This window comes from Emys orbicularis, chromosome 4, assembly GCF_028017835.1.
Source record: "Emys orbicularis isolate rEmyOrb1 chromosome 4, rEmyOrb1.hap1, whole genome shotgun sequence".
Taxonomy (NCBI): domain Eukaryota; kingdom Metazoa; phylum Chordata; order Testudines; family Emydidae; genus Emys; species Emys orbicularis.
The window spans coordinates 108445886-108734243 of record NC_088686.1 but is presented as its reverse complement, the minus strand read 5'-3'; the positions used below and the strand labels follow the sequence as shown (position 1 = coordinate 108734243).

General features: G+C 47.5%; 4 protein-coding genes across 7 annotated transcripts; 1 reads left to right on the top strand and 3 right to left on the bottom strand.

Annotated features, from left to right (window-relative positions):
* Positions 1-20751: 20751 nt before the first annotated feature.
* Positions 20752-41641, bottom strand: LOC135878743 (ras-related and estrogen-regulated growth inhibitor-like). Its single transcript, XM_065404479.1, has 4 exons — positions 41545-41641; positions 26577-26633; positions 23043-23116; positions 20752-21237 (listed from the first exon to the last, which is right to left on the bottom strand). The coding sequence occupies exons 1-4, from the start codon at positions 41639-41641 to the stop codon at positions 20752-20754; spliced, it is 714 nt and encodes a 237-aa protein (XP_065260551.1).
* Positions 41642-63601: 21960 nt separating this feature from the next.
* On the bottom strand, positions 63602-94168 carry MRPL21 (mitochondrial ribosomal protein L21). Of its 2 annotated transcripts, XM_065403999.1 has the most exons (6): positions 94135-94168; positions 88209-88269; positions 78411-78496; positions 74642-74805; positions 72355-72407; positions 65010-65133 (listed from the first exon to the last, which is right to left on the bottom strand). In XM_065403999.1, exons 4-6 carry the CDS (start codon positions 74780-74782, stop codon positions 65010-65012), a joined length of 318 nt encoding a protein of 105 aa, XP_065260071.1. In that variant the 5' UTR covers positions 74783-74805; positions 78411-78496; positions 88209-88269; positions 94135-94168. The 2 variants fall into 2 exon arrangements, with proteins under 2 accessions (XP_065260070.1, XP_065260071.1); XM_065403998.1 differs by lacking the exons at positions 88209-88269; positions 94135-94168 and adding an exon at positions 63602-63737 and having other exon boundaries at positions 65030-65133; positions 78411-78486.
* A 178-nt stretch (positions 94169-94346) lies between these two features.
* Positions 94347-189409, top strand: IGHMBP2 (immunoglobulin mu DNA binding protein 2). The gene is made up of 15 exons (XM_065403919.1): positions 94347-94423; positions 104349-104518; positions 109443-109635; positions 110578-110675; positions 124703-124866; positions 126540-126740; positions 133734-133881; positions 140221-140395; positions 160352-160534; positions 171398-171516; positions 177332-177426; positions 177943-178066; positions 181072-181911; positions 183184-183368; positions 188900-189409. Exons 1-15 carry the CDS (start codon positions 94347-94349, stop codon positions 189095-189097), a joined length of 2970 nt encoding a protein of 989 aa, XP_065259991.1. The 3' UTR covers positions 189098-189409.
* A 39010-nt stretch (positions 189410-228419) lies between these two features.
* Positions 228420-270363, bottom strand: SYT12 (synaptotagmin 12). Of its 3 annotated transcripts, XM_065404182.1 has the most exons (8): positions 270330-270363; positions 269269-269307; positions 267936-268129; positions 264502-264894; positions 235782-235997; positions 234138-234258; positions 232253-232386; positions 228420-228593 (listed from the first exon to the last, which is right to left on the bottom strand). In XM_065404182.1, exons 1-8 carry the CDS (start codon positions 270361-270363, stop codon positions 228420-228422), a joined length of 1305 nt encoding a protein of 434 aa, XP_065260254.1. The 3 variants fall into 3 exon arrangements, with proteins under 3 accessions (XP_065260254.1, XP_065260257.1, XP_065260255.1); XM_065404185.1 differs by lacking the exon at positions 269269-269307; XM_065404183.1 differs by lacking the exons at positions 269269-269307; positions 270330-270363 and adding an exon at positions 269426-269480.
* Between the last annotated feature and the right edge of the window lie 17995 nt (positions 270364-288358).

The window sequence follows — 288358 nt, the reverse complement described above, 5'->3', positions numbered from 1 at the left end:
CAGCTGTTTATAGGAGCTGCTCTATGGGATCAGCTTCAGGGGCAGCAGTACTATGGATCCAGGGCTCTGAATTGTAACTTTCATCTTCTGAAAGTTCCTGGGTCCCTCAGAGGGGAGATTGCATCCCATGCAAGAGATGGATGAATCGGATGGTCCATCAGAGAAGCTAGTGTTGGAACAGATCTTATTTCTCCTGAAAGGGAGCAGGCATCTTGGTTATGTTCCAGGGTGGTGACATACACTAGCTATACATGTAGCACCAGGAATGGATCCCACAGCTTTGGCTGGCAGGGTAGGACGGTAGCATGTTAGATGTGTTAATAGAAAAGTGATTGAACAAGGCTGATCTGAGTTCCATCCCATAGAGGGCAGTGGTGCATGCACAGACCCCACACATCATTCTGGTGCATCACATTCGGAAGTTATTCATGCAGCTCATAGCAAAACGTGCTTCTCAATTACCCCTCATTACAAGGTACATCACTCAGAGTTACCTGCCTCCCACAACGCCACACTATCCATAATTCATTACTGGCAAACGCTAACTTCCCAAAACTGAGGCCTACCGATTGGAGCTCATGAAGGAATTAGCTCCTTCCTCAGCTTTATGGTATTGTGCCTGTCACTGGGAGGGCGTCAGGGTCAGGGTTGCACACTGAGGCGGGGTGGGTTGAGGGGGGGTGCATCATCACCAGGACGATCCAATCAGCACCCGGCCACATTAGTCACCTTACTGTCATTTAGCCTAATTAGCTCTTCTGCTGCCATTTCAGTCCTGCTGATACTAGTGGGGATTTATAGCTATCCAGATGAACCAGATACTTTGGACAACTTGCACTGGGTGATTGGCTTTCAGTGGGCCACAGTCACTGCTAGCATAAATGGGCAAAACTCCACGGGGGCAATAGAGCTGCACCCCTTTATACCAGCAGTGAATCTGAGCCAGTGACTGTGATTCTGAAGCCTGGCCAGAGGTGGAATGAAAAGCAGCACAATCCCTACAGGTCTTCTTCAATGGGGCTGCAAAGGCACCTGCAGCTAGGCAAAGGAATCTGCAGTTAGAGTGAAGCATGAGCACCAAGGGGTAATCCATCAGACGATACTCAGTGACTGATTGACATGATGCTGACATTTGTTTCCACCAACTTTGTCCATATATTTTGGACACTCTGCAGGATTCACAAGGTTGGAACATGCCAGGAGATGCAAATATTCTTCACACTTTACAGACTACAGATCGTCCCGTATCACTCAGCATTCTGTAGCCACTTTGCACAAGGAAAATAAAGCCCCCACTGGACTGCAGGGCACAGCAAGTAAGTTGCTTGTGGCCAACAGCCTTAATAACATGGTGAAAAAGCATCCAGGGCTGACTTTAAAATGAGGGTTAATTTGACAAATGCTTTGCAAAAGCAAGACGAATGGGAAGTGGTGCCAGACTAGAATTTTCAATGCCCTGTATTATCAAGCAATAACAACAACACAGGCAGACTGTACCATTAGACCTTGTACGGTAACATCATAAACATACACTATTCCTTCTATTTATGGATGCTTCACTGGTGCAACTAAATGACAGCTTTGGAACATTCAGTAAAATTACCCCATTTTCATTGCTTTTTCTTTCCACGGGTGTTTCAGCAAATATATTTACAGTGAACCCTCAGTTAGGGATTACCTGCCATATTCACTTGCTGATAAACCTCGGGGTGAAATCCTGGTGCCACAGACTTCAGTAAGGGCAGGATTTCACCCCAGGTCTCTATTAAGTACTAAGCAACGGGGGAAATGGCAGTGAAAGGAAGTCACACCCAATGCCATTATCAAAACTCTGGCTCCATGTGGCCTGGTATTTTTTTACATTAAAATCTGTATATTGATAGGGGAGTTTGTCACTTCGCCTGTGACTGCTGCCATTGGGGAACAGTCTTATCCCACTCTTTCCTACCCCACCAAAAATGTATCAACGCATGCCCATGACAAATGACCATTTGAGTGGACTGACTCCTATGATTTTCACTGGGAGTTGCCCCTAGACGCTAATAAACTGGTAGAAAATACAACTGAGCACATGGCAAAAAGTCCCTGGATGATTGCTTGTTTAAAGCATCATGCACTTCATTGTCTTTCTTAAAGATCCAGCTAGTTTGCACAGCACTCAGTTGCATCCTATTTGTTTCCCCCATTGGAAAATCCTTGATCCACTGCTGGAGAACCTCGCTGGGGTTTTCATCTCCTCTTCCCAGAACAAGGGAAGTAAGCAACCAAAGGTTTCCACTTTCTTATCTTCCTGCGCCTTCTGCACATTTATTCTCCGGTAGCAGACAGGAAAGGCTGTGAGGCTACAATAAAGGTCATAACCTTGTTAACACTTACCTTCTTTTGTAAACGTGCTTTGAGGTCTCCAGATGGAAAGTGCTGGAGAAGTGCTAAGTATTGTTAGCATTACTCCTTCCCACTTTTTTTAGTGATAAGGCAAGTTCCTATCATAAGACCCCACAGTAACCCTCGCCTTGTGCAGGTAGCAGACTAATGCAGGAATCAGAGAAGCAGGAAATTAATAGGGGAGGGAGAATGAGATGCTACTTTGAAAGGACTCGATCAGCTCTCACTTTTATATCTATTTGTATGCAGCAGCTCCCCTCCCAGGCAGAAAAGCTGGAGGTTATTTGCAATGCAAGGCTGTGCCAGAATCTGCCTGTATCCTAACCTCCTGGGTTAACACCACCACCTACTGGATCACAGTAGTTAGACATTTCTCCAAGCTCTTTTCTAAATGAGACTTCCCATGAGGATTATAATCACATAGACACAGTTGCTGGACAGGGATACCTCTTCGCCCCTCCCCATCATTGGAACAACATAACCTGATCTTGTAGATTTGTTTTTTTATAAAGGGTTTAACAAACTAAAAGGAGCTTTTCAATTTGAAACTCACAGACATTTTGTAAAGTTTTAACGCCTTGGATCATGGCTTATCGCACCATTTTTGCCTGATGCCCAATTCTGAGGATCTCTGTAAGACACCTTCTATCTTCCACTCTGCCAGCCAAGTTCATTGCTGGCATCGCTTCAAGGAAGTGAATGGAGTGTGACTATTAGATTTCTCTCTCACTCCACTGGTGATGGGTACACACCATAGCAGTCAGTGGATCACAGGTATAACATTTTGAACCCCCCACCAGTGCACGGGAGGTACTCTTTGCTTTTCTTTTGACCATTTCTGGAGTACCTCTTTGGAGGCCTGCTAGCCTGCTTCCCCAGCCCAGGAAGGCCTAACGCTGCCCCCAATTCTCTTTCAGGCCCTTCCCTCAGGCAACAATATATTAACTCAGAACTCAAATGCAAAACAAAGCTATTCCCCTGACCACCACAGGCTACAGCTGCCCTTTGCTCTGCACAGCTCTCACTCCCAGAGCTCCTTTCCAGCTGTAGTTTTGCACATCTTTACAGGCATCAGTGACCTGACCCATCCCAGCTGGGTCTGGTAATGCATTGGGGCTGGCAGGCTCCAGCCTCCTACCCCGCCTTTCCTCTCCTCCCTTAAAGGGGTAGACCATCCTGTTAGACTATGGTTAGAAATGAGTACCTGCTGAGCCCTGAGCAATGGTGGATTGACCCTTTCTGTAACCTTGGCCTGCTTTAGGGCAAGTAGGAAAAAATATGCTTTCCCCACCTCACCCTTTTGTAGGCTGCATAAGGTTCTGATGCTGAATTTGTCAACGGGCAAAACTCCTAGCATACACAAGGCCTGTGCTGAGTTGTCAAGTGATCAGAGAACATTCAGCAATCCACAGCAAAGCATGGGATCAAGTCAAAAGACAAAGCAAGTGGCCCCTTGTTTAGTGCGGCCCCACAATTTATGGAATGGGGTGGTCTGTGCCTTTTCCAAAGCCACATTCTGATTGGCTGGTTGGGCCTTTCATGATGCAGCTATGTGGTAGCTCCCACTGATTCTGAGAAATGGTAAAGGGTGCAAAAGATGGCAATGTGATGAATAACTGGATGGACGTGACAGGTGTCACAATGTAACTTGACAGTAAGATTATTCTCCACTTATTTCATAAAGGTGTTTTCTTCCCACTCTTAAATGTTAAGTTCCCTGTTACTGCCTCTCTCCATTCAGCGTAACAGGTGTAGGGATTTTCTGTGAGTTTCCACTGATGAGCAGGGCCGCCAAGAGCGGGTTCAGGCCCATGTGAAAAAATTTTTTCGGGCCCCCCAGCAAGGGCGGACTGGCTAAACAGGGCCGACAAGGGGGGGGGGGAGCCGGGCCCCAGGCCCCCTTCCGGACCACCGGGCCCCGGTAATTTGTACCGGCTTTCCACCCCTCCCCCTCTCGTCGGCCCTGCTGATGAGATACCAAATTCAGGCAGCTGGGAGTTAGTGCATAGCTGCATCATCAAAGACCCAATCAGCCAGTCAGTATGTAGTAGGGTGACCAGACAGCAAATGTGAAAAATCAGGACGGGGGTGGGGGGTAATAGGAGCCTTTATAAGAAAAAGACCCAAACATCGGGACTGTGCCTATAAAATCGGGACATCTGGTCACCCTAGTATGTGGCCCTGGAGAATCAGTGTCCCCAGCCCGACTTTAATAATGCACAATATTTAACATTTTCGAGTGTGTGTGTGTATGTGCTCAGCTGCCCCCTATTGGCTGGAATATGTCAGACAAATTATCCAGCAATTATCTGGCACTGGCTACAGGATCTAAGCCCTAGCACCTTATGGAAATGTTGTTTAGCTCAAGTTATGCAGGTGTGCGCTTGTGCAGCAGGGAGTCCTATGTCCTGCTTTAGCCAATGGCCATTGGGTTTGCCTAGATATGGGCCTGTTTCGCTCATTCCTTGCACGCTATTTTCACTTGCATATGACTCCCTGCTGCCTCTGGATCCCTTCTCCCTGCCCCTGCATAATGAGTCCTCTCTTGGTCTTGTTTAAAGCAAGGACATTTTGATTGTGTCTCTACAGCTAATCCAGCACTGCAGGAGTAAGCATTTAGCATGAAGAACAGAGAGTGCCAGGTTATGTGGCTGTGTGTAACCCTTGGAGGTTAGGGTCTTTCATCTCCACAGAGAACAAAAGAGTACAGTCTCCTTATTGGAAAACTTCTGCCTTCATCACACAGCAAGGGGGAGATTGTGCCGTATGCCACATGCTGCCAGATGAAAGATATTAAAGAAAAAACGAATGTGCAAAATATCACTAAGTCTCAGTGGGATAAAAGAATAAAAAGAGAAAACAAGATTTTTAACATCCTGCTTTTGATCCTCAGCTACATACAGGCCACCTGTCAGTGTGCATGCGTATGCAGTTATTTCTGTGAACAGGGATCCACAATAAGACTGTATTTTCCAGATTTGGGTTCCAGCCCCTAAAGTTAGTTTAAACCAGTTCTGTGAGCTTAAGCCAAACTGCTTTGAACATTTAAGCAGAAGAGCCAGTACCATTAAGGCTCAGAATGCTAATAATGGAAGAGATTCTGCCAAGTCTCACTCATTAGGGATTAATTGGAAGGCAGCTTAAAAAGCCTCTGGCTCTTTTGATTAAGGGGTTTGCAAAGTGTTTCAATGAGACATTTAAAATTACAGGCCTAATTTTTTCATACCTCGCTTGTTTTCATTGGTGTGGCTTTGGAAGAGCCCGAAAGCAACCTTTAAATCCTTTTGGCGGGTGGGTGTATCTCAGGGACCATGGCTGTGCTGTGGGACTGTAAGTGGGGGTGGGTGTATCTCAGGGACCATGGCTGTGCTGTGGGACTGTAAGTGGGGGTGGGTGTATCTCAGGGACCATGGCTGTGCTGTGTGACTGTAAGTGGGGGTGGGTGTATCTCAGGGACCATGGCTGTGCTGAGGGAATGTAAAAAGCTGTATATGCACCTGCATTTGTGAGTGCCTGAATCGAGGGCTGGCCTTTGAAATTTGGGGTGGGACTCTGTAATATTTTTAATCACCCAGTTCTCACTAGGGTGACCATATGTCCCATTTTGGCCAGGACAGTCCCTTTTTTATCCCCTGTCCCAGCAGCGGGGGGGGGGGAGAGGCAGGGCTTGGGCGAGCAGCTCAGGCCAGCCCTGAGGGGGAGATGCTGCTTGGACCAGCCCCGCACTGTGTTCCATTTTTCCCTTTGGGAAATATGGTCACCCTACTTCTTACCTCAATTCTAACCAAATTCCTGTCCACCATTATCAAATCATGATGCACTGGGTGGGGGGCAGAGAAGGTTAACAATACACCCCTTACACGTAACTGACTCGCTTTACAGGAGTGGGTCAGAGATCATCAGCACCCCACCATGCTGTTGCTGCAGAATTGAAGCCCACTTGCATGGCACTTTCCACCTTAGAGGCTGGTTTGCAACTCTGACGTTTTAAGACTCTTTACATGGAAAAGTGCTAGGAATTTACTCCTTTAAAAAAAAAAAAGAAGAAAGTGGAGAGGTTCCTCCTCACCCTTCTAGTTCCCCCTGTAAATAAGGAGGATGGGGGCCTTGGGCCGTCATGGACTTTAAGGCCAGTATGATCACCTAGTCTGACCTTCTGTCTAACACAAGCTATAGAATCTCACCCCATTACCCCTGAATTGAGCCCAATCATGTATTTCACTAAAGCAGAGAGACAAGATGGGTGAGGTAGTATCTTTTATTGGAACATGGTAAAAGAGAAACTTTCAAGCTACTTCAGGTCTGGGAAAGGTACTCAAACCTAAATGCAAGGAAGAACAAATTGTTTAGCATAAGTAGTTAACACAAGTTGGTCCAATAAAGATATTACTTCACCCACCTTGTCCCTCTAATGTCCTGGGACTGACATGGCTACAACTACACTGCATACCATTAGCACTCCTGAAGTCATAGGACAAAAAAGAGACATTAGTGGGTTACAGATTGTTGTAATAAGCCATACATCCAGAATCTTTATTACAAAGACTATGATTTTTAGTGTCTAGCAAAGTTATGAATTTAAGCTCATGAGCTTGTATTTTGAAAGTGTTGTTCAGATTTACTTTGAGGATGAGAACTGATAGGTCAGACCGAGAGTGATGAAAAAAGAAAAAGAAAAAGAAAAGAAAACTTGCCCAACACTTTCAAAAGACGAGCCTGGGAGCTTAAATTCATAACTGTGCTAAACACTAAAAATCATGGACTGAATAGAGACACTGGATTTATGGCCTATTACAACAATCTATAACCCACAAAGAAGCCTCCCTCCCCCCAGCTGATTTCCCCCACTCCCCCTTCTTTTCCTCTCTATGACTGAAGGGGTGTTAATGGGCCACTTCACCGTAGTGTTAAATTACTTACACTAAACAATCTGTTCCACCATGTATTTAGCTGTGACACTGAGTACCTTTCTGAGACCTGAAGAGCTCTGTGTAAACTCAAAAGCTTGTCTCTCTCACCCACCTTGTCTCAGCTAAATAGATGACAGTCAAATGGACAAGAACAACCTACGAATGCTCAAGTGCTCCATCACACCACAACTCAGTTGCCTGACCATGCTCTTTAGTACAGGAGACTCAAAGGAGCCATTTGAATGAAGGGGAGCTTTTATTTTAATTGGCTGCTATTTTTTTATCTCTAAAATCTTGATGAATAATCTCCAGAGCAGACATTACCATAATTGTCAGTTAGCCTTTGAGCTACAGAAAGGTTTAATTATAAACACTGTGACAAGCAAACCTAAATGAATTCCCCTCCTGCAAAGCCCCTCCCTGAGCCAGATTTGGCTCTCATTGAACCATTCTGCTTCTACATCATGGTAGGTTTTCTTCTGTTATTTTGTTTGTAGGACCATTTGTCTCTTAGCAGCCCCCAGCTCTTGCTGACTCTTCCCAGCTGCAGGCAGATTCAGCCACTTCTGCACCTCTCCTATTTGCAGGCTGCCTGCCTGGGAACTTCCTTGCCCTCAGTGTGAATTACAGCGGAGGGCTGCCCTTCATTATTTTCTGACAGCAATACCTTCTTATGAGCCACCCTCCATCCTTCCCTCTTCTGACATGTCCCATACCAGGGGCAAAGAGTAGGCAGGTCTATGTACCCCCATTGGGGCAACTCCACACCAGCCACAGAACCCCCTATCCTGGAGTTATTCCCCGGGGCTATTTCTGCCTGGTTTATGGCAGAGCAGCATAAGCAACAGGCAGGACAACCCAAAACTAGGCCCAACAGGAGCTGGAGGTGTTCGGCACAGTGAGTCTCTAGGCCATTGTTCTGCTCTGACCTTACAGTCATCCCCTAACAGCCTGCTGCAACATCAAGGAGCTTGTAATGCTACATGGGGATGGTGCAGCTGTAGCAGAGGGACCCTGAAGGAACGCAGATGTCAGTCTCATGGAGACATCCCCAGCACTAAGAACAGGGAGCTGGAACTCGGAATATGCTATGCATAGACAAAGGTGTCTCCAAAGAAAATATATTGCAAAGATTTCCAGCTGGCACTTTGGCCCTCGTCCCTGGACAGGAAGGGGACTTTGAACCCGCGACCCAAATTATTAAACTATAGTTTTGGATTGAGGGTTGTTCGAATTTTTTTTTTGTTAATATCTGACATTCCGAAGCAGTATGAAGAAAAAGTATTTACTCATCCATCAGCAATCTGCATGCAATTACCTTCAGCCAGCAACATCAACCGCAAAGCCGCAGCTGGGTGCCAGGGATTTGCCCGCTGTAGAGTTATCAGTACCTGCAGCATCCTGGGGTTTTACTTTCAAAAACATGCCAAGCCGTGCAGGCTTTCTAACAAGTATTGGCATGTTCCTGCAAGGGAGAGACGGCGTTTGCTGACAGGATGATCTGGCTACTCAGCAGGTTACTTTGGAAGGAACACAGAGTTCTCTTGGCTCAAATGAACTTTGCATAAAACTAAGAAGCCCTTGTCCCCAGGAGTCCTGTGTTTCCAAGCAAGCAGCAGAAGAGATTCTGAGCTATTTCTAGATGTCAAGCTGCAGCTGATCTACCACACCTGGAGGTAAAAACCCCCAAACAACCTCATTATAAAGGAATGCTCACTGGGCTCCATCAGCTTTTGTGGAATGAACAGTCGGCTGGCTGATGTGACATGCAGAATGAGACTAATGGTGACTTATCTTTAGACAGCACCTTTCTTTCAGGAGGATCTTGGCTGGCTTGCACACTGTGCATCCTAATTGACAAACTTTATAGGGATCCCTTCCCTCACTAATGGGGAAATGCAGCCACCTCTGGGGTGACAGGAGGCAAATAGTGAACAGTACACAACAGAACAACATAATAGTTTAGGGCAGGAGTGGACAAATGCCCACATTTTACAGACTCAGCATGACCACTCTGCAAAGCAGTGGAGGGAGAGGGGGGTGGGAGAGCCGGAAATGAGCAATGTTATGCAAGTTCTTCTGCACGATGTGGTGTCTGTGGGGATTGGAATAGCAGGGGAACCACAGGTAAGGATTAAGGTATACAGGCAGAGCTGGAGAACGGGGTGCAGCACTACAATGGCAGGGGTGCTGCAGGTCAGGAGTGAAGTGCCCTGGCAGGGCTGTGGAAGAAGCGTACGTGTATCTCCTGCCTGCAGGATGCCTGCCTTAAGCCATTGGTACTGGCCATGTTGTTTGGCCTTTCATGAGCACTTAGGGCATGATCCACTGGCATCATTAGAAAGACACCCATTGACTTCAGTGGGCTTTGGCTCAGCCACTGTGTGTGCTCTCCTATTTTAAACACCAAACCAGCGTGGGCTGATTATTTAATTTCGCCCACGTACAGACCCTTGCACACGACTGCATAGAGACAGCACAAAGCAGATGGAAGCCGGGAGTTTGTGACCAAAGAGCGCGATCCCCTCTGCTTGTGGGTTAGAACTCTGCGTTGTAGCAGATGCTGGGCCTAATATGTTTTAAAACAGGGGTGGGCAAACTTTTTGGCCCGAGGGCCACATCTGGATATAGACATTGTATGGTGGGCTATGAATGCTCACAAAATTGGGGGTTAGGATGTGGGGGGGGGGGGCTCCGGCACTGGGTGCAGGCTCTAGGGTGGGGCCAGAAATGAGTAGTTCAGGGTGCGGGAGGGGGCTCCAGGCTGGGGCAGGGGTGGGGGGGGTGAGGGCTCTGGCTGGGAGTGCGGGCTCTGGGGTGCAGGAGGGTGGGACCAAGGGGTTCGGAGGGCGGGAGAGAGATCAGGGCTGGGACAAGGGGTTGGGGCGTTGGAGGGGGTCAGGGGTGTAGGCTCCAGGTGGTGCTTACCTCAAGCAGCTCCCAGAAGCAGCGGCATGTCCCTTCTCCGTCTCCTACACACTGCCCCATCTGCAGGCACCGCCCCTGCAGCTCCCATTGGCCGTGGTTCCCGGCCAATGGGAGATGCGGGGGTGGTGCTTGCGGAGGGGGCAGAGTGCAGAGCACAGCCCCCTGGCTGCCCCCACGCGTAGGAGCCGAAGGGGGGTCCATGCCACTGCTTCTAGGAGCCACGCAGAGCAAGCCCCCGCTCCCTGGTAGGAGCTCAAGGGCCGGATTAAAACGTCCAAAGGGCCGGATGTGGCCCCCGAGCTGTAGTTTGCCCACCCCTGTTTTAAAATGTCAAAGAGAAACTCGGGACACGCCATTAATGAAAATATCAGCTGTAAGGATCCAGATCATTGCAGTCACATCACTGTAAAATGCAGGGCTGGGGACCATTACTGCAGACCACTTGGCTTTTTTTTTTTTTAAGGGATGCTAAACAGGACACTCAGCCCCACCCCAAGCTTTCGGTCAAGCCCCTGCAGCCTAGCTGTTAGCAGGCCAAATGAACCCCCACTAGCAAACTCTGCAATCATTTGAGTTTGACAGAAATACAGTTTCTTTCTAATTATAGCACAGGAGCAAGACAAACAGCCCGCCGACCTTTGGGAAGTGGCTAGAGATTTAAATAAGGGCAGCGGATACGCTAGGCTTCTGGCTAAAAACCATTTCTGAATTCCTTGCGAGATAAAAAAAATGCCGGGGTCAGTTCAGGACAATCCAGGACTGAGGGCTGTTTTCTGCCCGGCGGCAAAGAAGGATTGAGAACCTTTGCACTTGTTGCCTCAGGAGCCTGTCCTCTGCCTAGCTCTCTGCTTCCAGACTGACCACCTCTTGGTCATTAGTTTTATTCATTCATCATAGTGTGGCAACTGGGGCTCCAGGCTCAGCTAGGACCTCCGTTGTGCTAGGTGCTGTACATACACAGAGTGAGAGACAGTCCTTCCCTGAAAGAGCTCAGAGTCTAAATCAGAGGGCAAACTATGGCCCGCAGGCCACATCCGGCCTGCAGGACCCTCCTGCCCAGCCCCTGAGCTCCTGCCCCGGGAGACTAGTCCCCGGCTCCTCCCCTGCTGTTCCCCCTCCCCCGCAGCCTCAGCTCACTGCGCCGCCGGCGCAATGCTCTGGGCAGCGGGCTGTGAGCTCCTGGGGCAGTGCAGCTGCAGAGCCCGGCCTGACCCAGTGCTCTGTGCTGTGCGGTGGCGTGGCTGGCTCCAGCTGGGCGGCACGGTTGCCTGTCCTGGTGCTGTGGGCAGCGCAGCTGTAGCGTCGCCAGCCACCGGTGCTCCAGGCAGCACGGTAAGGGGGCAGGGAGCAGGGGGGGTTGGATAGAGGGCAGGGGAGTTCGGGGTGGTGGTCAGGGGGCGAGGGTGTGGATAGGGGTCAGGGCAGTTAGAGGGTGGGGAACATGGGGGCAGGAGTCCTGGGGGGGTAGTCAAGAAGGAGAGGGGGGGTTGGATGGGGCGGCGGGGGGCAGTCAGGGGCAGGGGTTCTGGGGGCGGTCAGGGAGAAGGGGTGGTTGGATGAGGCATAGGACAGGGAGCGGAGGTGTGTGTGGATGGGGCAAGAGTCCCGGAGGGACCGTCAGGGGACAGGGAGGGTTGGATGGGGCAGGAGTCCCGGGGGTGCTATCAGGAGGCAAGAAGCGGGGGTGGGTCAGATAGGGGGCGTTGGCCGGGCCACGCCTGGCTGTTTGGGGAGGCACAGCCTCCCCTTACCGGCCCTCCATACAATTTTGGAAACCCGATGTGACCCTCAGGCCAAAAAGTTTGCCCTCCTCTGGTCTAAATAGACCAAAGGACATATTATCTCCATTTGACAGACAGTGAGCCGTGGCACAGATATTAAGTGACTTGCCAAAGGTCACACCGGCAGTGCTGGGAATTGCACCCAGATCTTGAGTACCAAGCTAGCAGCCTCACCACAAAACTGTCCTTTTCCACCTTTAAAGCCTCATGTTATAGCTACTGACCTTTCGGGTGAATGAGACCGGGCAGGGCTATCTTCAAAGCAGTTAAAACTTGCGGCTTGAATAGGCCACAAGGAGCCACCGCTGCACAATGTGAGGTGCTTCCCAGCTTTCGGAGCTAGGCAAGCTACCTCATTTGGATCCCCCCAGCTCTTCTCAGGCCTACAGTGAGAGAGAGCACAGGCCAGGAATGGAACCATCACCCCTCCCTGGTCGTGCTGGGCACTATAGGGTGACCAGATGTCCCGATTTTATAGGGACAGTCCCGATTTTGGGGTCTTTTTCTTATATAGGATCCTATTACCCCCCACCCCGTCCCAATTTTTCACACTTGCTGTCTAGTCACCCTAGGGCACTAACTCCTTGCTGCCATGGTGAACGCTGTCAAGGGAGGTGTGTTTGGGGGGTGGGGGGGCTGGCGTTGCTTTGAAGGACTCACCTCAGTGCTGAAGTGCAGTAGAAGTTCAGCAGCAGCACCTACATCCTCCTTTTTCCCACCATGTTCCCGCTCCTGTAAAGAAGGAAGCGTAAGAGACATGCTGAACTCTCCTTTGGTCGTGCCCCAACATCCTGGCTCAATGCAGGGAAATCATCTTGTGCGTCAGACCACAAGGCCGAGGCCTCCATTTCCTCCAGTGCCTAAATACCACATTGTTATTTTAAACTGGGCAGAGTGGCGTGAAATGTTTGAATGACATTAGCCGGGAAGTGCTTGCCAAAGTTTTCTGGGAGTATGGAACGCTGGGGCAGCCAGGGGGGCGGCGAGTGGGGAAATTACCACCCAGCAGGACTGGCGGGTGTGGGGAGAAAGTAGGTCTAACGGGTGTGGGGAGGGGAGGAGAGGAAGCTAGGAGAGTCTGGACTGTGGTCAATCCCATTTAGATGATGATGATTCTCATTACAGCAGAAAGCCACAAAAGCACTCAGAGTAGGGGAATGGAATGCCCGGGGCTCTTGAACTTTTGTTCCTGTCCCTGGAGTTTTTTGATCTGGCCAATGTATCTTTTTAATGGGGCTTTCGATACAGAACAAAGCTGCTTAATGATTGGCTTTTGTTGTCCCGTTGCTACGTGTGTTAGCTGCATGTCTCTCTTCTGGCAGCTTGTACACAGGGCTTTGAGGATGCTCCCGTCCCTTAGCACAGACTGAAGGCCAGTTTGCACCAGCCTGACGGGGACACCCGTGCGAGAAGGGGACAGAAGCCATGACAATGAAGTGATCAGTATGGCAACGTCAGAGTGATAAGTGGCTATTTTCCAGGCAGCCTGCAAGACGCAGGAGCCCTACACAATAGGGCAATAATCATCTGGTTTGGCTGCCAGGCCACAAAACGCAGCGCCCGTCTCACAGAGTTCAAACCATTAGGAGTGGTACAAAATACTCACTTTCCCTGGGCTGAGGAGAGGCTGGGCTTTGCACTTGTCAAACTCCGTGCAAAGCCACCTCCGCCCATCCTCTCCCATTTATAATCTGGGGTTGAGTCTACACAGTAAGGTCATTGAGCGCAGCTAAGCCATCACACCCACTCTTCTCCCTCGTGGCTGGGTTCCTTGACAGGCCCAGCTGTGAAGCCAGGACAGCAGCTGCTGCTCCTCTTCCAGGGGTTTGCATTTTCCTTGGCTTTACAAGGTTTCTGGGGGATTGAGTGCTGGGGAGAGGGGCCAGATTAACAGACCTGCTGGAGACTCACATCTGTTTGCTCACCAAATAGGTACAGCAAGGGCAGCACCAGTATAAGCTTCCCCCATGCTGCCCTGTTATGAGCCTCAACCTTGAGCTGGATGGCTCATCGCTAGGGCTGAAATCCATGGCCAGGCTCTTCTAGTTCTTGGCTTCTTTGTTACCCAGATGGGGGAGGGGTGGTGGCTGGGGGGGGGGGGTGGAATGGTCCGTTTTAACCCCTTTTCTGCCAGCCAGGGGGCAGCCTCTTTATACACAGTGAATTTCCAAAGGGGCATGATGTCTAGAGCAGCCGTTTAATCCCCTTCACTCAATGGACGCTGCTTGACAGGGTGCAGCAGCAGTAAAACCAAGGCCTAACGTGGAGACCATTCAGTAGCACCCAGGGCATCAACTGGAAGAAAACTGGGGAAGGGGGCCACATCCTCTCCTCTGGTGGGGGACCCTCTGGTGGGCTAGGAAAGAAGATGCAACAAGCACAGCTGGGGGAGGGAGGAGGGGTGCTGACTCAGCACACTGCAGATGCAACCTCAAGCTGCCCCATCCCGCTGGAAGCCCAGAGAGGTGGGCAGTGCAAACTGGAATCCCCTTAAGGTGCTGCTGCCCCATGTGATGCAGGGGTGAGCTAAGCTCAGAATCTCTCTCTCTGGGTTCCCATGGCCAGTGCTCTGACGGGTAGAGTGCCAGTGGGCTGTTCCTAGATCCAGGGGGAGCTGGGTCCCAGAAGGTGCCCAGGGGGCGGCTAAGTTTGCAAGAGGCCCTTTCACAAGGCGAGGGAAGGGGCTAGAGGGACATTAACATTCCCAGCAGCATGTTTCTGTCCCTGAGAGGCAGGAAAAGCAGGGTAATTGTTTCTGGAGCAGCCTGTCCATAAAACCCCACCCCAAGCTGCTGCAGAGAGGGGAAGGGGGGGAGAGTGATGGAAAATCTCAGCGCCATCCAACTCAGCCCTGAAGGTGACTTCTGAAAGATTAACTGCTGAAAGACTAATGAGAGCTGCTGTGAGGCTGGCCTAGCAAGGGGTTGTTCCCAGGAGCAGCCTCACTGCAGCGGGAGGTGAGGCAGCAGCCAGATCTACTGACACAACCCGAGACTGAGGCTTGTCATCAAACATCAACTAAACCTCTCTCCCCTCCACGCTGCCGGGATCGTCTCACACAGGAACAAGCAGAACAAAGTGGCTGGTCCCCAGGGGACTGGACAGGGCGAGATGACCAGGCCCTGGGGGTGGAGGTAGGCAGTCTGTGTCGCCAGCACCTTCCTGGAATGATGCTCTTGTGCGGCTTTAGGAAAAGTTGACTTTTGCCCAGCTTCTGTCCTGGATTCCCCCTCCCTCCTCATTGATGCACTTTAAAGCACTGAGCAGCTTTTCAGCTGTCAGCTGAGAATTGGCTGGTTTCCAGGGCTTGAGGCTGACCGGCAGTGCCTGGGAAGATTTCTGCCTGCTGGGAGGTGGAGCCCAGAGAAGGCTCTTTCGGGGGAAGAATCCCAGAATCCACCCCCCTCCCCCCACCCACCCACCCACGGTCTCTGTTAGCCCAAACCCACAACATGACTCATCTTCACCAGCTACCACTTCCCTGCAGGGAGGAGATGGGTCACATTAAGAGGGCATATATAGGGGGTATATATAAGCATCTGCACCTGTCAGGAGGTAGGACTACTGGGCGCGAGCAGCAGGTAGGAGGCCTGAGGCTTGGGTGACAGGTGGAGGGACATCTTCAGGCGCTTTGTGGGTGGGGGTTGTTTTGTTATGGGAGATGGTTTTTGTGGCAGGAGAGAGAGAAGTGGAGGAGCCCGGCCGTTCAGGGCTCAGAGTTCTGGAGCTCTGCTTCAGTGCGCTAAGGATCAACGTTGCCAAGCTAGCGTCTCTCACATGCTGACTGCTTGGCGTGGTGGAAGGCACAGCTCCCTGAGAGGGGGATGGTGAAAGGTGAGATGAGCATGTCCTTTGCCTGCATTACTGTGCACTGATTTAACAGTGGGGGTGTCCCAGGAATGTCATACGGTCTCTTCACTGTGTGTTTAACTAGAGGCTTGTTCCTTTGCAAGGTGCAGGCAGGAATGACTCTCTCATGTCTGTCCTCTCAGGATCTCTCACCTCCTGATGGAGCTTCAGGAAGGGCCTTCTAATCCAAAGCCCTAGAGCCCTAACAGCAGTGAAAATGAATGGAGAGAGGTTTTCCCACTTCAAATGTACACACATCAAGAATGACTCTGTGAATCCTTTCACACCCTGACTGTGTTCAAATGTAATACAAGTTGCCCAAAATCTCACTGTATACCTATTTGCCTTGCAATAATTGCAGTTAGAAGTGTGGGGGAATCGCTGTAGCTCCCCCTGTCAGATGGAACCGAGAATTTGCTGTACTATATCAGGTTCTTAATCTAACTTGGTATCGCCCTTGGATTAGGTAGTCAAATGGTCTGATCTAGGACAGATGTGTCTAATTCTGCAGGCTGCTGCGTCTAGGCGAATGTACGCAGCAAGAATTGCAAACATATCATGAGAGAAGAACAGAGCCCTGTGTGAATGACCAAACTGGGTCATCTGGTCTGCTGAAAACCCTATACAAGTAAAAGCAGCAGAAATTAAGGCTTATTTTGTCTGCACTGCCGAATGGTCCACTCCAGGGACGCTGGGGCAATTTTCACCTTCTGCTGAAGAACTGAAACAGGATCACACATTAAAACCAGTAGACATTATCCCAAAAGAATTGATTTCTTGGGTGTGGGGTTGGCACTGGTGAATTTCACACCTGCCCATTTCTGGGTTAGAGGAGCGAGAACAAAGAGACATCTGCTCCGGCTCTATAATAAACGAGCTGTGTGTGATATTACAACATACATTTAGAGAGCAACCACCACCATGCTATCCCTGGATAGAGACAGCAAAGAACATTGTCTCAGCAGCAGGCATGCAAAGTAAAGCCCGTCCCTTAGAAAGACTAGAACCCAGGCTGTCAAAGGCCAAAGCTTTACCCAGCAAACCAGACACAGTTGTTCAAGTTGAGTTTTATTATAACGGAATGCAGCTAGTGTACAGTTCAACAGTCGACTAGGGTTATTTCTTTGAGAGAAACGCAAGTCATGTTATTTACATCACAGATCTTTAGCAAATCCATCACACGTAGCAAAGCTATATTCTGGAAGGAACAGTCCTATACTCGCAGGGGGGGATAGGACAGAAGGGGACTCAAATCTCTAATTTCTATGATTTAGAAAGCCAGGAATATGTTTTGAAAGCCCTCATGTGTGAAGACACTGGAAGAGATATTGCTAGCTGGAAGCCGAGCACGTGTCTATGGCTGTCTGCTCCCTAATGAGGCATTTGTTCATGAAGACAACAGTTTTGTCAGTAGGATACAAAAATTCTGTACGTCACAGCAGGGACCATAGAGATCTCTCCACCCAGCCCGCAACAGCAGATTTTGCTCCCTGATGAGCATGTCTGAACTGGTACCTTTTACAAAGATGGGACAATTAATAACTAGACAAAGAATCAGTTCTTCTGTGCATCAGCAGATTCCTCTCTCTGCTCCATTTAATCCACATTTAGAATTACCAGCCCAGATGTTTGGTCTTCCTCATATACACTGAAACCTCTTCCACTGGATGTCTAGTGTTCTGTTCACTGTTCAACCACGCTATAAAGCAATGCCATTAAGATGGAGTAATCCCCACAGAGATTAATATTTCACTGGCTCCTAGGATCGATGAGTGTGGTTACCAGGTGATTGTTAGCACAGATTTCAGTAGGGGTCTCACTGGAAATGCCGTCTCCTTGATTTGCGATGTGCAGTAACTCAAATGCATTCTACAGAGACTGGCAGTAGAGGAGAGTACACACATACTGGCTTCTAAGAAAATTCAGCAGGGAACAGATGGTGCTTAAAATGAAAAATCCTCTTGGATTGACAGAGTCCCTTAACAGGCCTAGGTCTGGAGACATTAGCTGCAGATCCTGTACAAATATTCTGTTCATCAGAAGTGATATGGAAATTTAAATCAAATGCTAGATTCATTAGGAATGTGCAAGAAGCCTGTATGCCCCTCCCCTAGGAGATGGAGGACCCAAAGTGAGACAAAGAACACAAGATGCAGAGATTCAGCAAAGAGTGCAGCAACCAACACAAGCCACCCGACCCACATTAAAATGTGCCTGGTTCTTTTAGGCTGAAGTGGGACAGCAAAATCTGAAAGCTTTGCCTTTCCTGACCTAAGATGTTATTTACTGTGCTATTTAAAGGACACTCTCTCAAGTAGCTTAAACCAAAAATGGTTTCACAAAACCTGGGATTAATAGGCATATTTTTAATACAATGCCACTGTAAGTGGTTTTCTCTTTTACATTTAAACATTTCTCTGTGGTACAAGCTGCACGGTCAGTGCCTGACAGACAGGAAGGGAGACAGCTATAGTTTAAATGCAGAAAAATAAAGCAGAGGGAACATTCACTTTCTATAGTCGAGGTGTCACTAGTAATTAGTCGGTAACGTTGGGATTGTAACAGCTCAAACAGGCCACTGAACAGCCAGCAAATCTATTTTATGTATCAAATCTATCTACTTATATGGCCCCCATTACTGGGGCATAGGAGCATCTCACCATCTTTAACATCCTCACATCACCCCTGCGAGGTAGGGAAGTGCTATTATTCCCATTTCACAGGTGGGACACTGAGGCACAGAGAGATTAAGCTTTTTGCTTAAAGTCACACAGTCTGTAGCAGAGCAGAGCATTGAACCTAGGTCTCCTAGGCAAGCACCCCAACCACTAGACCATCCTTCCTCTCATAATCACACACACCTTACTATCAGAATGCCTTGCCCCCAGCCCTGTGGAGAGCGACGGCTGGATTCCCATCATGCAACTCTCACAGGGATATTGCCAACTTGAAAATCCCATTTCTGTCTCAAAGTTGTCCCTTATTATTGTTACAAGTGACACCTAAGAACACTCCATGTGAAAGAGATTCCAGGAAAGTGTTGGTCTTCTCAGGTTATTTCACTTTGTGCATAGTCTGTTTCACTGATTTCCTGTATAGCTGCTAGTCAGTTTCCCCGGTTTCTGTGAATCTTTCAGACAGCCATGAGAAAGACAAAAATTGTAAACACTACCATAGAAATAGGATGGAAAAAACCACACAGATTGGCAGGGAGAGCTCCGGGTAGGCAGGGGTAGGGCACCAAACTGCTTTTAACTCCTATTTTGAAATCAACCCAATTTTAAACTGATGGCACCCCTTTAAATTTTGAATCCATTTGGGGGCTGGCACTTTTCACACAGACTTTGTTCTTCTTTTCTCACTTGATTTATTTTCCTCAGAGTAAAAAAAAAAATGAATAAAAAAGTCTAGAGAGCTGTAAGAGGGAAAACAAGGTCCTTTGATAGTTTCTCCATCATCCGAGCTAGAGACATACATCTAAGACAGGGGTAGGCAACCTATGGCACGTGTGCCAAAGGCGGCACGCGAGCTGATTTTCAGTGGCACTCACACTGCCCGGGTCCTGGCCATCGGTCCAGGGGGCTCTGCATTTTAATTTAATTTTAAATTTTAAGCTTCTTAAACATTTTAAAAACCTTGTTTACTTTACGTACAACAATAGTTTAGTTATATATTAAAGACTTATAGAAAGAGACCTTCTAAAAACGTTAAAATGTATTACTGGCACGCGAAACCTTAAATTAGAGTGAATAAATGAAGACTCGGCACACCACTTCTGAAAGGTTGCCGACCCCTGATCTAAGACATTTATGACAGTCAGAAATAAGGCTCTTTCCTCTATACGGCCACATGATCTCTGTGTCAGTAGGCTCCCCATGCCCACCAAAGTAGTCACTCAGAGGATCTGTGTGGCACGCTGAAGGGAGCAGGCTGCAGGTGGAGTGAAACATTCAGTGCTGAGTGTTTGCGTGCAAGTCTTTGAGAGTCAAACTGAGCTGGTGGGGTCACAATGGTGTGATCTCCTAGGCACTAAGGGCTTCATTCTGCACCACTGCAGTCAATGAGAACTTTGCCATTGATTTTGATGGGTGCAGAATTAGGTCCTAAGTGAGTGTGGGAAATGGGGTGGGGGCAGGGAATGCTGGAAACAATTTGAAGAAGTTTGCCGAAGTGGGATCTGGCTACTTTCCTGGCTAGTGGCATCCATACACCAACAGCTGTACATAACCACAGCATCCAGTGTTGGCCATCGGTAGAGACAGCAGACACGGCTGGCCGGACCCTTGGTCTGACCTGCTTTGACAAATCCAACGTACGCTATTTGGCCTAAATTATGGATGTTGTGTTCATGGAACAGAGAGATCAATAGCCAGGCAGAATGACAGCATGTGCTGTGCAAGCTTCCTGCCAATTCTACCAATGCATCTCGATTTTGCCCTATAGCAGACCCTGGTAACCATGGTCTGGGCGCCCACACAAGTCTGCACCTCAGTCCTAGCCTGCAGTGCCCCCAAACCTCTCCTGAGCAGAGCCTGCCAATTGTGTTAAATTCAGTGGCAGTTTGTGATGTGCACAGAATGGGGATGGGGAGGAAGAGGGAGACCCTCCCAAATGAGTTTTCACTGCTGAATCTAAGCAAGGAAGTAAACCCCTGGGCTTTACAGGTGAATGGCTGATGCACCAACCCCACTGAGCCACACACCTCTTGCTAATTCCCTGTAGGAAGCCAGCACAGATCTGCACTGTGACCTTCCTGGAATACAGATGCCTGAAAGGACCCACCCTTGCAACATACAGCGCTCTCTAGACTGGGAAGGTGAGCTGCCTGCAGCCTGTCCATTGCCAATCCGGGCTGCTCCGGGGCACTGTTCTCTCCCACACCCTGCCCACGTGGGGGCTCACTCCGGTATGTAGTCCCTGAAGGAGTTGAAGCTGAGGCTCCGGCCACCAGAGTTCAGGGTGGAGTTGGCATGCATCTTTGGAATCTTTTCCATCAGCTTAGACACGGCCCTCCTCTTGAAGGAGCCCGGGGAGAAGTGCCCCTGTCTCATCAGCTCATTATACAGGGTGTTGAACACCACCACGGTCTCGTCGTAGCTGTCCCTGGTGGAGATCTCGTAGAAAGGATGCTTCAGGGCTTTGGAGAGGTTCTCGCCATCCTCACAAGACACCATCCGGTCAAACTGCAGGTCCTTCTTGTTGCCAACAATCACCACGGGCGGCTGGTCACTCCCACTGCTCCGCTTGGGGCTCGAGTGGATGTGGTTGATGAGGAAGCACAGCCTCATGACCTCGTCGAAGCTGCACCGGTCGGTCACAGAGTACACCACGGCAAAGCCGTCGCCCCACTTGATCTTCTCCTCGATCTGCAAGGAGTCTTCCTCCTAGGGAGGGGAGAACAGAAATCACAGCATCACCACCCGAGGCAGCTTTTTAATGCAATGAGCTCAAAATGTTTTACCAGCATTGGACCACCTCCTGCTTTCGCTCCCACTGGGGTCAATGGTAAAACTCAACAGTGCACAGTGCCCTGTAATACCATTCTGGGGTATCAGTGCTGATTCGAGGCCGAGGGGCCACCAACATCACCTCTTGCAGAGTGGTCATTGGAGGCTGATCATCTAAGCACTGACCCAGTGTGACCCAGCTTAGCTTGTGACATCAGATTGGCAGCAGGCCACTGTGCAGTAATAATTAATTTACAGGCAGCCACGCCAGAAAGCCGCTGGGCATCTTAACAGGAAATAACTAAACATGATCACGATGCAACATGCCTCTCGCAAACAACCCTCCACAGCCGTTAGCAAATCAAAGAGTCTGTGTGTGTTCTCGGTGCCTGCGTTTACTCTAGCTCCGTAGCCACATGGTCCCTCAAGCTCTATGTGTGGCTTGTGTTTTCATCCTCCCTAGTCTAGCCACAATACTGCTGCTATAGGGCTTGAGCCAAGCCCACTGACGTCACTGGAAAGACGCCCTTTCATGTCTGGGGACTTTGGGTCAGGCCCCAAGCCACCTTCCTCACCCACTGCTCTGACCACGTCGCCTTCCTCCTCCCCAGCCCCTGCACTGGCTTCCTGCCTTTTACCACATCGAGTTCAAGGTCCTTGTCCTCCCCTTCAAGGCCCTGCATAATCTCACTCCCGCCCACAACTCCACTGCTATTTCCTCTTCCTCTCTGCACTCCTCAAAAATCACTTAGTGTTGCTGCCTCCTTGGTCTCCTTTGCCCACCCTCTGGCCCCCCCCCCCCTTCCTTTGCTCTGTATTCAGAGCAGCCTTCCACCACTGGCCAGCCATAGGGCCCCCTCTCTGCCCTTTCAACTTCACCTCTGCTGCTGCTGAGCTGTTGCCTGGCAGGGACGGGGGCTTCTCGTATGTCCTGTAAAGTGCAATGTACATTTACAGCATGCTGTTAAAAACAGCAGCAATGCCCAATGGGGTCAGGAGGTTGGGTTAAAGTGGTAAGTATATCTGGGTAAATGTAGACAGGCTGGTCTTAGGTAGCCTGCCTCTGGCTACCCAAAGTGGGGTTATGTGTCCCTCAGCACAGGGGATCACTCTTCTCTTCATCTGTGGGTATTGGATATTCCCAAACACTGCAGATAAAATGGGGCTGTGTTGTACGCAGCAAAAGAAAAGAGAGAAAGAGAGAATCAATGGGCAACTACGAATTATGTGGCTGAAATCCCATCAAGGGGTTCTGGTGAGGTCAGAAAGCACAAAAGCAAAGCTGGAGTCCCCCAGTGCATCCCTCCCCCGTGCCCCAAGATGGAGTCACAGCCTCACCATTCAATATTTCACACATGGGAGAGAGTCCTGGATCTCTGTCTGGCATAAGTGCTGCTTTCAAATCTCTTCTTCCACTGGTGCTGGCTTCCTACGCTGTTCCAGTCAGTGCCCCTCCCTGCCACCCTGGTCTGCTGCTGTCAGATGGCCTTTGCTGGGACTGTTCAAGTGACCGTCCAGCAAGTGCCAACACTAACTGGTTAAGCCTCGTAACACAGAGATGTGCACCGACTACCTCTCAGGGCAGCTGCAGCACATTCCCAGCTGCGATCCATCTGTCCTAACGCACGCATGGGGCCAACACCACCACCACAGACTGAAAAGACAATGCTCCACCCTTGGGACCATTTCTGGTTAGTATTTTCTGACATCGATTGCCCATTAAGCGGTGACCGTGACCGTACCTGTCCTGCTGTGTCGAGAATCTCAAAGTGCACCATCTCCCCGTCGATGGCAGCCGTGTGTCTATAAATCATTTCTGTAGGAAATAAAGATGCATGAGAACTCCCTGATCCCTGCACAGAGCATGGGTGGATTCCACTCCGCACAGTCAGGTGAAGAGCTAAATGAGAAGGCACAGATGACACAAAAGGGGGACTCAGAAATTCTCTGCTCACTGAAAAGAGTTATCAGCCTGCCCATGACACAGTAACTGCTTGATGCACCAAACTGAACAGGCAGACTCTGAGCCCACTCTTGGTGCCCCCAAAGCTAATGGGGACTTTGCCAGTGACTTCAAAAGGGAACAGGGTCAGGACCTCTCCTAAAGGAAACACTGTCAGAGCGCAGCCTTCTCAGTAAAGAAAACATGACACACAGAAGTGAACAGTGCAAAAAGCTGCCATTTTTCCTTCCACACATGGTTCTCATATCAAACACCCAAACCTCCCCTGAGTTTAGCATAAGCAGGTTCTGACAAGTCTTATTAGTTCATCTTCACCCAAGGGCATCCCTCTGTTGTCTGAGATCTAGAAGGTGATAACAGAGCGTGCTGGGTCAGAGGAAGGGACTTGCATATCCTGTACAATCTTTTTATACATAAATCTGTTTGTGTGGCATGTGTTTTGGCAATACTTTCCTAGCTCCTTTTCCTATTTGTCAAAGAAATCTGTGTTTTAAAGACTGTTTTCTCTCTTGCAACGCACCTTTGCCCCCAACCCTTTGCCCCGTCCTGCGGGGAAGTCAAAAGGCTAGATTTCTGTTGTCACAGCTAATTCCGTGACAACCAACTGTAATGCCACAAAAACAGGACAGTGATGCCACTACAGGATCAAGCAGCCCTGGCACTTAAGGGAGAAAAGCTCTTATTTCAACAAACACAGGTATCTTCAGTAACAGCCATGGGAGCACAGAAGCATCTCATTCAAATCTCATTCCTTTATGCCCACCTGTCAATGCCCTCGCCCCCAAAAGCCCTGACTACATTAGAGAGTAATATCAATGTGTGTCTATAATCCAATTGATCTAACTCCTATTGCGTTTGTCTACACTAGGGTGACCAGATGTCCCGATTTTATAGGGACAGTCCTGATTTTTTGGGGCTTTGTCTTATCTAGGCGCCTATTACCTCCCACCCCCGTCCTGATTTTTCACACTTGCTGTCTGGTCACCCTAGTCTACACTGTAAGTGCAGCACTGTTGGAAGGTTTTGCCTTACATCCAGAGTAGCACTGTTTTGTATTGGTTGTGATATGCCACCTTCTGGGTATGGGTCCCGGAATTCCCGGCACTCCTCCCTGGTGTGCTGCATTCTGGGTAATTTTTCTGCAAGGACTGGTGCAGCTTGGGATCGCAGTGGGAGAGCTATCTGCACTGATTGTTTTTTCCATTTTCAGCAAATGGAAAGTTGAACCATCCATGTGAGATTCCTGTGGTGCTTCTTCTTCTGGAGATGGATCCCATCTGCCCCAAACTAGCCCCACACGTGGCCCTGGCCTCATATGCAAGGCCATTGAGCCAGGGACACAGACAAGGAAGTAAAGAAAAAAAATCCAAGCCACATCAGCAGACTTTGTGCCATTGGCAATGCAAGGGTGGGAGAGACAGCAGTGATCAGTGGTTACAGACTGCTAGGAACAAAAGGGATAGGAAGAGAATGAGGGCGATTTCATTGCCAACAAAGAGGGACTTAAAAGCTATAAGAGTCCTTTCAAGCTATTTTTAAAAATAATTTATTTTAATACTGCTGTTCAGCCCCACTGGCGCTGCTAATCCACACCCTCTAGCTTGCCTACATTCCGGCTCATATTACACACAAATAGGATAGGAGGAGATCTTGCTTTTCTAAACAAGAGATAAAAGTTGCACTGATGCTTGTATCTGCACTGGTTTTTCGACATAAAATATGGAGTGAAATGCTTAAAGCCTCACTAATATCTCCAGGAAATAAATCCCACAACATCTTGCTTAGCAACAACTCGGGGGGGGGGGGGGGGGGGGGGGGGGGGGAGGAAAGGAAGAGAGAGAGAGAGCTATCTCCAGGATTTCTCTTCCCCATTCTTTATTAATAGAAATATGTGTATGAAAACAGGATATTTGCCCCTCCAGAGTCTATATCTTCTTGCTTCTGATTCCAAGAGACAGCATGGTCCAGTGGATGGATCACAGGGTGGACTTAGGAACACAAGTGTCATGGGAGCTGCTGGATACTTGGGACTTTTAAAAATCAGGCTCTTACTTGGGAGACTACAGATTTAGGGGTCTACCTTTAGGTGCCAAGGTTTGAAAATCTTGGCTTTGAATGCTATTCCTGCTTCTGCCATTGATCATTGGGATAATACTTGCCTACGTACCTTGTGACAGGGTGTTGTGGATGTTAATTAATGTCTGTCAAGTGCTATCAAGGCTGAGCATTATTTCCCATTTGTTGGTGTCATTTTCTGGTTTGTGACATCGCAGCTGTTGAGTCTTTGACCCTGCCCCAGTGACTGTAACCTTTTCCTCTGGCTGCCCAAGTCTGTTCACACAGCTGCTAAAGCCATCTTCCCTCCCAGCCCACCTGCTCCTGTCCCTGAATCCCTCCATTGGTTCTGCACAAAACTCCACTTCATCCTCACCTTTAAGCTTTGTTAAATCTCACCCCCACTTACACCTCTGCTCCCAATCCCCCTAGGTTCCGGTGTTCTTCCCAGTCCTCCTCATTTCCCTTTCTCCCCTATTCCTTTCTCTAAGTCTCAGACTTTCAGGCACACTGACCCCCTTCTGCCCCGTTTCTCCTGTCTTATTTGGATTGTAAGCTCTTTGGGGCAGGGAACCAGCCACATTTTCCGCAGCACCAGGTATATTTACAGCACTGTTTAAATATTTGGTAACGTTACAGAGAGCAACTCCAAGCAAGGGAATAAGCAGCAGGCAGAGGGGAACTCCCAAAGGAAAACAAATTTACTTTTGTACTAAACATCTCTAGTCTTAACAAACGTGGGAAGCAAACTCAAGAAAGTACAGGACGGACAGGGAATTAGCAAGGTTGTTTGATCTGAGTTTTCCACTAGGGATCAGCCATTTCTTCAATGAAATGCAGCAAGGCAGAGAAATTTCCAGGACACCCCCCACCCACCAAAAAACCCCCACACTTGCACATGAAAACACTGTCCAGTGAATAACATGGACTCAACAGAATGACCTACATTTACAGTGACTAGTGGTTTTTGGGTGCCCAACCTGACACACCATTCAGTGGGCCTGATTTTCAGAAGGAGGGTGCTCAGATTGGACACACCCAAATATGAGGGCATTGGAAATCACTCGGCCCTTTTGGCTCTGTGCGCCGAAAGCCTCTCTCCCCAAAAAACAACCCCGAGGCCAAACTGCTTCCGGATTACTAAGCTTATATTTAATAGAGCAGTTACTATTCTTTGTACAGCATCTAGCGCGATGGAGTCCCTCAGCCCCACCGTAACACAAATAAATAATAATAATATTATTAAATACTTGCTTACCTAGAGTAGGGTCATAATCCCCAATGAATCTCTTGGTGATGAATCTCACAGTTAGAGCTGCATTGGAGAAAAACAAAACAGCCCCCCCCCCCCCCCCCCCAAAGTCAGTTGTGATCAACAAAGCAAACTCAGTAAAACACTGATTAACTGAGACAGGAGGGCTCTGATGAGTTTGCTCCTCTCTGGAGTGAGGACACCCTCCAATCCGGAGCACAGGCTGATGGCGGCATGCCCTGCTGGGCACTGCACAGGCAGTGGGAGGAGGTTTTTGATCCCAACCAGGTATACTAGTACCTAGGTTGTGAGCCAGTCAGGATCTCTGAAGAAGCTACTCCAAAGCGTAACCATGAGCCTCAATAAACATTGTGTAACAAACAAATAGAAAACAAAGTCTCTCTCCCGCACCTGACAACGCTGCCACCTGAAAAGCTATGGGGCAGGGGAGAGCATATTAAAATGGCAGATTGGCCAAGACCTACTTCCAGTATGCTGGGAGTTTGAAGGCTGAAAACTGCAAGACTTACAGTAGACAGACTGGAAAGGATCTGAGGGTAACTTTACATTGACCAGCAAGCAGTTCTCTGCCCAAATCCAAAGTCGGGACTTGCCAGTGTGTGAACAGAAGAGCAGAGACAGCCTGACTGGGCCTCTCTGCACCCTGATTACCAGAGGAACTAACTAGAACTAAGGGTACGTCTTCACTTACATCCGGGTCCGGATGTAAGCAATCGGTTTTCTGAGTTCGATTTATCGCGTCTGGTTAAGACGCGATAAATCGATCCCGGATCGATCCCGGAAGTGCCCCGGATCGATCCCGGAAGTGCTCGCCTTCGACGCTGGTACTCCAGCTCGGCGAGCGGAGTACGCAGCATCGACGGGGGAGCCTTCCTGCCGCGTCTGGACCGCGGTAACTTCAGACTAAGGTACTTCGAATTCAGCTACGTTAATAACGTAGCTGAATTTGCGTACCTTAGTCCGAAGTGGGGGGGTTAGTGTAGACCTGGCCTAAGAGGTAGCCTAGCTGCTTCCAACAGAGAAGTTCACAATATAGCCAACAGTCTGTTCTCCTGAGTGGTGGATGAGAACTGAGTCGGCATTGCCCAAAGTTGTTTTTATACAGGAGCCGCTTTACAAACACAGATCCCCAGAGCAGAGGTCAGATGTCTCTCTAAAGGATATGCTCTAGTTCAATCGCAGATTGCTGGGCTGAATGCAGGAGTCCCTGGGTATAATTCCATAGCTCGTGCAATTCAGAAAGTCAGATTGGATGATCATAACGGTCTTTTCTGGCCTTAAAATCTATTGAAAGTATCTAACCACACAACAACACAGATGGACTAAATTCTGGCCTAACTTACACCCTGGGCAATCCTATTGATTTCAGTCAGAAATGTATTTATGGGGTGCTTCATAGTGCTTCTCTTAACCCTTGCATTTGTGCACAAATATTTCCCTCACACCCAGATGCAATATCAACAGAAAATGAACCTGAGTCAATATACAGCAGTACAGTGGCATTTGACAAGTTCCCTAAGAGCAGAGAGATCACAGAGACCCAGAGCTTTTGCTTGTCAGCAATTTCACATGCTTGCTATTTCAACACCCGGTCCAATAGTGCATGTCACATTTTAAAATAACATTTCACAGCTAACCCTGAGGAGTCACATTGATTTCAATGGAGAGAGGTTTTCACCCACAGATTTTTAAGACCAGAACAGACCATTACGAGCAATCTAGTTGACCTCTTGCATAACACAGAATTTCACACAAAAACTCCTGCCCTGAATCTTATACTTTGCGACTGAACAAGAGCATATAATGTAGAAGCAGTCAGAGACTATTCTGGTGAGCACTCTAAAATACAGGTCATCGTAATCCAATATGCTTTTCTGTATGTGTGATACTTGCAAACAGTGCTTTGTGGCCCCGATCCTGCATGTGCTTAACTTTATGCACAGTGAGTAGCCCAAGTGACTTCAGTAGGGCTATTTATTGCGCATGAAGTTCAGCATGTGCTTACGCTTTGGCAGGACAGAGGGATCTTGATGTATCACATCAGCCTAGATGACATAACTGTGCAGATATCCCGCCCTTCCTGGAGCAATCTGATGAATTTCCAATACTGTTTATTGCACGTTTTAGTCTCAAGTTAAATATATCAAACGCAAATTGTATCATCTTGTATATTCACATTCAATAGGTCAAAGGCTCAGCACCACAATAGTTGTAAAATAAGACGGCACCACCACATTTGTGTTTTATTTAGGAAATTAGAGGAGCTTGGCAAACAAAGGGGGGGAAGATAGTTCAAAGCTAGGTTCTACCTATACTCAGCAGTATCCTTTTAAAATGAGACGTACAACAAAACGACTATTAAAGAATATTTACGTTTGAGAACGTAGTGGAGGGTGGGGAAGAGCAAGACAGAAGGGCCAATACAAGGAACAGCTTGAAATGTAGCCCAGACCCTTTCTCCTCACTCTCGTTTGCTGTCACTTACCCCTCACATGCCACACATATGCTGCATTTATGCCTGGGAATGTCTATCCCCGGCATAGGGCAGGGATGTTGCTTTAGCACGACCCTTCCCTACCTAGGCTTCAGAGGCCAAGCTCCAGCGCGAGCTGCACCTTCAAAGCACTATCTGCACAGCTTTCTTTAGAGCATCAACCCCAACCCCGCTAGCCCGAGCCTGTGGACCCAGGCTGGGAGGCTTGCTCCTGCTCACCCCAAAATGCTACGTAGGCCCCCAGGGGGAGTTTGCTTTAGCCCTTCACAAATAACTGGATGGTGGCTGTGAAAATGTCTTTTTTCCCTTTTGTATTTCCCAATCAGGCAGGCCCGGAAGCAGTAACAGAGATCAAATCGTTCAGTCAAGGGCGTTGGGTGGGAACAGCCACAGAAGAGGAATGTACACAATTAAACCATTCTATCCAAGCATCCAATCTCCCTGCACCACGGGGGCAGGAGGCCCAAATCCTTTGTGTCCAATTTAATGCTCAATTGAACCAGGACAAAGCCTAATGCTAGAGTGCTGGGCCAGTAGTTCCATCCCAACACTGCATCTGCCTAGTGCTTAAATTTGTAATGAAAGAGGTGCCAGGGCTCAAGCAATTTTTTTATATTCATAACTGACGCAGCAAGCCCGGAGGTGCCTGGCTATGAACTGCCAAGCCCAGAGGTGCCTGGCTATGAACTGCCAAGCCCAGAGGTGCCAGGGCTCAGCCCTGACAAACCCTGGCACAAATTAAGCATTGCATATGCCCCTTTCTCCCTTCCTCTGCCATGGAAAAGTACTGGCTTGTGTCGTATCTTCCACATTTGCTCTGAGCAAGCCAGACTAACCCCAAAGCAGCCTCGAGAAAGGAATAATCCTCGAGGGAGGCCACCCAAGTGAAATGACAGGCTTGTAAAGGTGAAGTACAGCGGGCTGGGAACTAAATAAATGCCTCTTCAGAGTTGGCTGCAATGGGTTACTAGGTAACAAGGCTAGTCTCCGGGTGAGGCAGATGTCCTCTGGAGATTCCTAGAGAAATGCCCTCTCCAGCGGTGGGGAGAACCAGACCCTTGCTCACCTGCTTACACGGATCGAGGAGGCTCAGTTGGCTACAGTCCAGGAGCATTTGGGAAGGAGGAAAGGCTCTTTGTAAAAAGTGAGCAATTGCAGTGCTGAAGAGTCAAACTCTGCCTTTCGCCATAGCACAGGGGCAGGGGCAGCAGCTGAGCAAGCTTTTCCACCCCACCCTACCAATGTTCCTCTTCCCTGACCTGGAAGGATAAGCTGTGAGAGCGCAGTTTACTATAGAGTCCAAAGGTTGACTGGACATGGACACTCAAGAGATGTCTATCATCTCAGTGTTTCTACTGCAATGTTGATTCCTGTCTACTAGGAACTTGACTGAGTGCATCAAACAGCCAGCAGATGGCAATCACTCTTCCATGTGATGGGAAGGCAAACATCTATGCCAGGGATAGGCAACCTTTCAGAAGTGGTGTGCCGAGTCTTCATTTATTCTCTTTAATTTAAGGTTTTGCGTGCCGGTAATACATGTTAACGTTTTTTAGAAGGTCTCTCTCTCTAAGTCTATATTATATAACTAAACTATTGTTGTATGTAAAGTAAACAAGGTTTTCAAAATGTTTAAGAAGCTTCCTTTAAAATTAAATTAAAATGCTGATCTTACGCCGCCAGCCTGCTCAGCCCACTGCCAGCCTGGGGTTCTGTTCACCTAGGCTTGCAGTGGGCTGAGCAGGGCGACTTGAGGTCAGGGCAGAGGGCTGGGGTGTGTGTGGAGGTGCAGGGCAGAAGGCTGGGTGTTGGGGGGCAACTCAAGGTCAGGGCAGAGGGCTGGGGGTGTGTGGCAGTGCAGGGCAGAAGGCTGGGTGTTGGGGGGCAACTCAAGGTCAGGGCAGAGGGCTGGGGGTGTGTGGCGGTGCAGGGCAGAAGGCTGGGTGTGGGGGGGCTCAGGGCAGAGGGCTGGGGGGGGTGGCGATGCAGGGCAGAAGGCTGGTTGTGGGGGGGCTCAGGGCAGAGGGCTGGCGGTGGGTGGAGGTTCAGGGCAAAAGGCTGGGTGTGGGGGGGGTTCAGGGCAGAAGGCTGGGTGTGGGGGGGCTCAGGGCAGAGGGCTGGCGGTGGGTGGAGGTTCAGGGCAAAAGGCTGGGTGTGGGGGGGGTTCAGGGCAGAAGGCTGGGTGTGGGGGGGACTCGAGGTCAGGGCAGAGGGCTGGGGGGGATGTGGAGGTGCAGGGCAGAAGGCTGGGGGTATGGGGGTGCAGGGCAGAAGGCTGGGTGTTGGGGGCGACTCGAGGTCAGGGCAGAGGGCTGGGGAGTGTGGGGGGTGCAGGGTAGAAGGCTGGGGGTATGGGGGTGCAGGGCAGAGGGCTGGGGTGCTCGGCTCGTGGGGGTGCTCCCAGCCCCCTGCCCTGAGCGGCTCATGGCAGGGGGCCGGGAGGGATATGCCCTGTTCCACCCCCTTCCCCCGGGCCCATCCCTACCTCTCTCTGCCTCCTCTACGGAGCTGTGTGCAGCCTGCAGCTCGGCTCTGCTCCACTCCCCCTCCCCCTCGCAAGGGCCATCCCGGCAGGGAGAGGGAGGAGGAGGGGCAGAGGGGCCGGAATGCACCAAGCTGTGGGAAAACGCGGGAGAGGAGGGAAACTTGGCTGCCGCAGGACCAAGCTTCTGCCTCCTGCCCCCGCAGGGAAGAGCGGTGGGCGGGGGGGCTGAGTGGGGCGGGGGGCCGGGACCCCCCCCCCCCCACCGCTCTCCCCTGCCGGGGCAGGAGGCAGGAGCTTGGTCCTGCCGCAGCCAAGCTTCCCTCCTCCCCTGCTTCTTCCCCCAGCGTGGCGCTTTCCAGCCCCTCCGCCCCTCCTCCTCTCACCGGCAGGCAGCGTGCCATTCAGAATCGGCTCGTACGCCGTGTTTGGCACGTGTGCTGTAGGTTGCCGACCCCTGATCTATGCCTAGAGTACAAAAGGGGGGTACAGTGGGCAGCTAGACTAGGGGTCATTAAGGGTACAGTAGAAAAAAATGCCCATTTAGGGTGGGATTTTCAGAAGCACTCAGCATTGGCCTAGCATTGCTCCCAGTGACTCCAAGGGAGATCTAGCTAGACAGCTTTTACACTGAATCTCTATTTTACTAGTTCCAGGGTGCCTGATAAATGCAGTGACGAGTAAACAGCTCCCCAGAAATCTCAGAGAACAGGAGAGGAGGTTCTTAGGGATTGGTTTGCAGATGGGAGGGAAGGGGTGTGTTGTCATGAATTCAAATGCAAGAGTTTTCCAGGTGCAGGACATCACATCACCGGGAGGGAAGCTCTGATGAGGGAAGACAAGGTGTGAGCTAATCACAGATTATAGTCAAACTAATGGCTGTGTGACAGGTTACTAGAAACATTAAAAGTTAATACATCAAGACTGAGTATCAAGGTAAAGAACTAGCAGTTTACTGAACATCTCCAGCTTGGCTGAAGGTCTACACAAAAGCATCAAAGTCCCATATGGCCCTGTCCTAGCATGCACTGTGGCTGGACTCTGGGCTGGCTCTATTTCAGCTGCTCTGGAGTCCTGTTCTGGAATACAGAGGAGATCCTGCTTTGACAGCTTATCCATGGTAATGGAGAGGTTGAGGACAAGTTCAAAGTGCTGGGAAGGAGGTATTTCAGAGACACAGCCAGTTGGTAATTAGTGGAGTCCCAGAAATGCCTTACTAAGGATGCAACAAGATGAGGTCAGGGTTCACGCTGATAGGGGAAAGCTGCTGGTGGTGGGTAAGGTTAAAGAAATCAGTTGAATACTCCACAGGGGAGGCCAAGAACAGAAAGGTGAGGTTCACTGGTTCATTGTTTAGCAGGGAACAGAAGAGCAGATAGAATAGAAACCTGAACATCAGGGTGGAGAGACAATATGATGCAGGGTGGAGGGCTTCCCTTCTGCCAGGAGCTGGAAACCACTGAGAGGGCAGGGGAGGAGGAATCTACATGCCACGTTACACACAAGAACTAGGCAAAGCACATGCCCATGTGGAAGAAATGATCGTGATTGTGTGCTTTATGGGTAATGAGGGAGGACGCACAAAGTGGAGGTTCAAGAAGTATTGACTTGCTACTAGCTGTACAAATACAGAGAGTTCAGCACAGAAACACAGACAGCCAGAGGCAGAAGGTATAGAAAGTTAAGTGGGACACTAGAGACTCGCTCCATCTGGGAAACGATAATTACCAGGGCACTAAGGTCAAGAATGTAGGTGGTGTAGTGGACACAGGCAGCCATGCAGAGGAGGTGGGTGGGGTCTTGTTGGTGAAAGAAGGCGGTGGTTAAAGCACGGATGGAGCAGAAACTGTGTGCTCCAGCCATTAGGGAATACAGTTAGACAGATTTCCCACGGTGAAAGAGCCACATGAATCAGGAATTATGGGTCACTGAACCAGAAAGAACAATGCAGCTGGGAAGTGACTGAGCAAACACAAAAAGGATTTTTAAATGGCCCTGATTCTACCTTGTCTGGACTCAGAGAGAAATAAGGGTCTGCTCCTGCTCCCATACTATTCAATGGCAACACTCCCATTGGTTTCAATGGAACAGGAGCGTGCCCTAAAAGTTGGGCACACATCATACCGCGCTCAGAACACCAACAACATTCCAGCTGATAAGGAAGGAGCCATGCTGGAGCTCTTGGGAGGGAAAAGGGTTTCACTTTATCCAGGGATGAGAAATGGACTCCTGCTTTGAAACAATAAAGTGCACTAGAGCAGTGGTTCGCAACCTTTTCTGAGACCACTGCACTAGGGAACTTTTAGTGTGTAGCAGCAGGGTCCACATGGACACAGTGCGCAGCCGGTTAGTGCAACATAGATTTGCACCCCAGGTTGCCATGAATTGAGCGTTCGTTTAGACAAGCCCTTATTCTATCAGTCCATTTTACTTTGAATACTCTATGCAGACACCTGCATTAAAAATTGTTCAGTTTGCATTGGATGGACCTATTATTTTTCCAGGACTCTAGTCCATATATCAGGACACTTAGGAAGTTGCTTCTAAAGATCTTAGTTAAGTATTTTTGCAAATCACACTGGACTTCCATACTATAGGGCAGTGTTTCCCAAACTTGGGATGCTGCTTGTGTAGGGAAAGCCCCTGGCGGGCCGGGCCGGTTTGTTTACCTGCCGCGTCCGCAGGTCCGGCCGATCACGGCTCCCACTGGCCGCGGTTCGCTGCTCCAGGCCAATGGGAGCTGCTGGAAGCGGCACGGGCCGAGGGACGTGCTGGCCGCCGCTTCCAGCAGCTCCCATTGGCCTGGAGCAGCAAACCGCGGCCACTGGGAGCCGCGATCGGCCGAACCTGCGGACGGGGCAGGTAAACAAACCGGCCCGGCCCGCCAGGGGCTTTCCCTACACAAGCGGCATCCCAAGTTTGGGAAACACTGCTATAGGGAATTTTTGAAATAAAGTACTTGCTTTACCTGTTCTGGACTTTACATCAAACACAATCACCAGTATTGTGTATGAGGCTACCCAGATAAGTAAATTTCTTAACAGTTTTCCAAGCAGATAAAATAATTGGTAGGTAAATTAATTTTCATAATTTGGGTCTTCGATTTATTGATAAGACGCATTTTCTTGGCACAATTTGCAAGATCATTTCTCTTTTGCTACTAGGGTTTCCACCTTCCACAAAAAAGCGGGACAACCAAACCATTTCATCCAGGACAGTTACCTCAAATGAGGGACAATCCTGGAAAAACTGGGACAGGTGACAACACAACTTATAGATTTCCCAGGAAAACTACCTCAAAAGAGGGACGATTCTGGGAAAGCCTGGACAGGTGGCAATCCTATTTGCTGCATATCTTCAATTATTTTATTTATAAGACAGATACAATCTGCCAAGTCTACAACTCAAATCTCACCACCTATCCATGCAATGCCTGTTTCCATACTGAGAGTATCACATCACAAAATCAATAGTGACTCCAAACCAGATGGCGGATAAGATGCAATGTCGCCTTACACCAGCGTGAACTGTAAACCAGCCTGTTAGTCCCTGGTATATCTTTACTACGCAGTAAGTGTTCTGATACACATTTTTAATAATTTTAATAACACAAGTTTATGGAATCCCCAGAAAAGTTATCTGCCACAATGACTCTCTCATTTATTAAATAATAAGGGGAAAAATCCAAGGAGTCTTACAGGTCTCTAGTTTCATTTTCCCTGCGTTGTAATTATTGACGAGAGACACAATACGCAGAAATACACTGTAGCTTAATAAAACTGCCCAACAGGGCTCGCTAAGAGCTGGATCCTGCAGCAGGTATTTATTTTCATCTTTAAGGACATTATTGATTTGTCAGAGAAAGGGTAAGACAGCGGAACAAATCAAACCTGATTCCTAGGAAGCACCTGATACTGTAGCACGCTCTAGGCAGTCTCCCAAAGCTGCAACACACGGTACTTTATTAAGACGGAGAACCAATTAAATTGATTAAAAATTGGCTTGGGTACAAGAGCACAACAGACGTTGCCAATACAAGGAAGTGGATGAGGGCAGAGAGGCGTGACAACATTAAGACCTTTTTTGTTCATCTTGTACATAAGTGACCTTTCAGAGAGGGGGGTTTAAAAAGTGGGCAAGGTCACACTTTATATTAAGGTTCCATTTATAAATGGTTAATAAATTATTCACAGATGTTTTAATAAATTGTTAACTGATTGCTATAGAAACCAATAGGTTGCTTGTAATGACACTTTACAACCACCTATAATGCCACCTACCAATGTGCATATAGCTCTCTATATCACGTTACTCAAGTCTGCTGCAACATGCTTCTGACATCTCTTAATCACTTATGAATCCTTTATAAACAGAACCTTCATGTGAAATATGATGTGATTACACTGGCTAGTGTCAAAATTAGACAGCAGAAGATACGCGGCAGGGGGCGAGGGGGAAGCAAACACTCATTAAAGGATTTGGATATTCTGGATTTATAAGCTTTTACAGGTGACTTATGTCGTTCAATATCCAAACCTCTAAACTACAGATAAGCCTGAACCAAAGCTGCTCAACTTTGATGCTATTCGGATCCAGATACAGCTGGTCCCTGCCACCCTTCCTGCAATGGCTTTGAACATGGTTTTGTCCTGGTCACAGTGTTTTGCTGCTAGCACTGACACCTGTTGAGGATTTCCAGTCAACCACATCAAAGGATTGGCAGTTAAATTATTTTCAAGGAGTGGGTTACTTTCCTTCTGCAAACGTACCCTTCGCCATCTCTCAAGATTTTAATTGCTACTGCATGTGGAAGGGATTCACAGAGAGTGTCCCTGATAGCTCTCTAAACCTGACCTCTAATTTAACTGTCTGATTCCAAAAGGATCATTAACAGGACAATGCTGTCAAGTTACAAATCAGACTGCGGGAGAGGAGACGTGGAGCAGAGCTGATCGTAGCAGCACTTCAGATGATTGAAACCAAGGGGATTAAAAAAAAAAAAAGAATCGAATTCATTTTTCATTTGCAGCGTTGTAGCCATGTTGATCCCAGGATATGAGAGACAAGGTGGGTGAGGTAATATCTTTTATTGGACCAGTTTCTATTGGCGAACGAGACAAGCTTTTGAGCTATATAGGGCCGATGAAGAGCTCTGTGCAGCTTGAAAAGTCATCTCGTTCACCAACAGAAGCTGGTGCAATAAAAGATATTGCTTCACCCACCTTGTCTCTGGAATTCATTTTTCCTCATTTGTGGTGCCTGTTTAGCTTTTACATCTTTTTCAGTTTGGATAATGAAAACTACTCACTCTGGTTTTCATGCACTAACACAATGAGCCAATGTGCGAGTTAAAAACAATCCAGGGGAACGTTTAAATCAAAACAAGAGAGGAAAGCATGGGACTCAGAGCCCTGGCTTCAAATCCCAGCACTGCTTTATTTCCTCTATGACCTAGGGCAAGTCACTGAGTCTGTGCCTCAGTTCCTTATCTGCAAAATGGGGATAATATTTCTTTTGTGAGTCTTGCCCATTTTTAGATTATAAAATATTCAGGGCACGGACGGTCTCTCAGTACAGCGCCTAGTACAATGAGGCCTAGATCTCAGCTGGGCCCTCAAAATGCTTCTGCAATACAAAAGTAAATAAATAATAATAATACATAGTCTACCTGAGCTGTCATCAAACATTTCTATGTTTTAACCCTCAAACACAGGGCAGTAGGTGATCTTACTGGTCGGTGAACACTGGGATATAAATATAACTGTGGAGCTCTGCTAATATACTAGAACTGTGAAAGCTGAGAGTTGAACAACGGCATAGTCCAAAGTATGAATCAAGCACCAGAATTCACCTTCCAATAAGTATGAAATTCCGTCAGACTTCTAAGATTTGGCTTTGTCCAAGCAATGTTTCAAAATAACTATTCAAAGGCAAGCAATGGGAGACACTTCTCCCCTCACCCCCATGCCTACGCTCTTTAGGGATACTACCCAGCTAATTATTCACTCTTGTGACCTGTATTTTAAAGCTAAAAAGTAATCCAGATGTTAGTGTCATTGTGGAGACTGACTTATTTTAACATGCTATGGCAATAGCACAGTGTACAGACAAAAGCATCAGGAGTGAAGTCTAGACTTCACAGGGGATTTCACCCACTGGTGTAGCTGAACTGACACAGAGCCATAATGTAAACATGCAAAGCCACTAGAAGCCATAATTTGCACCAATACAGTTCACTCCCTACTTGAAACTGAGCTAAGCTACATCACTGCAAATCGTGGTTTATAGGCGCAGCACTGGAAAGGTATGTCTACACTGCCGCTGTGAGCAAGTCTCCTAGCCTGGGCAGACAGGCTTGTGTTAGTGAGCCTCGCGCAATCATGCTAGGAAAAGCAGTGTGGACGCTGCAGCACCAGCAGAGGCCTGCACTAGTCACCGGGGCTTGGCCCCAGCGGCAGGGTGGGTCCAAGCTCGGATAGTTAGTCCAAGCCTCCGCCAATGCCACAACCTCCACGCAGCTATTTTTACCATGTTTGTGCAAGCCTCAAGCCTGTGTTCTCAGGCTGAGAGGTTCACTCCCAGCTGCAGTGTAGACATAATCTTGGTTTGCACTGCTGCTGCTAGGCAGGTGGCTGGCCAGTGATGGCTGCAATCAGGGCAAATCCTCAGTGCAGACAAGGCCAAAAGCCATTAACCTTTCAAGTGCATTAGTCCACTTTGAGCTTTTAAAATAAACAAAAAAAATAAAACTCCACGGTCATTTTATAGATGGAAATAATTCTTTCTAGGATCAATTAAAATGGAAAACAGGAACCACCACCTTAATTATAACAAGGGGTGGCCTGAAATTCCCTGGCATCTGGTTAATCAAAACGTGTTCTCTCTGCAATGCTTTTCTGATATGTTATGGCTGATGAGTTATTAAAATGCATGAGAGAACCATATATGTTCAGCTTCGAGGTTATGATATTGACTAGCTGTTGGTTTGCGGGGTTTTCATACCAGCATTCTTCTGCATGAAACAGTTCATGTGACTGTATCATTTACTGTTCCATCTGCTCTTCCCACTTCCAATTACTCAATCCTGGCCAGGATACCACACGTAGGTCCTGATTCTACAAGCAGCTGGGCGCAGGAGGATCCCTGCACCTACGCGGAGTCCCAGCAGGCTCTGCCCACATGAAACTTGTGAGTTCAGGGCTTTTGACACTTAACACACCCATGTCAGAGCCATATTCAGGTGCTGTCTTTGTTGCAACTGTACCCCATACTAGGAGCTGCTGGCAGGATGTTTTCCTATGAGGGGTTCCCTCCAATTTGGTATTCATTCCTTTTCCTGGCTAAAATAGCCTATGGTGTTGACTTTTGAAACCTGCTGCAAAATCTGTCTATCTAGGAAGGTGTATGGGTGTATTTATTTGGTGGGAGAGGTTAAGATTTTACAGGAGCTGAAATGGAGGTGTTGTGATTTGCCTTCTTTTCTCTGTGGAAAAAGGCTGTTGCTTTGCAACTGCTGTTGGGTTTTTGTTTCTTGCCTTAGTTGGATTGCATTTTTAATTCTCTTTCCATAGCCCCTAGAGCCTGGGCTTGGTGATCTTTTCATGTTTATATGCCAAATTAAAAAAAAAAATCATAAACCTAAGTTAAAATGTTAACTTCAAGAGTTAATTTCACTTCCTTTTAAACAACGAAAAAAATGTGATTTTTCATTGACATGAAAGGAAGGAATTCACCAGTTTACAAAGAAATACATTCAGTGGAAATGCACAACTAACAGAGCATCTGCAGCCAGTCTGTGTTGTGAACCAGACAGGGATACCATATGTGTAGATAGGTTTCAGAGTGGTAACCGTGTTAGTCTGTATCAGCAAAAAGAACGAGGAGTCCTTGTGGGACCTTAGAGACTAACAAATTTATTTGAGCATAAGCTTTCGTGGGCTACAGCCCACTTCATCGGATGCATGAGTATTTCTGGAGTGGGCAAATAAATGGTGGGGAAGTGTTCTTTAAAACTTGCCATCTCTCTCCCCCACCCCCAAATGACCACAATACTTTCCTGGAGTTTACTGTGGAAATTTGCATTTCAACCACCAACACCACTGCCCCCTATTAACAGAGATAAAGTATGACTGTAACAGAGTAAACTTGTATCTCCCATTATTAGTAGTATTACAGAAGCCCCTACAGCAGGGGTGGGCAAACTATGGCCTGCGGGCCAGATTAAGCCGGCCCACAAGCCGCACCATGCAGCTCTGCCCCGCTCCAGCCGGGGCGCAGGGTCAAGGGCTGCACCACACCACTCCTGAAAGCCGCGGCGTGGCCCCGCTCCAGCTCCTATGCGCTCCAATGGCCCCCTCCGGTGCTCCAATGGGAGCTGCAGGGGCAGTCCCTGTGGACAAGGCAGCGTGCAGAGCTGCCTGGCTGTACCTCCGTGTAGGAGGCAGAGAGGGGACATGCCGCTGCTTCCGGGAGCTGCTTGAGGTAAGTGCCACTCAGAGCCTGCACCCCTGTGCCTCTCCCCACGCCCCAACACCCTGCCCAAGCCCTGATTCCCCTCCTTCTCTCCAAACCCCTCAATCGCAGCCCAGAGCACCCTCCTGCACCCCAAATCTCTCATCCACAGCCCCACCCCAGAGCCCGCACCCAACCCCAATTTTGTGAACGTTCATGGCCCGCCATACAATTTCTATTCCCCAATGTGGCCCTTGGGCCAAAAAGTTTGCCCACCCCTGCTCTACAGGATCTCAGCCTATTGTGCTAGGTGCTGTACAAACACATAGTAGAAGATGGTCTTTGCCGCCCCCCCCCCCCACTGCCCCAAAATAGTTTACAATCTAAACAGACAAGACGGACAGATGCGAGTGGAGGAAAGCGAGTGACTTGTTTAAAGTCACAGCAGTTCAGCGATAGAACAAGGATTAGAAGAACCCAGGTCCCTGACTCCCAGACCAGTGCTCTATCTACTAGACCACACTGCCTTTCAGTTCCCAAACCTACCCAAACTTCAGCTTTTAAAAAGTCACTTAAAAGTGCAGTGTAAGTCATTCAACTTTTACTCCCCCCCCCCCCAAACTTCTAAAGGATGTTAATAGCTTGCTTGCTTTAATTTACAAAATACAGGCAGGAAATTCAGAGTAACTGATGGAGTTTAAACCTGGCATTTACATTGTTTTCCCCAAAAGTGGCTTTCATATGGCTAGAAGATATAGGACACTGACTGAAAAGTCTAAGCCCAGCTGATCTACAGGGAGCATTTCTGCAGGCGGGTGGTGACATGAGCCAAAAATCCTTTGGGTACGATTCCCAGAAGCACTGAGCCCCCAGCAACTCCAATTGGAGTCAGTGGAAGCTCAGCACCTCCACCTATGAGAACTCTTGTGTTTATTGCCTCCAGTCCAGCAATCTCCAGTCCACTGTCCTTTGCAAAGGCCGATTTTAGAAGCCAGGACTACCTGCCTACCCCCTTACAGAGGCCGTTTCTTTTCCTGTTTCGGACGGCAATGGGAAGCATCTGATCGGCAACATTTCAGGCGTGGGGGAAGTGATCTATTCACGCCCGCAGCGCACGTGTCTGCAGGGGAAGCCCATAACACACCTGCTGGGTTGGGCTGGGGCTTTGGCGGGAAGGTGTTGTGTAAAACATGAAGGGTGGGGTTACAAAGTGCACCCACTTGGCAAACCTGACAGCACCAGGGATGGGGAAATCCCTGCTGGGGCGCCAGGGGGAGCCTGACTGCCCAGGGCCCCCGGGGGCGCTGATCTAAAGCCCGTGTCCGGCATCTCGGTCCATGCAGCCTCGCAGGCAGGGCGCTCGCGGCTGGACACAGGCAGCCTGAGCCGTTCCCCCGCCTGCTTCTCGCTTCCGCCGTCCGGCAAAGCCGGGAGGAAGCGGGGAAGTTGCCTGGCGAGGCGGCTGGGGCTGCCCTGCAGGGCGGAGGGTCAGAGGCCCCCGGGCGCGCGACGGGCAGGGTCCCTACCTGTTTTGCCCACGGCGCCCTGTCCCAGCACCACCAGCCGCAGGGTCCGGGCTTGGCTCAGGCTCACGGAGCGCCGCAGGGGCCGCGAGAAGCTCATGCTGCCGCCTGCCGCCGGGGAAGGGACTCAGGGCGCTGCCCGCTCCATGCTCCGCGGCCGCCGCGCTCCGGCTCCGGCTTGCTCCAATCTGGTTCCCGGGCGCCCACAGTCTGCAGCAGGGGAGAAGAGAGCTCCGCCCAGGAGGGACGGACCGGCCGCCAGCGCCCCCGACTCCTCCCGGGATCCCAGCCTGTCAGCGCCAGAGCAGAGCTAGTGCCGCTCCCCAATCCCCAGGGGCCGGGATCTCCCCAGCTGCTCCCCAATTCCCAGGGGGTGGGATCTCCCCTCTCCCCAGCCACTCCCCAATCCCCGGGGGCTGGGATCTCCCCTCTCCCCAGGGGGTCGGGATCTCCACTCTCCCCAGCCACTCCCCAATCCCCAGGGGGCCGTGATCGCCCCTTGTGACAGGTTTGGGTCACAGACACCCCCTTGGGACTGCCACCTGATGTGCTGAGACTACCTCTGAGCCCGTTTTCCCTGGCAGCTTGGGACTTCAGAACCCTGCCTTGTTGAACCAGACATGCCAGTCTGCTCCAACACAGATCCAGGATCTGACCCACCTGCCCCAAAGCTGCAGAATTAACTGAAAACAGTTTAAGAAGTGCTCCTGTCTCTAGCATCCAGACACCCAGTTCCCAATGGGATCCAAACCCCAAATAAATCCATACCCTGTATAAAGCTTATACAGGGTAAACGCATAAATTGTTCGCTCTCTATAACACTGATAGAGAGATGTGCACAGCTGTTTGCTCCCCCAGGTATTAAATACTTGCTCTGGGTTAATTAATAAGCAAAAAGTGATTTTATTAAGTATAAAAAGTAGGATTTAAGTGTTTCCAAGTAGTAACAGACAGAACAAAGTAAGTTACCAAGCAAAATAAAACAAAAACACACAAGTCTAAGCCTAATACAGTAAGAAACTGATTACAGATGAAACCTCATGCTCAGAGATGGTCTAATAAGCTTCTTTCACAGACTAGACTCCTTTCTAGTCTGGGCCCAATCCTTTCCCTTGGTACAGTCCTTGTTAGTCCCAGCTCAGGTGGTAGCCAAGGGATTTCTCATGACTGCAGCCGCCTTTGTTCTGTTTCACCCCCTTATATGGCTTTGGCACAAGGCAGGAAGCTTTTGTATCTCAGAGTCCCCACCCCTCTTTCTAAATGGAAAAGCACCAGGTTAAAGATGGTTTCCAGTACCAGGTGACATGGTCACATGTCCTGTGAGACCCCAAGCCTTCTTTCTTCCTGGCCTGACTCACAGGAAGGCTTGCAAGTAAAACAGAGCCATCTACAGTCAATTATCCTTGTTGATGGGAGCCATCAAGATTCTAAACCACCATTAATGGCCCACAATTTGCATAACTACAATAGGACCTCAGAGTTATATTCCTAGTTTCAGATACAAGAATGATACATTCATACAAATAGGATGAACACACTCAGTAGATTATAAGCTTTGTAATGATACCTTACAAGAGACCTTTTGCATGAAGCATATTCCAGTTACATTATATTCACACTCATTCGCATATTTTCATAACATCATATGGAGTGCAACGTCACACCCCTCTCCTCAGCTGCTCCCCAATCCCCAGGGGGTGGGATCTCCCCTGTTCCCAGCCTCTCCCCAATCCCCAGGGGTCAGGATCTCCCCTCTCCCCAGCCGCTCCCCAATCCCCAGGGGGCCGGGATCTCCCTAGCTCCCCAGCCTCTCCCCAATCCCCAAAGGGGCCGGGATCTCCCTAGCTCCCCAGCCTCTCCCCAATCCCCAAGGGGGCTGGGATCTCCCCTCTCCCCAGCTGCTCCCCAATCCCCAAGGGGGCCGGGAACTCCCCTCTCCCCAGCCACTCCCCAATCCTCAGGGGGCAGGATCTCCCCTCTCCCCAATTCCCAGGGGTCTGGGATCTCCCCTTTCCTCATTGCAGGCTCGCTGCCTTTTCCTTGTCTCTGGGGTAGTTGCCTGTCTCCCTCCCCCATTCCCACAAAGGACACAGGGGCTGATGAGACACCCCTCCTAGCCTGGGACACACTCAAGCCTCATGCATCAGGACAAAGCTGGTTATCAAATGGGGTCAGGAAAAAAAAAAAAGACTCCATTGCACAATGAAGTACATCATCTTTTTATATTTTATATATATTTTATATCCGACGAAGTGGGCATTCACCCACGAAAGCTTATGCTCCAATACATCTGCTAGTCTTAAAGGTGCCACAGGACTCTGTTGCTTTTTATATTTTGAATTCTTGCTCTGCAGCATATAGCATTTGTTGCTATCAGAAAGGATACTGGGCTAACGGGACCTATGGCAGTAATTTCCACATTCCCAACATCAACAGAACATGGGTGTTGGAACTAGCAATAAGCCTGCATTCAGGTTTGCACCAGGAGGCCTGTTAGCTTACACGACCTCAGTCGGGTGGGTGAGCGTGCATATTCTGACTTGTACTGCTGGAACCTTGGTTTGAATCCAGCTTGGAGTTCTGGGTCACTAACCTCAGCTGTTTCTGTTAGGCAATACTCTGCTTCACATAATGAGGCACCATTTGTTGCAAATGCCCATCACTGCTCAAAGGAGGACCCACAATTTAGGAAGTATGAACATGGAGATGTCACTTGTGTCCCCTACACCAAATAACACAATCCAGTATAAGACTGAGCTCATTAAGGTGATACCGTACAGAACATTTGTTTATTCAACTGTCTCAATCAGTTGTATCACAGTAGTGCCTAGATGCTCCAGCCAAGATCAAGGGTCACATGGGTACAAACACAGAGAGAGAGACAGTCCCTGCTCCCAAGAGCTTATAGTCTAAATAGTCAAGACAGAGGGTGGGAGGCAAAGTGACTTGCCCAAGCACACACAGGAGCTCAGTGGCAAAGCTAGGACTAGATGCCAGGTCTTCTGAACCACACAGTCTAGTTCCTTACCTACTAGACAAAACCACCTCTCCTCTTGCCTACTCTCATTACAAATGCAGATCTTCAATTTCCAGCTCGCCTTCTATAGGCACCATGATCACAGCTCTTCACAAGGTGAATTTTTCACAGTGAGAGTACTCATCAAAGGAGGGTGCAGCCCAAGAGGGAAATGGATCGGGTGAGGCAGTGTGTGCCTCCTGTGGTACTGTAAAATGACACAATAGATCGAGATTTATGAGGAGGTTAGCCTAGAACCCCTTTTTGTTTGATGCTGGAAGTTGGGCCAGCCAATCCAAAAGATCCCTTCTAGCCCCCAATATCTGTAAATCTACTGACCCTTCAGAAGCAAGTGGATGGCTGTATCTCTGTGTACAGGAAGACTGATCTGAGAAGAATGGCATTATGGTTAAGGCACTGGGTTGAGAGACAGGCAATCTGTATTCTGTTCCTGGCTGTGCCACAGAATTCTTTTGTGACTTTGGGCAAGTCACTTAATCTCTCTCAGCTTCAGTTTTCCATCTGTAAAACTGAGATAATTCTACTTCCTTTGTCTCATCTATTTAGACCGTAAGATCTTCAAGGCAGGGCCTGTCTCTCACTTCATGTGTGTACCATGCCTAGCACAATATGACCCTGATCTCAGCTGGGACATCTAGGAGCAACTCCAATACAAATAATAATGTTGTCATAACTATAAAGGGAAGGGTAACAGCTCTCCTGTGTACAGTACTATAAAATCCCTCCTGGCCAGAGACTCCAAAATCCTTTTACCTGTAAAGGGTTAAGAAGCTCGGGTAACCTGGCTGACACCTGACCCAAAGGACCAATAAGGGGACAAGATACTTTCAAAGCTTGGGGGGGGAAAGGCTTTTGTTTGTGCTCTTTGTTTAAGGGGTTGTTTGCTCTTGGGACTGAGAGGGACCAGACATCAATCCAGGTTCTCCCCATCTTTCCAAACAAGTCTCTCCTATTTCAAACTTGTAAGTAAAAAGCCAGGCAAGGCATCTTAGTTTTACTTTGTTTTCTCAACTTGTAAATGTACCTTTTACTAGAGTGTTTATCTTTGTTTGCTGTACTTTGAACCTGGGCTAGAGGGGGGTCCTCTGAGCTCTTTAAGTTTGATTACCCTGTAAAGTTATTTTCCATACTGATTTTACAGAGATGATTTTTACCTTTTTCTTTAATTAAAAGCCTTCTTTTTAAGAACCTGATTGATTTTTCCTTGTTTTTAGATCCAAGGGAGTTGGATCTGTATTCAACAGGAGTTGGTGAAAGGAAGGAGGGGGGAAGGGTCAATTTCTCCTTGTTTTAAGATCCAAGGGATCTGGATCTGTATTCACCAGGGAATTGGTGAAAGGTTTCTCAAAGCTTCCCAGGGAAGGGAATGGTGGCAGCGGACCAGAACTAAGCTGGTAGTTAAGCTTAGAAGTCCTCATGCAGGCCCCCACACTTGTACCCTAAAGTTCAAAGTGGGGATACAGCCTTGACATGGTGGCAGAGAGGTGGAGATCGTTTTAAACCCAAAAGCCAGTAAGATTTTTTTTTCCTTCTAGCTGCTTGGAAAGCAGAGCTGAAGGTAGATGCATATCTTATCTCTCCTTGCCTGAAGGCAGAGGTGTTAAGTTTTTTTAACAAGGGCCTTTGTTAAGAGAAGGGTTCAATCATTGAGCAAACTTTGACTGGCAAAAGGAATTTACAAGCTGAATTGTTTTTTTTCTTTTTACATCCTCGGGAGTAGCTAGTTAGAAAGTCTCTGTTAACTCAGCAGCAGCCTGAGCTAAGTGCATCCCAGTTTCAGTCAACTGCAGAGGGGTGTGACCCAGCACAAGAAAACAGGAAAATGACTACAAAAGAAGAAAAAGCCAAAGAGGAGGCCCACAAGAGAGCTATGGAGCTGAGAGAAAGAGAAGAGAAAGCCAAAGAGGAGGCCCACAAGAGAGAGATGGAGCTAAAAGAAAGAGAAGAGAAAGCCAAAGAGGAGGCCCACAAGAGAACTATGGAGCTGGAAAAAGCCAAAGAGGAGGCAAGAAAAAAAGAGATGGAGGAGAGAGAAAAAGAAAGGAAGCATGAACTGGAAGTAGCAAGGGCTAGGCAGGATGCACCAGCCCATCCTAGCAACTCCTCTCCAGGTACCACTTCCCATCCCAGAAAATTCCCCACCTACAAGGCAGGCGATGATACTGAGGCCTTCTTAGAAAATTTTGAAAGGGCCTGCCTTGGATACAGCATCACTCCAAACCAGTACATGGTAGAACTGAGGCCGCAGCTCAGTGGACCCTTAGCAGAGGTGGCGGCTGAAATGTCTAAGGAACACATGAACAGTTATGAACTTTTTAAAAACAAGGCCAGACTCAGAATGGGGCTAACACCCGAGCATGCCCGTCGACGGTTCAGAGCCCTAAGGTGGAAACCCGATGTGTCATTTACCCGACATGCCTACCACATTGGGAAAAATTGGGATGCCTGGATATCAGGAGCAAATGTTAAATCTACGGAAGAGTTGCCCTTCCTAATGCAAATGGAGCAGTTTTTAGAGGGTGTTCCTGAGAAAATAGAAAGGTACATCCTAGCTGGGAAGCCCAAAACTGTAACCGAGGTGGGGGAGATTGGAGCCAAATGGGTGGAGGTGACCGAAAAGAAAAAATTGGAGCGAATATCAGAAGGGGCAAGCCGAAACAAAACCTTATCACCGGGGACAACCCAAGGCCCCACCCACATCCCAAGGGAAACCCCAGACGCCTTCTCACCCCACCACACCAGTCTCCATCAACCAACATCGCCCCGGTGATACCTTAGCAGGGCGATGTTTTAAATGTAATGAACTGGGGCATATAAAGGCTCACTGCCCCAAGAACCCCAACCGATTACAGTTGATTACACCCCAATCACACCAAAGATCCCCAGACCCAGATGCCTCTCTCATACCCTTGGAGCGAAGGGAAACCTTGAGAGTGGGCGGAAAGAAGGTTATCGCTTGGAGGGACACTGGGGCACAAGTGTCAACTATCCACCAATCCCTAGTGGACCCCAAACTCATCAACCCGGAGGCTTCAGTGACCATTCAACCCTTCGTGTCACAGTCTGTAACCTTGCCTACAGCCAAGTTGCATGTCCAGTACAAGGGCTGGTCAGGAATGTGGACTTTTGCAGTCTATGACAATTATCCCATTCCCATGCTACTGGGGGAAGACTTGGCCAACCATGTGAAGCTAGCCAAGAGGGTGGGAATAGTCACCCGCAGCCAGGCTAAGCAAGCTTTCACCCCCATCCCTGTTCCTGAGCCGTCCACCAGGGCCCAGTCTGTGTTACCGGAGACCCAAACAAAGGTGGTGGAACCGGATCCCCTGCCAACGACTGCAACAGCCGTAGTGGATCCAATCCCAGAGACCCAGCCAAAGCCAGTCCCAGAACCGGAACTGGCAACGCAGCCAGCACCAGAACCATTGCCAGCACTGAGTCCAGCGCTTGCAAACCCGTCTACAACTCCAACGCCAGAGGGCACCAGCGAGCCTGAACTGGTGGAAGCAGCAGATAACCCTACCCAAGAGGCTCAGCCAGAGCCTGAAATACCACATAGTGCACCAGCGGACAGCGGTTCACAGTCAATGGAAACAGCCCCAGCACCTGCATCGCTTCCAGAGGGACCAAGCCCCAGTCCACAGTCCAAGGAGGAACTGATGTCTCCAGCATCAAGGGAACAGTTCCAGGCCGAGCAGGAAGCAGATGACAGCCTTCAGAAAGCTTGGGCGGCGGCACGGAGCACCCCACCGCCTCTCAGCACTTCTAACCGATCCCAGTTTGTTGTAGAACAAGGACTTTTATACAAGGAGACTCTTTCTGGTGGGCACCAGGAAGACTGGCATCCTCAAAGACAGTTGGTAGTCCCACTAGGTATCGGGTAAAGCTCTTGAGCTTAGCCCATGATCATCCCAGTGGCCATTCTGGGGTGAACAGAACCAAAGACGGGTTGGGGAAGTCCTTCCACTGGGAGGGAATGGGCAAGGACGTTGCTAATTATGTCCGGTCTTGTGAGGTGTGCCAACGAGTGGGAAAGCCCCAAGACCAGGTTAAAGCCCCTCTCCAGCCACTACCCATAATTGAGGTCCCATTTCAGCGAGAAGCTGTGGATATTCTGGGTCCTTTCCCAAAGAAGACACCCAGAGGAAAGCAGTACGTACTGACTTTCATGGATTTTGCTACCCGATGGCCGGAAGCTGTACCCTTAAGCAACACCAGGGCTAAAAGTGTGTGCCAGGCATTAGCAGACATTTTTGCCAGGGTAGGGTGGCCCTCCGACATCCTTACAGATTCGGGAACTAATTTCCTGGCAGGGACCATGAAAAACCTGTGGGAAGCTCATGGGGTGAATCACTTGGTTGCCACCCCTCATCACCATCAAACCAATGGTCTGGTGGAGAGGTTTAATGGAACTTTGGGGGCCATGATACGTAAATTCGTAAATGAACACTCCAATGATTGGGACCTAGTGTTGCAGCAGTTGCTTTTTGCCTACAGGGCTGTACCACATCCCAGTTTAGGGTTTTCACCATTTGAACATGTGTATGGCCGCGAGGTTAAGGGGCCATTACAGTTGGTGAAGCAGCAATGGGAGGGGTTTACGCCTTCTCCAGGAACTAACATTCTAGACTTTGTAAGCAACCTACAAAGTACCCTCCGACACTCTTTAGCCCTTGCTAATGAAAACCTAAAGGATGCTCAGGAAGAGCAAAAGGCCTGGTATGACAAACATTCCAGAGAACGGTCCTTCAAAGTAGGAGACCAAGTCATGGTCTTAAAGGCGCTCCAGGCCCATAAAATGGAAGCGTCGTGGGAAGGACCATTCACGGTCCAGGAGCACCTAGGAGCTGTTAACTATCTCATAGCCTCCCCCACCTCCAATATAAAGCCTAAGGTGTACCATGTTAATTCTCTTAAGCCCTTTTATTCCAGAGAATTAAACGTTTGCCAGTTTACAGCCCAGGAAACAGATGACGCGGAGTGGCCTGAAGGTGTCTACTACGAAGGGAAAAAGGAGGGTGGCGTGGACGAGGTGAACCTCTCCACGACCCTTGGATGTCTGCAGCGACAGCAGATCAAGGAGCTGTGCACAAGCTTTGCACTCTCCCGGGAAAGTTTCCCAAAGTTAACTGGTTAACAATTGTTCTTGAAATGAAACATATTGTTAGTTTTTATATAATCAGTAGTATGTCTAAAGATACATGTGTCTTATTAACTCTGTTTTCTCCTAGAACTCCAGGAAGAAATCACAGCCAGTGTGGAACCGAATGTCCAACACTATCTGTGATTTGGGGGGCGTGTCATAACTATAAAGGGAAGGGTAACAGCTCTCCTGTGTACAGTACTATAAAATCCCTCCTGGCCAGAGACTCCAAAATCCTTTTACCTGTAAAGGGTTAAGAAGCTCGGGTAACCTGGCTGACACCTGACCCAAAGGACCAATAAGGGGACAAGATACTTTCAAAGCATGGGGGGGGGGGGAAAGGCTTTTGTTTGTGCTCTTTGTTTAAGGGGTTGTTCGCTCTTGGGACTGAGAGGGACCAGACATCAATCCAGGTTCTCCCCATCTTTCTAAAACAAGTCTCTCTTATTTCAAACTTGTAAGTAAAAAGCCAGGCAAGGCGTCTTAGTTTTACTTTGTTTTCTCAACTTGTAAATATACCTTTTACTAGAGTGTTTATCTTTGTTTGCTATACTTTGAACCTGGGCTAGAGGGGGGTCCTCTGAGCTCTTTAAGTTTGATTACCCTGTAAAGTTATTTTCCATACTGATTTTACAGAGATGATTTTTACCTTTTTCTTTAATTAAAAGCCTTCTTTTTAAGAACCTGATTGATTTTTCCTTGTTTTTAGATCCAAGGGAGTTGGATCTGTATTCACCAGGAGTTGGTGAAAGGAAGGAGGGGGGAAGGGTCAATTTCTCTTTGTTTTAAGATCCAAGGGATTTGGATCTGTATTCACCAGGGAATTGGTGAAAGGTTTCTCAAAGCTTCCCAGGGAAGGGAATGGTGGCAGCGGACCAGAACTAAGCTGGTAATTAAGCTTAGAAGTCCTCATGCAGGCCCTCACACTTATACCCTAAAGTTCAAAGTGGGGATACAGCCTTGACAAATGTAGACAGAGGAACAGGGAGAGAATGAGCATACCAGGCAGAGAGACCATGACAGCATGATGTTTACAAATGAAGCTAACAAGATTTCATAATTCTACACAATGACCTTTTTTTTAATATGATCTTTGTTTTGCCATGTAAGGTTATGAAGCACAGCTTCATGGATTATGTTTACAGAGGACAGGCTGCTTTATTTTTCCCTTATCAAACTTGGTACATTGACTATAATTCTCTCTCTCAATTCTGCCCTTTCTTCCTCCTTTGCAAATATGCCAGAAAGTATTTAATAACTGTACACATTTTGCTTATCCCTGCAGACCGGAGCGAGGAACAGAAAGCCAATGTTTAGTGAAATACATCTTCTACCCCGACATCAGGGAATGTGCTTTGCGCACACACATTGACAAAACAATGTTCAGTGCTGGATTAGCATTTGGAGAGATGTTTTCATTTGTGACATTAAAAGTCTGTATCATTTGTGAGAGGCAGTATGGCCTAGAGGTTAAAGTCGATGACTGGAAGTCAGAAGTCCTGAATTAATGTGACTTTGGGCAAGTCCCATAAACACTCTGGGCTTCAGTTTCCCCATCTGTTAAATGGCTTAATTAATAGTTCCATACCTTGCCAAGTTCCTTGGGTGGAAGGTGTTATATATGTGCTAAGAAGTCCCTTGTATTATGTCAGATGTGTGCATTTCTTCAGTGGATTAACAGTCTATCATTAGTCATGTTCTTAATAAACAACTGTGCCTTACATTGAAAGGTAGCAATTTGCATCCTAAAAGTGGTGCAACAAACTTTACAAATATTGAAATCAGTTTTCCCCACTGCTGAAAAACAACCACCTCTGGGGTAAGTCTTGGCAGCTGTTTGACAGTGCAAAGCCCACCTCTTCCCTTCTGTGCACTACTAGCTCACAGAAAGTCTGTCATAGAATCAGAGAATATTAGGGTTGGAAGAGACCTCAGGAGGTCATCTAGGCCAGTAACCTGCTCAAAGCAGGACCAACCCCAACTAAATCATCCCAGCCAGGGCTTTGTCATTTCATTAATAGACAATGATATGCACAAATCCTATTATCTCAAATGGAGGTTTGCAAACACATCAATCCAAACACACACAGATTTAGATAAAACAAGTTTGTTAACTACAGAAAGATAGATTTTAAGTGATTACAGTAATGAGGCATAAAAGTCAGGATTGGTTACAAAGAAATAAAAGGTAAAATGCAAACTAACACCTACCTTAACAAGCTAAGTGAACTTGAAGCAAAAAGGTTTTTCTCACCACGTGCTCACAGAAGTCTGGCTGGATTTTTAACACAAGACCACTCCCCCAGTTCAATGATGCTGCTTTTGTCTTTCAAATGTTGTTGATGCCGTGAACAGAGCTGAGGGGAGAGAGGTGATTAGGTGATTTGTGTCCTCTGGTCCTCATTTTTATATCTTTTCCTCCTCTTTGAGAATCATCTCCAGCTGGGGTTCAAGTGACAGCCGGTCTGTTTACATGGGAACCTCCAGCTAAAATGTAAATTTCTCGCTCACACCCTTCTTCCTGTCAAAGAATGACCACTTAACAAGGCCATGGTCCATCTGATTTTGTTGACACGTGGCTGAGGCATCAGTTTGCCTTTATCCCTGAGGAACTTGTTTGGGCTGCTTCCCCAGATTTGCAATATGTCTTAGTAACATCATGGAGTAGAATCCTATAACTTTACATGCAATGTTGCCACACATATTTTACCAGGACAGTAATGACCAGTGAATCATAAGTTTTCATATGATACCTCACAAGGCATACTTTGTACAAAATTTATCCTAGTTTTGTAAAAATGGTGAATGTAACGGTACAGTCTGTCACAGAGACCCTCCCCCACCCCCGAGGAAAATCTAATCAGCCCAGCCCTTCTTTGCCTAGGAGACGATAAGATCCTAGCTTGAGTAGTCATGGCTGCAGGCCACTTTATAACATGCCTGTTATCTAAAGAGGAGCTAATTTAAAAGTACTTAGTATGTTACTTTGGTTTGAGAGGGATGGAGGGGTTTTGAACCAACTTAACCTGTCCATATGCTACTGTGCCCCTTGCTTCTGCATGCCTTTTCCCCAGCTTTTCTTGTAGTGACTAGGGGCATGCTGGCTTCAGGCCTTCTGGGCATAGTCACAGTGTGGGAGGACAGAGCAGCTCCTTCCTCATTTCTCCATGGGGAGTCTGGCTTTGGCTGGGCAATGTGCTAGGGGAAGGAGAACATGAGCACATGACAGTAGGCTAGGGAAGGAGTTTTGCAAACATCAGGAAAATAAAGAGAGGTCCATTCTAGGTGCTCATCTGTTGGTCTTGTAGCCATCAGAGCAGCCTGCTGGGGTGACTGCAAATTTGCCAGTGAGGCCTCTATGTGGTGATGGGATTTAATGGAACTTTTCTCCCACAGATTTCATGTCACCTGTTCTATGGGCGAGGTGGCTGCTGCACAAGTCCAAGGTGCTCTTAAATCTCATAGGCTGAGGGCATAAATGGTGCATTGACCTTAAGCTGAAACTCAGAGGGACAGTACAAGAGGCTGTAGCAGAAAATGTATTATGTCCCCAGAGCTGCTAAGCATCCTCTCAGCAGCTCATCCACATATATTGTTCCCATTGCCATAAGGGGCTGGGGACAGGGTGGCCTTGCTTCTTTTTGATGTCCCAAGGTATTTGTGTGAAGAACTTGGGGGAGAAGGGGGGAAACAATGTTGGTGTGATGTAGGGACTTTTCTGCACCTCTGGCATTTATACATTGGCAGAATTTCATGAGACAATCAGTCTGTAGCCAATCAAGAGAGCCTGGTCAACCTGCCTCTCTCACTAAAATGCAGGTCAAGGATGTAGGAGAATGACTGCTAAGAACCTAAGGGCGGAACCTACGGGCGATGCACACGCAGTAGCTGTGCTGTCCATATCTAAGCCACCACTTTGTAAAGCTCTCAGAGCATAAAAAACAAATAGAAACCCCAATTCTCTTGCCCTTGCTCCAATTGAAAAAGTGAGAGGCAACCTTTCTGCTGGGAGGGAGAAGGAAGATCCTGTTGTACCGAATTTGTGTAATATACCTGCTGTGTAATAACAGTGTTACGTGGACGCACTCTAAGACTCCCATTGATTGCAGTGGGCTTTGGATCAGCCCCCAGAAGAACTAATTATGAGCGTTAATTGCTTTTCACTGCAAGGCACAGAACTGTAGTGCCTCTAACCCAGGTGTGGAGAATCAGCTTTGTCAGAAAGGAGGAGAGATGGGAAGCTGAGCTCCATGGTAGTTGCTGTCCCTCCTGCAGGCTCCCCCCTCCTCTGCCTTCACATTCCTGCCTTATTTCACCTACTTCAAATAAAAGCCTGGCTCAGACTTGTACACATTTGTTTTCTTCCTCCTTGAGGAAAGTCAATAGGCCTGGGAGAGCATTTTATCATGTTCTGTTATACTCATACTCAGCTTCAACCCAATTAAGTGCTGGCCCTGGGAGTCACGGGATTAATATTTGTCACTCCAGAGCCTTCTGCTCAGACATGGCCCAGAATGTGCCCAACAGGAGAAGGCTGCACTGTTCCATTTACACAGGAATTGCCAGTGCAGAGCAGAGCAGAGCACTGGGCACCCAGTCCAGTATCCTGTCTCCGAGGATGGCCAGCACTGCTGCTTCGGCGCAAGGTGCAAGAAACTCAGATGTGGCCAACTATGGAATAAGATGCACGTGGTCCTGGAAGAAGTTTCCTTCTGACCACGCACACCCCATGCAGAGGTTGGCGTATGGCCTGAAGTAGAAGGGTTTATATCCCTGACAACCCATTCAGAAATATCACTGACAAACCACCATACATGGCTCTCTTTTCTCAGCCGGGCTCCAGTCCACCTGCTGCACGTGATGCCTAGAGGTGGCTGTGTAAGGATAAGGCCTTTGTCTGCAGCCATGTTGTAAGGCCTAAAGCCTAAGGTCTTCGTCTGCAACCAGATTTAAAGAGCAGCCAAGCAGCAGCCATTAGCTGCGAAGCAGGAAGTTACAGCCTCACATTCCATCTACATTACATTAAAACAATGTAATATCAGGCTGTTAAGAAGGAGACCCCGTCCTAATGGCCCCCACTATTACCAGATAAAGAAACAGATCTTAAGATGGTTAAAGAAAACTTAGCTTGATAGCATTCTGTCTGTCAAGAAATCACTTATCAATAATTGTGGTTGAGAAATCCTCATTTATTTCATTATGGTCCCCACTTCCCTATTGTTTATCTATATGGTCTCTATCTGGTTCTTTAATTGTTTCTGTCTGCTGTATAATTAATTTTGCTAGGTGTAAGTTAATTAGGGTAGTGGGATATAATTGGTTAGAGAATTATGTTACACTATGTTAGGATTGGTTAGATAGATTTCAGTAAAATGATTGGTTAAGGTATAGCTAAGCAGGACTCACGTTTCCCTATATAAAGGAGAACAGCTGGGAAGAGAAGAATAAGAAGGAAAGACCTGGAAGAAGAAGAATTCATCCCCAAGACTCAGCCTAAGACCAGAGCTGTTAAGAATCCTCTGCACGACCGTGACGTGCAGCAACTAGGACCCAGACGAGACCAACCGTGCCTGGCCAACAGGGAAAGTCCGCCTGCGTGATCAGGATTGGTGAGCATGGCATTGTATGCTTAATGTGTATTTTGCTTGGTAATTGTTAATAAATAGAGGTTACGGATATTACTGCGTAAGGCTCTTTCACTGGTAAAAGTTCCTGCACACCTGCAGAAGTAGTATACACCCGGAGCCCTACGTATTGGGAAAGGGTGTGGGTACTTAAATTGACCAGGTTAGTTACACCCTGAGCCCTACGAATTGGGTACGGCTGGCCCTGAGCCCTACGAATTGGGTACGGCTGGCCCTGAGCTCTACGAATTGGGCAAGGGCAGATGCTTTTCGTCTGGAGCCCTACGGACTGGGAAAAGGGGGTGTCCTAATGTGTGCAGGTAACAGCTGCATATGCTATATCCAGAGGCAGCAAACCTGCTGCATGCTACATACCTACCTGCCTAGGTTGGCACCTGCTGTATATAACACAGAGTGTAAAGGGAGTAACAGAAGTGTTGTCAGTTAATACTAACTGAGGGTGAAATTCACTCTGGTGTAGAGGGCCCATACAAGGTTATAAAGACAACTAATGCCCTTAAAATAAGGCTTAACTGATGCACTTTGCACTGGGGTGAATTTCACCCTAAAGGCAATATGGGTTTGTGGAAAGAGCACTGGTCTCAGGAGACAGGGGTTTCGACTAGTCATGGTTCTGCCACTGACCTACTGTATGACCTTGGGCAAATCGCTTTCCCTTTCTATGCTCTTTCACCTCCTACCCTTTGTCTGTCTTGTGTATTTAGATTTTAAGCTCTTGTGATGCTGTATGATTGAGATATGATCATGTATATCATTAATATTGCCACTGTTGGACAACTGCAATAGAACTTGTACGAAGTATTTCATGTAAGGTGGCCGTGGAAAAGTTATGATTTGCTGAGTATGATTATCCTGTTTAGATGCATGTATCATTTTTGTATCTGAAGTTATGAACATTGACTATGTTCTTGCATCCTACATACATGCTGCATTCCTGAGCAACACCCCCCAGGTAAAATCTAGACTGAAACAAGACAGCTTTGTGTTGATGGCCCATCAAAGGCAATTAACTCTCACAATGGCCCATAGAAGAAATTCATCCGGCCCAGCAAGCCTTCCTGTGGACGCCCCAGCCAGAAAATGGGTAATGGCTGTGCTTGTGAGTCATCAAAGCATGAATGGGCATGTGACTTGTTCATGTGACCCTGGACTCCATCTTGTGCCTGTAATTTTCCACAAACAAAGACGGCGAGCTTTGTTTGGGACAGTAAAATTCCATCCACATGGAGAGGATATAAAAGACCCTGGCTGGAAAATCTCCATTTTGTCTTCATTTCCTCCTTTATTTCTCCGGACTGGATTTCTAACAAGGAAGCTCTAAACAAGGACTGATGACCCCAAAGCTGTTTGGGTAATTTCCAGAGACACTTTTTGCAAACTAGCAATTTATTCCATCACGGCTACAAACCTGATACAGTAACTTTGTAATGATTGTATATATCTGATTTCCTTAACCTTTTTAACTCTTTCCTCTCATAAATAAACATTTAGATAGTAGATACTAAAGGATTGGCAACAGCATGATTTTATTGGGTAAGATCCGGGTTATATATTGACCTGGGTACATGGCAGATCTTTTGAGATCAGAAGAACCCTTTGATTGATGAAACTGGTTTTCAATAACCTCTCATCATAAAGTCTAGTGTCTGGGTGGGGAAACCAGGGCTGGGATGCCTAAGGAGAGTGCATTTTGGACTTCTTGTTAACCAGTGTGGTGAGACAGAAGTTTACTTTTGTTTCTGGCTTGGTATAGCTAATAATGGAATAACCACCAGTTTGGGGTGAGTCTGCCCTATTTCTCAGCTTGCCCTGAATCTGGCATCCTCAGCTGTAACCCGTCGAGGCACAGTGGCAGCTCTTTAGGGCAGGGACTGTATCTTACTATACGTGGGCACCGTACATAGAACTATGGGGTCTCAATTTGGGTTGGGGCCTTTAGGCTCCATTGTACTATAGATAGGAAATTAGGCATAATGATTGGCAGTTATGTAAACCAGCATCCAGGTTAACCAGAGCACTAGCAATGTGCAGTGGAGCCAGTTGAAGGTCTGCATTTTGTGATATTGAAATATCTATGCTCAGGATATCCCATATTGTGCCTTGCTACCTTTGAAGCAGAGTGAAGATATATGCAGAGTTTGCATTTGGAAATAGGTCAGATTCAAAGTGAATTGCATCATTACAAATAAAATCCTCTCAGCAGGCAGATAAAAAGCAACAGTTGTCTTAAAGCAGATGAAGCAAGAAATCACCCCAGGCTACTGTCTTGGAGCACGGGATTCCCACCACATGATCCGAGCTATATCTTAGCATGGGTCACTGGCTATTTTGAGATCAAAATGGATTTGAACTTTGCTGGGACCGAGGAAAAAATAACTGGCTATTTATTTTATGAGTCAGGCCCTCCCCGGACAATTCAATGAACAGAAAGCGAGGGGATGAAATCAAAAATCTTGGGGGAAATTTTCTAAAGGGCCCAAGTGACTTTGGAGCATAAATCCCATTTTCAAAAGTGGTTTAGGGGCTTTGGAGCCTAAGTCTCATTGACTTTTAATGGAACTCAGGCTCCTAAGTGCTCAAGTCACTTTTAAAAATTGGACTTAGGAGCCTAACTCGGGTGCTTTTGAAAAATTTACCATCGCATTAGTGATCTTACAAATCCTATCATCCTATTGTGACACACTATGTCACAAACACTGCTATCACCATACATCTCTATAGTTAAGCTAGTAATACATTCAGAAAATTCACTCTGGGGGACTCAGTGCTCTTCCTGTAGAGAAAGCAATGTCACCTTGCCAATAAACACTTAGCATGGGGTTTTGTTTTTTATTTTGTTGCTGTAGAAATTAACAAGCTCTCCCATTAACTTCAGGGGGAACTGGACCTGCCATTTTTCTTAGCAGGTCTGTGGACCTGCTTCTGCTCCCACTGAAATTAACTTAAAATAAAACTTAATGAACTTAAAATTTGAGCAGTTGCTGGTAGGATAGGGACACAGGTCACAGTCACTGTTTTCCATATTCTATACATAGGAGATAACATATGTGAAAGATTACTAGCCTCAATGTCTGATCATGTCCTAGATTGCTCATTGCTGCAAGACTTCTGCAAAACAGTTATAACTGCATACACCTATTGCCAAAATATTATTCTCCCCCTCCCCCGTTTATTAAAAAGCGTATTTCCTTGGTCACAAAGAAAAGCTCCAATATACAGAGAAATCTAGCCAACACAATTCCCTGGTATGACAGTCTTCTTGGTTCTGAATTCTAACCACTACAACATATTTTGTATTTGCAGCCAGAATGTGTCTGTATCACGCTGAGAAAATAAATCTGGGTATAGAAAGAGTTCAAAGATGCCTTACAAAGCTGACAGAAGAAAGAAAGAGGGGAAAAAAAGCAAAGGGGAAGAACAATAGCATTTCCTTAGCACCCCTCCAGCCTCAAAGCTCTACAAACCTTTCAAACTGGATTTTCGTTTAGCTGGAAACATGCTGCAGTATGGGACGTGTCAGGGAGTTCAAGTATTAAGTAATTCCAATGATTGTAACTAGATGCTGCCCCTATCTGTTGCCAGTGGGTCTGAATAGATAGTTTCACACAACTTCGTTTCATACAATCCTACGACAGTCTCTATAAAATTGGGGCAGGATATGATAACACTTAGCAAGAATATAGTGCTTCATTACACTACACCACGCTAATGAATCCTCAACATGTAGGCTGAGCATCAAGAGAAATTTCTTAGCAGTAAGGCTTACTCTAGAGTGCGGATTAATTTGCCAAGGGAACAGATACAAATTTAACAGGACAGAGCACTGTAGATCATGCTGCAGGGAGCAATTCTGCACTGGGCACCTTGGGGACAAATTTGATGAGCCTTTTTCCATCCTTCATTTTGATGAATCTGTTGTTGTTTAGGGGACAAGCATCACCAAATGGCACACTTAACAGACAAGCAAACATGACCAGTGGGTGACATTTGGAGAATAAAGGGAACAATATTAGCCCTTCTACTTAATAAAACATTGTTCAAAATAAAAATCCCAAAAGCATTCGTATCTGGCTAAAAAACCCACACAAACAAATTAAAGTGCCATAGTTCATTGCTCTTGAGGGTGATTGACGAATTCATCATAACGCTGATGTTTAATCAGGCCAACAATTTATTGATCTCTTGCACAACAATGCAAGCTGCTCCCCAGGACAGCTAACACTTAATTACTGCCTGGTTAAGTGGTTTCCCTTTAGTTCTCCAGATTGGTGACTGAAAAGGTGGGGTGGGGGATTTGTTCAAGTCTTCAGTTTGAGTCAGGAAATGGTCTGCACAGCCATTAATCCAGCCCATTACATACAATCGCTAACAAATTCAGAGACAGCATGAGTCTCTCTAATTGTATTAGCAAAGACGGAGGAGGAGCATTTGTCTCCCTATACATTTAATAGACAAGCTTTTGGCAAACCACCTGCAGAATTGCCAACTTCAAGCATTCATAAATCATGAGTGAGCCTCGTCCCCTACTCCAAATCATAATATTGGTAGAGCCGGGTGGAGAATGGAAATCCCGTTTCGGGGAGGATTTTAAGATTTTTGAAACTTGTCTTTTGTTCCTATTTGACCCAAACCTGAAAATTTTGAAAGTTGCTGTAAAAGGAAATTCATTTTGGCTCAGTCTAAACATTTCGTTTTGACAAAAGCTAAATGTTTCATCTTGATTTTTTAAATCTTATAATACAAAATAAAAAAAAAATGAAATAAAACGTCATGTTGAAACAAAAAATCGAAAGGTTTCATTCTGAAAATGTCAAAGTGAGACATTTTGACATTGTTGGAACTTTTCCCCCCCTCTAAAATGAAATTTCGGAAAAATCGACAATTTTGCAAAGTGTTTTGCTTTTGACAGAAATGTGTTTTCTAATAGAAAACTTGTCCATGGGAAGTTTTCTGACCAGCTCTAGAGTGGCTTAAAAAGTATGAGGTTTTTTTTTTTAAATGATAAAAGGTGGGTTCTTTTTATTTGCCTTCTGGTTTCTCATCCTTTAGGTTGCACTCATGTCACATTATCAAGCTTTTTTCTACAACCAAGAGAGCAAGAAGTTTGGTTTTTAAAAAAATGAAAAGAGATTCTCATCCAGTCTCTTGGTTCCGGCAGCTGGGGCTTTAAGAAGGACACCAAAAATTGCTGGGACTGATGTAGCTATGCCAACCTAACCCGCACTGTAGATGCAGCTATGTCAATGGACATTGTTTAGGGAAGTGGTGTTCCTATACCACCAGAAAAACCCCTTCTGTTGGTGTTGCCTGCATCTACACAATGAGGCTATGCTGGCATAGCTACACTGGTACAGCCTTTGTAGTGTGGAGATACTCTGCACCACCTAGTGATCCTTTGGAGGCTCCTATTCAAGTACTCCCTTGACCCAACCCTGCTTAGCTCTCACAGGCTCACAGCACAAGTCCCCAAGCATATTTATAATGAATGTTATTATGGCACAGGGTGGTAGAGAACCAGATGGATTTGTAAATGAGATATTGGGCCCTCTTCAGCACCCTTTCTTTGGGCTTAGTCTCTGCCACTTTGAAAGGGTTATTACCCCCCACACACACAGGAGCGGCGCCGCCAGGGTTTTTGGCGCCCTAGGCAGGGGTCCTTCCGCGCTCCCGGTCATCGTCAGCAATTCTGCGGAGGGGGGGTCCTTCCGCGCTCCCGGTCTTCGGGGCACTTTGGCGGCAGGTCCCGGAGCGAGTGAAGGACCTGCCGCAGAATTGCCGCTGAAGACCCGGAGCGCAGAAGGACCCCCCGCCGCCGAATTGCCACCGAGGGTGGCAAAATGCCACCCCCCCAAATCCTGGTGTCCTAGGCAACCGTCTAGGTCGCCTAAATGGAAGCGCCGGCCCTGCCCCCCCAGGAAGTGCTGAGCAAGGGCCATTTTTTACTTTACGTAGTAGCTGCAGGGAATCTGACAGCTACTCTGACAATGTGCTGACAGATCTAAGAAAAGCAGTTCTCTCTCTCATCACCCTGAGTGCTGCTCCTTATGTCTGAGTGCCTTAGAAATGTTCAGGCAAACTGTTTGCAGCTGAGTTCCAATTGCTGGAGTGTGCATGTCTGATCAAGAGAGGAGTCCTACAACCAGCAGGAAAACGTGGCAAGAGGCTAAAAGGAAGTGCACAGACAGTGGGGACAGCCTGTGATTTCTAAGCAAGCTATTTCAGCTTGCAAGCATTTATGTAAATAACACAAGATCTGTGGATTTCCAGACAGTGAGGGGAACCAGGAGACCCACAAAGTGACATAAAAAAACCTGTTTACAATCCGAAAACATCTCAAATGAGGAGAGGTAAAAAAAAGTTCTATCCTGTTGTTTATATTCCAGAAAAGCCCAGAGATCTCAGCTGAGATTAGGTTCCACCTGTGCCAGGCACTGTACACACACAGTACAGTCAAAATCAGTCCCCGCCCCAAAGGTTTTACAATTACACAGACAACAGGTGGGGAAAAGGAAATATTATCCCCAGACACTAATGGGGACTGAGGCACAGAAAGATTAAACACCTTGCCCAATGTCAAACAGTAAGTCTGTGGCAGATTTGGGAATTGAATCCAGATCTCTGGAGTGCATTCAGTGACTTAGCCAAAAGGCCATCTGCCAACACTTCCTTACATTATTATTTGTACTGAAGTAGTGCCTAGGACTCCCAAATCATGAACCCAGGGATTGGGGCCCCACTGTATTGTACATATATAGAACAAAAGGAGAGGCCCTGTCCCAAAGAGCTTATAGGCCCCTCTTCTCTGCTTTAAATGTTGGTGCCACCAGCTGTTAAAGGACCCTGAACTCAGCCAAAAGAACATTTTCAAATACTGCAGAGATCTGTCATTTCTAAGGCTATTTACCGTATATACTTGTTCATTAGCTCGTTCGTTTATAAGCCGACCCCCCAAGATGGTTAGGTAAAAATAGCAAAAACTGTATGACCCTTTCATAAGCCAACCCTATATTTCAGGGGTTGGCAAACTTTGGCTCCTGGCCCGTTAGGGTAAGCTGCTAGCGGGCCTGGACGTTTTGTTTACCTGGAGCATTCACAGGCACAGAGCCCCTCAGCTCCCAGTGTCCACGGTTTGCCGTTCCCAGCCAATGGGAGCTGCGGAAGTGGCGCGCCAGAGGGAGCCGAGGGGTTCCATTGGCTGGGAACGGTGAACCGCGGCCACAGGGAGCTGAGGGGCTCCATGCTTGCAGACGCTCCAGGTAAACAAAATGACAATGTATTAGATATTCAATTCAATGATTCCATAGTTTAAAATCATCAAATTTTGGTGTAGACCCATTTATAAGCCGAACCCCGCTCTTTGATGCGTCACTTTTTTACCAAAAATATTCGGCTTATGAACGAGTATATACAGTATATGACTTCTGCTAATGGGCTGGAACTCTGAACAGCTTCTTAGAAATAATCAGGTTCACCTTTAAGAGGATTAACTCCCCAGCTGCATCCCCTCTTGCTAATCATTAACATGGAGTTGCACTGATTGGCCCCATTATGAAGCGCATTATAAGTCCTGCAGTCACCGGGTTCGTCTCTCCCGTCACCCCCACGTTTGATATGTACTACACCGTACCACATTATTCTCTGGAGCTGTAAAACTGCAGGGATCATATCATACTACTCTGGTTTTGAGCTCCCAAAGAATGGAACAGCAGCAATTTGTCATGAGGAGAGGGAGGAATCACATGCTACACACAATATCTATTGACCTGACTGTAGGGTTCATTTATGTTCATGCACTAGACCTCATCCAGAAAAGCACTGAAGCATGTGAATAACTATGCACAGGAGCAGTCCCATTGAAATTAATGGGGTTATTAACATGCTTAAATGCTTTGCTGGATCAGGGCATAAGCTGCAAGGCTGTGAAGTTACATGGCTTTTCTCTTTTACACCACTAGATCGCCGTCCATTTTAAAAGCTGAGCTGAGCACTTGCTTTCATTTTTTCCATGATGCCTGTCTTCTGCTTGTGAGAGTGCTGGAGCTCAGGCAAAGACAGACTGGAGTGGAATTAAACTTCTTGTCAATGATCCTTGGATCCTGAATTTCAGAAGGAATCGGTTACAAATAAACAACATTAAAGCTGAAATAGTATTTCAACAAAAAATGTTTCACTGTTAAAAAAGTAAAAATAGGTTTCCATTATAGACAATAATAAAAAGCCCAAGACTTTCCAATGACAAGAGTTCTTTATTTCCATACTTCCTAAAGAAGTAAAAATAAACCTAGCCCTACTAGACCACCAATTGATCATGACAAGCAGGGAGCAATTTCTATGGTGTTTATCCGGAGGACCGTCTGTGGCTGCACGATAACTGAAAAAGAATGAAAGAAGAAAAATAAGATCGTGCATTAAAGTCAATTAAAGTAACCACTAAGGCCCAGATTTGTAAAGGTATTTAGACACTGCTGTTCTCAGTGCTGCAATGCCTAACTGATTTATGAGCCTAAATATCATTTTCAAAAGAAATTTAGGCATTTAGATCTCTAAATCCCCTCAACAATCAAAAATGAGAATTAGGCACCTAAATCAGTTAGGCTTTGTGATGCTGAGCACAGCAATGCCTAAATACCTTTAAAAATCTGGACCTAAGGCCATGTCTACACTAGCAGGCTTTTGCTGACACAGTTATGTTGATGCGGGGTGGGATAAGGTGCGATCCATGACCCACACAGCGGTGCCGGCAAAAGTCCCACATGTAGACACAGTTATACCGAAACAACTGTGCTTTTATCAGCACAGCTTGTGTCACTTGAGAGAGCTGGAGTGGACTACACCAGCAAAAGTGCAGTTACACATAGGTATAACTATACTGGCAAAGCCTTCTCATGTAGACAGGGCCTGAGCAAAGGTACGAGCATGAATGGTGAGCTCCTGTGAGAGTGTGTCAGGTTTTACTTCTGCCCAATATTTCTACCTCACTGTTTTTTCCTGTTGATAATTCAGGAAGAAACTCTACAAGTGCCTCATTTACATGGTAATCAAGGCCTGGTTCAAGATGCTGTTTAGACTTGTTAATATCTGTGGATAAATATGCAAGATTAGAGGCTGTTGAACAAGAACAGCAACACTTCCTTGTGTTGAAAGCAGTATTTTAAACGGTCTTTTTGGCAAGGAGTGTCAGAAAGTGGAGGAAGGAAATAAGGTCACTTTGCTCAGAAGTCAGGACTTGTGTACCTTGCCCATGTTGCTGTGTTGTGAGCCATCAGGGCACTCCTCTGGGCACTGTGTCCCTGTGCTGTGAGACACGAGGGCATTGTGTATGGAGCCCATAGCCCTGTGCTGTGTGTCAGCCGAGCATTCCTGTGGGAATTGCGTACCATGCCTGTGTCCGTACTCTGAGCTCCAAGGACATTGTGTAGTGGGACCATGTCCTTGTGCACTGAGCCAGGAGAGCATTGGGTACTGAGCCCATATCCCTGTGCCATCAGGGCACTTCTGTGGGCATTGTATACCATGCCCTTGTCCGTACTCTGAGCTGCAAAGACATTGTGTGCTATGCCTATGTCACTGGGCTCTGAGCCGCCAGGGCATTCTGTACCAATCCTGTGGCCCTGGGCCATGAAGGCAGTGGGAAGTGACGGTGCTATATTCTTTTCATCTTACTTTTCTTCCTTTGATAATTGTGTCTTTTCCAAAATCTCATGTTAATTCTTGGCCAAGATTCTGTTTTTTCGATAACTGTGGCTTCCACACGGACAAGATCTTTCCTTCAAAATAATAAAAAAAAAGAAACAGAGCGTAACTAATGACGTTCTCCTCTAATCAATGGGCAGGCTCCCTGGAAGACTATCACAAAGTAATGCATCTTTCTGACAAAACCCTGTCCTGTGGGAACTGCGAGGTCCCCAGCTGCTGAGTGGGTAAATCCATCTCAGCAGTGCCCACTCGCAGGCTTTGCACTAAAGAAAAACACAGGATTGACTATGCAAGTCTTATCAGGTAAGTGCCACACTACTCTGTAGGGCAGTACTTCTCTGCCTCACTGGGAGGGAGTTAGAAATGTCTGATGCTGGTAGAGTAACAGTGGAAGTCTGCAACGACACTCAGAGCTGGCAAGCCCAAATTCCCAGTGCTGTGAATGCCTGTAATGAAGCCTGATGCACATGGCGCTTTAAAAAAAATCTTGTATTTCCCCCTTGCCTTAAAGTATAGTAAACCTTCAATACTGGGCTCAGACTAGTTGGCAACCCTTCTACAGAGCTCTTCCTTCATCATGACCAAAGCTGTTCCCCCTTCTACAAAGCAGCAGAGACAGCAATCACTGGCATATTGATTTTATAGACTGAAGGATAAATTATTCTAGCATGACTTACTGGAGTATTGAGTTGGTCCTGCTTTGAGCAGGAAGTTGGACTAGATGACCTCCTAAGGTCTCTTCCAACCCTAATCTTCTATGATTCTATTCCTAGAGAAGACAATGGACTGTTCACCTGATAAGAGGAGCAGGACTTGATCCTCTGTGTCCAATAATGCAGCTAATAGACCACCGCTCTCTGACTGGTTGTGTGAGCTTGCATGAGTCATTTCACCTCTCTTTCACCTCCCACCCTTTGTCTGCCTTGTCTATTTACTCCTGGGATTTCAATCTCATTTAGAGGAGAAGTCCAGATATAAATTCAGGACTTCATGCTCTCCTAGATCCAGAATGGATCTCTCACAGACACCTGTGGGAGGCTTGCCAAGAGATTATTAAGGGAAGAATATGGCCTTAAATGTCTTGATTCTGTAACCTATTGCCACAGTCAGCATCACTCAGTGATAAAATCTTTCCCATCCTCCCTTCTCTGTGACAGATATTCAGTGCAGCATGGTTTCAAAAGCTCCCATCTCACATGAGCTGGCATGCAAGGCATTCTCTCTCGAAATGGCAGTGAGTCAGCGAGCAAACACAAATGGAATTCGGCACTCAGCGACAGCTCACATACACATCCTTGGACTCTGGAAGCTACTGAGAGGAGAACTATTGATCAAGACCACTGAGGCATCCCCTTTTGGAAGACTGCCCTGGAATCTTTAACTGCCATCTAAGCGGACAGAAAGTATGGCGATTTAAGGTCCACACCGAAGAATGAGCTACCTGCCTGAGCAACTGTCCTCTCTTTCATAACAAATCAGCCTCATTTTAGGGCAGGAAACCCAGGCCAGTGCTTTGGGAAGTTCTGGTTGTAATGAATGGTAGTGGTGGAAGATGCACTTTTTCACAACGCTTTGCACCAAAACAGCATTAAAAGCTCATTATTGTGCTGCCTTCACCGCCGGAGGACACTTAAAGAACATTTCCCTGACAAATGATTCTGTCTGCACGTAAGGGAAAAAAACAACCCTCCAATAAGATAATGAAAGGGCCAAAGGCTTTGAAACATTTACCATCAGTATTAACATATACCCTTTGGGAATACAATATTTATAAGAGATTGAATTCTTAGAGGAACACACACACACACACACTATATCAGCCTATCTGCGTATTCAGCAGCCAGCCACAGGGAACAAATACAGTTTAATATACATGGCTACTGGCCACAGCTGAATGAGCTACAGAGCAGAGTGTGACCCGGCGAAAGGATGTACTCCACAGCTAGCAATCACAGTTAGGGTCTCTAGGTGCACGTAACAGCAAGGCTAGAAAAGAAACCAGCAAAGGCAAAGAAAAGCAGGGTACAGGGGTATTTTATGAAAATGTCTTCCTATTAGGGAGCTATTCTGCCTGACCCTGTGCCCATTGAAGACAACAGGAAAGCTAGACTCCCGCTTGCCTCACTACTGCAGGATTAGCAAGTCCGTGCATGTAAGCAAGTCCAGTCACTAACACTAACAGCTGTGCTGTGGAATCACATGGAAATAATCGACCCTCAGAAGGCAAGATCAGTGAGGACAGAGTGATTCAAACACTAAAATCTGTGGGCCGTTTTAAGCAAATAGTCGTCATGATTTTAAGTAGTGCAGTAATTGGCTACAAGCCACCAATAGAGTGGTGGTGGAGGGAAAGCTGGTCCAGAAATCAGCCTTTGGTTATTGCCGGGCCAGGTGTCCTACCGCTCATGGGCCTTACTTGTGTTCAGCCAGAGGTGTTACGCTAGGGAAATATCTATACAAACCTATGTAGAGAACTCCCTTCTCTAGGTGCTGGATACATACTGTCCTACAGGCATGTGTACTGAGCAACAGTCACACACATACAAGCAGACCTTCCAAAATGCTATTCTTGAGCACACCCAGGTGCCAAGAAGCAACTTCTGTCTGCAAGTCAAGTTTCAAAGCTATCTGACCCAAGCTGTGGGTCTAACTACAGTGTGAATTTTGCCCTGTGTTGAATCAGTCATTAGGGCTGAATGTCTGAGAGACTGAACTCTTCAGGGAAGGGACTCTCTCTCTCAATAGGCATCTGTATAGTGCAGAGCAAAATGAGGCCCAAATCTTGAATCAAGGCCTCTTGGCACTACAGCAATATAAATAATAAATAGTAATGGTTTATTAAACTTCTCAGCTGTTAGCATTATGCAATCACAGAGGTGAACTCCTGGTGCCCCTGAATTGAATGATAAACTCCCACTGACTTCAGTGGGGCCAGAATTTCCAGATTAGGTTTTTCTAATAAGGAAGAGGAATTCATACAATAACTTCCTATATCCAAGTTGGAGTGAAAGTGATTGTTACTAAATAATGAATATAATCCATGCAGGGGACGTCCCGTAAGTATCAAGATGCTTACTGATGACAATCTTTATATCATGCCCAGGAGTCTCTTTCCTGACAGGAGGCAGGTGAATGTCAACATGGCTTTTTTTGGGGAAAGAGGCAGTGTGGCATTGTGCCATCTGGCAATCAGGGGTCTGTAGCCTTGGCCAACCTGGGCAAGCAGACAAGAGGAATCCTTGTGTAAAAGAGCTGGCTACGTTACTGGAAAGAAATCTGATCAACAGCATCTAGGGTCAGAGTAAGATGAGCTCTTTGCCTAACACATGAACCACCAAGGACGCCATGTCCCCTTTACTTAGGGTTAAATTACCTTAGGGTGTTTTGCAATGGTTCGGAGCGTAAACACCTCACTGGACAATAGTGAAAATGCTGCTATGATTTCTGGGTCACAAGCATTTCCCGTTGCAGCTTTGGGGGTGTACAATACTGTACAAGTTATTAAGCTAAGGAAATGATAACTGCATACCACTTAATATTGCTTTTGCATAGAAATGCTGGACAATAAGTGGTTGCAAAGAACAAGGCAGACCACAGACTTGGCGCTTGGTATGGGCTACTGGGAGTGGGAGGAGAGAGACATTTTGTTTTGTTTGAAGATGTTAAAGGAGTGTGATGTTGGGAGGTATCTGATTTCTACAGAAAATTAAAACGACCATCTGTCTAAAAGAGAACAAGTTCCTACCCGCCTCCAAGTCTGATCAGGGAACGCAGCTGAAATGGACTGCACTACGCCGACACTGGCTCAGACATTCACTTATGTGTTGATTTTTAAGCCAATGGAAAACAAAAAGTCTTTGTATTAATCCAAGCTGTTATCTATCCTCCAAAACACTTGTGGCTTAGGGAGAGTAGGGAACTATGCACAAATATTACAGCCCACACCATCTCTAATAGGCAGTGCTCTGTTTTCCTTTGTCTCATATTATAGTGGTGGGCAGCTTGTACATATGTCAGAGTTTCCCCAGAGCCCTAAAAGAGAGGATGGGACACCACATCACACTTCTATTTCACACGCATTTACTCTCCTCCACTACCTTTAACGCAGTGTAACCTAACACTGAAATGAAACAGTTTGGGCTGCAGTCGGTTACACTGCCAAAGCCTCCCCACTTTTGAGGCACATATAGAGACCAAATGATGGCTCCTCCTCTTCCCTAAAATCTCCAGGGAAGCTCTGTATTTCAGTGTGTGCCCAAAGGCTAGTGCACAATTATAGCTTTGCCAGGGTACTGTCATGCTGGCAATTAATTAGCAGAGTTTAGGGCACTGCACAGAAAGATCTGCATTGCTAGAGGAACATTCCTTTAAGTCAGTGGTTCCCAAACTGGGGGTTCACGAAATGTTACAGGGGGTTCTCGGGAAAACATTCCCTAATGGCAGACAGAGCTGTCCCTAGGGACCCCGGACAGCACGGGGCCAGCAGCCTGGAGCCCCTGGACTTCCAAGAGCTAAGCAGATCAAAGCAAGCATATCTATCATACTGAGGAGATTTAAACTTCAAGATTCCTTATAAGAAATGGAAAGGGAGGTGGATATTTTTTGCTGTTTTTAAAATTAAATAGGCAGGTAGTATTGTTTTTAAAATTATTATGAAGAACAAGTTTAAGCTTTGTTGTAACGTGCGTTGTTTGCCTGGACTGCTCAAGACCTGAATGCATATGTAGGAGGAACTCTTTGAGTTGGCTTCTTAAATACCTTCATGCTGTTTCAAATCTGATACTCCTTGATGAAACATAGGAGCCTTGTCTTATAACAGGCTTATTCAAAGTGATACAAGCTATGGAAGTGAGATCTTGGAAGAGTGTTGCCGTTTTCATAATGTAATAAAAATAATGTAATTATAAATAATAATTAATAATAGTGTGTAATAAGCATGTCATAAAAACAAATTTTATATTTCCAAGATCACTGCTTTTATAATTTATACTCAGGTAAAGGAGAAAATCCCTGAAATATTCATTTTTAGGAGGGGGTTTGTGAGACTTGACATTTTAGTGAAAGGGGTTCACAGGTTGTTAAAGTTTGGGTACCACTGCTTTAAGTGGTGCCAAAAACATGGCCTGTTTGAGGTGACTCACAACTTACTCAGAGGGTACGTCTTCACTACCCGCCGTATTGGCGGGTAGCAATCGATTTATCCGGGATCGATATATCGCGTCTCGTTAAGACGCGATATATCGATCCCCGAACGCGCTCACCGTCAACTCCGGAATTCCACCAGAGCGAGCGGCGGTAACGCAGTCGACGGGGGAGCTGCGGCTGTCGATCCCGCGCCATGTGGACCCCAGGTAATTCGATCCAAGTTACTTCGACTTCAGCTACACTATTCGCGTAGCTGAAGTTGCATATCTTGGATCGATCCCCCCCCCCAGTGTAGACCAGCCCAGAGTCTGCAAAATCTGAGCTTTCTTTGCAAGATATTAAGTTTCTAGCCCTCCTGTTTTTTTGCAAAAAATTCCCCACAAATGTGAATGCTGGTTCAATTCCTCTGGTGGTAGCAGTGTCTGGAGGCCAGAGTACACAAGGCTCCTGTGGGCCCCAGTGTTTCAGGTCTAAAATGCTGGCAGCCACAGAAACCCTGTCTACTCTAGGGCTCCCAATGCTGCTAGCATTTCTGCAGCTGAACTGACGATAGTGACTGTGCAAATGTTTTACAAATACTCCCTTGGGTAGACGAGGATATGGTTGCAAAGAAAACTGTCCAGCCAAGAACAGAATGTGAATCAATGCAGCGTTGCCTTCCTGATTATGCATGAACACAGCCTGAAATAAAGGCTCTGAGAGGTGTGAGCTCCCTCTCCTCTCAGTTCATTTCACTGGGGTGTTAATGCTAAAGCCTAACATTGTCATGCAACACATCAACATTAACTATTTCGCTGCTGTTCACTGTAGCAGATGAGACGAGGAAGGGAGTGGGAACGAAGCTGATGGGGAGGCATGGAAACGGAGGGAAGCTGCAGGGAAGACGTAGACAGAGCAGAAAAGAGGAGACACTCAAAGGCCAGGTCTATGCTACACGCTTTTGCCAGCACAGTTGTGTTGGTCAGTGGTGTGATTTGCGACCCCACATAGCTGTGCCAGCAAAAGCCCCATGTATGGACACAGTTTATACTAGCAAAACCACGCTTTTGCCAGTATATTTTATTTCACCAGGGGGACTGGAATAAGCTATCCCAGTACAAGCGCAGTTTTGCTAGCATAAGCTGCATCCACACTAGGAATGCTTTGCTGGTATAATATGCCTGAAAAGCTATACCAGAAAATCACTCTCGCCTAGACCTCACCAAGGACAGGAGAGGAAGGAGGATGTGGAAGGAAGGAAGTTTAACTCTAAAGGGAAGTGTATTTACCCAATACGTGATGCTGAATATGACAATAAGGCACTTAAATAATAACAAGAAGTGCGGTTACTACATACAGCACCCAAACTTTCAACCCTTGATCTTTGTGCATATCAACCTGTGACATCAGGGAGAGGTCTGCTGTGGGCTGAGGAACATACATAGTCTGGGCCATAATTAAAAATGCGATTTGGCCCGGTCCACGGAATGAATTTGCCTCCCCTGCTTAACACATTCTGCTCTGAGAAGCCCCACAGGCATATTTTACATTAAAACATTTGAAATGAAAAAATATCGCTGTAATCATCAGTCTGTTTCCTACTTTTAGTACAATGAGTAACAATAATAATGCTTTACAGTTCTACCATCTGAAAATCTCAAAGCACATTGGAAACATTGATGAATTTCGTCTTGAGAAGTGGCCTGGGAGATAGACAGAGCCAGGAATAGGGGGTACTCGTCACAAGACCACCCTTCCTCTCTCTGAGAGAATTTTACAGCCTTTAAGTGCATTTAAGAGTAAGATGCCTCCACGCTGCCCCAATCAGCAGGCTCTGGACAGAGTGGGATTCACTTCCTCATCCCATTAATACGTTACAGCTTTGTTCCACCCTTAACTATTTTGCTCTATGTTACTAGAAGAGCAGATTTAGTTCTAGGATTAAATGAGAGTCACAGATTTAGGAGCCTAATCCCTTTGATGTGTGCACCTAACTCCCCGCAAATGCTAAGCGAGGTTACACATACACAACCCCCCCAGCACTGCTTGCAATACGCTGCGTAGACTTCTTGTATGCCCCCAGCCCTGGCAGGGCTGAATCTTGAAAACATTTCACTCGGCAGTCAGCTGATTTGGAGATAGGTTATTATAAAGTGTGTCTTTCTTACCCCAGAAGTGGCTTTCCAATAAGCGTGAAGTCATCGGCACCAACCAGCAAAACCTGGAGAGATTAAATTATGCACTTGGGTCACTTGTCAGTGGTTGCAATGTAATTAGAAACAGTATTATCGAAACTTTACAAGTATCCTAGAGGCTTGGGTGTTGGAAAATTTGCATTTTTATGAGCTTCAAGCCTCAATCTGCTGCTGAAAGAGAGCGACCCGCCAAGAAACAGACCCATTCAATAAACACTCTCCCAGGCAAGGGCTAGATTTATTCTACCAGAGCGTGTTTTACGAACATTCTACACACTAATCAGAGCCTCTAACCCCTTTGATTCCATCTGCATTTGTAAGACAATGGAAGAAAAAGGCAGAGAAAAAATAAAGACCATGAATTTCCAAGATCTTCATGCCAAGGCCTATGACCATAGCTGCTATGATCACTGGAGTTTTATAGCAGTTGATATGCATTCCTTAGGGAAATAGCAACATTTTCATTCTTCTTCTCTCTGCACATTCAGATGGGTAATAAACAAATAGATATCCAGGGTAGACTCATGCCATGTACTAGTCCTTTGGTTCAGGGGAATTTAAATTGCCTGCTTAAGTAAGAGAACAGGCAGCACCTGCAGTCAAGACTTGGACAGACTGGGAAGTATTTAAAACACATAGGGTTTTTACAGCCTATTTCTTTTCCCCACTAACTGTACTGCAGCAGTTAAAAGCGATGCACATATAGCTGGGGCTTTTGATTTTTGGTTCAGATAGACATTTGTTAGCAAAAACCTGACAGGATTATGGTCTGGATTTACTGGAAGATTAAACATAAATGCCTGACTTTCTTCACCCTGACCCAGATCTCTGCACTCTCAGCAGGCTGCTTCCTGCAATCGCCTATCTCACACAAGGAGTCAACAGGCAGCTGCCAGAAAAGGTGCCTAGATATTGGGCTTTAAAGCAACAAACTTGTAGAAAAGTGGTCTCTTCCATACCCTATTACACTGCAAATAAATGCTTGGCTATGATGAATAAAGATTAATCCAGTGTAGCCTCACTTCATGGTATTTCATCCAAGGTTTGGATTAATGAGTCTCTGTGGGGTCATTTAAATGTTAGAAGTGGATTATGTTGGAAATATCTAACCAGGAGCCCACAATTATCCCCTCCATGCCCTCCTCATCCACAGATACAATGAACATCATGGAAGCTTGGGAGAGGAATCAACTCTTATGTCACTTTCAGACGTACAGTCTCTTTTGGGCAGATTGCTGCATCAGCTGATTAGTGTTGTCAATCCCAAGACAACAAACTTTTCTTGGGCAGCATGTCTGGGAATGACAACATCCAACAGAGAGATATTTACGACTTTGGACAGAATGGGTAAAGCAAACTGCCTGTCTTCCCACACAGAGGGAAGGAGCCTGAAATCTGCAGAGCAATTCAGTCTCTCTCTCTTTGGTGTAAATCATGCTAACATTGTCAATATGAGGGTAATTAAAATCACAGCAACATGAAGGCCTTGCAAGTAGCTACAGTTAGAACTGAAGCTTCTGCAGATCGAAGGGGAATATTCAAGACTTCTCTGAAATTGATTTCTGAGTTCTCAGGGAACTTTTTCCCATTTATGATGCCACGTTGGGAAAGCTGGCCTCTATCCATGGCATTTCTGCTAATGAGCACAAAGAATAACAACACATCCTTGTGGTTAGCACAGAACTGGTGGGGCTGAGCAATATAAACATTTTCTATGGAAACACATCCATGATATTAAACCTTACAGAGGGCTACTGTGGCAGGGGAGAGCAAAGGGACACCAGTTTCCCATAATCTGTTGTTTGTTTATTTTTATAAACAGCCAGCTCCCTCTTCCAGCCCTCAGCGCAATCTTAAATACCACAACATTCACTAACCCCGCTGAGTGAGTCAGTTTTATTGCCTTCCATATGGGTGAATGGAGTTTTCTTGACTTGTTGGTCAGGAAGGGGGACCCCTAGGGTTTTATGAAACAGTGAAGCAGGCACAGTGAACAGTAAGTAGGTGGCTCAGATCATTTGGTCAGTGACCTCTTGTTTCAATAAATGAATAGAGGTCAACAGCTTTTCCCAAGGATGAAATAGATATACTTTCCCCCCAATTGCATTAGCTGAGGCAGCCCGGAGAAAGAACCAAAGCCACAGTGGGCTGCGTGGGTGGGGAATAAAGTTTCACGTCCGTCACAAACAATAGCTGACATAAGGCAGGCTGGGAGTTCTCGAGTTAATGTACATAATCCTGAACATCGGGAGGGTTTTACCTTCTCCAGTCGGATTCGGTCTCCACATTCAGCTGGCAGCACGTTTTCCATTAAAATCAAATCTTCGCTGGTTACCTTCCACTGCTTACTGGCAAAGTGAACCACAGCAAAGAGCCTTCCATACTGCCCAGTGGCAATCATCTCATTCACCTTTTGCACGACCTCTGTTAACAAATGGTGAGTTAATAAGTAAATCAGGGATAGGCCACAGTGAGAAAAACCAGCAGAAAAGGCCAGCTGTTCAACACCAACACATTTTGTCCCTGCCACCCTCCCACAGACGCCATTATCTCAGTAGTAGTCCTACTTAGGGTTGCAGAGATTGGCTGAACAGTGATGATGTTTCATAAGCATGCACAGTGTCTCCCTTCTCGAAAGACTGAAGTCTCGTCTACACTTGGATTTTAGCTGCTGGACTGGCTGAACCCATACAACCCCCTAATGTAGACCTGGTTTACACTGGTGCAGCTTATATCGGATTGCTGAAGTCTGAAACATTTGTTTAGACACCACTGGAATGCCCTATCCCGCAGATCCAAGGTGTTCCATAAGAGTGCCCCACTCTGCCTTCGGTGCATCCTGCAGTGTACAGGAGCCATCCCTTAAATCCTGAAAACCTTACAAAATTCACAGGGGCTGAAGGAGGGCTCCAGTGTACTTTGTAAGGTACACAGGGCTCTGCAAATTGTGCAGGAATTGGGGCTCCACTATACTTGCAAAGCCCAAGCTTGAGATCTTGTGTATTTCACAAAGCAAGCAGGGACCCTTCCTCAGCCCCTTACTGTATGCTTCCCAGAGAAGTTATCCATGTGCATTGCAGCCTTCCTTAGCTATGCAAAATGTTCCACACAAGCAAAGCACACCATTTTTTAAAGTCATAACTCAGTCAACTCAAATTCTGCCTTTATGGGAACACTCAAAGGCACTTCCTAATGAGGGTTATTTCCCTGTCAAATTTCAACTTTCTACCCTCAGGCCTTTCAGCTCTCAAGCTGTTCAGAAAATGAGTATATTTTATAATAAGGAAAAGTATATTCTCCCCCTCCTTGTGCTCAAAAATAACGGACACAATTTTACTCAGAATTTAAACAAAAATCCCATTTCAGAAAGAAATGAAGAATGGAATGTTTTACCCCAAAAGACACACACACACACATACACACACACAAAGTTATGAGCAACTGAAAACAGGGAGCTAGATGGAAACTATTATGCAACCTTAATCACAGAACTCAGTGCCATTCCCACTACAATTAAGCAAGGAGCTTATGTTATGGTCAGAACATATTGCACATAGGAACAAACCAACTGTCCATGTGGTCTAGTATCCTTTGATTCACAGTTATTAATACTGGATGCTTCAGAGATGGAAGTGTGATCCCCATCTCCTTTTCATTATGACCTCAACTGCACTTTGTGATATTGTTGGGGGGGAAAATTTCGTGCCTCAAGATCGTGAACAGCTTATTCTATTGTGGTCAAAATTTTCAAACCTATGTGCCTTAAGTTAGGCTCCTAAAACTCTACTTAGGCTCCTAAATAAAAGTAGGCTGATTTACAGTAATGCACCATGTGACACTACACCCCATATTCGTCATAGTAATATTATTATGATATGATTATGGCATAATTATGCTGCATTTTGAACAAGATGGGTCATGTAAGGTGTCATAGGAAAAGTTATGATTTGCCAAATATGATTATCCTATTTGTGTGCATGTATCATTTCTGTATCTGAAGTTATAAATATTGACTATGTATCTGTATTTCAAATTTGGTTACACCTGAGTGACACTCACTAGGCAAAATGCTTCCAGCCTAGATAGCTGGTTGTGAAGGGCTTATTCAGGGTAATGGGCCGTTAGGAAAAACAATAGGCCTTAGGAGAAGCTCATCCCCCACCCGGTGAGCTTTCCTGAGAACGCTCCAGATAGCCTGTAAGTAATGACTGCAAGGGCATGTGACTAGACCCCATGACTCTGGACTCCATTTTGGGTACCTGTATTTTTCCACAAACTGGTCTGGGAACCAAGTTTGAAACAATGGGTTCCTGCCATATGGAAGGCTATATAAGGCAGGAAGTGACATCATCTATTGTCACACAATAGATCCCCCACAACTCAACACCTGAGAGAAGCTCCGAAAGAAAAGGACTTGGAATGGCGGTGGGGTGCCCAAGCTACAAAGCAAGGGTAGCTTGTGCCTTGAGAAGCTGCAAGTCTGCTTGTATCATCAGTCAGGGTGAGAAATTGCTGATTCATATCCAATCTTTCTAGTATCTTAGGCTTGGTTTGCAGTTTTGTTTATTTACTAGGTAATCTGCTTTGATCTGTTTGCTATCACTTAAAATCTATCTTTTTGTAGTTAATAAACTTGTTCTATGTTTTAATCTAAACCAGTGTGCCTTTGACTGAAGTGTCTGGGGAAAATCCCAGCTTGGTTACCACAAGTGTGCATATTCCTCTCCACACTGAGGGAGAGGTGAACTGAGTAATAAGTTCATACTGGCCGGGGTTTTGACCAGGGCAGGACGGTACAGCTCTGGGGTCTTAGGCTGGGGAGGTGGGGGTTATTTTGGCTGCAGCCTCCCTATTGTTGGTTCATGCAGTGGCTGGCCAAAGCCATGCAACTGCAGCTGGGTGTGTCCCTGCCTGTGAGAATGCTGGTGGGAAAGTAGGACTCGTAGCTGTCTAAAGCTTGTCACAGCACCAAGGTGCGAGAGGGAGCCCAGGCTGGCGAGTCAGAGGGCTCAGTGATACCCCAGTTCCAGATGGTACCCTGTCACACACAGTACTAGCATCCCCCATTGAAGTCAGTGGGATTTGTACATGCTACTTATATTCAGAAGCCTAACTTCAGACCTTTATATTTGAAAATTTTGGACTATCATTTTATCTGAGCTGAAATGACTGCAGTTTCATGATTGGATCCTTAAAAAAGGAAATTCACATCAACCAATGCTGCCATTTTATCGTTAATAGTCATCTGCATTTTTGCAGTACAGGGAGTGATCTTACATAAAATATCTGACCATTTCCAGGCAGAACAGAGGGAAAGATTGGCAGGTAGAACTCAAATGCTCTTATGGATGTGAGTTGAAGTCAGAGCTGTAATATTCTGAGCTTGCTCTGGATGGGCAAGCCAGTTGCTTTGGAAAGAGGCCTCCTGGACACGTTGTATGGAATGACACAAAACCATGAATATCTATGAGGTGGTGAAGCCTGGAAATTACAATGGCTCAAAGGCAGAGCCCTGTGCAAATCAGACCCAACGGAAGATTTGATACATTTTACCAAACAGTTCAATACTTATTTCCCCCAGTGTTGATATTAAAAATTTATGATTCACTGTGTCAACAAACAGTACCTGCGGGACAAACACTTTTCTTCATTACATTAATTTATCACCTGAGCAATAGTGAGTGGTGCAGTGAGCAGAAAGAAAACAATCCAGAAAAGGAGGTCTGGAGCTGAAGGCTCTTTTTCAAGTTGCCGATTATCCATGCAGTTATTTATTGATATTTTATCCCTCCATTGCAGAGTGAACATACATTAAATGCAGCATCCCGTTAAGTTAACTGGCCCTAGTAGACAGCGCAACAGCTCCCTTCTCTAAAATATGCTGGGTGGAATGAGACAAAAACATGAAGAAGACTGAGAAGAACAAAAACCCACTCAAAAGCTCAAGGATGTGCTGCCTTACAATCTTTCAGACTGCCAATAATAGTATGGAAGTAGTGATGCCGGGCTCTGCAGCTGTAGACCTTTACCTGCATGGTACTTTGCCTCTTCTATTGGATCTGGCAGTTTGACTTCGGGCCACGGGGGAGAGGACAATGATGTTTTGGCAATAATTCTGTCAAAAATAAGGTGAGAATCAGCTATTACAAATATTTATTACCATGAGACCCAAAACATTAACAAAGATGAGAGTCAATAGCACATGCACATAAAATTCCTGCAGTGAAAAGCAGGGCTGCTCTGCCATCTGCGGAGTGGAGGCAAAACCTCAGGAGTTACGGTTCTCTTCCTGACACAGCTCACTCATCAGCACTCAGGGCCTGATCCCCACTGAAGTCAATCAGAAACTTGCCAGTCAATGGGCTTTGGATCAGCCCCTGAGCGAGTTAAAGAAGTTTTGGTTACTGATTCTCCTCACTCCAGTGTTATGTATGATGGTCAGGGGAAGTCTAACTAGATGAAGCAAGAAAAACAGCCTCTTCCCATAAGAGTCAGGATAAAGCTTGCTACAGTAAGAGGGCTTTTGATGGAGCAAAATTCCCATTCCTATCTCCCCATACTTTGTTCAACTCCCATCACAGCAACTGAGCAGCTGCCTCAAGAACGACCATATTAAAAGCAGGCCCAGTAATGAAATACATTGATGCATTCTGACGATTAGGGCACGAGTAGGCACTTCTCAAAGGTGTTGAAACTGCAGTCCGTTTGAAAAGGTTGTTTAACCACACGCTGAAAAAGCTTTGTCTTGCTTCAGAGCTAGTCTTGCAAATTAAGAAAAGGCACCGTACTCAAACAGAAACAGCTGCTACCCCCAATGCTCAATGCAACTCAGCTACACAACAAAGTTCAGAGGACCCCAGAGAGCTTTGCTAGAAAGAAGATGAATGGCTCATTTGTCGTCCCCCCCCCCCCCCCCGCACCCCCTGTATAAACAGTACAAGTTGAGGACAAGTTTTTTCTTCAATTTTATAATGCAACAAGCCAAAATATGCAAAAATGACCTTTAAGAATAAGCAGTTTGAAGTTGAGCTGGAGATTCGCGTAATAGCTTAAAATCTCCTTCGGCCTTTGCTACACCAGGCTTTAACTTAGCACTGTTGTTGACACCATTGCAGCTACAGCTGGGAATGCTGGTGCACATAAAGCGTCAGGGGCCACCAGTGGCTTTTACCACCATGTTGTGTAGATGACATGAGACATGATCCCGCCCCACTGCCATTGACTTCAGTGGGAGCAGGAGCAGGCCGAGACTGCTTAAAATGCTGGTGGCTGCCTGAAGCATTGTCTACTCTCCCCGTTGCTGCACTGGTGTTAACAATGGTGGGGAGTATATCAGAAAACAACCCAGCACAGACGCAGCCTTAGAGGGAAAAGAAGGTCTAAGATAATGTCCCCAAATCAGCCTCAGGGGACTGGAGATTAATCACTCAAGCACATTACTTGTCCCTCTCTAGGAGGACTATTTTTAAAAGCTCTTCTCTGCTAAATTGGTAATTTAGTGAGGGCCTTGAGAACCACAGCTGGGCTCTCTATACAAGATTATGGAAGTTGCTTTTTTTAAGCTTCCAGCTGCACATCTTGAATGAAGATACTGATAGCTGCTAACATCCCTCTTGGAAATTTCTGCTTTAATACAACATAGGGTATGAATAATGGTAAATTTTCAGAATGGAGAGGGGTAACTAGTGATGTTCCCCAAGGGTCAGTCCTAGGACCGATCCTATTCAACTTATTCATAAATGATCTGGAGAAAGGGGTAAAAAGTGAGGTGGCAAAGTTTGCAGATGATACCAAATTGCTCAAGATAGTTAAGACCAAAGCAGACTGTGAAGAACTTCAAAAAGATCTCACAAAACTAAGTGATTGGGCAACAAAATGGCAAATGAAATTTAATGTGGATAAATGTAAAGTAATGCACATTGGGAAAAATAACCCCAACTATACATACAACATGATGGGGGCTAATTTAGCTACAACTAATCAGGAAAAAGATCTTGGAGTCATCGTGGATAGTTCTCTGAAGACATCCACGCAGTGTGCAGCGGCAGTCAAAAAAAGCAAACAGGATGTTAGGAATCATTAAAAAGGGGATAGAGAATAAGACGGAGAATATCTTATTGCCCTTATATAAATCCATGGTACACTCACAGCTTGAATACTGCGTACAGATGTGGTCTCCTCATCTCAAAAAAGATATACTGGCATTAGAAAAGGTTCAGAGAAGGGCAACTAAAATGATTAGGGGTTTGGAACGGGTCCCATATGAGGAGAGATTAAAGAGGCTGGGACTTTTCAGCTTGGAAAAGAGGAGACTAAGGGGGGATATGATAGAGGTATATAAAATCGTGAGTGGTGTGGAGAAAGTGAATAAGGAAAAGTTATTTACTTGTTCCCATAATATAAGAACTAGGGGCCACCAAATGAAATTAATGGGCAGCAGGTTTAAAACAAATACAAGGAAGTTCTTCTTCACACAGCGCACAGTCAACTTGTGGAACTCCTTGCCTGAGGAGGTTGTGAAGGCTAGGACTATAACAGGGTTTAAAAGAGAATTGGATAAATTCATGGAGGTTAAGTCCATTAATGGCTACTAGCCAGGGTGGGTAAGGAATGGTGTCCCTAGCCTCTGTTTGTCAGAGGGTGGTGATGGACGGCAAGGGAGAGATCACTTGATCATTACCTGTTAGGTTCACTCCCTCTGGGGCACCTGGCATTGGCCACTGTCGGTAGACAGGATACTGGGCTGGATGGACCTTTGGTCTGACCCTGTACGGCCATTCTTACGTTCTTATGTTCTTAACGTTTGAGCTGAGAGACTTTATTTAATCCAAAAGCCCCTCTGTGAACATAAGAATAGCCTTACTGGGTCATAGCAATGGTCCATCTAGCCCGGTATTCTGTCTTCCGACAATGGCCAATGCCACATGTTCCAGAGAGAATGAACAGAGCGGGCAATCACTGAGTGATCCATCCTGTCGTCCATTCCCAACTTCTGGCAATCAGAATCTAGGGACACCCAGAGTATTGGGTTGCATCTCTGACCATCTTGGCTAATAGGATGGACCTATTCTCCATGAACTGATCTAATTCTTTTTTGAACCCTGTTACAGTTCTGGGCTTCACAACATCTCCTGACAACGAGTTCCACAGGCTGACTGTGCGTTGTGTGAAGAAATACTTCCTTTTGTTTGTTTTAAACCTGCTGCCTAATAATTACATTGTGTGACCCCTGGTTCTTGAGTTCTATGAAGGAGTAAATAACACTTCCTTATTTACTTTCTCCACACCATTCATGATTTTATAGACCCCTTGCATATCCAAGCTGAAAAGTCCTAGTCTTTTTAATCTCTCCTCATGTGGAAGCTGTTCCATATCCTTAATCATTTTTGTTGACTTTCTCTGTACCTTTACCAATTCTAATGTATCTTTTTTGATATAGGGTGACCAGAACTGCACACAGTATTCAAGGTGTGGGTGTACCATGGATTTATATAGTGGCATTATGATATTTTCTGCCTTATTATCTATCCCTTTCCTAATGGGTCCTAACGTTGTTAGCTTTTTTGATTGCTGCTGCACATTAAGTGGATGTTTTCAGAGAACTATTCACCATGACTCCAAGATCTTTCTTGAGCGTTAACAGCTAATTTATACCCCATCATTTTGTATGTATGTTTGGGATTATGTTTTCCAATGCGCATTACATTGCATTTATCAACATTGAATTTCATCTGCCATGTTGTTGCCCAGTCACCCAGTTTCTGCCGCATGCTGCCCTCGCCTCTGGGTACCACCCCCAAAGCTCCCATTGGCCGTGGTTCCTCATTCCCGGTCAATGGCAGCTGTGGGGGGCGGTGTCTGCAGGCGAGGGCAGCGCATGGATCCCTCTGCCGCCCCCCCCCCCCCAGGGGCCACAGGGACATGGTGCCGGCCACCTCTGGGAGCAACGCGGGGCCAGGGCAGGCAGGAAGCCTGCCTTAGTCCCATTGCGCCATGGGGCTGGTAATCCCGTCGGCTGGAATGAAAGCCCTGAGGGGCCAGATCCAGCCCACGGGCCGTAGTTTGCCCTCCCCTGTGCTAGACATTCTTTCCTGAGGAATCTCCTTGAGAATCCGGCTAACAGGAAGAACAGAGCATTATACTCGGATGACACTGGGTACCATTGATTGACTTTCCCTAAGGGCACTCAGCACTGACATCCACAATTCAAAGGAACTGTCATCAGAGCTCAAACTGCCCAAGCACTTGGCTGCCAATTTCTGTGCTGAATAGGCCTTCCCAGGAGGCTGATTTACTTTCTACTCTTAGGTGTTGCTACCTTACCTACTGGCAATGTCAAAATTGCTAACACAATGACAGCTCTAATTAAGTGAGTATCCTGGGGATGCAATGAGTGGCAGCAAACCCTCTGCTGCTGCCACAACACTGATGAATGGAAGCTAGCAGGGATATTTAAGCCAGCATCCATGAGTGTTTTCCTGTCAGCAATCTGAGTGGATTCTCTCTGCTTCACTCAAGACTGTCACTGTGGGGGATTCTTTGCCCCAACACTGAAAAGAATCCCTTGTTACCCGAAAAGCCCTGTTCAACTAATAGTATGTCAACTACATTGGCTGGTTTGCTTGGCCAAAGAAGGGATGACAGACAAGGAACTAGGACATCACTAGTGAAAATACTTATTTGCTATAAACTTCAGCGATGAGCAGCAATTAAAACTCTGCTCAAATATTTCAATGGTTTTAATTAGAAGATGAAACGGTACATAGAAAATGCCTATATGCAATAAAATGGAAGTCAGACTAAATGATCACAATGATCCTTTCTGGCTTTATAACACTGGTCTACAATTTTTGAGAAGTCGTCTGCTTCAGAGATAAAATGTGCTATTTATTATGTATTTTGATGTGCTGAATTCAAATATGACAATTAAAACAACTGATTGGCTACTGTTTCTAAGATATTGAAGTTTTTACATTTTATGTCTATGTATATTGTGTAGATAGTAGAGTTTTAATCATAAATTGTAAACCTAGGTCTTTTCATGTGTTTATGGTTGCTTTACATGATTATAGTTCACCCGTCCTGTTTATGTAACACTTTAAAAATCAGCAAAAGGGTTATATAAATAAAATTTATTATGAAACAAAAGGCAAAAAACTATTATGTACATAGTTTAGTCCTATTCAGTGTCTACTCGGCGCTTCTTGGCTTGTCTCTTGTATTCATTAAATGGAGCAGCTCTTGTCACTGTCCAGCAATAGTCTGCAAGCATTGATGGGCTCCATTTGCCCTGATAGCATTTCTCCATTGTTGCAATGTCCTGGTGAAATCGCTCGCCGTGCTCGTCGCTCACTGCTCCGCAGTTCGGTGGAAAAAAATCTAGATGAGAGTGCAAAAAATGTATCTTTAGTGACATGTTGCAACCAAGGCTTTTGTATGCCTTGAGGAGGTTTTCCACCAACAATCTGTAGTTGTCTGCTTTGTTGTTTCCGAGAAAATTTATTGCCACTAACTGGAAGGCTTTCCATGCCGTCTTTTCCTTGCCACGCAGTGCATGGTCAAATGCATCATCTCGAAGAAGTTCACGAATCTGAGGACTAACAAAGACACCTTCCTTTATCTTAGCTTCACTTAACCTTGGAAATTTTCCATGGAGGTACTTGAAAGCTGCTTGTGTTTTGTCAATGGCCTTGACAAAGTTCTTCATCAGACCCAGCTTGATGTGTAAGGGTGGTAACAAAATCTTCCTTGATTCAACAAGTGGTGGATGCTGAACACTTTTCCTCCCAGGCTCCAATGACTGTCGGAGTGGCCAATCTTTCTTGATGTAGTGGGAATCTCTTGCACGACTATCCCATTCGCAGAGAAAACAGCAGTACTTTGTGTATCCAGTCTGCAGACCAAGCAAGAGAGCAACAACCTTCAAATCACCACAAAGCTGCCACTGATGTTGGTCATAGTTTATGCACCTCAAAAGTTGTTTCATGTTGTCATAGGTTTCCTTCATATGGACTGCATGACCAACTGGAATTGATGGCAAAACATTGCCATTATGCAGTAAAACAGCGTGAAGACTCATCTTCGATGAATCAATGAACAGTCTCCACTCATCTGGATCATGAACGATATTGAGGGCTGCCATCACACCATCGATGTTGTTGCAGGCTACAAGATCACCTTCCATGAAGAAGAATGGGACAAGATCCTTTTGACGCTCACGGAACATGGAAACCCTAACATCACCTGCCAGGAGATTCCACTGCTGTAGTCTGGAGCCCAACAGCTCTGCCTTACTCTTGGGTAGTTCCACATCCCTGACAAGGTCATTCAGTTCACCTTGTGTTATGAGGTGTGGTTCAGAGGAGGAGGATGGGAGAAAATGTGGGTCCTGTGACATTGATGGTTCAGGACCAGAAGTTTCATCCTCTTCCTCTTCCTCGTCTGACTCAAGTGAGAATGATTCTGGTGCATCAGGAACCGGAAGTCCTTCTCCGTGGGGTACTGGGCGTATAGCTGATGGAATGTTTGGATAATGCACAGTCCACTTTTTCTTCTTTGACACACCTTTCCCAACTGGAGGCACCATGCAGAAGTAACAATTGCTGGTATGATCTGTTGGCTCTCTCCAAATCATTGGCACTGCAAAAGGCATAGATTTCCTTTTCCTGTTCAACCACTGGCGAAGATTTGTTGCACAAGTGTTGCAGCATATGTGTGGGGCCCACCTCTTGTCCTGATCTCCAATTTTGCAGCCAAAATAAAGGTGATAGGCTTTCTTAACCATAGTGGTTGTACTGCGCTTTTGTGATGCAAAAGTCACTTCACCACAAACATAGCAGAAGTTATCTGCACTGTTCACACAAGTACGAGGCATCTCTGCTCACTTTGGCTAAACAGAAATGTGTCCCTTTGCAAAATCAAACACTGACAAATAAGAGAGCACGACACTGTATGATTTCTAGAGCTGATATAGGGCAATTTGTTCAGCAGAGTGATGTAAGCTTCGTTATGATTGCATCATCCATGACTTCTAGGAATAACATGATGCAATTCATATCATGTATGACGCAATACCAGCTTCAGATTGCATCATTCAATGTTTTGCCTCAAAAGCAAGTACTGTCCAAACCCAGTCATAGATTTATTCATAGATCCAGTCAAAGACGTATTTTAGTCATTTCTGGTTTAAATTGAGATCCCTTCCCTTTATAACTCACTTATCCTCTGCCATTCCCAAGTCAAGGGTCGTATATACTGACCCAATAGCATATCTTGAAAACTAGAGCCAATCAACAATTTTAAGCATCATTTTCGTTCTCAGTGACCCAGAATTAGTAAAGTTTGACTACATTTACTTCAGAAGCATTTTGGCTGTAGAGCAGTGTAATCTAAGAAGTGTGATTTTAGGTGGAAAAATTATCTGAGTGACCTTTGCTGGAGTTAGGAACCTCTTATGATCTCTCATACAAGTTGTGACACATTGGAAGGTTTGTGGCAACAGCTAACACCTCTGCTTCATGACTTTCTATGAAAGCTTTTCATTTGTTCTATAGAACAATGGAGGGAAAAGCATGATTATTCAAAAGGGCAATACTTTGCTCACATACAATGCTTTTCACCCAGAGATCTCAAAGCACTTTACCAAAGAAGGTAAGCACTGATGTATACCTGCTTTGCTGAAGGGGAAACTGGTATAGAGAGATTATGTGAACTACACAAAATCATACTGAGTCAGTGGCAGTGGGAACAGAACCTAAGTCCCACTCCTCACAGCAGCTTTGTCTTTTGCTATGCAAGCCCCATCGTGGAGCAGAAAGCTTACCTTCTCCTGCAAATACTCTAACACTAAGTAATAGTTGACATCAAGAACGACTCTGCATATTCCAGTGTCTAAGGGTATCCTAACAGTTGCAGGATGCTTTAATTCAAAGAGACACACAGTTAAAATGCCCCTTACCTATTAAAATATTTATTCCTTATTAAGTAAGAACCAATGACACTGCAAAGACATTTGTGGAAAATAGTCTTTGATTCAGTATCATCTTCTCTTTTGAACAGTTAATGTGTCTCCGATGGGATGGCCAGAAAGGCATTGTATAACTACCATAAAATTGTCCCTGACATAAAAAGGGAGCAAAGAATTTCCTGAGAGCTCTGGTCAGTACTTCCCTGCAGTAGTTTCAATAGTTAGCAAGTGATGTGAAAATTACAACAAGCATTTTCAAATTCAAGGGCAATGCTAGACACTAGTAAATCAGGGTAAAATGAATAGTATGGGAGTTACGTTCAATCTACTTGGCAATGTCCATTAGTGCTCTTTAAAGTGCCTACATTTAACAGAAACACCAACCAAACGTTATCAAAAAATTCTCAAGAACCATGCCTTTTTGGGCTGGCTCCATGGCCTAATGGCAGTGCCATATTCTATGATGCAGGGACAGAGTAAAAACCCTCTCTCTCAAGCACTCAAGACAAAGGGAAGGGAGTGCCTCATCTTGCTCTTTAGAACTGCAGAAATCAGAGACAGAAAATAATTCCTAGGTCATATATTCCAGGACCCAGCACAGAGTAATGTTCTATTTCTTTAGTGACCCCTTCTGGCTAAAGCAAGGAGTAGCACTGACTGAAGCTGTACCCTGACTTGCTCAGACACTTACAGGTACAGTAACTCCTCGCTTAACGTTGTAGTTATGTTCCTGAAAAATGCTACTTTAAGTGAAACGATGTTAAGCGAATCCAATTTTCCCATAAGAATTAATGTAAATGGGGGGGTTAGATTCCAGGGAAATTTTTTTCGCCACACAAAAGACTATTTTTATTTATATATATATATATATATATATATATATATATACACACACACACACACACACACACACACAGTATAAGTTTTAAACAAACAATTTAATACTGTACACAGCAATGATATTTGTATAGTTTGGTTGAGGTGGTGAAGTCAGAGGGTGGGATATTTCCCAGGGAATGCCTTACTGCTAAATGATGAACTAGCACATGGCTGAGCCCTCAAGGGTTAACACATTGTTAATGTAGCCTCACACGCTACAAGGTAGCATGAATGGAGGGAGGGGAGACAGGATAGCAGAGAGAGACACACACACACACCCTGTGTGAGAGAGAGAGACGCGCATTGCCCCTTTAAGGAGGCTGACCCCACTCTAAGTACATTGCCTTTTTAAGTAGATTAGCAAGTTGAGACAGCAGCTGCTGCCAGCAAGCTCCCTCGGTCCTGAACCCTGTAGTGTCCCCGCCTGTGGAGATAAGGTACAGGAGATGGGGGTACAGGAACAGGGGGGCTGGAGGGGGACACCCCGACTTTAGCACTCCTTTTCCCCACTCCTGCACAGCAAGCAGGAGGCTCCCGGGAGCAGCTCCAAGGCAGAGGGCAGGAGCAGCACATGGCACTGTGGGAAGGGACAGCTGAACTGCCGGCAATTGGTAGCCTGCTGGGCGGCTGCTGCACAAGGAACTTAGGGGAGCGGGGAGCTGATAGGGAGGCTGCCAGTCCACCCTGGTTCCAAGCCCCCACAAGCTAGCTCCAACAGGCTGCTCTTTCTGCAAGCAGTGGACAAAGCAGGCGGCTGCCAAACAACGTTCTAAGGGAGCATTGCACAACTTTAAATGAGCATATTCCCTAATTGATGAGCAATGTAACAACGAAACAACATTAACCTGGAGGACTTCAAGTGAGGAGTTACTGTAGCTCTAGCTACACTGGGTCACTGAAAGGGAGGGGGAGACAATAATGGGGAGGAGGGGAAGGGAGGGTCAGTATTTCAGAGGGAAGCAGAGCAACACGTTGACATTACCCTTGCTGTAGTGAAGTGCTTTGAGATCTCTCGCTTCGAACTGTAGACCACAACAGAGATGCTAAGAAGAAGAGAGGAGAGAGAATTAAAAATAAGCAGTAACATTTATCAGTCCCTGGTAATTTAATGAGTAAGTATGAGCCATGTCAATTTCAGCACTGCTGGGAAAAGCACCACAATGCAGGAGACAGAAACAAGACACAGTACATCATAAATCAAGAACTCCTCCCTACTGCACAATATCCCAAGGGAGCAGAACAGAGACAGGATCACACTTAAACAGCATACACGGAATACGTACAGTAAGTGAGAGTGTCAGCTATAAGATTCCAAACGTGGATTGCAACAATTTAATATTGTTGTATTTGTGCATAACATCTGTTTTGTCACCAAGACGGGGAATGTTCCAGGGGTGTATACACAGTTGTGTTGCATCCTTCCAGTGCTGAACTATTACTTTAATGGATACGGTTAGGTGTATCCTTCCCTGCCTAGAAGACTCTCACCCTTCTAAGGCTGTGACAAGTTATATAATATTTGTAGGACAAAACAAGGTGGCTCTTTGCAGCTTTCATTAAGCCTCACCCAGCTTCCCCACACCTGCATTTCCATGCATGCAAAGGGGAAGAGAGAGAGAGAGAACTGCAGATAACTCCAGTAACTCCCTGGCTATTCATTCTCCAAGCAGTCACTTCAGTGCCAAGTGAAACATAGGGAACCAGTGTAAGTGTAGAGGGCTTAAAGAAACCTTTCTAGAGTGAAAACAATGAGGAGTCCTTGTGGCGCCTTAGAGACTAACAAATTTATTTGGGCATAAGCTTTCGTGGGCTATAACCCACTTCATCAGATGCATGGAGTGAAAATACAGTAGGGAGGTATAAATATACAGCACATGAAAAGATGGGACTTGCCTTACCAAGTTGGGGGTCAGTGCTAACGAGGCCAATTCAATCAAAGTGGATGTGGCCTATTCCCAACAGTTGACAAGAAGGGGTGAATATCTGATGAAGTGGGTTATAGCCCACGAAAGCTTATGCCCAAATAAATTCGTTAGTCTCTAAGATGCCACAAGGACTCCTCGTTGTTTTTGCTGATACAGACTAACACGGCTACCCCTCTGAAACCTTTCTAGAGTGGGGGACCTTGGTTTTTACATGCATACGCCTTGGCTTTCCCTGACTCCAAGTACCGTCTCTCTTCTCTCAGACAAGCGGGCTGTAGAACAGCATCAATTGAAGAGATTAAAAAACAGAAAATTTGAACACGAAGATTGTTTTAAATGGCTAAATCAGGGCTCTCTATTTACATCTAACTCTCTAGACAATGAGCAACTGAAATGGCAAAGGAAGAGTGGAATGGAGGATTATCATTAATGTGATCAAATATCCAGAGAGATTAATGAAAATCTCCTAACGGAAGGGTTGCTTTCTGATGGGCAATTATCATTTTAATTGCCTTTTTGCAGTCACAGAATTGGAGAGATTTTCTTTGGAAAGGAACTAGACCTGCACAATTACTAATTAACAGGGAGGGCCTAGCCCTGGAAAACTGGGCTAGCAAAGAAGAAAGACAGCAATTGAACTTTATTAGGAGAAAAAGAAGCTGTCTCTGAAATTGTTTGCTTAACTAAAAGAAAGTGTTTGCACAGCTGACCCTCCAGAGTGCAATAAATACAAATGTCTGGAAAGGGCCCTTTACAACCAAATAAACATAACGATTCTAGACTGAGCTCTGCTTTTGATTATTATTATTATAACCAACTGGTAGCACAAACCAAATGTAGGTCTGGATTTAAAGTTTGTGAGGCGGCCAGCTTATTCAGATAATCGCACTTAGCTCTTTATATAGTGTTTTTCATTAGTAGATCTCAAAGTGCTTTCACAAGCACCCTGGTACTGGCCACACCTACAAGTTCAGTCATTCACATTATGAATGCCCTGGTGTGTAGCTCAACCTCTCCCATTTGATGGGATTGCTACCAGACTGCTGTCCCTGAACTTTGCTTAAGGGCTCCATATTTTATGACAAACTCTAGCTAGTAGAAATAATGAGGAGTCCTTGTGGCACCTTAGAGACTAACAAACGTATTTGGGCATAAGCTTTCGTGGGCTAAAACCCACTTCATCAGATGCATGGAGTGAAAAATACACTCCATGCATCTGATGAAGTGGGGTTTAGCCCACGAAAGCTTATGCCCAAATACATTTGTTAGTCTCTAAGGTGCCACAAGGACTCCTCATTGTTTATGCTGATACAGACTAACATGGCTACCCCTCTGAAATCTAGCTAGTAGGTCTCTCAAAAATGTGAAGTGCCACCTCCTGTTGGCTGCTGTGAGGATGGTCACTGCTACTTTACTCCTTATCAGCCTCTCTTTATGTCTTGTTCCCCTACAAAAATCTCTGGTGCTTGCCTCTGCTGCACTTCATAGTTTTTCGGAGCAGCAGCAGCATGAAACTGACATAATTCTTGACAATTTCACTGAGGCCTACAAGGTTCTGAATAGCAAATAAAAAACCCAACCAGAATATTTGTTAATTTTACTCTGCTGCTGTTAGCCAAGGCTAAGAATCAAAGGGCACTCAAGCTGGCTGCCTGCAGACTCAGGAAGATAATGGCACTGGCCTATATTTGGAAGGTAATTAGGGCTGGACACTTTTTATTTTAGATGAAATCATAAGTTTTTTATAAATTGATGGTATAGATCTCCTCTTTCACCCACCCAAGGTTGCTCAAGCCGTGAGTACTAGAGTGATTCTGGCAGAGATGTTGTGCCTGTCATGCACATTTGCCTATGGCAGGACCCAACTGCTATGTGGTCCACCTACGAGTGACATGTACGGGCAATATGCGACTGCCTTAGGTAGCAGATTTAAGAATCAGGAAATGGTGCCGATATCTAGCTAGTCTGCAGATTTCACCAGGGTATGACAAATAATATATGCATCTGTTCAGCTCATTATCCATTGTGACCCTCAAGTGCTTTTCAGAGTCATGGCTTCCCAGGATAGAGTTCCCCATCATGTAAGTATGGCTTTCATTCTTTGTTCCTAGATGGATGACTTTACATATGGCTGTATTAAAATGCACATTGTTTGAGCCCAGTTTACCAAGTGAATCGGATTGCTCTGAATTAGTGACCCATATCTTCATTATTAACCTAGGGTTACCATATTTCAGCAAGCAAAAAAGAGAACGGGAGGAGCCCCGCCCTAGCCCCTCCCACTTCCCGCCCCCCTCAGAACCCCCAACCCTCCCCCCGTTCCTTGTCCCCTGACTGCCCCCTCCTGGGACCCCTGCCCCTAACTGCCCCCCAGGACTCCACCCCCTACCTAAGCCTCCCTGCCTCTTGTCCCCTGACTGCCCCCTCCTGAGACCCTCCCCCCATTCTAACTGGCCCCCTAGGACCCTACCCCCTACCTGTACCCTGATTGCCCCAACCCTTATCCACACCCCCACCCCCAGACAGACCCCTGGGACTCCCACGCCCCATCCAACCACTCCCCACCCCCTGACAGCCCCCCCCCAGAACTCCCGACCCATCTAAACCCCTCTGCTCCCTGTCCCCTGACTGCTCCGATCCCTCTCCCCACCCCTGCCACCTGACAGCACCCCCCAGAACTCCCAACCCCCCCCCCCCCGCTCCTTGTCCCCTGACTGCCCCCTCCTGGGACCCCTGCTCCTAACTGCCCTCCAGAACCCCACCCCCTACCTAAGCCTCCCTGTTCCTTGTCCCCTAACTGCCCCCTCCTAAGACCCTCCCCCACCCTAACTTCCCCCCAGGACCCTACCCCCTACCTGTACCCTGACTGCCCAAAACCTTCTCCACCCCCCCAAAAAGCCCCCCCCGAACTCCCGACCCCCCCCCCCCGTCTCTTGACTGCCTCCTCCAAAATCTCCCTGCCCCTTCTCCTGCCCCCTGGCCCCCTTACCCTGCCGCTCAGAACATGGTGTTGGGCTCTGTGCGGAGCCGGACACGTGGCTGCGCTCCCCAGCGCAACACACAACCCGGTCCCTGCCCCCGCACAGTGCTGCCGGAGCGAGGGAGCGGGGAGAAGGAGAAGTGGGGGGAGGAGGAGCTGCCGAGGCCCGATGCAAACGGCCCGGCAGGCCGGCAGGCTCAGAGTGCGGGGGAGGGGGGGGCGGGGAGAAGGAGCTCTACAGCTGCTCCGGAGTCCAGCCCGGCAAGCTGCGGGAGAAGGGCTCTGGCTGCCAGAGCCCCATGCGAGCGGCTGACTTTCCTGCAGCCCTCCCAGCCGCGCCTCGCTCTGCCTGGGGGGGAAATCCCGGACATTTTTAGTGATTTGCAAATTCCCCCCCGACGCTATTTTTAACACAAAAAGGAGGACATGTCCGGGTAAATCCGGACGAATGGTAACCCTAATTAACCACCTCCCCAATCTCTTGTGTCATCTGCAAATTTTATCAGTGATAATCTTATGGTGTTTTTTCCCCAGGTCACTGGTAAAAATGTTAAATAGTGTAGGGATAAGAACTCATCCCTCCAAGACCCCACAAGAAACACACCCACCTGATGATTTCCTGTTTACAATTACATGTAAATTAGCCAGTTTTTAATCCATTTAACATATACTATGTTGATTTTGTATCATTCTAGTTTCTTAATGTCATGTGGTACAAAGTCAAATACCTTATAGAAGTCTATTACATCAACATCATTTCCTTTATCAAACTGTATCTATCAAGTTTTTGTACTGGTGCAATTATTTCAGGTAGGGATTTTTTTAAAATTAAAGTCATACAAGTACACTCCCTAGTGTGGACACAATTAAACTAGCATAAAGGGATCTTACACTGATATAGCTTATTCCCCTTCCTGTATGGGAATAGCTATGCTGCTATAAAGCACCATTATAGGGATACAACTGCATTCACCCTAAGAGAGTTTTAACTATACTGGAATGGTTAACATCTTACAACTTTCCAACGTAGACAAGTCCTAACATGTTTGAAGCCCTGCCAGCTGTCATACAGTTAAAGGCCAGAAGGGACCACCAGACAGTTTGTACATCACAGGCCACCAACACCACCCAATACTCACACACCAAACCCAACTGATTAGACCAAAGTATTACAGCCCACAGGAGACTAAACTATTATGTGCCACAGGCAAAGAACAGGAGGACCGAGGTGCACCATTCCCTGAGGCCCCCGCAATGGCAGGGAAATGATTAAGTGAGATACACCCTGATAATCCTGGTAAGTTAACTGCACCCACACACTGCAAAGGAAGGCAAAAAAAACCCAACGGCAACGGTCACTGCCAATCTGACCCTTCACTGATGCCAAGGCCGGAAGGGACCATTGTGACCATCTAGTCTGATCTCTGTCCTGTGTGACACAGGCCCTAGAACTTCCCCAAAATAACTGGTGTCTGTGTGTGTTTTTCCACCCCAGCCCCACACAGGGCAATCCGCTGCCCCCTGAGCATTAGTGCCAGAGCCAGCCAGTGAGAGTGCCCGTCGCGACACGGCTAACCCGCGCACTCAGACTGCGAGTTCCTTGGGGCAGGGACTAGGGTGACCAGTCCCTGCCCCAAGGAGCAAGTGTGAAAAATCAGGACAGAGGTGGGGGGTAATAGGAGCATATATAACAAAAAGCCCCGAATATCGGGACTGTCCCTATAAAAACGGGACATCTGGTCACCCTGCCAGGGACGGACTTTTCCTCCTGGGTTTGCAGCGCGCCCAGCACCCTGGGGCCCTGGCCCAGCACCGGGGCTCCGGTGGCAGTAACATTCATACCGGGTTTGCCCATCAGGGCAGGGCCCTGGCGTACAGGGGGCCCGGCGCTGGGTGCAGCTGACCCCGTGTTGACCCCCCCGGAACCGCAGCGCGGGTGGGGAGCAAAACCCCAGAGCGCGGCCCCCTTCCAGCGACCGCAGGTCCCCTCCGTCGGGTCTCACCTGCCGCGAGGCCCGCCCGCTGCCGCCCCGGCCCCAGCCCCAGGAGCCGCCCGCAGGCCGCCGCCGCCGCCGCCGCCATCTTCCCGCCCGCCGGAGCCGGAAGCCCGGGGAGCCGGAGTGAGGACGCACCGGGCCGGCCGGGAACGCAGCCCCGGCCCAAGCAGCGACTGCAGGAGACCCTGGGCCGGCCCCGCGCCTGCCCCCCGGAGCCCATGGCGGTGCCGGACTTCGTGTCCCGGCAGCTGGAGCTGCTGCAGGAGGAGAGAGAGGCTGAGATCGAGGAGACCAGGTACCGGGGGTGGGGTCCCGCCCTGCCCCGGGAGACCCCGCCAGAGACACGGCGTCCCCCAGCCCCACGGGAACCCCCACCATCCTCTATGAGATCCAGGAACCCCACCGTCCCCTATAACGACCCCTGCGGGGATCTAGCAACCCTCACCATCTCCTATGAGATCCAGGACTCCCCACCCCACCCTCATGGAGACCCAGGAACCTCCGGTATCCCCTATTGTGACCCCCCACCCCAATGAAATCTAGGAGCCCCCACTATCCCCTATGGAGACCCCCCACCATCCTATATAAACATAAGAACATAAGAAAGGCCGTACTGGGTCAGACCAAAGGTCCATCTAGCCCAGTATCTGTCTACCGACAGTGGCCAATGCCAGGTGCCCCAGAGGGAGTGAACCTAACAGGCAATGATCAAGTGATCTCTCTCCTGCCATCCATCTCCATCCTCTGACGAACAGAGGCTAGGGACACCATTCTTACCCATCCTGGCTAATAGCCATTTATGGACTTAGCCACCATGAATTTATCCAGTCCCCTTTTAAACATTGTTATAGTCCTAGCCTTCACAACCTCCTCAGGTAAGGAGTTCCACAAGTTGACTGTGCGCTGCGTGAAGAAGAACTTCCTTTTATTTGTTTTAAACCTGCTGCCTATTAATTTCATTTGGTGACCCCTAGTTCTTGTATTATGGGAATAAGTAAATAACTTTTCCTTATCCACTTTCTCAACATCACTCATGATTTTATATACCTCTATCATGTCCCCCCTTAGTCTTCTCTTTTCCAAACTGAAGAGTCCTAGCCTCTTTAATCTTTCCTCATATGGGACCCTCTCTAAACCCTTAATCATTTTAGTTGCTCTTTTCTGAACCTTTTCTAGTGCTAGAATATCTTATTTGAGGTGAGGAGACCACATCTGTACACAGTATTCGAGATGTGGGCGTACCATGGATTTATATAAGGGCAATAATATATTCTCAGTCTTATTCTCTATCCCCTTTTTAATGATTCCTAACATCCTGTTTGCTTTTTTGACCGCCTCTGCACACTGCGTGGACATCTTTAGAGAACTATCCACGATGACTCCAAGATCTTTTTCCTGACTCGTTGTAGCTAAATTAGCCCCCATCATGTTGTATGTATAGTTGGGGTTATTTTTTCCAATGTGCATTACTTTACATTTATCCACATTAAATTTCATTTGCCATTTTGCTGCCCAATCACTTAGTTTTGTGAGATCTTTTTGAAGTTCTTCACAATCTGCTTTGGTCTTAACTATCTTGTTAAGTAGTTTAGTATCATCTGCAAACTTTGCCACCTCACTGTTTACCCCTTTCTCCAGATCATTTATGAATAAATTGAATAGGATGGGTCCTAGGACTGACCCTTGGGGAACACCACTAGTTACCCCTCTCCATTCTGAGAATTTACCATTAATTCCTACCCTTTGTTCCCTGTCCTTTAACCAGTTCTCAATCCATGAAAGGACCTTCCCTTTTATCCCATGACAGCTTAATTTACGTAAGAGCCTTTGGTGAGGGACCTTGTCAAAGGCTTTCTGGAAATCTAAGTACACTATGTCCACCGGATCCCCCTTGTCCACATGTTTGTTGACCCCTTCAAAGAACTAATAGATTAGTAAGACACGATTTCCCTTTACAGAAACCATGTTGACTATTGCTCAAGAGTTTATGTTTTTCTATGTGTCTGACAATTTTGTTCTTTACTATTGTTTCAACTAATTTGCCCGGTACCGACGTTAGACTTACCGGTCTGTAATTGCCGGGATCACCCCTAGAGCCCTTTTTAAATATTGGCGTTACATTAGCTAACTTCCAGTCATTGGGTACCGAAGCCGATTTAAAGGACAGGTTACAAACCTTAGTTAATAGTTCCGCAACTTCACATTTGAGTTCTTTCAGAACTCTTGGGTGAATGCCATCTGGTCCCGGTGACTTGTTAATGTTGAGTTTATCAATTAATTCCAAAACCTCCTCTAGTGATACTTCAATCTGTGACAGTTCCTCAGATTTGTCACCTACAAAAGCCAGCTCAGGTTTGGGAATCTCCCTAACATCCTCAGCCGTGAAGACTGAAGCAAAGAATCCATTTAGTTTCTCCGCAATGACTTTATCATCTTTAAGCGCTCCTTTTGTATTTTCATCGTCAAGGGGCCCCACTGGTTGTTTAGCAGGCTTCCTGCTTCTGATGTACTTAAAAAACGTTTTGTTATTACCTTTGGAGTTTTTGGCTAGCCGTTCTTCAAACTCCTCTTTGGCTTTTCTTATTACACTCTTGCACTTAAGTTGGCAGTGTTTGTGCTCCTTTCTATTTGCCTCACTAGGATTTGACTTCCACTTTTTAAAGGAAGTCTTTTTATCTCTCACTGCTTCTTTTACATGGTTGTTAAGCCACGGTGGCTCTTTTTTAGTTCTTTTACTGTTTTTCTTAATTTGGGGTATACATTGAAGTTGAGCCTCTATTATGGTGTCTTTAAAAAGGGCCCACGCAACTTGCAGGGATTTCACTTTAGTCACTGTACCTTTTAACTTTTGTCTAACTAACCCCCTCATTTTTGTATAGTTCCCCCTTTTAAAATTAAAGGCCACAGTGTTGGGCAGTTGAGGTGTTCTTCCCACCACAGGGATGTTGAATGCTATTGTATTATGGTCACTATTTCCAAGCGGTCCCGCTATAGTTACCTCTTGGACCAGCTCCTGCGCTCCACTCAGGATTAAATCTAGAGTCGCCTCTCCCCTTGTGGGTTCCCGTACCAGCTGCTCCATGAAGCAGTCATTTAAAGTATCGAGAAATTTTATCTCTGCATTTCATCCTGAAGTGAAATGTTCCCAGTCAATATGGGGATAATTGAAATCCCCCACTATTATTGGGTTCTTAATTTTGATAGCCTCTCTAATTTCCCTTAGCATTTCATCATCACTATTACTGTCCTGGTCAGGTGGTCGATAATAGATCCCTAATGTTATATTTTTACTAGAGCATGAAATTTCTATCCATAGAGACTCTATGGAACCTGTGGATTCGCTTAAGATTTTTACTTCATTTGAATCTACACTTTCTTTAACATATAGTGCCACTCCTCCCTCTGCACGGCCTGTTCTGTCCTTCCGATATATTTTGTACCCCGGAATGATTGTGTCCCATTGATTGCTCTCAGTCCACCAGGTTTCTGTGATGCCTATTATATCTATATCCTCCTTTATCACAAGGCACTCTAGTTCACCCATCTTATTATTTAGACTTCTGGCATTTGTGTACAAGCACTTTAAAAACTTGTTCCTGTTTATTAGCCTGCCTTTTTCTGATGTGCCAGATTCTTTTTTATGTGACTGTTTATCATCTGATCCGGCCCTTACATTATACTTTTCAGTCCTCTGCTCCTGACTATAACCTGGAGATTCTCTATCATCAGACTCTCCCCTAAGAGAAGTCTGTGTCTGATCCACACGCTCCTCTGCAGCAGTCGGCTTTCCCCCATCTCCTAGTTTAAAAACTGCTCTACAACCTTTTTAATGTTTAGTGCCAGCAGTCTGGTTCCACTTTGGTTTAGGTGGAGCCCATCTCTCCTGTATAGGCTCCTCCCATCCCAGAAGTTTCCCCAGTTCCTAATGAACGTGAACCCCTCCTCTCTACACCATCGTCTCATCCACGCATTGAGACTCTGAAGCTCTGCCTGCCTACCTGGCCCTGCGCGTGGAACTGGGAGCATTTCTGAAAATGCCACCATAGAGGTCCTGGATTTCAGTCTCTTCCCTAGCAGCCTAAATTTGGCTTCCAGGACATCTCTCCTACCCTTCCCTATGTCATTGGTACCTACATGTACCACGACCACCAGCTCCTCCCCAGCACTACACATAAGTCTATCTAGATGCCTCGAGAGATCCGCAACCTTCGCACCAGGCAGGCAAGTCACCATACGGTTCTCCCGGTCATCACAGACCCAGCTATCTACATTTCTAATAATCGAATCTCCCATTACTAACATCTGCCTTTTCCTAGAAACTGGAGTTCCCTCCCCCGGAGAGGCAACCTCAGTGCGAGAGGCAACCCCAGAACCATCTGGAAGGAGGGTCCCAACTACGGGAAAGTTTCCCTCTGCTCCCATTGACTGCTCTACTTCCCTGGGCCCTTCTTCCTCCTTAACAGCACAGGTGCTGTCTAAGCGGAGGTGGGACAATTCTACAGTGTCCCGGAAAGCCTCATCAACATACCTCTCTGCCTCTCTCAGCTCCTCCAGTTCCGCCACCCTGGCCTCCAAAGTCCGTACATGGTCTGTGAGGGCCAGGAGCTCCTTGCACCGACTGCACACATACGCCACCCGCCCACAGGGCAGGTAATCATACATGCAACAGTTGGTGCAATAAACTGGATAGCCCCCACTCTGCTGCTGGGCTTCTGCCTGCATTGTATCCGAGTTAGTGAAAGGGTGGTTTACAGAAGGGAGTTTTGGAATGTGGTTTGGTTTATAGGTTTTAGGGGGGGGCCACGGGGATGGGGTTACGGCTGGCGAGGGACTCCCACTCCCTTCCCACTCCCCTTCTAAACTCCCTTGCGAAACTCCCTGTTAGCAGCCCCTGGTCGCTTGTGCGCGGCTTTATAAAGCCCTGGCCTGAGTGAATGCCCCGCCCACTGATTAAGGCTCAGCCAATTTCCAGAGGCTTCGAGCTTTCAAACCTGCCTCCAACTGCCAGCCAGAGCACACGGTCCCTCAAACAACCAAACAAACAAACACAAGCTCAGCACACAGCAAGTAACCCCCAAACACAAACAAACACACACTACAGACAGTCACTTGCCCCACAGATGCCGTATTAGCTCCTCCTTCACCTGGAGAACTCCCTTGCGGAACTCCCTGTTAGCAGCCCCTGTTCGCAAAGCCCCTGTTCTTAAAGAACCCCACCTCATCCTTTTGGGGACCCCCATCCCTGTGATATCCAGGAAACTCCACCATCCTCTCTGGGGACCCCTTCCCCCGCTCTTATAACCTTATAGCCCCACAATCCGACATTACCCCCACCTTATTAGCTACTCATAGACTTTAAGGTCAGAAGGGACTACTATGATCATCTAGTCTGACCTCCCGCATGATGCAGGCCACAAAAGCTGACCCACCCACTCCTGGAATAATTCTCTCCCTTGACTCAGCTGTTGAAGTCCCCAAATCATGATTTAAAGACTTCAAGTCGCAGAGAATCCTCCAGCCAGCGACCCCTGCCCCATGCTGCGGAGGAAGGCGAAAAACCTCCAGGGCCTCTGCCAATCTATCCTGGAGGAAAATTCCTTCCCGACCCCAAATATGGCGATCAGCTGAACCCCGAGCATGCAGGCAAGATTCTCTAGCCAGACCCGCATTGACCATTGATACTAATCACCAGCGATGGCACGTTATTGACCTATTGACTAAAATCACGTTATCCCATCAAACCATCCCCTCCATAATCTTATCAAGCTTAATCTTAAAGCCAGAGAGGTCTTTCGCCCCCACTGTTTCCCTCGGAAGGCTGTTCCAGAACTTCACCCCTCTGACGGTTAGAAACCGTCGTCTAATTTCAAGCCTAAACTTCCCGACGGCCAGTTTATATCCATTTGTTCTCGTGTCCACATTAGTACTGAGCTGAAATAATTCCTCTCCCTCCCTGGTATTTATCCCTCTGATATATTTAAAGAGAGCCCCCCAACCCCCAGTCTCATAACCATCTGGTCCTGCAACTCCCCCTGCAGCGCCCACAGTCTCTTGTGGATCCCAGCACTGCCATATTATAATAGAATTCTGTGTTTGCCACTCAAAAGTGTGTAGACATGAGTGATGGCTGGTATCAACCCCTATAGTAAGGTTGCCCGACACTTTCCATTATAAAATATGATTTTATACTTTATAAGAAAAGAAAATTTAAAAAGTTATTTATGTTGTAAACTTTTGAATGCTCGACTTTGCAACTTAAATAGCTTTCTTTTAGCAGAGTTTTGTTTGCTTGTGGGTTGTTTGTATGTAATTATTTATATGTTAAATACTAGGGGCTTGTTGCTGTGTAGACATACAAATAAAGGTCTCCAAGGACAGCAATCTGGGGGCTTGTCTACATCTGGGAATTTAAGGAAACTTAGCCTGATGCTAATTTCTCCCTACATTTCTCTAATGTAGAAATTACTTCCCATGCAGTCAGAGAAAAAACAAAACCTGCTGAGAGACTCAGAGGAAGGAATGAACTTGTTTCTTTATTTTAGCAACATATTTTAATCGATTTCACAAAAAAAAAACAAATAATGCAATGAGCAAGACCTTTACATTACCATAAGAGTCATTATCACCTCAAAGATAAACTGCTTGCCTTAACTTACAAGGCCCTTCATGGTCAATCCCCACCCTGCTTATCATCTCTCCTTTGCTATTGCAGTGTCGACTTTCACCTCCAGTTGGCCCATGATGTCAGCCTCCTTTGCCCACTCTTAAATTTTCAAACCAGCACCTTCATGCTTTCTCCCATACTCAAAGCTACTTCACTATCCACCTTCAAATTCCTCCTCAGGACTGTCTTTTGCCCGGAGGTCTGCTAAAATCTTGACAATGGTTAGGCTGTTGGTCTGCAGAGGCCACTACCTATCATGGTGACCAGTGCTGTCACTGTTTCCTGTTACCCCCTCCCCCACCCCATCTGTGTCTGTCTGTTTGTATCCATCTTTTGTCTTATACTTATTGTTATTGCCTTGGGGCAGTCTTTTTGTTCTGTGTTTGTATAGAATTTAGCACAATGATGTCCTGGGCCATGCGGAAGGCTCCTAGGCACTATGGTAATACAAATAATAATCAGGACAAAAGGATGCAAATCTGCATATATACAAATTGCAAAATATACAAATTATTGTTTTAGGCCATGATCCTGTAAACATGTAGGGGTGTGAATCATCTAGTTGAAATCAATGTTTATACCTTACCTTTTGTTTTTAAAAACTTTTTACATGGAAAGGGCCAATGCATGCCCGCCCGCAGGACCTGTATGTGTGAGTTACAAATGTAACGTAGAAATTGTTGGTTTGGGCTATGATCCTGTGAATATCTAGCTGTGTGTGTCATCCCACTGAACTCAGTGCGACAACTCATGCATAAGCATTTGCAGGCACAGGCCTTAGCCGTGATTTGGCAGTAGTTATTACTATTTCTTTGTATTGTGGAACTGCCTAGGAGCCCCAGTCATGGACCCAGGCGCCATAGTGCTAGGTGCTGTATAAACACAGGACAAAAAGATAGTCCCCGCCCCAAGGGGATTAAAATCTAACTATAAGACAAGGGTACATAATAACTTGGTTCCTCTCCCCAAAGTGGAGTTGAGGATGTAAAGATATAGCTATTATTTAAGAGGGGGGGAAAAATCCAAAGAACTTTAATTGAACTTTAAAAAAAGCAAGCAAACATTAGAAAGGCTGGAACTGTGTGTCTCCTGGATTATGCCCCCAATTCTGCCAAAATTTATGCATGTACTCAAATTTACTACTTTCAGAGGGGTAGCCGTGTTAGTCTGTCTGTTGCGTCTGATGAAGTGGGTTTTAGCCCACGAAAGCTTATGCCCAAATAAATTTGTTAGTCTCTAAGGTGCCACAAGGACTCCTCGTTAAGTTTACTACTGTGAGTAGTCCCATTCATTTCAATATGGTTGCTCATGCAAGTAAAATTGAGGGTGCGTTTGCAGGATTGGGGCTGATATGTCCATGAACACCATCACAGTCTCAAAATAGTTTGGTAACATACCCTGTACTATAAAGGCTAACCTGATGTGTGCTTATATGGAGTTTAAGATGTCCACAACTATAAAACTAAGCTGCCCAAATACAACGAGATGATTTGAGTTGTACAAGTAACCAGTCAGGATGTGTTTTCCACCAAAAAAATAGCATCTGTTGTTTTTTAGCATATCTGGAAGCTCTCATTACATTAAGAACAGGCTGGTGGTATATGGGGGTGTACTTAAGGTGGTTTAGCATACTTAGCTTTGTATTTAAGTACTTTCCAATTACTTTTCCCTTTAATTTAAAATATCCAGGCTTCTTGTTTTTAAATAAAATGCTTTGAGGTTTTGTAATCGCTAAAGGGTAGGTTGTGACTTGGATGACAGGTTCACATAGGGAAGTAAGGAGGAGTAAAGAACCCCTCTTACATTTGTCTGTGGGCTACCAGATGTTGAGACCAGGTGTGAAGGAATAAATGGGTGCTGCACACCTGAGTTGGCACAGGGGGTATGATCATATGTTGTGAGTATAGGCAAGCAGTCTGGTGAAGACGAATAAAACCACCTCAGCGAATGGCAGAAGAGCTATGTCGGTGAGAGAAGCTCTCCCGCCGACATAGCGCTGTGCACACGAGCACTTATGTCGATGTAACTTATGTCACTCGGGAATGGTTTAGTCACATCCCTGAGCGATATAAGTTATGCTGACGTAGGCTGTAGTGTAGACATAGCCTTACGCCTGGTCTACACACTGTTTTTGTACCAGTTTAATTCTTTTGATTAGAAGTGTGGATTTTTTCCTCCTGAAATACATCTCTACCCCGATATAACGCGACCTGATATAACACAAATTCGGATATAACGCGGTAAAGCAGTGCTCCGGGGGGGGGGGGGGGGGGGCGGGGCTGCGCACTCCGGCGGATCAAAGCAAGTTCGATATAACGCGGTTTCACCTACAACACGGTAAGATTTTTTTGGTTCCCGAGGACAGCATTATATTGGGGTAGAGGTGTAGTTAAATCACAACAGTGATTATGGATGCAGTTAGATCAGTATAAAGGTGCTTATAGCAGTGTAGCTTATTCTCCTTCTCTTATGGGAATAAACTGTGCTGGTACAAGGCATCTTTATACTGCTCTAACCGTCTGGACTAGGAGAACTGTACCACTTTAACTATAGTGGTGTAGTTAAAGTGGTACAGTCTGTGTGTATATACAACCCATACTAACCCACTGCACTCCTCTCGCAGGACAGGAGGGGAATGTGCCTCTGAGGGTGACTGAGGCCTGTCTACAGTTTTGCTGGCATAACTATCTCTGGGGGGAGGGAGGGGAAATACCTCTTAACTGATATAGCTATGCTGGCAAAAGTCCTAGGGCTGGTCTACACTAGGTGTGAAAAATCCACAGCTGTGCCACTGTAGCATTGTAATGGGAGACATACCCTTAAGCCTGGTCTAAACTAGAAGATCAGGTAGGCTTAACTACGTCGCACAGGGGTGTGAGAAATCCAGCACTAAGTCGACGAAAAAATTCTGTTGGCCTAGCTATAGCCTCTAGGGGACGTGGATTTCCTATGCTAACAGGAGAACCCCTCTTGTCAGCATAGGGGGTGTCTACACTTAAGCCCTACAGTGGTGCAGATGCACTTCACATGTATAGCTATACCGGCAAATTCTTTCTAATGTAGACAAGGCCTGAGGCTCATTGCCTTCTAGGGTAACTCTTGAGGCAGTGCAGTTTATACAACACCCCCATGCTTAAAGACACAATTTAGCCTTTATTCTGTACAACCTTAACTTCCGTTTTGTGAATCTTCTAAAGCTTGCTTGCCAGTCTTCCCCCTCAATCCCCCACAGCTGATTCCAAAGGTTGGGCAACACGCAGGTTTCTGTACTGATTTGTACTGACATAGTCAAATTGTTGCAACCTCCTAGTGTCGAGGCTGTAATTCTGGTATAAAGGTGCATGTGCTGGCATAGCTTACTTCTGGAAATATGCCCATTAAACCAATAGTTAAATTGGTACAAAAACTATGTCTAGACTAGCACTTTTCTGTATTTTTTTTCTGAGGTCTCTTTCTCCGCCCGTCTCCCTCCTGATCTGCTCTTTTAGTACTTGAAAGTGTGAATTGGTACTATCTACTTGCAAAGCATTGCAGTGCCTGTGTGTGTGTTTTCCAGGGCATGGCGGGAAAGCATCTTCCTGAAAGAACTCCAGCGCAGAGGGGTCTGCTTGCTCAAACTGCAAGTAGCCAGTCAAAGAACTGGGCTGTATGGACGGCTACTTGTAACGTTTCAGCCTAGAAAATACGATCCAGAGGCAGAGCTGCCCTGTAACAGCTTTGGGCCAGGTATGCAACATTTCTATTGCTGATAAAGGATGTAAGGTGAAAGGTTAATAATGTATTTTTGTAATATCCTTTATATTATTAATATTTTTGAAAAGGCTGAACAATTGAGGCTAAAAGAGGAGAAACGCCTAATCATTATACACCTCTACCCCGATATAATGCGACCCAATATAACACGAATTCGGATATAACACGGTAAAGCAGTGTTCCGGGGGGGCGGGGCTGCGCACTCCGGCGGATCAAAGCAAGTTCGATATAACGCGGTTTTACCTATAACAGCGGTAAGATTTTTTGGCTCCCGAGGACAGCGTTATATCGGGGTAGAGGTGTATGTTGAATCTATAGAGAAAGGGCCTTGCTTCTTCCCAATCCATTATAGACTCCTAGACTCCAAGGCCAGAAGGAACCATCATGATCATCTAGGCTGACCTCTTGCACGTTGCGGGCCACACAGAACGTCTCCCACTCACTCCTGCAATATTCCCATAATCTTTGGCAGAGTTACTGAAGCCCTCAAATCTTGATTTAAAGATTTCAAGTTACAGAGACTCCACCATTTACTCTAGTTCAAACCAGCAAGTGACGTGGGAGACCAGAATTGCACACAGTATTCTAGATGAGGTCTCACCAGTGCCTTGTACAATGGTAATTACACTTCCCTATCTCTTGTGTCATTTTGCTGAATTGTTGACATAGAGTGTTTTCTGGTGCAAAGGTTCTGTCATGTCATGTCCCAAGATTATGACATCATCGCAGGATAAAGCAGCAGGAGAAACCACGTTTATAAAAACATACATCTTGTCCGTAAGAGCATAGGGAACATAGACAGTGCTGGGCTGGGCGATGCTCTCATTTTAAAATTTGTCCCATTGCAAAAATTCTCTTGAACTCATCCTCTTTGAGTCAAATTTGTAAAGGTATTTAGGCACCTAAAGATGCAGCTAGGTTCTCAGTGAGAAGTGCCTAAGTGAGTTAGACACCTAACTCATTTAGGCACTCGTGTAAAATCTCACTAAGAATCTATCTGTATCTTAAGTGCCTAAATGCCTTTGCAAATCTGTCCCTTTATGCCTAAGACGAGAAAGTCATATGGTCACTGGGAGATTTTAAGTGTCACTCATACAGGCAGTGCCATATGGATGGATATAATATTATGGGCCTCAGTTGTAATATGAAATTATTCTGTCTGTGAAAGGCCATCCTTGGTATGTAATCACCACCTGGTAGAGGTTTGCCTGTGCTGCATTACTCAATGGTGTAAAATAAATGCCCAGTGCTGTATGTAACTAGGGTTGGCAAGTTTGGTTGGGACATATTCCTGGAGGTTTCATCACATGACACAATCTTTAATTAAAGATTAATCTTTTAATTCCTCGAGACTCCAGGACAATCCGAGAGGATTGGCAACCCTATCTGTAACTCAGAGTTATGTCTCCAGTTACAAAAGGTGGATTTATTGTCCGAAAAGTGACAATCTGAATGACACTGGGGGTTCCACATTTATTCTCAGCCTGCAGCCATGCCACCTTCTGCTCATCATATCACTCATTCTAAGCAGGGTTGAGTCAGTTCTGTACTCGGATGGGAGACCTTCTAGGAACACTTAAGGTGCAGCAGGAAGTGGTGCTGGTGAATCAGAAGGAAGAGATCCATCTCCTAAATCAGTGCCCCCATATAGGGTTGGGAGGATTAGATAAAATATGAAAAAGAGGCCCTGATCTCTTTCATTAAAAAAATCTCACAGCTTCCTTCAAAAAAGCAGGGTTGCCACTGTTGTTCTGGCCAAACGCCCAGTTCAGGTAATTACCTTTTACTTACTAAAACTGTCCCTTAGTTCTAACTGGAACGTGGATTGCTCTCTTCTTGTCCTGAATTATTGTATAAGGTTGCTTCATTTTTTCCCCTGTGGAGGCTGCTTTTCAAAGGTGGGAGAAGTGTATCATTTATTGTTAATTTAAGTTTGTGGAACACTTTGATCTCCTTTGGAATAAAAGGTGTTTTAAAAATATGAAATCGTTAGCCCATTGTCTTCTAGATCAAACTTGCTCATCTTGCAATTCAAAAGATGAAATTGTTTACCCTCCCAGCTCAGCCTGGGATCAGCAAATCTGACTCTGTTCTTTCTTTCTATCCATCTCTCACTGTACATCACTTTCAGTACAAAAGAAGCTACAAGGGCAGTCAGATTGTAGCTTGTGATTTTGTTGATGCTGCATGAGGAAGGCTAGAATCCAGTTTGTTCTCCCATAATTGGCTTTGCGTGCTAACATCTGTAAAAACTGGGATTTGTTTGTGAAATAATTAGATGTGACTTGAACACCCAGATGGCTGGAAGTTGAAGGTAGACAAATTCAGACTAGGAATAAGGTGTAAATTTTTAACAGTGAGAGTTATAAACCATTGGAACAATTAACAAGGGTTGTGGTGGATTCTCTATCACTGGCAATTTTTAAATCAGGATTGGATGATTTTCTAAAAGAGATGTTCTAGGAATTATTTTGGGGAAATCCTATGGCTTGTGTTGTAAAAGAGGTCAGATTAGATGATCGCAGCTGTCCCTTCTGGCCTTGCAATCTATGAATCTGAATAACCAGATTGTGCCTGGGTGCCCCGTGTGCATCTGAGGAGGATGTAGCGCAAGGCACCTTCTCCCCTCCTCTTGCAGAATTGCTGTCCCTGAGCACAGGGACTGTTTCCTCCCTTCTCTGGGGGTGGAGAGACAGTGGGTCCTGACCTTTCACTTCCACTGTACTGACCCACAGTGCAGAACCAGCACGTGAGAGGAGCAGGCTGCACCCCATAAAGGGGTATTAAGTATAGTATAGTCTTTACCACATAAAGGTAGTATTAAGCATGCTCCTCCTGCATGCTGGAGAGTTCAGGGAGGTGTCCTCCCTGTGGTCCCCCTGGGAGGGTGTGACTGCACTGTCCTCATTGCAGGGCTGTACCTCCATGGCATGGTCTTCTCCAGAGGCAGCAGATCTATTGACCATGGGAGCACAGACCTTTTTCTGATTACAACCCTGCTTTTTTAGTATTATTTCAAAGACAGACTTTAGGGTTTAATTAATTTTTTTTCTCTTCAGCCTGACTCCAACCCACAGAGGAACCTTTGAAATTAAAACGACTCGGCATAAATCTATGTCTTGCCACGGGGGCAAAAAATGGCATATATCAATATTATTCAAAGAGGAATGACATTGTTGCAGTGGTAAATTAGAAGTATGGAATCATTTTAAAGTAAGATTTAATAGGTCTTATTAACTGGAACTTCGTGTAGCTCATGATTCAAAAATATAATTTTAGATGGACTCGATCTAGTGGTTGCAGCTAAGTTGCTTTCTTGGCAGACATCCATCTCGTTAAACCACCATTTCATAATTAAACCAAGTAGCTTAATCAGCAGAGGCCCATCTCTAAGCTAAAATGAACTGCGATTCCATCTGAATGTCAGGTCTCGCTCATTCGTTTCTTAGCCCTAACAGCTGACATACAGCAGAGCAGTAATTTGGAAGGAGCACAATGTCATGTCCTCTCAGTCATTGTAAAGAAAAAGGCTGTCTGCAATAAATTGTCTGAAGTTCAGAGAAACAAGAGCTTTCAGAAAAGCCCCCCCAGAGCCTTGTACATGCACATCATTTCCCTGAGTGCTGGCTCTGGAAGAGCACTTAGTTGCTGGTCCCTGACACAGAAGCCAGCATGAGATGAAGTCCAGCGCAGTTGGTTTGGGGATTACTAGTGTCTGAACACTTCTCATTGTGCAGCCCACAATGAATCAATATTTTAGGAGGGGGAATGAAAGAGGAGGCGAAAGGGAAGGGGTATGTGGCTGGGTTGTTGCTTTAGGGCAGGGATGGGTAAACTACGGCCCACGGGCCGCATCCAGCCCGTCAGGGCTTTCAATCTGGCCCGCGGGATTGCCGGCGCAGTGGGGCTAAGGCAGGCTCCCTGCCTGCCCTGGCCCCGCGCTGCTCCCGGAAGCGGCCGGCACCACATTCCTGTGGCACCTGAGGGAGGGGGGGAAAGAGGGCTCCATGCACTGCCCTCGCCTTCAGGCACCGCCCCTCGCAACTCCAATTGGCCGGGAACGGGGAACCGCGGCCAATGGGAGCTTTGGGGGTGGTACCCGCAGGCGAGGGCAGCCTGCGGCAGAGCCGCCTGCTCCCCCCCACCCCCAACTTCCAGGAGCCACTGCTGGACATGCTGTCCACTTCCAGGAGCGGCACGGGGACACGGCAGACAGGGAGCCTGCCTTAGCCCTCTGCGCGCCGCTGCCACCCCAGAGCCACTCGAGGTAAGTGGCGTCGGGCCGGAGCCTGGACCCCGCATCCCAACCCCCTGCCCTGAGACCCCTAACCCCCTGCCTTGAACCCCCTGCCGCAATCTCCTGCACCTCTACCCCCTGCCCTGAGCCCCCTCCCGCACTCCGCACCTCTACCCCCTGTCCTGAGCCCCCTCCTACACCCCTCCTGCACCCCAACCCCTTTCCCTGAGCCCCTTCCTGCAAACCGCACTCCCTCCCACACCCTGCACTCCCTCCCGCACCCCAACCCCCTGCCCCATCCCTACATTCATGGCCCTGCATACAATTTCACCACCCAGATGTGGCCCTCGGGTCAAAAAGTTTGCCCACCCCTGCTTTAAGGAGTGGCTCTCTGTCATCTAAGAGAAGGAGAAGTCCTTTCCTTAGGAGTTCGATACAAGCGTAAACCTGGGTGGTGAACAAAAGTGCAAGATCCTCGTGGGTGTACATTGGCAGGAGTCCACTGATTTCAATGTGCTGTTCTGATTTACAGCAGCTGGAGGACTGGCTCACTGTCTCCTCAGAGGGGCTCCTCTTGAGGCCTCATCTGAGTTGGCTAGCGAACAGCATTTGGCCTGTTGTGCACTGAGTTTTGTTCTCTGCTGTGACTTGTTTTTGCAGGTGACATTGTGGGTCTTTATGAATCTGCTGGTCAGGGTGATCCACTTTCCACAGGAATTGTGACCCGCATAACCCCCAAATCGGTTACCGTCGCCTTTGAGGAGTCTCGAGATGGCCTGTTGAGCTTGGGCCAAGAGAATTCCTACCGCCTGCTGAAGCTAGCCAATGATGTCACCTACAAGAGGCTGAAAAAGTAAGCTGCTGCCTGCCTTCCATATCACTCACACCCTCAGACAACTCCCCTGGCTCCTCATTCAGTTCAGGATCCAGTTCAGAACTGCTTTGCTTTTTTAGAAACCCCCCCAGGGACTTGCCTTAGTTTACCTCACTGATCTGATTCCTCTCTCTCCTCCCACTACCACATTCCCTCTCTGTCCTTCCGTACACTCTTGCCAATACTGATGAGAGAGCTTCTCTGCTGCAGCTTCTGCTGCCAGGAACTTCCCCCCTGCCTCCTTCCACCTCATTATCTCTCCATCTTGTTTTTAGATCTCCTCTGAAAACCTGTCCTTTCCTTCTCACTGTACCTTATAATTTTTCTCTGTCTGTCGTGTAACTCTGTGATTAGATTATTTATCTCTATAAAGCATTTTCGGATGCAGTTTCTGTGAGAGACACCTCGTGAGGTACTGCTTCAGCGAGTACCACTGTGAGAGACACCTCGTGAGGTGGTACTTCAGCGAGTACCACTGAGGTATTAGTTGCACAGTCCCTGTTCATGGGATGTGTACTACTCCAGCCACTGAAGCTGTACCCTGTTAATCTTAATACAGGCCTAGGTGCTCTGACACCTGTCTGCACTATAATCCATGACAGTTGCCCTTTTTAGAATGGGAAGTTTATTCACATGCCAGGTCTCTGTGTGCTAGGGGGAGGCGCAAAGGCCCAGGACAGCTTCTAGCTTGACAACCAAACCGAGGAACCAATTGCTAGTGGAGAGGGGCTCAGACTAAGCCCTCAGGCCCGAACACCCTTGGGAAAGTCCCACTTCAGATTTGAACTTTGTGGCTTGGATGGTTAGAGTCCCTTGTGAGGGAGGGAATGTTACTGTTGCTCACCAGGGTTTCTGGATGATCAGGAGCTTCTGAAGGAGTCCCCTTTAAATTTGCAACCTTTATATTCTCTTCTTTGGCAGAGCTTTAAACACACTAAATCAGTATCAGTCTGGTCCAGCATGCAATCTTATTGATGTCCTCTTCTTTTCCTCTGATCCAAGTGCTCCCGGCGAAACAAGTAAGAACTCTTATTTCTCTTTCTGAAAGTGGATGTAATGCTGGTGGAAGGTGTTGGGTTGATAGTTCTGGAGATTGAAGTCCTCTGCCCACAGATCACATTAAGGAACTTGTCCAAAGTCACATGGGAAGGCTGGGGCTGAGCCAGGGATAGAATCAATTTCTCCTTAGTCCCAGTCCAGGATCCTATTCACTAGCTCATCGTTCATGACCCATTATGCAGTGCCCAATCAATCCCTGCCCTAGCTGATTGATTGAGAATTATGCTATCCCTATTGCCCCTCCTTCTACACACTGGCGGAGGTCCTGTTTGTTGTCCTTCATGCCACAACTTCCTTGCGCTCTGTGCCTGCAGCTATGTTTTCTTTCATCTTGATTACTTAGCTTCTTTGTACATGAGCATCACGCATGAGCTCACATTACCCCTTTTCACACAGACTTTCATTCGTACTTTTTAACTATGCCTTGGAGTAGATTTTTGGTGTAATGTACTGAGAATGAAGAATAACATTAATGGGAGTCATGCATCTATATATTCTAAGCACTGTGCTTTAACTGAACCATCCCCCAGTCCCTTCCCCTCTTAGCCTTTTGGATATTCAGGGACTCTGATATATGTCAGATTTTTATATTAAATAAGTGCATTAATTTCATCCTTGTTTGGATGTGTCATTAATAGGGCCCTACTAAATTCACGGTCCATTTTGGTTAATATCATGGTAATAGGATTTTTAAAATAGTAAATTTTATGATTTTAGCTATTTAAATCTGAAATTTCACAGTGTTGTAATTGTAGGGGTCCTGACCCAAAAAAGGAGTTGTCGGTGTGTGTGTGTGTGTGTGTGTTTGTCTCAAAGTTATTGTAGGGGGAGTTACGGTACTGCTACCCTTACTTCTGCGCTGCTATTGGCAGTGGCGCTGCCTTCAGAGCTGGGCAGCTGGAGAGCGGCGGCTGCTGGCCGGGAGCCCCACTCTGAAGGCATGGTGTGGTATTGCCACCCTTACTTCTGCGCTGCTGCCTGCAGAGCTGGGCCCTCAGTCAGCAGCTGCCACTCTCCGGTCGCCCAGCTCTGAAGACAGCAGCGCAGAAGTAAGGGTGGCATGATACGGTATTGCCAAACTTACTTCTGCACTGCTGCTGGCGGGGCGCTGCCTTCAGAGCTGGGCACCCGGCCAACAGCCGCTGCTCTCTGGCTGCCCAGCTGTGAAGGCAGCGCAGAAGTTAGGGTGGCAATACCGTGACCCCCCTGCCCCCCAATAACCTTGCAACCCCCCCCTGCAACTCCCTTTTGGGTCAGGCCCCCCAATTTGAGAAACACTGGTCTTCCCCATGCAATCTGTATAGCATAGGGTAAAAACACACAAAAGACCAGATTTCACAGGGGGAGACCAGATTTCACGTGCTTTTCGTGGCCGTGAATTTGGTAGGGCCCTAGTCATTAACTTTGCATTTCCTGCATGTTGGCAGAACGACCTCATTTGAAAAAAAAAAAATAAAAAATTATCTATGAATTGCCCAGATGTGTAGAGACTGTGCAGATTTTTTTTTTACTCCCAGTCATTGAGTATATTGATTAATATGCAGATTTAGCTGCATTAATCAGCAGAATTGTAATATGACAGCTGTGGCATTTCACCCTAAAACACCAAACCACAGTCATGGGCAAAGCATGTCGTCCATTTACATCTCCAGTATACACACTTTCTGCTTAAAGAGGGAGATGCTGCACTGACCTGGCTTGGAATAATAATGACCGTACTTTATGGCGCTGTGCATCCTCTGCTCCCATTGACTCAAGGTGTTGAGGGTGCCCAGTACTTGGCTGGGTCAGTCCCATAATCATTAGGCCCTCTAGCACAGGGGAGGGCAAACTATGGTCCATGGGCCAGATCCAGCCCGTCAGGGCTTTCATTCTGGCCCGCGGGATTGCCAGCCCCGTGGTGCAGCGGGGCTAAGGCAGGCTCCCTGCCTGCCCTGGCCCTGCGCCACTCCTGGAATCATGTCCTTGTGGCCCCTGGCGGAGGGGGCTCAGAGGGCTCCATGTGCTGCACTTGCTTACAGGCACCGCCCCCTGCAACTCCCATTGGCCGGGAACAGGGAACCATGGCCAATGGGAGCTTCGGGGATGGTACCCGCAGGTTTGGGCAGCATGCAGTGGAGCCGCCTGCCCCACCCCACCCCCGGAGCCACTGCCAGACATGCTGGCTACTTCCAGGAGCAGTGCGGGGCCAGGGTAGGCAGGGAGCCTGCCTTAGCCCCACTGCACACCACTGCCACCCCAGAGCTGGTCGAGGTAAGTGGCGTTGGGCCGGAGCCTGCACCCCCTCAACCCCTCCTGCACCTCAACCCCCTGCCTTGAGCCCCCTCCTACACCCCAATCCCCTGCCCTGAGCCCCCTGCTGCACCCCACACCCCTCCTGCACTCCAACCCCCTGCCCTGAGCCCCCTGCCGCACCCCTCCTCCACTCCAACCCCCTGCCCTGAGCCCCCTGCCGCACCCCTCCTGCACCCCAACCCCTTGCCCTGATCCCCTTCCTGCACACCACACCGCACCCCCTTCCAGACCCAGCACTCCCTCTTGCACCCCAACCTCCTGCCCCAGCCCTACATTCATGGCCGTACATACAATTTCCCCGCCCAGATGTGGCCCTCCGGTCAAAAAGTTTGCCCACCCCTGCTCTAACATGACCTGAAAGAAGGGGACTTCAGCAGCCGTGTCTTCTAACACTGTTTTGATGCATTGGTTCAGGAGCAACTTGGTGAAGAGTGCCACCTACTGAATCCCGGATCTTACTTCCTTATATTGAGAGCCCGCAGCCTGTGCAGTGACTCCCTGTGGGGCTGCACAGTCACTGGCTTTATTTTGTGGGTTACCCTCACTGGCTAGATCTGTGGAGCTCTGCGATCCATGCCAAATATACATCTTAAAACATTTGTTTTGGCCTAAGCAGGAAAAACACAAATCTTTTCCAGTCTTGTTTGTCAGTATCTGTGGAAGGAGACTAGACATCATCTTTACAGAGGAGGAGGAGGAGCAGCGCAGAGCAAGGCTGATTATGCAAATGACACTCACAATTGAGGCTGAGCTTGATAACATGCCATCTAGACTTAAATCAGTGTGGAGGAGGAAATGAGCATGACAGGAGGCAGTGAGGCGGAAATGAACAAATAAGTGGTCTGATCCAAAGCTCGTTGCAATGACCAGAAAGACTCGCATCAATTTCAGTAGGCTTTGAATCAGGCCCAAAGAGAAAGTGAGGCTGGAAGGCAAAGTGCAGTATACAAGACTTGCTCCTATAGCCTTAGAATTCTCTCTCTTTTTCATGGGGAAAGAAGGTTCAGAACTTAAATATAAACACGGACCAAACTCCTGTCCTGTCTTCTATGATCACTAGATCATCAAGGCCCCATGCAGTTTCCAAGTGATGCTTTTTATCTTAGACGGGGATAAGATTCTACAAACAGCAAGGAAATGTATATTGAGAGAATTCTGTGTCTCACAATTGTGCTTTCTGACACATGACCAGGGCCGCCCAGAGGGGCGGGCAAGTGGGGCAATTTGCCCCGGGCCCCTCAGGGGCCCCCACGAGAATATAGTATTCTATAGTATTGCAACTTTTTTTATGGAAGGGGCCCCCGAAATTGCTTTGCCCCAGGCCCCCTGAATCCTCTGGGCGGCCCTGCAAATGACTGGAAAAATGTTAAATCATTTCGTGCCCCTTTTCTGACGTAGCACAGCATCTCCTTTAAGGACCAAGAGTACATCTTTTGTGAATCAGAAGATGCAATTATCTACAGGGATAGACGCATCAAAAATGCTTCATGTGCTAATGCTGAGGCTGAAAATTTGGTCTAACTCGGGAGTCGATGTCAAGTGCATGACCGAAGTGTGGGTGGAGCGTAGGGAGCAAGAGAGGTGTAGAAAAAATGTAGGCAGGGGAGAGTTCTGCAAATGGGAAGAATAACTTGTACTTAATATTGAGGACGAAGAATGGAATCCAAGGAAGGGATTCAAGAAGAGAGGAGATGTGGTCAGAATGGCAGGAGAGGAATATGATTTTTGACCACAGAACTTTGAATAGACAGAATGGGGAAGAATTGAGCTGCAAGGAGGTCAGAGAACAGGAGATCCTAAGGACCAAGATGATAAATAACAAACGCATGGAGCAGGGTTGCATTAGTGATAGAGCTGTAAGTGGGGGTGGGAGGTATAAAGCTTAAGCTATATAATATCCTAAAAATACACATGCTGCAGCAGCTCAGTGTGAATGTCAAATGATGTTCACTAGCAATATTAAGAGACAGAGTCCGATGCGGGGACAGTAATTTCTTGTTCCTGTAGGTATGTCAGCAGCTAGGCAGAGTCCTCAAGCTATTGTGTGCTTTCCTTGTCGATTTCTTTACTGGACTGACTCCTGGCATATAACCTCTTGGCCTGGAGAAGAAATCTCTTCCATTTTGCAAAAGATTAGTGAGGCTGGTTTTCTTTTGAAATTCTACCAGAGCACAAAGAAATAGAATTGTAATAGCTTGAAATACTCTTTTGTGCTACTCAAACTGGTCAATGGGTTTAAGTTATCTTCTAATGAAATGTATTGTGATTTACAATGTGGTCTTAATAGCTTTTGTTATTTTGAGAACCAATGTGTAAATTGCCAAATACTATGGCTTAAGGATCTATATAAGTGGCTGCTTATGTCACACACAAGCTAGGCCTGGTTAATCCATTTCCTAGCTGATTAGATGGACAGTGAATCCAACAAAGCGAATCGTAGCCTGGGCAATGTCCACACCTACAAACTTACAGTGGCACAACTGTACCGATACAGCTGGGCCATTGTAAGAGCACTCGTGTAGCCGTGTTATGCCGACGGGAGAGAGTTCTCCCGTTGACATAATAAAACCAGCTCAACAAGCGCCTCCCGCTGATGTAGCGCTGTGCACACAAGCACTTATACCAGCAAAACTTATGTCACTCGGGTGTGTGTTTTTCACACCCCTGAGTGACAAAAGTTTTGCTGATATAAGTGCTAGTAAAGACAGGTGTAATCTTGGAGGAGATATAGTTGTTGGCTGGAGTGTTGTGCCCTTTCTTTCCTCCTTTGTCGCGTCTCTGTCTCATGAGCACGTTTGTTCTCAAAGTGAGCTGTGGCTTGGTGTATGGTGTGGCGCCACTGTGTTCTGTTCTGTGCCAAGTCCTCCCAGTTTGTTGGGTTGATGCCTCCCTTTGTAAGATGTACTTTCAGTATGTTTTTGAAACGTTTCCGCTGCCCTCCGCGAGCCTTTGTTCCCTGACTTAACTGAGAGAAGGGTACTTGCTTCGGGAGGCGAGTGTCAGGCATACATACACAGTGGCCAGCCCAGCGGAGTTGGTATTTCATGACCTGCACTTCTATACTGCTGATGTTGGCTGCAGAGAGAACGCTGATGTTAGTGCGTTGGTCTTCCCAGCTGATCTGGAGAATCCTCTTGAGGCAGTGCTGCTGGAACCACTCCAGCCACTTGAGATGTTGTCTGTAGGTTACCCAGGTCTCACACCCATGGAGAAGGGTGGGGATTTCAACTGCCTTGTAAACCAAGATCTTGGTACCTGTTTGTAGATCCCTATCATTGAAGACTCGTTTGAGTAATCTTCCAAAAGATGTGCTGGCACAGCTGATCCCGTATTCAATTTCTGTGTCAATGTTGGCTGTTTGGGAGAGGTGGCTGCCGAGATACGGAAAATGGTCCACATTTTCCAGGGGTTCTCCGCTGATGGTGATTTGTGGAATACGAAGAGTAGTTTGTGCACGTGAGGGCTGGTAGAGTAACTTGGTTTTCCTGATGTTGAGAGAGAGAGAGACCCAGGCGTGATAGGCATCTGCAAAAAGATTTAGGGTGCTTTGCAGGTCAGCCTCTGTGTGTGCAAGAATGACATAGTCATCTGCATACACAGTGATGCCAATTCTCGTGATCTTAGATTTTGTTTGGAGACGTCGAAGATTGAGGAGTTGGCCATCCATATGATACTCAATCCCGATTCTGTCAGGAAGGCGGTCGCGAATGAGAATCAGAATCATGGCAAGTTAAATGGAGAAGAGTGTTGGAGCAATGACACATCCCTGCTTGACATCTGTGTGAATGGTGAATGGTTCGGTCTCTGAGCCGTTGCACAAAATGGTGGCAGTCATCCCATCATGACCATCATGGAGTAGTCTGATGATGGAAATGAATTTCTGTGGACAGCCAAACCTACACAGCACCTTCCATTGGGTATCACGATTGATAGAGTCAAAGGCCTTTGTTAGGTCGATGAATGCCATGAACAGTTCCTGGTTTTGCTCTCTGCACTTCTCCTGAATCTGTCCTGCCACAAAGATCATGTTGGTTGTGCCTCAGGATGGCCACACTGTGATTCGAGGAGAAGCTCCTTGGCAAGGGGGAGGAGGTGGTTTAGTAGGATCTGGGCAAGAATCTTCCCTGCGATGGAGAGGAGGGCAATACCTCTCTAGTTCCTGCACAACGATTTGTCCCCTTCTTGAATATTATACCTGTCACTTCTGTGGGAAAATCTGCATGGCAAGAATTGGGCTCCTCAGCCACTTAAAAACTCACCAATGAACCCCCTTGGCATACATTCTCCTTGTATCGAGGGATAGCCGAAGAAGAAGAAGCTAGTGTAGACATGGCCTTAAAGTAATTAACAACAGTCAGTTTGATGTTGCACTGCATAAAGAAACAATCACTCGGCACATAATGGTTATAATAATAGCAATTTAAAGCAATTCCACCAAGACTCATAGTGATTTACAGAGTTGTTGACAGTAGTCTGTGCGCTGCCCTTCTCTCAGTCCCAGTGTCGCTAGAAAATCCCAGCCACCAGTAGTGGAATGAACTCCAGTTCAGTAGCAACAAGACGCAGGGATGTCTCCCCCCAGAATTCCAGCTACTGAGGCCTAGTGCTAACTTCCTTTCATTTTTGAGTTTCTTTGGGCCTCTCCCTTGAACTTTGGACACACTAGGCTTGCATCAGCGGTCTTATAACTTGCATTTCTACCTCTGCTGTCTTACTGCTATTGCTGTTCGATGCTGGGCAGGCATTTCTACCACTTCTGGCTGTGATCTTTGTAGAGCTCGCAAGCTGAGCAGGGCCAGACCTGGTCAATATTGGGAGGGGAGAGCTCTGAGGAGCAATTCTGTGCTGAAAGAAGTGTTGTTGGTGATTCAGACGGTGCTTCTTTGCATGAACCAGCATGGTATTAAGGAACACTGGGCTAGAGGAGGTGCTGCCTCCCTCGTGAGATGGAAAAGCTGAAATTCTGACGATTTGAGGTTGTTTTAAGATCCCATGGCACTCTTCTGAAGCACAGGCATGATTAGGGCCTTAGCGAGGCAGAGCTAGGCCCCTCTTGCTTCTGCCCCTGCTTCCCTCACAAACCAGTCAGGGTCTGTCAGGTCAATGCAATCACCAGTGCACTTTATTTATAGCTCTTTCCCATCTCTCTCTCTCTCGGTTTGTTTCAGCCAGGCTTTACAAGCAGCAGACCAGAGCCACACACCCCACCCCCCTCTTCCCAGCCCTTTTATCGCCCTGGCTAATTAGGCTGGCAGCTGTTGTTAGTTGCCAGGCAGACACAGGCTTATTCAGCCAGCTTCAATCTACTCCCCTTAATTGGAGTGTGCGTGGCAGGGGGCTGATTAAACCCCAGCACCCTGTCACAGGGCCCTACCAAATTCATAGCCATGAAAAATGCATCACAGAGCATGAAATCTGGTCTCCCCCTCGTGAAATATGTGTTTTTGTGTGCTATACAGATTTCACGGGGGAGACTAGTGTTTCTCAAATTGGGGGGCCTGACACAACCTTGCGACTCCCCTGCAACTCCCTTTTATTTTACTTCAGAGCTGGGTGGCCAGATAATGGCGGCTGTTGGCCAGGCACCCAGCTCTGAAGGCAGCGCCCCGCCAGCAGCAGCACAGAAGTAAGGGTGGCAAGGCAATACCATACCATACCATGCCACCCTGACTTCTGCACTGCTGCTTGCAGCAGCTCTGCCTTCAGAGCTGGGCTCCCGGCCAGCAGCCACCGCTCTCCAGCTGCCCAGTTCTGAAAGCAGCGCCCCGCCAGCAGCAGCACAGAAGTAAGGATGGCATGGTATGGTATTGCCATCCTTACTTCTGCACTGCTGCCTTCAGATCTGGGCAGCCAGAGAGCAACGGCTGCTGACTGAGGGCCCAGCTCCCGGCCAGCTCTGCCTTCAGAGCTCAGCACCCGGCCAGCAGCCGCTGCTCTCTAGCTGCCTAGCTCTGAAGGCAGTGCCGCCGCCAGCAGCTGCACAGAAGTAAGGGTAGCAGTACTGTAATACCCCCCCCCCCCCAATAACCTTGTGACCCCCCTGCAACTTCTTTTTGTGTCAGGACCCCTACAATTACAACACCATGAAATTTCAGATTTAAATAGCTGAAATCATGAAATTTAAGATTTTTCAAATCCTATGACAGTTTATTAACCAAAATGAACTGTGAATTTAGTAGGGCCCTAGGCATGATAAACCCTAAGGGTACGTCTACACTACCCTCCGGATCGGCGGGTAGCGATCGATCTGTCGGGGATCGATTTATCGCGTGTAGTGTAGACGCGATAAATCGATCCCCGATCGCTCTCCCGTCGACTGCTGAACTCCAGCTCAGCGAGAGGCAGAAGCAAAGTCGACGGGGGAGCGGCGGCCGTCGATCCCGTGCTGCGAGGACGCGAAGTAAGTGATTCTAAGTCGATCTAAGATACGTCAACTTCAGCTACGCTATTCTCGTGGACTGGTTGGCTAAAGCAGATAGGTCCCTTTTCTCTCAGGTGTCAAAGCCTGGGTTCTCTGAAGACAATTAGTGCCTGCTCAATATGCTGCTCCCCCTTTCCCCCTTCCCTGGGTGCCATGCAAGTGACTTAACATTCTCAAGAGAACCCCATAGTAGGACGAGAGCTGGCTTCTTGGCCCCTGATAGATGTGTACTGTTGCCAAAAATCACCATTTCATAAGGATTCAGAACTAGAATGTTTTATAAAACTTATAGCAGTGTATATTTAGTGAGCAAATATGGAAAGCCACCCCCATTTCACACAGCCCACAAATGTGACATTTCACCAGCTGGAGGGGAAGGGTGGTCCTGTGGTTAGACACAGAACTGGGAATCAAAAGATGTGTGTGGGGGGGGTGAATTCCCACCTCTGCCACCGATTTCCTGTGTGACGTTGGGGAAGTCTCTTAATCTCGCTGTGCCTCACGTCTCCATGTGCAGAACAAGGAAAACAACACTACCCTACCTCACATGGGTGGGCGAGAATAAACCATTCATGTTTGTGGGGGAGTCATACCACGCTCCCGTGTAGACCAGGCCTATGTCTATGGCAAATCCCAGTGTGACTAATTACATTCATCTCTAAAACAAACTGCAGTTACAGCTGGATAGAGCAATATCCACTTCCCATCCTAAACTACAGTGTGTTATTTATTGATTTAATTTTTAGTTATTTACACTTCTAATAGTGCCTGTCCAAGCCTACAGCATTGTAAAATGATTGAAACTGCAACCAGGAATAAATATCTTTAACACAAACACAAGATCTTTCAGAGAAGCTACAAATATAATGGCTCATGCAGTAATCTAGGGTAATATAACAAGCAGCTTTTGGACATAATATGCCCAGATGAAATAAGTCTATTGCAAAGACTAACCCTTCCTCAGAACAGTTACAGGAAATCCCTAATTCTGCTGCTTCCAGGGAAGCCTGTGAGAATAGATATTCCTAATGGCAGGCTCTGAACTTTAAGAAGTCCTGGTCTTGTCAAACCAAATAGGCAGCGAGCTCAAGTCTCCTCATGGAGAATGCCCTGCCAGGATCTCTCTCCCTTTTAAAACAGCTTGATCCCTTGTGCAGCTGTGGCCCAAACCGTTTAGAGCTTTCTAAATAAACCCCACACTTAATTCCAGCTGTTAAACAGCTGCTCAATTACACCCTAGAGGTGACTGTGTTTCAGTATGGTTGGAGTGATTCCTGTGTGTATATGCTGAAACTAACAGGGTTTTGGAGTTCTTTAATGTGCAAGGCGATAAATTACACTATTATCCACCAGGGGTCAGCATTGTGCTATTAGCTGTATGCAGCTAGGGCAGTCACCTGGAATAGGGATTCACGTCCTTGGATCACTCAAACTTCTTTTGTGAAGAATTCCATGTTACAGGCCTAACTATGCAGTTGCACAGCAGAGGGTAGCAGAATCTGTTGCTTTTCCCTTGAGGCTGCCCAGGAGAAAGTGGGAAGAGTAGGTGAGTCACCCAGGATCCTGCTGCTGTCTTGATCAAAGGCGTGCCACAAAAGAATCTGTTTTGCTGACCTGGTCTGATTGTGAGCCAATGCTGAGGACAGGCTGGCTGCTGCATTTGGTTGTGTGGTTGTTTTGCTACCCACATTCAGCTCATTGCTTTGGGAAGAGCTTGTGGATATCTCAAGCAAGAAAAGGTGCTGCTGAAATCCCAGTTGAGTTTTATTGCTCGAAGAGTACATGGTTTAAAGAACTTATTTTAAAAGGCAGCGCTGATTAAGGGCAGAAGCTGAGCCATCAGCAGAAGTATGACAGAACCGCTGAAGATTTACTGCAGAACTTTTTCTAATGTTCTTGTGGGGTAATTCTCAATTTACACCAGACTGTTGTTGCACTCTTTCACTTGATGAACCCCAAATATACCATCTCTCTTTCTAGTGCACACTGGATTTACATAGTCATCGCACTGCTAATCTGTAGTATCTGTGAAGGAGTCAGGGAGGATTGCAAAGCACACTTTGGAGTAGGAAGCTGCTGCCCCATGCAAGAACCCCTCCCATCTTTGTATGTGTCCAGTTGTGACATGCCCCGTCTAAGCACTCATTAGGAACAGAGGAGAGCATCTTGTTCCAGGTTAAGCCCCCCATGAGCCCTTTTTTAAAGTCATTTAGGTGCTGTCAGGTTATAATGGAGAAGCTGAATGGGATCTGTTCTTCAACTAGTACATGTGTGTGAGTCTCTTTAATGTCACTACAGCTATGAGTATATGTCAATGAATCCCTCAGGTTTGAGAGGCCTCCGGACGTTGAAAATTGAATTCCTTACATTGGTGAGCAGGTACAGGAGTACTTCCACTGACTACAGTGGGATGACTTCATCACTGTCAGGGGTTTGCAACCTGGCCCTTAGCGTTCGAAGGGATCTGGGTAATCACATGCTAGAGGGATACCATCCCACTTGACAGGCTCCTTGTGTAACTCTTCCTACAAACTGCTTCCTCATTGTTCTGACCCTGAAAAGGGTTTTGGCTTGTCCCAAACCAGGGCTGCAACGGCGATAAGATTCCAGCTTCTCATCTGTGTGACTCACAGCCACCAAGCCCAGGGGTGCTGGGTGTGTGAACAGGCCCTTGCACACTCTGTCTATTTGTTAGGATTAAAATTTGCAAGCAGAGCACTGATTGGAAGAGAGGCCTGACATACATGTATTCATTTCCCCTATGTACATGAGGGCCTAAGTATGCTGCCAGGTCTGATTTCAGGCTATACCTGGAAATTCTTAATTAAAAAAATAATTCTGAGCAGCTCTTAAGAACAACAGTCTGCTCATAGATTGAAGCAGATCAGCTGAGCTCTGTGCATTTCAGATATTCTGAGCCTAAATGATGTATGGGGAAGAGAAATAAGACAAACAAAGAGGACATAGCAGCAGCCGGAAAGCAGCAACTTGGTCAGCACAGGCAAGTGTTGTGTCAGGAGAAGGCCAGCTGGCCATGGCAGGAACTAGAAAGGAAGCTCTTCCTTCCGAGTGGGGCTAGGGATGAAAAATTCTTTAATCAAACTAACAATCTGAACAATCAACAAAAAGTCCAGGCCTAAGCTGGGAATGAACTGGGGTCTGTTCTAGAGAGACAAAACCCACCACCCCCTCCATGCCATTTCCCAAACTGGTTAACCTCAGAGAGACCTGGAGAGGTTTCCAAACCTGACTCGCAGGGGACACCTGCTCCACAGGCCTCCTCCTTCCACTCGCCATATGGATGAGCAGTCTGTAGCCTGAACTCCCTGCCACTCAGGGTAGGTTCCTCCCCTCTGTCTTTTGGGCAGCCTGTAGTTTTCTGGCCTTTGGGAACAAGTTCCTTCTGGATCTACAAAAGGGCTCCTCCCTCTCCTCCCTCCGGTCTCTCTTCTTGGCCCTCCTGGATCTTCTGTCCAGCTGGAGAATGCTCCCCTCTAGGCTTGACACTTCTGGCAGGTGTTTTGGAGTGGCCCACACCTCAAGCCCTGTCTGCAGCCGAGACCATGGAACCCCTTTCTGTCCTGGCTTAATGTGCGGTTCCTCCACCCCATGCCAGTGACTGATGGCTGTTTGGTGGCCATAGTGAAATCAACTGGTGGTCTCAATGCACACAAAATATTCTCAACATTTACTCCTTTTTAGTGGTCGTAGAGTGAGGCTGAGGACTGAATGGGCTTGGGGACTGGACCACCTTGCCCTTGTGAGCGATGGCCCCTCTAAGTAAGCACACTGGCAGGGGGGAAGAAGCTGGCACTGTCTCTCCTCCTGATGTGCCTGCTCCATAGTGCATCTTTTGCCAGCATGCAATTGAAAACGCCTGTTCCTGTTTGCCAAACTAAAAAAAAAAGCAATGACTCCTACTTACCAACTGTTCCTCTTTGTGGGAAATGCCTCTCATTTGGGAGCTGATTTTTCCCTGTCCCACAGAGACCTGATGTTCTTCTGCTAGTTACTGTAACAGGCTCTACCCTCAAAAAAAGCAGAATAAGACCCATGGAAAATAAACCATTTTCTTCCCCTCCCCCTTGAAGCCTTTTGAGCCCCCTGTGTTATTAACCTGTGCTCAGGAGTTTTAAAGGTGGGCACCCTAGATGGGAACTGTGAGGTGACAAAGTGTGTACCAAAGGGAAGAACATCATTCAACCTGCCAATATGCCAGGGCCTGATCTAAAGTTCATTGAAGATGGAAAGTCACTTTCAATAGACAGTCTCCCACTGACTTCACTGGGCTTTGGATCAGGCCCTAAGTGAAATTAATGAATGACACCAGGCAAAAGATGGTGCCAGGAACCTACCTTATGTGGGTTTTCACCCATCATTTTTGTGTGTGTAAACTTCAGTCTCATGAGTTATCTTTTCTGTGGTAATTAATTTGCAGTAATAACAAGGGAGATTAGCAGCAGGATTATGTGGGATGAGAATAAATTTGGTTCCAACTCAGAGAAATCTGAGCGGTATAAAGAGAAATAAACTGCTTGTAGAAATAAGAGAAGAATCCCATATTTTGAAATTAAGAGCACAGTCAAGACGAAAGTCACATATTAGTTTTCCTTTTCCTGTGTTGCTAGTAACATCTTAGATAATTAGAACTGAAAGAGATTTGAAAATCTAATTTTCTTTTTCACCATTTATGCTGTTTGCTTAGGGTTGTGCAGTGAAACTAAGCTGGTCTGTTTTACTTTTGTTTACAGCCAGTGTAATTTTTCTGCTTCTCCTGGTTGCTAACACAATGCTCTTGTGTGTGGATTCAATAACCAGCAGAGGAATGATTAAATTAAAAACAAAATTGTGAATTTTCTCTCACTGAATTTTTAATATTATCAAAACATTTCTGGTCCCTTTAACAACAACAAAAACCCTTTGGTTTTCCCATAAGTAGACTGCTCCTTTAAATGCTATCCAGTGCAGCAGTGTTTTGATAACAAGCTATCTGGAAAAATAGTACCCATTCCCTCTGAAGCATGCCCAAGATAACAAAGCAAGGATGATCAGGAAAATGCATGTATCATTTTTGAAAGAAATCCAAGTTTCAAGTGTTAGTCCCCAGGGTGTTAAACAGCTTGCCTCGCTCGCTAGAAATGTTATTCTCATTGTCAGCCTGATTCACGCCAGCTACCAAGAACCTCTTTTATTTGTACTTGTGTATTCATTCTTTTGCAAATGCCCAAATGTGTAGCTGACATCTGAATGATTCTCTTGCTGTTTTCACAGAGCCTTTAAAATTCTATAATGAATCGCTGGATGTCTCCCAGAGGGAGGCTGTTTCCTTCTCGCTGGCACAGAAAGAACTTGCCATCATCCATGGACCACCCGGCACTGGCAAAACCACTACCGTGGTCGAGCTAATACTTCAAGCTGTGCAGCAAGGCCTGAAAGTGAGTGAGAGATGCCAGAGTCGCTAGGGATATGCTTATTTTGCTAACTAATCAGACACATTGAGCTGTGGAATTCTTTATTGCTGCCCATCCCTGCTGCATTCCACTGCAGCTTCCATGTTGACTCACATACCAGCGGCATTATTCGGGGGAGTTGATATTAAAAAGAAAAAAGTGTGTGTGTGTATGCGCCAGTGCAGGGGTGCTGGAACAATTTGTATAGTGAGGGTGCTGAGAGCCATTGAACCAAACTGCAAACCTGGTATATAATGGAAACCACTTCCAGCCAGGAGGTGCGGCAGCACTCCTAGTTCCAGCACCTATGCGCCAGTGGCTTTGAGTGACGTCTCTGATGCATTGGGCAGCACCTGACACGTTTTACCCCATGTACCAGGTCCACTTGGAAGCAGTGGCTTAAGTTGCTTGGACACTATGATGATGGGCACTCTAGCAATGCCTGGATTTGTATTCTTTATCTTACAGTCATACCCAGAGTTCCCAACTAAGACTGGGGCCCCATTGTGCTTGGTGCTGTATGTGCACGTAGTCTAAGAAAGTCTCTGCCCCAATGACTGCAGTCAGCGTGGTATGACTCCCCCACAAACATGAATGGTTTATTCTCGCCCACCCATGTGAGGTAGGGTAGTGTTGTTTTCCTTGTTCTGCACATGGAGACGTGAGGCACAGCGAGATTAAGAGACTTCCCCAACGTCACACAGGAAATCGGTGGCAGAGGTGGGAATTCACCCCCCCCACACACATCTTTTGATTCCCAGTTCTGTGTCTAACCACAGGACCACCCTTCCCCTCCAGCTGGTGAAATGTCACATTTGTGGGCTGTGTGAAATGGGGGTGGCTTTCCATATTTGCTCACTAAATATACACTGCTATAAGTTTTATAAAACATTCTAGTTCTGAATCCTTATGAAATGGTGATTTTTGGCAACAGTACACATCTATCAGGGGCCAAGAAGCCAGCTCTCGTCCTACTATGGGGTTCTCTTGAGAATGTTAAGTCACTTGCATGGCACCCAGGGAAGGGGGAAAGGGGGAGCAGCATATTGAGCAGGCACTAATTGTCTTCAGAGAACCCAGGCTTTGACACCTGAGAGAAAAGGGACCTATCTGCTTTAGCCAACCAGTCCATAATTCTAATGCTAGTGCTGTAGCTATAGTATGTGCATTTACATGTTGTCATTTGCATTGTTTGAGCATACAGGGTGTCTGTACTTTGGAATCAAGGGCCTTGTCGACACCAGAGATTTCCCCCAATTCTAGCCATTGGCTGAAACCAGGATAAGTTCTTCTGGTACAAGTAGCAGCTTCATCTGCCTGTACTGTTGGTTGCAAATATACAGCGATGTGGATGGCTGGAACTGGGGCAAATCCCAAGTGTACACGGGGCCTAAATGAAGTCTGAAGACATGGACTGTAGGTAATTGTTTAAAATCTTGCACTGTTTTGTGTTGTGTACATGCGTATTTCCAGCAGTAGTTTGAAGCTACAGAGATTTAAACTGTTGCCTTTCCTCTTAGCTGCATTCAGAAAATCACCTCTTCCCTCCTCTGTGCACTGGTGAGACTATCGTTACTTTAAATGCTCTTAATCAGAGGCTTTGCAATCCTCAGCAGTTCAGTGTTTGAAGTTAATTAGCACTTTGTTTTGTCTCCAAGGTCCTGTGTTGTGCTCCCTCAAACATTGCAGTGGATAATCTGGTGGAAAGACTGGCTGGCTACAAGGAGAAGATACTGCGTCTTGGTCACCCTGCTCGTCTGCTGGAGACCATCCAGCATCATTCCCTGGATGCAGTCTTGGCACGTGGCGATAATGCCCAGATAGTGGCAGATATCAGGAAGGATATTGACCAGGCATTCGTATGTGTCCCATTCCACTGTCAACAGATTTACTCTCTAGATCATATTTATATTGCAGACAATGTTCTGGGTTGATGTGAATATGCACCAAAATGTCACTCTTACAGGGCTGTTATGACTTCTTCCTACTTTCAATGCATTCACTACGGGAAGCTATAACCTATAATATAGCATCAGACCCCTCATTTTGTTGACATCAAAGGTAGGAAACAAATCCAAAATTTATTACAAATAAATTGTAGTGCAGGAATCTTAAAATGATACTTTGAATAATCATAGGACTGGAAGGGACCTCGAGAGTTCATCTAGTCCAGTCCCCTGCACTCCTGAAAGGACTAAGTATTATCTAGACCATCCCTGACAGGTGTTTGTCTAACCTGCTCTTAAAAATCTTCAAAGATGGAGATTCCACAGCCTCCCTAGGCAATTTATTCCAGTGTGTATCCACCCTGACAGGAAGATTTTCCTAATGTCCAACCTAAACTGCCCTTGCTGCAGTTTAAGCCCATTGCTTCTTGTGCTATCCTCAGATGTTAAGGAGAACATTTCCCCCCCCTCCCCCTTGTAACAACCTTTTATGTACTTGAAAATTGTTATCATGTCCCCTCTGTCTTCTCTTCTCCAGACTAAACAAACCCACTTTTTTCAATCTTCCCTCATAGGTCATGTTTTCTAGATCTTTAATCATTTTGTTGCTCTTCTCTGGACTTTCTCCAATTTGTCCACATCTTTCCTGAAATGTGGCACCCAGAACTGGACACAATACTCCAGTTGAGGTCTAATCAGCGCAGAGTATCGCGGAAGAATTACTTCTTGTGTCTTGCTTCCAACACTCCTGCTAATACATCCCAGAATGATGTTTCCTTTTTTTGCAACAGTGTTACTCTGTTGACTCATGTTTAGCTTGTGCTCAACTATGATTCTCAGATCCCTTTCTGTAGTACTCCTCTCTAGGCAGTCATTTCCCATTTTGTATGTGTGCAACTGATTGTTACTTCCGAAGTGGAGTACTTTGCATTTGTCCTTATTGAATTTCGTCCTCTGTACTTCAGACCATTTCTCCAGTTTGTCCAAATCATTGTGAATTTGAATCCTATCCTCCAAAGCACTTGCAACCCCTCCCAGATTGATATCGTCTACAAATTTGTAAGTGTAGTCTCTATGCCATTTTCTAAATCATCGATGAAGATATTGAAGAGAACTGGACCCAGAACTGACCGCATTTGTTATGCCCTTCCAGCTTGACTGTGAACCACTGATAACTACTCTCTGGGAACATTTTTCCAACCAGTTATGCACTCACTTTTTAGTAGTTCCGTCTAGATTGTATTTCCCTAGATTGTTTGAGAAGGTCATGTGAGACAGTATCAAAAACCTTATTAAAGTCAAGGTATACGACATCTACTGCTTCCCCCCATCCACAAGGCTTGTTACCCTGTCAAAGAAAGCTGTTAGGTTGTTTTGACATGATTTGTTCTTGACACGTCCATGCTGACTGTTACTTATCACCTTATTATCTTCTAGATGTTTGCAAATTGATTCCTTAATTATTTGCTCCATTATCTTTCCCAGTACTGAAATTAAGTTGACTGGTCTGTAATTCCCCGGGTTGTCCTTATTTCCCTTTTTATAGATGAGCACTATATTTGTCCTTTTCCAGTCCTCTGGAATCTCTCCTATCTTCCATGACTTTTCGAAGATAGTCACTAATGGCTCAGATATCTCCTCAGTCAGCTCCTTGAGTATTCTAGGATATATTTCATCAGGCCCTGGTGACCTGAAGACATCTAACTTGTCTAAGAAATTTTTAACTTGTTCTTTCTGTATTTTAGCCTCTGATCTTACCTCATTTTCACTGGCATTCACTATGTTTGATGTCCAATCGCTACTAACCTTTTTGGTGAAAACCGAACCAAAAAAAGTCATTTAACACTTCTGCCATTTCCACATTTTCTGTTATTGTTTCTCCCCCTCATTGAGTAACGGGCTCACCCTGTCCTTGGTTTTCCTCTTGCTTCTAATCCTGCATTTCAGCTGTAAGTATCCTACATCCATAAAAGTGAGACCTGGTGATGAATTTGGATCTATGCTGAGGGTCATTCAATTGGAGTGTATAGGATTCAGAGAGGCTGGAGGTTTCCCTTTGCTCAGCAGTTGCAGATCATTCCAAGGCAGTGAAGGGTTAAAAGTAATGCACTGTGGAAAACTCTCTGTGTAATCTGTTTACTACAGGTCTAAAAGAAAAAATCTTTAGCTGCCCTTTCCATAACGCTTATGACTGCTGTGCTTTGTATGCCAAAAGAACACTTAGTATTAATGAATCCATTTCCATCTTTCAAATGCTGAGACCCTGACACGAGCTGTTTTCACAGTGTTCCTTAGATTTCTCGTGCGAGAATATATTCATGATTAGAGCCTGATTTCTTCCCTCCTGTGGGAATAAGGAGACAGTGGGGTCCAGGGGACAGGGCAGTGGTCTGAGAGCCCTGGGTTCTATCCTCGCCTGTGCTGTGTGACATTGGGAATGTCATTTCCCCTCTCCTGAGTGTGTTTCCACGTTTGGAAAGTGGGGCTAATTCCTCATCCTGGGCAAAGAGGTGTGAGATCTAAGCTCTATAGAAGAGAGAAATATTCTTATTACTTTTTGGTGGGCAGGGGGCCTTTCAGGATTTCCCCACTTTTGCCCGATTCCCACTCAGTGGCACAATGTCCTTCTTCCTGGCCATGGAGGGCTGGTTGAGGCTCCAGTTATGGCTCATCGACACAAATCAGCATACTGACCACAGGGGACCTGTGCAGCATACTTCCCTAGTCTCAGCATGCCCCTGCTAAGCCCTGTGAGCCCAAGGAGTGAGTGAATGGGATTCTCATGTGGCAGCATGTTGTAATGGTATCCAATCATGGACCAAGCCCATGTGGGTATTGAGTGTCCTTGTGTTGATGAGATCTTTGTCCTGCTAACAAGTGAAACACATAAAAGCAAGCTCCTCATAAAATGGCTAGCAAACCCTCCCTTCTGCGAATTGTCAGTGATTGTGGTTGTCTCCTGGCACGTCACCACTGTGGTCTATTTAATTGCATGTTACGCACTTTTAAAAGCTACAGCCTGCTCTCAGAACTGAGTTATTCCATGCCATTTTATCATTTGGATACTTCCGAAAAGAGAGAAGACCTAATTAACAGTCTGAATAGTCCAGAGGGCTCGTAATGGGATATTTAGTTGTTCACATCTAGGTCGGCGGTTCAAATACAATCCAACACTAGAACTGATGGCCAATTGCTACCGTTCCGTTTATATTTGTGAAGTGCCAGCAGTGCGTTAAGTGCTGGTTAGTGTGTTCCCTGTGAAAGGGCTAGGTGGTCCACATCGGCACAGTCATCAACATTGTTGACAGACTCAGCAGAAAGGCCATGGATTGAGTGGTGGTGGAGAAGACTGAATACCTGCGTTAGAACCTGATTCAAAGTCAGTGGGAGCTGCTCCATTGACTGGAGTGGGCCTTTATGGCTAGAGCTGGTCCATCCGGGTGATGATTGAGACATCTTGGCAGGGCACGGCAGAGAAGAGTGTGCTGTATTGCCCGTGGTCTGTGGCTAGCCACTGCAGCCTCCCAAACAGTCGGTCTGGCACCTTTCTCCAGTACTACCTTTTACACTGAAAAGGCAGAGACACAGTCACATCATTAAATAACTTCAGAATGATAGTTCTGGTTGCCCTGATACATCCTCCCATTATGATTTTAATGTAATTATTTTTAACTTAATTTAGAATGCGGCACTTTTAATTGGGATAAAACATTTCAGTGCAGATTAATGTTTTCCCCCCAACGATGACATGGCATAGGATGGCTTTACAATCTCACTAACACGCTGTGCTGGAAGATATTCCCTTCTCTCACAGCGAAACACTTGAGGTATCCTCATATCCCAGCACAACATAAATCGTGTCATGTCTGCCTAGATCTGTTATCTAGTTCCCCCATGACTAATCAGTCCTTCCCTTCCTCTTTGTTCTCGGCATTCCCTAAACTCATGACTCCTTTTAACATCTCCAGTAGCAGCTAAAATCCAAAGCAGAAGACTCTTCAGACTTTCTGTGCAAGGCTGGAGACAAGGCAACGCATTTTTACTATATAGATAGTGCAGATTGACTGTGGCTACTGGATCCATAATCATTCATCTGCAGCCATCGCTACGGCAGCAGCTTACTTAAGTTTTTCAGTTGAGGCTATTCATCATCTTGCATTTCTGTTGCTGCCTTTGAACGTATTTGCCATAGAGGCAGGAACCTCACTAGATAGGCAGGTCTCCTGGTAGCTTTTTCTTTCAGGTTCCTGCAGGTTGACATTGGGGCAGGAAAGGACTTTGTTCCATGGATAGATGGATAAGTGTCCACAACCAGGGGTCTGTCCTGTAAAATGAATGGGTTTCCAGTAGCTACAGTGCTTCCCTTAGCATCTGCTTTAACACAGACTTAGGTTGTTTTCACATCTATAAGCTGTAGGTTTTCATTATGTTTTAAGTCATTTCACACCTTTCCAAATTGCAGGTAATTTTCCCCCTCAACTTTGTTTCCTTGGAGGTACGTTGAGGAAATGGGAAATTTTGACTGACAAGCCCCTTGACTCTCCTGATTCCCTACAGCAGAATGAAAACTAGGGGGAAATGGGTACTAGGGTTTCCCTTTCTGCTTCCTCTCCTGAGAATGGATGTGGCTGATGAACTGTGTTCCAAAATGGTTGCCAAAGGGAGGACTTTAAAGGGGTGTATGCAGGGCTTTATTTGTAATGAAAGAGGTTCCGGGGCTCAAGCAGTTTATTTACTTTCATAACTGATGTGGCAAGCCCAGAGTGCCGGGGCTACAAACTGCTAGAGGGGCCGGGGCTCAGCCCTGGCACAAATTAAGCACTGGGCGTCTGCTTAATCCTTGAAATGCAGAGTTAGCAAGAAGATTTTTTTAAGGCCTGCTGATTGGATCCCATGGCAATGAAACCATCCGTACTTTAATTTTCCCAGAGTTTCTCTCACTGAAGAACGATGCTCCAGATTTACGTTCTCCTTCCCCCAACCTCTCCGCCCCAGATTGAGTCATCGTGCCAAGAGCAGCATGATATTGGTCAGTGTTCAAATTGCTCTACTTTGGAGCTGACATGGAAGCTGAGGTAGATGCCTTGCCCCTCCCCAGGTGTCACAGCTGGCTAGTCTTGGCCTCTTGAGAGGAAATCTGAAGGGAAGATACTGAGAGTGGCCAAACAGGGATGTTTGTTGAAAATACAGGATACCATATTGAGGCTGCATTGGTGATATTCCAGATGCTTTCTTGCCTCTGCCTCCTCGTCCCCCCCCCAGTCTTTTCACCTCAGCCTCACTCCACCTGCCCTTCTTATCCTTTTACTTCCACCCCTAACTCTTCTCTCCCTTGTCTTGTCCCCTTCAACCTTTGTCTCTCCATTTAGCTAATCCCCTTTCAATAAAACCCCCATCCCTCCAAAAAAACTCATGGAATTAATATGCCGTTTGCAAATCATCACTCTGTTAGTATGTTCTGTCCCTTTGTCTGCCTTGTCTCTTTAGACTGCAAGCTCATCGGGATGGGGACTGTCTGTACCTCCGTTTGTACCATGCCTGGCACAATGGGGCCTTTATCTCTCGGCAATAAATAACTTTTTGATGGAGACACATAGCTGCACTGATTTTATGTGCAGGAGATGAAGACAAAGATAATAGCAAAGAGCAGCAAACAGAACTCTATTACCTTATGCCATGTACTCCAAAGGGTTCCTCGGGGCCCTTCTACCACACTTACTCCATTGCCTTGGCCCCGTCACACTGCAGCTGGCTCCCCTGACTGCTTTCCGTGCTCAGATCCAATCTGCTCTCCATGTCCTAATGGCAGCAGCAGATTTCAGGATACAGTTACTCCACTTATACCTTTTACTAACAGTTTTAGTCATACAGGATCCTTCTGCAGAGCAAACTGTAAACCTCGATCTACTGAGGCCATATATTTTCCCATTTCCCCTCTGCTTCCTGCTGTTTTGCAAGAGACATAATTGGTATCTGTCTGTCTTAGCCATCTATGGCACCAGTCAGCATAGTATCTATAGTCAAAGCCAAGTTTGCTTTTCACCACTCCCTTCCACAGCAAACAACTTACTGCAGCAGTTTGAGCGAGTGGAGTTTTTGTCACCTTTCCAGCTTTCTAATAAGTTTTGACCACCAGGGAGATAAAACCATTCCAAAGTTGTTTTCCATTTGGGAGCGCATCATTGCTTGGTGTCCTTCCAAGATGAATTGCAATGGCAGTGGCTTTGCCAATGCACCACAACCACCAAAGATCAGCCATGGATGTGATAGGCACCTCGGGTTTATTTTTTTAAATCGGTGCAACTAAAAAAACTCCCTCTCTGTTAAAAATATATATTCTAAATCATTTATAAAAGTGTAAAGGCAGTTGTTAAAAAGTGTAAAGCTGCTGCTTAGGCTAGACGAGTGCAAACAACTCATTTAGCCTTACTGTGTGAAGGATACAGTGGAACTTTCCAATCTGTCCTGAGTAAGGGGCAAACTCCTAGCTACAGCGTCCCGTGAGTAGAGCAGAGAACAGGGCGTTACTCTGATGGTCTCTCAGTTCCTCCCCTGCCGCCTCCTTGTGCTGGGAAAGGAGTAATGGTTGCAGAAATGAGTAACCGAGATTATTTAGGGCAGATCAAGATTAGGCTGTGGATCATGTTTTAAGGTTCTAGAGTCTATCCTGCAAACCGTAGTCACATGATAACCATGGGAATAAGGGTTTTAGGGTTGGAGTCATAAGCCTATAGAGCAATCTTTTATTTTTTTTTAATAAAGTGCTGTTGAATGAAATTCAGTAAATTGCGCTTATACCAGAGATTCTGCTGCTTTCATTGTTAAATGGGCTACTACAAATTTCCTCTGGTAGTCCATTGAACTATAGGCTGTCTTTTTCATCTGCTTTTGATTTCCATTGTGCAGTCAAAAACCAGAAAGACCCAGGACAAGGGGGAGAGAAGCCATTTCCGAAATGAGATTAAGGCACTGAGAAAGGAGCTGAAGGAGCGAGAAGAAACTGCTATGACTGAAATCCTTACCCGGGCTAATGTTGTTCTTGCAACAAATACAGGTTAGACGTACGGTTTCCTCTTTTGCCTTTAGAAATGTTAGGTCAAATTAGGTTGTTCAACACCGCTTCATAGCTTCATCAGAGGCTGCAAGTAGCTCAAAGTGATTCTTACAGATAGTCTGTAATAGTAAAAGCAATACACAAAATACTTCGGTCTGGTCACCTACTTTGCTGTTAGAATTCCCTAGGGTATATCTACACTGTAGCCCAAGGTGTGATTGTGTGTAGACATGCCCAAACTAGCTTTAATCCAACTGGTGCAAGTACCAATAGCAGTGAAGCCAGGCAGCGTGGGCTAGCCACCTGAGCCCCGTGTGGGCTTGTACAAGCCCATGCTGAAGCCCATGCCTCGCTGACTTCACTGCTATTGGTATTTGTACTAGCTAGAGCCGCGATACTCAGACTGAGGCTCCAGAAGCCACAAGTGGCTCTTTAATGTGTCTCCTGCAGCTCTTTGTAGCACCTGATATTAAAACACGGTGTGATTTAATTATTAACCAGTCAGGATGCTTTTACTATGTTATTTACCAATTGTAGAATATTTGGTTGTTTGTTGTGAAAATAATATATATATGTAAAAATAGTAAATGAAACAATGAATTCACACTACTCTGGCTCTTTTGGGTAATGTTGATTGCAGTGTTCCCTCTAATTTTTTACGTCCATGTGCAGAATGAATTTTCCTATGTGCACCAGTGTGGAGGTGATGCGTGGGCTTCAGATTGTGGGAGGGGGCTCAGGGCTGGGGCAGAGGGTTGAGGTGTGGGGGGGTGAGGGCTCCAGCTCAGGACGCGGGCTCTGGGGTGGGGCTGGTGATGAGGGGTGCGGGAGGGGGATCAGGGCTAGGGCAGAGGGTTTGGGTGCAGGGGATGAGGACTCCGGCTAGGGGTGAGGGCTCTGGGGTGGGGCCAGGGATGGGGGGTTTGGAGTGCAGGCTGCCCTGGGGCTGTAGCAGGGAGAGAGGACTCCCCCAGCCCTCTCTCGCCACAGCAGCTCGGGGCCAGGTGAGAGGTGCCTCACCGCGGCAGCTCCGGCTGGGCTAGGCCGGGGTGGGGGAGGGGCCCCTCTCCCTCCGTGACCCTTGATAGCCTGCTGCGTGGCCATGCAGCTTAGAGGGAACTTAAGTTGATTGCTAATTTGGCTCTGGAACCACTGAATTCTGAGTATTCCTGAGCTAGAGTAAAGCTTGCTTGTATCTCTACATGTAGTGCAACCATGCCTTTGATTGCAGAGTCAACATACACTTAGCTCAGGGGTGGGCAAACTACGGCCCTAAGCCAGCCCGCAAGCTCCCGCTGGGGAGTGGGGTCGGGGGCCACACCACGCGGTTCGGCCCCGCTCTGGTGCTTCGGCTAGGGCGCTGGGTCGGGGGCCGCACCACGCAGCTCCCGGAAGCCACGGCATGGCCCCGCTCCGGCTCCTACGCACTCCAATGGCCCCCTCTGGCGCTCCAATGGGAGCTGCAGGGCTGGTGCCTGCAGATGGGGCAACGTACAGAGCCGCCTGGCTGCGCCTCTGTGTAGGAGCTGGAGAAGGGACATTCTTCTGCTTCCGGGAGCCGCTTGAGGTAAGCGCTGCTCAGAGCCTGCACCCCTGAGCCTCTCCCCACGCCCCAACCCCTTGCCCCAGCCCTGATCCCTGTCCTGCTCTCCAACCCCCTCAATCCCAGCCCAGAGCACCCTCCTGCACCCCAAATCTCTCATCCCCAGCCCCACCCTAGAGCCGGCACCCCCAACCGTAGCACTCACCCCCTCCCGCACCCAATCCCAATTTCATGAGCATGCATGGCCTGCCATACAATTTCCATACCCAGATGTGGTCCTTGGGCCAAAAAGTTTGCCCACCCCTGATTTAGCCCAACTATATGTAATTTAATATCACTCAGTGTGGTGGGACTGTATGGTCTGTAATGCCCATGTGTACCTGGGATCGATAGGAGTCTTAGAACTCCTTTTCTCTGCCTTTTAAATTTTAATCTATTTTATTGGTTCTTAACCTTTTCCCCTATGGAGACCCTCCTCCCTTCTGTCCATTACCTGCTTACCACTGAGCAATATAACGACAGGGTGGTTGTGATTCCCTAACACCTCTTGGGGTTGTGACCCGGAGGTTGAGAATCCCGATCTAATTTCTTTGTATTATCTTCCTTTGTGTTCTATTTAATGTTGATAAAACAGACTAGTGCTGAACCTTCCTACACACACACTGCGACTATATTTATTATTTAGCATGTAAGCTCTTTGGGGCAAGGACTGTCCCTTACTACCTGTTTGTACAGGGCCTAGCACAATAGAGGCCTGATCTCATTTGGGGTCTCGGTGCTACAGCAATACATAGAATAAATAATAATGTTTACCCATTGTGATCACAGTTTTATGTAACAAAGCAGTTACCGCTCCCATGTAAAGGTAATAAAACGTTCTGTGAAAAGTAACATTTGCAGATGTTTCATGACCTGGTTGCAAACATGAATACCTCCATCATTTAAAAAAAAAAAAAAAGTTTATAAACCACAACAACAAAAACCCCGTGAAGTGTCCTAACTCATTTTACGGACCAACTGCTTGCAAAATGTATTGTTTATATAGTGTTGTAAGCGTACAGGGCACTTTACAGAGCTATAAAAGACGAAGGACCCTGCTCTGAGAGGCTTACCATGGACTGGAATGAGCTTGGTAACAGTGATAGGTCAGAGGCAGAAACAGAAAGAGACAGCATTGAAAGGGGAATCAGTATTGAAAGCAGAGTAGTGGTGCAGGGCTGGGAAGATTCACATATAATTATTTTGTTAAATCCAAAACTGTTTTGTGTTCACTTTCCACAAACATTCCAACTTCAATACTATGAATATACCAAAAGTGACTTTCAGACTGCTTTCGCTTGTAAAATTTGCACTTCACATGGTGGTTAAACAGCCAACGCAGTATGAACTATGAATTCTATTTTCAGTGAGTAACACTTATTGTTTGAAATTTTACACTGTCCTAGTCAGGTCCGTAGGTCACATGTTTCTGATTCCTGATGGGTTGTTTTAGGTAACTGACCAACACAGTGAGAAATTTGAATGGAATTGTTACTGGTTGGGTCACAGAAACCCCCTTGGGACTGCCACCCGATGTGCTGGGACTACCTTTGAGCCTGTTTTCCCCGGCAGCTTGGGACTTGAGTGCCCTGCCTGGTTGTGCCAGACATGCTAGCCTGCTACAAACACAGACCCACGTCTGAACCACATCCCCCAAAAGCTGCAGGCTTAACTAAAAACAGCTTAAGAAGTGCTCCTGTCTCCAACACCCAGATACTCAGTTTCCAATGGGATCCAAACCCCAAATAAATCCGTTTTACTCTGTATAAAGCTTATACAGAGTAAACTCATACATTGTTTGCCCTCTATAACACTGATAGAGAGATATGCACAGCTGTTTGCTCCCCCAGGAATTAATTGCTTGCTCTGGGTTAATTAATAAGTAAAAAGTGATTTTATTTAAATATAAAAAGTAGGATTTAAGTGGTTCCAAGTAATAACAGACAGAACAAAGTGAATTACCAAGCAAAATAAAATAAAACACACAAGTCTAAGCCTAATACAGTAAGAAACTAAATGCAGGTAAATCTCACCCTCAGAGGTGTTCCAATAAGTTTCTTTTACAGACTAGACTTCCTCCTAGTTTGGGTCCAGCAATCCCTCACACCCCTGTAGTTACTGTCCTTTGTTCCAGTTTCTTTCAGGCATCCTTTGGGGTGGAGAGGCTATCTCTTGAGTCAGCTGAAGACAAAATGGAGGGGTATCCAGGGGCTTATATAGTCTCTCTCTTGTGGGTGGAAACCCCTCTCTCCCCCATGTAGAATCACAGCTACAAGATGGAGTTTTGGAGTCACATGGGCAAGTCACATGTCCATGCATGACTCAGTTCTCTACAGGCCGACGCCATAGCCCACATGTTAGCCCGAACGTTCCCAGGAAAGCTCAGATGTGGATTGGCCTCTATCAAGGTCCATTGTTAGCTGAGTACTTCCATTTACTTGAATAACCTCTTCACACCATGTTGACCAAATCTGCCTTATGTGCTTCCTACAGCAAACACTTTAAATACAAGCATAGAGCCGACACTTATAACTTCAGATATAAAAATGATACATGCATACGAATAAGATGAATACATGCAGTAGAGCATAATCTTTGCAAAGATATGTTACATGGCATATCTAGCATAAAAGATATTTCAGTTATGTCATATTTACACTCATAAGCATATTTCTATAAAGCATTATGGGGTGCAACGTCACAGGAATATTCATTTGTACAGAATATATGCAGTGTTTGTTTAGTCACCCAATTAGGGAACAGAAACAATACCATATGACTTAAAGAAGTAACCTAGATACTGATCATGCCAACCACTTATGCATATGCTTATCTTTAAGCACATAAGCAGTTCCATTGACGTTAATGGGACTACTCCCATAAAAGTTAAGCACATACTCAAGTGCTTTGTTGGATCAGGGCCCAAGGCATCAAGAAATGCAACCTGCAATTATTTGATCAATAACTATTTGAAGAAAGGTGTGAATAATTTCAAATAACAAATATATTCAGGAGTCTCACAGGATGGCCATGGACAATTCACTAATAGGAAAACGCCCTATGAAATCCTTGAAATAATTTATTTGTAGGGAAGTAGTCCCTCAGTTCTAGTTGTAACGGTGTGAAAGAAGTGGGGCTTGACCTCTGTCTTTTAGTGATAGTGGTACTCTCACTCTGCCATCTCAGCTGGGGTTCTCCTTGCAAACTCATGCACCCCTGCTGGCTTGCTAGCTAGTTTTGAAGTCTAAATAACTTGGCTTTGTCAAAAGTCCTTTACAAATCAAATCAATAAATTACATATAAAAACCAACAACCCAATGCAGCCTTGATTTTACAAAGCTGGGATAGTCACAGCATTGGTAAAACTGGAGGTTCAGATAATTATGGCTTCCCCAGTTATAGAAAGCCTGCTGGCTTACTCAGAAGCATCCAGTTAGCAGGATTTATTCACACAAGCCAGACCTCTCTGCATCTCTCTGCTGCTAAGCTCAGTGGGAGGAGAGCTTAATTACTGCAACCCTAGGAGACATACGTGACCTTTAGTTAAGTGGAGATCAATAAATTAGAGTGATGCTATATGGCTAGAATGGTATGGCCCCTCTCTACCTGCACAATTGTAAAGTCTTTCATTACATATATCTTTTTTTGGAGGGGGCTTTGAGCTTGGCAATATATCATATGCCAGGTTCAAATTATACATCCTGTGTAACTATATTGGGTAAGTATATTCTGAAAAAGTTTTGCCTAATAAAAAGAAATCGCACTTAGGCTGACAAACTGTAGCTTGTGTCAGGTGCGTCCAATCTGATCCCAAACTGTACAGACTGTGGTTTATAAAAGAAGAACTAAATCATCCCTAACCCGAGCTGCATTCCTCAGCCCTAGAATAGTACAAGCTGTTTTAGAAACCAATCTTTCCCTTTATGACATTGCTCTGAATAATAAACATACAACAGGTTCCTACATTTTATCTCTCCTCCTCACCCCCTTTTCACCCACTTTCATGAATTATTTCACCAGTGTTTTCAGTGCCTCTCAAATCTAGAGCTCTGAGCAATAGACATGTCAATTTAATTTAATATTTTGATTGCAGTTTTATCTAGAGACCCTGATTTTAAGGGTTGGGGCCCCATTGTGCTAGTCACTTTACACACTTAATGAAAAGACAGCCCCTGCCTCAAATAATTTTATCTGCTCTGTTACACCACAAATGTTGTAAGGAGCGTTTGTGCAGCATTGTTGGTAGAATTGGTTTTCCTAACCATGCCATAATATATTCTTGAGATGACAGGTAGGTTAGACAAAGCCTGTTCAGTTTAAGGTCAGAAATTCTTTCCCATAGTACATCATTAAAGGCAAATCTCAAATCTATTTCCCTTCTAGCTTTGGTTGTTTGATGTAGAGGGCAGAAGGGAAGCGAGTGCTTTTGCTCTGCTTTAATGAGATAGTGGAGCATATCGTTCTGTGGTTTTAATTATCTGGTTTTATTTTTGTTTTTAAGATGCTCAAGAGGGCATGGGTATGAATGCCAAAGCAAAAACTGTAGCTGTAGTCAGATGCTGGCAAATAGCAAGTCCCTTTTTTCCCCCGCCTGGAGTGCAGATTTGAAATTGTGAATCTCTGCAGAGAACCAGCATCTTTGTTACCTGCCTTTAACAGCAATTCATTTGTAAGGGATTTTTTTAATAGGCTTGTTTGTGCTCTTATTCTCTCCTACCAAGATGTGTTAACTCTCTTTTGATTTCTCCTTTGATTAGGTGCTTCCTCTGATGGTCCACTGAAGTTACTTCCTGAAAATCACTTTGACCTGGTGGTGATAGATGAATGTGCTCAGGCCCTGGAAGCAAGCTGCTGGATCCCTCTGCTGAAGGCCAGAAAGTGTATCCTGGCTGGGGATCACAAACAGCTGCCTCCCACAATCATATCTGACAAGTAAGCAGCATTTCACAGCTTTAGAATCTCCTATTAATTATTCAGGCAGACGTTGATAAACGTCCCAAAGATTCCTGGTGGACAGCACTTCATTAGAACGAACTGTTTGGTGTGTATATTACACTGGCTGAATGTAATACACATTCATAGTTACATAACAGCAACTTTAACTATGGTCCCTTGTTAAAGATTAATGTGTATACATTGCAGCAGGGTCTTTCGTTACATGATGAGACAACACCACGTAATTTTACATGCTGGTGACCAAATAATGTAATACAAAGGCATTGCACCTTTTGTATTATCTTAGATGCACGTATATGGAGCATCTTGTGGTGATGTGTGAATACTGTAGAACCAAGTAATAAAGGACTTGTAAGATGGTGGCAAGACTGTGACCTTGCTTAGGAATGCAGTGGTCTTCTGTTGAATTAACCTCTTGGAAGGTGTTTGAACGGTGCATTAAGCTGCTGAGTAAATTCTGTTGATTCATTGTGGCAGTTTGCTAATTCCACCCAGATGTAGGCATGACTCTCTGGTCAGAACTAGGGGCAGTGACATGGAGATCCTGCAGGAAACTAGAAAGAGCCAGGCTTGTAAGGAAAAGTTTATGTGGGGATTATTGTTTGAGTTACCAGTAAATGCAAATCCCAGGAATCAGATAAATTTGACTTCATGTGGTATGTATAGACTTCATTTGGAGCTGGGTGGAACATATGCTCAGAGGACCCCATTTTAATGCATGTGGTCATGCAAAGGGGAAGAATTATGGTTGCTTTGGCAGCTTTAACTTTGAATTTCCAGACATTTATGTGATGATAATGTGTCCATTCATTGCACATACCTGGGGTTTAAGATAATACAAATACAGGCGTTTGAGATCTTGGAAGCAAAAGAAAGAATGAAGAGCAAATCAGTCTGATACAGGAACTAGAAAGAGACCACGGAAGGAAGAAGAGGATCTGTGTAGAGTGTCGTTACAAATTAGCTAACTGAAATGTGGAGCTGGCATAGCGAGCAATAGAGGAAGAACTGGTGGCCTTTTAGGGGAAAGAGAATCACCGACAGCAGCTAGATACATTTTAGTGGAAGGTGTGATTAGGAGAATGAAAGGAACAGAAGATGGATGTGGGTTTATAATGATGGCATGCCCCTGTATTCACGTGCATTAAGGCCCCAAGTAAGCAAAACACTCCTGCATAAAGTTATGCACCTGCTTAAGTCTGTGTCTATTCAGCAAAGCACTCAAGTACATGCCTCACTGTTAGCATATGAATAGTCCCATGATGCTTAAAATTAAGCATCTGCTTAAGTGATTTGAGGGAATGAGGCCTTAATCAGCAGTTGAATGGGATTGATCTAAAGCCGTATATAGTCAATTGGAGTCTTTCAGTTGACTTCCATGGGTTTGGAATTAGGGACAGGTAGTAATAAGAGAAATCATGGGAATACAATGTGAGATGAGTTGATGCTGTCCAGTCCCCCATCCTGCTCCATCAGAGGATCAAACTTTTCCTTTCCACTGTCTGTAATGGATACTTGCCTGCATCTTTCCATCAATCAAAGTTTAGGTTCCAAAGGATTTAATTTATTGCTTGGCTTTTTTCCTTGGGTTGAATATTTGTTATGAATTACTGCTGGTTTATTAAAAATTAGGTCTAATTTGTGGAGCTCTTCCCTGAGAGCCATAAATCACTAGCAGAAATTGGTTTTTTAATATCCTTTCCCAATATTGATTTCCTGCATATTGCTTCTTAGATTGTGTATTGTTATGTTTGCTGATCTTAACATGTGAATCTTAATTTGGTTTTATACAAGCGATAGCTATGGATCTTTTCACTATATATTGCCGGCTAGATGCATGAATGGCCTACCATATACAGAAACATGAGCAACAGAGCTAAGTTTATATCCAGAAATACTTACACTTTTAACGTTAATTATTTATATTAGAGTAGCACCTAGAGAACCCATCTAAAATCAGGGCACCGATACTAGGTTCTGTACATATACCTAGACAATAGACAATCTCTGACTCATCGAGCTTACACGCTAAAGCAGGGGTGGGCAAACTTTTTGGCCTGAGGGCCACATTGGGGTTCCAAAACTGTATGGAGGGCTGGGTAGGGAACGCTGTGCCTCCGCCCCCTCCCACTTCCCGCCCCCTGACTGCCCCCCTCAGAACCCCCGACCCATCCAACCCCCCCCCCCCGCTCCTTGTCCCCTGACCGCCCCCTCCCTGTCCCCTGACTGCCCCAACCCCTATCCACACCCCCGCCCCCTGACAGGCCCCCCGGCACTCCCATGCCTGTCCAACCGCCCCTTGCTTCCTGTTCCCTGACTGCCCCCCCCCGGGACCCCCTGCTCCTTATCCAACCCCCCACCCCGCTCCCCGCCCCCTTACCATGCTGCTCAGAGCACCAGGACTGGCAGCCGCGCCACCCAGACGGAGCCAGCCATGCCACCGTGCAGTCTAGAGCACCGGGGCAGGCCGACGGCTCTCTCAGCCGCGCCGCCCAGCAGGAGCTCACAGCCCCGCCGCCCAGAGCTCTGGTGGCATGGCGAGCTGAGGCTGCGGGATGGGGGGACAGCAGTGGAGGGGCCAGGGGTTAGCCTCCCTGGCCAGGAGCCCAAGGGCCGGGCAGGACGGTCCCGCAGGCCATAGTTTTCCCACCTCTGCTCTAAATAGACAAAAAAGACTAGAGGGTGGGAGAGAGAAATTATTACCCCTATTATACAGATGGGGAACTGAGAGATTAAGGACTAGATTTTTCAAAAGTATTTAGGCACTTAAGAATGGAGTCAGGTGCTTAGTGGGGTTTACAAAAGCACCAAAGCTGGTTAGGCGCCTAACCCCCTCAGCCATCAATTTATGCGATAGCAAATTTGTATTTCAATTGATAATGAATTAAATGATAAACAATGGTGCCACTGACTGGTAGGGTATGCTTGAATCTTACAAAACTACTGTAGGTTGAGAACAAAAGATTGAAAATGAAGACTTCCAGGGACTCATGCTTAAATTAAGTTAAACAGGTGCATAAATGTTTGCCTACCATTGTATTTTTATTAAAATCTTATTAGTGGCATAAATCTTTGTCACTTCAAAACAACAGTGTTAACAAAGCAAAGTTATTTAGACTTTTGATACATTTAAGAAAGATATTGTGAATGTCTTGATACAAACAGGCCAACGTTTTCAAAAATAGGAACCTAATGTTAGGTTTCTCAGTTCATATTTTGCCACCGAAGGTTGGATTTTTCAAAAGCAGCTAGGAGTACAAGTCCCATTGATTTCAAACCCCAAACCCTGAAGGAGGGGCATAGCTTGGCTGAAGCATTTCAGCTATTGTGACTTGTGGAACTTTTAGTGTATTGGAAAGAGGAGTTGGTTACAAATATAGTACAGGCTCTTTGCTTATCAATTTTGTGTTGTGGTATTCTCACAGTCAGGAGGTTAATGAGGACCTGGATTTGTCTAGTATAGATGAGCATTTTCAGTGTAAAACTTCTTAGCAGAAAAAAAAAATCCCTGTGTAAAATCTGAAATTCTGCTAACAGTTGGGAAACAAATTAAAGAAGCAAGTACAAAAAAACCCCCAAATACTTCAGAAATTTAAGACTATAAAACGGTATGAAAATAGAGAACTAACAACATATAAATAAAAAGTCTGATTTAAATGAAAAATTAATTTAATTTTTGAAAATAATCATAATGTAAATAAAAGATTTTTTTTTTTAAAATAAATCGTGATTTTTATTGACCCTGGCAAAGGGTTTGCTTGGCCTATCTCTCCATACTGCTGATTAGAGCATCTGGCTTTGTGTGATGGATTTAGACGCTCTCTTATTAGTTCATGCGTTCTTTTTCCTTATTAAATTCTGTCACTGTGGTTCCACGCTTATTTATTTAAAATATTAATGCAGTAGTAGGCCTACTAAGAGGAAGCAATGCTAGTTATCATGCACACAGCCACAATTATAAAATTACAATACATACAGCACATGCTTTAAGAACAGTTACATTGCAGGGGAGATCTGCAGCTGGTGTAAATTGCCATGGCTTCCAGCAAGTTATGACAGTTTACACCTGCTGAGGATCTATCCCTGTAATTTAAAAAAAGTGTCTTGAGTCACTGCACCTTTTTAAAAACATGAAAGGACTAGGCACTTGCTGCACCACAACCTGAGTAAGGGAGCTAATTCCATAACATGGCAGCCAAAAGAAGTAAAATACATATCTATAACCTGACTTAACTTTCAGAATAGCGAAAACCTCCTATTATATACGTCCAGAGGATAGAACAACTCAACGCAAGCTGCTAAGAGATCATTATAAATAAGGTTAAAGCAACACATCATCTTGGAGCAATAGGTTCTGATTTGAACATAAATCTTGAGAGGCTGTTATGCAGCACATCCAAATCTCAGACAAACTGGCAGATCTCCCAGCACTAGCCTGGTAATCAGCTATTGGCAAAAGGAGTTAGTGAGTAACTGGGAAGTCTGGCTGGAACCTCTGAATTCTAGTCTCAGCTTTTGCTGTTGTCTTGCTTTGTGAGCTTGTTGGCCAAGTCTTTTCGTGCCTCTGTGCCTCAGTTTCCCCATCTGTAAAATGAGTTTAAGGATGCATAAGTACATCAGAGGAGTCTTAGAAGGATTAATTATTTAGGGCCAGATAATGAGCTCCTCACTCCCAGCCCGAGCAGTTACATGACTGAGTAGTCCCACTGCCTTCGGTGGTACTGCTTGTGTGAGCAACTGCTTACCCGTGAGAACAAGGGGTTTGCAATCTGGGCCTTTCAGTTTTCTGTTAAATTTTGAAGTGCTGCCTAAGTGCTATGCATTAGTATTAAAACCTGCCTGAAAAAACGTCAATGCGTGTAAATATCTTGGTTTTAGTTGTATGAAGCACTTTTTATGGACATTAGAATTCAGATCAGACTATGAAGCATCCTGAATAGTGGAGGTTGTTTTACTGGACACAGCTGCACCATTAGGAAATTTTCAAACACCATCTGTACTTGTTTAAATAATTTGGGCCAAATTATCAGCATACAAAGAAGACATTACCAAGCACATTGTGCTCTGAATGAATGGGCCAGGTCCTCAGCTGGTGTATGTTGCCATAGCTTTATTTTTATTTTTATTTTTATTTATTTAGCTCCTTTGACTTCAGTGGAACTGTGCTGATTTACACCAGCTGAAAATCTTGAAAACTACTGACCTCTTTCAAGATGTGAAACAGTAACAAAGATACTCTAGCCGGTTTGGGGTGTTTACAGGTGCTTCGGCTTCACATTTCACCCTGCACCCATGGCATGCAGGTACCCTGCTAGATATAACTGCACCATTTCTCATGCACTGGTTTCAGTACCAACACAGCAGGCAGAACCAAGATTAGAACCCAAGTCTCCAGGTGTTCAGCCCAGTGCCCTAGCCACTCGGCAACACTGCCTCACTCAATGGATGAGTGATTCTCCAAAGTTTTCATATTGCAGATCACTGAAGGTGAGGATCCTCTCATAGATCAACCTCCTGCTTCCCCGTCTTGCACCTTCCCTGTGGCTGGGTTACATGAAAAAGTAATAAGGCTATTTGAAGGTGACAAGATAAAGCCAAACTGCCTTTCGTGTGATGGGTGCATATGTTTGGGCGTATTCCCCAAATTTTGTATCTGTACTGTTCACTTTGCTCCCACCTGTCCCTTGGACCTTGCATCTCTCAGCTGCCCTTCTCTGATCCCTGAGCTCCTGTAATACTGACTTCCTCTCTGTTCCCTTTACACGGTCTTATGACTGCCAGTGCCAAGAGCCTTCCCTAGCTCTGGTTATCTGACAGGAGACATCTTTCCACTTCATCAAGACTCCATCTATTTGCAAATGCTCTTGGAAACTTGTATTTGCTCCCTTGTCTGGATGTCTTAATGCGTCTCTCCCTCTGCTTTGAGTTTTTGTTTAACTTTGCAATGAATCCCTCACGATTTTCACCATTTCCCCCTTCCTGGCCCTATGTTTACATGTTATGATGTTTAATTTTTTCCCACTCCCTCAGTTGTGCTATTTTGCTAATTTGTTGTTGCGAAGTTTACAAGTGCCAAGCTGTTGACTTTTATTTTAAGGGAGTTTTGTAGCATCTTCATGCGTTTTTTTAAAGCTCTTACAGTACAAATAATTGGACTCTGTGAGAATAAGAAAGGGGAAGGGATGGGTGGAAGCCAAATATCTGGTTTTCAACCTTAATGGCATCCTTGTAAACAACTCTGCAGTAAAATCTGTTGTTATATCAGCTTCTTGTGGACCAATATCCAAGTCTTCTGAATTAGAAGCTTTAGCACTAGGATGCTGTGGTACCCAATGTCCCTCTTTAGATTTAATAGATTTGGAATAAAACAGAGCAGAGAGAATGTGTCTCTAAATCAATATTGTTAACAGATTTACATCTCTCAAGTTACCAGTAAATTGTGCTCCAAGGAGCTTTCTGTATTAAACAAAGCCATTGTTCAAGGCATCAGCAGTACTCTGTAGATCAGTACCCCCTAGCCTTTTAGACAGGATACAAACCGTGAGCTTGAGCCGGCACCCAGGAGTACCGTTACTGGTGCAAGGAGTCACATTGACTTCAGCCCACTTGGAGGATCAGATTTACAAAGGGAAAGAACTAATTATTTTTTCTAGTAGATTCTTTGAAAAATAAATCAGACGTTTTAAATAGCTTCCTTTCGTCAGGCTTCAAAATAATATAATTGTGCTCCAAATGTATTAGCTGTTGCATTTAACTAGGAGGGTTATCAATCCAATCTCTGTCAGCTAATCCAATATAGCTACTGGACTCTACTCACATCTTTATCCTTTACAAACAAATGCTGACAAAGGTTTTCTTTTTTAATCTGTAATGGTAGAACATTTTAAAAGATTTAGAAGGCATTTAAAAGAAATATTCAGCATTACACAATTATATCTCCAGTAAAAACAGACAGCACTAGTTTAGTATTTTTGTTAATACAAGATTCCTTGCATCACTTCTACATCTCATTTTATCAAATTGAAATGGCGTCTAGCAGCCTGTAGATTCAACTGCTTTGCAAACAATGCCAAGATTTGAGCGGAAACATTTGCTTTTCCATTGAGTGGAATGATGGACTTTGCCTTGACTGGAGTGGCCCATTAGTTCTAGCCACAGGAAGAACATTACAGCAGTACAGCACCTTGCACAGTGGGGTTACCAGTAGGATCAGATATATAAAGTATAGGTTTTAATTGTCATATGTGAGCGGAAATGTAGGCTTAATAAAATATGTAAGCATCATGACCCAGGATGTGCCTTGCGATACTGCCCCTTTTTGCAGTACAAATAAGCCTCAGTACTGGGAGTATTGATTGCATGGTTTTCACACCTAAGAGCTCCACAGTGCCTACGGAAGGACATCAGATATATAAAAGACTGTTGTCATGATGTATGGAATCAGCCCTACTTAAGCAGGAAGCCAGTACTCCTGTTCTTTTTATTAAATGAAACTCTCTAGAGCTGCAGACATGAGCAGACAGGCTTCCACACAGCTTGTGTTCCGGCTATGTCTCCATTGCTTATCAGGGACCATTTCCTCTCTGGAACACTATATAGCACACAGGGGCAATAGATGATATTGCAACTATTGTCATCTACGTCATCGCCCTGCCAGACCATACAGTACATATTCTAGTGCTTTCTCCAGTTGAAATTTAAGGGCTAGATTTTTGATTCTGGCTGCACAAAAGTGTGGGAGGTCAGACCCCTTTCTTATACCATGGCATGGGCTATCTGGACCTTGGCTCTGGGTGCAGAGGAGTAAGTGGGTGGGAAATGGGTAGAGTCTTTCCTCTACCCCCCACAACATGCCAGACAGTAGAGCTTAGTTGGCTTAGAGATAGGTAGTAATTTGCTGCAGGGATAGCCCAGCAAATTATTACCCTGGGGGAACATGGAGGGGGGAATATGACTCCCAGAGCCACTGTTCCCTCCCTATGCTGCTTCTGGGTTTACACAACAGTGCACTGTCCCTGAAGGGCTATGTCCTTGAGAAACTGTCTAGTCCCAAGCGTCTGAAACACTGCGATTCCTACAACTTCCTATGAGACTGTTTCCCAATTTAGGGCCCGCTCCAAAGCCCACTGAAATCAATGTAAAAAGAGTCCCATTGACTTCAGTGGACTTTGGATGCGTGCCATAATGCATCTCATTGTCAGGACGCTTCCTGATATTCATCCTAAACATTTGCTTTTTCGTTTCATACCAGTCCATTACTCCTCATTACGCTCTTCAAATATTTGCAGATAATTATCGTATCCCTTCCTCCTGGTGTTGCTCAGATAAACTTAGACATATTTAGCTCTTCTAATCATTTGTCATAAATCAATCTGCATCTTTCTGCCACTGAGCTGCCTTGAAATCATCATAGTGTTACAGCAGCAGTCTTCCTGCTCAGGTATATGATGTAGTTGCATGTGGCATCCAAACAAATTTACTTCCATTTAATCACCGAATACCAAATATTGGGCCTTAACTTTCTGTGGCTAGCCACTACAGATCTAAACAATAAGCTGCACCACACGTTTTATTGCAGTTGTATAGCTTATTCCTGCAGTGATTTAAAAGGAAAATGACTGTGGGGGAGGGAATCATTACAGTACATTAAATAGCATGCCTATTTTCATAGCAGTTTCAGAAATCTCTTCATGATACAGCATGATATAAGACAAAATGCCAAATGCATGAAACTGATGATCCCATGAAAGATCTAATCCTGTTGCATGGATATTGCTGTAGATGTGCAAAGTATGCCAAAGCATTTTACAGACATCAGTGAGTTAAGCCCTCTTTATGTATGCAAGTGCTGTTACAGATGGGGAAGCCAAGGCCCAGAGAGGTTAAGTGACAAGCTCAGGCTTGCAGAGTGAGAGTCAAGTTCTGAACCAGGAATCAAACCCAGATCTCTTGACTCCCTGTGCTGTGTCTTAGTGACAAGACCATCTTTACAAAAATAGCCAGAGAATGAAAACGTATTGGCTAAAAGCTTTTAATGGTACTTGGTTTTACAGATAATAGTACAAGATTGAAGAGAGGAAGCCATAGTTCCATCCTTTCATGAGACCCAAAGTAGTGTCGCTTTTTAAAATGTAAATTTAATTCAATAACCTTATTTAATCCTGGAAGTACTAATGATCCCTTTCGTGGCCAGCCCAGAATGTGGCTGGGCCCCCGGGGGTGGAGTCACACCTTTGGGTAGGCCAGGGCAGCTCTCTTTGGCTATGAAAGACACTAATAGTTCATTCAAAGAACTTCTTTCAAGTGCTGGCTGATGACAGCTTGCCTGCAAAAGAACAGCAGCAGGCAGCGGTGGCCTCTTTGGAGCTTCTGACATGGACTATTCTCATTGGTAGGGTTACCATACGTCCGGTTTTTCCCGGACATGTCCAGCTTTTCGGCAATCAAACCCCCGTCCGGGGGGAATTGCCAAAAAGCCGAACATGTCCGGGAAAATGCCGGCCGGGCACTTCCCCTCCCGCGGCTGCTCTGCTCCTCCCCTGACTCTTCGGCTCTGTTTAAGAGCCGAGCTGCCCGAGCGCTATGGGCTTCAGGCAGCCCCCTTGCCTCCGGACCCCAGCCGCCGGCCGGGCACTTCCCCTCCCGGGCTCTGGCGGCGCAGGGTCCGGAGGCACAGGGGCTGCCCGAAGCCGGTAGCGCTCGGGCAGCTCGGCTCTTAAACAGAGCTGAAGAGTCAGGGGAGGAGCAGAGCCTCCGGCCGCGGCGGCTCTGCTCCTCCCCTGACTCTTCGGCTCTGTTTAAGAGCCGAGCGCTACGGGCTTCGGGCAGCCCCCATGCCTCCGGACCCTGCGCCGCCGGAGCCCGGGAGGGGAAGTGCCCGGCTGGGGGCGCAGGGTCCGGAGGCAAGGGGGCTGCCCGAAGCCCGAGCGCTACCGGCTTCACGGTTTGCCGGGCAGCCTCCAGACCCTGCGCCCCCGGCTGGGCGCTTCCCCTCCCGGGCTCCAGCTGCGCTGGGGAAGCGCCGGTCGGGGGCGCAGGGTCTGGGGGCTGCCCGGCAAACCGTGAAGCCGGTAGCGCTCGGGCAGCCCTTTTCGCGTGGCTGGGAGTGGGAGGGAGGAGGGGGCGGAGTTAGGGTGGGGTTGGGGCGGGGAAGGGGCGGAGTTGGGGCAGGGCTGGGGGTGGGAAATGGGCGGGGCCAGGGCCCCGTGGAGGGTCCTCTTTTTTTATTTGTTAAATATGGTAACCCTACTCATTGGCCTCTACCATTCACAAAACGCCGTCATCCAGAAGAACAGGACACCTAAGGATTGTACAGGCTATATCCCATCACCCTCTTCTGGGATGGGATAGAGGGTACACATTGAGCAGTGCCGGAAAAATCACCTAGCAAGTCAGGTCAGGAAATGAAGGATAATTTAAACAACTGAACTGGCAGGGGACAATTGAATAGGGCCAGACTGTAAGCATCAGGGCTTCAGAACTGAAATTTGGCTCAGTAGCCTTCCTCCTCTAAATAGTATCGTTGGCTCTTCAGTTACAAGAATAGTATAAGCAGTTGGGGCCTTACTTCTGTGTCTTAACTTCATTATGGCATCTCCAACAGCTAAGGACTAGATCAGTAGAAGCTCCTTTCCCCCCTCATCAGTGTTTCTTGCAACGCAGCAATATCACCATTTCTCTCTGATCTTGCTAAAGTTATCCCTGCTTTTGTGCCCTCCCAATTCAATTGCTGTGATGTCCTCTCCATGGGGTACCTCAAAAGCTGCCCTGACAGTGCTTGCTTGAGTTAGTCATGTATGCTCCAAAGACTTCCCTGGCTCCTGATTGGCTTCCAAGTGCAATTCAAGGCATGGATAGTCTTAAAAATCAATTAAAAAATCAAGTGATGATTAAAAAGTGACATTTAATAGAACGAGGAAAATACAAGTAAATAAAAATGCCTCGGGGCAGGGTGGGGGGACGACAGTTTTTATGTATCTTTCAAAAACTGGAAATAACAGAGCATGTGCCTGTCATCCTCTAGGCCACTTGGCTTGCATGTTGTATCACTTTCCTCCCCAAATAACTTTCTAACAGCAGGATGACATTACTTTTCTAAACAATCTTCCAACCAATCTGTTATGGATGGTGACTGGATTACACTGCTCTACAGCCAAAATGCTTCTGAAATAAATGTAGTCAAACTTTACTAATTCTGGGTCACTGAGAACGAAAATGATGCTTAAAATTGTTGATTGGCTCTAGTTTTCAAGATATGCTATTGGGTCAGTATATACGACCCTTGACTTGGGAATGGCGGAGGATAAGTGAGTTATAAAGGGAAGGGATCTCAATTTAAACCAGAAATGACTAAAATACATCTTTGACTGGATCTATGAATAAATCTATGACTGGGTTTGGACAGTACTTGCTTTTGAGGCAAAACAATGAATGATGCAATCTGAAGCTGGTATTGCGTCATACATGATATGAATTGCATCATGTTATTCCTAGAAGTCATGGATGATGCAATCATAACGAAGCTTACATCACTCTGCTGAACAAATTGCCCTATATCAGCTCTAGAAATCATACAGTGTCGTGCTCTCTTATTTGTCAGTGTTTGATTTTGCAAAGGGACACATTTCTGTTTAGCCAAAGTGAGCAGAGATGCCTCGTACTTGTGTGAACAGTGCAGATAACTTCGGCTATGTTTGTGGTGAAGTGACTTTTGCATCACAAAAGCGCAGTATAACCACTATGGTTAAGAAAGCCTATCACCTTTATTTTGGCTGCAAAATTGGAGATCAGGACAAGAGGTGGGCCCCACACATATGCTGCAACACTTGTGCAACAAATCTTCGCCAGTGGTTGAACAGGAAAAGGAAATCTATGCCTTTTGCAGTGCCAATGATTTGGAGAGAGCCAACAGATCATACCAGCAATTGTTACTTCTGCATGGTGCCTCCAGTTGGGAAAGGTGTGTCAAAGAAGAAAAAGTGGACTGTGCATTATCCAAACATTCCATCAGCTATACGCCCAGTACCCCACGGAGAAGGACTGCCGGTTCCTGATGCACCAGAATCATTCTCACTTGAGTCAGACAAGGAAGAGGAAGAGGATGAAACTTCTGGTCCTGAACCATCAATGTCACAGGACCCACATTTTCTCCCATCCTCCTCCTCTGAACCACACCTCATAACACAAGGTGAACTGAATGACCTTGTCAGGGATTTGGAACTACCCAAGAGTAAGGCAGAGCTGTTGGGCTCCAGACTACAGCAGTGGAATCTCCTGGCAGGTGATGTTAGGGTTTCCATGTTCCGTGACCGTCAAAAGGATCTTGTCCCATTCTTCTTCATGGAAGGTGATCTTGTAGCCTGCAACAACATCGATGGTGTGATGGCAGCCCTCAACATCGTTCACGATCCAGATGAGTGGAGACTATTCATTGATTCATCGAAGACGAGTCTTCAAACTGTTTTACTGCATAATGGCAATGTTTTGCCATCAATTCCAGTTGGTCATGCAGTCCATATGAAGGAAACCTATGACAACATGAAACAACTTTTGAGGTGCATAAACTAATGACCAACATCAGTGGCAGCTTTGTGGCGATTTGAAGGTTGTTGCTCTCTTGCTTGGTCTGCAGACTGGATACACAAAGTACTGCTGTTTTCTCTGCGAATGGGATAGTCGTGCAAGAGATTCCCACTACATCAAGAAAGATTGGCCACTCCGACAGTCATTGGAGCCTGGGAGGAAAAGTGTTCAGCATCCACCACTTGTTGAATCAAGGAAGATTTTGTTACCACCCTTACACATCAAGCTGGGTCTGATGAAGAACTTTGTCAAGGCCATTGACAAAACACAAGCAGCTTTCAAGTACCTCCATGGAAAATTTCCAAGGTTAAGTGAAGCTAAGATAAAGGAAGGTGTCTTTGTTGGTCCTCAGATTCGTGAACTTCTTCGAGATGATGCATTTGACCATGCACTGCGTGGCAAGGAAAAGACAGCATGGAAAGACTTCCAGTTAGTGGCAATACATTTCCTCGGAAACAACAAGGCAGACAACTACAGGTTGTTGGTGGAAAACCTCCTCAAGGCATACAAAAGCCTTGGTTGCAACATGTCACTAAAGATACATTTTTTTGCACTCTCATCTAGATTTTTTTCCACCGAACTGCGGAGCAGTGAGCGACGAGCACGGCGAGCAATTTCACCAGGACATTGCAACAATGAAGAAACGCTATCAGGGCAAACGGAGCCCATCAATGTTTGCAGACTATTGCTGGACAGTGACAAGAGATGCTCCATTTAATGAATACAAGAGACAAGCCAAGAAGCGCTGAGTAGACACTGAATAGGACTAAACTATGTACATAATAGTTTTTTGCCTTTTGTTTCATAATAAATTTTATGTATATAACCCTTTTGCTGATTTTTAAAGTGTTACATAAACAGGACAGGTGAAATATTATCATGTACAGCAACCATAAACACATGAAAAGACCTAGGTTTACAATTTATGATTAAAACTCTATCTACACAATATACATAGACATAAAATGTAAAAACTTCAATATCTTAGAAACAGTAGCCAATCAGTTGTTTTAATTGTCATATTTGAATTCAGCACATCAAAATACATAATAAATAGCACATTTTATCTCTGAAGCAGACGACTTCTCAAAAATTGTAGACCAGTGTTATCTGTGTCGCTATCCAGACTGTAGCTTTGCTGTGTTTTACACCAGCTTTGCCGTGGGGAAACTGGGTTGGAGGAAGTGTCCTCACTCAGCGGCGCTGGAGACATGCTGGAACTCTGGAACTTTTTTTAGGAGTCAAACAGGTGCCTTGTGGTTCTTTAGGTACTTCCAGTGCTTGTGTTCTGGCACTTCTCAAGTGCTGCATTCACCTCCTGATCCTCAGCTGCGTGTGCTTTGAAAACTGCAGGCAGGGGAGCATATGGTTGCAAATCCCAGTCTTTTACCAAGGGACTGTTTTGTAGTAAGAAATCATTTCATCTTCAATCAAGAAGAGTGTCACTTTCTGGAAAGGCTCCAGTCTGTAGCCCTCTAAATCTAGTCCCAGCCATCCAGAGAAGGATCAATGACCAACTGAGCTGCAACAAATATCTTTTGAAAGGCATCAGAAGTAAGGCTCCCAGAAAAGTGCATTGAAGGCCCAACATAGTCTGCGTTAGCCTAATGCATCAATCTAAAACCCATCTCGTCTAAACATTTTGAACTGTCCCCTGTTGCTTGATTAAATCCCTTCACAGGGACATGATATGTGACTAACAGAAGGGTATTGATGAATTAGTGTGGATCTGATTCAAGATGCAATTTAAAATGAGATTGCTTTCAGTAAAGTGACTGTGTTATGGACAGTGTATGAAGCTATTCCTCATAGGACATCCATGTTCTCAGGGACTTCCACATTAAATATGATCCACTGAGAAGTCAGAAGACCGAGACCAAGATAATAAAGTGGTTTTGTGTCCCTCAATATTTTGAAGCTGAGCTTGAGACATCTTAATGGGGCCCAATTTTCATAGAACAGGTGCTCAGCACGTTTTAATCCCAACCTTGATTCGGCAGGGAAATTCTGCAAGTGGAATCTTAACGTCTTGCATCGTAATGTCTCTCTTTATATGCAAGGCATGATGAGTGCAATTTGACAGGGCACACGATGAGTTCAGTTGGGTTGGGTGACTTTAGCTGTGCATTTCCTGACTTCCTAGTTTTTAAGTGTGACCTTAACTTTGACTCCCTATGTGTGTTTTGAGAGAACTACATTTTTCCACCAAAGACTTTTTGTCTTAAGTAACTGAGACCTACAGCCTTAACTCCATGTATGCCTGGATTTGCCTGTGCAGCATCCCTGCATGGCCCATCAGGGCATGACTCATGCAGCCGCAGGTCTCTGCGTGTAGGTCGCTGACTCTGCGAGGTCCAAGGTAGCGAAGCTGTAGCCCCATGGCCAGGGGCGGCCGGGGGGAGGGCGGCCGGAGCCCTGGGAGGAGGGCGGCGAGCCCGGCCGTGGCCCCACTCTTCCCGGCGGCCGGAGCGCCGCGCCGCCCCCCTCCAGGTGCCGCCCCAAGCACAAGCTTGGTGGGCTGGTGCCTGGAGCCGGCCCTGCCCATGGCCAAAGCACACTTCAGTCCAGTCCTTTTCAGCGTGTTAAGGTTCAAAGAAAACCAAGAACAAAATACTACAGCTCGGAACAGGGTAGTGCGATGAACCTTTGGTAGGACCCTGCCCTTCTATTCAGGGCTTGTCTTTAAACAGTCCTTGTTTCCACCAATTCCCCAGGGACTGGTTGTCCCGTCTAGCAGGAGGCTTGTCCAGCCAGTAAGCTAGCTCAGTCTCTGAGTGGCAACTAGGCTTCTCTCATATCAGAAGCAGAGCTCTGCTCTCCTTCCTGGTCAGCCCTGAGCTTGGCTAGGTCGCCTCCTTTTAACTCCCCACTCCAGTCCTGGCATTTGCTGTGGGCTCTTTTTAACTCTCTCATGGCCAGTGTGGGGCTACCTGCCTCATCGCACCATGTTTCATGACTTTTTTGGAGTGGGAATCAACAACTGGAGAAACTAATTGTATGGTGAAATAATAGCAAATGTTATTAACAGGTGAATGATTTTTAAGTGGCTTTATATCCTCATTATTAATACGCCCCCCCTCCCCCGACACAGACACACAACATACACACCCCGGATCCACACAGACCAGCTGTATTGGCTACAGCTACACCCCCGGGCTACAGACTCATTTTCACAAGCTTGAATTTCTCCAACCCCACCCTGCAGCCCAGTTCTGGCCCCCCAGTGGATATACAGGATCTTGGAAACAGTGCTGTGAATATCTATACAGGGGTTGTATTTCAGAGGATAGGGCATGTTCTGTTACTTCACCTGTGTTTTGTGAGATGCCATTAAAAGAAATGACTTAGAACATTTCTTGCCGGTATTAAAAAGAGAAGTTTTATTGCAAATACTTCATGGGTCATCTTTAAACATGATCCTTGGTTTGCTTATTAGATTTGTAAAGAATTCGTCAACTGAGTGAGGGGAAAAGATCCTCTTTGTTTGGAAAGACTCTAATCTGTTAAGTTGTCATATCCAGTTGAAGCTGTCAGTGATGTACCAAGAGGTATTTTTACATTGCTCGTCTGGAGCTGAGTGCCAAATCTCCTGAACCAGTGCGACTCACTCTTGATTTGCCTGACCTGGCTAATGCAGCCAGCTGCTTCCCTAACATAGACCTGGAGTCCACGTCTCAATAAGTGGCTTGTTTTTCATTTGCAGTGGCAGATATTCAGAGGGCTGGGAGGCCCAGGGGTTTGGTAATGAGAATCCAGATACTAAGTAAGCAAAATTTACTCCCAGCTGATGGCTCTCTGGTGGCCTGTGTGAAGCAAGTTGGTTTCAATCCAGTTTCTAGTGGACAGGTATCCACTTCACAGTTAGCATTGGTGTCTGCCTTTGTTGATAGTGCCATGAGAAACTGCAAGGACTGAATGTGAATGGAACACAGCAGCCTCTCACTCCTGGAGGTGGCCCTGGCATAGTAAGATTGGGGTAGATTGGCTCAGCAGAGTAGAAACACTAAGTTTCCTAATGCCAGGCTTGTTATGTGGATAAACAGCAGACAGGGGCGGCACCAGCGCACCAAGCACGTGCCTGGGACGGCAAGCCACGGGGGGCTGCCTGCCGGTCGCCGTGAGGGCGGCAGTCAGGCTGCCTTTGGCAGCCTGCCTGCGGGAGGTCCGCCAGTCCCGCGGTTTTGGCGGCAATTCGGTGGCGGGTACGCCGAAGCTGCGTTACCAGCGGACCTCCCGCAGGCGCGCCGCCGAATCCGCGTTACCAGCGGACCACCAGCAGGCGCGCCGCCGAAAGCCGCCTGACTGCCGTGCTTGGGGCGGCAAAATACATAGAGCTGCCCCTGACAGCAGACTCCAGGGCCTTTTTCTGATTGACACTACAACTCCTTTACCCTGCCAGAGCAAGGCAAAGGGGCCTTCGTATCAATCAGAATCAGGCCCTTCGGACTCCTGGGCTCTAAAACCAGCCCCTTTCATCAGCACTAAAATCACTGTGTGTAAGGGATTATATGCAGTTGGAAATTTACCAAATTAGCTGTTCTGGAATAATTATTACAGAACAGTTATTCTGGACACTCTCATTCCAAAATAAGAGTATCCACATGGGGGCTTATGCTGAAATAATTATTCTGTAATAGCTATTTCAGTAAATGTCCAAGTGTAGCCAAGCTCTAACATATATCAAAATTAAACCCAACACTCTGTAGACAAACGATTTGATTCGAATGACCCCTGCATGTGGCCGGAGGGGATTATCTCAATTCTCCCAGGTGATAATTATGCCTTTTACTTCTCACTAAGAGTTAATTGGCCCTACTATTGCTAGGCCCAAAGCAATCAATAGTGGAGTCTACCCAGATCAGAGTCTATCCAACTTGATTCTACTTTCCATACGTCACTCGCCATAGGTTTTCTTTGTTGTTTATTGTTCAGTCATCGCTGCTTCTCTTCCTGCTCGCCTCAGGGCTGAGCTAACAATTTTCAGGACCACAGCAGGGCAGAGGGGAAGATGAGGGATCAAGCTGTGAGTTACTTCCCCATTGATTTCTGCTCCCAGAAGGGAAGACTATTCCGGTCTAGTCGTTCCATTTGTTCCTAAATAAGGGGTGGGCAAACTTTTTGGCCTGAGGACCACATCGGGAAAATTGTATGGCAGGCCATGAATGCTCACAACTGGGGTGGGGGTGCGGGCTCTGGTTGGGGGTGCAGGCTTTGGGGTGGGGCTGGGGATGAGGTGTTTGGGGTGTAGGAGGGTGCTCTGGGCTGGAACCGAGGGGTTTGGAGGGCGGGAGGGGGGATCAGTTCTGGGGCAGGGGGTTGGGGCATGGGGAGAGGTTCAGGGGTGCAGGCTCCAAGCAGCGCTTACCTCAAGCGGCTCCCGGAAGCAGAGGCATGTCCCTTTTCCAGCTCCTACCCAGAGGCACATCCAGGTGGCTCTGTACGCTGCCCCGTCCACAGGCACCGCCCCTGCAGCTCCCATTGGAGCTGGAGTGGGGCTATGCTGTGGCTTCCGGGAGCTGCATGGTATGACCTCCAACCCAGCGCCCCGGCCGGAACAGGGCTGCGCCGTGTGGTGCGGCCCCTGACCCAGCGCCCTGCCCGGAGTGGGGCAAGCCCCAGACTCCGCTCCCCAGCGGGAGCACCCAGGCCAGCTTCAAACGGCTCGTGGTCGGATCAGGCCCGCGAGCCATAGTTTGCCCACCCCTGTCCTAAATCAACACCTGACCACATAGCCCCAGTCCATTGCTTGCATTGTTCATGCCAAGGTTTTGACTTTACTTATACTAAGTACCAAAACTTTTTCTTTTTCTTTGCTGGTTATTTACACAGGTTTGGTAATAAAATTACAACCTGGCCAGAAGGTTCTGTCTTGGTGTGTGTTCACTCACCATTTACCTTAGATGGGTGAAGTGAGTGACTTCCATACCCACCTTTACTCTCCATCACAGCATTCTGGTTTATGGAATTCAGAGCAATGAAAAAGACTTCTGTAGTTGATACGTGTGTCAGAAGGAGCAGGCAAGCCCTGAAGCCATCCCATTGAAGGAGACTGAGGAGGTTGTCTCTACTGTTGGAGGGAGCTGAGCTGTGTTGTGGGTTTAATCCTAAAAACTCTGAAAGACCCAGTGGTGGAATTGCAGGGCAATGCATGTCATCCCTTTGTCTGAGCTCTCTGTCAGCTGTGGCAAGGAAGTGTCAATTGTATGATACTGTAGTGTGAGGTGGAATATTCTCCTAGGTCCTGGCAGCAATCAGAGTATGCCATATAACATAACATTTCTTCCTCTCTTTCCCCCGCCAAACTTTCCCTTTGTGTCTATGGCTGCAAATGTTGATCATGGTCATAAAATTAGTGAGTCCTTTTTAAAATCCAGCACTGTATTTTTCTCTGCCCTCCCGTGGCAGTGAGTTCCACATATTAAGCATTGATGATGTAAAGAAGTAGTTTCTTCATCTTGCTCTAAATATATGGCCCTTTTAATTTCAAGGGGCTTCTCCTGATACTGTAATATGTGACAGGGTAAGAAGGAGAGTCTGGTCATATTTCACTGCAGACCCTTTCCTCATCAAGGAAGTCCCTCCTGAGTCTTCTCCTCTGCAGTTGTAATTAATCTGCAATCTCTCATTTTACGTAAATCTTGCCGTGTTTCTAACATGAGGTGACCAGGCAGTACTACAAAAGAGGGCATGCATTATTGTTTCATTTAATGAAATATTTTCTGAATGATCTTCTGTCCCTTTGTTAATTGCACGCTCCTTGTGTGTTTAAACAGCCGGGGCAGTGGCTTTACTGAGTTATCCACTGTCGTTGTTATTTATTTGGTAGTGTTACTGTAGCACCTGGAAGACCCTGTCATGGGCCAGAACCCCATTGTGCTAGGCGCTGTACAACCACAGGGTAAAAAGATAGTCCCTGTGCCCAAGAGTTTGCAGTCTAAGTACGGTGGCTCTAGATCTTTTCCGACAGAGTGCTGCAAGGTCAGAATGCGTTGCAGCAGAGAGGCAGACATAGATAGTAGTTGTAGAACCCTGTAGAGTTACCCTTTGTGTAAGAGAATTTAAAATGAGCAGGTAGAAAAAACAATCCACATATTGGAAGCCGTGGCTAGTTATAAAACAAGGATATACAGAGATAGTATGATCTATGGTTAGTGTTCGGGACTGGGTCTCTGGGTTCTAGAGGCTCTAATGGAGATCATGGCCCCTAATCTAATAATAATTTTTGAAAGTCAGACAGAAATGTGATGACTAAGTTGATGGCACCTCTTTAACAGTTTTTAAACAACCTCCTTAATGGACTTGTTCTCCTCGCCTGTTCAGTTTGTCTTGTTAATTGTTCTCCTGGTGCAGGGCTGCTGCAAAGGGTCTTTCTCTCACCTTAATGGAGCGTCTGATTCAGAAATATGGCGAGAGCATAGTGAAGATGCTGACTGTGCAATACCGAATGCATCAGGCCATAATGCAGTGGGCCTCCACAGAAATGTACTGTGGCCGACTCTCAGCTCACCCTTCCGTGGCGCATCATTTACTGAAGTAAGTGACTTGGCTCTTTTTTTTTTAACCAGGTTTCAGTGAGGAATGGACATTGTCAGTTAATACTTATCCACAGTTAACAATTTTCCATCTGTCTGTGATATCCTTTTGCTATTTCTTTCCCATTTTGTTCTTATTTCATTTAGCAAACATTGATTTTGTTTTCCCTTGTGCAGCTTACAGAATAGAAACCCACAGGGTTATACTCTGTTTTGGTTTTTAAAAAATCCTCCTATGGCTTGCTATACAGGAAGGCCTGATCTGCAGCCTCTCCAAGAACTCCCCAGAACAGAGCGTTAAATATTGACTAGCTGTAACAGCTTCAGCACTGTATCTGTTGAGAGAAATCTATAAGTGGGTTTTCAGAACAGGATTTTTTTTTTTAAACATGTCTGTTACTTTCTCGGTGTCTCCATTTGGGGCCTGCTCCTGCTCCCACTGAAGTCAATGGAAGTTTTTGTGATAGATTTCAGTGAGAGCAAGTTAAATACGTTATGGAATTTGTTTGCTTGATAGCATGTTTAGGCCCTGACCAAGATTGGGGCCTTATGGCACTAGGCATTGGACATACATTCTAAACCCTTTGGGGTAGAGACGCTCTTTTTGTTCTGATTTGACCGCGCCGAACACAGTGGGGTCCTGGTCTGTGAGGTGGAATATTAAATTATAATTACTTATGGTATTAATAATGATGATGATGATAAAAGACTGTCCCTGTCTGAAGAGCCTACAACTTAAATAGACAAGACAGACAACGGGTGGGAGAAAGGAAGTATCTCATTGCTCCCATTTATAGATAGGGAACTAAGGCAGAAAAGGGTTAAATGAATTGCCCAAGGTCACACAGGAAGTCGGTAATGCAGAGTGGAGAACTTAACTCAGAACTCTTAAATATCAGTCCGGTCCTTAACCACAGACCCATTGTTTCTCTTAGTGAATGCAGTGGTTGTGTCTCTTTCAAGATGCACTAATATTTTCTCAATATTTAATCAGCAAAAGTAGTTCTCAATGTCTATGTTATGGTAGCGTCCAAAGTCCCCAATCCAAATCATGATCCATTGTGTTGGGAGCTGTACAAATGTAGAAAAGAGACAATCGCTGCTTCACAGGCTTACTATCTGAGGCTACATCCACACTGCACACTTCTTTTGGCAGCGGATAGTGTGCGTACCTAGGTAGTGGGTTTCACAATCAAAGTTTCATGGATCAAATTCTCATCTGTGTGCAAAGTCTGAGTGACCAAGTTTTGTGGAGGGGGTTTCTGTGGGAATAGGGGCTGGCTGTGAGGCACGGCTTAGGCGAGTAAAGACACACACCTGAATGGTGTGGGTACGTACCTGAGTGCGTACCCTACATGGCTCTTTACTTGCCCAAGCCGTGCATCTGTCTATGCTGCTGTTTTTTAGCCATGTAGTGTTCTGCTGTCTCCCGCTGCTGGAGTCCTTCCCCACCAAAGTGAAAGATTCCGGCAGCGGGGAAAGGCTCTGCCAGCTCCCCACTGCTAGAGCCCTTCACCCACTGCAGGGAAAGACTCTGGGCAGCAGGGAAAGGCTCTGGCAGCGGGGAGGTGGTGGGGAAAGGCTGAGCCTATTTCTGCTGCCTCCCCCCGTGCCAGATCCGTTCCTCGCTCCAGTGAAAGGCTTTGACTGCAGGGAGCTGCTGAAGCCTTTCCCCCTGCTTCCCCTCTGCCAGAGCCTCCCTGACACGTGTAGCTACACACTGCAGCGTGGACACGGTGTACTTTTCACTCTGTAGCTACACATACAGTAAATGCCGGCGATATTGGTGTGTAGTGTAGGCAGCCTAATTAGACTGGAGTTTTTCTGGGAGCTCATCATTGGAATGAATGGGAGATCAAAGTGGTTAGATAAGTTCTTTTTCTTTTTCTTTTCTTCTATGTGATACAACCTACCTGACAACAGCTTTGAAAATCTCTGATTTCCCATTCATTCCAATAGTGAACTAAATTTCCTGTGTCCTAGGCTACGTTGTCAGACTGTCAAGACGATACCCATATTTGATGGTTAATTATTGCTTGTATATTTAAGACCTCTTTTGACAGTTGTAATGATTTCCTGTGTTTCTGTGCAGTTTAGAAGTGACTACCGTTTCATTTGTATTACAGACAAGTATCCGCTAACATCCACCGCTGTTGGCACTAATTGGTACCCTTTAAATTGCAGTCAGCACAGCTCCGTGGGTCAGGGTGACTAGGTAACTTGCGTTCCCTCTCGTGGGGCTGCAGAAGCACAAAACACTGTAGAGCCTACCGTAAATTTTTAGTGTCCTTTTTTTTTTTTTTTTAGGTGGATATTTAAAATTCAGAGAACATTTCCACCAGATTAAAACAGTTTTATGGCGGATCACATTTTGGATATGAATTACTTGAGAGATTATTTTACTACATAAAACTCATGTTAGTTTCAATGAAATATTGTCAGAGAATTGTATAAACACAGCATGATGGATGAAACTTTTCTCAATAAAAATGAGTTGTTACTGCAAATCTAGGAGGATATAAGCAGTGCATTGATGGCCTGAGCCAGCACCCAGTGCAGTCAGTGGAAAGATTCCCACTCACTTCAGTGGACTCCGGATCAGGCTCTTAAACAGCAACTGTCCTTTTTCATTCACACAGTTAATGCTACTGTAAGATGCACACAAGTGAAAGTGTAAGTAAAAGTATAATTAGGCCGGGCAAGAAAAGAATTTGAAGAGCAACTAGCAAAGGACACAAAAACTAACAGCAAAAATTCCTTAAAGTACATCAGAAGCAGGATGCCTGCCAAACAAGGGCCACTGGAGGATCAAGGATCACTCAAAGAAGACAAGGCCTTTGCAAAGAAGCTAAATCATTTCTTTGCATTGGTCTTCATTGCAGAGGATGTGAGGGAGATTCCCAAGCCTGAGCCATTCTTTTAGGTGACACTTCTGAGGAACTGTCCCAGATTGAGGTGTCAGTAGAGGAGGTTTTGGAACAAATTGATAAACTAAACAGTAATAAGTCACCAGGCCAGGCGGTGTATTCACCTCAGAGTTCTGAGGAACTCAAATATGAAACTCCTGAACTACTAACTGTGGTATGTAATCTGTGGCTTAAATCCACCTATGTACCAGATGACTGGCGGGTAGCCTAACTTCAGTACCACACATATTGGTTGAAACTATAGTAAAGAACATTATTCTGAAACACATAGATAAACACGATATATTGGGGAAGAGTCAACATGGCTTTTGTAAAGGGAAATCATGCCTCACCAGTCTGTTAGAATTCTTTAAGAGTGTCAGCAAACGTGGACACGGGCGATCCAATTGATATAGTGTACTTGGACTTTCAGAAAGCCTTTGATAAAGTCCCTCACCAAGGCTCTTAAGCAAAATAAGTTGTCATGGGACAAGAGGGAAGGTCCTCTCATGGTTCAGTAACTGGTTAAAAGATAGGAAACAAAGGGTAGGAATAAATGGTCAGTTTTCAAAGTGGAGAGAGGTAAATAGTGAGGTCCCACAAGGATCTGTACTGGGACCAGTTCCATTCAATGTATTCATAAATGATCTGGAAAAGGGGATGAACAGTGAGGTGGTAACATTTGCAGACCATACAAAATAACTCAAGATAGTTAAGTCAAAAGCTGACTGTGAAGAGTTGCAAAGGAATCTCACAAAACTGGGTGACTGGACAACAAAATGGCAGATGCAATTCAATGCTGATAAATGCAAAGTAATGCACATTGGAAAAAATAATCCCAACTATACATACAAAATGGGGTATAAATTAGCTGTTACCACTCAAGAAAGAGATCTTGGAGTCATTGTGGATAGTTCTCTGAAAACATCTGCTCAATGTGCAGCAGTACTCAAAAAAGGTAACAATGCTAGAATAAATAATAAGGGGGGATAAATAATAAGGGCTAAATGATAAGAAAATATCACAATACCACCATATAAATCCATGGTATGCCCACACCTTAAATACTGTGTGCAGTTCTGGTTGCCCCATCTCAGGAAAGATATATTAGAATTGGAAAAGGTAGAGAGGGCAACAAAAATGATTAGGGGTAAAGAGCACCTTCCATGTGAGGAGAGACTGGGGCTGTTCATCTTAGAAAAGAGATGACTAAGTGGGTATATAATAGAGGTCTATGAAATCATGAATGATGTGGAGAAGGTGAATAGGGAAGTGTTATTTACTCCTTCACGTAACACAAGATCCATAGGTGCCGACCCCGTGGGTACTCCGGGGCTGGAGCACCCACGGGGAAAAATTGGTGGGTGCTCTGCACCCACCGGCAGCCAAGCTTCTCCCCCTAGCTCCCAGTGCTTGCCGCTGCGAAACAGCTGTTTCGCGGCATAACAAGCTCCGGGAGGGAGGGGGGAGGAACGGGAACGTGGCCCGCTCAGGAGGAGGCGGGGCTAGGGCAGGGATTTGGGCAAGGGGTTGGAATAGGGGCAGGGAGGGGGTGGAGTTGGGGCAGGGACTTTGGGAAAGGGGTTGGAATGGGGGTGGGGCAGGGGTGGAGTTGGGGCAGGGCTGGGGGCAGAGGCGGGTTGAGCACCCACCGGCGCCAGCAGAAGTTGGCACCTATGACAAGATCTTAAATTGCTGGTGGAAATCCTGCTCTGTTTATGAAATCTGTGACTATCTGATGGCTATTGGTGGCCTATGCCAAATGATTTGTCTCAGTCTACTTCTAGTGGACAAGTAGGTATATTTTAATCCTGATACTGAAGACCGGATCTTTTGGAAGTTTCTGCCTATTGATATTTGAAAGTAACACTGTAGGACGCTTTAATCATGTCTGCAGCATTCTCATGTATTCTGACTCTAGTTTGCTGCCTTTTCATTTTACTGTGCCTAGGTGCTAGTAAATGAGGATCAGATTAAGTAAGTTCTGGCAGGTTTGGGGTGAGAGGGATACTGGAACCCGTTTTAAAGACTGGTTGGGCAGATCCTGGTGAGATGCTAGAACCTATATATGTGAGGCTGGAGCAACCTAACCCTCAAAACTCTGATCTTGTCCTCATTGTCCACTCACCCAGCTTTGTCAAATTCGCACCACCCTACCTGCTATTTCATAGATCTGATTCTGTGCGAGGGTAGAAATTTCTGGGATCTTGGACCCAAATAAGACAAGATGTTTGCGAGATATGGAGGCTCAAGGTGAAGTGTGTCCCCCTCTTGAAACATCTTGAGTTGACTTGGAGGGAGCGGGTTGCTCAGCATATTGTCAAAAACACCTTTGAGCTAGAAACACTGGCCAAGATTTTAAAAATGGGTAACTAAAATTAGGCTCTGAAATCAGTATTTAGGCACCTAAATAAGTATTCTGATTTTAAAAACTGTTACACCCATAGCAGCACCCACTGACTTCAAAAGGAGCTGCTAAAAGGGGTTTAAGATGTCTGCAGCCATATGAAACACCAAAGTGTATAGGATCTAAGATGTTCCTGGCTGCCAAGGTTCCTGACCCTACCACCAAGGTATCTGGTGTTTAAATGCCAACTCCTATAATAAAATGATGCTTGAGATAGATACGTAGGGTGAGATTTGGCTTCAGTGGGAGCGGAGTTAGGCCAAGGCTGAGTGCTTTTGAAAATCTGCCCTGTACTGACATTCTGTAGGACAGAGGTTTTCAAACTTTTTTTTTGGTGACCCAGTTGAAGAATATTGTTGATGCCCGCGACCCAACGGAGCTGGGGATGAGGGGTGTGGGAGGGGGTCAGGGTTCTGGGCTGGGGGTGAAGGCTCTGGGGTGGGGCCAGGGATGAGGGGTTTGGGGTGCAGGAGGGGGCTCTAGGTTTGGGGGGGACTCAGGGCTGGGACAGGGGGTTGGGGTGTATGAGGGGGTCAGGGCTCTGGGCTGGGGGTGCAGGCTCTGAGGTAGGGCTGGGGATGAGGGTTTGGGCTGTAGGAAGGGGCTCCGGGTTTGGGGCCTCAGAGCTGGGGCAGGGGATTGAGGCACGGGGTTGGGGCGTGGGTTTATCTCCAGCGGCTCCCAGTCAGCAGCGCAGCTGGGATGCAGAGGCAGGCTTCCTGCCTGTCCTGACACCATGGACCGCGCTGTACCCCAGAAGCGGCCAGCAGCAGGTCTGGCTCCTAGGCGGAGGCGCACAAGCAGTTGGCTCTTGCCCGCAGGCACTGGCCCCCCAGCTCCCATTGGCCGGTTCCCGGCCAATGGGAGTGCGGAGTCGGTGTTTGCGGCAGGGGCAGCGCACGGAGCCCAGTTGCACCCCCCACCGCCTAGGAGTCGGACACAAGCTCCCCTGTTTTGCATCCTGGCACTGATCTGTCCCAGTCCAATTTTGCATTGATAAACCGATTGTGAGCATATAAAACCTGTACATTAGGCTGCAGATAACAGATAAGGCTAACAGACTCCAGCTGTGACTGTTTCTTGGCTAGTGTGTGTGAATCTGAGAAGAGCCCGCTGCTTGGCCTGCTGCTGTGAGTCAGAGGCATTGCAGCAAAACAGGAAAGCAGAAGGAATCCTGCAACATTTATACTGCAATAATTAACTATCACTTACTTCTTCAAGTACAGCATAAACGGTAGGGCCAGTGGCCATGTGTGAAAGCTACAGAAAAGAACATTCCGAGCAGATTGCAGGACGTCGTTCTTACTCAGAGGATAGTAAATAGAAGTAGCCTTCTGGGCAAGATTGAAACTTCAACCGCTTGGGTCACTGAAGAAGTGGAAAGGATGCTGTCCTGGGAGAAGCAGTGCCCAATGCAGTCCTCTCTGTGAGAAGGTCTTGGTGGAGGCACCCAAAACCTTTGGATAAGTAGGGCCTCAGATCAAAGGGGGTGCTTGGTAGGTCCAGGCTCTGATTTCTGGACCATGGGTTCCAGTGTAAACAATGCCAGATTATTTAAAGGGACGCTGCCAGTTGATGTGCAGCCCCTTTAAAGTTGGCTTTGATTCTGACGCTGATTGGCATCTTAGGCAGGGGTACTAATTTATGCAAACACACCGTGTTCTCCCCGTCCACGTTTGTCTATTCAGCTGTTGCACACTGTCAGAATCCCAGTTTGTGAGCTGTCTGGGGCAGCTCTTTGTGTTACTTTTCTGTAGAGCATCTATCATGGGGGTGGGGGCCTGAACCCTGCTTGGGGTTGTTAGATGCTACTGTAATAGAAATAATGAAAATGAGTAATCCCCGCATAGCCCCATGAGACACCTAGCCAGATTTCAGTTAACGGCGGTTTTCAGTAAAATGGGGTTGTGCTTTAATCAAAAGGATACACTTTGCCTTCAGCATCCCTTCATAGTCCTAGTATTTCTTAAGGACCAAACCTTTCTTTCCAAACTTCCCTTCAGACACTACGAGCAGGTGACAGTACACTTGTGAAGCTGGAGCACTGGGCTATAAGAAACCCCCATGAATCTCACTGTTAAATCTGTGAGTATCGCCAGCCCTCAGCATTCAAGAGTCAGTCCCTAAGAAATCATGAGATTGGCTTAAAAATCATGAGATTTAAACAAGACATACATCTTGGGTTCCTTTTATTAGCTGCCTGGTTTCTGAGCCTTTAGGGTGCACTTTGATCATGTTTTCAAGATTTTCTCTGCAACCATGAGGGCTTAGAAACTCTTTTTTAAAGTGAAAGGTGCGATTCTCCCCTAATCACAAGAATCCAAGGGCTGGACATTTTAAGTGAAACACCAAATATTGTGAGTCCCCGTGACAAAATCACAAAAGTTGGCCACACTGGCTGTGCCTGAGAGGCACTTGACCCCTGTGGTTACTATGTTCAGCTAACTAGTCAGTAAACAAACAAGAAGTTGGGAAATGTTTCTGTCAAAGGAAGCGCAGGAGGCAGTAAGGCATTATATATATATTGCACCAGAACTGGGATTCCATCCAGCGTTTGGCTGCAGTGACTGTCCCGACTGTGATACTGACAGCAGGATTCTCTCCCTAAAACAGTAACACATGGCTGCAGTTCACGTTGCTTTGCAACAGCAAGTGGGCTAACCTTCTCCCTTGTGTTTAAGGGGTTAGCGTTTAAATAAGCACCAGAAAATTTTCCAGGGTAACACCCTGTTCTGCTGAATGCTTTCCTCTCCCAAAGGAGCATGTTGTTTCTCTCCCCAAAAAAGATTTATGCAGCTAATTATTCCTCTGAAATGAAGTTTCCAGATTAAGATTGTTCCTTGTAATGAGACGTGCTGCAAGTACGTTCTTTGGCCGCTAGGAGTTGTCAAAGAATCAGGTTAATAGGATTGTCTATATGGAGGAGACTAACCATGTTTGAGTTCTAGACAGATCCTTCAGTGTGTATGTAAGCAGGCTACCAGTGTGAGGAATAGTAGGACAGATGTTAAAGGGATGGGAAGCTGCTTAGGGTTTGCATCAAGAAAGGAGTGATAAATCTGTCCTGCAGACCAAAGGGGAAGAAGTACTTCAGTGAGAAACTGTTTTGCTGCTGCTCAGAACTGGATCTGTAGAAAACATGGATGGTAATTGCAGCAATTAACTGTAAATATGGGGGATGAATCACATATTTATTAAAATCCAGATGCTGGACGGCAGCATGAAGCCCGAACAGCTGTGCTTTGGGAAGGGAACCTCCATGGCTGAGGGGAAGAAATCTTCCTCTAGGTCTAAAAGCAGCAATGGCGCGTCTTAGCAGGGTGCAGTGTGCTGTGGCTGGTAAATCCAGCTCGGCCCTGTCCCAGTGTCCCTAAGTACCCTACGTGCTGGTGAGCAGTGAGCGTCTGCATAGCACAGCTCTGTGCCACACAAGGGTGCAGCCAAATTGCACCAGGCAACGGATCCTGTCCCCGGCTCCCTTCAAGAGGGCACTGGACCAGTCCCGTGAGGGGCAGCACTGAGCTTTAAATGATTGTCCATTAGGCTGCAGTTTTACTTTGTGCTTCTTCTTGAGTTTGACTCCAAGGCGAGTCGAAAAGTTGGCTGGAATTTTCATAGGGGTGTACAGAGTCTGTTGTGTCAGTGTTAATTTATGTATGCTCGTGTGCACGTGCTATCCTGGGAATGTCTCTAGCTAGAAGATGAATGAATTTCAGTCCAGAGAGGAGAGTTCTTTTGTTGCTGATGAAGTGAGTAATATCCATTGAAAGCAAAGCAAACCAGTGGAATGCAAGTGCAGATGGGCAAACTTACCGAGCTGGAAAACCATTCAAGTGTTTGGGACTGTGGTTAAGGCCCTGTCTTGCAACTCAGGAAGCTTGGGATCAGTTCCTGGTTCTGCCATGGGTTTCCCTGGTTACCTTAGAAAGCCACTTCATTTCTCTAGGTCAAATCCTGGCCCACGAACTGCAGTGGGGCCAGGACTTCATCCTCTGTCCTAGTTCCCAATCTGTAAAATGGAGATAACTCTTCCTTTCTCCCACCTTTTGTCGCTCTTGTCTGTTTGGCTTGTAAGCTGTTTGGGGCAGGGACTGTCTCCTACTATGTGCGTGTACCCCTCTTAGTGCAGTGTGCTGCCAATCTGGGCTGGGGCCTCTCGGTGCTGTTGTAATAATAGCAACTTTGGTTTTGTTCCTGTGGCATCTCAGTGATGATAGGATTGTACTGTAGGATCAGAGCCTTTGGACTTGCAGTGTACTTGCCTTGAAGCTGTCCAGCATTCTGCTGGTTTCCTACTCCAGCCCTTCCATCTCTTGGTCCATTCACACACTGTGAATTCAAGGAACAACTCTCTTCAGTGTTAAAATGTAACTTTTTGACGTAGCTTCTTCAGATGTAGAAATGATATGAAACCAGAATCCCTGGCTAGTTACCTGGCTGGTGTGTTCTACTCCACGAATATCACAGCTGTCAAATTGCTATGTCTTAGAACACTTTTAAGGACTCTTCCTCCTTACGGTGCTAAAAGCTGCTGCAGCATAAACGTATTTCTGTAGCTTTACTGTCTGACGCTAGTGGAGTGAAATACTAACTCCCACGCTCTCTACTTTGGCTAGTATTACAAACGATTGCAGTTCATAAAAAGTGGTGTGTGGATTTTACATAATCACAAAGTTTTCAGGGCTGGCTGGCTAGCCCAGGCTTTGGGAAGAAGCAACTGCCCAGTGGTGCCCATCACCCCTACCATTGGGCTGCTGGGGAGAGGGGTTTAAGGGAATGTTACAACATAGTCCCTATGACCAGTGTTCAGCTCCGTTTTTCAGACACAAAGTTCTGCCACTGCTGAACTGCCACCATCTTGGAAATTGATATATGGCATGGTCACAAGTCTGTCTTGCAGTGCACTGCAGTGACCATCATCTTGGTCAATACCAGGGGCTGAGCGTGGGGATCCAAGAGCTAAAGGCACGAGCCTTTGTACTAGCTGAAGAGCCAGGTTCTCAAGCTGAGAGCTAGAGCAGATCCATGTCCTCCGTGAAACAGGCGCTGTCCAGGACATGTAACACACCCAATGGGTTACATAGGCTGATCCCGGAGCAGCGGCATTCACCGCACTCTTAAAGTGATGCAATACATGACAATTAGAGCCATGTCATTACCAATGCAGCACGCCCAGAACATTGAGGAGAGGAGAAGGGGATCAGGGAGGCATTTTATAACATAGGTGGGGAAAATGAAGTAGAGAGGTGAAGGGACTTGTGCCAAGCTGAGATTAGAATGCTCCTGACTCCTAGTCCTGTCACCATTCTTGTGCACCACATGACATACGGACCTGTTTGAACTTCCCCCTCCAGAGTGGATGCCTTTGTTGGTCTATAACCTTGCCTGTAGTGGGTGCTATATAACAGTTTCTCTGTCTTACCCTTGAGACTAGAGTCTCTTTATTCGCCGTGTCGGGGCGGAGGGGGGAGGCAGAATGTTTGATCTGCTGTCTGATGCTCCATTGTTACTTCAGTGTTGCTAATTCACTCTTTTCCACATAACCCGTTAGGGACCTGCCGGGAGTTGCTTCTACAGAAGAGACTAGGATTCCATTGCTGCTTATAGACACAGCTGGCTGTGGCTTATTTGAGCTTGAAGTGGAAGATGAACAGTCTAAAGGGAATCAAGGTACTGTTGCTTCATAGGACGTAAGATTCGCTGACAGGAGTAGATTGTCCCAGATTCCCAGCCCTCTAGCTTGCAGCCATGCTGTCCATTCACCAGCTAAGTCAGGGGTCGGCAACCTACGGCAGCACGCGAGCCAATTCTGAATGGTACGCTGCCTGCCGGTGAGAGGAGGAGGGGCCGGAAAGCGCCACGCTGGGGGAAGAAGCAGGGGAGGAGGGAATCTTAGCTGCGGCAGGACCAAGCTTCTGCCTCCTGCCCCTGCAGGGGAGAGCGGTGGGGGGGGGGGGGGGTCCCGGCCCCCCGCCCCACTCAGCCCCCCGCCCACCGCTCTCCCCTGCCGGGGCAGGAGGCAGAAGCTTGGTCCTGCCGCAGCCAAGCTTCCCCCCTCCCCGGCTTTTTCCCACAGCTTGGTGCATTCCGGCCCCTCTGCCCCTCCTCCTCCCTCTCCCTGCCCGCGATGGCCCTTGCGAGGGGGAGGGGGAGGGGGAAGAGCGGCAGGCTGCACACAGCTCCGTAGAGCAGGCAGAGAGAGGTAGGGACGGGCCTGGGGGAAGGGGGTGGAACAGGGCATATCCCTTCCAGCCCCCTGCCCTGAGCCGCTCAGGGCAGGGGGCTGGGAGCACCCCCACGAGCCGAGCACCCCAGCCCTCTGCCCTGACCTCCCCCCAACACCCACCCAGCCTTCTGCCCTGCACCCCCCACACACTCAGCCTTCTACCCTGCACCCCCCCCCCAGCCCTCTGCCCTGACCTCGAGTCCCCCCAACACCCAGCCTTCTGCCCTGCACCTCCACCGCCCCCCAGCCCTCTGCCCTGACCTCGAGTCCCCCCAACACCCAGCCTTCTGCCCTGCACCCCCCCAGCCCTCTGCCCTGACCTCCCCCCAACACCCAGCCTTCTGCCCTGCACCTCCACACACCCCTAGCCGTCTGCCCTGAACCCCCCCCACACCCAGCCTTTTGCCCTGCACCTCCACACACACCCCAGCCCTCTGCCCTGACCTCGAGTCGCCCTGCTCAGCCCACTGCAGGCCTAGGTGAACAGAACCCCAGGCTGGCAGTGGGCTGAGCAGGCTGGTGGTGTAAGATCAGCATTTTAATTTAATTTTAAATGAAGCTTCTTAAACATTTTGAAAACCTTGTTTACTTTACATACAACAATAGTTTAGTTATATAATATAGACTTAGAGAGAGAGACCTTCTAAAAAACGTTAACATGTATTACCGGCACGCGAAACCTTAAATTAAAGAGAATAAATGAAGACTCGGCATACCGCTTCTGAAAGGTTGCCTACCCCTGAGCTAAGTCATAGCACAGCCCGGAGGAGAGTTCAAATAACACTGGATAACTCTCTATCAAAGGAAGTTGGAGGGTTATTGAGTGGATGATATTGAAAAATGATATACTGGCTCTTACAGGGATACAGAGGACTGGTCAGCTGGCAAGGACTGCCAGTAACTATGCGGTGGTGTCTCCTGTGGATGGGGGTTAGCTCTGTTTCTTTAAAACTCTGGAAAGAGCAAAGCAATACGATGTAGTACATTAGATGGAAGGAACGCCGGGAGCTGCTGAAGGATATTCGTAGTGGCTGATCAACCAGCCCTGCCACATCCCAAGGAGCTACCTGAGGACCCCTACAGAGCTGGGCTCAGTTGTGCACAGGGATAATTGCCCCCTCCCCATGAGCTTCTGCATCCTCCCCACCCAAGAGTTTTGCTGTGCTGGGGTCAGGATTTGGGCCGCAGAGTGCGGTGGAACTTGACGTTCTTGGGCTGCCCTGTGTGCTGGGACTGAAAGCAGCAGCCACCTTCGTGCCATTAACCGCCTTACTTTAAAAGGATTAATGCCTCCTGTCAGCTCCCTCTCCCCTTTGGACATAAAATGCCAGCGGGGTGGCACCCTGCCATGGAGAGAGGGCAGCAGGAACAGTGCCTCCCCCGCCCCCTTTCAGGGCTGCTGAACCGTGATATCTTCAAGGGCTTTCATAGACAGTGACAAACCTCTTTATTACTTGGTTACCAATTCAGGGAGTGGTGCCTAATCAAATGGGTCACACCGTTTATTACCTGCTCTTCCCATCATTGTGAGATTCATTTCCTTAAGTGCATGGCAGTGACTGTTTCCTAGGCGAATCGGTTGTGTACAGCCCTTATCCTTTGGAGTTAAGGCCTGCAACAATTCCTTTCCAATGCTTTCTGATACCTCTTTTCCCTTCTGGGACCATCTCTCCCCTTCCCCTTCATCGCTTTACCCCAGACCCAACCGCGCACCCAGAGTGAGAGCTGAGTCCTCTGAATCCATTTCTTCTCTCCTCTGCTTTAGTCCAGATCCAGCCAGGAATCGGGGCCCCATCTTGCTAGGCTCTGTACATACCCACGATGAATAGCCAGTCCCTGCCCCAGAGAGCTTACAGCTAAAGTATAACTATGATTTGGAGCCATTTCTCCTCTCCTGCTGGAGCTGCTTCTGTAAGTGCAGCTCCTGCCCCCCTCTCAGAAGGGACAAATCAATGTCTCCTGCAGGCGCCAGTGCCAGTTTAGTTCCATGGATCAGTCAGCCAAGAATTTGGAAACAGGAAGAATGAGCACAGCCCCCTGCCTTGCATAAACAGGCTCGGCTGGCCTAGAGCAGTGGTCTCCAAAGTGGGGTGAGTGCACCCCAGGGGGTGCGCAAGAGGATCCTTCGGGGTGCGCGGCAGGAGGAGCACCGCCGGAGCAGCGCCGCTTTTTTCCCCCCCCCTCCCTCGGCAGTTCAGCCGGGAGCAGGGGGTGCGTGCTCAAAATTTTTTTACTGATGGGGTGCGTGATCAAAAAAGTTTGGAGACCACTGGCCTAGAGCATGACACCTGGCATGTGCTGCATGCATTGGGTTTCTGGGTGGCAACACAATGGACTGGGACCATAGCCGAACCAGCTACTGCTCGTTAGAGCTGGAGCAGGCTGGAAGAAAACAGACTGAATGGCCTCGGATCAGATAACGGGGGTTTAAATACCACACAGATTGTCACACCAGCCAGGAAATGGTGGGCAGAGCTGTGAGTTTTCAGCACGGCGTGTCGCCCTCAATGCTGAACTCCCATTTGGTTTGTGTTGTACAGTAGTCTCCGGGGTTGTTGCTTTAATTGCCTTGGAGTATCACTTTGTCAGATCTTTATTGTAACACATTAGGTACATAAACCTGTACAGTTAAATGGGACAGTAGCGGCTTCACCATAGTCCTATAAGGAGACTCCAAACAGAGAGAAAGACCAGAGCACTAGGGACAGCGTTTTATGTTGGCAAATTAATTGGGCAATAACGATGAAATTTTATCCCTTGGCATTACATAAAGCAGTGAATTTCATGTCTTTCCTGTATCTGATGGGGCCCACTTAGCGCTGTGTGTTCGGAAGATTGGCTTATTTCGATTAGCGTACACCATACATAAATGTTAGGAAGGAGAGTAAAAACGAGCAGCTCTGACTTCCTCATACCAGCCATTTACACAGTGTATTGTGGTGATGCCTGAACACTGTAATCATCTGAGACCAAAAGTAAAAGCCCTCTCCCCCAATCCCTATATGCTGGCTGCTAGTACGATAGCATGTCCTTGCCTAGATTTTAAGCTCTCTGGGGCAGGGACTGTCCTCTTTGTTAGTTGTCTGTGCAGTGCTATATAGTGCCTGGCACAACAGATCCCTGATCCTTGACTGAGGTTCCCAAATAATAATAACCAAGTGTACCCAAAACTTTCGGCGTCTCCCCTGGGCCAGCAATGCTGTGGACTCCCTGTCCCACCCGCCGTCACCTCTACAGTAGCCTGGATTTTTTTCCTTTCTCACCAAGTATCTATCTGCCACATGGCAACGCAGCCTGCTTGACAACTAGGCTGCCCGCTTCAGGGATTAATTTTCTCTCTCTGCTCACTAGCCCAAATCCCATGCTTGGAATGTTCATGACATTGAATGTTCCAAGTGTCATGCTCTAGTTTCCTGGGTCTGAGGGCTTCTCTGGCAAGTCAGACCTTAAGAGAACATCACAGTCTTTACCAACTCAGCCTTTTTAACCTTCTTTCAATTGAAACCTATCTGTCTAGATGAGGTACTTATGTGACCCCTGTTACCACGGTATCTAAGTGCCTCACAATCTTTATTTCTCCTCACAACACCCCTGTGAGGTAGGCGGTGCTATTCTCCCTATTTTACAGATGGGGAACCAAGGCACTAAGACTAAGTGACTTGCCCAAGGTCATGCAGGAAGTCTGTGGCAGAAGAGGGAATGGAACCTAGTCCTCCGAAGTCCCAGGTTTGTTGCCCTAACCACTGGGCCACCCTTCACCTCAAAGAACCTAGTTTTAGCAACTAAAGCTCTGATTCTGCAAATTTACCTGCTTGGCTACTCACTTGCAAACAGTTAAGCATGGGCATAATAAGTGTTTGAAACATCAGGTATTAATACCGTATCCCGTGAACTTCTAGAGCTAGACGATGCTTTGGACCATTGAAAGCCAAGATTCCAAGCTCCTAGACAGAACCCTGTGTACTCTGTGACAAACTGGACCTAAATTCTGCAACAAGATCCCTGGACTCTGCCACATTCTGGTGTTGCGGACTGGAAATTCAATGGCAGTTAGCTTTAAACAAAAAAATTGATTTTTAAAAAGTATTAAATACAACCATAGGTAACAGTCAGTACAGCAGCCCCCAGGGTATTTCTTTTCATGTTAAAGTCAATTTATTTTCTGCTGTCCCCATATTTATAGTTTTCAACAGGCAACTGATGTTGGTATTGACAAAGAGTAATTGAATTGTAGAAGTTGCCAGGGGTTTGGTGGGGTGTGTGTGTTGGGGGAAAGCTGGACGTTTTGGCAGTTGAGCATGACCCTCGGTTTGTTAGGTTTGTAAATTTTAGCATTGGGGAAGGGGTGGGAAGTATTGTAGGATAAGCACATTAGCTGGCCATTGTTAAAATGATCAATGGGGAAATGGTGATGTAAATGTGAACATTATTAACTATCTTCAGGATTCAGAGTTAACAGCTCATTGAGCTGAATGAGGTGATTTTTTTCTTCTCGGAGCTACTGAGTCAGGTTCTCTGCAGACTCAGGAAAATAACATTGCATCTCTTACACTTGGATGACATTTTCAAAGTTGTCTTCACAACAATGGGAGCTAGAAACTTTCTGATTAAAAGCTTAGATTCTAGATCACAATGTGGGGGAGGGTAGATACTGCAGCAGATTCCATGGCTGTGTAATACACAGGGCCCTGCTTCTAGACAATCTAAAGTCCTGACAACTGAAATCATGTCTGAATTGAAATGGGAGGATGGGAAGAAGCTTGATGATAATCAGAATGCTGTGATCATATGTTTAAATGGCTAGATATCTTATGATCTGGGAGAGCTAGAAATAAATGGATGGGAAACTGGAGAGTCCTAGCTTTCCAGCAGTATATAGCAATAAGCTCCATCCAAGGAGACTGTGGGATGGAACCCATTAAGACTTTCACCGGTCCTCTGTCTGACAGTGCTTTTTTAAGCACTGGTGCAGGGGTTACTATAACAAGCCCTGTCCTTCTCTGACATTTTCACTGAACCCTGGGGCTTTCTGTCCACGTTGGTGCCATGATCTATAAATCTGACTTTATGGAAAATATCCAAAGTCCAGAGGGTGCCTTTAAGGACGCAGTTGAGTTAGTTTGGAAAATGTAGCTTTTCTTAATCACTGCAGCAGAAGTGAGCAGTTGAGTGGCCATCACCTTTTGGCTTTACCTGTCAACGTCTCTTGGAGTGAAATCGCCTGCTCTTGATTTACTGCTGGGTTTGGTTTTGCCCTAGGGGAAGTGCGTCTTGTTGGCCTGCACGTCCAGGCTTTGGTAGAAGCTGGTGTTAAAGCAAGAGACATCGCTGTCATTGCTCCTTACAACCTCCAGGTGAGCGCACAGCACCCCCTCCACAGCTTTTCAAGCTGAGTGTAGAAGGAATACACTAGAACAAATCCAGATTCGCTGGTATTTTAAAATAGTACTTAGTATGTTAAAGGTTCAGAGCCCAATAACTAATCCTCCCTAACGCTCCCTTGTATCCTCATATAGCAGGTGAGGATGCTGAAACAGAGGGCCAGCCCTCTGCTGGTGTAAATGGGTCTCACTTCAGGGGAGCCGAACCAATTTTTACCAACTATGGATCTGGCCCAGCAGTGTTAAGTGACTATTCCAAGGCCACAGAGGGAATCAGTGTCAGAGATGGGATTGGAACTAAGGAGGTTCTTCACTAACAGTCCCATGACCAGTCCCTTGGGTAATAGTCCTCCCCCTCAGGATATGCAAGTTCAGGCATGCGTGAATATGGAGGAAGGCAGGCACCTTCCAGGAGGGGGCGATATTGTTTTCATCCTTCTTATCTTGCATTTACCTTGTCCTTAATATGTGCATGCCCTTGTTTTTCAGGTGGACATGCTAAGAGAGCATCTTTGTCACCGATATCCAGAGCTGGAAATTAAATCAGTAGATGGCTTCCAGGGACGGGAGAAGGAGGCTGTCGTACTCTCCTTTGTGAGATCCAATCGGAAGGGTACGTGTTCCGCGCTGGACAGTGCTTTGGGGGAAGAGGAAGCTTGGTCACATAAAGAAATGGGAATAATTTAACACTGCAAAATTCTGCATTGCCAGTTCTTGTGATTTTTATTGCGAGCCTCTTGAGAGCTGGTGTTTTTTTCTGAAGTCCCCAGCATTTGGAGCCACGTGATTACCTGAGAATCACAGCTTGTAGCCCTCATGATTGCAGAGAAAAGCTTGAAACTATGAACCCCAAGGGCTCACACAGCAGAAAGTAAATAAGAACTCAACATGTATTATTTTTAAAATCTCATGATCTATACGTCCTCAGAAAATAATGAGAATGGCTTGACTCACCATTTTTGAACCCTTTGGGTTGGCAGTCCTGCACTCACATCACCGGCTTCCTACCTGGATGCGAGTCCCAGACATTCCCCACAGAACGCGGAATTCCTGGGGAAGCCTGTTTTTTGCATGCTTCCTCCCTTAGAGAAAGAGCAACCTGAATCTGATATTGTAAATAATGCATAACACTGTTTGTTTTCAGAGCAAAATCTAGGGCAGAAAATTGGGTTCTTTCCTATCAGTGAATACAGGGGAAGATAATAGCTGGAATGAGGCTAGTCGCCTGAAGCTGGAAGTCTTATTCACTGGAGGTTTTCAAAAGGAGGCTGGACAGCCATCTGTCTTGGATGGTTTAGACACAACAAATCCTGCAGCGTGGCAGGGGTTAGACTAGACGACCTGGGCAGTTCCTTCTAACCCCGTAATTCTTCTTAGACTCAATCTGCTGAACCATGTAATTGGGGCCCATTGCAACACATCTTGCGCTCTCTGAACCATAAGGATTATCATTCAGAATCATTTCTATAGCACCATAAATGTGCATCCAGAGGTGGAAGTAAGCCGTCCGGTACGGCATACTTGCAAGAGCCGGTACGCAGCTGACCATACCGGCAGAGGACAGCTTCCCCAGGCTGGCAATTTAAAAGGGCCCTGGGCTCCCAGCAGCGGCCGGAGCCCCTGGCCCTTTAAATCGCTGCCAGAGCCCCACTGCCAGAGCCCTGGGATAGCGGCGGCCAGGAGCCCAGGGCTCAGACAGCGATTTAAAGGGCCCAGGGCTTCCGGCAGTGGCCGGAGCCCCTGGCCCTTTAAATCACTGCCAGAGCTCCGGGGCTCCCGGCCGCTGCTACAGCTATCATGAGGTTCCAGCGGTGATTTAAAGGGCCTGGGGATTTAAAGGCCCCACCCCTTCCGTCTGAGGCCCCACCTGTTCTGGTTGAGCCGCCCCCCACACCCCTCAGGACCCCGGCCCTGCGTACCCGTAAGTCCTTTAAGTTACTTTCACCCCTGTGTGCATCACACCTTTCAGACATAGAGTGAGACCCAAAGGACTTACGGTCTAAGACAGTTACAGACGAGACATGGAGCAGTGGTTTGGGAAAGGGAGGGGTGCAGGGTTTTAAGAGTGAGAGAAGGAATTGGGAAGGATTCATGGAAGAAGTGGGATTTGAGAAGAGATTGACGGAGAAGAGAGGGCGTCGGTGGTGATGACTGAAAGCCATTAGTAATCAGGGCTCACTGCCATCTGACGGCTGGCGGTGACTTACCCAGAATGAATTCAGTATAGGTGGCTACATCCCCAAACTCCCCATCACAGTCTGCCCCTGTTGTCATCTAGTTGGCATCTGAGCAGAGGCGTCACAGTAGGTGACAGCACTTCACTAAGGACAGGAGCCCAAATCTATCCTATTTCCCAAGGTGTATGTCACAGAAACCCCACACTTTGGCACTGCTGACAGCCTCTGCCCAGTGAAGACCAGCAACCAAAACAGCAGGGGCATGAATGGCTCTGACCAGTGTCGGTCCTGGCCTGGCTCCACATTTTCATGACTGCTAAATATACTTGCAAAATCCAACAGTAAAGCCCACTTGTGTTGCTGTGGATTTTAATACGTAGAACTTTCTCAGCAGTCAGGTTCTCAGGAGGGATTGGAGAAGCGTATTCCAGCACATTACTGCTTCTGCAAGCTGCCAGTGATATCTGGCAATTAACGCCAGGTCGTGGAGCACAGAGACGTGGCCACACACAATTAGCTATTAAAATCCAATGTGGCTTGATTCGTTCTGCATCATGATCCTCAGGTGCTCAGAATGAAGCTTGTCGCCTAGATCTGCGTAATGTTTATTTTTCCAGTTGTCTCCCATTTATCCATAGAAGCAGGAGACTCAGGAGCCGCCCACACTGGCCGCCTCGCTAGCTGAGCCGAGCTGAGTCATTCTGGCATTTGCTATCTGTTATTACGGCTCCTTGAGAAAATAGCCAGAGAGCAGAAATAGACTTGGTGTAATCTCCTACATGTTTGTTATTTTTAACCCTTCGTCTGTGTGGGCATGGGGGTGGGGGTGTAACTTGGGATTGGTATATTTCTCTGCTTGTGAAAGTGAGACTGGTATCGATAGCTGGAGACAGACTATGGGTGGGCAGGTGCCGTGAAGGCTGATTTCTGCCAGTGTGTCGTAATTCTAATATGTAGCTTCCCCTTCTATTTCAGGCATTCCCTGCTGTTTCCTTCCTGAGCCCTCATTATAATCCATCCATCCAGTAGCCCTTGTATAATGCTCTTCATCTTCAAATCCTTTATGCATTTATCCATTCTGTCACCTATGAGCTATATACATATTGTTAGTTTCATTTAGCAGATGGTGAAACTGAGGCAGAGGTTGAATGACTTGTCCAAGGTCATAGAGGGAATCAGCTATAGAGCCAGGACTGGAACTCAGGAGTTGTTGCCTCCCAGTGTTCAGGCCACTAGATCCTGTGCTCCCTGCTATCTCACTCCGCAGCCAATACAATATCTTGGGCCAAATCCACAGCTGGAGTAAACCCCTGTAATTCCAATGACCTGTGCTGATTTACACCGGCTGAGGATCTGGCCTTTACTATGGAAACATTGCTGTTTGCGTGGCCAACCGCCAGGCTGTAGTTTCTGATGGCCCGAGGGGGTTTGTGTTTTGTAGGCGAGGTGGGTTTTCTCGCTGAAGACCGGAGGATAAACGTGGCCGTGACTCGGGCACGACGCCATGTGGCAGTCATCTGTGACTCGCGGACCGTTGGCAGCCAGGCCTTTCTGAAACGGCTGGTGGATTATCTGAGTGAGCATGGGGAAGTGCGAACGGCCTTCGAGTACCTCGACGACATCGTGCCAGAAAATTACTCTCACGAGAACTCTCAAGGTCATAGCGAGCAAGGGGCAGGGCCTAAAACCAGCACAACCTCTGCTCCGAAACCTCCGCCTGAAGGCTGGAAATCCAAACCAAATCCAACGAAACCATCCACACGCAAGCCAGCAGCAGGTCCCTTGCAGAGTGTGAACGAGGCCAGGGTGGAAAGACCAGAGATGAAAGACAATTCGGGCAAGTTCAGAGCCATGATGGTAGAGTTTCTGGAGAGCAGCGAGATGCAGTTGGATTTCCCTTCCTCCTTAAACTCTCACGACAGGATGCTGGTGCACCAAATGGCCGAAGAATATGGGTTGCAGCATGTAAGCACCGGGGAGGGGAGAGAGAGGTACATCAGCATCAGCAAGAGAACCACCACCGTCAGCTCCTCTCCAGTGAATACGGGTGGCAATGAGCAAACCCCGCCCGCCGAATCTCAAAACCCTGCCAAAGAGGCGCTAGCCCCTGTCAAGAAGGGAGGAAGCAGCATGAGCTCAGGGAAAGTGGATCTGAAAACGCTGCACCTGGAGAGAATGCAACGGGAAAAAGCCAAACAGGAAGAGAGGGTCAGAAAGAATCAGGAGCTGAGCATCAATTTGCAGGAAATAGCTGGAAGGAAACACAAAAATGAAGCCAAAGGTAGGCCCCTCCTTCCGGGGATTTCCAGGGCTTTTCCTCTTTAACACTTTCCCCGCCTTTAGGAAGATTCGCTATTTCCATAGCAAAAGCCAGTCACACTGCAGGCTTCCCATTGTCACTGTTCCCTGGGCTCCTGTCAGAAGAGCCTAAGAAAATTAAGGTGCCCAGCTCCTGCTGAAATTCAGTGGGTGCCTAACTCCATTAGGCTGCTTTGAAAATCCCAGCCTAAGACTGTAGCTATGTCAGACCTCTGAACACTGCACTGCTTTAGTAATGTACTCCCAGCTACAGCCTGTTTCTCTGCCTCTGCCCATGGATAGAACAGGCCCTTTCTGAATAGTGCCCCCTTTGGGAAGGCCTACATGGGGAGAAAAGCACCGTGGCATGGCCGGGGTTGGCCTGGGTCAGCTGGCTCAGGGGGCTTGGGCTGTGGGGCAAAAAATTGCTGTGTAGACATTGAACGTTACACAGCAGTTTTTCAGCCCCGAAGCCCGAGCCCAGCAAGCCCGAGTCAGCTGACCCGCCAGCCGGGGGTATTTTATCCCCAGAGAGACATAGTCTTTGACAGTTTCCGTGAGATGAGGGATTCAATAGAATTATTGACCATGCTTAAATCGAGGCCATGCAGGGCTCTCATTAATTCCCTACGTTTCCCCTCAGGGGATGAGCTGTGTATGCGTCCATAGAGCATCTGACTTGACTTTCAGAAAGGTCACTGATGCTCATCTCCAAAGAAATAGCTCCTAGATGATCACAGGAGATGTCTGGGGCCTGGATCTGTTTGTTGTGTAGCGTGGATTGGAAGCTGCACTCTCATGCTTAGAAATAGGCTTATTGACACATGGGGCAAACATTGGCATGTCGGGGATGACGAGAAGGAGCTAGAACTGTTTGAGGCTTAAGGCCACATGAGTCTTTAACCCAATGGCCAAGCTCTTATAGCACAAGGAGCCTGCAACAATCTGTTTCAGCAATCTGAGATGTGTGCTACCTACTGTTACATATCCACTACCATGCATATGTGTCAGTGGCATATGCCACTTGGTACATCTCACTGTAGTATCTGGCTCTCGGCAACTGTTCTTGCTGATCGTGGCTGGTTGGCGGTGTTTTGAGGCCAAATCCTCTGCTGGTGTAAATGGGCGAAGCTCTCTGGAATCTATAGAGCTGCACCCATAATACCAGCAAAGAATGTAGCCCATTGTCTGTTGGGTTCATTTGATAACGGTCAGGTAATCAATTAAACAGTTGGGTTTTTCTCTGGACTTCTAGGAAAGACTGTGGTTAAAACTGGAGCGGACAGCCAAGCTGAAGAAGATATCGATGCCCTGATTTCTGCAGCAGTGAAAGCTGACAGTATATGTGGTTTCCCCAGGTGTAAAGCCAGCGTTACGACCTTGGGACAGCTCTGTCTGCATTGCAACAAGCGCTACTGCCTCAGCCATCACATCCCAGAGGTATGAGCTGTGTGTGTCCGCCTCAGACAGCCCTGAGGAGCTGTTTGAGTGCAGGGGGCTGAGCATTGCCGGGAGTTTGCCATCTGTTTAGTCTCTTGACCAAGCTTGATACAAGCTGAATTTTTATAACTTGTGAAATTGACTTTTCCTACTGAACGTTCTGAGGCTGGTTTCCTTAGCATTGCTCTTGGCTTCTCAGAGAAGTTTAAAATGAAGGCTCTGCTCCTGAATCTGAGCACCATTTTGTTCTGGAGGAAACCCTCTAAATCAGGAGCATTTGTAAAAAGTGAATGCAAAGAACATACAGGTTTTGTTAGCAGTACACAGGCTACGAAGTCCTCCTGGTGATAGCTGCTTCTCTCTGTTCCTGATCTCTGACATTTACATTTCTAGAAAATAGAAATAGAAAAGAAGAAAGGATGATCTTGGCACCGGATTGGGGATCTGAAAAGGTGGATTTAATTCCCAAGTCAATTAGGGCTTGATCGGGCAGAGCTGCTGAGCACTCTGGCCCCAATAAAGCAAAGCATTTAGGCATGTGCTTAAGTGCTTTGCTGGATTGGGACCAGAGTGCTCAGCACCTTGCAGGATCAGCCCTTAAATTCTCTCTGCTTCAGATCCCCATCTGTAAAATGGAGGTAATAGCACTTCTGTCTCCCAGCCTTGAGACTGTGTAAGTAGTACTGTATCTAACACACTGGAGCCCCGATCTCCGCTGGGGAGCCTAATCACTACTGCAATACAGATAATGACCATAATGAAACCAACATGCACCCTGCTAGAATGTGAGTGAGAAATAGAAGCAAGTCTAGAGGTGATGGTTAGCCCCCAGAGATGGAAAAATGGAGCATTTGCTCCTGTTGGTTTTTTACACAGGGCTTTGTTGTGTTAGCTGTTTAGACTGATTTGAATTGTTTTCTATTGATGGTAAAAAAAAAAATCTCCTTTCACCTTTTTCTCCAGCAGAGACTTGACAAAGGTTTTACTTGCTGTCAAGGTTCAGGTCCAGCATATTTTTTGTTTCCAAGCATGGGAATGTGTTAGTGCTGAAATAATGCAGCTCTTTGGAGTCCTTTCCCTCCCACAGAGTCTGAGTCACTTCCTCTCTACAGATCTCACCTCAAAACCTTTCTTTCCTCCTCAGCTCGCAATTAACACTCAGGCCTTGTCTACACTGTGGGGGGAGATCAATCTGAGTTACGCAACTTCGGCTATGTGAATAACGTAGCTGAAGTCAACGTACTTAGATCTATTTACCGTGGGGTCCACGCTATGTGATGTTGACGGGCGTCTTCACTAGACCCGCTAAATCAACCACCAATGCATCGATTGCCGTGTGTGGATCCCCCGTAAGTGTAGACAAGCCCTCAGTGTTCTTGCTCTCCATGGCATCTTGATGTAGAAGATGCTCCTTAAAACCCCCTATCTCTATTAATACCCACTGTGACAATCTCATACACAAAGTCCTTGATACCAGGACAAGGCCCGTCGGTTTGTCCTAATATCAGCAAGGAAAATCCAGTCAGAAGTGTTAGGGGATAATACACTATTTGAAATATGCTCTGATCTAAAAAAAACCCATTTGCTTTATGTGCATGTAACTAACTCTAGATGAGCATGTGGAGATGAATCACATGGCAGTTGCATAAGTGACTTCTAGCTTATTCATTGTTTTTAGAAGACGGATTTTTAAAAAAATGCTTATGTAAATGTGATGCTAAGCTAATAGCACTGGCTAGAGCCAGGCATAGGACAGGTAGGTGCTAATGTGCCATCATGATAGGTGCAAGATGAGGCCTCCAATTCAGCAAGGTATTTAAGTATATGCCTAATTTTAAGCATGTGAGCAGTACTGTTGATCCCATCTCCCTCCTCAGTTATTAATAAAAATAATAATAATACCTAGCTCTTATATAGCTCCATTCATCAGTAGATTTCATATAACGTTACAAAGGAGGTTGGTATCATTTAGAGCTGGGTGGTTTTTTCTCCAGTGATTTGCCGAAAAATGTATTATTTGGGCACGGAAAGTATTTGTGAATTTGGGTAGAATTTGGCAAATAGTTTCAGCTCAAAAAACCCCCCAAAACAAAATTATCAGAAATGTCAGAATGATTCATTTTGAAAATGTAATTTCAAAAAAGGCAATTTTAATTGATATTTAATTCCCCCCCCCCCCCAGTTTTTAGTTTTGGTGAGAGAACCCCAAAATATTGTATTTTGGTTTGAACTGAACTAGGTTTTGTGTTTTTCAGTGTGAGCCCAGAACTGAAAAATCAATTTTTCACTCCACTGTAGTTTTATTGTCCCCATTTTACAGATGGGGAAACTGAGGCATGGTGCAGGGACATAATTTACCCAAGGTCATCCAGGAGGCCAGTGACAAAGCCGATAATAGAACTCAGGTCTCCTGAGTCCCAGTCCAGTGCTCTATCCAGTGGACTTGCTTTCTCTCTAGGAACTTTTTCCTCCCTGGTATGTTTGTAAAAAGCCTTTTTCATTCCCATTGACACAGGTGGCTAGAATCAGCTCATCTGTCTTTTTTTGATGCTTTTGCCTTTTCTTTTCCAAGCCTTACAGGCTGAGTGTTCTTGGACGGTCTCTTCTCTTTCTGTATCCAGGGCAGGTTCTCTTTAACCTCAGAACTTTGAGCAGGAAGCTGCAACGGCCACTTCTTCTTTCTTGAATTCTTTTCCAGAACAGTTGCCGATTGGAATTGTCAGAGTCTGAAGGGATTTAGGCACCCAAGTCCCATTCAAAGTCACCCAGGAGTCAGGTGCCACACCTCTGAAAATTCCAGCTATAGGCCTTTGCTCGCTAATTATCCTCCATTCTAGAATTCCTCCGTAAGAAACCCCGCAGTAGGTAGATGTCATATAATTGGCCAACCCCCATATTATGTCTCCAATAACTAACAATTGGCTTAAAAGCTGAAGCACGAGGTTTAATATCCCTTCAGAATTTTTGTTGTTATTAATTATAACAATTTAGCATAGTCTTGAAATTAAAGCAGCCGGAGATGTACCCATTGCTGCCAGGGCATAGCTGGGATTTGAACCCAGAACCTTTGGAACTAGAGGCTAGGGCCATACACCTAGGCCACACAGGTGGTTAAACTTCTAAACTGAGTAAACTCAAGTAACTTATGGTCACTGGTTCTAAACTTCTCTGTTCTCATACACCTCATCAGTTCCTCCCTTTCAGTAAGTAGATCTGAGGAAGCTTCTCCTTGTTTGGAGATTTTGATTTCTGATTCCAAAAGTTGTGTCCACATGTTTGGCTGAACGAGTTACCCAGCCAGTCTCTCTGTAAACTTCCTCCATGCTACTCTTTCAACGCACCCGAGTCTCTGTATTCCTAGACTGGACTTCTCCTGAGCAGACTTCCTGCTGGGCCAGATTGCATGGCAGCTTGATCCAGTTTTCACTGGGAAATATGAGGAGACCACCAAATTGATTTTTCATGTGCCACACCCAGAATCTGCACCCAGCTCTGCAGAGATGAAAAGCGGGTATATCTGAACTTTCTATGTCACCCTGTCAGATATTCATAGATTTTAAGGCCAGAATGGATAAGGAACCGTTACGATCATCTAGTCTGACCTGCATAACACAGGCCGTTACATCACCCAGCAGAGTATCCTCTATACTTCTAAAAACCTAGCTGGTTCTGTAAACGATCAGTGTAGATTATTCCCCTGAAAAAACAAGATCTATTTCCATGGCAAAGAATATTTGTATTTATGTTCATTCAGAATCTGATTTGGACAGAATTTCATTTCATGGAGACTCTAATTGAGATTCTTTCCTTGATGAATTGTAATGAAGAATTAAATGGGAATTAATTGTAAGGATAAAACCTGCTTCACTACCTTTTTGTTGCTTGTTTATTTGGGTTCAGCAGGTCAGACTTTGGTCTTATCTAGTAAGGGGTCAGGCTTGCTATTAACATGCAAACCAAACCCTCTTAGCGCCTATTGGGATTGATGTGCATGTGGGGACTGAATAGTCTTCATAAAAGGGTCCAGTTTTTTTCCTAATCAAGACCCCAATTCAACAATGACTTAAGAGTATGCCTATCTGTAAACACGTGTAACTCCATTCCTATTCAGCAAAGACCTTGTTAAATCCCATTTCGTGTGCTGTTTAAGAATTTTGCTGAATAGAATTGAAATTATTCATAGTTTAGGTACATGCTTAAGTACCTGGCTGAATCAGGGCCAAAGTCATTGACAAAACTCCCACTGATTTCAAATGGTACCAGATAGGGCCCCAAAGGTCCCAAAATCCCTATTAAAATGACTCTGTGGGATTCCATATTTAATCTCCCTCAGTGATTTTTAGATCATATACATCATCTATGTGAAGATTTTTGTAACTGTCAACACTGCAAGCTGTCTCTGGGATCTGAAAACCCAACAGTGTTCTCTCTCTCTGGCTACGTAAGCAATGGTAACAAAGACTCCAGAATAAGAATTTAGGTGGCAGTAATGTTTATGTTGCATATGGCAGATCAGAATCCAGTTCTTTATTTCTTAACATATATTATTTATATTATTGTAGTGCCTAGGAGTGCCTCAGTCATGGACCATGACTCCACTGAGCTAGGCACTCTTCAAACACCGAATAAAAAGATAGTCCTTGCCCCAAAGAGTTTACCACCTGGCCCTGTAGTGCTAACTAGTAAAAATGTTTGTCACGTCAATAAAAGAATCAGGTAATATGACTCTAAGGATCTGTCTACACTGGAAAAATGTCAAACTGGTTTTAAAATAGGTTGAACTAAACTGATTGGGTAAACTGGTAACAGCTTTAGTTTCAGCCTGGTTTTAAATGATTTAAGGTGGCCTGACCCTGTCTTACAGAACCAGTAATGATCTTAAAAAGAGTTGAGTGAATCAGGCTACCTTAAACAGAGTCTTCGCTACACTTCTGTCCAGTTTTGAAACTGGTTTAGCTGACCTGATTTTAAAACCAGTTAGAAAATTTTCCCAGTATTAATAGGCCCAAACACACAGAAGGGGCAGATATTTGAATAAAAGGTGCCTTTTTTTTCCAAAGTCACTTTTCTGACTTTAAGTGCAATACCTGCTTGATAAGACCTATTTTAGATGCGTTCCCTCAATGAAAGAGAAAAGGAACAGCAGACATTAACACTGCAGGTTAGAAAACAGAGTTAATATTTCACCAGATGGTATAAGAGAAGTTTAAAAAATCTGGCGACTCAGATGATGGAGCAGTGATCTCCCAAAATGTTTAGACTTTGTGAACGAAATACTTAAACTGTCTAAAGGGATGATTTAGTTACTGTGTGTGTTCTATCGGGCAAATTATTTTTGTATTGTTTCTGAATTAAAAGGGCTATAAATAACTGGTGGACATTTTTATGGACTGTGAAGTATGTTCAAGCTTAGGATTCTGCATGAGGAACTTCAGGCTCTAACAATGCCACTCATTCATAAGGCATCTTATGGGGAACATCTCAGGGCAGTTTCAGGTCTGCCACCAAAATTATTGTTGTGTCTCCTACAGATTCATGGGTGTGGGGAGAAGGCCAAAACACAAGCTCGGCAGAGAATTAGCAGAGAAGGAATTCTCTACGCTGGGAGTGGTTCAAAAGACAAGTCACTGGACCCAGCAAAAAGAGCTCATCTCCAGAGGCGCCTGGATAAAAAACTTAATGAATTGACCAGCCAGAGAAAGAGCAAAAAGAAAGACAAAGAAAAATGAGGGATTTGCTCTCACTGAAGTCTGAATCCCATTATGTTTCCCTTTGGGGACTGATATTCAAGTTGAACACACAGGGATGTGAAAAGCCAATGGAGATCTTAAATCTATGGCCTTTGTAAACTGGGTTCTTACTATGTTGAAGACAGAAAAAGGACCTTTTAGTTTGGAAGTGTGCAAAGCTTAGAGCTGCTTTGTGACTGTATGATGTGCTACAAAATAAAGATCAGTCAAGACCAATCTAAAATGCACTGCTGGTAAGGGTGGGGTAGGGGACGAGGGAAGGCGATTTGCTTTGTTTGGCGCATGGTAATGTATACGGAGAGGATGCACAGAATTACAATAAATAATGGTATGAAACACCTTAAGCGGTAAGCTGTCAATGTGACATTTCATTGTGATACTATAATAATTTAAATGTCCAGGGGATATGAAATGAGAACCTCATAACCAATGGGGTGGGAACAACTTAACAGCCTCAGATGACTATGCATTAAGGAAACAACAGAATAAAAATAGTATAACCAATTCAGTTTCTCCAGCCCAGAAATCTCACTTGTGTACTGAAGAGCCATGTTGGGCACTAAGGGTGAAATTCACCTTTGGGCAGAAAATCAGCGCACGGCCAGAACACTTCTCAAGTCCTGTCAACATGGCTTAATGATGCAAAAAGCTTTGTGCAGGCCTTCTGGGTTGGGGGGATTTTGCCCCCAAAGAGTAAAGATTAGGGGTCAGTTACACCTGAGAAGCCAGAGTTTCTTAATTAAGCTTCAGTAGGGAACACATGGGATTCTGTGGCCACCTGGTTTTAAAGGAAATGGAGAATCTCCAAAAACTTGGAGCGAGGAGAATCAGAAACAAATCTGAGACGCACAGTCCAGAAGGAGAGGAGGCAGGAAACCATAGACCATGCCATGAAGGAGGTGTAACATGAAGCCAAGCCAGTGCCAAACTCTCAAACCTCCTCCAGGCAAAGTATGTGTGTAGCCGGAGCAAGGGTTGATCAGACATACCCCTAATCTCTTCAGAAAGTGCCTTAAAAGAATGTTGCGGTTAACCACAAAAAAAGTGAATTTGAAAAAAAGAAGGAAAAACCTTAATTTTCAGAATGTAGGGTTCCACATTAAAATGCAAACAACAGCAGCCAAACATTGGAAATGCTTAGCTAAGGTCACCCAACCAAGCTTCACTCTGGTCCTGTTCTACCACCAGGCTCCTATCTTCCTTCCCTTCAAACCGTCTCTTTACAATGTGGTCTTTTGGGCTGAAGAATTTTTTGGAAAGGTTTTTGGTTGATAAAATCTCCATGTTCCTAAGGGCTATGAGAAATAGTCTTTCCACCTGAAAAGAGTTCCTGCGTTTCCAGGCTCTCTCCCAGTGGACAGGAAGGCCATTGAGTTTGCTTATACTCCATCAAGTAAAGCAATGTGGCCATCTTACCTAAGCTGCCTCCTGTTTGCTTCAGGGAGGCAGCAGGGGAAACTTCACCCAGGGCTTTATTCAACGAAGTGGTGAGTACCTGCCATCCCCAGTGGAGTCAATAGAACAGATGTTCTCAAAATGTGGTCTGCAGATCACCACTGGTTTGCGAGTTCCATTCAGGTGGTCCGCGGATAGTTCCCTCTAAGGTGCGCGCCTGGGGGCCGCACACAAGAGAATGAAGGGCCACCCACCTAATTCGTGGAGCCGCGCAGGCATGGCTCCACAAATTAGGTGCCTGGACCCTGGAGAAGACACACATGTAAGATGAGGTGGTGGCCTTGGGGGGGAATAGGGGGTAGGTGGGAGGGGGTAGTGGGGTGAGAAGAGGAGGTGGGGGGAATTTGGGACGTGCAGGGCTGCAGCGGCCAGAGAAAGAGATGACTTTCCCAGCTCCAGGGCTGCGGCTGCCAGAGAGAGATGGCCCTCCTTCCCAGCCTCAGCTCTGTGGGTGCTGTGGCGGGAGAGAAAGGGCACATCCATCGCATTAGAAAGGTAAGACTCCTGATATTAAAATATGAGTTGTGTGCTTTTATTTGTAGAACAAAAAACGTTAATTATTATTAAGGGTTTTTTTAATGTAGTTGTTAGGATATAGATATTCAGGCCTGTCTGCAAAGGCCTATACTTTAAGAATTTAGGTGTATTCTTATCACTAAGCTAGTTATAGAGGTATAAAAGAAAAAATCAAAATCACTGTCTGTTTGTGTAAGGGCCTTCTCTTACTGTGACAGTCTGAGGCCCTGTTCTTAGGCTAAGGCCTTCGGCTAAGTAGCAGAGGCAGCCATAAGCTAAGAAGTGAACGGTCACATCCTCACATTCCAAACTAGTCACATTGAAATAAGGTGCTATTGGGCTGTTAGGAATATCAGGACAGGATTGTATTCCTATCACCTCCAGAGAAAGGGAAGAGCCTAGAAGATGTAAAAGGAAACTTAGCATCCTGTCTGGCAAGAACTCACTTATCAATAGCTGGGATGTGAAATCCTCATTTCTGTATTGTTGTATCACTGTAGTCTCCACTTCCCTATTGTTTGTCTGTATAATCTCTGGCTGGTTCTGTGATTGTTTCTGTCTGCTGTATAATTAATTTTGTTGGGTATAAACCAGTTAAGGTGGTGGGATATAATTGGTTAAATAATCATGTTACAATATGTTAGGATTGGTTAGTTAAATTTCAGTAAAATGATTGGTTAAGGTATAGCTAAGCAGAACTCAAGTTTTACTATATAGTCTGCAGTCAATCAGGAAGTAAGGGGGGAAATGGGAACAGGGAATGGGAGTGGGGGAATTGGAATCATGTTTCGCTAAGGGGGGAAGAATGGGAACAGGGACACGGGCAAGGCTCTGTGGTGTCAGAGCTGGGAAGGGCGACACTGAGGAAGGAAACTGGAATCATGCTTGCTGGAAGTTCACCCCAATAAACATCAAATTGTTTGCACCTTCGGACTTTGAGTATTGTTGCTCTCTGTTCATGCAAGAAGGACCAGGGAAGTGAGAGGGTGAAGGAATAAGCCCCCTAACAATAGTGCTTTTATCCAAAGCGCTTTACAATAGTTAGCTAACGGTACAAACAACATTTGGAAAGATCATTAAGTGGTCCGCCGAGACCCTCGGCAATTTCCAAGTGGTCCGCGAAAAAAAGAGTTTGAGGACCACTGCAATAGAAGCTGAGGTTACTCGAGACATGAGAGAATTGGACTCCAGTGGAGAAGCCATTTTTCTATGAAAGTGCACCTCATCTATTCAAACAGGAGGATGCTACTTCAGAGGAAGAAAACCAATTTGGGCACGGGTCACTTGAAACGTGAGGAGGAATATTTCAGGTTAACGGAGACCGATTCCTTAAGCACCAATTTCTGCATAGTGCCTGGGATTTAAATACCATCTATGTACAGAGAGACCCAGCACTTATCCTGTACGCAGCCACTTCAGAGCATTCCTACTGCTCATAAATTCTGACCATGCTGGCTAGGGGGCCCAAAGGCGAATTAGGAGGCCATCCATGTTGACTATTCCTTTCCAAAACACTAGTAAACTGTGCAATAATATAAACATTATAATAGTAAGCAACTACCCAGATGCAACCAGAGAGTAGAAACTAATATCCTCTCTGTCCTAATACGGAGTCATCCCTTCTCCCACAGAAATATTGAACCTCTTGCTGCCCCCGGGATGTGCCTGCATAAGCTCTGTGTGAAGCAGCATGAAATTGTAGCCCGTTCTCAGGAACAAAATTCAAAAGCAAACCCACCCGAAGGGCGGCTCTCTCTGAGTCACAGGGAGGGCAGCACGAACAGAGTCTCGCATCGGAGCTCACTCGTGAGGCTGCTAGAAGATCAGTGATAACTCGGAGGTGGGCTAAGGATTGGAGACCTGGGCCAAGTCTGTATCTCTAAAAATGGCCTGGGTGTCAAGGTTCGATAAAGTGTTCAAACAAGCCTAGCCATTGCCCCCTTTGGGCGTTAGGGACACGCCCAGTCATCACCAGTTGCCAGTGTGGCTTCTGGCTATAAGATGGGATAAGTCAACAGTGTGAGAGGCAGTGTGGTCTAGTGGATGAGGCATGCGACTGAGAACAAGGGACCAGTTTGCTGGTGTTCTGATCTTGGCTCTGATGCTCTCTGTGGCTTTAATCAGCCTTTCTGCCTCAAGTGTCTTCATCTGTGAAATGGGGACAGTAACACCCACCTGCCTCACCAGGCCATTGTGATTGCTAATTAGGTAGTGCTGATGAAGCACTACTCTGTTAAGTGCTAGAGTTCACCAGAATGTGCACCGGACCCACCAGCAGGTGAGTCCACTTTCCAGTGAGCCAAACTTTGAGCAAAATTTGCTGCACCACCAGATCTTTCAGGTGAGTTTTCTGCAATCTGACTAATGATCCTTCTGCACTGAAGCCCCCCTTCCTCGTCCCCCCGTGAGAAACATTTGTATTGAAAGATGCCAAAATAGAGCTTAAAGCTGACAATGAGGAGTCAGAGAGGAAATAAAACATCCGGAACTGGATATTATTCAGAGAGAAAGATATTGAAACACAAATGATTTCCCATGTGGCAAGGGTGTCAGATGCACTTGGTGCATGTGATGGACATCAGAATTTCTCCCGACACGTCCACTGAGACTAGGGAAGGAGCACTGGCAGGTGGACAGATGCCCTTGGAAAGGAATTACCCCTTTCAAAAAACATCTGCCTATATTTAAAAGATAAGCTCTAACTTAGTCACAAACTACTAGGCTCAAGGCAGCAACTGCTGGGTGAAAATCTATGGCCGGTGCTCTGCAGTGGGGCAGACTGTGTGGTAATAATGGTCTATTTGGGCCTTGAAATGTATGAATCTCTGCAAATATATAGAGACTCGGAAAAATAGATGACGATGCAAATTCTATTTGCCTGGGGTGAGCTTTGTTTAAATATTTTAGCTGGAGTGTGGCAGCTCTGGAGTGGGCAGCAGATGGGATCCTCAACCCTCGCTACTATGTTCAGGTCACTGGCTGCTGCCCTGGTTGGCAAGGGCGGAGTTTAAAACGTGACAGTGCCAATTGCACTCAGCACCCTGCTCCCTTCTGTGCCATCCCACTTTCGGGAGGCAAAGGGAACAGGGCAGCTGAGCGCTGGGATTTGGAGCAGCAGCACAGGCCTTGTCTGTAACAACCTGTGCTGCATTAACAGCCCTCAAATTAGTCCTCTCTGCACCAGTTTGTTCCCGGCAGCCTCTGGGCTGGCACATTGATTTTCCAAATGGTTTGAATCGATCCTGTTTTAGTCTTGGCTGTTTCAAATCATTTGGGGCCAGCCTCTGTAAATCTGGAGTAACTGTGGAGCTGGCCCTCAATCTGGATTTGGTGTTATTGTGTAATAATCCGGAAAATAGTTGCTACAGCAGGGGTCGGCAACCTGCGGCACACGTGCCAAAGGCGGCACGCGGGCTGATTTTTAGTGGCACGCTGCCGCCAGCCCTGCTCAGCCCGCTGCTGGCCTGGATGGACGGAACCTGGGCCGGCAGCGGGCTGAACAGGGCTGGTGGCCGGGACCCTGGCTGGCAGGGGCCAGCGGACAGAACCCCAGACCGGCAGCGGACTGAGCGGCTCAGCCCCCTGCCGGTCTGGGGTTCCGTCTGCCAGCCGCGCTGCCGGTCTGGCACACGAAACCTTTTACTGGCACGTGAAACCTTACATTAATGAAGACTTGGCACCCCACTTCTCAAAGGTTGCCGACCCCTGTGTTACAGCAATAGAATCATTCTTGTTCCTGTGTCCCAAGGAGGGAAATGTCTTCTCACAATTACGCAGGGCAGAGCGAGCAGCCAGACTTGCTACGTGTCGCCTGCCCTGCCGGTGGGACTCGTTTATACAGACTCCCATAAAAAATATATAGGATGTTTGTTGGCGCTGTTGTTCTTATGCAAGGCGTGCTCATTGGAGCCAGAGGCTGCCTTCCAGTCCACTGCCTCAAGTTTGTGGCTTGTGCTAACCTCAGAAAATTACTGGAGAACAAGCTGCAGGAAGGGTGCAGTGGTGCGTGGCCTGCCAGTGCGTCTAGAATTGGGGAGAAGAACTCAAAGCCTTTGGCTGCAGGAACAGAGGCCTCCTCCCAATGAGTTAATTCAATGAGTGGCTCCACCAGTTGGGATCTGATGTGCGCATCAGCAGGGCTGGCACATTACATCTTGCAGAGAGGGGAGAGACACATGCTGCAGGTGCATGTCGGGATGAGAATTCTACTCCGCTGTTGCTCTCTCCGGGGTTCTTTGGTTTGTCATCGTCATGCGAGTTGACGCCTCATCTTAGAATGACCCTTTCAGAGCACAACACAATTGCGTGCAATAGTTTTCTCACAATAGCCACACTGAAGAGAATGGCTCAGCATCATTGCACTCCTGAGAGTCACTCATACAATGATAATTAATTATTATTATTTGTATTATGGTAGCACCTAGAGGCCCAATTGAGATCAGGGCACCATACAAACACACAGGAGGAGACAAATCCTGCCCTGATGCTTACAGTCTCAAATCCATGCCGTATGCATGGAGAATAGCCTTTCAGACCACGTGCTCAATGTAAAGTCATCGGCGCTCTGATCGAACAGGGATGGGGCATTCCCATTTCCTAGATAGATTGGAGGGATTTGTTTCTTTGGCTGGCAGAAAGTTTGGATGTTGTGGTGGATAAATTGTTAAGCAAAGGGACCTCTGCATTACACGTGTGGTTGTTAAAGCAAGGGGAGGCCCCAGACCTTAGTTGCAGGTTGTGTAAGTGGCCATATTTAATAAAGGAAAACAAGCAAGCAAGCGTCTTTGGGGCTAAAAGGAAGCCCACCAAGCACCATCACTGGCGGTTGCTTGGCCCTGCATGTCCCAGATATTAACGTCATTTAAGTGAGCCGTTTCTCTGTATTACCATGCAAGCGACCCACATTCATTTCCTGCTCCACAGCTCTCCCTCGTAGAGGCTAGAGAGCGTGCATGTTTTGGCCCAGCGGCCTCATGGTTAACGCTTTGTTCTGCCATGGGGGACTGATCATCTGATTCCTTGTTTCCCAGTTGGGAGTGCTGCATGAATTGTGGATAATAGATGAGCTGTGCGTTCAGTCAGTGGCCTGCAAAACAGCGAACTCCAAGCTTGGCCCGATCATGACAGAGGGGCGACCGGGTCAAATTTGAGTGAGGTTGCGACCTGGAACGTGGGCTCGCAATACCACTCAAATGTGGCCTGGTCACCGCTCTGTCAAGCCAGCAAGGTAGGGGCTCTGCCATTACACCAGCCAACTCCAGTCCGAAGCCAATGGGGGAGGCGCCTGGGCTTCCTTCATTGTGCCCCTGATGAGTTCATGGCCCCTTAGTTTAAGAAGTGCAGGAGCACACTCCCCTATTTAAAAAGTGGGGGGAGGGTCAATGGCCCTTTTCTCCCCACCCCCATCTCCAGTGCCCACATGTTCAGTGCTTCCATTTAGTGAGTCTGGCTTGTTCGACCTCTGCGTTCTATTTCTTGGCTATCTGCAGTCCAAGCAAAGCTATTCACTTCCTATCTTTCAGAGATCACTTTTTGTCCCATCTATACGTTATGCCTGGTGGTACTAAGTGGTTAGGCTGCGGGGAAGGGTGGGTCATATAGAAGAGTCCAGATACCTCACTCCGTTACTGGATTAGAGCCAAACGTCTTTCCAACCACACAATTAGCAACAAAAACATAAAGATTTTTGTGCTCTTGCACATTCCCCGTGTGGCCTTGGAACAATTGAGTGGCACCCACAAATAAAGAAAAGGAGAAGTGGGAGCATGACTAGCTCAGGGATTTAGTAATGGGCTACAGAGCCAGAAGGTGGGATTAAGGCACTAGCTTCTGGAGTCGCATGCTGAGATCAGAATCTCTTCTTTCCTTGAAAACTTATTCCTCAGCCTCATGGATGCAAAGAACAGCTTGAAACCATTAACCAAGTGTAACTGATGCCTGCCGGAGCCTACAGCCAGCCTGGAACAATAGCTCCAAGAGATGTGATCTACCCCATTCATCTGAACGCTGAAACCTGCTACCACACCGAAGAGGGGCACAGCCATGACACGGAGGGGCCATGTTGGTTGTGGCTAGGGCACCAGATGGCCTTATTTCAGCCTTGTGGAGCCAGGCTAGATAAGAAGTGAGCAGTAGTGCCAGCCCCGAATGTTTAAAAATCATGCAACAGGCCCCCCAAAATCATGAGATGGAAAGAGTAATAAATGATGTCAGGCTCTTTATCTTTAGCTAATATAGCGAACAAGGATGGCTCTGGCTTATATGTGCCAGTCACTTCATCATCTTGAGACCTCATCTGTGAGCCGACCTGGGATAGGGCTGCTCATATAGAGTCCTATTGGGAACTGGCAAGTGAAGATGACGAATCTCTTACCTCTACCTGCAGAAAGACTCGCATACAGCACCTGTGCTGCCCATTTCCTTGGGTTAGCCCCAGCCATACATGTCACTTAGGACTGGCTGAGAAACGGGAGCTGCCAATGTGCTGCTCAGTAAATTGCACCATTCTTCCTAGCCCCTAACTGCCTCTGATCTGCAATACAGAGAACAAGCTGCTCTGTAGGAGATCATTAGACCCAAACTAGTCCGGGCAGCCTGGATCTGTTCTGTGTTTCAGAGAGACACACACTCTCTCCCATCCACGAAGGAGACTTTTCTCTCTTTATATTCTCTACTGTAATCCTTTTGCAACCATTCTCCTCGACTGGAGGCCAGAACTAACTTGTGAGAGTCCCATGCAGAGATGTGGCCTCCCTGGTCTCAGTGACGCACTTCAGTCTGCGAGGGCTTCTCCCACAAACCGGCTGGAGGCTTGTGTGTGTTCCTGGCACGAGGAGTCTTGGATTGTGCCAACGCTTTGGGGCATCCAAACGGGCTAAGGGTCTGTTTCACCAAGGAGCAGCGGGACCCCCATTCCCTGGTTCTCTGACCTATGTTCCTTTCATCAGTGATGGAAGAGGCTGTTGCCCCTCCCTGTGCTGCTGAATTGCATCATAATTAATGCTGCGATGAGAGATGGGTGAATAGAGTTGGGACCGAAGAGCATCCTGACTGTGTTCTGGTTTTACCCTGGCATCCAGGGTCTCTGTGTAACCTGCAGAGTTAACACAGGTGAGGATGCAGCACATGGTTTTGGGCCCAACCGGTAAGGTGTTGACAGATGACCCAATGGACCATGGATGACAAGTAAACTTGTCCTAGATGCTAGAGTCTGCTGCCCTGGGATTCAGAAGCTGTTTAAGGACATGAACAATGTATGGGTAGAGTTTGGCTTGGATGAGCTCACTCTTGCACCTGTTTCTCCACCACCTTGGGCACCATGGGTCACCATTTACCCCGGGCAATGTGATGTAAAATGCTACCATTCTGGTTTGGTAACGTTTCCCACCCACCTTGCACAGGTACGCGTGGCTACAGGCAGCAGAGAATCAAGCCCGTTGTCTCTAGGCCTGAAAATCATGGGCCAGATTCTCAGCTGGTCTAAAGTGGCACAGCCCCATTAAAGTCAATGATGCTACAGCAATTTACACCAGCGGAGGTTCTGGCCCCATGAAGGTGAAGCCAAACCCCAGGCATGGGGCTTAGATAGCAAACACTGACATTGCAGTGCCATGTTAGGGCAGATGGTCCTAGTAGAGCAGGAGTAACTGGGCTTGTGACATACAGGAGGTCACATTAGATGATCTGATAGTCACTTTTGGCCTTAAGCTCTCTGAATCCTCAGGGGACGCTTTTCCAATGCCCTGCTGGTTGTCCAGGTGGGGGTTAAAGATCCCATAACACTTTAGGGGATATTCCCAATGTTCAGGCCAACATTCCTGCTCTCTTTATATCAGGCCTTATATCCAAGGCTCTGTATGAGGTTGTGCTGAGCACACGCTGGCTTCTCTTTGCCTCCTGCCCTGCTAACAGTCTATTACAGGGGTCGGCAACCTTTCAGAAATGCTGTGCCGAGTCTTCATTTATTCACTCTAATTTAAGGTTTCGCGTGCCAGTAATACATTTTAACGTTTTTAGAAGGTCTCTTTCTCTAAGTCTATAATATATAACTAAACTGTTGTATGTAAAATAAATAAGGTTTTTTAAATGTTTAAGAAGCTTCATTTAAAATTAAATTGCAGAGCCCCCCCAGACCGGTGGCCAGGACCCGGGCAGTGTGAGTGCCACTGAAAATCAGCTCGCATGCCGCCTTTGGCACGCATGCCATAGGTTGTCTACCCCTGGTCTATTACTTAGTAGAGCGCTCTGAAATACTTCAAGAGTGAAGGATGCGATATCACCAGCCCTGTTCCATTCTCTGAGTACAAAAGCTCAGAAGCGAGCCGCGAGACTACAATGCTACACAGTAAATCCAAGGAGAACATTAATCCCTTCCACACAGTTACTCTGTAAAGATAAAATATGCCAGCACCAGGAAATGGACAGACTTGCAGCGAAGTGGCTAAGGTTTCCTCTGGGCCTCCTGCCCAGCAGCCAGTTGGTCTTAATTCTGTCATTTACATTTTCCTAACAAATAGACAGAGAAGGCGGAGCTGAAAAAGTCACCAGCTGCCACACTAAAATATGTCAACTCTCTACACTCACTGCCTAGGCAGAGAGAGTCCTTTCAGCTTCCTGCTTCTGAGCGAAGGACCTCTCTCCTTCCGAATCTGCAGCCAGTTCTTATCTCTCTTTCCATGCGTGGTGGCACCCATCGTGCTCTCCATTAAAGGAATTGTGGGGTCAGCAACAACTGGAAGCCACCATGGAAATAGAGGATCCAGTACCGCAAACAGTGGAAGCTGTTTTCTCAGCCTGGAATAGTCCCTGGTTTTCACTGTATTGGCAGTAAGCAAATACTTGCATTTTAGTTTCTCTGGGGTGTTTACCCATCTTTTCATAAAAGTGTCGGGTAAAATTTTCAAAAGCACCTAAGTCCCATTTTCAGAAGTGGCAGGCACTTAGGAGCCTAACTCCCATTGGAAACTAATGGAATTTAGGCTCCTAAATGCTGAAGTCATTTTTGAAATGGGACTGGGGCACCCAAGTCACATAGGTGCTTTTGAAAACCTTACCACTGGTGTCTCCTCCTTGGTCTGTACTGCACAAAAAGGCATAGAATCCAGCTCCCTCCCTCTTAGCCCTGGTCTACACTACAAGTTTAGGTCGAATTTAGCAGCGTTAGATCGATTTAACCCTGCACCCGTCCACATGGCGAAGCCATTTTTGTCGACTTAAAGGGCTCTTAAAATCGATTTCTGTACTCCTCCCCGACAAGGGGATTAGCGCTGAAATCGACATCGCCAGGTCCAATTTGGGGTAGTGTGGACGCAATTCGACGGTATTGGCATCCAGGAGCTATCCCAGAGTGCTCCATTGTGACCGCTCTGGACAGCACTTTGAACTCAGATGCACTAGCCAGGTACACAGGAAAAGCCCCAGGAACTTTTGAATTTCATTTCCTGTTTGGCCAGCGTGGCAAACTCAGCAGCACAGGTGACCATGCAGTCCCCCCAGAATGTTTCTACGCTCCCCCTATCATCTCCGTCCCTGAGGTTATCGCAGATTAGAAGGCAAAAAAAACCACACTCGCGATGACATGTTTTTCGAGCTCATGCAGTCCTCCCGCACTGATAGGGCACAGCATAATGCATGGAGGCATTCAGTGGCAGAGGCCAGGAAAGAATTGCTGTGTTTGCTTAACAGCAAAAGTATCATGCCTCGCTAGTGATCCTGCCCGAGCCAGGTCGCTGTGTCATATGCACTCAGCGCTGTGTCAGCCTTGGGCGGGGGCATGACCGCTTTGTGAGCAGGAAGGCCATAGATACAGACATTGCATTAGGTAGCTTCTGTAGCTAGAGAAAACATTCCTGTGCATTCGGCAAAGTCTGTGGCAAAAAAAGAGAAGCCCCGTAGTGTAGTGGTTATCACATTCACCTAACATGCAAAAGCCCTGTGGTGTAGTGGTTATCATATTCACCTAGCATGCGAAATGGCCCCGGTTCGAAACGGGGTGGAAACAGGTCACTGTTCCTTTTTCCGACTCCCCTCCTGCATTTTTAGTCTTAGAACAGACCACGCTGTGAAATTTTACTTTGAATTATATCAATTATGAGTTAAATAATATGGAAGCTCTCTCTGTTATAGTCCCAGGTTCCTTACCCTTTCAGCTGCTCTGATAAATTAACATTTTTGTTAGGGGCGGGGGGAAATTTTCATGAAGCCTTTTATAGGGACTAAATGCTATCTAGGACTCTGAAATAATCTTAACGTGGCCCATAGAGTGCAATCCTTCGTTCTGGATTTGTCATTCCACAAGTTGAACTGCTCCTTACTACTGTCCAGGCTTCATGAGCCATGGGAGCAAGGGGCAGGCTGGGGTAGGTGCGACCGCATGGTGCTGCCGGCTGGGAGAGCAGCCTGAGACAGAAGCCTCAGCTCACATGATATTCCAGGCAGGACTGAGGGTACGTCTATACTTACTTCCTGGTCCGGATGTAAGCAATCGATCTTCTGGGATCGATTTATCGCGTCTTGTCTAGACGCGATAAATCGATCCCGGATCGATCCCGGAAGTGCTCGCCGTCGACGCTGGTACTCCAGCTCGGCGAGAGGAGTACGCGGCATCGACGGGGGAGCCTGCCTGCCGCGTCTGGACCCGCGGTAAGTTCGGACTAAGGTACTTCGAATTCAGCTACGTTATTAACGTAGCTGAATTTGCGTACCTTAGTCCGAAGTGGGGGGTTAGTGTGGACCAGGCCTGAATCTCCATGAGACAAAACTTAAAGAAGAGAATGACCTGGGGTCACTCCCATTCGGTGCTCTAAGAGGAGGATAGCTATGTCCGTCCAGGCACCCCTGATTGACCTCACTGAGGTCTGCCGGCTGAGCGGGACCCCGGCTGGCAGGAGCCGGCGGACGGAGCCTCACACCGGCAGCGGGCTAAGCTGCTCAGCCTGCTACCGGTCTGGGGCTCCGTCTGCCGGCCCCGCTCAGCCCACTATCTGCCTGGGGTTCCGATCATCCAGGCAGGCAGCGGGCTGAGCAAGTCCAGTGGATGGGACCCCGGAAAAAAGGTGCGAAACGATTGTCTGCCGTTGCTTTCACGGAAGGAGGGAGGGAAGGGGGCCTGACAACATGTACCCAAAACCACCCGCGACAAAGTTTTTGCCCCATCAGGCATTGGGAGCTTAACCCAGAATTCCAATGGACAGTGGAGACTGCGGGAACTGTGGGATAGCTACCACAGTGTACCGCTCTGTAAGTCGATGCTAGCCACGGTAGTGAGGACGCACTCCGCCGACTTAATGCGCTTAGTGTGGACATACTCAATAGACTGTATAAAATCGAATTCTAAAAAATCGACTTCTATAAAATCGACCTAATTTCATAGTGTAGACATACCCTTAGTGTTGGCTCTGCAGGGCTAGTGGGAGTAAAAGTAATGCGGGCTTATTTTTGTCACTAATGCCAGCTGATCTGATTCTGAACACAAACTGGGAGAGCGTTGGCTGCATGAGAATGGCTATTGGTGCTCAGTCACCTTTCAGAGCGGAACCACCTTTTTAAAATGTGAAAGAAAAAGTCTGCTGAAGAATTCTAACTCGTAACTGATAGTCCTGGAGGACTATCCACATATGGACTAATAACAGCTCAAAAAAATACAAGACTTTCTGCATTTCCCAGCCAGATCTGGCCTCTACTAGTTCACCCTGTTTTCACTGGAGCTGTAAGCCAGACAGAGCATTCCTTTGCGACTGTCAGTTCTACACCACTCAGTTCAGCAGGGTTCCTCTGACTTTCTGGAAGAAACACCCACTTCTTCCGTACCAGAGATTCATAATGGAAGGTACACACCCAATTGCAGGAGATTGGCCAGTCCGTGTTTCAACCAACCAATCATGGCACACAGCTAATGGATGGCTCATCATGGGAATAGGAGACTGGCAGGTGACTATCTCAGATTTGTGTACTTTCTGGAGGGGGAGGATCAATTCTCAAAAGGGCTGGATTTGTGTGCAAATGGAGTGTAGTTCAGGTGTCCTATCACGTCGCTGCTAACACATTCGTGTCTCCTTTTGAGTTCACCTCTTCCATTCCCCATCACGCAGAGCTCCTCAATCATTCCTCTCGGCCCTGAATGTTCACCTCCCTAATTTCCTATTGGCCAAGAGGGATCTCTTGTTCTCAACCCATCCAATCAGATTCCTACTACTCCAAGGGACAAGGATTCCAAGAGTCCAACTTCCCTGGAGCCTTCTGATTGCCAAGTTCCAGCCCTCCTGCTGTTAAAGGGGTGTTTACCGTGTGTCAAGATCTTTTCTTCAGGTGATATGATCCATGTGCTAATGACTGGGTGACTCATTCATCTGGGGACAAAATTTTCCTCTCAGATCTGCATGGGGAAATCTCACCTCCTATATTCTGCTCTCCCTAGATTTTCAAAACTCTGAGAGACAAAGTCACCTCAGGAGAGGGATGCGTGTGTGCTGATTTCCTCTGGGATATCACTTAGTAGCAATGAACTCCTCCAAATGGCAGAAGTCAATGAGTTAAAACAGGAATTACAGTTGATCTTAGTTATGGTATAAACTTGTCTTCTCCTTACCACATCCTCTTAAAGTATCACTTTTTTTTTAACTGACAGACACAAGTTTGCTCCTGTTAATGCTGTAATTGCAGTCCAGCCAGAGGAGAACGAGGTGAGTGGTGATCTGCCTCGTGCATCGTCAGTAGTTTTGTCAGCAAAACTCCAGCTGCAGAACCCCGATTAATGACGGGAAGCTGGATTTTCAGATCTAGGATGAGTTTGCAGGGCGGGCAGTCAGGAAACTCCTGTTTTAACTGGTAATTACAAATAGACCAAATGTAATATGGAGGTAACTAAAAGAGGGTTAAATATGGAATCTCACAATGTTAGTCTCTGATTGTAATGGCACATTAGCCTCTGCTATCATGCACAGCATTTATTAGTGAGACAGCACAAACCATTCCAATGTCCAAGTCTCTCCCCAGTGACAGGGAACAAAATACCAGGATTGGAACTGGGTAAATAATTCACAACAGCTAGTTTATAGGACTAATTTCAGCTTGCTTGCTTTTCTCGCTGAGCAGATAGCAATTTCCTCAAAATGTACTTGAAATTCAAAATTATTCCCACTAAGAATTCTTGATCTGGAACTTGTTGGTGAGCTGCATATATGTTGGCTGGGTGTGGGCCATGTGATGTGTTTCTGTTGTCTGGTTGGATGAGCATAACACTTAGAGTCAGATTTCACTCACCATTGTGGATTTGAAACATGTATTCCTGAGGATACATGTTTCGGGGGGGGAGGGATAGCTCAGTGGTTTGAGCATTGGCCTGCTAAACCCAGGGTTGTGAGTTCAATCCTTGAGGGGGCCACTTAGGGAACTGGGGCAAAAATCTGTACTTGGTCCTGCTAGTGAAGGCAGGGGGCTGGACTCGATGATCTTTCAAGGTCCCTTCCAGTTCTAGGAGATGGGATATCTCCATTAATTATTATTATTATTATTATATTATTAGGAGCCTATAACCACTCTTTGTATTGCAAAGGGAGGCCTGGATGGATTTTAAAGAGCATTGGATAAATGTATGACCATTATTGAACACCAGTAGAGACTATGGGCATGTCTACACTACAATCTTAAATCGAACTATGCTAGGTCAACTTACAGCCACTGCCCTCCTCCTGTCGGTGGTGCGTGTCCTCATCAGGAGCGCATCCACTGACTGAAGGGGGGCGGCATAGGGGGCTGAGAGCCAGGAGCCCAGCTGCTCTCCAGGGCTTCTATCCTCCCCGTTCCCAGCCAGGAACGGTGGGGCAACTGCCTGGGGCTTCTCGCCTCTGGCAGGGAGATCCGTGCCCAGAGTCCGCTGGGCTGCTGTGCTCCCAGCAGGGAGTGGGGAGCTGGGACTCCGGGGGGCAACGGGGCAACAGGGCTTCCAGCGGGGAACCTGGGAGGCAGCCCGGCTTGGAGCGGAGAGCTGGCAGCAGCCTGGCTGGGGAACCAGGAGCTGGCTTTCTTAAGACAGCCAACAGCTGATGTAAGGAACACAGCGTCTACACAGACCAGTGGTTCTCAACCTGTGTCTTGTGGCACAATCAACACACAGCTGCGGCCCATGTGACATCCTCAGGGCCATACAGGTAGTATTGGATGCTGCCCACAATGGTAAATAGATTGAGAACCACTGACACAAACTCTGCATCGCCCTAACTACATCAACATAAATCCTACATCTCTGGTGGAGGTGGAGTTATGTCGGTGTAGTAGGGCACTTACTACAAGGCTGTAGTGTAGCCACTGACATAGTGACATAGACACTGACGTAAGGCAACTTATATGGACCTAACTCTGTAGTGTAGACAAGCCTGAGATAATGGTAATCAAACCACATGCAGGAAGGCTGAAGCTGACCACTGATGGGACAGCAAGGAATCCACCTTGCCTCATGGACAGAAATATGCAGTTGGCTTGCTCTGTGGAAGAGGTTGCCTTCTTCTGGGCCATCAGGGATTGAGCCTGGCTGGAGGCAGGATATCATACACTGGGCCAGATGACTGATGGTTGGATCTGGTATATCAAATGGAAAATCTTGAGAGATGCTTGGGTGCCTCTAGCCCCCACTGAAGTCAATGGGAGTCACAGCCATTCTCAAGAGGTTCCTTTTCCTGCCCCCCTCATATCCCCCTTCAGAAGAAGGCTGGGATCTAGTGGTGCTGTGGAGCCAAAAGCCCATGGCGCCAACGCTGTACTGCGGGTTTAGTTGCTGATTAACCATTTTACTCTAGCCAAAAAAGCAGGACCTAAGCGAAAATGAAAGCCACCTCTCACACTCTGTGTCATTCCTTGGATTTCTTCTTCTGTTCTCCTATCCTTTCCACCTCACAAGGCAAAGTACCGACCGACATTTCAACAGCGATGTTCTGTGTGAACAAACTGCTCATTCCCCACAACTGTGCAAGGATGTTACAGCACTATGGAACTGGCGTATCCATCACAACATTTACCAGATCGCATTTCACCTAGTGGGGAGACAGCCTGGTGGATCATCGCAGCAGAGACAAGGAGGAGCTACACGAATGGTCACCTAAACACCTCAGTTGGATCCAATCATCAGTAACAGGCAGTTTATTGCTGCCTCCTCTTGCCAGTGGTTGACAGTGATACACCAAACTTGGCTGTGATTGCCTTCATTTCTCTCTCACTGAGAAACCCGTATTGATCAGGCTCCACTGCTCCGGGGCAGAACCCTTCATTAAACCAGTACCGTTTGGAGCAAATGGAATGAAATCACTAATTCTGCCAGGAAACGAAGAGCTGGCTTTGCATAAAATACAAGCCAATGTTACCTTTCAAATCCAGGAAGTAATCAGACTCTGAGATAATGGGCTTCAGAAACAGGTTCATATGAGGCAGCTTATTTCAGATGCAGAGTCCAAAATCCTGCAGGGCCTGCAGAGCAGATGATGGAGAAGTTATGGACACCAACTCCAAAATAAAATAACAGCAGCCATTTCTGTTGCCCTATTTCCTGCCCATGGCATTTGCAGTGGCTGTGAAACCATCCTACTTCAAGCACTGATATTGCCCGATCACATAACCTACAGATGTAGTCAGTACCTTGATATGAGATCTCCACAGATGAGAGACTGGTGACTCCGTAGCTGGTGCTCCTCTCTTTGATTCCTCATTAGCCCCAGCGTGACACCAGTGGACAGAGCAGCTACTGTAGCCATAGGCTCCGACTTCCCCTCTTTCACATGGGTGCTTGACCCCCACTCTGCCCCCGGCCCTGCCCCCACTCCACCCCTTCCATCAGGCCCCGCCCCTGCCCCGCATCTTCCCACCCCTTCCCCGCCCCTATTCCAACTCCTTCCCCAAATTTCTGCCCCGGCCCCGCCTCTTCCCCGCCTCCTCCCCTGAGCGTGCCATGTTCCCGCTCCTCCCCTCCCCCCCCCGCCCGGAGTTTGCTAAGTGGGAAGCGCTGGGAGGTAGACAGAGGCTCCTCCCCTCCCCCCCCATCCCCTGCAGCTTGGCAGTGGGAAGCATTGGGAGGTAGGCAGAGGAGTGGGGATGTGATGCGCTCAGGGGGGGAGGAGGAGGTGGGGCGGGAGGGAGGGGAGTTTGGCTGCCCACTAATTTTTCCCTGTGGGTGCTCCAGCCCCGGAGCACCCACGGAGTCAGCGCCTATGACCATAGCACATTCTCATGATACATAAAACCCAGGCACTGTCCCTTTGTAGTTCACTGAAGATCTCATGTCACTTAAACCTAGGAACTCCCAGGTGTCCTGGCCAAATTCCGCTTCAGGTAATTCCATTGCATCTGATGAAGTTCCCTTGACGTTTGACTTGGACTTACTCTTATTCACTTTCTGTCCCGAACACACGTTCGATGCTGCCATGTGCTGTTCAAAGGCTACTGCCTTCCATCTCAAAAGTGGTTGTCAAACACTTTGGGGTCTAAGATGCTGTGGGTAAATGTCAGATGTTATTATGGAATCAGTGTAACCATTTAATTGTACAATGTGTGCTGGTGTAAAGGGTATTGAAATTGTTCCTGTTGCCTGTGGAGGCACAATGCCCTGGGCTTTTTCACACTCCTTACTCATGGAGTGTAGAGTCCATCCATACGCCAGCCTGTGAGAATGCCTGCTGGGTTATGTCCATCATTTTAATCAGCACAGCCTCAAGCCTTCAACATCACCCCATGGCAATTTTCCCTTGTGGCTAGGTTGATAAAGTTCTCTGCTCTTAGATCTCTAACTTATTTATCTCCAATATTGGCATAGAGTAGAACCTCAGAGTTACGAACACCAGAGTTATGAGCTGACCCATCAACCCCACACCTCATTTGGAACTGAAAGTATGCAATCAGGGAGCAGAGACTTAAAAAAAAAAAAAGCAACTACTGTACAGCACAGTACTGTGTTAAATGTAAATTCAGGGCCGTCCCTAGGTACTCTGGGGCCCTATGCAGCCCCCCCGCGGGGGAGGGGGCAGGCCTCTGTGGGGAGGAGCGGGGGCGCTGCCCCTAGGCCTCCGTGGGGGAGGAGCGGGCCCCAAGCTTCTGTGGGGGGGGGCTGGGTTGGGGGGCAAGGGGGAACCACCCCCCCAGCACTCAACAATGTCCCGGCTGGGGCCGGGTCGCTGCACTCCCACCACCAGTGAGTGCTGCCCTGGCCCTGCTGCAGCGCTCAGGGGAGTGGGGGCAGGGCTGGGCCAGAGCAGGGGTGGGGGCCCTGGGGAAGAGCTGGAGCAGCACGCAGGGGCTCGTTCACCTGCACATCTACCAATGTGATATATGCCATCATGTGCCAGCAATGCCCCTCTGCCATGTACATTGGCCAAACCGGAGAGTCTCTACGCAAAAGAATAAATGGACACAAATCTGACATCAGGAATCATAACATTCAAAAACCAGTAGGAGAACACTTTAACCTCTCTGGTCATTCAGTAACAGACTTAAAGGTGGCAATTTTGCAACAGAAAAGCTTCAAAAACAGACTCCAATGAGAAACTGCTGAGCTTGAATTAATATGCAAACTAGATACTATCAACTTAGGCTTAAATAGCGACTGGGAATGGCTGAGCCATTACACACATTGAATCTATTTTCCCTACGTTAAGTATCATAGAATATCAGGGTTGGAAGGAACCTCTGGAAATCATTTAGTCCAACCCCCTGCTCAAAGCAGGACCAATCCCCAGACAGATTTTTACCCCAGATCCCTAAATAGCCGCCTCAAGGATTGAACTCACAACCCTGGGTTTAGCAGGCCAATGCTCAAATCTTCACACCTTCTTGTCAAACAGTCCGAAATGGGCTATCTTGATTATCACTACAAAAGTTTTTTTTCTCCTGCTGATAACAGCTCATCTTAATTAATTAGCCTCTTAGAGTTGGTAGGGTAACTCCCACTTTTTCATGTTCTCTGTATGTATAGCTCTCTCCTCACTATATGTTCCATTCTATGCATCTGATGAAGTGGGCTGTAGCCCATGAAAGCTTATGCTCAAATAAATTTGTTAGTCTCTAAGGTGCCACATAGCTCAGGGGTTTGAGCATTGGCCTGCTAAACCGAGCGTTATGAGCTCAATCCTTGAGGGGACCAGTTGGGGATTGGTCCTGCTTTGAGCAGGAGGTTGGACTAGATGACCTTTTGAGGTCCCTTTTAACCCTGATATTCTATGACATGGCTTGTGCCACTCATGGAAGTGGTATTTGTATGTCAATGGGAGAGTCTGTCAGCACAGAGCTTCTCCACCAGATGTGCTACAGTGGCACAGCTGTATCAGTACCACTACAGTGCTGTTTGTATAGACATGGGCTAAGGAGAAAGAAGATTTGTTCAGACTAGTCCAAGGGGAAATAACTGGAAGAGATGGGATGGAAAATTGAGCAAAGGACCATTTCCTACTGGAGAGCTCTGCCTAACTATGAAATTAGGCTCCCAAGGGGAGAGGTGGAAATTTTGTTGCTTGAGCTGTTTTAAATGTGAGCGGACAAAGCACTAGAATACATACTAAGGGCCTAATCTTGCCCTTATCTGAGCAGTGAACTGGCATTTAGGTGTCAGTGATACATGGGCATAGAAATGTTTTATGATGAGCTCAGTCTTCCTGTGCAGAAGTTAGCACTAGGGTACTCCCTTTAGTAAGTTATGAAATAAAACAACCTTTTTACTGTACATTGTTACAAATGGTGTTGCCATAAAGTTATCAGTTTAATCTTCCTAAGATTGTAGAGCAGGGGGTCCCAAACTTTTTGCCAGCATGTCCCCATTGTAATAAAGTATTTCCTGCCAGGACCCCAGACACCACAGAGGACGCCATTTTGTAGAGCAAAATGGCATCCTCCACACAGCATGACCTCCCATGCACCATACTTGCGAGGTCATGCCACTCGGAAGATGCCATTTTGCTCTACAAAATGGCATCCTCCACCGGGTGACCTCATACACCTGGTGAGTGTCAGGTCACGCTATGTGGAGGATGCCATTATGTAGAGCAAAACCGTGTCCTCTATGCATTGTGACCTCACATGCACCGTACATGCGAGGTCGCAGTGGGCCGAGCAAAACGGCATCCAATGCACACTAGGGATCACCATGGCCCCATCTGCTGAGGGCACAACCCCATTTGGGGTTGCAACCCACAGTTTGGGAACTGCTGTTGTAGGGCAAAGATTGCTCTGTGGGTTATGGATCACATACAGTCCTTAAGGTTGTGTTCAGAATTACCGAGGACCCCAGTATGTGGCCCACACCCCAGCAGAGAGATTGGAATCTGTATATTGGCAGTCTCTCTCTGAGGGGAAGCATTGGGCTCAACTGACCCAAATCAAATTATGCATTGAATGGAACAGAATGTTTTCCGCAGCAGTTTTAATACTCAGAGTGCTTCACAAAGCAATAAGTTAGGTCCTGGCAGGGCAAGGACTGCGCAAGAAAAAGAAGCAGACATATCATGCTCAGCAGCAGCTTGTGCAGAGCCTTGAGCACCAGAGCCAGGTTAGGTGGTAAGGCTCCCATTGACTTCAGTGGGCTTTGGATCAGGCCCTTATTGAGAAAGAGATTGGATCGGACCTTGGGACCTTTGTTTTTCAGAATGTGCCAAGGCAGCTTTGATGTCCAGCTGGACAAGCTCCAGGGACCCTAGCTTAGTTTAATGGCTCATCCAAAGAACAGCACAGTACTGCAATCTCAGCAGGGGGGAGAAACCCAAGACCGAACATGGAGCTTGAATCCAAGACCATGTGGCCCAGAAGCAAGACTAATTATCAAGTGTCTTGGAAGCCCATACACTAAGATCAGAGCTAGGTAAATAACTCATTACAAATCATTTCAATCTGTTTATTTCACCTCTTTTTCTATTTGGGAAATGTCCACCAGCACACTACAAAAGCTGCAGTGAGTAACTCTGGGCCTGCAGTCATTGATGAGCCATTCAGCATTCACTCTGTGTCAATTAGTAACATAAATCATGTAGTTACGTTTTTTTTTTCTCTGCCTGGGCAACTCATGAAACCAACCACCATCAACATCAACTGGGAATGGCATGTTTGAGTGTAAAATTGACATTCACATGGTGGTCGGGAGGTCATGGAACTTCAGCTTTGCTTTCCAGAACAGTTCAATGGTTGAGATTCAAAAGAGCTTTTTACAAGTACCCTGGCGAGTAAGTCTTGTTCCCTAGCATAGCTGCAGAAAGTTGGTCTGCCACACTCACTCAGCTCTAGCTAACATCAACCACATTGATTATCAAGGGTGACGTTTCAACCAGTGCTTTGACAAAGGGTTGGGGGAACAGGTCAAGAAGTATTTTCGCAGGCGCTGGGGGCACTATTCATATTGAACAGTTTATTTTGCAGGTAAAAAGAAAGGTGATGTAAGGTGGATGCTACATTTTTTCAATCCATGAGAGGTATCCCCTGGTGCCAGAACCCAAGCTAACCCAGCATGGCTCTCTGTCCCCCTCTAGTGGCTATATGTATAGCAATTGATTGTTCAGCTCCAGCTAAGGCATCTTCTCCTTTAATTTGTGGAGATTGTACACAATTTGGGGCAGAGACTTTTTGTTCTTTGTACAGTACCGAGCACAATGGTGTTCTGGTCCATGACTGGGCCTCATAGGTGCTACCTCTATACAAATTATTGTTAACAACAGAGACTCATACTTTTGGGTCCTGGGTTCAGTTCCCACTGCTGACAAGCCATCCATGGTACATTAACATTTTCTTTGGCTTTCTTATTTAGAGGCAGCCTCTAGGGTGTGTGAGTCTCCTAATTGCTTTCAGTGGAGACACTGGCCCCCAATAGTGTCCCACTCGGGGAGAACCCCCTAGGCCAGACTTGACTTTTCAGACAGTTGGGTAAATCCAGAATAACTATTGACTCCACTGAAATGAAAGAAGTTTCTAGCCCTCCTGGATGTGTCTATCAAGATATGGCTATGGCAGCCATACCTGTAGTAACTGAGTACCTCACAGTCTTTCCTGTATTTATCTTCATAACTCTCCTGTGAAGTAGGGGAGTGCTTATTCCCATTTTACTGATGGGAAACTGAGGCACAAAGCAACTACGTGGGAGGGAGACAGTCTGTGGCACAGCAAGGAAATGAAGCCTGTCTCCTGAATCCCAGGGTAGTTCCCTAACCACTGGCCCATCCTTCCTCTCCTTGAGGCACACTTCAGAATCTGATCCCCTGTGCCTCAGCCGTTCCATTCACTGTATTTTAGAGCCGTGTGTGTGGGGGGGGGGGGGGGGGGCATACTGTGGTGTTTTTTCTCTCTGGCCGCTCCTGCTTTGCATTTGTCTCACTTTTGGTCTTAGTGCTGCCAAAGCCCTTTGCTGCCCTCAGCTCATTCCACAGAGGGAGGCCATGGCAGTGGTGCTGTTTGGATGTAGCTCATCTATCGTTTTCTGGAAGCTGATGCAGTCTTTTTAGTCACTTGCATGGCAGGTAACAGGAGCGACCAGCCTTACTGAGAGTGAAAAACTCCGGTGGGGGATCTGGGGGGGTGATTTTTGTGGGGGGAGATAGAGAGAGAGAGAGGGTGTGGGTGGAAGAAATGAGAGAGAAACCATGAAAAATGAAGATTTAATCCTTAAATGAGATTCATATTTAAAACAAACGGAACCAAGCAGAAAGGAAAACACCATCCATTAAGTATCCCGTGGCCATAATTATTTTGGCATTATCTGTAATCAAGGATAAATTGATCATTCACACTCTCTTTGCTCAATTCATTCAAACCGTTCAATACTACAGCCATTAAATACATCATCTAGCTTCCCAAGTGTCACTTGCTTTCTAGTAAATATACCAAATCCACCCCCACACTGTCCTGTCAGGCTTCCCAGAATATTTTACAGACAAAAACCCAACCCACAGCCTGCTTGCTGTCTGAGATAAATGTTCAAAAGAGCTTCATTAAGAGAGACACACTTCATCACTGACCGTCTCCTACAAATGTAAAACTGACCCTGAGCATTTATAAAGCAGACAGGATTCCTTCCCTTCTGGGCAGCCCCACCAGCCGCCATGTTTAAAGGCCATGGCATTCACTTGGCACTGGTGCAAATGAGTGCAGAGCATGCAGGGGTGTGGTGAACTGAGCCCGAGGGACCTGATTCTGATCTCACACCGGTTTTACACCTGTGTAATTCCATTCACTTCAGCGGAGTTGCTCCAGATTTTTTAGTATTAATGTATCACTTGGGAGCCCTAGTCATGGACCAAGGCCCCATTTTGCTAGGCACTGGACAAACATCAAACAAAAAGATAGTCCCTGCCTGTCACCGGGTGCTCTACTCATTACGGGAGCACCTCTTTGTAGGCGTGGTTGGGGATTAGCTCTGCCAGTCTGACGCCTTTTCCTGCAGGTGCTCACTCGGTCTCCCGCTCTCTCTCAAAACGCAATGGCTCCATCTTCGTGGCTTGGCCCTCCAGGCAGGTTGCTGTCGTTTTCCCTTTCCAGGGGTTTGTGTAGCAAAGTCTCTCTGTGCTGATTGTGTTTTATTCACTGCCCCTCCCTGGTGCCACTTCCCCAGTGGTTGGTAGGGGAACCCAGACTTGCCTTCTACCCTGGGGTCCAGCCCAGGGACCCTAAAACCGCCAGCTAAAGGCTGCACTGCCCCCTCACTTGCTGCTGTTTCCCTGGATTGCTTCCTACATTGCCTGTATCAGGCTTCTCCACTGTCCTCTAGGCCTCAGAGAGAGAGAGACTGTAGACTTCCTCCCTTGCAGCCATTTTCTGCCCTCAGCTACCTGGCTTTATACAACCACCCTCCCCTCTGTTCTTGTCCAGCTAAGCATTATCCTTTAATTCAGGGGTAGACAAACTTTTTGGTCCGAGGGCCACATCTGGGTATAGAAATTGTATGGTGGGCCATGAATGCTCACAAAATTGGGGGTTGGAGGGTGGTGGTGGTGAGAGCTCTGGCTGGGGGTGCAGGCTCTGGGATGGGGCCAGAAATGAGGAGTTCAGGGCGCGGGAGGGGGCTCCAGGCTGGGGCAGGGGTGGGGGGGGGTGAGGGCTCTGGCTGGGGGTGCGGGCTCTGAGGTGCAGGAGGGTGGGACTGAGGGGTTTGGAGGGCGGGAGGGAGATCAGGGCTGGGGCAAGAGGTTGGGGCGCTGAAGGGAGTCGGGTGCAGGCTCCAGGCGGTGCGTACCTCAAGCAGCTCCCAGAAGCAGCAGCATGTCCCTTCTCCGGCTCCTACATGGAGGCACGGCCAGGCAGGTCTGCGCGTTGCCCGATCCGTGGTTCCCGGCCAATGGGAGATGCGGGGGCTGCGTGCAGAGCTGAGCCCCCTGGCTGCACCTACACGTAGGAGCCGGAGGGAGGACGTGCCGCTGCTGCTAGGAGCAAGCCCCGGCTCCCCGGTAGGCGCTCGAGGGCCAGATTAAAACGTCTGAAGGGCCGGATGCGGCCCTGGCCTGTAGTTTGCTCACCCCTGTTTTAATTAGTCCTCATTGCTCCCGGCTCCTCCTCCAGGTGCAGCCTAGGTGGTTAATGGGCCCACCTAGCCATCTTAACTCCTTCAGAGGCTGGTGTGGGGTGAACACCCACCCACCCACACACACCCACAGCCCCAAGGGACTTACAATCTAAGTGTAAAACGAGAGACAGGCAATGGATACAGACAGATGAGGGAGTACAAGGAACCCGTGAGACAGTATTGCTCAGCATGATAGGCAGTAGTCTCTGCATACCAACAGCCTAACGCTTAACCGTTATCAAGCGGTCTGTGAGTCTCCTGGCAAAGGAGGGTTTTGGAGGAGGGTAACGAGCTAGCTTTGCAGATGTTTATGGTAGGGTTACCATACGTCCTCTTTTTCCCGGACATGTCCGGCTTTTCGGCACTCAAACCCCCGTCCGGGGGGAATTACCAAAAAGCCGAACATGTCCGGGAAAATGGCTGCTCTGCTCCTCCCCTGACTCTTCGGCTCTGTTTAAGAGCCGAGCTGCCCGAGCGCTATGGGCTTCAGGCAGCCCCCTTGCCTCCGGACCCCAGCCGCCGGCCGGGCACTTCCCCTCCCGGGCTCCGGCGGCGCAGGGTCCGGAGGCACGGGGGCTGCCCGAAGCCGGTAGCGCTGGGGCAGCTCGGCTCTTAAACAGAGCCGAAGAGTCAGGGGAGGAGCAGAGCCTCCAGCCGCGGCGGCTCTGCTCCTCCCCGACTCTTCGGCTCTGTTTAAGAGCCGAGCGCTACGGGCTTTGGGCAGCCCCCATACCTCCGGACCCTGCGCCGCCGGAGCCCGGGAGGGGAAGTGCCCGGCTGGGGGCGCAGGGTCCGGAGGCAAGGGGGCTGCCCGAAGCCCAAGCGCTACCGGCTTCACGGTTTGCCGGGCAGCCTCCAGACCCTGCGCCCCCGGCTGGGTGCTTCCCCTCCCGGGCTCCAGCTGCGCTGGGCAAGCGCCGGCCGGGGGCGCAGGGTCTGGGGGCTGCCCGGCAAACCGTGAAGCCGGTAGCGCTCGGGCAGCCCTTTCCCCGTGGCTGGGAGTGGGAGGGAGGAGGGGGCGGAGTTAGGGCGGGGAAGGGGCGGAGTTGGGGCGGGGCTGGGGTGGGGAAACAGGCGGGGCCAGGGCCCGTGGAGGGTCCTCTTTTTTTATTTAATAGATATGGTAACCCTAGTTTATGGGGAGCACTTCCCAAGCATGGGGAGCAGCATGGGAGGAAGCACAAAGGTGCTTGTTTGAAAATGTAGTAAGTGGGTGATGGAGGCTGACGTCATGGCTGAGTGGAGGTGAGCCTCAGCAGCAAACAGCGAATGAGAGATGATAGGTAGGGTGGGGTATCACCATGAAGGGCCTTGGAAGTGTGTACAAGGAGCTTATGTTTAATGCAATAGAGCAGGGAGAGCCAGTGGAGGAAGTCAAAGAGCGAGGTAACATAGTAAAGCAGCAGGCTAGGAGAATGATCTTTGCATGAGTAAGAACAGAATCAGGTCCCACTGGGCCTGCCACGAAGAGTTTACACTCCATGGGCCTGCTCTGCATGCAACTCTGAGCAACAGTAAAATCTGAGCATGCAAACTGCTATGCAGGAAGCTTGCTAGGACAAGACCTGTCACATGGAGAGATGGCAGGGAGCCCGACGCAGTGTGAGGTCGTGTAGTTACTACTTTTGCACAGTAGACCTGATACAAGGGGCAGAAAGAACCCACTTTGAGTCTCTGAACCCAGGCTGCTTGCAGCACTGCCAGTTAGGTAAGTCAGGCCAAATGCCCAGGGCTGGTGTAACTGAAGTCAATGCAGGGCTGGTGATATGCTCCTGTGGAGGATCTGACCCATCAGTGAGCAAATGTGTCACTATGCTATGAAATCCTCATAGCAGCATTTTACAGTCCCCTTTTTAACTCCTGAGAACTGATTTTGGAACGGGTGCCATTGATAGTGCAGCTGGATGCCGGCTGACAGCCCCACGTGGTATTCTACAAGCTTGGCTCACAGCTGCTGTGTTGGGGAGGATACATTCAGCAGCTTCTGACAACCAGAGGGAAGAGGTGTGTGGGGGGAGGGGGCTGACTTGGATGGCGTTTCCTGCGCTGAGTAGGAACGCTTCACTAAACACGGGCCTGGGCTTGTGGAGGCACAGGTGGGAGCTCCACACATGGCTAAAAATAGCGCTAGGCAAGGTCCCTGATTATGCATGGCCATCTGTGCAGAGGCAGCCAATGGGAAGGGAGGAAATGTCACTTCAGACTAATAGAGGGAGTGGGATGGACCCTAAAAGATCACCAACCTATCGCTGGGACTTAGATACTGCTGCACGGTCAGCAATGGAAGCTGGTGACACCAAAACAGGTGGGCAAAAGTGGTGGGTAAAACACTCAGCTCAGAAGCAGGTAATGGTCAGCCTGCATTGACTCAGCACAGGACAGGCTCTGCTGGTCGTGCCCAGGCTGAGAAATTCTTAGTGGTGCTCAGCCATCTCTGTGCAGTGAGCGCTTTCCCTCCCGCCAAACCCCACTGCTTTCCTTCGTCCTGTCTGCGCCCATCACAACCTGTGCAGGCCAGGGGGACGCCTTGCATGGTGGCCAGGGGGACGCCTGCTTCATTCCAATGCCGTAGTGATAACATGGTGGGCCACAGCCTCAGCTGGTGTTGATGGACACAGCGCCACTGACTTCTGTGGAGTCGTTGCCATTTACTCCAGCTGAGGATCCGGCCCTGTGAGCCCATTGGCAGCAGAGTGAACCTGCTGTGCCCCCAAGGGGGCTGGTGCCAGAGTGTTATAAAACCTCCATTGCTCCTTACATGTTGAGGGGGGCGGCTCCTTCTCCTGAGTACGATATGGGCATCTCGCTGCTTAAAAACCTACAGCGGAAGTTGTGGTTCTTGCTGGTCTGGGCAATTATATAAGCAAGAAAGTGGGAGACCCTAGATTCTCAGAGCAGGGCGCCTCTCCCTGACTGAGAGGACAGGCAGCTCTTGCAGTCAGGGTGACAATGGAAGTTGCCTACAATCCCTAAGGGGAGACTAGGCCCTAGGGGTATGTCTACACAGCAATTAAACACCTGGGGCTGACCCCAGTCAGCTTCCTGGGGCTCAGGCTGTGGGGCTGTAAAACCGCTGTGTAGCTGTTCGGGTTGGGGCTGAAGCCTGAGCTCTGGGATCCCACCTAACCCTAGAGGGGAACGACAAGCAGATAACAACTTTACCTGTGTTTGTTGTACCTCTCTGCCTCTTCTCGTAAATCAAAGAAAAGTCCATCCCTGTGGCCTGCCAACTTGGGGCTGGGGCAGGCACCATTTAAACCTCGCAAGGGAGAATGCATGTGCACACTTACCCGAGGGTCGGTCTCCTGGCTCAGGCTCATCCTGGTGGGATGGGCTAGACAGCTGGTGTAGTCTCAAAGAGATTCCTGGCTCATGGCTCAGCTGGACACGTGACCCTCCTCCTCCACGCTGTTCACGGCAGGGGTCTGTGTCACAGGCTCCGCAGAGGTACCCACCTGCCCTGCCAAGTGGTGGTTAGGCAGCCACCAAATATGGCATGCAGCTCATTGCAAAAGCGTCAGGTCTGCAGCTTGGCACCAGAAGCAACTGTTGGCCTTCCTGGCCTTGTGGTGTGCCTGCCGCACTGCTGCTGATCCCTGTCCTACCTCTTTGCCTGCTCCTCTGTGCAATCTGGTTACAGGTGTCCATGTTTCTAAGACTGCTCTGTAGCTGTGCCTGGCCTCCTGGATCTCCTGGCCACGCCTGGCAGCAGTGCGTTGGGCAGTTGCACACAGGGCCGGCTCTAGGTTTTTTGCTGCCCCAAGCAAAACAAATTTTGGCTCCTCCCCCACCCCCCCACTGCACTCTCCTGCCGCCCCAGCCCTGGGTCACTGGTAACTCGCTCCCAGGGCGGGTCATTCAGCAGGAATTTTGGATGTGCACAGAACACAGACAGGATTGGTTCCCATATGGTTACAGAACTGCAGTAAAGTGGAACAATTTTCAGCTTGTGTGATTGGAGGATATCTGGATGCATATTATAAGACTGTCCTACATAAATGAGGAAAAGTTGAGGTGCCTTTATTATTCTTTTGTTCCAGTCTTTGTTTCTATGGGGAATTTGCCAATGCAATATCACTGTCTTCCTTTTAAACAAATAAAACTAAAACTTAATAATAATAATAATAATAAAAAGCAATGGCTGTTGAAAATAGCAATTCCAGTCCTAATAACCACTGGGAAGCATTTCTTGCTCAATTTATTCTACTTTTTCCTACAGCAAGTTACAGTGGATCAGTATATTTGATTTGGGAGAAATGAAGTAACAGCTGCCCAAATTGAGCTTGAGCACTCCTGAATTTTGAGGGTGTTCAAATCTGGAAGGCAGGTGCTGGATTCCCTTTCTGAATATTAGCTAAATCTGGAAAAGAAAAGTCAATTTCTGCTTCCGTGGCTCAGAAGTGGAAATCCTCCTACGTGCCTGGTACTGTATCTAAAGCTGCCCAGTCTAGTAGAGCCTCCCCTCCCTTACTTTTCATTTTAAATTCTAGTGGGATCCACGTACCTGCCTTGCTAGGCTTCAGATAGAGAGGTGCAATGTCCATTTAGTCCACCCAATTCTTTCTTTGGGGGAGAGCCCAGGGCTGGGGTGGCAGGAGGTGCAGGGAGAAGAGCCCAGGCTGGGGCAGCAGGAGGTGCAGGTGGGGGCCAGAGCTGGGACAGCAGGGAGTGCGGATGCAGGGGGGGGAGAAGAGCCCAGGGCTGGGGTGGCAGGAGATGCGGGTGGGGGGAGAGCCCAGGGCTGGGGCGGCAGGAGGTGCGGGTAGGGGCCAGAGCTGGGGCGGCAGGGGGTGCGGGTGCGGGGGGGAGAAGAGCCCAGGGCTGGGGTGGCAGGAGATGGGGGTGGGGGGAAGAGCCCAGGGCTGGGGTGGCAGGAGGTGCGGGGGGGAGGAGGGGGAAGAGCCCAGGGCTGGGGCAGCAAGGGGGTGCAGGTGGGGGCCAGAGCTGGGGCAGCAGGGGGTGTGGGCGGGGGAGAGTCCAGGGCTGGGGCAACACAGGGGTGCAGGGGGAGCCCAGGGCTGAGGTGGGGGGCAGCAAAAAACCTAGAGCTGGCTCTGTTCCTACCATTTACAGCAAGCTGCAGCATGAGGTTTCAGTTCTACACTCCTTCCCCCTCCCTTTCCTGTTAATTGCGGCCGAGGGAATGCTGGGAAATGTAGTTCTTTCCCTGCTCCAGGGCTGGCTCTATAGGCAGGGAGCTAACCAAGGAACTACAGCTCCCAGGGCTCCCTGTTGGTTCTCAGCTCTCATGCTGGATTCTTGCGCCCCTGCAAATTTGCCGCCCCAAGCACCTGCTTGCTTTGCTGGTGCCTAGAGCCGGCCCTGGTTGCACACAACAAAGGAGAGCTGCTAGGCGTGCTGACCCAGCTGGGCAACCAAGAAAAGGCATTTCAAAAATACCCAGGACGTTTAAAGTGCGGTGGGAGGATATGGCTTCCGGGCTCCATGACCAGAGCGATCACTGTCTAGCATTGTGGGACAGATGCCAGAGGATTATTAGGCTTGACATAGGTCATGCGGTGGCTACACTCGCATTGCGTCGAACACAGGACGTTGCTCGTGGCTCAGTGCCATTGGGAAGGGGGAGTTACTGAAGCACCGTAATAGAGCAGTTACATCAGCAGGCGACAAATAGGAATATAGACACATGCCCAAATAAGCTGACACAAGGCGGCTTATGACAACTTAACTTTGTAGTGTGGACCAGGCCTAAGCCTACTCTCCTGACAGAATACCACAGTTGTGAAATGTAACAACCACGCCACACTTACAATATACCATCTAAACTATACTTGCCTTTACTCATGAGTAACCCCACAGACTGCTTCGCTCTCCCGCCTCATTACTGCCAATTCTAGCAGCAAGACCTCCCCCAGGTGCCTGACTTCTGCACCAACCTGCACAATTCTGCACTAAAATGCTGCAGACTAGCTTCTCAGGGTACACATGTGCCCCTTTCCTTTACTCACACACAGGGTAGGCACAAACCCTCATCACCTGATCGTACAGCTCTGTGACACCCCTCAGACTAACCCCCAGCTCAGTTCTCAAATACCTCGTGCCCAACCTGCCCCAGCTACTGCCTCCTCCAGCAAACCGTTCAATACAGCTACTGTCACACTGAATGCTGCTGCGGTGCATGTGACTAATTCCCAGTGGCTATTGCCGCTATTGCCAGCTTGGGGAGGGGAGGCAAAGTTAAAGTTACATGGGTGTGTAAGTTAAACTCTGTAGTTCCTGTTTGTTTTCCCCCTGACATTTTAGTTTGGCTGAACTCGACATTCTGGAAGGACACAGGCTGCTGCGGGGAAACCGTAACTCTGCATTAACCAAGCTTTTTAATTAAGATGGACTTTAATGGTGTCTGTTTTCAGTGATCCAGGAAGGCCTCTTACAGCCACTTTCCAGCGCAATTGCTGCAATGTCCTTGAACGAGCCCTCTGGCCTCCTGAGCGGAGCGTTGGCCCAACTGAAGTCATGATTAGTATTTGTGTAACAACTGCGCTTCCGGCCCCATTGTGCCAGGTGCTGTACAAACACACTGTAAATTTTTCAGAGCAGGGCCTGAAGGGTAACCAGACAGCAAGTGTGAAAAATTGGGACAGGGGTAATAGGAGCCTATATAAGAAAAAGACCCAAAAATCAGGACTGTCCCTGTACAATCGGGACAGCTGGTCAGCCTAAGGGCCTGTTACATAAAAGCTAAACAGAGGAGCCAGACAACGGCTGAGAGGCAACAGCTGGCATGGAGTGGAAGTGCCCTGCCCAGGGTCAGGCAGGGCACGAGAGGTGGGTCAGTGGTTAGGGCCCTGCTCTGCCACAGACTTTGTGTGTGGCCTTGGGTAAATCACTTAGGGCTAGATTCCCAAAGGCCCTGCGGCATTGCAATGCCGAACGCCTCCTGCCCAGTGGCAGCCTCGCCCTGCGTTAGGTGCTCAGGCTCCCTATATGTTAGGCACCTAAGGGTGGGATTCTCAGAAGCCAGCCAGCCGCCTAAGCTAGCCAGGCGTGCAGAGGAAATGGGGGTGGGGCAGCCTCAAAGTTATTTCGGTGCCTAACGCCTGTTGATCTGGCCCTTAGGTGCCTGCCAGGCCAGAGGGAGAGACCTACCACCAGTCAGGATTCTCAGCTATGACCCTGGAGTTAGCTGCTTGAGCCAGGCCAGCTGTTTTTCATGACAAACCCAAGCAAAAGTACCCAGAATAGCCACCAGCCTGGGGCATGCCCTAGTCACTGAGCCCCCGGCTGCCTTTTGTGCTGCCCCACCCCGTGGCAGTGGCCTTCCTCCAGCTGTTTCGCTGTAGGGGTTGGATAGGTAGCAAGTGTTAGGTGCACAAAAGCCAGCCCCATAGGCGAGGTAGGCGGGCAAACACATGGTCCTGTTGGGATCCAGGAAGTGGGCAGGCAGAAGCCCACCCACTGCTAAAGGACCTCCCCCCAGCCTAAGAGGAGGATCCACAGGTCTGGGATTCCAAATAATTGCAGGGGACAACTAAGGAGATAACAGGAACGGGAGTGAGGTCATGTTTCGAGACACACATGGTTCGAGACACTTGCTTTGTATGTGCTGAGGCTTTGGCTTGTACTAGGGCTCTGAGCAACTATTACCTGTCGGGTGGCGTCAGTGCTTAGCCGGCTGTGTGCATGCCCACCCCTCAGAAACATAGGCACTATGGAGACTCAGGTTCCTACGGGGTTAGGTGGCAGCTAAGCAGTAGTTTTGAGCCCGTCCCTGGTGCTTGAAGAGGCAATTAGGAACCTAAATACCTCTCTGTACCTCAGCTGCCCTACCTCACAGGGGTACTGTGAAATGCATTAAAGAGTGTGAGGTGATTTGGGGGTCGGGGGAACAACAGCTAAATTCCTAAACTAGACATGTCATCCCTTAGTGGCCAGGCATGTAAGTACCTTAGTGGCAGAGCCAGGGTTAGAAACCAGGTCTCCTATGGTCGAGTTCATGCTACTTCCCTACAGAGCAGGTTTTACACAAGATGGTGTCTGGGCTGAGACAGGCCAGTTCAGGAGTAATGGGGACAGAAATACAGAGAGGCAGAAGACGTGCCCTCTTAATGGGCTGTCAAAATCTGGTCTCTGTGTGTGTGTGTACATTTGCATGGATGTGTTAGGAGCTCCCGCTGAGCCTTTCGTTGGCCTCTCACGGGATGGCGCCATCTATTCTCAGCATCCAGTCAGAAAGCAGGACTAAATCTGACTGGTACCCTCTTCGCCCATGTCCCTGCTGTGGCCTCTTCCTCAGCCGTTGTGCTTGTATGTCAGGGCAATGCCGGTTTGGGAAGGCTGGTACCAGCGCTGCCTGTCACAGCAAGTCATTGTAACCCTTTGGACTCAAACTAGCCAAAGCCTAGGGGCAGAGAGAGGGAGGCAATGGGATGCAATTCCCAGCGGCAGAGGAACCAGCAAAGCTGGAAGAATTATTTGCTGATTATACTGAAGGGATTTAGAGCCCCCTCTCAGAATGCTGCCCTGGCTCAGCCGAATGCGCATGTATGGAGGCTCCAGGGCTGCTGAACTCTCCCAAGGATGTTGGTACAGGGCCCAGTCCACCTGGCACTGTGGAGTCTCCTCAGGGACACAGAGAGCAAATGAGGGAAGGGCCTAAGGTGTTTGCATTAGTGGTAAGAGGTGCTGCTGCTGGCCGGTTAATGAGACCAGGCTGCATAGCTTAGTGGGAGAGAGCAGGGAAGGGGGGAGGGTCAGAAAAAAGAGAGGGGATATATGACAGACAGATAGAAGGAAGGGAAGGGGAAATGGAGAACACAGAGAGAATGGAGAAAGGGGGCTGATGGAAAGAGAGAAGGAGGGGGTGGGGAAGGAGAGAAGAGAGGCAGATAAAGAAGGGCTTAGGAAACAGAGGGGCTAACAGATGGGCAGAGGAAAGGCCAAGGGAGGACTAGAGCAGCTAGATTTACTGGGACAGATTCTGCTGTCACTAACCCCAGTGCAAATCCAGAGATGCCCCACTGCCTCTAGCTGAATCGCTCGGGGTTTACAGAGGCCATGCAGAGAGCAGACTGTGGCCCATCTTCTGTGGCTGCAGGGCATGGTCCTTGGGCCTCCAGAGAGTCCCCACGCTCTCACCTGCCTCCGCCCCAGCACTAAGATGAGTGTAACAGACGCGCAGCGGCCTTTCCCTTCGCTTCCAGGAACTAACTCACGTCTGGCTGGTTTTTAATTTACAGGGATTGCAGCTTCTAATTTTGTATTTTCACCTGGAAGTCACCCCACCCTCGCACCCGAATTCCGAACGTTGACAGCCACGTTTGGAACATTGCCTTCAGATTCCCATTAAGTAGCGCCGGTGGCTCAGGGAAGGATATGGAGCCTTTGCGTTGCGTTCGGCATTGCTCTGTAATTGCCTTGGAGGCGAAATCCTTGACCATCTTACGGCTCTTTGGCGGCCCACGTGAAGAGTTGTTTTTTGGGGGGAGGGATCTCAAACAAGTGTGTGTCATTGAAACACTGCTCAGTGCGTTGTCGCTGTGTCCCTCCCAGCAGGTGGTCACATTTCACAGGTTCTTCCCATGCTGATGAATCCTACATTCAGAATGGTTTTAAAGGTGGACATTCAAACCAAGAAGAAAACAACAATTAAGACTCTGCTCATCTGCAATGCCTTTTATCCAATGTGTTACAGATACACCTCTACCCCAATATAACGCTGTCTTCGGGAGCCAAAAAAATCTTACTGCTTTATAGGTGAAACCACGTTATATCAAACTTGCTTTGATCCGCCGGAGTGCGCAGCCCCCCAGAGCACTGCTTTACCGTGTTATATCCGAATTCGTGTTATATCGGGTCGCATTATATCAGGGTAGAGGTGTACTAATGAAGTTGGGCTCACAACCCCTCCTGAGAAGGATTATTGTCCCCCTTTTAAGGATGGGGAAACTGAGCTCCCCTACCTATGTTCACACTCACACAACCCCACACACTTTACAATCATGGTCAGTTTTTAGCTCCAGCGTGCCAAAGAAAACAACTCTGCATGAAGTCATTTGCCAAGTCTCCTCGCTGTTTATTTATCTTTCAGCTGGAATGAAGGGCAGGTGCTGTAGTTCAATACACCGAGGCTGACAGGTCTTTAAAGTGATAACATAACCATTTAAATACATCGCACAGCTACGGCATGATGCTAGATACACTTTTCATATAACCCCTACCCCCCACCGCTGGCACATTGCTCTACTCTGCTATGATGTAATGCTGAAAAAACAATGGCGTGGAGAGAGCGGATTATTAAGCATTCAAAGTACAAATTTTAACTACCGCCATTGTTGCTTTTTGGTGGGTCCCATAAATACCGTTAATATTTTCATTCTTCTTTGCACCAAGCATTATCAGAGGCTGCAGCCAAAAGCGTTTCGGCCTGGCCTTGTGCTCCCAAATGGATCTGATGCTCGGGAAGGATATTTGAACACACACATTTTAAGGCCAGAAGGGAGCATTGCGATCATCTTTTCTGAGCTCCTGTATCACACAGCTCAGGGAATCTCACCCAGCAATTTCCGCATTAATAACTTGGTGGTTGGACTCCAGCATAGCTCTTAAAAAGACATCCAGTAATGGTGCAGTCTGAGTGATAGCCCAATACCACATATACGTCTGTATCAGAGCCAGGGCTAAAGCCCCCTTCTCCTGTGTCTTGGTCCAGAGCCTTAATCAGAAGACCATCCTTGCTCTGCTTCCATCATAGAGGGAGCTACAACTGGGACACTAGCCCATGTAAATAAAACGGCTTCTAACCTTTGTCTGAATCAAGACGGGGGGAATATTACACCTGAGCCAAAGCCCACTGAAGCTGGCCTTTAATCAGGCCCAGATAGCCAACAAAGTTCAAAGCCAACGTCAGTTTATCCTAAAGCTTTGTGAAGAACATTTGAGAGCAGGAGGAAGGAGTTTGACACAGGGCCAAGCCCAGAACCCAGTGCTAAGGAACAGCCTCCCCCCCCCCACCCCCCATGCCCTTTGACTAGCGATGTAGGAAGCTGCTGGAGCTGGAAAGTTGGTGAGTCTCATGTTCACAAAGCTGCAATTGTTGGACTTGACATACTTCCCCACCGTTTGATTGAGGCATGTGACAAGGGTGATTCACACTGAAAACAAGCATGTTTCTCTAGCAAAGGGGAAGCCCCCCGGCTTGGGGAAGTGGCACTGGGTACGCAGCATGCTCTCGCCCAGTGCCTGCTGCCCAATGGCACTGTGTGCCCAGGAAGCTTGGGCTTGCCCTCAAGCAAGTAGAACCCAGGAGCCCTGCTGGGCATTTCAGCTGGGTCCATAAGCTGCCTGGCTCCTACACAGGTAAGATGAGGGGAAATGGGGGCTCCCCAGAGCACACCGATATTTGGTTCTCCCCTCCCCTAAGCAATGAGCATGTGCCAGCCCCTAAGGCTAACGGTGCATTCTGGAGCAGGGGGAGCCCTGCTAATAGCTTCATACCTGCCAAGACATGGCAGCACCCAGCACAGCCGAGGTGCAGTCTGAGCCCCCTCTCCTGTCTTGTCTGAATCCTCACTGACTACAAGTCTTCAAGGCAGCAAAGAAACAATGCGCCATTGCTTTGATCACCTCTCCTATTAGCTTGGGTATCCCGCCCCAGAAGAGTACAGGGCGCAGCCTGACCAAGACTGCTTTAAAGAAACTATCCCTGGGCTGTGAGGAAATATGGGCTGGCTGCATCCAGCTATGCCTGCTTTTGATGGTTCTGCCCAGATGCTGAAGCCAACTCCCCCGCCGCATGCCATTTGGTTGGACAGAGGTAGAATTAAACGGCTGACTGGTTTTATTTCCCCTCTATTAAGTAATCTCTCCCTTCATTTCATGGAAAGCCCATCACAACAGAGCACTGATTTCAGACCCCCTTAGGCCTCAATGAGCAACACATTTTGGTTCTTGATGGCTTTTCCAAGTTCAAACATGGCAGGAAATGGGCTTGCATTCCACCTCCACAGCTTTCAGCGGCAGCTGGTTCTTCTGAAGAGTCTCAATCAGTTTTTACACTGCCCTGAAGCAAACAAACACCAATTGTCCCCAATGAGACTGAACTTTTCCCAACTCCTAAATTCAAAACTGAGAATCAGGTGCCCGCCCCAAAAATCACGAGATTGGCTGAAATATCATGACATTTTATACAAATAATAAATTTGGGGTTCTTTACATTTGCGTTGTGGTGTTTGAGCCCTGAGTGCTCATGTTTTCAAGCTTTTCTCCATTATCATGAGGGCTAGACACTTAATTTGGTTAGCTAGTTTGTTTGTTGTTTTTGTTTTAAGTGAGATTAGCAAGTAACAACATGATTCCAAGAGCTGGGGCTTTACGGAAAACACCAAAAATCATGAGATTTGCAACACAACTGTGATAGCTGGCAACCCTGGGTTTATCTTGACTAGGAAGAGTGGCTGAGCTGAGGCTGGGATAAGCTGGCATATGCTAAACTTGACCGCAACTTGATCTTTAGGTGGGGACTGAGTAAAAACTGAGGCCTACACTGTTGGGTGCCCAATACGAGACCCTGTGGACCTGGCTCCCAGAGGTGCTGAGCACCCACAATCCGCACTGAAGGTCTACAGAAGCTCAGGAGCTCTGGAAATTGGCACCAATGTGTCTCAAGTTGGACTCTAGAATTGGCCGGAAAACAGGAGGGGAAAAAAAGAAATCAGCTGTTTTGTGAGTGGACATTTCCCCGCTTTTCTGGTTGGCATTTGAAATTCAAAACATTTCACCCTGTTCCATAGTTGGTCAAAAAAACAGGAGTCACCAATATGTTATCAAATTCCACCACCATCCCCATTTTTTCCCAGTCAGATTTTGATGACATTTTTAATTGAAATTTGAAGAATTTCAGCCAACCTCAAACATGGAGACCCCCAAAATCCAAGAGTCCAAGGTGCTGAGGGCCCTCAACTTCTACTGACTGCAGAATCGAGCCTTTGAGAGAATGGGCTGTGGAAAAGGGGGGTTTCATTGAAATGGTAAAGTGCAGTATGAGTTCTTCCTAAAGGGACTCTCCTTTAGGTTCATATTATGCTTTGGGAAATATCTTTCTTTTTTTAAAAAGGCTGCTCCTTTATTAAAAATGCCAACATTTGTATTCCCTCTGCTCACAGTTTAGCTCAGAATGTCCAGTAATCGGACGGGGAAGATAAGCACCCGCTATTTATGGAGCTGCTCACTGTGCCTGAACTCAAGTTTTTAATGGGGAGCCATCCAGAGGAGGAACCAAAGGACCCCTCTTGGAGAGGGCACTATTGTCAGGGCAGCACTGTATTAAAACCATTGGCCCCTGCACTGAAAACACCCGGTGGTTAAATGCCAGCCTGGCCATCATGTAGATGGAAATCCATGTGGCTAAACTCCCCCCCGGCACTGTCTTGAAAACCTGTGGGGCTAAGCCCACCGTGGGTGCCAGATCACAAATTTACCCCTAACCCTCTTAAGTCAGTGAACAGACCATGCTCTATTGTGTAATGTTCACTGGAAAATAAAATCACAGACGATTAGGGATAATGGGACTCCCAAGCGGGTGTCACTGGAAAGGAAGTGCTAGGGAGGAAGTGTTTGCCCGGAAGCTACTTCTGCGCATAATCACACTTGAGTTGCTTCTTCTCTCAGGTTTTAGTCCACTGAAGCTTTCTCAATAATCTGATTCAGTGACTTCCCCTGCTGCTCCTTCTTACTAAATGGAACTTGTGAAGAACATTTGGAAAAATAGTTTATGTCCCACGTACCACTGTCCATTTGCCAAGAATATTTGCTTATGGGAAGTCTAGGCACCATGCAAGATACTCGCAGAGTGTAACTTTGCCCTTAGTTTCGTAGAACTGGGTGCCACATGGACACTGGCTTCCTTAAGGTGGCCAACATCTGGTTCCAGTGCGTGATGCCCATGCCGCTGGCCGACGGGCCAATGATGACATGGCCAATGTTTTCCGCTCTCCCATCTTCGCAACACTCTGCCACCGTCACCCGGAGAGAGAGATCCTGGAGGGGCACAGAAAACATTACCAATGTCCCATTGCATTATTTATTTCTTTGTATTGAGGTAGCGCCTCAGAGCCCCAGTCACAGACCAGGACCTATTGTGCTAGGCGCTGTACAAACACAGAACAAAAATAGAGTCCCTGCCCCAAAGACCCTACTGCAATCTAAGCACAATTTGATGCCCGATGGCAGTGAAAGGCAAGGGTCAAGTATCATGAGTGAGGTGGTGCTTGAGGTATCCCTGAAAGCACAGAGTCTCCAAAATCTCCTGAGAGTAGGTTCTTATGAGACTCAAGGGGCCAAACTCTGAGAAAAGTCTACTGGATTCCAGGGGAGTACAAGCTGGGGAAATTTACGCTAGCACAGTGTGTCTGTGACATCTATTAGACTCACACTCACTTCCCACTTCAGCCCAGACCTGAAGAAGAGCTGTGTGCGGCTCGAAAGCTTGTCTTTCTCACCAATAGAAGTTGGTCCAATAAAGGATATTACCTCCCCCACCTTGTCTCTGGAATACAGTAAATAATCCTGCCAACAACACACAAGGTGGAATAGTCTCCCGTGGGAGTGCTGGCTCTGCGTAAAAAGCCATAAGCCTTATTTTTGTCACTCAAGTCAGCAGATCTGAATCTGGACACACAGAGGGAGCTGATCTGCTGAGGGACTGGGAACCATGTATACACAGGCCCGTTGCAGAGTAAAAGCCCACTTTAATACTAGCAGATAGGGTAGCTTTGGTTACTGCCTAAGGGGTCAGCATTATGAATAATTAGCACAGGAGAGTGTAACTCAGACCTCAGCCCAAGGAATATTTCCATTGTGTACCGAGTACACAGCAGCCCCTTTCTCGCATGAGCTGAGCAATGGAACCGGCTCCGTGTGAGCCTGCATGCAAAGTGGAGATTACTCTGGTTAGTTTAGCGACCCAGCCCTGCTTTTCATTATGTCCCACGCTACTTCCAAACCAGAAATGTGTTCGTCTCTAAGGTGCCACAAGGACTCCTCGTTGGTTTTGCTGATACAGACTAACACGGCTGCCCCTCTGAAACGAACCGCAGAGACAAATCCACAGCACATTCTCTCACATCCCAGCCAGCTGCCGGGAACAGACAGGGGACCTGCTCTCGGGGGCCCTGAAGTCAACAGGCGTCTTCCCACAGAGTCCCTTGCTGAGAGTGGCTTGGAGAGAAATGACCCTCCCCTTAAACTCAAGATGGAAAAAACAAGCCCAGCACTACTTCTTCCTACTTAAGGAGCTCCAGCACAAAGCCAGTGCAGTTCTGTTCATGTAGGTGGCTGGGTGGAAGAGCGTTCCAGCAGAATAGTATCTGTCAGCACCACGAGGGCCAGTTTACTCCAGAGTGATGCTGACCTGGTTGTCTATTAAATTCCCCTTTGTAGAAATCCTCCTCTAGAGCTACGACTGCTTTTCAACCAGGCCAACCCCTGAGAGCAGCTGAGCACCAGCTCACAGTGCCCCATGCCGGCTGATGTCACACAGGGTAGCAGACACTCAGCACCCTTCAGGATACAGCCTAGAAACTTTCACTCACAAGGAGCCCGATCCTGCTGGGAGGTGCTGAGCAGCCTTCGCTTTCGTTGACTTTACCGGGGGCCCTAGAAATGACCCCAGCAGTTCCCCTCTTTGAAAGCCTTGTCGTTAGAGATGTGTCTGAATGAGACAGCCTGGGTTTTGAGTTCTGGAGCAGTTTAGATCTGGAACTACGCTTTTTGCCTTTCCATACTTACCATGCAAAGTTATGCTCTGTCCATCAGCACTAGACAGAGCGGGTCAGAAAACGATGGTGTGTATTACACAAACATTTCAAAAGCACAAGCATCTTTTCATTTTGTTTGAAACTTTCTGTTAATTGCTTTTTATTTTCCCCTGGTTGTGAAATTTTAAACAACGCATCATTTTGGTAAGAAAAAAATAACTTGCTTTCACATTTTTAAGTCTTTTACCCATTGGAAAAAAAAGGGGAGGAAAAAGTGGGAACAAGTGGGTTCCTCCCCCACTGAAATGAAGCTTTCCGGAAATTTCTGGGGGGAAAAAAAGGTCAATAAAAGAATCCTTTGGATCAAAATGTAAGTTTTTCATGAAAACTTCCACTTTGGTTGAAAAAAGCATTTTCCACTGAAAAAAAGTTTTGGTGGGAAATTTCCAACCAGTTCTAATCAACATGTTTCTGATTCATGCCTTGGTATTTATCCAGTTCCCTTACGTTTCAAGAGCGCGACTGCATTACTGACACTCAGAGAGACGTCATTCCCTTTGCCTGCCAAGGCTTCCACTTGCTGCCTTTGCTCCAGAGCCGTGGCCCACTGAAGACAATTGCCAGATCTTGCTCCAATCAGTCAGTGAGCGGTAGACCCAGCTATTCCATTTGTTTGGCATGGCCGACTTTCATTCAAAAAGCCCATCTCTCCCAAATGTTCAACCACAAATTCCCTTGTTACAGGCGGGAATCGTTTACATGGGATGGACGCCAGGCTAAGCAGAGGGCAATTTCCTGCATTCCCTTCCCTACACAGAGCTCCAGTCCCACGTTTGCTTCTTCACAGCCATCAGGGACTGCATCTCTACCCGTCTCTCGTAGATAGCTGTATAGCCCCATCACCGCCGCACCTCCCAGTCTTTAATGTACTTATCCTTACAGCACCACTGGGTGGTGGGAAGTGCTATTAGTGCCATTTTACAGATGGGATACTGAGATGGCACAGCGAGACTAAGTGACTTGCCCAAGGTCACATAGAAAGTCTGTGGCGGAGCAAGGAACTGCACCTGGGTTTCCTGAGCTGCAGCCTAGCCCCCTAACCACTGATCCACCCTTCCTGTCTCCTGAGTCCTTGGACTTATTGAAGCTGATTTTCTGAGATTTCCTCTCCCAGTTGTTTTGAAAAGTCTCAAGTGTGTTTCATCGGCACCTGCAGCTTTATACGCTACAGATCTAGCTTTCACTCACTGCCGCTCTAGCCATTTTCACTGACACATTCATTTCCTTTCTCTTTGTCCAATTCTCCCTGATCTCAGCGTTATCACCCTCACGGTGGGAGGAACAGGAGGAAACCCCTGGCGATGTTGTTATGGCGACCATACCTTAATAGGCTCTTTCCTGTTTCCATGCCACTGAAGAAAGCTTCCTCCTTATTATCTGTCCTTTGAAGGTGTCTCCTTCAGACACGTTTATTAGCTGCTAACACCAGAGCCTCTGACTTGCTAAATGAAATTACTCTCTGCTTTCAAGCCGGGCAGTGATCCTGGTTAGATCTCAGCCATCGGCCCTCCTGTTTCAGCTGCAGGATTTAATTTTAATGTTTCTCTGATTTGCACCAGGGAACTCACTGCCCGAATCTCTTCCCTGATATAAGAAGCAGTCAAACTCCAGGAGATTTCAGAAAAATGTAAATGTCAGGCTAAGGATGAGTGAAGATTTACAGCTCAGTCTGTAGTTCTAGTTACATACTCAGGCCCTGGTGTACTGTAATTTCCGTGATGTGGGGGAGGAGGGAAGGTGCAGTCTTGAATGCACCCTGTTGGGTAGACCCAAGAGGCAGGTTTGGGTGGATCTCATGAACGGTGTAAAGTTTTCTGGCTTAAAAAAAAAAAAAAAAAAATTTACAACTCTTCAGTCTGCCCTTGACTGGGAAGTTCTCACCTGTAGGACGATTGCAGGCACTGAGAAAATCATGGCCTCATTAAACACTGGATTTGTGTCACCTCTCTTCGCAGCTGTCTTCTTCTTGCTGATCTTCCTCCCGTCCTGAAGCAAGTACACTTTGACGAAAGGATCTGTTTGGACAATGGGAAGCAAAGGACCATCATTCACCAACTGTCCTCCACCCATAAGCAGAGACAATGCTGAGTGAGCGCAGGGAACACGGCGCCTCAGGGAAAAGGGGTATACGCACAGTAGCTCAGAGATGATGTGTAACTGGTCATGGAGAGGCATATGACTTCTCCATGCATTGCCTCTGCAGGGTGCGGGGTGGGAGTGACTGAGGGGCATGGGAGGGGGCAGGAAGAGACGGACATGTTCCTGTCCATTTGCCCTGCTCTCCCCCTCTCTCTAACACCCTTGGCGAGGCCCTTCTCTCCCCCACCTTTGCTCCCCATGGCCCCTCCGCTCCCAGCCAGCCCCACAGCGGCTAGTGCGCCGCATCCTGAACCCCACCCCAGCGCGGAGAAACCGCAACCGAGTTTAGGAAAGCGCTGACATTGCAAAAGCCTGCCCCGGGCCAGTGGGCGGCATTTCAGTACAGGTGCTGCTAGCCCCTGCCTGGAGGTGCCACCCCTCTCCCGGTGAGGTGAGGCGGGCAGGGGCTGGAGCAATGAGCGCGGGGCACCACAGAGCAGGTGACAGCGTTGGCCATTACTAACAAGGATGGAGCACAGCTCTCGGAGCGTGGGGGTTGCTGGACTTGGGATAAGCTGACAAGTGGGGCTCACGGCTGAGGTGAGTCAAGGGGTGGATCCCTGTCGTACAGGGCTGGCATCCCTGAACGTTCATCCCTAGCGGGGCACGTCCCACATTTTGAAAATCTCTGAATAGAAGCTGTTGCTAAATGAAAGGCAGATATCGGGGGGGTGGGGGGGGGAGGACATAACCCCCCCCCCCACACACACACGTGTTGCCTCTGCATTAGCTCTTTGGGACAGGGACCATCTGTTCGCACTGTGGTTGTACAGCGCCAAGCACAGCGGGGTCCTGGTCCGTGACTGGGGCTACCAGGCACTACCACAAAAATAAATAATGTAACCTGTTAATATGCCTGGGGGTGACTTGAATAAACTCCCCATTCACCTGTGGCAGAACAGGCCCTTCCCATTTAACTAGGGGATCCTCGGTGACTATAATGAGGCAACAGAAAAACTGTGCCTGTGAGCAATGCTGCCTCCTAGTGGCTGAGCAGTACAGAGATTAAGTGCAGTGCCTAGCGCAATGCGGCCCTGTCTCTATTTGGGACTAACACACTACAAACAGTAAATAACAACTGCCCTTGCTAGCCGCTCTACGCAGGGCCGACGAGAGGGGGAAGAAGCCGGTACAAATTACTGGGTCCCGGCGGTCCGGAAGGGGGCCCGGGGCCCAGCTTCCCCCCCCCCCCCCCCCTCGTCAGCCCTGTTTAGCCGGTCCGCCCTTGCTGGGGGGCCCGAAAAAATTCCGGAAGGGGTCCCGGGGCCCGGCTTTCTCCCTCCCCCCCTCTTGTCGGCCCTGTTTAGCCGGTCCGCCCTTGCTGGGGGGCCCGAAAAAAAATTTTCACCAGGGCCCCGAACCCGCTCTTGGCGGCCCTGGCTCTACATGATCCCCTTGGCTCAAGTGCAAGAGGCCTGAGGTTTTGGAGCTCAAGTTCTGGGCTTCTCGTCTGAGCTCCCCAGAGCTACAGCTGATTTAACAGGTGTGGAGTGCCTGGACTCACTGCAGCACTTCAAGCACTAATACAGCAGAGATGCACCCTGGGCAGCAGTTCTAGCAGGGGAAGCTGCAGGCAGGGCGGAGCTGGCCTCTGGCCGGAGCTGCTCTTTCATGGCCTCGCACTCACCTGCTGTCATTTTGCTGTTGGTCCACACGAGGTTTTTGGCTTTAACCACAACGACCGTCAGCCTCTCCGCTGTGGGTAGGTAACTAAGAGACAGCAGGATCTCTCCCACCGAGTCAACTGCCTGCAGGGCACGTAAGGCACCATCCATCACCCAACAGCAATCGTCGGCAGAAATGACTCATTCACAGATAAGAGGGGCAGGAGAAATAGCTATCTGGCAGGGAAAGCTTTTCCCTGAATGAGGGCAGAAGCCAGGCAGTGTAGCTATAGCCTACAGAGGCTGACCTAGTGGTTAGAGGCCAGCACTGGGACTCAGGAGACCTCAATTCTCTGCTCTGCTACAAACTGCCTGTGTGACCATGGGCAATTCACAGAGGGTTTGCTCATGCTATGGGGTGGCTGTGTCACTGTAGCCCCATAGTGTAGATGTGCGTGACAATGGGAAAAAGCTGTAGTCACTTCACCTCCCAAGTAATGGGAGCTAGGTGGACAGAAGCAGTCTTCTATCGATGTACACCGGGGGCTCAGGCTGGCAGAGCTACAGTGCTCAAGGGAGTGGACTTTTCACCTCCCTGAGAGTCTTAGCTTTGTCGACCTAAGCTCTAAGTGTAGACCAGGCCTTAGTCTCTGTGTCGCAATTCTTGCAGATGGGGAAAATAGCACTTCTCTACCTCACAGCAGTGTGGCATGAATAACTACATGGAAGGTTATGAGGGGCTCAGATAATATGGTGTGGAGGCCACATAAGTACCTCAGAAAGATAAGTGTCATCTTCATGTGTGACATCCAACTGTCATTGATGGTGGCAAAAGTAGAGGGAAATCCTGATCACTTCCCCCTATTCTCCTTTCTACCTTGCCCCCATACTGGGAGAAACAGGGGTCACATTGATTAAACCAAAAGGCAGCGGGCTGGATTCTCACTGGTGTAAATGCTGACTCACACCAGCTGAGGATCTGCCAGTGAATCTAAACACAGAAGAGGAAACACTATTTCACCTCAGCCTTTGGAGGTCAATGAGACAAATATTTTCACTGCTTTTCAGAAGTCAAGGACTCTTACTGAATTGAGCTGGGCCTGAGACAACCCCAGAATCAAACACCTGAACACTTGGGAAATTTGGGTCTGGACCTCAGCTTTGGCTGGCCCTGGCTCCTCCCCATGAATTACAATTTGAGCTCTGCAAGTTGAGATAAGGATGCTCATGCTTCAGGGTGTCAGCTGATGGCCTGCAGGGAGAAGGAGGGAATTGCTCCTCCCAGGTGGATCATTACGCAATTGGTAAGGTGCATTATGAGGGCAAGAGGCTGGTTTCATCTCGCTCCACAGCAGGAAATGTTGGCCATTGCCATGCCACTGCACAGGAAGGATGACCAGATCTGGAGTGACATCATATCCTGTTTTCCCCGCTGAGCCTCCAGATCTTGTGCTTCAGCATCAGCTCTGGTTTCCAAACCCAGCAGTAAAGATGAAATTGTCTCACACTTCATGCACTAGACAGCTCCCGCTGGGGAGGTAATCAAACCCAGCACTGCCTGTGGCTGACCCAGTAAGTACAGAAAATACAGCGCTTATCTTTCGTGCCCCACTACTTCCTTTTCAGGGAGCCCAGCTGGGACCAGCATGCAGACAACGAGCGCTTACCTTGTTCATGTCCTGCAGATACAGCCAAGCATTGAATGGGCGGCTGGCCAGATCCAAGTCCAACAGCTTCAGCTCTGCTACCCCGGTGCTGATGTTCCTCTCGTCCTCATCAATGCCAAAGACAGAAAATCTCAAGCTGTTTTCCTCCAGCGCAGACGGGTCCAAGGGGATGGAAAACTTCTCATCAAAGAAGACAGAAAAGGCACTCCTTTGAATCTGCTGAGAGAAAGGAAGGTTCAACACTACGGCTGCAGGAGACGAACATACTACTAGGGGGAGTTACTTGGGGGAGGGTGTTCTCCTTTTAAGAGCCGCTGAGACCACCTGGAAAGCTCTGAAAAAGATTCCCTTCCCAGGCAGTAAGTTAGCAGTTTAGTACATCTCTAAGTGGCCGGAACCATGGGTTCAAATCCCACCAGGATTGACCCAGCCCTATGTACTTCCGGGGTAGAGACAGATAGAGCTTCATGCAGTTTACTGGGTGGGAGGATCTGCCCACACAAGACCTTAAGAACCAAGGTTCTCTTTGGTTCTGTTGGTAGAAAGTCAGGGCAAAGTTTTCAAAGGGGCTGTCCACTGATGCTTGTTTTGCCAGCCTCACAGCTATCCTCCCACAATGTGCTAGTTATGTGCTTACACTGCCATTGGTGACACCAGACATATCTGTGCTCTACCTCACAGGGAGCCAGGAGGCTTAGGTAGTTCCTGTGTGTAAAGTGCTTCGATAAAAGGGGCAATCAAGGGTAGGAAAGTCCTTGTGTGAGTAGCAGAATTAAAGCAAGTTACTGCACCTAAAGGATGGCTCCTTGCTCCAGATGGAGGATGGATGGAGTCCTAGAGGACTGGAGAAGGGCAAACATAGCACCTATCTTTAAAAGGGGGAACAAAAAGGATTCAGGGAATTATAGACCAGCCAGTCGAACTTTGTTACTTGGAAAGATACTGGAACAAATTATTAAAGAGTCAATTTGTAAGCACCTAGAGGATAATAGGGTGAGAAGTAATAACCAACATGGATTTGTCAAGAATAAATCATGCCAAACCAACCTAGTTTCCTTCTTTGATGGGTTACTGGCCTAGTTGATGGGGGAAAGCCACAGACACGATTTATCTGGAGAAACGTGGTCTAGATGAAATTACTATAAAGTGGGTGCACGACTGTTGGAAAACCATACTCAAATAGTAGTTATCAATGGTTTGCAGTCAAACTGGGAGGATGTATCTCATGGGGTCACACGGGTCTATTCTGGAGCCAGTACTATTCAATGTTTTCATTAATGACTAGGACAATGGAGTGAAGAGCATGCTTATAAAATGTGCAGATGACACCAAGCTGAAGGAGGGGTTGCTAGCACTTCAGAGGGCAGGATTAGAATTCAAAATAATCTTGATAAATTGGAGAATTGGTCTGAAATCAACAAGATGAAAGTCAATAAAGACAAGTGCAAAGTACTACACTTAGGAAGGAAAAATCAAACGCACAGCTACAAAATGGGGAATAACTGGCCAGATGACAGACCTGCAGAAAAGGATCTCAGGGTTAAAGTGGCTCACAAATTGATTATGAGTCAACAATGTGATGCAATTGCAAAAAAGACTAATATCATTTTGGGATGTATTAACAGGGGTGTTGTATGTAAGACACAGGAGGTAATTGTCCTGCTCTACTCAGCACTGGTGGGACCTCAGCTGGAGTACTGTGTCCAGTTTTGGGCACTACACTTTGAGAAAGATGTGAACAAATTGGAAAGGATCCAGAGGAGAGCAACAAAAATGATAAAAGATTTAGAAAATGTGATCTATGAGGAAAGGTTAAAAAAATCAGCATGTAGTCCTGAGAAAAGAAGGCTGAAGGGAGAACCTGACATGTCTTCAAATACATTAAGGCCTGTTATAAAGAGACTGGTGAGTAATTGTTGTCCATGTTTGCAAGGTAGGACAAGAAGTAATGGTCTTAATGTGCAGCAAGGGAGATTTAGGTTAGATATTAGGAAAAGCTTTCTAACTATAAGGATAGTTATGTACTGGAACAGGTTAGTGATGGAGCTTGTGGAATCCCCATCATTGGAAATTTTTAAGAACAGGTTAGATAAACACCCATCAGGGATGGTCTAGGTCAGGGGTTGGCAACCTGCGGCACATGTGCCAAAGGCGGCACGCAAGCCAATTTTTAGTGGCACTCTGCTGCCAGTTGGGGTCCCGACCGCTGGCCCCGCTCAGCCCGCTGCCAATCTGGGGTTCCAGCCACCGTCCCCCTGCCAGCCGGGGTCCTGGCCACTGGCCCCGCTCAGCCCACTGCCAGCCTGGGATACCAGCCACCAGCCCCGCTCACCTCGCTGCACTATTATTTACTTTACATACAACAATAGTTTAGTTATATAATATAGACTTATAGAGAGAGACCTTCTAAAAACATTAAAATGTATTACTGGCACGGGAAACCTTAAATTACAGTGAATAAATGAAGACTTGGCACCCCACTTCTGAAAGGTTGCCGACCCCTGCTCTAGGTTTACTTGGTCCCTCTTCAGTACGGAGGGCTGGACTAGATGATCTCTCGAGATCCCTTCCAGCCCTACATTTCTATGATTCGATGGGGAAATTGAACTGGACTTGCAAGGCAGCTAAATAAGCAAATCAAGGTATATTAGGGCAGTGGCTCTCAACCTTTCCAGACCACTCTACCCTTTTAGATTTGTCTTGCAAACCCCCACGTTTCACCTCACTTAAAAACGACTTGCTTACAAAATCAGACATAAAAATACAAAAGTGTCCCAGCACACTATTACTGAACAATTGCTGACTTTCTCATTTTTACCACAGAATCACAAAATAAGTCGACTGGAATATAAACATTGTACTTACATTTCAATGTATAGTATGTAGAGCAGTATAAACAAGTCATTGTATGAAATTTTAGTTTGTACTGACTTCGCTAGTGCGTTTTCTGTATCCTGCTGTAAAATTAGACAAATATCTAGATGAGTTGATGTACCCCCTGGAAGACCTCTGCGTACTCCCAAGGGTATGTGCACCCCTGGTGGAGAACCACTGCATTAGGGGAAAGAGGAGATGGCTGAGACTCTTGGGACATAGCTTTTTTCTCCTGTGACATGGGACTGGTGAGGTTGTTACATTAATGAGCACTAGGTCATCCCTAAATTCCTCCTGTATAAGCATACTATGATTCCACAGGGCGAGAGCAAAATCACAAGCCTGTTCCATAGCAATAGCTGTCCCCACATTAGTGCAGAAATTTCAAAATAGGACTGAAGGAAGCACTCCAGGGGAGAGCTGCTGATGCAGAGAAGGTTAGGGATTGCTGAGCAATCACTATTACACAACTCCTGAAATGAAGCGGGGGGATGCAGTGTGTGGAGCACAGGGTAGGCTCTGCACTGTGTGTGTGTGTGTGTGTGTGTGTGTGTGTGTGTGTGTGTGTGTGTGTGTGTGTGTGTGTGTGTGTGTGTGTGTGTGTGTGTGTGTGTGTGTGTGTGTGAGAGAGAGAGAGAGAGAGAGAGAGAGAGAGAGAGGGGGAAGCTCTAGAGACACCAAGGCTTAAAGGAACCTTGGGAAGGGCAGTCAGAGAACCCCACCAGATGTGGTATTAACAAGTGACCCCCTCCCAAGTAGTGGGGCATTTGCGGGGGGGAGGAGTCTGTTCGATCCCTCCCCCCATTGCTGGTTCCCTCTCCATGTGACACCACAGCATGCAACAGACCAGCCAGAGAACAGAGTGGAGGAGAGGGGTTCGCTGACCTACCAGGACATCATCTTGTGAGGTGCTGAGTATCTTCCGCTGAAATCTGTGTGGGTTGTGGGTGCTCAGAACTGGGCAGGATGTGTGCATGTGCAAGGAAACGTGGGAATGTAGGGGCAGGAGGGAGGATAAATGGAGGGGGAGAATGTGCGGGGGAATGGGAGGAGAGAAACGGGCCCCTTCCCACTAAAGTGCCATAATAGGTGGCCTACCAGCTGCAGAGGGTCGGACGTGGCTCCTCAGAGACTCTCAGTGCTACTAGGGGATCAGAAGAATGGGTCCTGTGGCAAGAGCTCCCTCTGCCTCCCCAACTTTCCCAGGGACACTTAGGACTGAGCGATGGACTCCCATTGACTGTGCATGTGGCAGCATGTGGTGTTCGCCCGAGGCTGCTGCACTGGGCTAGCGCCAGTGAAACCTGCCTGACTAAACAGAACCTTGGCCTGTGTTTCCTGCATCCACTTCCATTCCCTGGGCTGCAGGCTGGAGGAGACGTGATCCTGTCTCGTGGGGTTCCCCCCACTCCTCTAGCTACCTGGGTAAGCCATTCCAGGAGGGACTCGGTGGTCAAAAATTTGACGTTTTAATTTTTTCCCTTTTCTCTGCTTCCTGTCCTAAAGCAAGGCCTGATCCTACACACCCTTATCCCCGCCCATAGTCCTTCACTCATGGGAGTTGGCTTAAGAGACCACCTGTGAGAGTTTGCAGGATCGGCCCCCTGTTGTGTAGCAGTGCTGTGCACTATTAAGACCTGTCATCCTCCAGCCCAGAGGTGGCCGCATTTCAATGGCAGGCAGAGAAATGCCTGGATTAGGGTTGCCAACTTTCTAATTGCATAAAACCGAACACCCTAGCCCCAACCCTTCCCCCAGGTCCCAACCCCTTCCCCAAGGCCCTGCCCCCCCGCTCCCTACATTCCCCCTCCCTCAGTGGCTCACTCTCCCCCACCCTCACTCACTTTCACTGGGCTGGGTCAGGGGATTGGGGTGTGGGAGGGGGTGAGGGCTCTAACTGGGGGTACAGGCTCTGGGGTGGGGCCAGAAATGAGGGCTCCAGGCTGGGGTGGGGTGCAGGAGGGGGTGAGGGCTCCGGATAGGGTTGCGGGTTCTGGGGTGGAGCCAGGGATGGGAGGGGGCTCTGTGCTGGGGCAAGGGGTTGGGGTGCAGGGGGGTGAGGGCTCCATCTGATTTTGCAGGCTCTGGCATGGGGCCAGGGATGAGGTGTTTGGGGGGGCTCAGGACTGGTGCAGGGGGTGCGAGCTTACCTCCGGCAGCTCCCAGTCAGCAGCGCAGTGGGGGGGCTAAGGCAGGCTTCCTGCGCCCCGGAAGCGGCTGGCTCCTAGGCGGAGGTGCGACAGGTGGCTTTGCGCGCTGCTCTCGCCTGTAGGTGCCGCCACCGCAGCTCCTATTGGCCACGGTTCCCGGCCAATGGGAGTGCAGAGCTGATGCTCAGGGTGGGGGCAGCACGCAGAGCCGCCTGCCAGCAACCTACTGGCTGCTTCCGGAGCACAGCGCGAAGCCAGGACAGGTAGGGACTAGCCTGCCTTACCTCTGCAGCACCGCCGACTGGACTTTTAATGGCCTGGTCAGCGGTGCTGACTGGAGCCGCCAGGGTCCCTTTTCGACCGGGTGTTCCGGTCGAAAACCAGACATCTGGTCACCCTATCCTGGATGCCTGGGGTTGGCTGTCTGGGATCCTTCTGGAAGAAATCTGCTGTAGAACAGAAGATCTATGATGATGTATAAAGTTATTTATCTCATGAGAAGGTGAGTTGTACCCAGTGCTGTATTCTCTCGCTTTAGTATCTGCTTGGCTAATGGATTTTAATATCACACGTTTAACTAAAAAGAACAAGTAATTAGAAGAGGAGCAAACTAGCAGCCAGCAATTCAGCTGATGCAAGCCAGCCTCTCTCTCTGGTGAAGTTAATGGGGTTATTTCCACCAGCTGAGGATCTGGCCCCTGAAAGCATGTGTCCCTGTGAGCCTCTCCCATGCCTTTCTCTGGTGATGCCTCGGGGCTTCCTGTCTCTCCTTGTGCTGTTTATTTTCTGACTGCCTGGTTATTCCTCCTCAGATCTGCAGTGCCACGGGGTGGCTCCCCAGCTGCAGCCTGCATGCCAGCACATCCGGAGAGCACTCTGATTCCCTGCCACGTGCTCCCTTGGCCTCTCCAGAGAGAATTCCTCGCCCTCCCTGCAGGGCCGGTTTACAGGGAACTTACATCTGCCCTCTGGGTAAAATCCAGTGGTGGATTTAGAGTTAGTGGGGCCCTGTGCTCAGCTTCATTTTTGGGGCCCCTCCTTGGGACCCAGCCAAGAAAAAGAACATTCTCTCTTATCTCCCCCCCCGCCCCCGTTTTTCATTCTTTTTTTCCTCCATCCTCCTCCTATAAGTAATAGAAAGTAAATGAAAACAAAGTGAGGTACCTTGATTGGTTTTGTAGTCTAACTTATTTTTCCACAGACCACTTGAAAATCGCTGAGGGTCTCGGCGGACCCTCTTAATGATCTTTCCAAATATTGTTTGTACCGTTAGCTAACTACTGTAAAGTGCTTTGGATAAGAGCGTTTTATAAAAAAAATGTGAAAAAACGTTGGGGTGCAGGGTCTGGCCAGGAGTTAGGATGTGAGAGGGGGCTCAGGGCTAGGACAGAGGGTTGGGGTGTGGAGCGCTTACCTGGGGCAGATTCAGTTTGGTGTGAGGGATGCAGGTGGGGATGGGGGGGGGGGGGGTGCAGGAGCTCCCGTTTGCAGCGGCACCCAGGAGCCGGCAAACAGGGCTGCTAACAGGGGAGTTTGAGTGGGAGTTTACAGGGGGAGGTGGAAGGGGAGGCAGGAGGGTGCGGTGTCCGGTGTGCTCTGTTTCCCCAGAAGCAGTGGCCAGAGACCATAGCAGCCATGAGCCAAGCAGCGGGGGACACAATGCAGATGATTGCATGTGGCAGCTGCGGTATGTACATGGTTCTAGCAAGGGCGCCTGAACAGAGGTATGTCTGTATGAAGTGCCGCCTAACAGAACTGCTAGAAGAAAAGATCCGAGGGTTGGAGATGCAGGTAGATACCCTGGTAGAGTTTAGAAGGGGATTCGAGCAGCTAATGGAGCAAAGGCAGGGAGTGGCTGAAGGGGAATGCTCAGGGGTGCAGGTGGAAGCGGGGGCTATGGTCTGTGAGGGGGGAATGTCGGGGGGAGAACAAGAGCAGTGGAAGCATGTGACCATGAGAAGCAGGCCAAGGAAAAGGAGGGCTAGTGAGGGGGAAATAGAACTCAGGAACAGGTTTGGGTGTTTGGATAACGAGGAGGGGAGGCAGCAGGTGGTAACTGATGGTGGGAGGCAGAGGAAGAAGAGAAGAGCAGCTAGTCCAATAGAGAGAGGGGAGGAGTTGATGGAGACAGCATCAATACTGAGCCCCGGGAGGACACAGGATGGCACTAGAGGGACTATAAGGGGAAACAGACAGGAGTTGCGACTACAGGGAACAGGGGATAGATTAGTAGATCGCACTGTCACCAGGCAAAGGCAGGTTTATGTGATTGGGGACTCCTTACTGAGGAGGTTAGACAGACCTGTGACCAGGGCAGACCCAGAAAACAGAAGGGTGTGCTGTCTACCAGGCGCTAAGATACGGGATGTGGACCTGCGGTTGAAAAGGATCCTAAAAGGAGCAGGTAAGAACCCCTTGATCATCCTTCACGTAGGAACGAATGACACGGCTAGGTTCTCGCTAGAGAGAATCAAGGGAGATTATGCCAGACTGGGGAAGACGCTTAAGGAAGTCGAGGCTCAGATTATCTTCAGTGGGATTCTGCCTGTTCCTAGAGAAGGACAGCAAAGGGCTGACAGAATTGTGAGGATAAATAGCTGGCTAAGGGAGTGGTGCTATAAGGAGGGCTTTGGGATGTATGGCCACTGGGAGGCTTTCGGGGACAGACAGCTGTTCTCACGGGATTGACTTCACCTGAGTAGGGAAGGAAATAGACTTCTGGGAGGGAGGCTGGCTCATCTCATCAAAAGGGCTTTAAACTAGGAATTTGGGGGAGACGGTTGGGAGATGTCCAGTTAATCTCCACGCCAGATTCCAACACTGAAAAGGAGGGTGAAGAGATAAGCACAGATATAGGTAGGGGTAGGGGATTGGACATAAGGAGGAGGGGGCGGATGGACAGTACGGGGTCCGTACCAAATTGCATAACTAATGGGAGAAAGGATAAACAGCATACAGTAAGATGTTTATACACCAATGCAAGAAGCCTAGGTAACAAAATGGAGGAATTGGAGCTCCTGGTCCAAGAAATGAAACCGGATATCATAGGAATAACCGAAACATGGTGGAACGGTAGTCATGACTGGAGTACAGGTATGGAAGGTTATGTGCTGTTTAGGAATGACCGGAACAAAGGTAAAGGTGGGGGAGTGGCATTGTATGTCAACAATGAGGTAAACTGTAAAGAAATAATACACTGATGGAATGGATAAGACAGAGTCTGTCTGGGCAATACTCACACTGGGTAAAAGAACTACTAGAGCCTCCCCTGGGATAGTGCTTGGGGTGTGCTATAGACCGCCAGGATCTAGCCTAGATGCGGACAGAGAACTATTTAATGTTTTTAGGGAAGTAAAAACTAATAAGAACTGTGTAATCATGGGGGACTTTAACTTCCCAGATATAGATTGGGGAACAAATGCTAGTAACCATAATAGGGCTCAGATGTTCCTAGACGTGCTAGCAGATGAATTCCTTCATCAAGTAGTAACTGAACCGACAAGGGGGGATGCCATTTTAGATTTGGTGCTGGTGAGTAGTGAGGACCTCGTTGAGGAAATGGTTGTAGGGGACAACCTTGGCTCGAATGACCATGAGCTAATTCAGTTTAAACTAAATGGAAGGATTAACAGAATTAAAACTGACTAAGGTTTACGATTTCAAAAAGGCCAACTTTAATAAATTAAGGCAACTACTTAGGGAAGTGGATTGGGCACACATATTTAGGGATCTAAAGGCAGATGGCGCCTGGGATTATTTCAAGTTGAAGTTGCACGAGCTGTCCGAGGCCTGTATCCCAAGAAAGGGAAAACGGTTAGTAGGCAGGAGATTTAGACCTAGCTGGATGAGCGAGCGTCTCAAAGGGGCGATTAAGAAAAAACAGAAAGCGTACAAAGAATGGAAGAGGGGAGGGATCAGCAAGGAAACCTACCTTATTGAGGTCAGAGCATGTAGAGATGCAGTGAGAAAGGCCAAAAGCCGTGTAGAGTTGGACCTCGCGAGGGGAATTAAAACCAATAGTAAGAGGTTTTATAGCCATATAAATAGGAAGAAAACAAAGAAAGAGGAAGTGGGACCGCTGAAGAATGTAGATGGAGTGGAGATTAAGGATAATCTAGGCATGGCACAATATCTAAATGAATATTTTGCGTCGGTGTTTAATAAGGCTAATGAAGGGCTTAGGAATAGAGGCAGCAGGACAGAGGGGAATAAAGGAGGGGAGATTGACATTACCGTATCAGAGGTGGAAGCCAAACTTGAACAGCTAAACGGGACTAAATCGGGCGGACCGGATGATCTTCATCCTAGAATATTGAAGGAACTGGCGCAAGAAATTGCAAGCCCCTTGGCGATAATTTTTAATGAATCTGTAAACTCGGGGGTGGTACCGTTGGACTGGAAAATAGCTAATGTGGTTCCTATTTTCAAGAAAGGGAAAAAAAGTGACCCGGGTAACTACAGGCCTGTTAGTTTAACATCTGTAGTATGCAAGGTCTTGGAAAAAAATTTTTGAAGGAGAAAGTAGTTAAGGACCTTGAGGTGAATGGCAATTGGGACAAATTACAACATGGGTTTACAAAAGGCAGATCGTGCCAAACCAACCTGATCTCCTTCTTTGAGAAAGTAACAGACTTTCTAGATAAAGGAAATGCGGTGGATCTAATATACCTCGATTTTAGTAAAGCGTTTGATACGATACCGCATGAGGAATTATTGGTTAAATTAGAAAAGATGGGGATCGATATGAAAATCCAGAGGTGGATAAAGAACTGGTTAAAGGGGAGACTGCAGTGGGTAGTACTGAAAGGTGAACTGTCAGGTTGGAGGGAGGTCACCAGTGGGGTTCCTCAAGGTTCAGTTTTGGGTCCGATTTTATTTAATCTATTTATTACTGACCTCGGAACCGAATGTAGGAGTGGGCTGATAAAGTTTGCGGATGACACAAAGTTGGGAGGTATTGCCAATTCGGAGAAGGATCGGGATATCCTGCAGGGAGACTTGGATGACCTTGTAAATTGGAGTAATAGTAATAGGATGAAATTTAATAGTGAGAAGTGTAAGGTGATGCATTTAGGGATGACTAACAAGAATTTTATTTATAAGCTGGGGACGCATCAGTTGGAAGTAATGGAGGAGGAGAAGGACCTCGGAGTCCTGGTTGACCGCAGGATGACTATGAGTCGGCAATGTGACGTGGCCGTGAAAAAAGCTAATGCGGTCTTGGGATGTATTAGGCGAGGTATTTCTAGTAGGGACAAGGAGGTGCTGCTTCCGTTATACAAGGCACTGGTGAGACCTCATTTGGAGTACTGTGTGCAGTTCTGGTCTCCTATGTTTAAAAAGGATGAACTCAAACTGGAACGGGTACAGAGAAGGGCCACTAGGATGATCCGAGGAATGGAAAACCTTTCGTATGAAAGGAGACTCGAGGAGCTCGGTTTGTTTAGCCTAACCAAAAGAAGGCTGAGGGGGGATATGATTGCTCTCTTTAAATATATCAGAGGGATAAATACCAGGGAGGGAGAGGAATTATTTCAGCTCAGTACTAATGTGGACACGAGAACAAATGGATATAAACTGGCCGTGGGGAAGTTTAGGCTTGAAATTAGACAAAGGTTTCTAACCATCAGAGGGGTGAAATTTTGGAACAGCCTTCCGAGGGAAACGGTGGGGGCAAAAGACCTCTCTGGCTTCAAGATTAGGCTAGATAAGTTTATGGAGGGAATGGTTTGATGGGATAACGTGATTTTAGTCAATTAGGCAATAACGTGCCATCGCTGGTAAAATGAGGGTCCGGCTGGAGAATCTTGCCTGTATGCTCGGGGTTCTACTGATTGCCATATTTGGGGTCAGGAAGGAATTTTCCTCCAGGGTAGATTGGCAGAGGCCCTGGAGGTTTTTCGCCTTCCTCCGCAGCATGGGGCAGGGGTCGCAAGCTGGAGGATTCTCTGCGACTTGAAGTCTTTAAATCACGATCTGGAGACTTCAACAGCTGAGTTAAGGGAAAGTGGGTGGGTCAGCTTTTGTGGCCTGCATCATGCGGGAGGTCAGACTAGATGACCATAATGGTCCCTTCTGACCTTAAAGTCTATGAGTCTATGAGTTTGGTGCTCAGGGCGGAGATGGGGATGGGGGGTGCAGGAGTCAGGGCAGGGGGTGTGGGTGGGGCTGGGTGTGTGGGGGGGAGTGCAGGAGTAAGGGCAGGGGGCTGGGGTGTGTGTGTATAGGGGGCAGTGCGCGGGTGGTGGGGGGCGCTCAGGGCTGGGACAGTCCCAGTTGCGGCCGCTGGGCTACCTTACCTGGGTCGCTGCCCCGCCGCTGCTCCTGTTCACTGCCAAAGGGAGCTGTGGCAGCAGCAGCACATGAGAGCTGAGATCCCCCTGGCCTGCCGCTCCCTTCCCCTGGCCTTTTGCCAGGGGCCGCCAGCAGCAGTGCAGCCAGGGACTGCACCTGCGCTGCCCGGCGTCCACAGGAGTAGGGCAGCAGGACAGGCACGGGCGGACGCCCCACCAGTGGAGCACACACGCCTGCCCTACAGCACCCCCAGCCGGCCCCTCACCTGCCTGCCTCACCTGGCCGCCTGCTGAGGCGCACGGGGCTGCCAGCGCCAGCCAGCAACAGGAGCCCTGGGAGGCAGCAGGAGCCCGGCTCACCAGCTGGGAGAACGCACCACACACTGCGCCTCCAGCACGGCTCTTAAACGGCTCCCTCCCTGCTCTCCCCGACAGCTTCTGCCCCCGCAGCGGTCCCCCCGCAGGGAGTGCTGGATGGTGCTGGGCTGCCCGGCACTGGGGCCCCCTGTACTTGGGGGGCCCCATGCCAGGACACTGTGTGTTTCATTGTAAATCCGCCTCAGGTAAAATCCATACAATTGGCTACTCCCTTCCAAATAATGCACTGGGCTCAGTGTGCTGCCTGGAGTGCTCTCTGCACATTTACTCCCCAGACTCTCTGCTGACTCACTTACAAGCCAGCTACTGAAGCAGTATCAGCCTCCAAATTGCTAATGGCCTGGAGGAGTTGATGGCCGGAGAGGCAGAGTGGTATTACCTCCAGCAGACGCCGGACTCAGAGGTCACTACAGCTCTTATAAACTAGAGCCGAGCCTGACCGAGTTCACGGGGTCTCACCTCCCTGCCCCCAGCTTTGTGGATGTTCACACCCGGATCAGTGCCCGCTCAGAACTTTGTGACTTCTCTCTCTCTCTCTCGGAGTGGGCCAATCTGCAGTGCTAAAGGCCTGATTCTGCTCTCACATTAGGTTTACACTCCACTGAGTCCAATGAAACCATCTCTGATTTTACACTAGTGTAAATAAGATCAGAAGCAGGTCTTAACCCTGGCCACCTCCAGATTGCGGAAGGTTGGGCTCAGATTGGATTCTGCACCCAAACTTAGCTGAAAGGAGGTCGTCCAGCAACTGAACAGAAAAGTTCTTCCCTGTCCCCTGCTGTTGAGTCTGGGGTGCTCTGCACTGCCACTGATGCAGGCATCACAGCAATTAATGACCAAATCTGCTATCCAGCAGGAAAACAGGGCTTCATTCCCAATGGGACAGGCTGTTTCTAACTGATCACTGCAGTGGCTGCACTGAGAAAGCATCTAGTTTGAATCAGGACAATTAGAGCTTTCTCTGAGAGCATAAAGCCATAAAGCAAGCCCTTCCTCCTCCATCCCTGCCTGCTTTCTCTCAATCCCACCCAGTGTGCGTGGGAGGTTTGCGGCATAGAGGAGAAAGCCTGCAGTGCTAAGTCAGGGACTGGTGCACTGTCCCTGAAAGGCAACGTTGTCCATTACAGGAAATCCCCTCCCCCACTGGTGGGGAGGAACTCAGCGGAGCTGGATTTCTGTTTCGCTGGCTTCTACTTAACAGAGGCAAACGATGCAGTTTTGGACCCAGCAGCCAGGTCGTTGGTGCAACAGCATCGTTTGTTAGCAGCAGAGCTCTTGCACGCATGGGATTGTGCCAGGTGTTCTGCCTTTCAGCTCAATCCGGCTGCCTGGTCCATGCTTCACAGGTGAGACATACTCCTCTGCTAATAGCCTGGCAGCGAGGGGGAAGTGCACTAAGCAGAGAGCCTGGAAACCAAGGCCATGTCTCCGCTCCAGCGGCACGGCTCTGGCGGTGGGGCTGTGCTGTAGACACTTCCCACATAGACAGATGGGGTTTTCCCATCCGTGTAGTTACTCCACCTCTCCAAGAAGCGGTAGCTAGATCGACGGTAGAATTCTTCAATCAATCTAGCCACGTCTACACTGGGGGTTAGGTCGATCTAACTGGTGCTCGGGGCACGAAATTTTTCACAGCCCTGGGCGATGTAGCTAGGTCGGTCTAATTTTAAAGTGTAGACCAAGCCTGTGAGTTCTGGTCTGACTTCTCCCTGCTGTTTACACTTCACTCGGTATAGAGCAAGGCCTCGTTACTTTCCAGAAGACAGCCAAATAGCATCCTGGCATTTTACAAATCAGTTACATGAGAGGCTGCATAAGAGCTCACCAGACAAAGCTTGGACTAGAATCCAGGTCTGTAATACAGCAGCTGCTGAGGCTTTTAGCACCAAAGATCCCAGGTACCAGCCCCATCCCAGGGAGTTGTGTTACAACAGTGTCTGGAAATGAGGTCACTTTCCTCCTGAGGTGTCAGTTAGATTTGTCAACAGTGACAGGGTCTGTTTCCCCCAAACCTGGCAGCTTAGATGCTTTGCTGTATTCATTCTGAGACAGGAACTAGAACCGAATGGCTGGTTGAAACAGAGTTTATAAAAGGAGGACTCATTGCCTGACTGGGTCCCAGTTCTGCAGAGAGTTGATACAGCACCAGGGGAGAGTGGGACTTCTTAGCAATCTCCCTCCCTGTCCCATATTCTCCCACTGACCCCATTCCAAAGGAGGGAGAGGAAGTCCTGAAGGAAGAGAGGGATGAAAGCAGCCCTCTTAATAAACACTGACAAGTTTCCAGCCATCTGACCCCTGTTGCTGATTCGATGTGCATGTTTCCCTGACAGCTGCGGGGGCCAGAATGCTGGTTTCACAGGCTCTGCACAGACACATAGCTAGGAAAGTTGGGGTGCTCCTACCAGCAGCTGCAGACGTTAGGTTCCAGCAGCCCCTGGGGTCTCCAGTGTAGTAATGCAAAGAAACTCCATTGAACAGATGGGTGAACCTGAAGGTTCAGATGAGATCTGGCTAAGCTCCCACTAGCTGAGCTGGGAAAACACCTTGGATCTGAAAAATGGGAGAAGGGACTCACCCAATCACAGGCTTTTTGTATCCATTCAGAGTCAGAGGCTCTGCTGCTCCCGCTTCCTGCCCTGGAAGCACCAACAGGCACAAAACCCATTAATTCATTTTTTTTAAAAAGTGAATCAAGATTTTTTGAACCCTCAAGACAGTTCAATTCAAGGTTCAGCCAAAGCTCGAGGGGCTCCTGCTCCTGTCTGATCCAGGCCCCCATCCATAATGAAAAGGGTTGACACCAGTGACCCTCCAAGTAGTTCAGTGCACTGTGGTGTGAGACCCTGAGTGCTTTTCTATATTCAGCAGCAAAGCAAGGTCCTAGGGAAGGGAGCACTCTGTATTGCTCTCTAGCGACTCCTCTGGCAGACCCTAGACACAGCAATTCCACCGGGGCACACCCCAGAAGTGCTGCATCTGTCAGTTAGTTATCATAATGGGCTGTCATGTCTTGCCACGGGACATTTGAAAGGCAATTCCTCCCCCTTCATTCTCCTATCACATCCGGAGCGCAGGGGCCTGCAAGAATTAATAACAACGCATGCAACTGCAACCGTGCAGGGAAATGCTCCCTGCTCTGTCTTTGGGCTTCACAATGTCATCACCAACAGTTACATTCACTTTCCCCAGCTGACTCCTAATTTACTCAGCCCCAGTTAGAAAAGCAGCAGGAGCCAGGCCCATCGGGCTGTACTTGTGTCAGCTCCAAGCACTGCCTGGCCTGCTCAGAGCTAGATGAGAGAGCTGAACCAATGCCCCATCTCGGTGTGAGGGCCTGCATGCCGTAGAAATGCAACATCCAGATCACTCATGGTCGTTAAAGAAACCCTGGTCTTTTTCACAACCAATGCATAAGCCCTGGTGTCCTGGCTAAATTCCAAAGTGAGTAGCTGCATTGAGATTAATCCCGTAAGCATTCTGCTTGGAGAACTGCAGTGAATGGGCTGTGCATGGTCACCCAATTCGGAGCACTCACATTCCCACCTGCTGTTAATCTGCTGACTCAGGCTCCCGGGAGAAAAATAGCAGCGTAGATGTTTGGGCTCCCTCTCCCTGGGTTTCAGACCCTGGGCTCCCGCCCACGTGGGAACACCTGCACTGCTGTTTTTAGCCGTCTAGCACAAGCCCCACGAGCCTGTGAGCTGGGCCTGAGACTCGCTGCCATGGGTTTTTTACTGCAGCATAGACGTACCCTAAGGGACTTGTCCAGGGTCACACATGGAGTCTGTGGCAGGAACTGAACCAGCTCTTCTGTGTCCCATTGCCAAGCCTTGGCCACAAAGCCATCCTTGCAGGGATTCAGGGCGAGTGTGCAGCGGACTGGCGAATGGGACAGTGAAGACCAGTAGCTTTAAATGAACTGGTGCTTCGAAAGGAATCAGTCTCCTCCCCAAGCTCCAGCAGACCAGCAGGCCTGCTATTCCCCAAGGACTGCAAGCAATCCCCCTGCTCCCTGCAGTGCTCACACTCAGCACCCTCGCTCTGACGTTCTCGAGACAGAGACACCTTCCTACTGCTTTCCTGCCCTCTTTCCTCCAAGGAGCGCCTCTCTAATGAGGGCTCTAGGGCTCAAGCGGTCATTGAAATACTATCTCATCTCTCTCTACACCAGAGGAATTGCTTAGCGCCGGTCCCAGCAGTACCGTGGTGGTGGAGGGACAATGGGTTCAGTGAGGAGCATAATGGATGCAAACCTTCACCTCGCCTTCAAACTGATTTTGAACCTGCCTGGAGGGGCAGAAAGTATTTAAATTAACTTCCTCCTCCCCTCCTGCTGTTCTATATTTCTTCATTCGGGACACATTGAGAGCACAGGAATACTAAGAAAGCTGCTTTCATGGGCTCAGCAGCTCACCCAGAGAGAGGCAGGATCAGAACAGGTGTATGGAAATTGGGGAGAACCGGAAAATGCATGAGTCCCACAGCTGTGTTGAGTAAAAAGTCAGAGGTGAATGGAGGAAGCTTTCCTCTCAACCCCAAGATAGCCAGCCCAATTCTACAAACCCAACCATTTCCCAGCAGTTATAGTAGCACTGTTTACATGCAGAATTAATGATGCTCTCCCTCATTATAATTGTTTTTATGGAGCTGCTGGGTCCCAACTGTACTGGTGCTGGCACTGTCAGGAGCGACAATTTCTAATACACTGATGGACTATATGTGAAATGATACGTTTACTTGAAGTGCACGTCAAGCTCAGCCACTAGAAGTCTCTGTTCACTTTATAGAGTTCCGAACAAGGAATAGCCCCGGTAAACAAGAGAGACAAAGCTGTAACTCGAGTTGAGTGGAAGCCTGTTTGAGTCTCACTACAGCCAACCTCAAACATTCAAAAATCATGGTCAGGCCCCCCAAAAATAAATAATGAGACTGGCTGAAAAATAATAGTTTTTCTCTGCCTTCTGGTTTCTAAACTTTAAGGTGTAACTCTAGCCATGTTTTAAGTTTTTTTCTCTGCAACTACGAGTGCAAGAAATTTACCTTAAAAAAACAACAACAACAACAACAACACAGATTCTAAGGTATTTGCTAGACTCTGGAAGCTGGCGCTTTAAGAAAAATATCAAACATTGTCAGACTCATGATAAAATCACAACAGTGGGCAACACTTATATTTGCAGTTGTTTTTTAACTAAACACATCCTCTGTTTAAGACTGTGATTCCAAATAGCACAACAGCGTGGTTATTGACCGTAACTAAACACATCCCCCTTCTACTGCAAGCACCCATAGCTCTTGTTGACTTCAGTGGAAGCAGAGAGCTCATTATTTTTTGGGCTTACCATTCATGCCTACATGACAAAACAGGTCTCATCACATCTGCTTTCCTTCCACCTTCCTAGCTGTGTTTGAATGGAACACGGCTTGAAAGTGAGACTGAGAAATATGTTCAGGGGGGTTTCTCTGCTTAGGTTCAGGTTTAGCTGTCTTAGAAACCTGAACACACAGACAAAACTTTGGGGTTCTTAAAAGTTGATTTTCAGGCTTTTCCTCCTCCCTGCAGGCTTGTTAAGATTTTATAGTTAAGAGAATGTGCAGCTGCCTGTTCTCTATGGAGAGGTCTTTAAATTGCTCAGCTGGGCCAACTGAATGTGCTACCACCTCTAACTTAGCCGTGATGGAGGGCACTGAACAATATCTATCAAACCTGCCAGCATCTAGCCCTGCCCTTTCTATGCACATGGAACTCTCCCAAGGCCTGCTTAATAACAACACTATTTATCACAGTGTGCAGTCCAAGGGTGTTAATTACCTGAATAATGTAACACTACTTCTGTGATGAGAACACTTAAGCAGTAAACGCAGCAACTGGAATCCAGCTCCACCAGCCATCCAGCAAGGCAAAACCAGCCTCGTCTGTTTCTTCAGACTGTACTTTTCATTGCCATCTTCAGTTTGGGTTTAAAAAGAGTTAAACTCAAAGTTCCCCCAAGCCAGTGGCTCATCGCATGGATGCAGATAAGGCACATCAGTTTCATAGCCAATGGTACAAAAGGGAGTGACATGGCCAGCATCACATCTGACTGCCCCAACCTGGTGGATCAGGTACGCATTTTGCAGCTGGGTGAACTGGAGGTGGCCTTTCAACGTGAGATCAAGTGAGACTTGAAGCCACGACTGTCAGGATTGTAGTGGAGCGTCTTACCCACTCAGCAACCAGACTTTTTAAAAAGAGAGGCCCAGCATTTTGTGGGAACTCAGACTTCTCCCATGTGCAGGAGGGCTGGGGATTTCATATAGGGAACATAAGAACGACCATACTGGATCAGACCAAAGGTCCATCTAGCCCAGTATACTGTCTTCCCACAGTGGACAATGACAGGTGCCCCAGAGGGAATGAACAGAACAGGTAGAGTCATGGGAAGTCCATGGGCCAGATGAAACTGTTCTATGGGCCATACGTTTGATGCTCCTGCCCTAAGCATTACAGGTGTTACATATAAACAAGATATAGCTGACTATATGAGAGTATAGGTAGACAGTTAATATAAAGAGTGCCATCTACAGGCGCACAAGAATACATGAAGCTGTTCATAAGTTTGTAAAACCCATAAAGAAGTTGTTGTTATTGTGCAGTGCAAATGACTTCCAGATTACACAGCTGGTCACTACGGACCCTCAGGAGTTTCCAGTGAGAAATGGCAAGTAACCTTTAAGAGGAAAGACACTGATCTTGTGCCACTGTGGAGTGTAATCTACTCACTGCAAATAGCTAACCTGAATGCAGTCCTCATGGCTGAGATTTTGTGCACACAAAAATTGTGAAAGCTCTGGTTCCCACAGTAACCGTAATACTCTGCTTTTGCCGTAGATAAACACAACGCTAAAGGAGCATTGGCCTCTTACTGATCATTACTCAACACAATGGGGTGACTGTCACTCTGCAAATAAATGATGCTGTTTCTGGCCTGTGGAAATAAACAAACACTGTTGCAGGCTGCGCTGTTTTCACTTCCCTTGAGCTTCTGGATAGACTTCTCAGGCACTAAGTATGCCCAGGGCTGCCAGAGAGACAGGCTGTGTCACAGATGGTGACCTGGGATATCCAGCCGGGCTGCGTAAGCTGACAAAGCTCATGCAGCATGGCACTGCAGCACTGGATGCCAACGAAGTGCCATGGCAGACACTGCCATTGGGGTGGGGGGAGATCACCTCACACACAATGCAGGCCGGTGGATAAGGCTTCCACACCGATTATTGTCACAGAAAGGGACAAGTGGCCAAAGGCTCGTTAATGACCTTGCTTCCCTCCCACAAGGACAAAGGGAAAGGTGACCAATGACATGTTGATGGGACTGATTGTGTGGAACAGAGGATGAATGGGGCCAGAGGCAGGCTCTGGGTGACAAACCACCACACTGCCTGCTGTAGTCAGGGGAAGGGCGGAACCACAGAGGCTACATGTCTCCAGTATCATATGATAGGAGCATTAGGGTACGTCTACAAAGTAAAAAAACCAAACCCCACAGCAGCGAGTCTCAGAGCCTGGATCAACTGACTCAGGCTCATGGGGCGAGTACACCGGGGCTAAAACTAGCAGCGTAGACGTTCCTGCTTGGGCTGGAGCCCGGGATCTGAGACCTGGCAAGAGGGGTGGGTCCTCAGGGTATGTCTACACTGTGATAAAAGAAGCACAGCATGGCCACATCTAGCCCAGGTCAGCTGACTCAGGCTCACGGGGCTTGGGCTCAGAGAGCTATAAAGCTGCAGTGTAAATGTTTGGCCTCAGCCTGGAGCCCAGCGTCTGAGACTCCATGTTTTTTATCTCAGTGTAGACGTACCCTCAGAGCCCCGGCCCCAGCCCAAGCAGGAACATCAACACTGCTACTTTAGCCTGTAGCCAAGCCCTGCAAGCCCGAGTCAGTTGACCTGGCCTCTGAGACTCACTGCCACAGGGCTGTTTTTGCAGTGTAGATGCACCCTTAAGGCCTGAACATGCCTGTCTGAGTTCTACCATTTGGAGCTCTGTGTTCGGGTGGTATAAATCACCTTTGTTTGCATTTCTTCCCTCTCTGCACCCTGCCAGTTCCTATAGTCAGTCCGGGAAGCTGAGATCCTGCACACCATGATACTTACCACCGGACATCTGGCTCTCGTAAAATCCTCCGTTGCTTCATTTAGCTGATGTACAGCATTCTCCACTGATTGTCCTGGGGCATCACAGGGCACTGCTGGGCTCTGATCCCCTAAGCATGGGTAGACTCTGGGGGTGTCTCTACACTGCAATTACAAGCCCATGGCTGGCCTGTGCCAGCTGACTCGGGTTAAGCGGTACCGATGTTCCAGCTCGGGCTGCAGCCTGGGCTCTGGGACCTCCCACCGCCCAGGCTCCAGTCTAAGCTCAAACGCCTACACTGCAATTAAACAGCCCCTGAGCTAGAGCCCTGCAAGCCTGAGTCAGTGGCACGGGCCAGCCACGCGGGTCTAATTGCAGTGTAGACAAACCCTTGCACACAGACAGAGATCACATTGATTTCGATGGGGCTCTGTGGTATTGCCAACCCCAAGCATTCAAAACTCATGGAATCATTAAAAATAATTAATTTGAGGTTCTTTTTCTTTGTCCAGATTCTGAGCCTTTCGGATGCTCTAGCCTCACATTTTCCAGCTTTTCTCTGCAATCATGAGGGTTAGAAACTTCCTGTTTCTTTAAACGAAAGCTCAGGTTCTCCTCTAACCACATGAATCCGGGAACTGGAGTTTAAAGAAAAACATCAGATATTGAGAGACTTATCTTGAGTTGAGAACACCGGGTCTGCTTGTGCAAAGCCAATTGCAACATCTGGGTCTTAGACAGCTGCTGCCTGCCACCCAATGGCCCTGTGCTCCCCCAAGGGTTATGAACAACTCCTACTGAGGTCAATGGGAGATCCGGGTATTCTCTGGGGGAAAAGATGGGCTCTCAGAAATGGCTCCACTACATCAGTGGTGGAGTGATCAATGTATAAATATCTATGGTTGCTACAGCTTTTTGGGATCTATGAATGGAAAGATGTTATATAAATGTTAGTTATTTTTTTCAATTGACTGCAGCACACTACAGGAAAGAGATTAATGTGTCTTCATTACTTGTCTCAGGCCAGTATGCGTCTATAAATAGTGTTAGTGAATTGTAAATAGAGTCAATAAATAATAACTACAAAGCATAAATTCAGAGAGTCTGGTCTTTATGCTGAAAATTATTCTTAAAAGGGCACTGTCAAAATATTTTAAAGATAATATTTTATACTTGCTGGAGTATTTTATACAGATCTCTTTGGAAGCCAAAATTTGCTACCTACTAAGATGATTTGTCCCTTCTTTTGTTCATTGAATTTCCAGATAAACTATTCAGTGAGGCCAGAGTTAGAGTTGTAAATATGCAGCAGTTAGTTCCAAACAACATTATATTTATACCACTGTAGTTAAAAAAACCTCCAAAACCACCAAATATTTGAGAGCCAGGAAATTTGGAGATAAGGTTCCACAAAGACAACCTTAACTCTGGCCCTGTAATTTAGGGTTGCCATCCCTCCAGGATTGTTCTGGAGTCTCCAGGAATTAAAAATTAATCTTTAATTAAAGATGTCATGTGATGAAACCTCCAGGAATACGCCCATCCAAAACTGGCAACCCTACTGTAACTCTACCCCTGCCCACCCAATATGGATACTGGTACATTGTAAATAAAGCTGGTCAGTAAGTGTTGGTGAAAACAAAACTTTAGCAAAAAAGAAACAATAATTTGTGACAATGTTTGCATTCCTCCCTTCCCTCCCCACTGGTTCTGAGCCTCTCCAATCATAAGTAGCAGGGCCTACAAACTGAAAATGTAACATTCTGCATGTGGACCTTGCAGCGGAATAAGTGGAACTTGAGAAAGAGGATCACGTTTCTAGAGGGATCGGGGTGGTGAAGGACCAGGGGCTCTGGAAGGCAAGAGGGAGATAAGTTGCAGCTGGACAAATAGTAGAGACTCAGCACTGGTCTCTCACGTTCAGTAAAGTTCTGTTTCCTGCATCTCCTACTGCTACGAACCAGGCTTCAGTGTGTCCTGGTGCGGTGCTCGGGCATCTGCCGCCAGTTTGTAAAGAGTGAACGTGATAATGGTGGGCAGCAGGGTCTGAGCATCCAATGGGAAGGAGGGATGAGGTGCTGCAGATACACTGGGGTTCTAGTCTGTATAGAAGTAGATTAAGTTCTCTAGCTCAGGCTGTGAGGGGGTTTGTTTTATGGGCCTGATCCAAAGCTCATTGACATGAGTGGACAGGTTCCTGTTAACTTCAATGGGCTTTGGATCAGACCCTATATCTGGCTTAAAGGAGATAGGCTGGGGTGTTTTGCCATGAGTTGGACAAACTTCCACCTCTTGGAATCAGTTCATATCTTTAAGCTAGTTGCAGTGATATGAAGACTTCTTTTTTAAGCCAAAGCTTAGCGGGGCACAACTGTCTACAGGATCAGCCATCAACATATGGCAGGACTGGGCAGAACGTTCAGGGTGTCCATTTTGGATAGCAAATAACTCCAGAATTAACCATGCAACCTGCCTTAAGTGTTCAAACCCTCCTTCTCATTGAGGACAACTGAATAAAGCAAGGCTGGGCTGTCTAGGCCAGAGACAAAAGCATCATATGCCTTTTCCAAAAATGAACAATCTCACTCTCCAACTTCACTATCTCCAAGATGCCCGGCCCAACTAACCTCAAACTTTGCAACAGAAAGCAGCAAAAAACAACCCCCAACCAAAGAAACCCAGCTGGCTAGAGAAGAATCATGAGACATGTTGGGTATTAAGGACTTCTTTTATTGAGGAACTTAGAGGATATGGTCAAAAATCAGGTTTATAATGGAAAGCTCTTTGCCACCTTAACAAGTGACTTTGCAGTGTGGGGCTGAAATTCTCAGAGCAATGGCGCAGGAAGCTTTTCAGCTGTAGGGCCCTAATCCTGCAATAGCTGGAAAGCTGCAAATAACTCCATGTGGGTGGTGTCCTGCACCTGTATGGAGCGCCACTGACTTCACTGGCATGGCCACAGGCGTTCACTTGCACGGAGACCTTTGGAGGATCAGGGCCTTGGTGACTGGTTCAAATCCAGCCCAGAATGGCAGTGATCAGTCATTAATTTCTGACCATTGTCCTATGTGGCCTTTGCTGTATCAATTAGTGATTTCAGTTTGGTCTCCGCTGGGCAGGACTCTATGGCACAAAAGCCACCATCTCACTTGGTATTAAATGGCACCCTTGTGGGCCGCCGCAGCAGAGAGGCCAGGGATTGAATGATCCTGGGGACTGAAGGGTGTCTCTCCAGGTAAAAGCCAAGGCATATTGGGATGGGCGTGGGGGAGAAGCAAGCAAGCCTAGCTGTCCCTGCTCCATGGCAGAACAAGACTGGAGTGTCTCAAGCTGACCACCTAGCATCATTTACCAGAAATGGATTTATTTAAAAATTGCCCCCTCAAAAAATAAAAGGAACAAGAGAATTTATGAGCAAGATTATCAGGAACCCACCACCATAGAGGAAGGATGGTAGAGTGGTTAAGGCACTGGCCGAAGACCTGGGTTCAATTCCCTGCTCTGACAGATTTTCTGTGACCTTGGGCAAGTCACTTAGCCTCTCTGTGCCTCAGTTTCCCATCTGTACAATACTCCTGTGTTATCTCACAGGGGTGATTTAAAAGACTGTGAAGTGCTTTGAGATCTACTGATAAAAAGTGCTATATAAGAGCTAAGTGTGTCTATTAATTGGGGCCAGATTTTGCAAAGAGCTCAGCAGGGAGGGTCTAGTCCCAGTAGTGTGTGCTGAGCACTTGCAAATCTGGCATTGTGTTTTCCTTATCTCATGGCTAATTAAAAGGAAACTGCTGCAGCAAGGAGATTTAGGAAGGGAAAGATTTGAAAAAACACACCATAGAATCCAGGCTCTCCCTGTGCGATGTCATTTTATTTCCTCGTTTGTTGAAACGATCTGAATCTTTTGGCCCTGGCTCGTGCACATGGAGGTAAATTGGGATGTTGACATGTATAAATTGATGCACGTCAGGGCAGAGGGATCTGAGCCAGGGCCGGATTAAACTTTTGTGGGCCTAGTGCCAAACATATTTGTGGGCCCCCATGGGGGCAAAGGAGCATGGCATGGGGAGGTCGGTCCCCAGAGCAAGGGGCCAGCCATGGGCAACGGGGCATAGCATGGTGGGGCCAGCTCCGCTCCACCCAGCCCAGTGCAAGGGCACTGTATACAAACCGGCAGTTGCCGGACGCACACTGGCCTGCCCAGCCCTGTGCTGCCAGCGTGCCCATGCTGTGCCACGCAGCCCCCGACTCCCTATGCCCAGCGTTCCCTGGAACTGCTACGCCCAGCAGCCCCCCACACAGACCCTCCACCAGAAATGCACAGTGGCCTGCACACCACCACCCCTGCCCAGCACCCCCACACACAGCTGCACCACTACTGCCCAATGCACTTCCCCACAGCCCACCACCACAACGACACAGCACCCCACTCAGACCCCCCACTGCCCCGTATCCAAACACACAGACCTCCCCCACTGTTCCCCAAGAGACCCCCCACTGGTCAGCAGCCCCACACACACCTCAAGAGACCCACTCCCTCACACCCTGCCCCCGACCACACTCACCAGCCCTGCTGGAAGGTGACGGGGCTGGTCCAGTGCCAGGGCGGGAATCACTCCGGCCTCTCGGGAGTGGCGCGATTAGCCAGGTCAGGGTCTGCCCCCACCCTGGCCGGACTCCCTCAGGATCCACTTGCCTGGAGATAGGGTGACCATACGTCCCCGTTTGGCCGGGACAGTTCCCTTTTTAAGCTCTGTCCTGGCCATCCTGTCTTTTTTAACAAAAACGGGCATTTATCCCATTTGCTCTTGCCAACTGATCAGTTGGTAAGAGCAAATGAACAAATGCCCAGTTTACCAAAAAAGTCCGGTGTGCCCCCCTAGTGGGGCATGGAGGAACGTGTGTGTGTGTGTGGCGGTGACGCGAGGTGTCAGGTAGCAGGGCTTGGGGGGTCAGCCCCAGCCAGAATGAGGCTTGGGGGGCTTAGGGGCCAGCCCCAGCCCCTGGCAGCAGTGTGGGGAGCTGGGGCGAGGACGGGGTCAGCCCCTGTCCTAGCAGCAGCAGCATGTGGAGCTGGGGGCATGGGGAGCTGTGGGGGAGGGGTCAGCCCCAGTGGCGGATTTAGACTTAGTGGGGCCCTGTGCTCAGCTTCATTTTTGGGGCCCCTCCTTGGGACCCAGCCAAGAAAAAGAACATTCTCTCTTATCTCCCCCCCGCCCCCGTTTTTCATTCTTTTTTTCCTTCATCCTCCTCCTATAAGTAATAGGAAGTAAATGAAAATAAAGTGAGGTATCTTGATTGTTTTTGTAGTCTAACTTAATTTTTCCACAGACCACTTGAAAATTGCTGAGGGTCTCGGCGGACCCTCTTAATGATCTTTCCAAATATTGTTTGTACCGTTAGCTAACTATTGTAAAGCGCTTTGGATAAGAGCGTTTTATAAAAAAAAAAATGTAAAAATGTTGGGGTGCAGGGTCTGGCCAGGACTTAGGGTGCAGGAGGGGGCTTAGGGCTGGGGGTGCAGGGTCTGGGAGGGAATTAGGGTGAGGGAGGGGGCTCAGGGTTGGGGCAGGAGGTTGGGGTGTTGAGTGCTTACCTGGGGCAGCTCCCATTTGGTGCGAGGGGTGCAAGTGGGAATATGGGTGTGTGTGTGTGCAGAAGCTCCCGTTTGGTGCTCAGGGTGGGAGTGGGGATGGGGGGGGTGCAGGAGTCAGGGAGGGCAGGTGGCTGAGGATGTGTGAGGGGGGTGCAGGAGTCAGGGCTGGGGGTGCAGGGTCTGGGAGGGAGTTAGGGTGCAGGAGCGGGCTGGGGGTTGGGGTGCAGGGCTGGCCAGGAGTTAGTATGCAGGAGGGGGCTCAGGGTTGGGGCAGGAGGTTGGGGTGTGGAGCGCTTACCTGGGGTAGCTCCTGTTTGGTGCAAGGGGTGCAGGTGGGAATGTGGGGGGTGCAGGAGCTCCCGTTTCGTGCTCAGGGTGGGGCTGGGTATGTGTGGGGGTGCAGGAGTCAGGGCAGGGGGCTGGGGCTGTGGGGGTGCTCCCAGCCGTCCACCCTACCCTGAGCGGCTCACGGAGGGGGAGGGGGATATGTGTAGGGGGAGTGCGGGGGCCCCGCCTTTGCTCCGCCTTGCCCCGATTCCACCCCCAAGGCCTTTGCTCCACCTCCTCCCCAGAGCGCGCTGCAACCCAGCTCCTCCCCCTCCCTCCTGGAGCACTGGCAAACAGCTGTTTGGCAGTGGGGGAAGCGCTGGGAGGGAGGGGGAGGAGCGGGAACGCAGCATGCTGGGGGAGGAGGTGGAGAAGAGGTGGGGGAGGGGGGAGCTTGGCTGCCGGTGGGTGCGGGACAGAGGCGGGGGATGGAGAAGAGCTGGTGGGGCCTTGGACTGCAGCCCAAGTAGAGCGGGTCGGGGCCCCTTTGGAGCCTGGACCCAGCGTCATGGCGCCATTGTAAACCCGGTACTGATCTGAGCAGAAGGGCATCATTGCCCTGGAGCAAGTGCAAATGTGAAACATGCCTGCATGTTCCTTCGAGCTCCTTAGAGAGACTTGCCTCCTACTCAGGGCCGGCTCCAGGCACCAGCTTAACAAGCAGGTGCTTGGAGCGGCCAAGGGAGAGGGGCGGCACCTGTGGCAATTCGGGGGCGGCAGGTCCCTCACTCCCTCTAGGAGCGAAGGACCTGCCGCTGAACTGCCGCCACCGATCGCGGCTTTTCCTCCCCCCCCCCCCCCCCCCCCAATTGCCGCCGCCGATCACGGCTTTTTTTTTTTGCTTGGGGCAGCAGAAATGCTGGAGCCGGCCCTGCTCCTACGTGACACACACAGAGCCCATCAGGATCACCAGCTGGAGGAACGTCCCATTTACAGAAACCACACGCAACTTCCAGTCCAGTTTCCTCAAACTTTTAATTGTCTTCACGTTTTCCATATCTAGCCTCCCAGGGGCTTCTCCCTCCCTGGCCACACTCAAATCAGCTTGTCCAGAAACCAAGCACAAACACCACACAACGCTGCTAAGACTCCAGCCCGCGCCTGCTGGAAGCAAACAGCCATTTCCAACAGGACGGAGGTGGACAGGATAGGCAAGAGCGAGCCACATGCAACGGAAGGAGGAATAGAATGGATGGTGGTTGGCACCAATGCTTAGCCTTCACGCTCTGAGCGACCGGGCAGCTGCCCCAGCACACCTATCACTGATGACCCACAGAGTGTCCGAGGCCAGTGGATTTATGGGGGAGTGGCCCTCTGAGTACAAAACTGGGAAACTTGTTAGATTTGCTAGAAATAAATAAGCCACTAGTAATAAAACACAAACCAACCCCTCCATACCTTGACAACAGTTAGGTAGCTAGTATGCTGAGACCACTGTCTAACATGCTGATCTGTATTATCTCAGCGTCTCCTTGTGCTTCCCCACCTGTTGTCTCTCGTCTTACACTTCTATTGTAAGCTCCTTGGGGGCAGGGACCCTTTTTTTTGTTCTGTGTTCGTACAGCGCCCAGCACAATGAGGTCCTGGTCAAGGACTGGGACTCCGGGGTAACACACACAAATACAGCAACAACAAATCACACATACAAAAATCTTATAGAAACTAAATTTTATATATATGATAAAATAATGACTGACTACATCTTTTTTGGTCCTCTCTCTTCTCTCCCTATTCTCCATCTTCAATGCATCTTTCTTTCAAGTCTTTTTCACATTCTGGATTTTCCCCACCCACGTTTCTCTATCGTTTGGCATCATTTGTTCGTGTTTCAGTTCAGCTTTTCCCCTCTCAATGCCCCAATATAGCAAAACACTTAGGTAGGTGCTTAAACGTTAAGCATGTGAGCAATTCCACTGACTTTCAACAGGAAGACTCATATGCCTCAGGTTAAGCACATGCTGGGTCCCAACCTAACCACCCCTCTTATATTTCTTTTCTGATCTGACATGTCTCCCACTGTCTCTCTTTAATATTCTTCCTTTCTCTCACCTTCCTCCCCACCATTAGCCGTCTCCCCCTCCATTCCAGGCATAGAAATATAACTAGCAGCGAGCAGAGGTATGACCAAAACCAGACCAGCCAGCACTATGCCCCACCGACTATACGCTTATAGACTTCCTTTGGGGAAGTCTGCACCCGATTCGCGGCCCTGCCCTATTCCCTCGCCTGCCTCCTGGAAAGGGCAGCAAATCAGAGCAGCTGCATGTGCTGAGGAGCAGTATTTGGAGGCTGGAGTGCTCCTGTCGCAATCAGTTTTCCCTCAGAGCCAGCTGGAGAGCACAGGCAGGCTCCTGGGGTGGGATACAAGGTCTTGGTCAGTAATAAGGGCTATGAAGTACATGAAAATATAGACAGCAGCCAGTAGAGACAAGATCTGAGGCCATGGTCTCCTCCTCAAAGCATTTTCCCATAGGCTACAGCACATTTGGTGGAAGTCTGTCCCTCCTCATCGCTGCCTACCCCACACCGCCCTTCTCCCCAGCGGTAGGGTTGCATGAGCACTCTGCCATACCAACACCTAGCTATCTGGTACCGTGAGCTTGGAGGTAATGTTGTAGCCATTCCAAGCACTAGGAGGCCCTAAGTTGCAGTGGGTCACAATAATCACTCTGCCAACTGCTTCCAGCTATCGTACTTCTCCCAGGGCTCTGAAACCCCCTGCCTCTGTGGCCCACTCCTCATAAATCATCCATCCACCCTGACCCTACTGACTGTTGCTGCCCTATCACCCTCCTATCAGGGAAGAAGAGCAGCGGGAGATGCACCCTCACATTTGACCCCTGACTGCTCAGCCAATTCGCCACAAGGAGGTTGAGATCTAGCTCCTCAGAGGTGTGTATAGCATGAACAACGACTAGTCTCATACGCATTTCACTTAACACACACACCTCCAAACATGCTGCAAGAGAAGGTGACAGACACTTACCCTGGAAATGCCAATGATTTGTTCATCTGGGAGCAAGCTGATGCGCACAAAGCACGACTCAAAGTTGACGTCCTCCTTCTCCAGGAGGTCCTTCCCTTGCAGCAGCGTGACGTGCAGGGTGTTGGAGAACACATCGTATTCCATGTTGACTTCCACCTGGCCCACAGTGAAGTCTTGGCCAAAGTTATTCCCGATGGAGGAGATGGAGCTGAGGGAGTCAGTGGACACGGATTTCTTCAGTGGCCCGAATGGACCCAGATCTAGGTCTTTGCTCATCAACTCTAAGGTACCCAGCTCATTGATGTTCTCAAAGGTGTCATCCATCTTCAGGCTGGGCTTGCGGACAGGGGACGTCCTTTCTGCTGCCTTCCGGAAGTTTGAGGCTCCCCCTCTCTGCAGACATAGGAAAGGATAGAAGAGCTACTCAGGTTGGATTAACCCCTTCTCCTCTGAACTACTTCTTACTACATGTGAAACGAAGCATATGGAGTTCTTAAGTGCTAAGGGGTCTAAATATGTAATGGCCATGGGATATGAAGGTAATTCCTTAACAAGAAGATCTACAGCATTAGGCTGTGGCACAGTCTTCCAGGACAAGTGCTTAGGTCATTTAAGAGAGACTTGATAACGCACTAGTTCATATATGCTATATACGATACGAAAGCCCCTTCTCATCCCTTTTTTCTCCCTTTCTCGTTTTGCTGCAGGGTAACTTTTCATTAGTCAACTAAGTGACATGAGTCAACTAAGTGACACCTTAGTTATTTGTAAATATAAATATTCATAACAAATCATTTTTGAAAATTTTCCATTTTGGAAGAAAAACAAAAAAAAAGATGAAAAAGAGACAAAAAATGAAAACTAATTAATTTAAAAAAAATTGCAATTTCTCCACAAATCCATCCCCCTTCTGGTTTTTTGACTACCGCTAATACATAACATGTACCACTGCCCCCTACTGGGTGAACTATACTTGCTCAAGTGTCTGATCATGTTACCCAATAGCATTTAGCCCATAAATAAGAGATGGGGTAAAATTTCCTTAAGTGCCTAAGCAGCTTCGGAGCCTAAGTTCCATTTTCAAAGTGATTTAAGCATTAGAAGCCTAAATCCCATTGACTTTCAATGAGACTTTGGCTCCAAGTAACATAGGTACTACTGAAAATGTTGTCAGTAGTATTATGACCTATAGGTAACGAAGAGAGATTCCCATCTGAAATAGTGTGTACAGTTCTGACCACCCAGGTTCAAGAAAGATGAATTCACACTGGAACAGGTGCAGAGAAAAGCTACTAAGATGATCAGGGGAACGGAGAGCCTATCTTAACGAGAGAGGACTAAAAAGAGCGTGGCTGAGAAGGGATATGACTGCTCTCTATGAATACGTCCAGAGGGTAAACAGCAAGGAGAGAGAAGAGCTATTTAAACTAAGGCCGATATTGGCACAAGAACACATGGGTATAAACTGGCCATGAATAAACGCAGGCTGGAAAGTAGAAGTTTTCCAACTATCAAAGGAGTGAGGTTCTGGGGCAGCCTCCCAATAGGAGTAGTAGGGGCAAACAACCTACCTGGTTTTATGATGAAACTTGATAAATTCCTTAACATGATTAGATGACAGGGTTGCCTGTAATCTCAGGGGACTGGACTTGAGGACTGGAAGGGACCTACCGGGTCATATGTTCCTTTAGCTCAGGTCTAGGACAAGTACCTTCCCAACCCTGCCTATATGAAAGGCTGATGCAAAGCAATCATTTGGTTGCTCTGCCATGTAACTGTTCATTGTACCCCCCTCGTGGTCCAGCCATCCCACCAATTCTCTTGCAGGTTTCCTGCTTCTAATAGATGTAAAGAACATTGTGTGATTTGTTTTTTTATCTATGGCTATAAGCTCTTCAAATTTCTTCATCGCCTTCCTAATTTCCTTCTTGCATTTTTCTGCTGTGGTTTATGCTGCTTTCTAGTGACTTCACTGGGGTTGGAGTTCCATGTTCTGAAGAACGCCTGTTTAACTCAGAGGCCCTGATCCAACTCCCATTGAAGTCAGTGGGCATCTTTCCATTTACTTCAGTGGAGCTGGATCAGCTCCACGTCTTCTTGCACCATGTCATCGGACAATCCTGTCATTTCTCTTGCCTTCCCGTGCCCTTGTTTGTTTCGGCCTATGCATATCTTCTCCTTTAATTTACAAACACCCCATGTCTAGTGCCTTCTGTTTCTTCTCTCACTTAAGGGCCTGATCCAAAGCTCATTGAAGTTGAGGAATAGACGCTCATTGATTTCAGTGCGCTTTGGATCAAGCCCTAAGTTAAAGCCCCTGTATCAGTCTGTTTGCTCTCAGCTCCCTTGAGCCTCTTCCATTTCTACAGTGTCCTCTTTGTAATAAGGTGACTAGAACTGTGGCTTCCAGTCTTTAACTCCCCATCCTGCTCAGACTCACAAGCAATAACCCAGCCTTGATTTTTCCTTTCTTTGTTGGTGTTAATAGCTACTCTGGTGGATTTAGAGTCTCTTTTGTGAATTTTCCCGTCCTCCTGACAGCAGCTTGTCCGACCGAGCTTCTATTTCCATACCTTGAGGACACTCCCTGTTTACGAGGCAATAGTTGCATCATGAGCTAAGTAAACTCCAAAGTAGGAGCCAGACCCAAAGCATATGCTCTCTCTTTGTCTATGGAAAACAATACCAAAGAATGCTGGTGACCAGAATGAGACAGTGCAACCATGTCAGTATAAAAACAACAAGGAGTCTGGTGGCACCTTAAAGACTAACAGATTTATTTGGGCATAAGCTTTCGTGGGTAAAAACCTCACTTCTTCGGATGCATCAACACAGACTAACACGGCTATCCCCTGATATTTTACACCATGTCAGTATATTCTTCAGAAGGCTGATGTCCTAGTGACATGCAGCGAATTTCAAAGTCCACCTCTGCCTCCTGGCTGCTTGCGGGGCCGGCTCTAGGTTTTTTGCCACCCCAAGCTCCGAGAGCACAACTGCCCAAGCAAAAAAAAAGAATGGCCGGAATGCCACCCCTGGAATTGTGCCGTCCCAAGCACGTGCTTGCTTTGCTGGTGCCTAGAGCCGGTCCTGGCTGCTGGTAACAATTGAATGCTAGGCTTCAGACCCAATGGGCCAGATCCACAGCTGAGGTGAGTGGAGACATGCCAACTTATACCAGCAGAGGATCTGGCCCAGTATATTTAGCCAGGCTTGTGATCAAGGTTTATTTGTTTTTCCCCAAAACATGCATTCCTGACATTTAAATTACCCCCCAAATAATGCTTGATGTTTCTTCCTCTGTTTGAGACCTTGCTGAGGAAATCAAAGGTTTGAGCTGGTTACCTTCTCCATATTGATCTGTCTTTATAAGAGCTTGATGGCTGGTGGGAATGTTTAGCGACCTGGTCACACTGAACAGGAAGGGCTTTTACCTTGTGTTTGATGTCCGAATACGTAGTCCCGTACTTTTGTTCCAGATATCGGTAGTTGTAGTTGGGAAATGGAGACGGTGTTGGATAATTCCCAGACTTCCATAGTTTCCACAGGTTTAGTGCAGCTATTCCCAGCAGAACAAGTGCGCCAGTCACATAGATTCCTATTTCCCACCCGTGCGGACTCTTTATGACTAGAAGAGAGGAGAGTTATTGTCAGGAGTGGGGTCCGGGGCAGAGATATTAAACCAATCTCTCAGTGATGAGGATGAGAACTAATGTGTGGCAGAGTATCCTGCATCCGCCTGCCGCAGGGTTTCTTACACCTTCCTCTGTAGCATCTGGTGCTGGCCACAGTCAGAGACAGGATACTGGACCAGAAGGACCTTGGGTCTGATCCAGTCTGGCAATTCCTGGACAAGATATCTAGTGACAGCATTTCACTTCAGAGCAACAGTGCCAGGCTTTTAATGGGGAATGCTGCTAAGTAAATTCATAAAGAGGATTAGGTATCATCGTTAAGTGAATCACAAGGGTATCTGAAGTTACACTAGCCAAGGGCTCTCAATCCTCATGCTTCAGAGCACAGACTGATCACCAGCCAGGGCCAGGAAGGAATGCCCATCCCTGAATTATGGGGAAAAAGGGGGACTGAGCTCAATCTTCTTCTGAAGCATGTGGCATTGGCCACTGTCAGAAACAGGACACCAGACCAGATGGATCATTCATCCGCTCCTGTAAAATGGCAGCTCCTGTGTAATTGTTTCCCACCAAAGAGCTGTGATGCAAATCGCAATCGTCGTTTCACTCACTTATGAACGAATTTGTGCGTGGTCGCTTTCATATATTTCAGCCCCCACGCCTATACACAAAGTAAGCCAGATCCTCAGCTAATATAAAGTGTCAGAGCTCCATCAAAGTCAATGGAACTCTGACAATTTACCTCAATAGATGATTTTATATATATATAAAGTGTACAGAACATACTCTCTGGGTGTATGAAATACATTGTCCTTTCTACAAGGCCAGTTCCCAATGGGTTAGTGATGCCAAATGAATTTGGGAGAAAGCTTCCTATGCCTATCTGGCTATACAGAGAAAAATCTGCATTCTTCACTGTCAACCTAAGAGAATGCAGGAGTTTGCAGGTACATTTCACAATTGTTGCTGCATTGTGCCAGCATCCATCACATAAAATGATTAAATCTACATCCATCATTCAACATGCAACAAGAAATTAAATCCTTGTCACGCAATGCCACCATGAGATCTGTGCCTCCAGCAGTGAAAGTAGAAGGCTGGCCTTTTCTCTAATAGCAGACCCTTTTCTTACGACAACATTCTGGTCCATTGGCATCATCTCTTGAACAGTCTAAAAAATATACAACCAAGACTTTTTGTGAATATCATATTTGAGCAGAACCTACATCCACGCCCTGTCTCTGACAATGGTCAGTGAGGGATGTGTCAGAGGAAGCCATAATACTTATAAAATAGATCTAATTGTGATAGAGTGGGGAGAGAAGGGGAGTTTTTCCTGATCATGGCTGGTGATCAGCTTGGGCTGTGAAGCATGAGGTATGCTGTGGTCACTCCTCTTCACACTGACCAGTACTGTCTCATCATTATCTTGTACTTCCCTTTGTCTCTTCATTTGTACTTAGATTGTAAACTCTTTGGGACAGCCCAGGGACCATCTTTTTGTTCTGCTTGTACAGTCCCAAGCTCAATGAGACCCTGATTCCGGTCTGGGGTGCCTAGATTCTACTGCAATACAAAAATAGATGGATCGATAGATGGATTAGATGAAGATGGTGTGCCCTTTTGATTTTTATCCTAGTGGGTGTATCATGATTCATTATTTCTTGTGTAGCACTTGGGAACCCTAATCATGGACCAAGATGCCATTGTGATAGGTACTGTACAAACACAGAACAAAGACAGGCCATGCCCCAATTACAATCTAAGAAGTATTGCAAGTTTTATTCTGTATATGGCCCCCATACTTAGAGCACTTCAAAATATCAATGAATTATTCTCAACACCCCTTAATTCTCCAATTCCTGGCTTACTACACAGTGGAGGGTTTATTAAAACTAACATTCCAAACCACTGGTACGCACCGACTTCACTTTAATGTTTTTTTGGGGGGGAAATAATCCCATTTTGCAAAGGTTTCCAATTTAGTAGCCTCAGTAATGCCCTGCAAAAGTGAGTTCTACAGGTGTATACGTTGTGCTCAGAGTACTTCCACGCGGAGCTCTCAGAACTGGTCACTGTACCAGTCCCATCGGACACCCAGAAAGGCAGCTGTTCTCTGTTCTCCAGCTGGGAGAATTACAGCTCAAATCAATCCCAAACAATGTTCCCTAGTGCTTGTTTAGAGGTACTCACCACTGATGCGGTATTCAGCTATATTACTGTCCATGTCCAGCTCTATTACTCTCAGCTAGAGAGACTGCCTGAAATGTACAAACAAAAGTAATCAGGAGAGGAGAAGCACACAGAGAAGAGGGAGGTATTTGATCTCTCACACAAGAGCATTTCCAATCAGTCAGTCACTGGATTTAAATTCTGCCCCGTGACAGATGACCAGATGATCACAGTGAAAAACCAGGGCTTCTGCCACAGGGCATGCACAGGGAAGGGTCTTGGTGAGCATCAGGGAGATGTGCTTGGAAGGTTTAGCAAAAAAAGGTTGTCCATTTCTCCCTCTCCTCAGCCACACAGACTCTCCCTGGCCTGCTGCGCTGCATGTGAGGTGCTGGTTCAAAGATTGTGTGGAGGAGGGGGAAGGAGGGAGACACTGGAAACCTACCTGAGAAGAAAGGCAGAGTGTCAGCCCCTGACAGATCTGGTGGCAGAGGTATCTGCCCCAGCCTATTGTCAGTTTCACAGTTCAGCTGGCTGGCACTTTCTTCAGATGTCCAGCACGCAAGGGGCTTTACCAGAAACAGGGCCGATCCCTGCAACACCAGGATTGGCTTCCTGATTTCAGGGGCACATGGCATTCTATATGTGACCAATGTAGGGATGGGCTCAAACCAAACCCTGGAGTCAGACACCCCAAAACTTTCTGGGTGGTTGGAATCCAAACCCAGACCTCAATCTGAACACTGGACTAAACCAAAACTTTGTATATGAAACCTACATGTTAGGGAGCTCCAGCCCCAGACCTCGATTTCTCTTTAATTCAGGAAGGGGGAGATAGAGCACTAGCATTAGCAGAGAGAGGGTCTGGGCACTGCAGCTCCTTACTCAGAGTCTGCTCAGTTGCAGCTGTGGCTGTTGCTGGACTACAAGGCCTGGGTTTGACTTTCTGTCATGCGGCCCAGAGAGGGGCTGGATGCTGTTCTGGACCATCTGGAGAGAGCTGGTTTGCACTTGACATTATAAGTGATGCACAATAGATACGTGGGAATATGCCTGTGACTATTTATAGACCTCACCCACTTCCATGCCCCTCCCCACTCCTGCAAAAAAAAGGTTTTTTTCCAATGAAACTCGCCTCCCCCCCCTCCCCAACTATAACAAAATGTAATTTTGGTCGACATTTTTTTCTTTTCAATTAAAATAGTTGTAAGCTTTTGTTTTGGTGGGGAGAAAAAAAATCCCACTTTGACTCCTCCTTCCCTTCCCCCCGCCCCACAATAATTTCCCCCTTTTCACCACTGGGGGGGGCGGCGGGAAGCATGGGGAGGACAGGAAAATAAAGGAATAAACAGAGAAGCTGGGTTTCCCCTCCCACAAAAAATATTATTAAACAATTTAAATGAAATAAAAAAATGGTTTCTTTCATTATTTTCCTATGAAATATACTCACCTTTTTTCAGCCACCTCTGATGATTTATATAGGGCTAGTACCATCCAGAGCCCCTCACAGCTCATATTTTACCCCTATTACTTCTCCACTCGTATGCACGCAACTCCAGACAGCCCCACAGATCTCGGGAATAACAGGCCTTCTTAGACCACCAGGCTATATTCCCCTCCTCCAGCTGACCCTCACTGGGGTCTGCACACACTGCTACACAGTGCTATTTGCCGCAGCCCATTGTAAGGGACAAAGGGTAGGCAACCACCCCAGGGGAGCACCAGGGGCATCTGGCCATAAAGAGAGACACTTCCTCCCGAGGCTCCCGTTTCACTAGGAAGAGTCATTTGGGTCACTCCTTTATGGGGTGCAGCATTACCCCTCCCTCCATGCCCAGTCAACTCCACTGGCTAATGCATAGTGGGGGCAGAGTCTCTGCCTAGTACATCTCTCCCCACCCATCTGGCACGCAGTCCCTGCATTGCTCCAAGCACCTGGAGCTAGTGTTGTGAGGATAAATACCTTAAAGGTAAGACATTTCTCAGGTACTATCATAACAGGAGCCATCTAAATACCCAAGGTAGCTAGGATTGGGTTGGAAACTTCATGAGCACATGGCTTCCAACCCTTAGCATGGGTTTTAGTCTGGTGGGAAATTCCATAATAGTGTCCCGGGGGCATTCCAGACCTTCCCCTCCTGCAGCGCTGCACGGCATGCAGGTGGTCTCCTAGGGAATGTCTTGATCAAAACCTGTCTCGTGTCTTGGTCAAAGTCCAACAATAGAGTTCATTGATTGCTCGGTACCTTGCTAAACTACTGCGCTATAAACTGCCAACCGGACTCTGATTTACCAGTCATTGCTGAGGTCTCCTTTCTGTGAGGAAGAAAAATTACGGCCCCCTTCCAGCTGATGGATGTTTCGGCAGGATTTGGCCCACTTCTCTAGGCCTTGGCCTCCATATGTCCTTAGAGCTCTGCTGCCTTTCACAGGGGATCTCCACGCTCCATCATCTTCCCCGCTTTCCCCAGCTCTCTGGCTGATGGAAAGGTGATGGGTACTTTCTGTTTGCTGGCGCTAGGCATGCTTGTCATGGTTCTCTGCCCGTCGGGAGACCTTAAATTTAGATCACTCTTCCACAAACAGTCAGGAAGGAGGGACTTGTGCTAAAGTCACTGGACTGTAACGTGGGGATAATAATACTTCCTTTGCCTGTGTCTATTCAGATTGTAAGCTCTTCGGAGCAGGGGCTGTCTCTTCCTAACTGCATGTACCACACCTAACACAGTGAGGCTTTGTTTTCACAAATGTTTTGTGACGCTCTGGAGCTGTTTTCACCATGTGAAGAAAGAGCAATTGTTTGGACTTCTTGAACCCAGCTGGTGAAGTGAGTCCTACCCCCTAGTCCTTTTAAATCTCTCTTTGGATGGACTCCTCCAGGTCAGAGCCCACTGGGGGCTTATTTTCCCAGCCTTTTCACCCCACCCCCACCCCTTTTTCACTCTGTTTTTAATCGTACATGGCTGTTGCACTGTTCAGCTTCCTCTCTCACTGCATCTCATATTTCACCATTGTTTGGCTCCTTGCTAAGTCTAGATGGCTCTGTTTTGCAGAATAGACAGCTTGCCAATTCAATAGGGGGATCAGCGTTTTTCCTAAATCACTCCAACGTATCGATTCTGCCATACCCAGTCAATAGATTCTTGCAGCAGGGGCTGTTTATTACCTCTGCGGCCTGGAGGAATTTTCCCACATGGTGCCTGGCTAATTTGCTGGGAGCACTCTAAATTCATGGACTCTGCTACATTTAGCTATGCAAGTGCCCTTGCCAATACACTCACAGTACAAGGCCTATTGCCGATTATTAGAAGATGCCAATAGACAAAGCCCCAAACTTTTTAGTTTATATGCAGGGGAGAACATTCCCTTAAAACCTCTGCTTAAGAATTCTGACTCCATGACCCTCCTCAGGGCAGGCTCTGGGCTCCCAAGAAGCTAAGCTAGCAGGGGTGGATTTGGCCTGGTATGTTTACTCTGCCATTGCACAATGCCATTCTGCTTAGCAGAGTCAAGTCCCTCTTGCATTGGGGTTGCTAGTTAATCGTTATTTTACATGGGTGCTTGATTGCTCAAGTAGATTCTTTCCATTGCCAGTGTTCAGCTCCGGTGCTCAGGAAAGGCTTGTGGCTTCCAGCACTGGTGTTCCGTTGTGTTATTCGTCTCACTGCGTCAGAAAAGATTAAACTAGACAATGAGGAAAATTCACAGAATGATTAGCCTGTCAGACACTATCCACATCCCAGAATGCTTTGCGTAGTCATCCTTCTACAGCTGGGCCGGGCCCGGGGCCTTCACGGAGTCACATACGCACATTAAACTCTTCCAAGCACAGAGATGTCAGTGCTAGGAAGCACCGCTAGAATATCAAGTGGATGGAATTAAATCTCCAGTTGCACCAGGGTTAAAGTAAAAACTTGTTTGGCATCCCCAGAGGACCGTGTCTATAGGTGGGCTGTAAACTGCAAAGCTACTCTGAAGAATAAGCAGCTCTCGAAGGAAAAACATACATGAAGAGCTGGAAAAAAAACTGGTGTCACTTGAGCTGCACTCATTCAGAAGAAAAAAAATCTCCCTGCTACCAATGCCAAGTCATAATGCTACGCACCTTGGCTCCATGGGATAAGCAGCAGTCAAACTTTGCCCTCACATAGCACTTGACACACAGTACAATGTGCCCGTGTAGTAACTAAGACTGATACCGACTCCTTCTGGGGGCGTGAGCAAATTACTCTGCCTCAGTTTTCCCATCTGTAAAATGGGGATTTAGCAAAGTATTGTAATCCCCATTTTATGAAGGGTAAATCTGCAGCAGGGAGATGGGTAACTGATTTGCCCAAAGTCAGAGAGAGAGTGGAATTCAGGAGTTCGTGGCTTCCAGTGCTGTGCTCAGACCAAGAGAGATCACGTCTGTCTCAAAATCAACACTTTTGGGTCTGGACTGTCCTCACATTATGGTAACGGCGGTCATGCTGCAGTGAGTACAACCATTGCTGCTGCTGGGGCTGCTGTCTGGAAGCCTCTCCCTAGGCTGCCTGTGTAATGCCTACACAGTGGGTAATGCCTACACAGTCGGTGGGTGGGATTGAACCGGGGACCTCTGAAGCTTAGTGCATGAGCCTCTATTGCATGAGCTAAAAGCCAACTGGCTGTTAGCTAAGACTGTAGAGCAAACTCATTAATCTCTGTCTCTTCTAAGTGGTCTCGGTGACACTAGATGGGACAGAACACCATACCCATGAGGTGTGTGGGTTACACCTGCAAACCCAATCGGAGAGACAGAAATTCAACAAAACCCCATGGAATGAGTCTCTGAAAAATAAAACATGCTAGCAGGATAAACACCAGGCTCCTCTTTCTAATTGACATTTAAGTTTGGCAATCAGTTCCAACTCACCGAGTGGCACCTACAACGGCAAGCTGCCAAGGTAAGAGATTCCCTTCGGTAAAACTCAAGATGAGGCAGGGTCTTTTCCACCCCTATCCTATAACCTTGGCTGGTTGTTAAAAGGCTTACGTTGCAACTGAATCACAAGTGCTAAAGAGCAATGGGAGTGAGGCAAGTCTGGCTGTCCTACACCTGAATGTGAAAGACTGGTAGCACTGTTCCAACCCCCCATCCCGGAGCTCATCCAGTAGAACTTGGCCCTCTGCTTTCCTGGGCAGAGCAGGCTGATCTGTGCGCAGTGGACAGACATGCGCTAGAGACTTAGGTGAGACTGTGCTAAACTCATTTCACCTGTGATCTGATTTGAAACAGTCTACTGGGAATGGAGCACAGCATAAGGCTAGGATGCTGGCATACTGTTCTGCTTAGTACAGCCCTCAGCTAGAATTCAGAGGGAACATTTTAATGCCACAGGTAGCACGGGTGGAACATTTTCCATTACGCTGGGTTTTTTTTGTTTGGCCTTTTTTCCTAAACTGATGTTTGTATTCCTCAAAAATTTTCCATGTTTTTAAAGGAAAAATCAGAGTTCTCAGTGAAAATTCCTGCAACATTTTTGGGGAACCCCCCCCCCCCCCCCCGAAGTGTTTCCTCTTTCAAACTTTTTCACTGAAATTCTTACCCAACCAGCTGTAAGCCTAAGGCTAGAAGTCTAGCAGGTTTCAAATACAGCTCCAGAGAGAGAAAGACAGAGTCCCTTTGGAGTTTCATGTAGGAACTGGATTATTTTTGTATGGTCCTGGCTGCATAAACGTTGGATTTCAATGCATGGGCAAAAGAGGCTGGGGCGGGGGGTGGAATTCGTGGGGAACTTGAGCATTTTGTATTAATTAAGCCCCTTTCCCCGGAGCACTTCACTGAGTCACTTTGTGGCTTTCCAGCTCTCCCCTTCAAACCCCATCCTTTGAGCCCAGGGATTACGGAGGAGAGGAGCCTACGGGGCCAGCTACTTTTCCATGCCCTGCAGTGAATACAGGATTGTCCTTACAGAACAGACAGCCTGGAGATTTAAGGGCCAAACCCTCCAGCTAGTGTAAATAGCTCCATCAACTTCAGCTACGTTGATTCACTGCAGCTACAGATCCAACCCCCCGGATTAGAGTAGCTCAGACTCTCCCTTGGGCATTTCAATGAAACGCCCGCTCTGGGGCTCTCAGAGCTGAGTGTGAATTCCTGCTTTCCTTTGGAGCTGGGTGCTGTGGTGCGAGACCTCCCTGGTGGCTTTGCTGGTAGGGAAGGAGTTATTGTTAAATCTTTCCATCCCTCTCAACCAGCCCCATTATTTTATCCTGACAGTATGTGTCACCAGCAGTTTCAATAAAGCGCCGGCAGAGCCAGCAGAGGCTGATGACAATCTAATGAAGACAAGGCGGTTGGAGCTGGATCCTTGTTAGTTTTCTTTATGAGCAGCTGTAGACTGGGGAGCAGCGACAGGCATGGAGAGCGGAGCCAGGGAAATCACATTCCACTTGCAATGGAGAAATAAATAGCTTGTGATTTGCAGGAGGAGGAAAACAGCCCCCTGGGAGACATCCTGGCACTAAGGGGCAGTTAAATGTCCCCTCGGGAATGGAGAGCACAGCCCCCACCAATACGCTTTGACCAGACCAGCTTCCCGTGAATCGTTTTACCCTCAGCACTGTCTTCCCATTAGAAGGGGTTTAAACTCTAATACATTGTGCAGGGATATTGTCTTCTTATTACTTGTATTGTGGTAGCACCAAGAAGCCAATCACAGACCAGGACCCCACTGTGCTAGGCACTGTACAAACACAGGACAGAAAGATAGCCCCTTCCCCACAAGCTAAGATTCTGTGTAGTGAGCCCTCATTCCATCCCCTACCCCACATATCAATCCCACCAACTCACCTACCACCCTATCTGCCACCTTGTCCACAGACCCCCCAAAACAGCCCTCTGCATCTACCTCCCAATTACTAAACCTTTTTCCAGTCGTCGTCCCCCAGACACAACCAAGCACTGTGCTCCAGTGGCCTGAGCATGTGGCCCTCCTGCACTGTAATCCCTGCTTTGCCATAGCTTCTCCCTGCAGTCTTAGGCACGTCACTTTACTGCTCTTCCTCAGTTTCCCCACCTGTAAAATGGGGATAATGGCACAGGCATATTGTGAGGATAAATACATTAAACATTGTGAAGTGCTTAGATACTATAGTGATGGGCACCTGATAAATACCACAGACTGAGACACAGAATGCAGGAAACTGCCAGACTGGACTAAAATAACGGTCCCCCAGTCCATTATCCTGTCACCAGGTGTGCAGAAACCCCCTCCCTGTGCCTGGCTATGGGGGAGATATCAGCCTGAGCCCCAGCGGCTGGTTAACTTGTGCCTTTATGGGAACGTTTACACGCAAAGCTCTCTCTCCTTTTCTGCCGCTGCCTGATTCATCCAGTCGTGCATTCATCTAGTGTTTGTGACCTCGGGAGGGCTTCGGTGGCAGAGAATTGTGGGAAGGAAATCCATGGCACAGAGTGAATCACAGCAGAACAGGAAAGCCTCTAGAGAGAAGGGAGCTTCTACTGACACCCGGGTAGCTGAGTCCACAAGCAGCGAGGTGAAAGCCAGTGGCAGGGTATTGGAAATCAGGGCTGTGTGTGCTAGTTGTTCCAGTCTGCTGAGGGATTCTTTAAATACAAGGGGCCATTCTGCCCTCACTTGTAGGGATGTAAATCTAGAGTAACTCCTCTGATTTCCCCAGCAGGTATTGACTCCCAGCATACGCATTTGCTAAAGACACAAATGTGGGTGGATGCCTCACTGACTGACAGCCAGGCAGGTGGAGAATTCCCTGACCAATCCTGCTCTGTTGTGCTCAGGACAGAAAGAAACTGGCAGCCATAAGTGAGCTGATTCCCACCTGTGTTTACACCTTTAAGAAGTAACTGAATCTTGTCCATGAGTACACTGAGATTTCCTGCTACTCCACATACCCAGTGCATGGTGTAAATAAATAATAGGCTCTATGAGATTTTCATCCAGAAAGGAATCGACAATCGATGCCTATTGACTGTTCAATACGGACAGGCCTGTTTTTGACTTGCAGAAACCATGGTTATTATTCAAGTGTGGTACAAACTCCTAATAAAGGCTCTGGGAAGAGAGGGCCAGATTCTCAACTGTTGTAAATCAAGTCAATGGAGCTATGATGATTTTCAGTTCACTCTAAGAGCTGTGGGTGTATTTGAACTGTGTGTGTATATACAACATTTGACCAAGGAAAGAAATCCGCAGAGCTCCACAGAGCACAGCAGGACAGGTCAGCACTAGTTTACTGGGAAGTATATTTGGTTGTTACATGGCAGCGGTGTACTTGTCCCCTGAATGATCATTATGCCAGGACATACCCACAATGATTTCCAAGATAACGGAGAGGGAAAGAGGCAGGAGTTTCAGCATGTGGATGAGTGGCTAGGCAATGGACAATTCAATGGTAGTCAATGCGCTGGCCTGTTAGTTCTCAATTGATTGGAGCTTCCTATTGATTTCAAATTTAGTGGGGATGGCTCCTGGACTAAAATAGCACGAAAGTGATTAGATCAGGCCAGTCTGAGATGCAATGTAACAGCAGAACCGAAGGAAATTGAGAGCTGGAGAAGAAATTACGAAAGGACAGCCCACTTCAGAATCCTTCCCCTCTGAGCACTTGCTGCTGGGAAGGCCCATTGTCAGAGGCCTCACAGGGTGACTCTGCTTTGGCACCATTGACAGCTTTCGCTCCCCCGGTGGAGAATGTCCAACCTGACCCAGTCTGCTTGATCAGAACCTTCTGAACAAAACCAGGCAAAACTCAGTGGCATATTGGTTTTGAACCTGAACCCAGGGTGGGAAACCCATGCAAATCTAACCTAATCGATCCAGCTTCCACAACCCCTTGTGAGCCAAAACTACCAAGCTCCAGCCAGCTCTGGAACTTCTGCTACCCTCTAGGGGCTGCAGCAAATGAAGACTGTGTATCAGCCTTAATATTTCTGTTCCTAACTGGGATTCTCCATTAGCTGAGGTGGTGGGGGCCTGGGCTTTTGGAGCAGGAGGGTCTAGATTCTAGCCCAGCTGATGACAATGACCTCTGTGAGAACATAGCATTGTTACAAAGCCTTGGAACGAAACAGGAGGGAGAGTCACAGGCCAGAAGCTAGGTGCAGCAACAGGGCAGGGTGTGAGACCATGGGCTGGACTAGCAAGGGGACTGTAAGTCAGGACAGAAGTGCATTGGCAGAGTTGGGTGGTGCACCCCATGCCCAGCACTACTTACCCACTCTTTTCACATGCACTAAATTCACTCCCAAATTTTCAAAGAAACAGGACTACTTGCAGGAGACTTTGCCCGGAACAGCACATACCCGAAATCCCTGCCTTTCAGAGCAACAGAACAGTGCCCACATTGTGCCGTAGGTATGGATTTCCACTGAGCAAACCACAGCCATTCTGGATGTATCACACCAAGTCATTCTATCAGAGCGAGTCACGGAGATCCACCTGCGAGGGCAGCACTGTTCCAGTGCTCTCTACGGGAATAGCCAAACACCTACTGGATAATGACACTGAGTGGTAAGAACTCCCAGCGAGAGGTATCTTTTTCGTGTTGCTCTGGAAAGTGTTGTACAGTCTATTATGTTACTGCCTTAGTAGCACAGGACAGCCAGAAAGGCAGCTGAGATACCAATTTTCTTTAGAGTGATTGTTAGTATTAAAATTATATCCCCATTGTGCTGTACAAACACAGAGTGAGAGAGTCCCTGTGCCAAAGAGCTCACAGTAATATAACTGTGATGTTACTAAATCTCCGGAAATACCTGGCGTCCTCACTGCCTGGCATGCAAGAGGCAATAACTCACCTATGGAGTCCAGAGGACAGGTGGCGCTGAGCCGGGGGTTGGCTGATTCAGGGGCATTCAGGTCCTACCTGAAACTTCAGCCACAAGAGGAATGGCACCTTTCCTGAGGGGCATCCTGCTTTCAAAAATGCTGGTTCAGTCCCACACACCAGTGAGCTCTCAGGCTCCCAGCAGAGACTGAAGGGCTGAGATGCCACAGCCAAGGCTGCTCCTTGGCTGGAAGCACTGGAAGGAATCTCATGAGACAGCCTCTTCTCAGGAGATTTCCAGCCCGGATTTGAGGACCCACGGGACTTGAATATACAGCTGCTAAAAGCAGAGGGGAGCTCCCACCTCATTCTGCTCCCTGGACTGGCTGAGCAGTGCTCCCCCACAGCACCCCCCTCCTCTCCCTGTGAGAGGCAGGGGGTACCCGGAAGCAACCAGACTCTCACCTGTATGTCCCTTCACCCCAGTAAAGGGGGTTCTGCCTGTCTGAGGGGGGAGGGGACCACTTGTCTATCCACTCTCCTTAAAGGGTCCTGCAATGGGCCGCAGATACAGATCAGCAATAACTTCATCTCGTCCTTCCCTCCTCCTTCCATCCATCTCCCCCCATCAACACCGCATGCTCCCCCCATTGTCCGCCCCCACCCTCCTATTCTGGGCAGGCCATTCGACGCCCAAACACTACCCCAGCCTTGCGTTCATAGTCCCAGCAGCTGCCCAGCTCACCCCCCGCAGCCAGTGCCACTGACTGGGATCCACACTCCAGATCTTCGCATGATGTTCTAGATACAGGTGCTTTCCCTGTAGCACAGTCCTGCTTTCACCAGCTCTCCCCTCTCTATTTCATCCCACACCTCAATTGCTGTTAAAAGACAAGAGAGCAAATGAAAGCAGCAGAACTGGCTAAAGGAGGACTTCCCCATAAGGGGGTATCTGCAAGCTAGCAAGTATTTCATGGCTGTACCCTATATTTGTGTACCACTTTCCTGAAAGCACTTCCCACATGATTCCTTGAGGAGGCCTTCCTGCAGCCTGGCCCATCACTATCCCCATTTCACTTATGGGGAAACTGAGGCACACACCAGTCAAGTGACTTGCCCAAGTCACCCAGCGGATCAGTGTCAGAGCCGGGTACCCTAACATCCTAGTCTCCTGCCATAACCACTAGGCAACCACCCCCTTATACAACAGGAATTCCCTCTGGCCAGCAGCCGAAGTCACTGCTTCCCCTGTCTTCCTCTTTGATACGAGTTCAGCCCTTTGAGTTTCTCCTTCCCAGCTCAGCTCCCCTCCCTGCAAGGCAATCACAGCCCCATTTCCACACAGCGAATTCGGTCTGAAACTCAGCACTATGGTTTCACTGCAGGATCAACTAGGAAAGAGAAGCCAGGCTGGGGGGAGCAAAAAGCCTGCGTTAGATTTTCTTGTGGGCTTATGGTAGCATAAGACAGGCCTTGAGTCTCAGATGAGGCCCCAGCTGTGGAGAGTTTGCTGAGCGGGGAAGCTTTGCTATACAAAGTGCTCGCAACGTGGATTGGGTGGGGGCCACTGAAGCCAGGATGGTGGGGGACACACCAATTCAATTGCCTCCGTGGCCTGGGTTCCCACAGTGCAAAGCCCCAGCTGCAGATTAAAGGTGCCCTGCCCCCCAGCAGAAACCACCTGCCCACACGTGGGGTGAAACGTCCCCGGTGCCTGGGGCTGCTGAAACTAGTGAACGTGGCTGACGTGCATTCGGAAGGGGGAAGAGGAGGAGACAGAACAGATGAATGGCAAGTGCCCAAGTGTGGAAGGGCTTTGTGAAGGGAGAGTGATCTGGTGCAGGGTTCATGTCACAGCTGTCCCTCCTTGACACTGAGCATCAAACTGGTGGCCAGAAGCAGTGCTTAATTTATAATGAAAGAGGTGCCGGAGCTCAAGCAATTTTTTTTACTTTCATAAGTGATGTGGAAACCCAGAGGTGCCGGGGCTGAGCCCTGGCACAAACTAAGCACTGGCTGGAAGTGCACAGGCAAGCACCCCCTGAGGATAGTCCAGCTGTTAACCAGTTCACTAGCCCTACTGTGAGCAACGAGGGGATATTTCCCACTGCCAAAATGGCGTTTTCTTGCCCAAATTCCCTAGGGCAAACACCTGTCACTAGAACCTACCCCCATATTTTCCATTGTGGTTCACACCAAAATCTGCATCCAACATGCATGCAAACAAGAAGGCAGTTTCAAGAGTTCCCTCTTGCACGGTGCCCAGGGTTCCATGCATGCAAAGCAGGACTTGCCCCGTGGTGGGATGCAAACACACCCAGAGAAGTTAAATGCAGCAGTGTCTGGGAGAGCAGTGTGGAGGTGTTAACAGGAGAAGCTGTGGAATAATTTATCTGGGGAGATTTAGGATTTTCCCTCCTTTAAAAATGGAACCCTGACAGACAAGAGCCAATCAGGTTCAAGAGAAGCCCGGAGGGCTTCTCACAGGTGCACAAGGACTGAAATTCTTACAAAGGAGCAGCCAGCCCTCCTCCAGGAATATCTGAGCTTGCAGCCATTCCCAAGAGATTCCAAGCCAGTCACATGCCATCACGGTGCAGGCTGGCCTCTTTCATTAGAAAGTCTCTGAAAAATGGATCTGCATTTTCCCCAGCTTCTGCAGGTTGACGGGGCAGTAAAAGGGAGATAATGTGACCTCTGTGCATCTGTGTGCAAGACCCAGCCTGCACAGTTCTAGCAGCACCTGTTAGTTACATACTGAAACCCCTTTAATTTAGAACGCACTGAAACACAGCACATTCAGAGGGCCAAATCTCAGCCCTGATCCAGCCCCTTCATGAGGCTTTGGCAGCTTACAGGGTGCATAAAGTTCGTTTACCTGACCTCCTGGGCAGTGTAGATCTGATTTATCTCCACCTCTTTGTGGCTACCCCAGCTGGTGGACCAGCCCCTTGAGGGTCATTGTAACCAGAGGCAATTTACTGCAGCCTCAAGGCTACTCTAAACTGTGACAGACTGAACCTGCCCCCAGCCAGCCCCAGAGGACGGGGATAAATGTGGTGTGAAGCCACCTTTGTCCCCAGAGGACGGGGATAAATGTGGTGTGAAGCCACCTTTGTCCTCAACTCCCCCCAGCTGAGGAACCACCCCTAAGATATTCAATGTTTCTGAATAGGGAAGAAAGTCCTCTCTCCTAGCAGCGTTTCTACAGCACCCACCACCAGGGGCCCTGGATTCCCACACAGAGATGTGATAATCCACTAGCCATTCAGCATTTCATAGAATCATAGAATATCAGGGTTGGAAGGGACCTCAGGAGGTCATCTAGTCCAACCCCCTGCTCAAAGCAGGACCAATCCCCAAGCAGATTTTTACCCCAGTTCCCTAAATGGCCCCTCCAGGATTGAACGCATAACTCTGGGTTTAGCAGGCCAATGCTCAAACCACTGAGCTATTCCCCCCCCCCAGCGCGGGGTTCACACAGGAAACTGGAGCACTCGGCTCTCCCCCGGGGAAGAAGTTCTAAGCAATACTATGAAGGCAAGTATCTAAACCCCTGACCGCGTCCAACCAGGGAGCGCCTCCCTGGAGCGAGCACTGCTCCTCCTCCTCCTCCTCCTCCCCGGAGATCCAGCGTCCCAGCAACCCGCTACCTCGGTGGTGCACTGACAGACCGCACCTGCAGCCCCGTCCCCGAGCCCCGCAACATACACCCCGATCCGCGCTGGGGTGGGCAACTGTGAGGGGAGCCCCCGCGTAGCCATGGGGCAGCCTGGCCAAAATGCCTCCCTGGGCCACGGGCCGGAGCTGAAACTTCGCAGGAGGCTGAACCGCCGGGGGAAGCGGGGACTCTGGCTAGTCATGCCCGGCCCTGGGACTGCTGGGACTCCCCCCCACACACACGCCGGGGCAGCCAGTGGCTGCTGGGCAAGGGACCGCACCTGCCTCGGCGCGGTGCACGCAGCGCGCTGGGGCCGGAGCGAGCGGGCGGGCGCTGCACCGACCCCGGGAGCTGCCCTCCCGCCGCAGCCGCCCTGGGCAGCTCCTTGCACCGTCCCCGGCTACTCGCTTGGGGGCTCCACAACGCCCCGCTCGCCTCTCTGCATGAGGCGTCCCGGGGAGCCCGCCCCGCGGGAGGACCCCAACCAACCCCCCCGCACCGAACCAGTCCGCCAGCCAGAGCCGGGAAGCGGGCATCGGCTGGGCCAGCAAACCCCGCGGCGGGGGGGGCGCAGGGAGAAGCGCTGCTCGGATGCCGCCGCTTACCTCGCCCGGACTCTGGTGCAGCGCGGACCGCCTGCAAACTCCGCAGCTGGGCTCGGGCGCCTCACGGAGCCAACCCCCGCGGCCTGGGCAGCCGCCAGCCCCGCGGCATCCTCCGCCGCCCCCTGCCAGAGGAGCGGACTGCGTTTGTCCAGGAGCTCGGCGCGCCCCCTGCTCCGACCACACACACGCGCGCCGCGCTGCTGCTGAGCCTCGGCGCCGCTCGGTGTGTGGCTGTGCCAGCCCTGCGCTCCTCCCCGCCCACCCCCGGACTGCAGGGTCCCACCCCCGCGTGCCCGGCGGGATCCCAGCCCCCAGGGCTCACAGGGGAGGGGAGGCAGCGCGAGCCTTCTGTGCCGTCCCTGCAGTCACCCGCTCCGCTGCGAGCCCGGCCTGGGGAGAGCAGTGCTGGGGCATCCTGGCTGCGTCGACGTGTGGTGGTGGCACTTGGTGGTGGCAGCGTACCAGGTTTTAACCTAAGCTGGTAGAAATAAGCTTAGGGGGGCTTTCATGCGGGTCCCCACATCTGTACCCTAGAGTTCAGAGTGGGGAAGGAATCCTGACAGAAGTTGTTCTATACCCCCTAATCATTTTGGTTGCCCTTCTGTATACTCTTTCCAATTCTAATATATATTTTTGAAATGGGGGTGACCAGCACTGCATGCACTATTCAAGGTGTGGGCATAGCACTGATTTATATAGTGGCATTATGATATTTTCTGTGTTATCTATCCCATTCCTAATGGTTCCTAATGTTCGGTTAGCTTTTCTGACTGCCGCTGCACATTAAGCAGATGTTTTCAGAGAGCTATCCACAATGACTCAGAGATCTTTCTTGAGTGGCAACAGCTAATTTAGACCTCATCGTTTGGTATGTATAATTTGGGATTATGTTTTCCATTGTTCATTACTTCACACTTACCAAGATAAAATTTCATCTGCCATATTGTTGCCCAGTCACCCAGTTTAGTGAGATCTTTTTGTAACTCTTTACAGTCAGCTTTGGACTTAACTATCTTGAGTAGTTTTGTATTGTCTGCAAATTTTGCCACCTCACTGATTACCCCTTTTTCCAGATCATTTATGAATATGTTGAACAGAACTGGTCCCAGTACAGAGCCTTGGTGGACCCCACTATTTATATATAAGAACATAAGAACGGCCGTACCAGGTCAGACCAAAGGTCCATCTAGCCCAGTATCCTGTCTACCGACAGTGGCCAATGCCAGGTGCCCCAGAGGGAGTGGACCAACAGGCAATGACCAAGTGATCTCTCTCCTGCCATCCATCTCCATCCTCTGACAGACAGAGGCTAGGGACACCATTCTTTACCCATCCTGGCTAATAGCCATTAATGGACTTAACCTCCATGAATTTATCCAGTTCTCTTTTATCTCTCTCCACTGTGAAAACTGTTTATTCCTATCCTTTGTTTCCTATCTTTTAACCAGTTATTGATGCATGAGAGAACCTTCCCTCTTATCTCATGACTGCTTACTTTGCTTAAGAGCCTTTGGTATAGGACCTTGTCAATTTCATCATGGTAGGTGTGAAGTAATGAAGAGTGGAAAACATAATCCCAACTATACATACAAAATTGTCCACATGCTTGTTGACCCCTGTCAAGGCTGTATCCCCACTTTGAACTTTAGGGTACAAGTGTGGGGGCCTGCATGAGGACTTCTAAGCTTAACTACCAGCTTAGTTCTGGTCCGCTGCCACCATTCCCTTCCCTGGGAAGCTTTGAGAAACCTTTCACCAATTCCCTGGTGAATACAGATCCAAATCCCTTGGATCTTAAAACAAGGAGAAATTGACCCTTCCTCCCCTCCTTCCTTTCACCAACTCCTGGTGAATACAGATCCAACTCCCTTGGATCTAAAACCAAGGAAAAATCAATCAGGTTCTTAAAAAGAAGGCTTTTAATTAAAGAAAAAGGTAAAAATTCTCTCTGTAAAATCAGTATGGAAAATAACTTTACAGGGTAATCAAACTTAAAGAGCTCAGAGGACCCCCCTCTAGCCCAGGTTCAAAGTATAGCAAACAAAGATAAACACTCTAGTAAAAGGTACATTTACAAGTTGAGAAAACAAAGTAAAACTAAGACGCCTTGCCTGGCTTTTTACTTACAAGTTTGAAATATGAGAGACTTGTTTAGAAAGATGGGGAGAACCTGGATTGATGTCTGGTCCCTCTCAGTCCCAAGAGCGAACAACCCCTAAACAAAGAGCACAAACAAAAGCCTCCCCCCCCCTCCCAAGATTTGAAAGTATCTTGTCCCCTTATTGGTCCTTTGGGTCAGGTGTCAGCCAGGTTACCCGAGCTTCTTAACCCTTTACAGGGAAAAGGATTTTGGAGTCTCTGGCCAGGAGGGATTTTATAGTGTTGTACACAGGAGGGCTGTTACCCTTCCCTTTATAGTTATGACAACCCCCTCAAAGAATTCTAGATTGGGGAGGGATTATTTCCCTTTACAAAAGCCATGTTGACTCTTCCTCAACATATCATGTTCACCTGTGTGTCTGATAAATCAGTTCTTTACTCTAGTTTCCATCAATTCAGCCAGTGGTACTGAAGTTAGGTTTACCAGCCAGTAATTGCCAGTATCGCCTCTGGAGCCTTTTTAAAAAAATCAGTGTTTATATTAGCTACACTCCAGTCATCTGCTACAGAGGCTGCTTTAAGCCCTGGGTTACATACCACAGTTGGTAGTTCTGCAATTTCATATTTGAGTTCCTTCAGAACTCTGGGGTGAATGCCATCTGGTCCTGGTGTCTTATTACTGTTTAATTTATCAGTTTGTTCCAAAACCTCCTCTACTGGACACCTCAGTCTGGGACAGTTCCTCAGATTTATCACATAAAAAGAATGACTCAAGTAGGGAATCTCCCTCACATCCTCTGCAGTGAAGACCAATGCAAAGAATTCATTGAGCTTCTCTGTAACAGCCTTGTCTTCCTTGAGTGCTCCTTTAGCACCCTGATCATCCAGTGACCCCAGTTATTTTTTTGGAAGGCTTCCCGCTTCTGATGTACTTAAAAAAATTGCTGTTAGCTTGTGTGTCTTTTGCTAGCTGCTCTTCAAATTCTTTTTTTGGCCTTTTTTATACTTTTGCATTTGACTTGCCAGAGTTCATGCTCGTTTCTATTTTCCTGAGCAGGATTTGACTTCCAATTTTTAAAGGATGCCTTTTTGCCCCTAAGTGCCTCTTTTAATCTGCTGTTTAGCCATGATGGCATTTTTGGTCCTTTCCCCCCCCCCCCCTCTATTTGGGATATATATATAAAACTATATATATATAGTTTGAGCCTCTATTATGGTGGTTTTAAATAGTTTCCATGTCATTTGCAGGCATTTTACCCTTGTGACTGTTTCTTTTAATTTCCATTTAACTAGCTTCCACATTTTGTGTAGTGACTCACCGAAGGTCACCCAGGATGTCTGTGGCAAAGCAGGGATTTGAACCCAGGACTCCCAAATCCTAAATTAGTGGCTGGACCATCCCTCCTCCTAGATCTGGGTCCAAACTGCTGCTCTGCCCCATTGCTACTGAAAACATATAAAGAAGTACATTCCCAAGACTTCCGTCCCCTTGCTTACACAACGCCCATTATTTCACCCAATTAAATGTTTTCTTGCTGATAAGGAAGGCCTGTAAAGTTTACTCATAGTCTTAAACCTGCACTGAAATGATTTCTAACTTGGATAAAGTATGTGGGGAAACAAATACCGCAATTAGAACAAAGGCTCTTGAAGCTCTATACATCCAAGATTCAGACTTGGCATGGAGCTAACCCAGAGGCACAATGCCGCAGCCTAATCAATGTTGTCATCACTGTTCAGTGGCAAACTGCTCCCACAGCGAACACCCAGCCCTCTCTCTCCTCTCCCATCCTCTATGTTAGAGCTGGTCAAGTTCTCTGCAGTGAATCTGAAGCACTGAGTCCTTTTTTCTGTTCCCATGGTACCCACTGAGATTGGATTTTTTAAATTGTATTTTATTTTTACTAATTTGT

Coding starts and splice junctions, on each gene's coding strand:
- MRPL21 (XM_065403998.1), bottom strand. CDS start 74,782: ATGATTGCCACTGGGCAGTATGGAAGGCTCTTTGCTGTGGTTCACTTT. Junction 65,134..72,354: donor ATTGGAAAGCCACTTCTGGG/GTAAGAAAGACA, acceptor ATTATTTTGAAG/GAAAGATCTTGTCCGTGTGG. Junction 63,738..65,029: donor CAATTATCAAAGGAAGAAAA/GTAAGATGAAAA, acceptor ATTCTTTTTCAG/TTATCGTGCAGCCACAGACG.
- SYT12 (XM_065404182.1), bottom strand. CDS start 270,363: ATGGACAGTAATATAGCTGAATACCGCATCAGTG. Junction 269,308..270,329: donor AGCTGAATACCGCATCAGTG/GTGAGTACCTCT, acceptor TATATTTTTTAG/ACTGTTCAAGAGATGATGCC. Junction 235,998..264,501: donor AAATCATTGGCATTTCCAGG/GTAAGTGTCTGT, acceptor TTCTCTCAGCAG/ATTCAAAGGAGTGCCTTTTC.
- IGHMBP2 (XM_065403919.1), top strand. CDS start 94,347: ATGGCGGTGCCGGACTTCGTGTCCCGGCAGCTGGAGCTGCTGCAGGAG. Junction 110,676..124,702: donor AAGTGCTCCCGGCGAAACAA/GTAAGAACTCTT, acceptor CTGTTTTCACAG/AGCCTTTAAAATTCTATAAT. Junction 160,535..171,397: donor GTGGCGCATCATTTACTGAA/GTAAGTGACTTG, acceptor ATAACCCGTTAG/GGACCTGCCGGGAGTTGCTT.
- LOC135878743 (XM_065404479.1), bottom strand. CDS start 41,641: ATGAGCTTCTCGCGGCCCCTGCGGCGCTCCGTGAGCCTGAGCCAAGCC. Junction 26,634..41,544: donor GGGCGCCGTGGGCAAAACAG/GTAGGGACCCTG, acceptor TCTCCAATGCAG/CTCTAACTGTGAGATTCATC. Junction 23,117..26,576: donor GGATTATGACCCTACTCTAG/GTAAGCAAGTAT, acceptor TATTTCCTACAG/AAATGATTTATAGACACACG.